General features: G+C 43.7%; 1 protein-coding gene and 1 long non-coding RNA gene across 14 annotated transcripts; one reads left to right on the top strand and one right to left on the bottom strand.

The window, feature by feature from the left end:
* Positions 1-98,971: 98,971 nt before the first annotated feature.
* On the top strand, positions 98,972-240,132 carry Adamts9 (ADAM metallopeptidase with thrombospondin type 1 motif 9). 11 transcript variants are annotated; one of them, XM_023561654.2, is made up of 40 exons: positions 98,972-99,104; positions 99,637-100,037; positions 104,670-104,832; positions 124,697-124,986; positions 127,791-127,874; positions 127,972-128,087; positions 129,116-129,156; positions 129,236-129,374; positions 133,431-133,577; positions 134,712-134,853; positions 136,594-136,698; positions 142,253-142,398; positions 145,686-145,867; positions 145,951-146,087; positions 147,492-147,609; positions 147,841-147,936; positions 154,608-154,774; positions 154,868-154,997; positions 155,611-155,737; positions 160,457-160,667; positions 161,130-161,294; positions 162,919-163,083; positions 168,515-168,634; positions 169,385-169,489; positions 169,614-169,781; positions 171,302-171,571; positions 174,864-175,025; positions 178,235-178,408; positions 200,701-200,868; positions 207,843-208,016; positions 215,898-216,068; positions 220,981-221,175; positions 222,189-222,321; positions 222,479-222,573; positions 222,673-222,767; positions 222,851-222,984; positions 224,575-224,666; positions 229,099-229,203; positions 236,652-236,746; positions 238,430-240,132. In XM_023561654.2, exons 1-39 carry the CDS (start codon positions 98,990-98,992, stop codon positions 236,739-236,741), a joined length of 5,838 nt encoding a protein of 1,945 aa, XP_023417422.2. In that variant the 5' UTR covers positions 98,972-98,989; the 3' UTR covers positions 236,742-236,746; positions 238,430-240,132. The 11 variants fall into 11 exon arrangements, with proteins under 11 accessions (XP_023417422.2, XP_003480195.2, XP_063113198.1 ...); XM_003480147.4 differs by having other exon boundaries at positions 129,269-129,374; positions 136,597-136,698; XM_063257128.1 differs by lacking the exons at positions 236,652-236,746; positions 238,430-240,132 and adding an exon at positions 231,244-233,241.
* LOC106025796 (uncharacterized) lies at positions 186,122-208,009 on the bottom strand. 3 transcript variants are annotated; one of them, XR_001199354.2, is made up of 2 exons: positions 207,826-208,009; positions 186,122-200,578 (listed from the first exon to the last, which is right to left on the bottom strand). It is a non-coding gene; the product is annotated as an uncharacterized LOC106025796 (long non-coding RNA). The 3 variants fall into 3 exon arrangements; XR_010050096.1 differs by having other exon boundaries at positions 207,648-207,844; XR_010050094.1 differs by having other exon boundaries at positions 203,694-207,844.
* Positions 240,133-243,793: the final 3,661 nt, after the last annotated feature.

Genomic DNA, 243,793 nt, shown 5'->3' on the forward strand with positions numbered 1-243,793 from the left:
CAAGTTATACAGAATTTCAGAAAAAATAAACAGTAGGAAATCATTAGTTAATAGACTACATATTGTTATCTTAGAAATAGTTGTTCAAGTTACAAAATTAAAGCATATAAAGTAGAATTTCAAACAATGAGACTGCAAACAGTTTTGTTCAATGATCCAACAAAACTCAGTAATATGGTTATCTATCTTATACACTTAAATATACATGCAATTATATCCTTTAGAGCACTTTCTTTTCCTCTGTTTTGTACAATGACAGTTACACATTTTGCGTTTTATTACTCCCACAGTTCTTATTACTTTTTTTTGAAGAGAGTAAAACCAAATGTGACATAACAGAACAGGGTCAGTCAAATCAAAACGATGGACATAATACATAATGTAGAAACAAAATACAAGGTGATCAACAATGGTTACCATAATGCCTCTTGCTATCTTAAAAAGAATTGCCTGTATCATCAGTTATAATAAAATTGAACAAAACAGTAAAGAATAAAACCAAAACATTGGAGACATTACAGGACTTTAAAAGAAGATAATAGTCAACCAGAATGGGCGTCATAATGAATCTTATTGTCTTCATAGTTGTTGCCTATACTTTTGAACTTGGTACTATCAAGCAAAGCAGAATAGAGGAAAATCAGTCAAAACAAGATGGTGAGGGTAATACAGGGTTTCAAATCAAGTTAATAGGAAATCAAAGTGGGTTACTATAATATATCCTGCTATTTTTTATTTATTTTTCCCTTAATTAAAAAGATAAAAATAAAAAAATAAATAATTTAAAAAAGGAGATTGAGATAAAAGAGGGCATAAGAACAAAACAACGCAGGTCAAAACTTAACCATTTAAACAAAATAGTGCTTCACCACAAGATATCCTGACATAAAAGTAGTTACCGTAGTTTCTTTCTTTGAAATCTTTGAGTATAACTTCGTATACGGTAGCAACAAACATATCAAGACAATGTAAAACCATTCAAGAGAATGACAGTATTACAGGGTATTTAGAACTATCAGAAAATGAACAATGGTTTCTGTATAATCTCCTCATCTATAAAAGTTTTTGTTTATATTATCACATATAATAAAATCCAATAAGATACAATCTATTAAGACCAATGGAGACAGAAGAATAAAAGCTTGATGGGACTTCAAAACATCTGAGTATCTTTACCTTTTGCTAAATTAGAGAAATTCTCCTGGATTATTTCTGTGAATAGCTTTTGTAGTCCATTTGTTTGTGTTCCTACTTCTTTTATGTTCTTAATTCTTAAGTTATAGATCCTCTGATCATCTTCTAGCCTTTGTATTGTTGCTGTTTGTTTTCTTGTTATTTTTAAGAAGTTTTTCATTTCATGTTCCCACATTACAAATCTGCCCTCCAGTTCAGATAATCTATCCTTAGTTTCTTTCAAGCTGTTATGCCAGCTTTCAATAGAGTTTTTAGTTTCCTGGTAATCTTGAACTTGCTTCACGTATTCTATGTTTTCTCTATTTTCTCCATTAAACAATCCTCTTTTTTTCTGTTCTTCCATTCCACCATCTGTTTTTTCTTGGGTGGTGCTTAGCATTTCTCTAACTATTCTACTTAAATCTTGCTTTATTTCATTAAATACTTCACTTTTGAACTCGTCTATGAGGCTCTGGAGATAGCACTTTATGTCTATTGGTGCCGTGTCTGATATTGCATGTTTTCTGTCCTCCTTTGCATTTACCTTTCTTGGATCAGTGTTCTCAGGATTGGGGACTGAGGACACTTTCTTGTTCCTCCCTCTTCCCATACTTTTTGTTCCTTCCATACAAGTGTATATGGGAAGCCCAGTTTTTTTCTTTGTTGGTTACAGTTTGTTTGAATCCTCCTTTAGGTGTTACCGCCCACTGCAGTACACTAGGGAGACACAGACCTGGGCAGCCTCTGCTGGGCCCGCCCCTTCAGGTTAACTTAATGAAGACTTCACTGCTAGGGTGCACTGCCAGGCACTGGGACCTGGTTTGGGCTAGCCTACTGGGTCTTAGTCAGCGGCATCACGCAGACTAAGTACTCCACACCAATCCTGCTTGAGAGGGGAATATGCAACTAAAGTCACTGCAGCGTCCTGTTCCAGCTAGTCTGCCTGGTCCCAGAATGTTCTGTGCTAGAGCCTCCTAGTCTATGGAAGGGTCCCCGTTCCTCTAACTCACCACAGGTCAATGCAGAGCTCCCCACCAGTCCCGCTCTCAACTCTGTTAGCCAATTCCCACTCTCAGAGCTTTTGCGTGTCTGTCTCCCTGCCGTGCTGATTTGGACGCAGCAGCGGCATCAGGAAATTCAAATCACAGCTTACGGTGGTGGAGGTTCCAGCTTCTGCGCTGAGATTTTATCTGATCCTGTTATAGCACCGGGGTTGCATTTCCAGTTGGTTTCTCTCAGCTTAGTTCATTCCTGGGTCAGCAGGATATATCTCCCCTGCTTAGGACTCCTCACACCACAACATTCCTGGATTCTATGCTGGGTATCTCAGAGAGCCTTCATAGCTGCTGTTATCTATTCGCCATGTTCTCCTGTAAGCCTATCAACTGCTTTTTTATGTAACTGTTATGATAAGCATGTGAATTTTCCCCTTTGCCTTATTGATACAGTGAATTATACAGTATTTATTGGTTTTTTCTATTTTTATTGTGGTAAAATATACATAGCATAATGCTTAGCATACTAATTGCTTTTAAGTATGCAGGTCAGTGGCATTAAATATATTCAAAACATTTTGCTTTTATCTCTAAGTTTCTTTTTACCTTATGCAACTGAAACACTATGTTGCTTAAATTGTTCTGTTCTGACCTGTGCTGTTATGTTATGATGTCCTCTTTTATCTCAATTGCCTTTTTAAAAATTTATTTTATTTTTTAATTAAGGGAAAAATAAAAAAAGCAGGATATATTATAGTAACCATTTTGATTTCCTATTAACTTGATTTGAAGCCCTGTATTGCTCTCACCATCTTGTTTTGACTGATTTTACTCTTCTGTTTTGCTTAATAGTATCAAGTTTGAGGGCATAGGCAACTACTTTGAAGACAATAAGATTCACTATGATGCCCATGCTAGTTTGACTATTATCTTCTTTTGAAGTCCTGTAATGTCTCCTGTGTTTCAGTTTTATTGGTTTTGTTCTGTATTGTTTTGTTCAATTTTATTATAACTGATGATATAGGCAATTCTTTTTAAGATAGCAAAGAGGCGTTATGGTAACCATTGTTGATCACTTTGTTTTTACATCATGTACTACATCCATCCTTTTGATTTGACTGACTCTGTTTTGTTTTGTCATATTTGGTTTTATTCTCTTCAAAAAAATTAATAAGAACTGTAGGAGTAATAAAACTCAAAATGTGTAATTGTTATTATAAAACAGAGAGAGGAAAAGAAAGTACTCTAAAAGATATAACTGCATGTATATTTAAGTGTGTAAAATAGATAACCATATTACTGTTTTAGTTGTATCATTGAACAGAACTGTTTGCAGTCTGCAATCAGTTTGAATGTCCACTTTGTATGCTTTAATTTTGTAACTTGAACAACAATTTCTAAGATAACAATATGTAATCTATTAACTAGTGATTTCTTACTGTTTATTTTTTGAAATTCTGCATTACTTTTACTCTTTTTCTGTTTTTTTCCTCTTTAAATAAAATTTTTTAAAAATCTGAAAAAAAAACCATTGTGTTTTATCTCTAATTTTCTTTTTACCTTATGTAACTGAAACTCTGTACCCATTAATAACTGCCCATTCTTATCTTCTCCTGCCCCTCACAACCACTCTTCTATGTTCTGAAATCAGTGCTCACAGTTTCTCACATAAAAGAGCTCAAACAGAATTTGTCTTTCTGTGACTGGCTTTTTTCACAAAGCATAATATTCTCAGGGCTTATCCCCTCTGTAGCATATGGAAGAATTTTTCTTTCCAAAGACTAAATATATTCCACTCTATGGACAGAGCATAGCTTGCTTATCCACTCATACATCAATGATGATTTGGTAGCATCCGTGTTTTACTCTTGTGAATAGTGGTCCTGTGAGCATGACTATATAAACATCTCAAGACCCAACAGCCTGTTTTCATTCCTTCTCCTGATATACCCAGAAGCAGAGCTGCTGGGTTGTATGGTAACTTGATTTATAATTTTTTAAAAATTGCCATACAGTTTTCTACGACTATATCATTTCACATCCCCACCAACTATACAGAAGGTTTCCAATCTCTCCACATTCTTGCCAACATTTCTATTTTTATAGTAGTCATTCTAATGAGTAAAAGGTAGTATCTCATTGTGATTTTGATTTATATTTCCTAGTGACCAGTAATGTTGAATGTCTTTTCATTTGCTTATTTGTCATTCATTTATCTTCTTTTAGAAATATTCCCTCACTTAACTTTGCTCATTTTTGAATAAGGACTTTGGTTGTTGTCATAGGAGTAGTCTATATATTTGGGATATTAATACCTGCCTTAGTTATTTTTTCTGTTGTTGAGACAAAATATCTGACACTCAAAATTAAGAGAGAAAACATTTATTTAGTTCACAGTTTGTAGAGGTTTCAGTCCATAAACAGCTGGCTCTAAGGCAGGGTGGCCTTGGTAGACAAAGATCACAGGGAGAAACAGTGTATGGCAAGAAGAAGGTATCAAAGCAAAAGCAAGAAAAGAACAACTGCAACTCTTTTTATCTCTTATAGTTATTCAGACTACTTAGGGCAGGTAGGATGTACACCCTTAGTTCTAGTGCCTTTTGTCTTAGCATCATACAATGAATCAATCTCAGGATCAGGTACTCTAGATCCAGCCACCTCTGAAAAAGTCTCATCTCTGACTGCATGAGGCTTCAAGAGGACATCTAGACACAAGCCATAACACTCAAGTCTTTGGTCCCCCAAAGACTTATGCACATCCCTTTTGCAAAAGGCATTTGGTCCATCTCTAAGAAATGTCGAAGTCTTAACAGTTTCAGCATTGCTGAAAAGTCCAAGTCAAAAGTCTCCTCTGAGATTCAAGGCAAACTCTTAGCTGCAAACTCCTGTACAAATGAAAATAAAAGGTAAGCACTTCCACAATTGAATGTCACAAGATAGAGTTCAGGGTTGGAGTGCTACTCACCTTAAATACCCTGAATAAGATTTGAGACCCAAAGAGCTGTGGTGATCCCTTTCTATTCCAAAAGTTATAAATGCAGATGGCAAGAAATAGAAACAAACCAATACCAAAATCTGGCAGGGAGAACATTAAATCTTAAAGTTCTACTTCCAGTGTCCCCAGCAATCTGTGGCAAGTTGTGAACTCTACAGGGTTCACTCCCCTATGGGACTGCCAGTGTTTGAAATTCTCATGATCTCTCTTGGAGTAATTCTGCTCTCTTCTTGCAATTTTTCTCTGTTGATCCATGTTTTTGGCTTCTCTAAATTTCTGGTGTCTCCTTGAGCTTTGCAATCACAGTTTCACACATTACCCTGTTGGAGAACATGGTGTGGTCTCCTGGTCTTCTTCTGAAATTTGGAACGAATCTTTCCTGATCCCACAACTGTTGCATTGGTCATGCATCTAAAACCAGCACCATGTCAATGATGCCAAGATAGCTGGAGCAATAGTCATGTTTTTGTTTTTGTTTTGTTGTTTTTGGGGGGTTGTTTGCTTATTTGCTTGGCTGTAGGGATTGAGTGCCTATTAAGCAAATCTCAAGGAACAACTTCGAGAGGTCACCACCATTCTGGAATATGGTGTTCTTGGGCTTTCTTCTCAAAGCAAAATCTTTCATCTTTGCAACTCTGAAGCTGCAAAGGCTGGAGTCTTGCTAGTTCTTGTGATGCCTTCAAGTCATTTTTTCTGTAGTCTTCTGAAATACTTGACTTTAAAAAAAACTAGAGTTTTTAACAAACATTTTTTTCTCTGTTCCATCTTCGCAGGCTTCAACTTTACTGTAGCTTCCTTTCTGGCCAAACTCAAATCATTTTAAATCATTCTACGGGTATCTTTGTTCTTGATTTTTGATGTAAATCTAGTTAAAAGCCCTCAAGAGTAGCCATGTCACTGCTTTAACATTAGACTGTTTTGAAATTAATTAGTCTGCCACCTTTAATCTTAGTCCTAGGCAATATTTCTGGACATGAGAAAAATGCAGACAAACTTTTGGTCAAGTCAAAACACACATAATCTGGAATCCAACAACCAGTGCAATCCTTCTACCCAGCAGAAATCTCCTGAGCCCAGTCTTTAGTGGCAGCATTTCCATTAGCATTCGGGTCTTCTAAGCTCTGATCAGAATCTCTCATCAAGTACAAGCTAAGATGTTCTAACTGTTTGGTTTTTTAAGCTGGCATCTCCAAACCTTTCCTAACTTTTCAGAAACCAGTTCCAAAGGCTCTTGAGCCACATGGCCAGGCAATAGCAGAGCAACAACCCTACTCCTGGTCAGTTCTCTCTTAGTTACTCTTTTCTTTATTGAGGCAAAATACCCTATATCCAAAGTTAAAGAAAAGGTTTATGTAGTTCACAGTTTGTAGAGGTGTCACTCTATAATCAGCTGGCTCTAGGCAGAGTGGCTTGACAGACAGACACCACAGAAGAGAAACAGTTCATGGTGGGGAGGAGGTAGCAAAACAAAAGCGAGAAAGGGATCACCACAGCTCTTTGGGTCTCATATCTTATTCAGGGTATTTAAGGTGAGTAGCACTCCAACCCTGAACTCTAGTGCCCTTGATCTTAGCATTGTACAGTGAATCAATCTCAGCATCACACACTAAATCCAGCCACCTCTGAGAAAACTCCACCTAAGACTGCATGAGGGTTTGGGAGGACATCTAGACACAAGCCATGACAGTATCTTATCAGATATATGATTTATAAATATCAAATCTAAAAAATGATTATCAGATCTAATGGCATGAAGCCCTTGTCCTTTGTTTTCTTCTAAGAGTTGTATTGCTTTTGTTTTACATTTAGGTCTTTAATTTATCCTCAGTTTACTTTCGTGTATAGTATTAGTTAAGAACCTAACTTCCTTCTTTGGGATGCGTATGTAATTTCCTCAGTGCTGTTCTTTGAAAAGACAGTTCTTTTCCCCATTAAACAGCCACAGTGCTTTCATCAAAAGCCCTTAGGACAATTAGGAGTTCTTTATTTGTTCCCTTTGGTTAGTATCCTGAATAGAATATTCTGAATCGTTGGCTTTATGCTAGTACTATGCTGTTTTGATTACCAACTTTGAAAAAATGTTCAAAATCAAGAAGTATGAGTCCTGTTGTTTTGTTCTTCTTTTGCAAGATTGTTTGGGCTACCCAGAGTCTACTGAGATTTCTGATGAACTTCATGATAGGTTTTTCTATCCCACCAAAAATAATGAGTCACTGGGATTTTGACAGTGATTACACCAAATCTGTTGATAATGTTGGAAAGCTTTATATGAAGTCTTCCAAGCCATGAACAGGGGGTGTGTTTCCATGCACCTTCTTCAATTTCTTTTGGTAATGTTTTATCATTTTCACTATTAAAATCTTCCACTTCTTTGGTTGAATTAGTTACTAAGTGTTTCCTTTTAAATAATAAGTGGAGTTATTTTTATGATTTCTTTTCAGATTGTGCATTGTTAATGTATAGAAATGCAACTGATCTTTGCATGGTGACTTTATGGCCTGCTGTTTTACTCAATCATTTTATCAGTTCTATCAGGCTTATTCTTGTAGAATCTTTAGGTTTAAAAGTTATATCATCTGTGAAGACACACAGTTTTATTTCTTTGTTTCTAACTTGACTGCCTTTTATTTCTAGCTGGAAATTCTAGGACCGTTGAGCAAGAAAGGTAAAATTGGACATTCCTGCCTTATTCCTGCTCTTAAAGAAAACATTTAAGTGCTCCACTATTGACTATGTTCTCTATGAGATTTTCATGTGTCGTGTTTATTATATGGGGGTAGTTTGTTCTAATTCTAGTATATTGAGTATTTTTTCTTTATTACAAGAAGGTGCTGAGTTTTATAAATGCCTTTTCTATCTCAGTAGAGGTGGTCTTGTATATCTCTCTTTCACTCCATTTAGTATTTTATATCCCTATTTTATATGTTTCAGTATTCCTGGATTCCAAGAATAAGCCTCATTTGATCAGAGTGCATAATCTTTTTAATATTCTGCTGAATTTAGTTTGCTATTATGCTGAGACTTTACACACCAGCTCTCATAAGGAGTATTGGTCTAAAGTCTCTTGTACTTTTCTGTGGCTTTGATGTCAAAATAATGGGGATTTCTTAGAAGAAGACTAGAAATAGTCCTTCCCCATCCAGCTTTTTGGAAATGTTTACAAAGTATTAGCATAATTCCTTCTATGTTTAGTACAATGCACTCACAAAGCCATCATGTCAAGGACTTTTCACTGTCTGGAGATTTTTGATCACTCTTTCAAGCTCTTTACTAGTTACAAGGTCTAATTTTCTATTTCTTTATAGTTTTTCATTATTTAGAAGGTTTTTAATTTCTGGGACCATTTCCATTTCATCTAGGGTATCCAATTGGGAGAATCAGTAGTAGTGCTTGTTTCATTTGTAGTGAAAGTAATTTTTCTCTTCTTTTTCTTATTCCTTACAGCTAAATGTTTGTCAGTTTTGTAATCTTTTTAAAAAGTTATGTTCAATTTCATTGTCTTTTGTTTTTTGTTTTTCCAGCTCTATTTTTATCTCTGTTCTCCTCTTTATTATTTTTTTCTTTCTGGTAGCCTTGGATTTTTTGTTCTTTTTCTAATTCCTTAATTTGTAAAGTTAGATTGTTGATTTGAAATCTTTCTTGCTACTAATGCTAGCACTTATAGTTAATTTTTTTTTGTTTTTCCTGACACCTGAGTATGTTGTATACTCATTTTCACCCATGTCTAGTATATTTAGTTTCCTTTGTGACTTTTCCCTTGATCAGTTAGTTGTATGACACTGTGTTATTTAGGTATGCTAATAGCATTCTGATTAGGATTGCATTAAATGTGAATAACAACTTTGAGAGCAAAGCCATTTTCACAAAGTTGGTTCTTCCTATCCATGAGCAGGGGATATCTTTCCATTTTCTGATATACTCTTCAATCTGTCTATGGCCATACCACCCTGAAGGTGCCCGATCTTGTCTGATATCCTCCTCAATCTCTTTTTTCTGAGCATTGTAATTTTCAATGTATATATATTTTACTTCTTTAGTTAAATTGACTCCTAAGTATTTAATTTTTCTAATATTATTACTAATAGTGTTGTTTCCCTAATTCTCTCAGTGAGTTTGTTTTGTGTACAGGGAGACTACTGATATTTTAATGTTGACTTTGTATCTAGCTATGCTACTGAACTTGGTTATTAAAATCTACAAGTCTTTAGGTAGGAGTTTTGGGGTCTTCTATGTCAAGTATCATGTCATCTGCAAATAATGATCATTTAATTTCTTCTTTTTCTATTCTTATTTGTTTCTTTTGCTTGTCTAATTGCTCTGGTGAAGAAATATTTCCAGAACCATATTGAACAAAGTAGTGATAGTGGACAGCCTTCTCTTATTCTTGATTTTGGAGTGAAAGTTTTCAGGTTTGAGTATTTAGTATGATATTGGCTGTTGGTTTGTCATAGATGGCTTTTACCAGATAAAGACCATCTATTCCAGTTTTCTGTAGGGTTTTCTTTATCATGAATGGATATTAGACTTTGCCAGATTTTTTCTGTATCTATTGAGATGATCATGTGATTTTTGTCTTTGGCTCTGTTGATATAGTGTATTAAATTTATTAATTTGTTTATGTTGAACCATCTTTACATCCCAAGGATGAATCCTGCTTGGTCATGGTGAATAATCTTAATGATTTGCTGTGTTCTTTTTGCCAGAATTTTTTGAATCTATGGTCAATAAGAAGAGTAGACTATAGTTCTCTTTCTTAGTTGATCCTTCTCTGATTTTGGTATAAGGGTAATATTTGCTTCCAGGAATGGCTTTGGAAGTATTGCTTCCCTTTCAATACCATTAAATGGTTTCATCAGTAGTGGTATTAGATCTTCTCTAAATCTCCTGTAGACTTCAGCAGTGAGTCCATCATACTCTGGGATTTTCACTGTTGCTAAGTTTTTAATTACCTTTTCAATTTCATTGACAGGTAGTAGGTTATTTAGAATTTTTATATCTTCTTGATTCAGCTTTGGAAATTTATATTTATCCAGGCATCTGTCCATTTCTTCTGTGTTTTCCATCTTATTAGATTATAGGTTCTCCAAATAAGTATTAATGACCTTCTGGATTTCCTCAGATTCCACTGTGATTTCACTCTTTTCATTCCTAATTGCATGAATCTGAATGTTTTATTTCCTCTTTCTGATAAGTTTGGATAGGAGTTTATCAATTCCTAAAATCTATTTGGAGCCAAAAGAAATATAAAACAGCAATGAAGGCAAGGCAGAGGTCATCACAATTCTTAGCTGGAAATTACAATACAAAGCTATTATGATTAAAACAGCATGGTACTAGAAAAAAACAACCAACAAACAAAACAGCAACAACAAAACCAAACCTGAAGATCAGTGGAACAGATTAGAAGATGCATAAACAACTCCAAACACACTCACCAACCTTATCTTTGGTAAAGGGGCCAAACATGTCTACCAGAAGAAAATCTCTTTAAAAACTAGTGTTGAAAAAACTGGCTTTCCACATGTCAAAGACTTAAACTAGACTTATATCTCTCACCATGCACTAAACTAAAATCAAAACAAATCAAATATCTAAATATTAAAACAGACATTAAACTTGTTGGAATAGAAAGTAAGTACAACTCTTGAAGATATAGGTGTAGGTAATAATTTCATGAACAAAAACCCAACTGCACAGGAAATACCACAAAGAATTAACAGCTAAGATCTCATCTTATTTAAAAAAAAAACTTTTGCACAACAAAAGAAATTACCAATAGAGTGAAAAGGCAATCCAGAGTGAAAAACTTTTAGCCAGTTGTCCCAGACAAAGGACTAATATCTAGAACATATAAAAAATTGAAAAATTGACTCCTCAAATTTAAAGACTCAGTTAAAAAATGGGACTCTAAAATGAATACAAACTTTTCAGGTGAAGAAGTATAAATGGCAAATAAATACATGAAAAACTGTTCAACATCATTGGTCATTCAAGAGATACAAATTAAAACAATGCTGAGATTCTATCTCACTCCAGAAAGAATGGCTACTATCAAGAAGTCAACCACTAACAAACTGTGGGGGGAAAGGAGCGCTCATTCACTGTTGGTAGGAGTGAAGATTGGTGCAATCAGTGTGGAGATTCCTCAAAACACTAATACTAGATATTACAACTGACCCAGCTATTATCCTTGATTATCTTCCTGAAAGAATTAAAAGCATCATACCACAGTCATATGTGCATACCCATGTTCATAGCAGCACAGTTTGTAATAATTAAATCTTGGAAATGAGCCAAATGCCCATCAACTGAAGAATGGATAAAAAACATGGATTTTTATAATCATAAAGAAAAGTAAATTTGTGATATTTCTAGGTAAATGAAGGTACCTTGAGACCATACTCATAAGTGAAATAAATCAGATGTAAATATGGCATAGTTTCTCTGGTGTGAATAGCCAAAAGTGTACAAAAGACAGAAATCGTATATTTCTGTATAATAGGTATTATGAAGTAAGAAAAAAAATTTCAGAATAAAGGAGCACTGGGTAGACAGTATAGAAAGGAAAGATGTAAAAAAAAAACCAATAAAATGAGACAAGGTCTTGTAAATAAGGAGGGGAAGAGTGGTTGAAGGGAAGGGAAGGAATTGGTAAAAAAAAAAAAAAGAAGGATAAAGATATATCACATATAGGTACAAATTCCCTATGATCCATGCAATCATTATGTATAACAAATTGCACCAATACAATAAAATAAATAGATAAATAAAAGCAGAGGAGGGAAAGTGTGGTATTTAAATTCCACACTTTTGTGAATTTTCCCCTCTACATTTTTTATTGATTTCCAAATTCATCCCACTATGGTTAGATAAAATACTTTTGTGTATAGCTACTTGTAAAAATCTATTGAGAATTTGTCATCTGATACATAGTCTCTGCTTAGAAAGAATGTGTATGAACCTATTGTTGGGTGGAGTTTCTATATGCACCTGTTAGGTCCAGTTGGTCATTGTGACTACTATTCTCTTGTTTATCTTCTAACTATGTTGTTTTATTTATCATACAAATGGGTGAAATTTCCAACCATTATTGCAGAACTGTATATTTCTTCCTGAAGTTCTGTTAAACTTTCCTTCATATCTTTAATGGTCTGTCATTAGGGTATAAATGTTTATTTTATATACACATATATAATGACATACCATCTAATTTTGTATATATTTTATAGTTATTGTCTTTCTGGTTGCCATGAGGGTTACATTTAATACCCTAAAGTCATTTAATTTAAATTTATCCTTTGAAGGATAATTTTAATTCATATCAACTTAACTTCAATATCACGTAAATATCTTCCTTTGCAACATGAGCCCTACCCCCTTTTACCACAGAATTACATCTCTATGCATTGTTTGCACAAAAACAAACTGATCGTTTGTTTAAGTGCATTATCTTTAAACAATGTAAAAAAATAAAATGTGGAGGTGAAAACCAAACTTACAGTAACACTAGCTTTGCATCTAATAATTTTAGTTTACAGTGTTAAGACAATAATATTAGTTTGGTATAATCATCCTCACACTTACCTGCATTGAGATCCTGATTTCTACACATCTGTAAGTTACTCTCTGTGTCCTTTCACTTAATCTTGAAAGACACCCTTATGCATTTTCTGCAGGATTGGTCTAGTGACATCAGACTCCCCCAGGTTTTTCTTACCTGTGACATCTTGGGGGCCAAGAATGTACAGTTCAATGGTAGAGTACCTGCCTAGCAAACACAAAGCTTAGACTTAATCGCCAGTGCTGAAAAAAAGCATATAAAAGCGGGAAACATCTTAATTCTTCTCTACACTTCTTGATAAGAAATGTGTCAATCGCACCACAGCTGTTGCCTGCTGTATGCGCTAAGACTGCGCGCTGACAGCTTTCAGTCTCTGAATTGATCTTTTTCAGAGACTCTGAGATTCATGGATATTTACTTTACGTCTTTCATCACAATTGAAAAAGCATCGATCATTTTTCCCTCACACGCCTTCTCTGCTCTGCTCTTTACCCCTGCGTTTGAAACCCCCTCATCCATAGTGATCTGCTTGACAGTGCCAACAGGTCTACTGGGTGCTGGTCACTTCTCTTCAGTCCCTTTTCTTTCTGTCCTTCAGACTTAGTAATTTCTAGTGTTTTATCTTCAACTATAGTGATACTTTTTCTGCCTGTTCAAATCTGCCTTTGAATTCCTGTAGTGGATTTTTCATTTCCATTTACTTTTCAGCTCCAGAATTTCCTTTTGTTGCTTTTTAGGTTTTCTGTTTATTATTCTTTCTAATTTTTTCATAGGTCACTTTCTTGCCTTCCTCTATATCTTCCTTTTCTTCTTTTGGTATCTATAAGAGAATTTTAAAGTCTTTGTCTAGTAAGTCAGTCATCAAGTCCCTTTTCAGGGGAAGTTTCTGTTGATTTGTTTGGTTTTGGTTTTGTGCTCCCTACCTTAAATGAACCATATTCTTCCTGTTTCTTTGTGTATTTGGGATTTTTTATTCTTCTTTCTCCTATTGTTGTTGTTGTTGTTGTTGTTTTTAAAAACTAGATATTTGGGCCTAAAAATATGGGAACTCAGGAAATCACATTCTTTTATGTCCCCAAGGATTGCTAATGTTGCTTACTGTCTATGATTAATTTTTATAAAATTATCCTATGCCTAGGCCCAGCCTGAGATATAAACTTAAAGGTCTTCTTGGGTCTTTTCTGACACTGCATTTTTTTCCTGGGCTTGCACAGTCCCTTCTAATGATTCCTGTATGCAGATGATTTTGAATGTCCTGTTCTTTGGTATCTGGCTAACAAAAAAGAAAGAGAAATTGAAGGGGACAAAGACACTGACTTTTAAAATTCTCTGGAAGCTATTTCAGCTGGAGAAGGAGAGGCTTCCAACAATGAGAAGCAAAACCACCTCTCCTCCTTCAGTTTGTGGGTGTTGAGTATTTTGTCCCAGCAACAAAGAAAGTGACTAAGACACATGGCAAGGGCCCCACCCTCACAACCTCATCCAAATGTACTATTTCTCAAAGATACCACCTTTAGTGTGTGGCATTGGGGTCAGGGCTTCAACATATAAATCTCAGGAGTGGGGAGACACACCCCAGCAAGCGAATCAGTTGTAGGATAAGCCTCTGTGGGTACTGTAGATTAGACTCACCAAAAACTATATTAATAAAATAGGACACACAGCAAGGTATTTATTTAAAATACATAAATATATTAGTTGCTTCACTGATGCATCATGCTCTAAGTGGCACTTTTAACATATTAAATAATTTTACTTTCACCTTAGTATTCTTATTTGGAGAGCTGCAAACTAAGATTCATAGAAGTCGTATAAGCAGCCAGGGGTCACACAGGAAGAGGCAGAGCCAACATCTGCACACAGATGCTCTGCCGTAGGTGCTGGCTCCATTTTGTTCTCATGCCCTTTATCACAAAGCAGAGTACACAGCGGCTAGTCTCCCTGGTGCTGTTATCCTGCAAGTTCCTGAGAATGAAAGAGGTCCAAGCTTTGCTGCAGGTCCAAGCAAATCCAGGGAAGTTCCCTGACCAGACCAGCAAGGGTCCCTTGCCAATCTCAAGGCCACAAGTCAGCATGCTGTGACTAGACAATGATTTCCCAAAAGCAAGGGGAAATGTTTGAAGCACCAAATACAAATTAAAACACTCCACTATCTCATGTGCATTTCAAGCCATCACTTCAAAGACACCTGCCAGATAGCATCACCCATTAAAAATACAACCCAGCAAGCAGAAAAGAGAGCTGTTCATTCCACTGATCACCGATACAGTGAGGTGGGCTCTAGCCTACAGGCTGGGGAAATACGATAGTCGGGATGCAGTGGTTCAGCCACTGTAGCTCTCTGCAGCCTCAGGTAAAGCCAGGTTAAGTCTTGGTCTTCTAACGATAAAGCAGTAACTGTCATAACTAGTTCTAAAGACCCTCTCCAGCTGTAGGCAGTTATGGTTTTCTTCATTGAGTCTTGAAGTTTGTGCAAAATTTCTGGGATAGCCATGGAGGGGAAAACAGAAGCATTTTACTGCTGTGTGCGGTCCAAGGGTCTCCTTTCTAATCTCTCTCTGCCCTTGCAGTGCCCGTTTTGCTTGCGGGACCATAAATTCTCTGGTTTTAAGGTCTGATTTTCATAGCCATGAAGGGAATGTCTACGTTCTGTGCAGTGCCTGCTTAACCGAGCCAGAACTTCAGAGGAAGAAAATGAAAAAGCCAAGTCACTGCCCAGTGAGCTGAATCTGCATAATGAAAACGGGAATAAAAAACGTAATGTGTAGTTTTGCTGGGTCCATATAACTTTAAGGTAGTAAAACTGTGGTAATTATTGTGCTCATTGGATCAGAGCTGGTGTTGCTGGGCATTTCTTAACCTTTTCCAACCTGGACCGTTGTTGATAATCTTAGTGCCACACACCACCCCCCGAGGTTTCTAGAATGAACCCCTTTGGGGCAGGGGCCAGCCTCTCCATCCCTTTTTCTACAAGAGTCAATATAAATTCCAGTATAGAGTCATCTATATGTTACTACGTGGTTTGACTTGTGAAACTTTGCTTCATTTCAAATCTACTATAAAAATTGATGTTAAAAAGTTTTTAACCATTAAATTAAAATGTAGACCAGGCTTGTATAACCTCCCCACCCTTCTGTCACTCCATCTATGGAAGACAGAGTCTGCTAATGACTCCCACCCGGGAAGAAATGTCCCCACTGTGAGAATCACAGGTAGAGCAGACCTAGCAATAATTACCATTCTTACAGACTTTCTTCCACGGATGCGTCATTTTTGCCTAATGTCTTCAAGGTAGTGTCATGTGTAGATTATTCATAATAAAACCATTAGGTCGTTGTGACGAAGTCCTAGGATAGCTTTTGGAAAGAGCATGGCCCTTACTTTATTTCCCAGTATGTAGGACATGCTCAGGGAGTGTGATATGGTGGTGATGTGGCTGCTGCGTACAGCTGTGTGAACTGCAGGGCTTACAAATCCTACTGCGATGTGAAAGGCAGCTCCTGAAGCCGTGACGTGGAAATGACGGGTAGGTGCATAGAGAGATGACAGAAACAATGTTTCCAATAAATGCTGTAAGTTACCCAAGCTTGGGGTGGCTGATTTTCCAAGCCTGATCCTCTGCTCCTGCTGTATAGTATCATCGGCAGAGCCAGGAAGTCCAAGCCTGCCAAGTATGCAGTATCAGGCCAGCAGGACCCAATCCAAATGTCTCCCAAGCCAGCTCTTGAAAAGGAACAGCGTTTGTGACCCAAAACGAAGAGGAGCGTAAAATCGAAGCACTCAGGAGGGGCATGTGAGGTCTCCTGCGAGCTTTCAGGCTCTCAAGGAAAGAGTTTATATAATTTTAAATATTGGCTGTTTAGATTGGAATTACATGGAGAGTAACATGCTGGTTTATCGCAAAGCCGATGCCCCAAGAAGCGAAGCCGTGTCTGTTTGTTTGGAGTACAAGCAAATGCCTACCCTGCAGCCTGGGGCTGAGTGTTTCGTAACAGGGGGATGCTTTGGTTCATGCTGGAGATGTGTGACCACAAAAACAATTTGAAAAATGGGAAAAGTAGAGGAAGGAGAGCCTGGAAACTGTTGGGTTCACTACAGGCTCCCTGTCCATGTGTTTTATGACACTGAACACTCCAAGAGGAATGTACCATTAAAGAATTTAAGGGAGCCTGTGATCAAGTCGTATGAGTGAGAATTCTAATCAGTCTTCCTACTTACAGAAGATCAAACACTTGCAGCTAGTGGGGAGTGTAATTTCCAGATTAGCTACCTGTGGATGATACTCCTTATTTCTCTTTCTTAAACACCAAACAATGTCACCAAATATTGGCAAAGCTACCCCGCCCCAACAGGAGACACCTAAGTACTGGGTTCCATTTCCAAAGACAATTATTGTTCATCAACCAAGTGCTAGGGGAAGGGGTGAAAGCAGGAACAAAGAAAAAAGTAAATTTTCCACTAACGGGCACACCAAGCAGTCAGAAATCTATCAGAAAAGGTAAAGTTTGCATGATCAGGGGTGCATACTCTAAAACTGGGGTTAACATAGTTCTCTCAGACCCATAGAAACAAAATAAAGAAAGTAAATACAAATCGCTAATTTATTGTTGTATGAAACTTGGAAAACGATGACACAAAGAAATTTTGAATTAAAGCAGAATCCTATTTGTTCAGGCAAAAAATATTTAAGACATTTCCAATGGAGATATTCATAAATTACTTTAAATTGTTTTTCATTTGCAAAATAGCAATATTTTATCTATATGGTAAAACCACTTGGCTTTAGTCATCGCCTCCATGATTAATTAGCTGATGAATTAGAAAATCATGTTTTAGTGCAATCTAATGTATTCAGTGAGCTCAATTTACTTGGCAGGAAGTGTGTCCAGATGCAGCCTTTAGAAATCCCCCCCAATCTTATTTTCTAATCATCCAATCTACTCATCTTTCAAAAGTAATCACCACTTTCAGATAAGATAGGAAAAAACACTGAATTTGGACCTGCAAAAATAAAAGGTTATTATCTTAGTTCAATGTCCCTGGCTAAAGAATGATGAGGTAGAAAAGATAGGATTGGAAATTTTAGATTAACTCCACCAACTTCCAGTTGGAACACGGAATTCAAACATAGCTCCCTTGTGCCCCTGGGACTTCCTCTGACTTGGCCTGGTCTGTGGACTCTGCTGCTCTCTGGGCACAGCTCACCTGCCCACTATCCAAGAGCTGCCTCCTTCATCTAAGAAGAAGAACAGGATTCAGTTCTTTCCCTGTGAACTAAATGTCAACGCTTGGTTATCAGGAAAGATCCCAGCAAACCTCAAGAAATCAGTTATCTGCTGGTCATTTTAACAAACACGGATGATCATTTATCAAGTGCCTACTGTGGGCCAGGTATGGCATTTAGATACTTTTAAATTCTCAAGACTACCCCAAGGATAGTGATGCAGTAACACAGTTAGGTCACCTTACAATAAAGATGACACCACCTGCAAGCCAGGTGGGCACCAGAGAGAACCGGAACCATCCCTGCAGTGCACATGGGAGCACAGTACAGTAGGAGAAAGTAGTAAGATTTTGATTCCCATGGTTTCACCCCAAGACTGCCCCTCCAAAAGCTTAAAAGAAAGTCTCAGAACTCTTGACGATCACTAAGTAAAATATCAACCTTAGTTATGTTCTTACCACCTTTTTTTGGAGGCCTATATGGTCATTGTTTGGGCTTTTTGCTACTGTTATTTATTTGTCTCTTTGTTTAGTGTTTTTCTAGTAATCTTTGTTTCGGTTTGTTTTTCCCTCTAATGCAGAAAGAATAGGTATAAATGTAGAGGTTTATACATGTCTAGAACTTTATAAATAATTGACGAGAATCGATTATACTATGTGTGATGAAATGAACAGCTAATTTGAAGAAAAACAGACATTATGGTATCCACTGCTGATTCCATACTATCATGCTGTGAAATCCAGTAACACTTCTATTCTTTGTTTGGAATGGTTTCAGTCTGTTTTGTTTGCTTAATTTCACCAAAGAAGGCGAGAGTGGTGGCTCATGCCTGTAATTCCAGCACTCGGGAGGCTGAGGCAGGAGGATCGTTGCGAGTTTGAGACCAGCCTGGACTACAAAGTGAGCTCAAGGCCAGCCTGAACTGCATAGCGAGACCCTGCCTCAAAAAGACAAAAAAAAAAAAAAAAAAAAAAATCAATGTACATGAAGGTAGGGACAGCTATTTTGCAGAGAATGAGAGACACTATGGCAGCCACTGTTGACTTCCCTGTTGTCTGGTTTTGAAGGTCTGTAATGCCTTCAGTATTCTGTTATGATCAGTTTTATACTATTTTGTTTTGTATGAATTCATTGTGTGTGAAGATATACCCAACTATTTAGAAGAAAACAAGAGACATCATGGTAGCCACTGTTGATCTCCTGTTGCCTTGCTTTGAAATCTCTGTCACTTGCATTGTTCTCTGCTGATCAGCTTTGTTCTGTTTTGTTATGTTTACTTTTATGCTTTTTAAACTTTATAAAACGTTTTATACTTTATAAAAAAAAGAAAGCATCAGCTTTGCCTAACCTCTTTGAGATGCTGCTTAACTTTATGTTAAGCACTTGTTTAGAAAGTGGCTGCCCTGTCACAGAGGAGAGAAACTCCATGAGTGTCTGCATTGCGTGTGCAGCCTACAAGGCAGTGTGTGGGAAATTATTTGAGGAAACGGGGGACATGGCCATCATGTAGTCAGAGAGTGAGTGGCTGGAGACCAAGGATTGGGGATGCACATCCACATCACGGAGGGCTTTAGTTCTTCATTCAGCCAACATTCACTGAGCGCTACTTTTGGTTTCTGAATCTGTTTGCTCATCTGAAAAGATAAAGATGCAAATGCCTTGCCTGTCTCCCCAGACTGCTGCAAGGATGCTGTTAGGTCCCACAGCATGTGTGAAATTGCCTGGATACTCTCAGGGACCCCTCGCCATTTGCACCACCTCTTACTTGAGGCGAGACTGCATTGGCCACTCAAGAACAGGTTTTGTCCAGAAAGCCCTTGTCTCTGCCTAAGACTTCAAGAGTTTTACCTATTTGATCTTCCAGCAGATTGTTTCTGCTTTAACAGTTCGACCTTTGATCCATTTGAGTTGAGTTTAGTGCATGGCTAGAGTGATAGGCATCTAGATGCAATCTTCTGCATGAGGATGACCGTTTTCCTTGCACCATTTATGAAAGAGGCTGTCTTTCCCCCAGTGTATGCTTTTGTCCCCTGTGACAAAGGTCAGGTGGCTGCGGTTGAGTTGTTTCTTCATCCTCTATTGTCTCCTGTTGATCCTCGGGTCTGTTTTGACACCACCACGTAGCTTTATAATGTAACTTCAAATCCGGGGCTCACTCAGGGTTGCTTTTGCTCATCTGAATCTCCTCTGGTCCTATATGAATGATAAGATTGTTTTTCCTAATTCTGTGACAAACCTTGTTGGTATTTTGATTGAGACTGCATTAAATCTGCACATCACTTTTGGAGTATGGACATTTTGACAGTGTTGGTTCTGCCTAGCGAGGGATAGTGTATGTCTGATTTGTGAAGAGTACTGTGGACTTTTTCATAGAGGTCTTTCACTTCAAAGAAATAATATCAAGAGTCAACAGATGCGATTATAGCAAACTAATGTCAAGCTTCTGCACAGCAAAGAAAACAACCAGCAGGGTGAAAAAAAAACTCATACTGAATTGGAAAAAAAAACTTTGCCAGCTTCATCTTGGACAGAGGACTAACATGTAGAATATATAAGAAACTGGGGATTTAGCTCAACGGCATAAGCGCCTGCCTTGCAAGCAGGCAGTCCTGAGTTCGATCCCCGGTACCGATAAAAAGGAAAAAGACCAAAATATATATATATGAAACTAAGAAGAAAATTAATCACCCCAAATAAAAGACCCAACCCAAAACAGACAACTGCAATGAGGAGACACTTCCCAGAAATATAAATGGTTAATAAATATATAAAAAATGCTTAACATCACTGGCCAATAGAGAAATGCAAGCTAAAACAATAGTGAGATTACATCTCACTCCAGAAAGCAATCATCAAGAAATCAAAAAATAAAAAATGCTGGTGAGGACTGGGGATTTAGCTCAGTGGCATAGGTGCCTACCTGGCAAGCATGAGGCCATGAGTTTGATCCCCAGTCCCCCCTGCGCCCACCCCATCACCCCCCTCAAATGTTGGTGAGGCTGAAGTGAAAGTGTGAGTCATATGAAGTCACCTCAATTCCTCAAACACAAGGAGCACATTTCAAACTTTCTAAGGACCCCTTGCAGCCTTTCTTTACAGGGTTTGAGGTGAGACCAGGGGTCAGTAAACTGTAAATATCTTAGGCTCTGCCGTCAGACAGGCTGTTAGAGCTGCTCACCTCTGCCTCTGCAGGGCAGGAGCAGCCATCGACGATATATAAATAAATGGGGAGGCCATATTCGCTAGCATGGGATTGATGGACAATAAAATTTAAAGTTAATTTTCAGATCATCAAATGTTTTTTGATTCCCCACACTCTGATTCCAGCCATTTAAAGTGAAAAAAGTAATTCTGAGATCACAGTACAAAATCAGGCAGTGTGCTAGAGATGACCCGGTGGCTCTGGTTTCCTGATCCTCGGCTGGATGATGGTGCCCACCCTTCCCTGCAAATGCAGCAAGGGGGTCGTACAGGATGCACCAGCTCTCAGGCCAAAAGGAAACCTGCTTGCTGATCTGACTGTATGAATCCACTCTCAATGATTCTACCTCTCTTGACACCTTCAAAAGGGCACTGTGGGTTTTAGGTGGTCTGTCGAGAGTAATGGATTGGTTTCTTGGACATTTTCTTTAAAAATTCATGTACAGTCATCCATCAGTATCCACAAAAGATCAGTTTCAGGCCACACACACACACACACACACACACACACCGGAATCATTGGATGCTCAGGTCTTATATAAAATAATATAGTGCTTGCATGTGACCCGCGGGCAGTACCCCTAGACTCCCAGCCCCACCCTGCAATATTACTCATAATACCTAAAGCAAAGTAAATGCTATGAAAGTGAGGGGTTAAGGAGAAGACAAAAAAAGTAAAAAAGTGTCTGGTGCAGATCAGAACCCTGAAGCATACAGGCTGACTGCGTGTAAGTTTGTCTTACTCTGCATATTGACACATCTCAACTGAAACCGAGGCAGAGTTCCACACTCAATTTTTGTTGCAGAAGGCATTATTAGGAGCCGGGACTATATAGCTCAGCGGCACAGTATCTGCCTAGCAAGCACAAGGTCCTGAGTTTGATTCTTGGTACCAAAATAGACAAATAAATAAATAAAGGCATTCCTGTCACTCTCATCGCTGCTATCTAGTCTGCATGTGACAAGCGAAGCTAGAAAGACAGCCCACCAGGCCGACTGGGGTGACTTCCGCATGCTTCCACGTCTGTGTGTCGGAGGAAGCAGTTCATTGTTGGTCCAACACAATCAGGGAAATGCAAGAGCCGCTCTGCTTCTCCATCCTGATGTCTCACTGTGTTCTGAAGTCAGTCCAAGGTAAGAGGTGGTGTGCTTTCCCACACTCTCCACTGTCTTACTTAGGAATAATAACTTTGGGGAGCAACATGGCCTCTTTCCTATTCAGAATTTGTCCACCAGAACAGGGTCTGGCTCTCAGATGCATTGTCATAACTATGTACGGAGCCAATATATCTCAGCCTCATGTGGAATCAGTTTTGCATTTTTCAGCAAGTTGTTTTTAAGTACCCTGAAGTAGCAAATGTTAATGTGTTCCTAGGGAAGGGGCTTTTGCCAAGCAGACCATTTCAACTGCAGGCACCCCTCTGCTTTGATTATGTTTCTAACCTTGGTGGAGACCATCTGATTTACTGTAAGAAAAAGGCAAGGCTCATCTTAAAAGGAAAACATTCAAGTCTGGATTTTTACCCATCCCTTTTTCCTCCCGGAAGCATTACGGTGTTGTAATAAAGCCGTGGAATGTCATGGATATTTAGTGCACCGTATCCAGAGAGGAATTTCTGGGCCAAAGTTTGATACGAACATTCATACTTTAGAGTCACATAAGACCTGTCTTCTGACAAGCTCAATGCACAGAGCAAATGTGACTTCATTAGCTTCCCGCACATCACAGACAGTCTGAAGGGAACAGAAGTCACTTTTCTCTTGCCTTTCAGGGGATGAGATGGGCCCAGAGAGGTTCTCACCAAAACTGTGGTGGGCAGGTTGGGGGAGGCAGCCTCAGACAGCTGGAGCTCCCCAAAATAGTGGCTGTTACAGTGCAATTTCACATACATAAATGGACTTAGAGTTTTTTTAAAAAAAAAGTGTTCACACTATGAAGTGGTGGGAAGTCATTCTCAGGTTGGAATCAGAATTTTTCGATTCGAAAGATGTTAGCAATCACACAAGGTTTGCTCATTCACTTCACACGGAGGAAAATGAGGTGTGGGGTGAATAAAAGATATTCCCAGATTGCGTTGCTCATAGGTGGCAGAGAAATCAAGTCTCCTGATACAGATAAACTCCCCGTTGTGTGTCCTAGGCAGACACTAGATAGATCACACTGCTCTTCTTCATCAGGCTCTGTCACAGGCTCATGGTGGTTCTCAGCAGGAACACAGCTCATTCCAGAACTGACAAAGCTCACCATCTACAGAAGCAAGATACCTGGTCTGACCATCAAAGCTACAGGCTCCTGACAGGCACAGGTTAGGAGGCAGGCATAGGACGCACAGGATGGAGTCGCAGCTTTACAATATCCCCATGAGGCTGGCACAGTGTAAACAGAGAAACTGGAGCTGAAGGAGTTTGCATAACTCATTCAAAGCCTCACAGCAGGCAGACTGAAGATTTGAATCCAGGTCTTAAAAAGAAATCAGATGGACACATACATTCATACATACCCATGAACTTCACTGAATGCTTTTCTGTATATTTTGAATACTGTACTTTTGAATACAGTTTTGATAACATTTTCCTCCCTTTTTTTCCTCTCGAATTTCTGAACTTTGCATAGGCAAGTTGCTTTTTCTATGCTGAATTGAACAATAACATCAGCTTCAAATCCCCTGAATTTGAAATTCAAAGCAGTTCTCTTTCTAATCTCACATCAGTTGTAACTTGCCGCAGGTTAGAAATGATCTTTTCCCAGAAGGTTTCCTTGGCAAAACGAGCTACCTTGGGTCTATGCTTTGTTGTGGGCTCCCTCCTGCCCCACACTCGCATCCGATCCATTCCCAAACCTCACATGGCTCTTTGTCTTCCCCTGTCTTTGAAAGGCTGTGAGCACACTCATCCCTGCTGAGTCTGACATTTTACCTGGAGCTGAGGCCAGGCCCAGACTTAGTAGTCCAGCATTACTGAGCAATTCATCAGCAAAATGATTCAGTGGATTCGTAGCAATTTTCAGTTATCTGTAGATGCAGCCAAGTTCAAGAGATTCAGCATAAATTCTAGAATCTTTTGCCTTTATCTTGCTGAATCAGAAGGAAAAATAAAGTCTGAGAAGTGTATGTTGTACTAAGTGATGTCTCTACAGCAGGTAATTGCTCCCCAATATGGGTACTTCAGGGAACAAGGGAGATCACAACAAAATGCCCCCTGGACTCAGGAACAGTCCATAGAGGTGACCCCTCCAGGCCCAGACTCTGGACAGCCAGAGTGGCTCCTGAATTCAAACGTGGCAATTCCTGTTAATGCCTTAGAGCATCAGCACATGCTTTCGACCTGCTGACAATAAAATAGACCCCGTTCATACACTACCACTCCCTCTCTGCATCTTCTGTAGAAGTCAAAGAAAATCAGTGATGCTCAGGGTAGAGTAAACTACAATTTGGCTTCCTGGTAAAGAGAAAAATAAACATCCTGGCGTTTGCGTATTGAAAGCTGCAAGTCTGGGCTCCCTGGAAGGAGCCAAACACTTGGCCTGTGTCTGAGTTGTTTGAGCAGCTTCAGATTCCCGGTTTGTCACTGGTTCTTTAGAAAATAAATGGATCGCAGGCCCCCAAGGGCAGTGGCTCTGGCTGTTTGCTTTGCTTGTATACAACATGAACTGCTGAGAAGAGTTCATCCTATTAGAAGACTCAGGCACATCACCAGTAAACAGTTTATCCTGCACCTTGTTAATGCCGAGGTTTTTCATGTAAACTGGGTTCTCCGAGCCCAAGACAGCAGTCAGCGACTGCAGCTGCACCTCCTGGTGTCTTGCCGAAGTTCTTTTGTTTGGTCTTGGCCACAATCATGTAGCAGTTGTGTGTTAGGAAGAAAAGGTAAATAGTTCTTGACTTCATAATTTCTATACAGCTGTGTTTGTAAGCACAGGTTTTTGATGGGGTAGGCGGATGCTGTTTGATATTCTTTGGTTTTGTCACCAAAGAAGTTCTGTGTCCACACAAACTGCAAGCAAAATCTGACCAATACGCACAGGCAAACCAAGTAAGAAAAACAGTCTTTAGTAAATGGCATCGGGATCCTATACAGACAGCACAGTAACGGGACAGGAAGGGAGGCGGAAGGAGAGGTAGAGGACTCCTCCTGTTTGCCTTCGATGATGTTTATGGATCTAGAAGAGGTAGGTATTGGGTAGTGTTCAACAGGCACAGATGAGAGAGGCCATGCCACTTTCAGCGTGATCTCTATCCAGCTGCATGTTTCCCTAACCCTGCTTGCAATTTTATTACTGTGTGCAGTAATACCTTTTGCATTCTGCCTTACTCTTTACACACTGTCACTGAACATACAATATGGTACAAGCTTAGTAAATACTTATGGAGTTGGAAGTCAGCCCACAATCAACTTCTCTTCTTTTCTTTGCCATTCTCATCCTATGAGTTATTCATGTTCACTTCCTGTCCACTCTTATCTGCCTTTTACTTGCTTCCAACCTTAGAACCTCAGGGGTTGCTGTGTGCAAGAGACTCAATTCTTGGAATAGAATTTCAACATCCAGGCATGGGGCTGACCTCTCCTGTGTGTCTTCTGATTGAATCATCTGAACATGGTGAAATTAAGTCATCCATTCAAAGGAAGACTCATAGTGGAAAACACGTATTCAGGGTTCACCCAGACCCTATGTAGGGGACTCAGGAGATATGCTCTGAACATCTCTCCTTATGTTGACTTCCAGCCTGTTCAACAATGAAGCTATTATATCGTGGCTCTATTTTGTGCCACGGCATGCAGAAGGTAGTGGCTACAGTGTCTCCTTGGAGACACCTCTGATCTCTGTATAGCATAGAAAAACAGCAGGATATAGAAGGTTGTCTTAACTTTTAGAATATAGCAAGCATAAAGAGAAAGGGGAAGAAAGGATAACAGCATATAAACCTCGGTCTACTAGAATTGGCTCACATATGCATAGATTTTCTCTGACTAGTTTTGCTCCTATTTGGATTATTTCCTTACATTGCCAGCCACTTGGCAAATGAAGCAGTGTTGGAAATGCAAGTTTAGGAAGTGAACTCTAAAAAAGTACTTAAAATCATCTGCAAAGGACTTTTGCTGTGTGTAGTTGTTCTCGGCTCTGTTTACTGACATCTAAGTCCATAGCTATGACCTATGCATCCTTTCTCTCTCTCTCAGATGCTTGCACATCAGTACTCTCCCCAGAGGTGTGAAAACAGGCTTAATGCACAACAAGCTTTGGCTTCAAAGGCCCATCAGAGTTTCAGCCATCTACAAGATGTGGTTGAAGAAATAGCTTTGCTTTCTCCATCCCCCTGAATGCCCATTTCTTAGACTATCAGAACAAGGTTCAAATGCATATTGGCTAACAGCATGGTTGTCACCGAACCCTTGTCAAGGATCATCAGAACCAGAGAGCTAGACAGAAGCCCTGGCTGACAGTCCGGAGGGAGTTCAGGAGGGAAGAGAAAGTGCTGCACACCTATTTGCAGGAGGCTGTGCTGTGAAGACCCTCTTGCAATCAGAAGCCACAGCTTTTGAGGTTTCTGTCTGGGGAAATTAGGAAGTTAAAAGTCTGCAAGAAGGGATTTTTTGGAATTTAAGTTGGAAAAAATTTTTTAGCAAATTTTAAATTTAGTAGCTTTATACGTGAAGGGACTAAAAGTATGTTTCTAACAAGAATGTTCTATTCTTTTACATAAAAAGGAAATAAAGCCTAAATATATTCAGGAATTTTCTAAACCCAACTTGAAGAAAATGATGCTAGTAAATTAGTAATTGGTAAATTATTTCATAAAAGTGTAACACATTCAGAAATAAACACAAATGCACCATTTCCCCCATCTGCATCTTCACTGATGTCTGTCTTTTCAAGCCTAATCCATCTGTATCCTTCTCCACAGTCTTTTCATGCATGACTACTAAAATAGCTTCTGGAAGTCTGACCCACATGGCAAGCAGAGTTGATCCTTGTGTTTCTCTGTGTCCCCAGTGGCCCTGCTGCATCAAAATGCATAGAAAGAGAAGTCACTGAGCACAGAGCAATGAGATTCCTTGTACTGGGCTCACATCTTCTGTTACCATTAAATTAAACTGTTTATCCAATTACTGCCACTCAAACTTCTGTCTGGAGGCTGAGGGGGCTGCAAGTGCCAAGAGGAGAGATCACCTCCTCAGCCTCCCACTTGCCTTGCTCTGCACTACGTGCTAGGAGCAGACAGCCCTGCATGGGGAAGCCCAGGTCTCTGCAGAAGGGTGGGCCCAGGAGGTCATGTGGGAAACTCAAGGCCACCGGTGCATGCTAGATGATGCTGGAGATTTATAGTGGCTTGCTTCTAAGAGGCTACATATTTTCAGAGGTGGAGAAGGAGAGAATGGAGAGGGAGCGACCAATTCTTCACTCTACTGCAGAATGAACTTCCAAACAAGCACATCTGATCAGCCCCACCTCTGCTTCAAATAGTCTAGCCACTTTGAACTCCAGAGCAGTGCTAAAACAGCCAGGACTCACATGGTTGTCCTGGCCTCCCCTGACTTCTCAGCTGGCTCAGTTAACTCCTCTGGGACACCTTTCCAGGTCCCACCACTGTTTCCACGTGCTCTGTGTCAGGAATTAGAAAGCACTGTGCCAATGTCCAGCCAGTAAATATGTCATGTTTCTCTTGCAGCTTCTCTGAAAGTCTCTGGGAGTGAGTGTGTCTGTCTACACTGACAGACAGAGACAGTGGCTGGAGCTGCCCGATTTGCTGTGCCAGTTCACTGTCAACCTGACTGGACAAGAAGACTCCCAGGAAGATGACTGTGTTGGGGGTGCTGCATGCGTTCATGGGCTGCTCCTCTGGTGGTCACAGCAGTATGTGCCGGCAGATGAGTCACTGGAATGTGTCCTCCAAGGGAGGGCATGGCTCTCTACAGTGCTCCTCCCCATGCTCCATGGCACCCTGGCCTTGGAGACAGCAGCTTTACGGTCACACCTTTCTGTTGTGATGTTCCTGCTTCAGATCAGCTGCCTATGGACTGAATCTTCTGAGAACATCAGCCAAACAAGATTCACTTATGTATGCCAGGCATTTTGCTCCTGCCATCAGAAAGCTAATAAACACATTTGTGGACCTGTAATCTGTATTTTCACAGTTTCTTCACCTTTAGTCTGGTGAGGGCTTAATCAGAGACCATGAACACCTTGGGGCAGAGACCAAGTGAGTCTGTCATGGTCCTGCTCCTACATCTCCAATGGCACTCAAGGTGCTCACTTTCAGCACAGATGAAAAAATGCAGAGTGCTCAGGTGACCCTTCTATCAGCCTTCTGTCTACCTTCCAGCACCCATAGTCAGTCTTTTCTCCATAGGATACACCTATGGAGAAAACACTAAACTTGTCTCTGGATTACTGTGTGGATATGGTTTAGCTAGCAAGGAGTTTGACTTGTATATTCTTTGAAGGGGAACTTCATAAATCTCCAGGGAAAAGTCACTGGCTTTTCTTGCTACTCCACATCGTAACTGAGTGACCTTCTAGTCCCAGAATGTGGTGGACCTCGTGCGCATCATTCCTGGTGCTTGTATGCTGGGGCCGTCAGTGATCCAACCCCTCCAGTGTCTTGCTGAGGCACATTCTGCAGCTGAATTGCTAGCAAGCCTGGGCAGTGCCTACCCAAGGCACACAGTGGTAACTAGCTGTGATGTTTGAACAGGCCTGGGTATCTCCACTGATTTTTTTGTGGAGTAAGGGAATTCTTCTTTGCCCACCAAGTGAATTCTCAAATGCTGTCATAATGGAGTTGGGTGGGTGGAGAAGTGGAGGGGGGAAATAGAGCTTGTTAAAAGGTCAGTAAATCGTCGTTTCTTCCCCTTCATGTTCTTCCCCAGAATGTTCTCACTTTCTGGGGTCTGGACAAAATGAGACAAAGGACTCTAATCCAAGGTGGATACATGACTCAGTCCTGCATATTTCATCTTCCCAGTCAGTGAAACTATCATAGAACAACATGCTCATGACCCAGGGAAAAGCAAACCTGGTGCCTTTGCAAGAAATACTGGGAAGACACAGGTGAACTGAGAGAGTAACAATTGGCAGGTGTTTCATTAACAGAGTGGGATACAAGGCTGACAGAGATCTAATGAGAGGATTTGGCTCTTGATCTAGCCCTGCCTGAGCAGCATCCCTCCGAAATGTCCAGCCCTGTGAGCCAATGAAGGGCTAGTTTTACTCCTTAGTGTCAGGCTTCCAACAACTGTGACTCAAAGAATCCTGACTAGAAGAGGACATGTTTACACACTCAGTATAGGTACTTGAGACAAATCTATAACTGGTAAAAGCTTGGGATTCCTCCTTCTGAGGGTAGAATTTTCTGCCTTCTGTTTAGCTAGTACTTGGTCTTTGTTGTGATAGGTAGACATGTGATGACCCCTTTCTGGAATCAAAGACCAACTGCAGAACATGTAGGTCCACGAACTTAAAGGCAGTTGGGAGGCCCAACTGTTGGGTAGCACCCATTTATCAATTGCACATATCTAATGATTGATGAACATTAAAACCAGAAGGGACCTCAGACCATCTGATCCAGCCTCCTCACAGACCCATGAAGTGCCATGACTTGGTGACAGAGGCCCTGGCACAACCTGTACAATTTTTCCACTGAAGAGAGATCGTAACACCACAATTCCCTTGAAGAAAACTGACAGTATGGTATGCTTGAAGAGGCATCACACTGAGGTGGAAAGGGAGCTGAATTTGCAGGCAGGAAGGTTACATGTGACCTCAGACAAGTGGTTTGGTCTCGTGAAGCCTTCCTCCATTTTGGAAGATGATGGATGGAACTAATCCTTTTCATCTCACAAGGATGTTGTGATGATCAGGCAATAACTTCTGTGCAAAGATGCTTTATAAACTGTGAAGTCTGATTCTTGCATGCAGTCCAAGCATACTCTGCTGTGTCGACATACAGCAGTTACATACTGCTCACTCAGTAACTGGCAGAACCCTATAGGAGAAACTACACAGCCTGCTTCATAAAACAACTTTCTTCTGTGAGATCAAAGTCACCTCAAATGTGTGCTAAGCCGAACTACTCAGCCAAATAACAAGCTTCACTCACATGTACTTCTGGTTGCATCCATGTATATCTTGACTGCAATCAAGATGGTAAAAACAGATAAATAGATAATAAGTAGATGTGAACAGAGGGTTGGAGGGGCATAAATTGAAATAGTCTTCCTGGAGGAGGAATTTAGACATATATTTTTCCTATCATCAATCCAGAATTTGTGTTTCTAGGCCCTTCTAGTAAGAATACTATAATTAGACGTATGCAGACATGACTTTGAAAATGTTAATTTATCTCAGCATTATTTATCTCATTTCAACATTTGGAACATTGTAGACATCTATCTGTGTGAACTGGTAATCAAATATGGTATTTCCAGCAGAAATTCCAGAAATGGCTAAGTTGGAGCTGTGTTGATTCAGAGATTGACTCCTAAACTGTCTGCCCAGGAAGACAGAAGTCAGGAAGGAGCAGTACTATGATCTTGTATACAACCGTCCATATTCATCAAAATACAATGCCCTTAAGTTAGGTACACTTTACTGTCTGACTTTACTTAGAATGGGTGACTTTTATTCTGCACATGTTATGGTCAATGAAATTTACCCAAACGAAATAAACTCACAGAAGTGCATTTATTGATATAAGGAATTTTTGTTTGTTAAAAAAATGGGACACAAAAATTACTGCATGTGAGCACAAGAAAACTATAAAAGGATGTACACTGAAACATTTTAACAATGTTCTGAAGAGTGGGCTGAGAAATTATTTTGGTTGTCTTTTTAAACTAAATTTTTACTGAAAAAATTAAAACATGTTCCTGATTTCAAAAATCACAGTACAAACAGGATACAATAGTAATAATAATAATAATAATTCCTCTTAAACAGGGTATGGTGGCACACACCTGTAATCCCAGGACTTGGGAGGTCAAGACAGGATTGTTTTGAGTTTGAGACCAGCCTGGGCTACAAAGTGAGCTTAAGGGCAGCCTGAACTGCATAGTGAGGCCCTGTCTCAAAAAGACAAACAAAGCAAAACAAAATAACTCTCGCTTCTTTAAGTAACCACTTTAACAATTTCTTGACTGTTCTTCAAAGTTTTTATATGCATACACAAACATGTATATAGATATATCAATTTTTATATAAACAGTCTTGAGTATAAAATGAAAGAAAGCTAAATATATTGATCAGCAAATTGCTTTTATTTCTAAATTGCTCTTAAATACCACTTTATTAGCACTTATAAATAAATCTGTGCCACCGTCAAATGAATGCAAAATGTTCCATTATAGAGATGTCCTATAATTCACTTAACAAATTCTCTTCCAATTAATATTGAGATGGTTCTAACCCATTGGCAGGTCAGGTCTCAAGCTCTGTCTTTCTTTAATGCGTCTTCTTTTGGGCACATGTGCACACATTTCTGAGCATACAGTTGGGAGCTCCTAAGGTAGGTGCCTGATTATCTTCATTCACGTTCCGGCAGCAAATATTTTCTATTCCACATCGCATGCTAAGTTACTTTAAAATGGTAGTAAAGGACTGAGGATTTAGCCCAGCAGCTTAAACGCCTGCCTGGCAAGGGGGAGGTCAGTTAAATCCCTGGTACCAAAAAAAAAAAAAAAAAAAAAAATGGTAGTAGAGAGCCCAGAGTTTGCTCAGAAGTCCCTGTTAAGCTCTGCTGTCTCTCCTGTGGCCCTGGAAGGAAGAGCCCCACGCTGGACTTTCTGCAATGTCATGCCCAAAGGACATATCATTATTTCATTGCCAAATCTGAGTGGAGTATGGCTGAGATCTGAAACAACGGCCTCAATATACAATCCACCTTATCGGGCCCGAAAATCTCAGGACTCTTTCCCAGCAACGCACACCCATTTAATAAAGCAGCCAGCAAAGACAAGCCCTTGGCTGGAGGAAATGCAAGAAAACGGCATCAAGAGCGGGTAGGAGAGGCAAAACGGTCAAAACCCCATAAAACTTTCAGAGCCTGTTAGAGAAGCATGGCAGGCTTGGCAGAGGCCAGAGAGAGGATGTAAATTTACCCAACAAAGAAGAAAAAGGCTGGGCTATAATTCCACAGAGTTTGTGGCTCAGGCAGACAGCTTACGATTTTTCTAAAATTTAACCACCAATGTATTCCAGTATGCCAGGGTCGAGGTGACACTCAAGTGACAGACAGTTGTCTTTGCAGCTGGGATCTTCAGAGAAATCTGCTACTTTATTTTCAGGGATAAACTGCAGAAAGGGGCATGCAAGCAATTGTCTGAACAGATTGAAATAAAAGCATGTTTGCTGTATTTCCTCAAAGGACAGTGAGCAAACATTGGCAACTGTTCTCAAACAGCAAGGGAAGAGTCTGCCTAGAAGACCTGGACAAAGGATAACCATTTTCAATTGACTTAAAAAATTGTTGTTTGGCTTTATGTTTCCACCTCTAAAATTATTTGGTTTGGAGTGTTAGCATTGATACCAGAAACGAATTTCTGAGAAAACTAAGTTATTGGAGGAAAACTCAGGTATTAGATTACTTCAGAAGTCAGAGAGCAGGAGAACACAAAGGCATTTGACAGGAACTGATGGAGTGAACAGCTTCAAGCGCGTGTGTTTTCTGAGACACACAAAGAGAACCACTAGCTACGCATAGCCCTTCCCATTTAAAGCAACTAAGATTAAATAAAGTGAAAAACAACATCTCATCACACGGGTACATTGCAGGGACCAAACTACCACATATCCCTACCCACTACTGCAAACGGTGCAGATTGAGGACATGGATTTCTTCACAGGAAGACTTACTGGCCAGCACTGAATTCGATCTTGAAAATTATTCCCAAGCCAATCACCTGGCCTGTCCAGTTTCCACACTTGCATCACATTTCTGAGTGCCACCACTAGTTATTTCATCTCATTTTTTTTTTCCCTTTGTGTACCACCCTGCGAACGAATGGGAACAGCTGTCATTAGCTGGACTAGAAGCTCTTGGCAGACACAGTTAATGCCCTATCTTCCATGCCTAACCTGGCACCAGGAACATAGCTTGTTCTCACTAAATGTTTATTGGCCCTGATATAGGAGGAAGGATGTGACCAAGCAGGCTGGAGAAATGAGCAGGCCTGTCCCTTACAAGATCCCGGGACAATGCCGCAACCCTGTATATAGAGCTTCTCTTGGGCTCCCACAAGATGTGGACGGTGTAAAAGAAGACCAGATGCCATGGGGAGCCACTGCCATGAGTTCCCATGACAGCCCGTGCCCTGTTCATCAGGAATTGTGCATACTTTCACTTTTATCTTCTTTTTCTCTTGTTTGGTCTAAGTTTGCACTGTGGAGCTGGTTTCCTCCACAGCCATTCACCCCTCACTTTTCACATAAACTTGTGGCATCAGTTTTGTCTTGTCTTGTCCAATTCTTTGCTCAAGAGGAGAATGACCTGGAACACTTTTGATTGGCAAGTCATTTGTTAAAGAACCTCCCGATAACATTACTGATACCATCGGGAAAGAATAAAAGACAACTCTAGCCTGTGACTCACCTTTCGACTCCTCCCATTGTCACATGGTGAAAGGAATTTTTGCAAATGTCATTAGGGTTTCTAATCAACTCATGTTGGGGGCCAGGGATTTAGCTCAGCTGCTCAAGTACTTGCCTGGTAAATGCAAGGTCGTGAGATTTGATCCCTAGTACAGAGAGAGAGAGAGAGAGAGAGAGAGAGAGAGAGAGAGAACTAGCGCCATGGAAATTCAAAGCGTGAAAAGGGAGTTTCATTGCTGGCTTTGGAGCAGGAGGATGTCGAGTAAAAGTGATCTGAGGAGTGTCTTCCCTAGACCAGGGTGGGGAAGGCACGAAGGGAAAGTCTCTAGCAGACAGGCAGTAGAATAAAGGAGACCTCCACCTCACAGCTGCAAAGAACAACTTCTTCCAACATTCAGAAGAGCCTCTGAAATGGGCTCTCCCTGGAACCTCCAGAGAAGAGCCCTGTCACAACCCCTGGTTTCTGCCTTGTGAGACCCCGTGAAAGAACCTCTCTGAGCCAACTCACACTTCTGACTCAAAGTACTGGGAGCCAGTGCTGTCATTTTCGGGCTCGAAGTTGTGACATTCCCTTATATAGCAACAGAGAACTGGAACTGAAGCATAGAGGAGGGAGTAGGGGAGAAAGAGGCCCGGGCAAACTCAGAACTGAGCCCGGGAAGAAGGAAAACACTAGACAGGGCAAGAGGGAGTGACAGAGTAGACTATTCATGGTGACAGCAGGGGTGGGACAGTGCAGAGGGGCAGACCTGAGGAGACCTGAGCCTTAGAGTCACTGAAGAGCAGGAAGAAAATTATACAGATTTCCTTGTCTCATCACATACCAAAGGACAGAATGAAGACAGCAGGAGAAGGCCTTCTGGCCGTGAAGATGGCCGTTGTCAAATCCAAGAGGGAAGTGCGGACCAGGTCTTTCTACTGAGACCTCAAAGAGAAGCAAACCACACATCCCAAAACTTGATTTGGGACTTCCAATCTACAGACTACGTCAGTAAGCTGAGATGTTTAAGCCACTTGGACTGTAGGGCTTCCCCCCCCAGCATCTCCTGGATATTAACACCAAAATCTAAGTTTGCTAGGGCTATCATGGCAAATCATCACAGATCGGGGGACTTAAACTCTCTCTGCCTCTGTCTCTGTCTTTGCCTCTCTCTGTTTTGATGCTAGAAGTCTGGAATCTTCTAGATGTGTAGGTAAGGTTGGTGTTTTCCAAGGGCTGCAAGGAGAGAATGTATTCAGGGTCTCCCTCTCGGAGTGGTGCTAAAGTTTAATTGTCAGTGTGGTCCACTGAGGGGGTTAGAGAAATACACCTCTGGGTATCTCTGGGTAGGTCATGAAGGTGTGACCTTGCTGTCTACATCTTGTCCCTAGTCCCTTTCCCTCTGACCCTTTTCTCCTGTCTGTTTCCCTGCGATCATAGGGAGACAAGTTTTCTCGGCCACGCCATTTTACCATGATGCTTCTGCTGTGGAACCAGCCAATCATGGACTGAATCCCTTAAAACCAACAACCAAATGAAAGTCTGTTTCTTTAAGTTGAGAGTGTCGATATTTATCACCAACAGTAAAACTAACAGCTTCTAGGTAGGTATCTTCTCCCATTTTCCTGAGGTCATTTTCCTGCTATGAATGCCTTTCTGTCCAGATTTCCTTTCTTCATAAGAACACCCATCAGTGGGAATGAGGGCCCACCATAGCCCTTGTTAAAGTTTTCTAGCACAATAATGAAGCAGAATGTAAGAAAAAAGTAAAAGTGGACTTTTATTTAAAGGATGTGGAGAGGAGCTCACAACCAGCAAGGGTTTGACTTTTTTCTCTGACCGGATATGGGGGTATGGGGTGTATATGACCTCTGACTGGTTGTGGTGCTTGGGGTGGGCATTAATGACACGTGGGGAGCTGATTGGAATTTTCCTCCTGCACACAATAAAAGGAAGAAGGAAATTGTAATGGGAAAGAAGGAGGAAGTGGCCATCAGGGTAAAAAGCATCCCCAGTTTGGCCTTCCACCATGTTGAACTACCGCCATAATGTCCTGTAATTTATTCCAGGGCAAAATCTTTCAGCCCTCTCATTTGAACTTGTTACCTCTGTAACAACCCCATTTCCAAATAAGGTAACACTCGGATTCCAGGGCTTATGTTTTCAACTGTAAATTGCAGGTAACATATTAATTTTAAGGGCCATATGTAACCACTGAAAATACTTGTGGTGAACAGAACTTGTGTCAGGATGGCAGGTCTGGAAAACCGCCCTCAATAGTTCTGATTCTGTGATCCTGGACAAGCCACACTCTCTCTTCATCTTCCACATGACCTCCTTGTAACACTCAACCACTTTGCTTGATCTTGTTCTATCACCTGGCACCTAGAGATATACAGAACTGCTGAGCAAAATGAGACAATTTCCTCCAACAGTCACTTATTGCCCACCTTCTGCAAGGCAGGCACTGCACTAGGTGCCAAGACACAGCAATGGTCCTGAAAGAGTTCTGGACCTCAAGGAGTTCCTGGTCTGTGGACCTAAGGTGTCAGATGTCTTAACTGACAAATGAAAGAAAATCATTTCATTAATTGTCTGAACTATATACCTATGGGCTTTGATCCCTTTAAACTCAGTTCATCAATTTGGGAGGATTCTAGACATTCTGAGAATAGAAAAGTGAGAGCTGAACTGTAAAAGTGAAAAGGAATCAAAATACACTGGTGACAGAGTGTGACCAGGAAGGCTGCACCCCAGCTTCTCCAGTACCCATAATGATCCCTAAAGAGTGTGAAGGAAACCCATGTCCAGGGACTAAAGGCAATGAAGAAAAATCTGACTCCCTCAGCGTGGTATTTTGGGGAATTTCTTTTGTGTTTTGTTTGTTTGTTACTTTATGTCTAAGAATAGTGAAACTACTTACACCAAAAATGACACTGAAACTTATCTTTCTTAATCTCCATTCATGAACATAAAAGCCATGAGCAACCTATATACATATAAACAGCAGCGGCATCTTTATGTTCAGAGTCAGAGTTTAAAGGCCAGTCTCAGGTAAATACAAAAATAAAAGCACAGTAACTGTTGGGAAAGATCAAGATAAGATTTAGAGCTGGAAAGCCTGAAATCGCTTGGCTATTTCTAATGACTGCTGAACAGAGAAGATAAGTGATCTGCGTCTTAGTTACAAATGTGAAGGTAAACTGGACCCATTAAAGGATAATTGGAGGAATAATGGGGGTGATGATAATGCTAACACAGCAATAACAGCCCTGCACTCTGACCTTCCCTGGGTTTTGGTCCCAGCCAATTTCCTCCAACTCCAGCCTGTTAGCTTTGAGCTTTCAACTGCTGATCGGCATTGCGTCTGCCTTCCTCAAAGAGGAAGGGCAGCCTCTGTCCTCTGGAGTAAACAACATGACAGCAAGTCTCTCGTGGATGCCCACCCATGGTTACTGTGAAGGCTTCGGGCCAGTCATCCCCAAACTGCAGACAGATTTAAGCGGCCTTTGCCATTTACTGGAAACCTACGTTGACTAGGAAGAATTATTGGGGCCAGTACTTCTAAAACAATAAATACAAAAGACATGGAGTCAACTCCCAACTCACAAAAAGCCACCTGGCAAGGGTGCAGAGCAAATCTAAACACAGAACCTTCTGAAGACAAACAGAAAAACTGCCATGTTCCTGTCATCCTGGCCGAACTATTTATAAACATTCTTCCAGCCAGCCTTCTGCTGGAGCTAATTTTCCTGGATTTCTACAGTGATCTGAAGTAAAACCTTTTATCAATACAGACAAAGCAAGGGTCATTTTTTTTTTTTCCACTGCCTTGGAACAAGCAGGGTCAGATGGTTGGAAATAACCATCCCATGGATTGAAAATATGTTGCAACCATGGGTTTTTATCTTCCTTCTCAGGTCCTGATTTTCTTTACTTTCCTGTGTAAGAGTCTATTTTTGGTTGCACTTTTAAGCAGCAAACTACGTACGGTCATATGCTACTTAACCCCAGTGAGATGCTGAAGAAAGCACAAAACTACCCTCCACTGCAGAATTTGCTAATACTTTCTGGATCTGTTTGGAACTGATCTCATCCTTGTCCTCCCTGCAGCACCCATCAAAATAACAGATGGTGTAACTTCTCTCTAGTGATGCTGCTATGGCTAGCAACGGGCTGTGGTAGGGAGTTCGTGTCTCTCTCTGATTAATAGGTTCTCCGGCTCTGCAGTTGTTTCACTGTTTTCTTTAGATTAGGAGACTGGTTTGGGGTCCAGGGCTGAGTCTGGGGGGAAGGATGGGGCTTCCCAGATTCTGGTGGGAGGGGCCACTGCGGTCTGCCTTCTTCCTGCCTGATAGTACAACAGGGCAGCTGACCACATGGGCCTGTGTCACACCGGCCTGGATTGTGTCTCCTGCTCAGCAAAGACAGAAAGCCACTTCAATTTTTCCCAGCCTCACTTTCCTCTCTGGGATGAACGAGTCATCCTAAGCCTCAACTCAGAGGCGTGGCGTGAGGTTTCAAGACCATGATCCCGAAGGAACCTTTAGCAAAGAGCCCACTGCTGGGAGATCACTGCCCACCTGGAGCTGCTCAGAGGGCTCTCAGGACCCACCCGGAACCAGTTCAAGTCCAAAGCTAGCTGTGTAGCCATGGTTCACTAACACTGAAAGGCCCTGAAAGGGAAGCACAGCCAACTGCTTAAAGAAGGAAAAGGCATTTTTAGGTCCCCCGGCAGGCACAATTAAGGTAGCCTCTAGGAACATAAGCAGTAAACTGATAACGGGATTGTTCTCCAGGATTGAATCAGTAATGGTGCTTACAAATTTGGGGTCTGATTTTCAAAAGGAAGTGTGATAACTTCTGGGGAATTCTGGCTCCCACCCCAAACTGTCAGACAGGTCAGCAATTCTGAGTCTAGTCTCAGCGGCTTCAGTGCTAGGAATGTGTCAGAAATGGAAACTCCTATGCCCTATTTCTGGCCTGATAAATCAGAAATTATGAGGATGAAGCCTGAAACTTGGTGTGTAAGCAGCCCCCTCCCCTGTGAATGTGATACACAGGGAAACTAGAGAAACAATTACCTTCTTCTCCTCTTTTGCCAAAATCCTGAACTTTGAAACCTTACCTCATCTTTCTAATCCTGCAGTTGGCAGGATGAGAATGAGACATGCCTAGAGGAAAATCTTTAGAGGAGGCCTGAGCAAGCTGTGATACAGTCTCTGTGCTGGAAGCATGGTTCCTGGGGAAGCAGATGAATTTGATCCCTCACCCCTCAACCAACCTCTCAACTCCCGCCTGTGGTGATTTCCCCTGAAGAGCCCAGTTATTCGACATTAGCGCTGGGAATTAGTGGAAGCTGGGCTTCTCAGACCTGCAAACACGGCAGCCATGAGCAGAAGATCCAGTCTGAGCCCCGTGGTGGCACCACACCTGTGCTGTCCTAAAGAGCGAACTGGGCTACGCAGACACTGAGGAGACAGCTGCGGTAGACACGCTTATCTTCTTCATGCTGGCCTGCTCATCTCTGGTTAGGCAGCAGCCCACCCTGCTCCAGGGATGGGCTCCAATGGAACTAGAGGTGGGCACTAGCCCCTCCCTTACCACAGCCACTGGCCAGGAGACCCAGTCCAGGTGCTCAGAAGAGATCTCTCCTAAGAGTAACACAGGAGCAGCCCAAGCAAGGGGATTTGGCTCTGGAGGTGGGAGCCATCTGCCCTCACCCAGGCAAGACAGGTAGCCCAGAAAAGGTTGACACCCGGGCTTATAAATATCAGTGTCCTTATAATCAGTATTACCAGGGCTGGGGATACAGCTCAGAACTACAGCACCTGCTTGGCAAGCTTGAGGTCCTGAGTTTGATTCTGGTACCTAGAGAAATAAAAACAAAACAAAAACTCTCTATAATCAGTGTTACCCCTTCTCCTCTCACCTACATAATTATTGTAGACAAGATGACTGCTAGAACTTCTGAACAGGACACCCAGAAAAGAAAGAATGAACTTTCAGTAGAGGTCAGACATAAAGAAATATAGTACTCAAGAATTGCCAACATAAAAAAATCAAGAACAAAAATGAGAAATTAACATTTATAGGTGAGACAGTATGACCCCTCACAGTTAATATCTTGAGAAGTCAATTCAGAATACTGCTCACCACACTTCTTGGGCTAGGCCTCAGAGGCTTTGGGGCTGAGATGAAAATAAAGCAGAAGAGAAAGAGGACCCTTTTGGGTGTGTGCAGAGATCTCCCAGCCAAGGAGCACACTTTGAGGAAAAGCCAGAGAGACTGGAACAGGCAGCACCAACAGGAACACTAAAATGACCGTGGAATTGCTCTGCTAGATTGAAGCGATGGGAGCTCCCAAGCAGGTCACCCACAGATCACACAGGCCTTGTAGGCCCTGGAAGAAGTGTTAGTCTTCATTCCAGGAGCAGCAGAAAGCTACAAATGGAGTTGCAGGACCCTGACAAGTCCATGGGGCTACAGGTCAAATGCCGTGTTCTCATCCCTTGGGTCACCAGAAAGAGGACTTTACCAGGCTGCAATGCAGAATCCAGAGGGCCCTGTGAAGGCCACTGTGGCATAGGCACCCCAACTAAAACAGTGCCCCTACTCATCCTTGGTACCAGACCCTGTGATAGAGCAAATCAGTCCCCATCGCAGGACAGAGACATCCCAGACAGATGGGAATCTGCCCCCAGGCCTCTGGTCCACAGAGCCAACAGGCTATATGACAGCTGATAAAAACCAAGTCAGTTTTTATTTCAGTGATGGTTTTCCCCAATTTTTAAAACAGGCCTTAATTTTTCTCTGCATGTTACATTTCTAAAACTAGGTTAGGACTTACAAACATTGTGTGCACTTAAGATTTCTCTTTGCTTTATCCTTCAAGTCAATGCTCAGTGAAGGATGAGTCTTGTAATCGGTGATGCCTTACCTTTATACTTAACATATTTCTCATGAGAGTATAACTATTTGTTTAGTTCTTCTCTCTTCCACTAAGCAGTATGCTCACTTCAGGAAGAAACTTTTATTTCATCTGAGTATGCTTTCTGCCCCTCCGGCAGATACTACCTACTAGAACATGCTGGAACACGAGGCTTAAAAAAATCTGCTAAATTAATAAATGGAGCAATGAGTCAACATATAAATATCATAAATATGCTTCAAGAATATCCTTTTAAATACCTTAAAACACCCCCACCCACCCACCGCTGAATAGGTAAAATTTCTAAACTCAACATTTTGAAAGTATTTACACTGGACAAAGCACTGTACTTTGGGTTGTGTAGGCAATGTCTTATTTAATTTGTAGATGAACCCCCCACTGATGGACTCTTTCTCTCCCCTTACTAGCATACACAATGGAATCTGAGATTACTGGCCCCAAAATAGCCACCTTGGAAGCAGGAATGCCATTTCTCAACTCTAGCTGGCTGACTCAACAGTCTGTCCTCCTAGGCACCAGGATGAGATATTTATATATACCCTTCTCAGACCTCATTTTGAAATTAAGGACCAGGCCCCTCTGGAGGTTCTGTCTCTGTACCCCTTCCTCTTGCTTCAGTGGTAACCAGGTAGAGGGTGGGAGCGTGGGGGCTGAGTCAGGACTGCTTTGTGGGCCCTGAGGCATGGGTTGCCTGAAGCTCCCTTGTTGCCTAAGGATCCAGCCCAGGGAAGGTATGATGGTAATAGAACGGTTTGTGTATTTCCATCTATGCAGGGCATTTTCTTTTATCCTGTTTCAAGTGGGTGAGGTTTATCTTCATATTTCAACTTTGAATGCAGAAATGCATTCTTGGTAAATCAGACACCTTTTTTCCTTTGGAAAGAAAAGTGGAAAAAATTACAAGATTCTCTAATGAGATGGGGTGCAGAATATTCATACTAGATAACATTTAGTGTGGAGATATCATTCCATATTTAAATTATATGTCAAATCACATTCCCTGAAATATGCTGTGCCAGGAACTGCTAGTTCTTCCCCAATACTAGTTTTTCCATTCTTCTATAGTTTAAGACAAACCTACTCTTAACTAACTGTGTATCCTGCCAACAGAAACAAAGATTTCACTTCGAAGAGTTAGGACTACATAGATTGAGCCTTGTGTCTAAACTCTGCTCAGTAACCTGGAAGTGGGAGTGGAAGTATGAGCTCTACAAACATTTAATCAAAGTCTGCAGCCATGTGCCTTTTGTGCCATTTTTCCCCTCTCTTTTTTCCTGATGGCTGAAATTCAATATGGTGGCAGCCATCAGGGACCATGGTGATCTTAGGAATAGAGGCTCCGTGTAGTGAAACACAATAAAACAAACCTAGAGTCCTTTTCTTGATGAAATAGAACCTTAGCAGCAGCTCCGCCGGCTACCCTCAGGTTTGATAAGAGAAATCAACCTCTAAATTGCATAAGTCATCGTTATCTGTTTAATCATTTAAGTCAAAACTAATCCCCACTGACTCAGACGCCAAGAGCACCACATAAGCCCCTGATGTAACAAGGCCGTAATAACAGCCAGTAGTCATAAGCACACACATTAAACTTACACCAGCCTTAGGGTGGCATCTAGTTATCTTGCTTTGAAGATGTAGGTATTTTATATAAATGCTACTTGGAATTATGATAAAATAGTGGCTATTTCTTGAAGGCTAAGAAGCTAGTGATCTGTAAAAAGATAAAACAAAAATGAACCTCAAAGATAATCAAAGGAGAATTCAGCTACTGGGTACAAAGCAAGGAAGATAGTTGCTTAAGAACTAGAGAAACAAACAAGCCAACAAACAAACACTGTTAAACAGAACAACAAGAGTCAAGCATGGGAGCAAGGCCAAGTCAGCCTTGTGTGCTCTGTCTAGAGCAGTGCATCTCTGGTACCTGAGAAGAAAACACAGTGAGGGACGTGTGCAGGGCTCCTCCCTGTCCATGCTCTTTGGGAATGTCCCTCCCACCAGCAGCCCATGGGAAGTGTCACTCATCAGGACAACTGGAGGGGGCCCAAGGTTTTTAAAACTTGCATCTGCTGACATGCAGTTGTTCCTATCAATGGGATACAGGTTCATAATTTGATGCATGTTTTCAATGAGTAATGATCAAATTGGGCTGTGTAGCCTGTCCATCTCCTTAAATATTTACCATTCCCCTGCCCTGCCTCATTATAAAATATGTAGTAAACAGTACACCACAGTCACTGTGTTGTGCGGCAGAGCAGGAGCAGTGACTCCTGCCTAAGTGCATTTTGGGATCTGCTATCCAGGCTCCCTATCTTTCTTCCCTCACCACTCTCTCCCTGCCAGTGTCTAGTAACCTCTTGCCTGTGCTCTTCTACTGTGAAATCAACTTCTTCAGCTGTGACACAGAACTGAGAAAGTGCAGAATCTGACATCTGTGCCTGGCTAGTTTAACATAGCATCCTCTAGTTCTATCCCTTTTGCCACGTGACGGGATTTCTTTGTTTTTGTGACTGAATCGTATTCCATTATGCATGTACACCACATTTTATCTGTTCATCCACTGGTGGTTGCTTCGGTAGGTTCCTATCTTGACTATCGTAAATAGCACCACAGTAAACACAAGAATGCAGGCTTCTCTTCCGCAGGCTGATTTCATATCCCTACCCAGCGGCGGGCGGCTGGATCACACTGTGGTAGCATTAGCAGTTATCTGAGAAGCCTCCACACTGTTTTCTATAAGTAGCTGTGCTAACTCACATGCTCACCAGCAGTTTAAGCTCAGAGATCCTCATGCTGCTGGTCTATCTATGGGCTGCACTTTACATAGAAAGGGTACACACATTGCCAAAGAGATCCCTGAAACCTAAGTCTGGTCACATTAGTCTCCTGCTTCAAACCCTCCAGTAGCTTCAAACCCTCCACTGCACTCGGAGTAAAGCTCAGACCCTTTACTGTGTCTCACGAGACCTTCTGAGCCGGCTCTGGCCTCATCCCTGGGCAAACTACCACCCTTTCCCTGATTCTTCCATACTGCAGCCACGAGAGACTTATTCTTGGTTCTCAATGTGCCATGAAACAAGCTCAGAGACTTGTTTCATGGTGCTCTTTAGTATCAGGAATTCCTACTTATTCCAAACATATAGCATACACTCCTAGAATTTAAGTCTCCAGTATGTACAGTGCTACTGTATTCTCGACACTTAGCACAGTATCTGCTATAGAGGTTCTCACACAAATGAATGCTGAAAGCTAAAGGCTGGATAATTTAAAAATGCAAAATTAATGGAAACAAGTGTGGTGGATAAGAAGAGCTTAAGACTGTGAAGTGACGTGCATACACACACAGGCACACATGCACACATTCCTGTGTCTAACAGGAATTGACTCTAATTTAAGTCAGTCGGTCCCTACAGCAAACAACTCTGGAGACATCCTCCCAACTGAAGAGCAGCCAGTTCTTCTCCAGTGAGACACACCAAGGGCCCCATCAGCAGCACAGTGGTGTTTAGTAGGTAGAGGGCTGACATCTAGATGCACTGGAAGTATCCTTGTGAGACTAATCGCTTCTGTGCAAAGGAGACTGAAGGGAAGATCACTACTACAGCTGTGAGAAGTCTGAACACAGCACCCTTGCTCATGGAGGCTTCCTGCGGAGGGCCCTTTTTCCTCGTCTTCACCATAAAATCCAAACGAACACCCAGTCTGGAAAGGTTAATACCTCCTGCCACAGAAAGCAATCATCCTGTGTTTTCTTTCAACTCACCCCTGAGTTCCTCCCCAAGGATAAAAATAAAACACTTTGAAGGTCTGAGAACATTGAAAACAAGCCATCACGTAGAAATAATGGCTGCTTGTGCTAGGCACATAAATAAAAATCCATATTAACCTTAAACACATTTATAAGGTCTTTGGAAAGACTGCCTCTTCTCTATAAATGTCCTAAAAGATTAATTAAGAGCAGGGTGACTCATCCATCTGGATTGATTAAACGTATATGTAAGGGTCAGGCTGGAAACAATGCTTAGGAGCATTAATGTACGATTTGCCCACAGTGATTAGTCTATTTATTTTACTTGCTGACAATATTTCTAGAGTTAAGTCATTGTAAATCTATGTCTGGAAGAGACAGGACCACCCAACTCTCCATTCAAGAAGCCGTCTTCTCTCACTTTCCAATATTAGCATTCTTCTCCCAAGTTTTCAGGTTCTCTTACAGTGTAGAACAAGATGGAGACATCACACCCATTTTCTCTGCATCCCTCTGGCCAGTGGCTCTGCCTGCTCTGAGCCTCCTTCTCCTCCTTCTCACTCTCCACTGGTAAGAGGGTACATTTCTGAAAATCTTTAGGGAAATGTAATACACTCTTCCCAAAATCATGTTATATGCTGGTTATGTGCTACGTGTAGGCCTAAAGAATAACAGCTAACCATGTACAACCTACTGCGTTACATGTTTCTCACCTTTTATTTTTAAATATTCACAACAAGGCTGTGAGGATCTGGGATTCACATCCCCATCTTACAGGGAAGGAAACCTGGCATGCTGAGAAGTTGAAAACCTGAGTCATTTTCATGCAGCTGAAAGGGAGGGGGCGGGCATCCACATCCTGGTCAGGGGGAGGGTCAGGCCTGCACTCAGGGTGGACACCATGTTGCCTCCCAAATGTCACCCTGGACCTGGGCTGGTTCTGCTCCTCTGGGGAGGCCTTCTGTGTGAGCAGTGGGGACTGAGTCCTATCACGATCACAAGCACAGGCCTGGTGCATGCACTGACTATTGGAACAGAAGGTATGTTCGGTAATTTTCTTCTGGCTGTTCTTTGGTTATGGTGGCCAGTTTTCAAATTTTATCTAAGCATGTTTATTAATATAACTCCTAGGAGGCTTTGTAAAAGCTGATCATACTTGCAGACTGACTACACAGTTCTAAAATGAGTCTACCAGCACAGCTCTGAAGAAAACAAGGAACGCTGAGTAGAAATTAAACCGAGACGGGCTCCAATCTTCCTCATCCAGGAGGGCAGATGGGGAGAGTGGAAAGCTTGAGTTTGTATCGCACACTACCATGGTTCCTGAGCCTCAGATGCAGTGTCTGTGAAAAGGAGACCATTAGCTTACTGGGTCTTCAAAATAGTAAATGCAATAATGAAGACAAGACAGAGACCATCACATAGTATAGGTTCAGTTATGAGAGATTGTTATTCTTATTGGTCCCTCCATTAAATTCTGTATCTAGTAATAATGATGATCACCATTATTATCTAGTAATAATCATGATGATCTGGTTAATGATGATCTGGTTGCCAGCCAGAACCTTTAACCCTTCTCCAGATCCCCACACTCTGACAGAAAGTGACCTGAGCAGAGAGAGTGACCACTGCTGGATCTGGCTGACAACCAGATCATCATTATTATTATTAGATAATAATGATGGCCATCTGCAGAAGGATAACCATATGTTGGGCACCATTAAGCACCTTGAAGTCCTTAACACATGTAATGTTCGCACTATTTCAACTTGGAAGTGCTGGTGCTGGTCCCATTTTAGAGACGAGTACACTGGGGAAATTAACTCCCTTCCCCCAGGTGCACTTCTGGTTATTCTTGGAACTTCCATTGCAAGTAGGTATATCCTGTAATGCAGTGGTGGCAAACCTGTGGCATATGTGCCACAGCCATCATAGAAAGCTCCAAAAGGTTTGCCATCACTGCTGTCATGCCACCCAGGGAAAGAACCTAGTGGAGCTCTGACATAAGTGCTGAAGAAGAGGGAGGGTACTACAACAGCCTCCAGGGACCTGCAATCCCTCCTTCCCGCACTGCCTCTCCGCTTCTAGCCTTGATTGATTGCAGCCCTGTGTGGCTAAGAAGAACATGAGGCTGGCTGATTCACCCAGGGCACATCTTCAAAAGCGAGGATTCCAGTCTGTGAGATATAAAGAAATCGAGGTTCGTAGGACCACAGTGAAAAGTGACACTGATGCTCCGGGAATGTGAAAGTGCTCTACTGAACGTGCTTTTCCGATTCAGCCCACCTGCACACTCCTGGACCTACACAGGAACCTGGTAGGCCTCTGCCCTGCGCCTCCTCACCTCTCACCACGCACCTCTCCAGCCTGCAGCTTTGCGCAGCTGAGCCCCACACACCCACCAGACTGCAGCCCAGACCTCACCTCTTCCAGAAAGCCTGCCTGCACCGGATGCCCACCTCTGAAGAATCAGGACTCTCATGGGCTTCTGTGGCACTTCTTGGAGCCCTATAAATTCTGTCTTCCTGTGTGTGCTTTTTGGGAGCCGGCAAGGCCGTGAGACCTGGCAAGTGCTCCCCTCTTCCCTGGAGTCCACGGCTGCGCCCACCAGGTCCACGGAGCCCAGTGAGCACACACGGCGGTGCCCTCCACGACCTCAGAATGTGCTGCCCCTCTCCCAAGGCACACAACTGTGTGATTAAAGTCTTAAAGATCAAGGTTTCCGGATCCGAAAGGGATATGGGCACCAACACAAGCAGTGGTCACTCTCTTGCTGGGGTCACTCTCTGTCAGAGTGTGGAGATCTGGAGAAGAGTTAATGGTTCTGGCTGGCAGGACATTCTCTATGCAAAGGACTCTACATCCCCGTCATTTACAACCATTCGGCTTGATCTGGTTTCTCGGGAGGCTTTAATGATAATGACATTTTCTTTTAGTTTCCTCTTCTTCAGATTTGAGAATAACATGTTCTCCTTTTTCCCGACAAAGATCTGTTAATATTTTTATTGCCTTCCCCCTTCTCCATATTACTCATATCTAAATGTTTATGTTAAATCTCATTAGGTAAGTTTGAGGTTTATATTCTAACCTTTGTTTTCTGCACGCTTAGAGACAAAAAATAAAAATGGAAGTCAAAAACTTAGTCTTGTTATATCCAAAAAGTAGGAAATAAAATAGGGGTTCAGATAATGATCATTGAGTCTCTGTCAGTGTATCTATTTTTTTTTAACTATATGAGGTTCCTATCTTGAAAAATCCTGAGGGACTGGGGATGTAGCTCAGTGACAGAGCACATGACCTGCATATGTGAAGCCCTGTGTTCATTTCTAGCAAAGCAAAAAACAAACACAAGATAATTTAAACATACTCTGCTTTCTGTGAAGTTCTAGAAGAAAGAGATGTGAAGTCTATGCTTTAGTTCAAGCATGTATATAAAGATGGAAATCATTTGCTTTTCAGACCAGCTTCATTTCAATGTTCTGCAGATATTGTTTCATGAGTAGATTCATGTCGTATCTATTTTCTATTTGAGGCCTCAAAATTACAATCAACCTATATGATACAATCCTTAGGTAATGGTAATGATACCTGCAACTCCCTTTATGGCTGCTATGAGAACCAAGGATTTCAGTCATTAATACATCTGGATGAGTAGATGCCACTTGTCCTGCATCAGACACTGAGGCTTAGAAAGATGCACACAGAACAAGGTGGCCAGCAGGTGCCAAGTGGGTATCTGAGGGGCACTGAGTCTTCAGCTATGTGCAGTCTGCTGAAGGCTCCTGAAGTGTGGATTTGGAGTTTTTGTTCTGATTTTTTTTAAATGACCTGATGTAGAAGATGCCAACAATAGCTTCCTGATAACTATTTGGTTGTAACTTGAGGAAGCAGAAACTTGGTGAGCATCTCTCTAAGGAAGATGAGCTCTTTGGGAGGTGGCCTGGGTGGCATGTGGGGCACTGAAGGTAAGTGTTTCCCAGGGTCCTTCCCTCCAGATGGAATGGCAGGGACCACTGGATAGCTTCCCAAGCCCCTTCTGCAGCCTCCTGCTGTCTAGACATTACCTATACCAGCCATGGGGTGAAATGCTGGCACTGTTCTGGCCAGTTGGGTGTCAGTGGAAAACCACTGGGTCAAGAGTCTGAAAAAGCAAATCTTTAGGACAGCGGGATGAGATCATGCCAATGACCTTTTGCTCCTCGCCCTTCTTCTTGACTGACATGCTGGAAATGGTGCCTGAAGGTGCTGTAACTCATGACCATGAGCAAACAAACCTGAGAATAACATTACGCCTACTAAAGAGGGAAGAGCAAGAGACAGATGGAATGAACTTGATCTGCATGGCATCAAGCAGGCCCTGAGGTTGTCTTACAATGGCCACTTCTACCTTTATGGTTGGTTCCATTAGCAAGAGCTTGAGCCATTCATCTCTGGGTAGTCGGGCTTCTTGTAACAGTTCTCCAGAGACACTCTCCCACCAGTGCACAGAGTGACCTCCACCCTGTGATGTGATGTGACAACTCGTGTACAGACTGAAGCATAAAGCCTGTCAGTAGAGAAATGGATAAACAATACAAAGAGTTATCCTACAGCACTTACAAAGGAGTGAGCTTGATTTATACACACCCATTAATTCATTGTCCCAACCATCATGTAAAGTAAAAAGAAAAACTGCCTAGCGGCAGGTGTTTAGCACAATACAACTTAAATACCTGTTTGAAACACACATAAACAACGCTTCTCTTTTTATGGTATGTGGGTATATAATGAAAGCATGCAAACAGTGTCACAAAGGAAGCACATCATCTCTAGGAAGGAAGGAGAGAAAGGAGACTACACAGTGATGCCGCAGACAGCTGAGCTGTAACAGTAGTCTGAATCCCATGTGGCAAAAGCAAAGTTCTGTTTGTTAAGTGGAGTGGCACCTGGGTAACTACATAATTCTCTGCATTTTTCTAAATTGTAAATATTTCACACTTTTTAAAAAAATAAAACAGATGATAAAGAAAGGGACTATTTCAAAAACTGGTTAACTCTTTACCCAAACACCCTGTGCCAAAAGCAAGGTGCCACTAGAGGAGTGACCCTTCCCACAGCTGTCAGCGCTCACTGAGGGAGCTGTGTCAGGCCCTGCAGAGAGGCTGGGGCATGAGACTGGTTTCATGGTGAAAACGAGGACTTGAAGAACTAGACTGCATTTTCCAGAACTCCAGTGCTGTACCCCTAACCTCCAGAGTGACTGAGTTTGGAGACCGGGGTCTCCAAGGAAGCAGTCGCCATTAAATGAGGCCAGGAGACATGGGCTCCAACTCATGCGGACTTCAGTCCTTACAGAAGAAGTGGAGACACAAGCAGTGCACACACAGAGGGAAAAGGCCATCGATAAGCCAGGGAGAAGGGACTTAGAGAAAACCAAAGCTAAGGACACTTTGATCTTAGACCCGAAGTTTTGAACTGTTGTATAAGCTGCTCTGCCTGTGGTATACCAGCAGGCTGACGTGGGGGTTTCCTGCAGCTGTGTTCTCAGTAGGAGATGCTCACTCAGGGGTGTATCACAAAGACCAGTCTCACAGGGGATGTTACTGCTCGCTCACTCACTCACTCACAGGGACCCTGGAAAACTTGAAGGGGAAGAGCATTTTGGTGGAACTCAACACAGGGAGCAGAAAAACAACTTACTGGCCAAGGGTCTAATTTTGTCTTTGCACCAAAAAAATATTTCTGCATCCCAAATGTTTTTAAAATATTACTCAGGATATTCATGTAGGTGAAAACATGCTTATAATTATCAAAAGCTACATAAAACTGAGTGTATCCATGTTTCTCTATGTTCATATGCTATATAATAACTGATACCGTTTTTTCAGAACTTTGCCATAAGGTACGCACTAGGAGACTGGAAAACACAGTACTGATGGTCAGTCCCCGACTGAGGTGTGAGCTCTCCACATGATATGTCCTTATCAGTGCATACCAGGAGCTGGGTGTACACCAGGGGTCAGCAGACCACAGTGAGCTGGCCAACTCCGGTGAACACCTGGTTTTGTAAATAAAGTTTTATTTGAACACAGTCATGGCTTCTTACGTACACATTATTAGAGCTGCGTCTGCTTTAGGGCAGCAGAATTCAGAAGGCCCACAGAGTCTAACATATCTTGCCATCTCGTCCTTTACAGAAATTTTTGCCAGTTCCTGGTGTAAACAGTGACTCTGTGCAGTTCTAACATTCAGTTCTTCCTGCGCCTGGTCTAGGGTAATCCTAGAGTACTGCCTTTTTATATAAGTAGTGCATATGTATTTTAATATTGCAAAGATGGCTACATAAAATTCATGTCCATATAACAGAGGAGAAAAGGTTTCTAAATATTGTCAAAGAGTTAAAAGCAACTATTCCGGGCTGATCAGAACACAGACTCAAAGAACAAAGAATGAATTACATAACCAAGAAAGAAAACTGGAAAGGGGCACCAGGCTGGCCTAAACATACAGAAGGATGAATGAAAGGTATGAGTAACTGGAGGAGAAATGACTGCTTCCTGCCTCAAGGAATTAGAAACAGAGCTCCAGGGTTGTTCTCTGGCCATATCCTGGAGGGATTCTTTCGTACTAGGAGGAACTGAGTATATGGAGAATTTGCTGAAACTCCTATATGTAATGCTAAGATTTATGGTATCAAAGATACAAAGTTTAGCACTTGGAGCAAAGATGTTTGTTCAGATTTTAAACCAAAGATCATAACCAGTTATCAAGATCAGCTTAGCGTCTGAACACATCCCTTAATCAGCTAGCGGCAACACAGACAGCGGGTGTGTGGTAGTTTAGTGTACAGGACTTGAGAGTGAAACAGACGCAGGACTTGGAGGGTGGACCCAGCACGATGGACATAAGAATCTCTCCCTGCCTTGAATGTACATGCGGCGCCGCTGCAACGAGCTCCACCAGGACAGGTCGGTTTTACTCTGACCTGTTCCACAGCGTGCAGCACACCGATGCCTTATGACCTCAAACCCAGGCTGCAAAAGGCCTTGTAGGTTGAGCTTTGACTGTCACAGCACAGCCCTGTGTGGGAAGTTTGCTATAACCCAAGGCCTGGGAGAAGATGGCCATAAGTCAAGCTGGCCCACCACTTGCTTTTGCAAATAAAGTTTTATTGGGACTCAAGCAGGTCCATTTGTGTACGTATTGTCTGTGACTGCCTTTACACTACCACAGCAGGTTAAATAGTTGCAGCAGAGATTAAATTCCCTGAAGAGCCAAAACACATCTGGTCCTTTCCAGAAAACCTTTGCTGACCCCTATCTGGCTGCCAGAGAATGAGACCACACAAAACAGACAGAAGCTGTTCCAGCTGAGGTCTCCCTAGAACAGCAGCCCCAGTTCAGCTAGGATCCAGCCACGTGAATGGCCCCAGGTGGGGACCGCAGTGAAACAGCCCAGGAAAACTCTGCCGAAATTGCAGGGCCAGAGACTTAAGAGCAGATGAGGTGATAATGGTTTCAATCTTTAGGTTTGGATTTGGGTGGTTTTAGAGCCAGAGGTCACTCCGAGTGCTGCAGCCCTGACCCTGACAGACAGTGCGTGCTCGCTCAGCTTGTGGCCTGGGTGCAGGCTGCTGGCGCACATGCACAGAAGGCCATCTGCCTCCCTGAAGGTCTTCTCCAAAGGTAGGACACACTGGAGATGAATACCTCTCTCCTCCCAGCCCTCGCCTGCCTACCCTTTACCAGGGAAGACAGAGTGGTATAAACATACACTCCAGATTTCTCACTCTTTAGAGGAGATGAGACTGGGGATAAGTTCCTTGCTGTTGTTTTGAGTTTTCCAGTCCAGGGACACTCTGGCCTCCCTCTGGGATGTGATCACATCCTTTACTCCCAACTTCCCCTTCCATGTCTATCTTTCCTGTGCCCCATGAGTATTTCCTGAATAGCCTGAATAAGCTATTTTCACTTGTTCTTGCCATGGCAGAACATAAACCAAGAAGCAGTATAACTTTGGACAAGTTTCTTTATCTTTCTGAGCCTCAGTTTTCTTATCTGTAAAATGGGAAGAAGAGGAGCACTTGTTTTGCAGCAGGTGGTTTTGAAGATCTAGCTGAACCTTAGCCTGGCTCCACTCTCTTAGTGCAAAGCCCTAATCACTATCTAGGCTGATCAAGGGATCCAGGATCTAACAAAGACTGCAGTGAGTTTGCAGGCACCATAAATGCAGCCAGGATGTCTGGGTTTACCCTCCCCCCCCCTCCCCCCTACATGTACACAGTCACGTCCCAGTCTGGAGGCCCAACCTCATGCCCCAGGGTCATCTGCAGGACCTCTGGCTTCTGGGTTCCTAGCAGGGTGGGGGCCAGAGCCTACCATGTGCCTGGCCCCAGGAACCTTTCCCAATCACCAGGAGGATCAGGAGCAAGGAAGTGTGACAAACAGTTAGAAGAACATCACATTGCCACCCCAGAGTGGATCGTGATGGCAACACAGCGACTTTTGTGTATGGCCTTAAATAAAGGAACTAAGGGAGGAGTCCAAGAGCACGGTTTCCCTCACCCGCTAGAACAGAGAAGTCCAAACGCCTCTGAACCCGTCCTCCAAAGCTGGAGAAAAACATAAGAGCTCACTTCCATCCTGGGAGTTCATCTTTTTCTCTGCCGCTCTCTGTCCCTGCTTGAAGGCTCTCTCTTTAAATCTCCTTCCTCGGGAATCCCCAAAACTCCCAGTGGTGCTCAGGAGAGGCCTGGACTGCAGGCAACTCCGAAGGCTTACTGGCTCCCGCAGGAATGAGGAGGTGGCCTCAGACCAGGGGTGATCCTGCAGTCTGGATCCCTGCCAGGCCAGTGATCCTAGCAAAGCTACAACTACACTTCCACTGCAGGATGTTGAACGGAAGTAGCTATTTTAGAACCTGAAAACCTCCCCAGCGCATCTAAGAGTCACCTTGGGGAAAGCCCCTTTCACCACTGCTGTGCCCTTGTCATGTAATAGGATGTCAGTGTCGCGGACGCTTCCTATCAGACAAACTGCAAGGGCTCCAGATAGACACTGAAAAGGGGACTATGGTTTATAGAGCGTGGCTCCGACTGAAAATGCTGTCATCTCTTCTGGAAGAAAATATTTTCAGTACAATGTTGACAAAGTTGGCGTAGCCAGGAGAGCTTGTGGCCACAGACTCTCCGATCACGCAGCATAAAATGTTCACAATTTACCTTGCACAATCACATTAAGAACCCAAAGCTTTGTAACTGCCAGGTGTTTGGGGGGTCCAGGTAGTAGAAGATGGACTTTTCTAGGGTCTGGGCACACAAGGGCTTTGGAGCAATTTGATTTTAAGTTGCCCAATTGTGGACCTCTTAGAACCTCTGTCCCCTTCGTCTCACTTAGCACTGTGAATTCCCTTCCTCGCCTCATGGCACTCACAGCAACGTAAGACACTGAGCAAAATCCCCAGATTCCCAGCATGGTGCACAGATGTGCTCAAGGTACGTGAGCTCTTACAATTAAGGATTCTTCCGACTCAGAAGAAAAAGTGTGTGGGGAGAGAAAGGGTACTGGAAATGATGAAGGCTAAATGCATACAGATATCCCCCCAAGTGAATGTAAGTATGTATTGTAAACATGTACCAATAAAATGCAAAGAAAATTAGAATATAATCTTAAAGAGCAAAATAATGTGGGGAAGCAAAACATAAGCTATTAGGTGAGCTCAGTCTCTGAGATACTGGCTTTGCTGCATCCTAAGAGAATGACTGTGAGTGCTGCTGACTCTTTCCTTGCTCAGTTTCCCCAACTGTGAAACAGTAGAAAGAACCAGCTCGAAAGGCTGCTGAGATTATGAAGTAAGACGGTTCACCTACCTGCTGTTCAAACTGGTTCCACAGCGATCAACAGAAGACAGCTACTTCTGCTAGTGTCTTAAGAATTATTTTCAAATTACTGCTGAAGACCAGACTTTGTTCAGGCCTGGGATCTTAAACTGTCAGTCACAAAGTTATTAAGATTAAGTTCTTAGTTTTAAGTTAGTAAGAAGGACACAGAAGCCATTCAGAAGGCCCTGTTGGTTATTACTGGTGAGGATCAGAAGAGGATCTTCCCAGACTACAGAGTCTTTGGACACCCCTACTTCTCCCAGAGCTTGAAAATGTCATATATCAGCCTAGAACATCTGTATGAACACACTGTCATGACTCCTTCATGAGTCTGGAGACTGTCCCCCACACCTCCCAACAGTACCATAGGTTGGTGACCAAGCCTTCAGGGTAAGGGGATCTGGGGAACGGAGCCAAAGCCAAGCAGCAGATGACTTATAAGTCAATTCCTTGATCCATCATTATTATGAAGTCTGATCAAAATACCATGAATGCTGTGGCCGAGTGCCCTCCAACAGAAAGGGGGACTCATCAAATCATGATGGTACTTCTCCAAGACACCCAGTTCCTGATCTGACACTGAGCAACTTGGGGCTCTTCCACAGAGTCAAAATGGCCATGAAAGGAAATGTTTTGAATCCTCTTGGGACATCAACACACCCCAGGCAGCACATGTAAAGCCACTCACAGAAAAGGACTTGGGAAATGCTTCAAAATGTGGGCAAGAATGAAGGAATAAGTGTTCATAAGTGAAAGGAGGTGTTTTGAGGGGGTTAATGGCCTTTTGTTAAAATGTAAACATCTGTCATATTGTTACCACATCTTGTAAGAAGTGCTGAATGCACAATGAAGAAACAACCATTGGAGCCTCCCTATTTGCACAGTGATTGTCACCTGTGTCTTTTCATCAGTCCTTTCAAACTACCCTGCAGAAGGAAAATGAACGCATATGCTGAGACACATGCAGAGGAAGGGTTGCCTGGATGAAAAGGGTCCATAAGCCCACTATGCAGAAGTTCTGTGAATGGTCATTCAACCCAGGGCTTTGCAAGTGTGATAAACATGCACCGATTCATGGGATAGTGCAGTTCCCCTTGATGTGGTCTATTCTTATTTTATTTATTGATTTATTTTTTATTTTAAAGAGAAAAAATAGAAAAATCAAGAAACTAACAAAAAACAAAGCAAGATGACAATACAACAACAAAAAACCCCAATAGATATACAGGTTTTCAAAACAAGATGATAGGAACTCAACTGTGATTGTCATATTGTTATCTTTTGAGGAACAATATGCAATATGACAACCATTGTTGCCCAGGTTATCAGATACAAGAATAAAACAAAACAGTAAGATGGAACAAAACATTGAATTTTAAAACCAAGACAGAAGGAAATCCCCCACAGTTGCCATAACCCACCATGCTATCCTCCAAATATGCCCAGACTACAGCCCTAGGTCTGCACAGTCAATCAAACAACACAAGCATTAAGTTATTTTTTTCTATTTCAGTTGCTACCATCTCAGCCTGACTTCCTCCAAATCAGCCCATGGCTTACTGGTGGGTGGAAGAGGGTTGCTCTTCCCGTCTCTGAGCTTGTGTACCAGTAGCTGCCCCTGGCTCATGGGAAGGTGTGGCTTGGCTTCCAGTGTGTTCTATTTGTAAAATATGATAACTTTAAGAGATCCTAATCATCCATGAAGTATACACCTGGAACACATTTTAGGAAGCTACCCAGAGGAGACACCCCATCTCAAGGAAGTCACCGGATTTTCTACACACTGGTGCCTCTGTGTATGACCAAAACATTCCAATGAACATTATCAATAATCAGAGGATGTGGAACATGAAAAATCTCCTGAGCTCATGGAATCATGATACATTCCAAAGTCTTATAACAACAGTATTTTGTAAATGTCCATTTTTAAAAAATACTGCTACCCGGGCATATTTATTCCATACTAGTTACTCTGGGTTCCATGTATTCACAAGTTCTCCCTCCCCTCCAGAAATAATCTTATACTAATGCTGAAGTGAGGGAAATAGTTGGGTTTATAATGATAGCATCTGAACTGAGTATGTACAGATGTTTTTCTTGTCATGACTCCATGAACAACAGTCTCACAACTATGACACAGGATTTACATTATATTACATGTAAGTAACCTAGAAATGATTTAAAGCATACAGAGGATGTGCATAGGTTATATGCAAATACTACTTTCTTTACAGGTGTAAATACAGACCTCGGTATTTGCAGAATTGGTATCCGCAGGAGTGTGTAACCGGTCATACAGGAATACCTAATAAGGAACTGTGTCTACCAGCACAGATAGTTTGGGTTTTGCATGATCAGCAGAAGGAAGATGAAAACTGAAGGAAGAAACAAGGGAGCTAGGATGGAGATCACAGGTTCGGGGCTTCCCTTTTGCAGAATGCTGACCAAGGGAGCATGAGCCAACCAGGTAAAGACACTGGGTTACGTGAGGCCAGCTGTGCTTGGGCCTTAGCTCGGGCTGTCTGTGCAGGGTGGGGAGGGTGGGTGGCAAAGCATTCTTCTGGCTGTGCCAAAGGAGAACTGAGTTTGTCATCAAAACACTAGAGAGTCAGTGAAGACGTTTCATACTAGAAGAGGCAGGATCAAGATTTGTTTTCAAAAGACTTCCCTGGCCAGTGGAGTGAGTCACATAGAAAGAAGCCTGGTTTAAAATCTGGGGTCTCAGCACTGCTGCCAGCTACAAAGAGCTTCTTACACTGGAGACTTATTCCAGTGAATGCAGATGCGGGATAACTACGCCTGGCACTTGTATAGGCTTTTTTACTCCTCAGACTCTCTTTCGGTTCATCAAGCAACAATCTGGGGAGGTGGGCCACATGGAATCATCCCTCATTCACAGCTGGAAAGCATCTCCAAGTAGCTGCAGAGTTGCAGAACAATTTCAAGCAAGAGCAACTATACGCTAGCTCTGCCCCATTTAAGACTGTAATTTGATCTATGTGGCTGGAAAATGATGTGTGATGAAAACACTGGACAAAACAACAATAACTCAATGCCCATAAGTGGAAATAAATGCTAAATAATAAAAACGCATTAGTTAAAAAAAAGTAACTAAAAACACAAAGACACCCCAGGAGTATAACCCAGGTGTACAGTACTTTCCTGGCCTGCGTGAGGCCCTGGGTCCTATCTCCAGTATCTCCAAAAGAAAATAAAAGACACATGGCATACTTGAAATCTTTAGAAGGCTGTTAGCTAGGGAGCTGCTTCCTGGTATTAAACAATTTTTGATGCAAAGTGTTATAATTTCATGCATCTAATGAGCATAACTTCACAAATACGTTCAAATATAGAATTTAAGCTTGTCTAATTGTGCACATTATGACTCTTACCAAACTGTGCCTGGATTTAGCGTAAAAACCATTTCAAAATGACTACAGAACACACATGCTCAGAATTACAAATGCAAGCCAGTGGTGTGACTCGGTCTGCAGCCTGAGCACAAGTGGAACTAAGAGGTAAGTCCCCACCCACGGCCAAGGGCACAAAGGGGATGGGGTCGTGGGGTCAGGTAGTGGTGGGGTCATCTGCGTAAGTCATATGTAGAAGCCAGGTCCTCACCCAAACAGAGACCAAACTTGCCAGGCCTGCACCTTTTTCTCTGGTGGAATGGGTGGTGTCTATCTGCATTGGTGAGGGTGGTCTTCATTCAGGCTCCCACCTCCTACTGGATCTCATGACACAAACACATGGACACAACTGGAAATCATCTTTTACCTGGTGTTTGGGAACCCCGCAGTCCAATCAAGTTGACAGAATTTTCGGAAGTCTCAGCTTGCCAGCTCTTTTTACACAGCCACCAAAACATGCATGTATTTTTACAAAGTCAGGGGAAAAGACAATGAAGTGTTTTTTGGGTACAGTAAATTGATTGCTTCACCTTTGGGTTTCAGTAGAGCAAACCAAACAGGACTGGGTCTGGCCTGTGACAGATGCTATGACTCCGCATAGCGAAGAAAATTTCTAGGTGGGAGGAAAATTGAGCTGTCGTGATGATCTTGAACACCTCCTAGAAGAAAAGGCCCAGTCACTTGTTTTCCGCAGTGACTACGCTGTAAAATCACCTATGGTCCCAGCACATCAGGCCACTTGCTGTTCTCAACCCCGTCTCAACCTTCTTGACTTCACTCGTTCCTTTCTCAAGTGAGGCCCAATATACTCTTCTACCTTGGGGCCTTTGCAGGTGCTGTCCCAGCTGCTATTTGCTTAGATATCACAGGTTTGCTTTTTGTTTCTTTCAAGTGTCTGCTTAAATGGCTCTACAAAAAGCCCTTCCTTGTTCTATTCTGTTCTGTTCCCTTGGTCACAACAGAATAACTGAAATTAGGCACTTTGCAAAGAAGTGATTTCATGGGTGTCCGAGAGCATGGTACTGCTCTAACTCATGGTGCAGTCAACTCGAGTGGGGCGCTCGATAGCATCCCACTCTGTAGGTAACCAGTCTGCTGTCCTAGGAGTTACATCCTCCTCCTCATGAGGCCTGACATCTCACATCTAAATGCTTCTTCCAGGAACCACCACCTCTTAACACATAATTACTCTGAAAACCAAATTTCAACATGAACCGCAGTGGGACAAGTGACACCCAAGCACAGGAGCGTCTAAGTGGCACCTGTCACCCTGAAGCCTCCACCCAGCCCTCCTGCTGACTTTCTTCACAAAACTCCCTCTGAGTTCTTTTTTTGCATACTCCCATCCCAAATGCTAGAATATAAAATCAGGAGTATCAAAAGTTCATTTGCTTTTCCCTTCCCAGATATTCAAAGAGTGCCAGGAAATAAACCGAAGCACAGTAAATACTTGTGGAAGGAAAGAAGGAAAAGGGTAAAAGAAAAAAAATCTTGATGTTCCACTGATATTTTCAAATTATCACCACAATTTTAACTTATTTCTTTTGAGTATTTCAGAGTAAGCAATTGTGGATTAAAAGGAAAAATGGTAATTTTTTCCTGTACAATTAAAAATTATTTTTGGCAAATAGAGATGGCACAAAATATATTAACTGTTTTCCAGTACAGTAGCACCTTAATACCTTTAATTAATTGATTCCAAGAGGTGTGACAGGTACCCAAATCGTTAAGTACCAAACAAATTGTGTTGGTTGAAAAAGTTACAAGGAGAGTGACACAGACAAACTCCAGCTGGTGTTGAGTACCAAATGCTGTAAATGATGGTATCAGGACAAAATTTTCAGGTCAAGATGCATCAAATACCAAGCCTGATGAGTTCCAAGGTGTTCTAACTGTATTCTCCTTGCTCAGCCAGCACCAATGTAAATCTCTAGAACTTCTCTATCTTGAAGCACTGAGATTTCAAACCCACTGAGCAACACCCATGCCCTACCCCTAGGGACTGCCTTTCCACTCTGTCTCTAAATCTGATTTAGATACCGCACAAAGGAAATCATATCCGTTTTTTGTGATAGTTTATTTCATTTACCTTGAGGTTTTTTTTTTTTTTTCTTTTTCACTTTTTATCGGTACCGGGGATCAAACTCATGACCGCCTGCTTGCAAGGCAGGTGCTTATGCCGCTGAGCTAAATCCCCAGCCCCAGTAGTTTATTTCATTTATATAATATCATCGAATTCAGCCCTGTTGTAGTGTACATCAAAACTTCTTTCTTTTATGATTAACACTATGCATTGTCTGTATTTAACGTAATTTTTATTCCACTCATCGGGTGATGAACATTGGGTTGCCAATTATTATTTCTCACATTTTCAATTCCTTTTGGATTACAGGGTCTTTCCAACCAGAGCCTTTTTTTGAGCATATTCAATCACCCAAGACATTTCACAGACCATCTCCAAAGTCAAAAACAGCTCAAGTTATTTAACTGTTTTGAGGTCTTGAGTATTTTGAAAATAAAGAAACTCCCAAATGGATCAGACATGTGCTGCTACCAGGGTGGAGACTCAGGTCTTTACCACCCATGTCTCCACCAGTTGGCCCAAAGTCCCCTTCAACACAGTGCAGTACAGGTGACAACAGTGAATTTCTATGAAAATGCTGTTCCGGAGGTGTCAGGCATTTCTTCCCATGGTACTGCCTCTCAATCACTTAAGGACATGTAGAGTTGCTTCAGTCCAAAATATTATGTTGCTTTCCTACATATTTACATTAAGCAGATTAATACGCTAATAGATGAAAGTACAATGCCATGTGCTTCTAGCTAAAGCAAGAACATGACAGAATTTATGCAAAAAAATCACAAAACCCATTAATTTATATGCATCATAAGTGGTATAGTGCAGTAATGGAGCAGAAATTTAAAGGATATAATTAGCATTGTCTTGTCTGCTCAGGGGATCTAGGAAATGTTAAACGAAATCTTATTTGGTGGTTCTGTCAAACATCTACATTTGAGACTATTTATGAGCCTGAGGTTTGATCAATGACTCTTGTGACATCACTGTGATAGGGCAATAGATTTATTCCTGATTGACACATGGAAACTGTTTAAGGTCAAATAGGAAGCAGCAAGTAGGTACTTATACTTGAGTCTTCTAATAGCAAACACTGGCTCTTCCCATTACATCAGTCTGCAAAATGACACTCTGAAATGTATGGGCTCATTTTTCCGTCTCTTTTTATTATCTGCTTTGCTATTTTGTGTTAGTTATTTTCTCTCATCACTGAGACAAACTACCTGTACCCAAATTTAAAGGAGGAAATGATTATTTAGCTCACAGTTTTTAAAAGTTTCAGTCTATAATCAAGCTGGCTTCAAGTCAGGGTGGCGCAAGCTAGAGGGACAACAGTTTATGGTGGAAGAAGAAAGCAAAAGCAACAAGAGGAAGGAATCAGTCTTTTTTCTGTCCCTTATATTCTATCCAGTCTAGCAGGGTTAGGGTGGTTCCAATCCAATCAGTGGACTGATCCAGCATTCATACATCCTTAATCCCAGCACGCTTAATCTCAGGATTGCACCACAAGTCAATCACACACTCTGGATTGTCACCTCCGAAAAAGCTCTATGACTGCATGAGACTTTAGGGGGACATTTAGACACAAGCTAACACTATTCATGTTCATTCCACACTGAAATTTCTTCCTTCAAGACTCACTTATTAGGATGAGTTGGGGTTTGTTTGTTTGGTTTGGTTTTTCAAGATCAAATCATGAATATTTTCACTAGCATCTAAGCAATAAAAACAGCTTTCCTCAGAAAGTGGCCCTATATAGCTCCTGGCTTCTCAGACTTTATTTTAGGGAATGTAAATTAATTCACTTGCTCCTAAGCAGTTCCTCTTGTCATTTCATAAGTGTTTTTGTCACCATGATGGAGCCCATCGAATGAGCAGCCTCATTCCAGTTTCCAGGATGGAACAGAGCAAATGGACCAGTGGATCTCCATTACCAGGAAGCTGAACAGCACACAGTAGAGTCAGGCCAGATCAATTCCCTCAGCCAACGGCCACTGTGACATTTCTAGACTGATGTGAGTACACACTGTGTATCTAATAATAGAAAGTACGATAGAGGGTTATGAAATAAGGTTTGGCCCTAATTCTATGTTAATCAACTCTTAATTAATGAGTCCCAGCTATGCTCCAGGTACTATGTCATGACCACAGCAATAATGGTGTCATGGACACAGCAATAATGGATGCAGATGTCTGTGAAGTTCATAAGCTAGAAACTGTAGTAAGTCTGTTGCTATAGTAATCATCTTTTTTTTATTTTGTACAAGGAACTGTAGGAGGTATAAGGGTGAAACCATTCCTGCCCTTAGAATCCCTGCACACAGAATTTATAAAGCAATAGACAGGCTTTAAACTTATATCCATGTGTGTGTGAAATAATTAAATTATTCTCTTCCAAGAATGACTAAATGCTTAATAATGTTAGCTACTGCTATTATTAGCAATCTTTACATTACCTCTAAAATGGAGCCATGGAGTGTCTACCTCCCCTCTTTTATATGGAAAAAAGGGATATATTCTTAGAAAACTCCTATAAGAGCTTGTCTTTTATGATTTTCCCTGTAGAAGTTAGAACTTATCTCCACAGCACTATAGTTCATCAGATGTGGCTTTCACTTCATTTATACCTTGGTCCTGAGCACTGTGCTCTTCAGGAGACCTGAGTCGAAGGATGTTTCATAATATAATTTTTTTATCAGTTGTATGCTAACAAAAATCCAGGGAGAATCTGGATCATGAGAAATTGGATCATTAAAATTTTCCCTCAAAAAAGCTTTAAACTTTCCTACAATGAAGTTCTTGTTAGAAAAAGATAACTCAACCTTTAGACAGTTTGGAAGAAGCTGGTAACACCCTGCTCAACGGTTAGCAGGTGCCCAGGAAGAAGAGAGCTCTGGCCTTGAGTCTAGCTCAGCCTGAGCTGAGTGGTCACCGAGATCATGTTTATTAACACTGCAACAGTGGGATAAGTGAACCTACCCCACAAAGCAGCTGGGAAGACACTGAATACCTTAGATAAAGCAGTTAGATCAATGCTTGGCCCAGAGCAAGGGCACAGTAAGGGTGATGACAATGGTAACAATGATGTTGGTACTAGTGCTGATGGTGCTGGTGGCAAAGGTGATCAGAAGACACCAGAGGAAAACCAGCCATCGTGGAACCCAGGCAGCTGCACAAGAAGGCAACTCACCTGCCCTTTTGGTAAGCACCTCCCTCAGGTGCGAGCCAGGAGGACAACCAGTCAGCGGCCCCTGAGATCTGGCCACGACCATGGTGGAACCCAGGAGGCTGCACAAAAAAGCAATTTGCCTGCCCACCCTCTTGGTAAGCACCTCCCTCGGGCGCAAGCCAGGAGGAGACCCAGCTGGTGGCTGCTGAAAACCAGCCATGGTGGAACCCAGGCAGCTGCAGAAGAAGGCAATCCACCCACTCTCTTGGTAAATGCCTCCTGGGCTTGAGCCAGGAGGAGACCCAGAGGACAGCTCCCCTAAGCCTACCGGTGTGTGGACTGGAAATCAGACATCCCTTCCCATCCCCTTCCCCGTTAGCAACTGGGGACAGGGGTCTGAGAATCTCTTGGGAGAATGGTGGTACGCAATACAGCAAATATGGAGGATTTTCTTCCATCTTCTGTTTGAAGGCAAATTTTTTTCACTGTTTTGTTTCACTACGATTAATTGTTTTACTCTATTCAATATTCTCTTTTGAATGGTTTTATAATATTCTGGTTTTTATTTGATTTCACTCTACCTAATTAATTGGACAACTATTGTAACGATAACGAGATATATACTATGGTACCTATTCCTGTTATCCCTGTATCCTGCTGTCAAGTTCTGTACCAATTTCACCGCATTGTCTCGGTTGGCTTTTTTCTGTTTTTCAGTTGTATTTTTACTACTTTCAAAAGAAGAAAAAAGACACAAGAGATGAATATATTCAGTGTAACAATAGTAATTCAGTGATTCCCACCCAACCACTACCTGCAATCATGTGATGCCATGGGGAGAGGGTATGAGCATAAAAAAATGGTAGATTCCTATCATTATTGGGCAAAACTCTTTAAATAGTGTTTCTACTGCCATAGGTAACTCAAAAGTATTGCCCTAGAGCACCCTTTAAATATAGCTTTGGCTTAAGATGGTTATTTCTTTCACAAAGCTAACTATCCCAGACAGGCATACAACCTGGATATAGCTCCACCTCCCTAATTCCACCTCACACCCAGCGAGGCTACCTGGTCTAACATAAAGAATGAATCAAATCCCAAAGCAGTCCCTTGGTTGTTTTCTTTGGCTCTACCATAGAACTAGCTGCAAGAACTGTTTTCTTGTTTGAGTTCTTTTTTATTCTTAGATTTTCTGTTGAAATATTTTTCTACCATTTATAATAGCTCCCTGGGTAAAGGCTTGGAGAGGTGGTAACATGCCTTCCTGGGGCATAAGAATAAACACGCCATTTTACTGCGATGATCTAATGGGCACAAAAATACAAATGTCAAAATAATATGGAGAAGTCCGGCCAATCTGAAAATCTAAAGGGAGAGCAGTAAACAGTAAATTATTTTGTAACTATATCTCTTTACACTGTGAAAAATATCCATTACTCTATACAGGAGAAATGAATATCTGCAAGACATGTATTTTCTTCAGGTATTTTAGGTTTTAATGCCCTTAGATGGTAGTACTTCTGGAAGACAAAAGTTTTCAAATAGCAGGCAGCTCAAAAATATGCTGAGAAGAATCAAACCAACACATGAACATTTGACACAACTGTCTAAGCTCGACATCTGTGTCTGTAAAGGATGCACTTAACCTGCAGCGATTCCAGCTTAATGAAATGTGTCACAAAATCTTCACTCCACAGAGGAGCTTTCAAAAACCTTAATAAATCTGAGTGGAGCCAAGGCTGAATTCTGAGACAAGTATCTTACCCTCAGACATTTTTATTTAGGAGTTAGAATACTATAGAGTAGCTTAAAATGAAGTCAGTCTCATATTTATTGGACACTTTATTCTTCTCATCTTAAGCATTCTTTGCCTTGCACATGATCACATTTTGCTAACTGACACAGTTAATGTTTCAGTGCAAAGAATGGAAAGCCTGGGGAATACAAATGGAGTGGTTGAAGGGAAAAACACGTTAGAGGTGCTGCTTACCTTTTAACTATTGTTTCCAATTGTCTCCACTGAACACCGATAAAATGAATTTCACAACAATAGTTTAATAGATTAAAATAATAATTAGCACTTACCAAACATTTCTGATTGCTTGGCACTGTGTGCTAAGCATTCTGTAGTCATATCTAGTTTAATTAGCACAACGTTTTGAATTTAGTAAGTGCTACAAATCTCTCTCTCTCTCTCTCCATATGTGTATGTGTATATTTGAAGACATAATTTATTTCATGTGACACCCTTAGTGCAAAGAATGGAGAAATCAATTCCCAGCCAAAGTGACTCTTGCAGTCCATTCACTCATGCTCTCCATCCTATGAATACACATCAGTTCTCTGCTCTGGACAAGGCACCACAGTACATGCTGCCCAAAAGTAAGACAGAAACAGACCTGTACTCACCTTCAAGGACTTTATAGTCCAGTATGAGACAAATGATAAAAGTATGCTTTTGTCAAAGTTCAGCTGCACGTTGTGGTGAGTGAGGGTATTACTGGGAAGGGAAGGGCTCTGTGCTGGGAAACAGGGACTCGCCCATCAGGGACAAGGCTGTGCTGAGTGGAGCACACTCCAGGCAGGTGCTGCTGAAGTGCTCGGTGCTGGGTATCTTTGGAAAGTGTTGAGCCAGGGTTGGAGCTCAGAAAGCAAATCGAGTCAGGCCTCCATGAAGAGAAACACAGTGGGAAGAATGTGTCCTAGGTGTGAAGGGAAGAGGAAAACTTTCGGCTGGGGCATAACTGAAGAAATTTCCCTTCCTTAAGACGGCTCCCTCTCCACCGCACTGTAGGACTGGCAACAAGTGTGGAAAGAAGCTGGGACTTGGTAACCAGCCCTTTTCTCTCAATTTCCTTTTTTCCCTCTCTTTTTTTCTCTCTTGTTTTCCTCTCTTGTTTGTTGTTGTTGTTCTCCCCACCCCCCATGACTGGCAAGAATTCCAGCCACAGAAAACTAATTCCATCCCCCAAACTTGGAGACCAAGTCTAGATAACTCCCAAAATACTTCTTCCTTCTTTCTTTCCTATCTCCTTCTCTAGTTTCCCAAACCTTGCAAAACCACCCTCTGTCCTCCAACGAAACTAATTTATGACTGGTTCTCTTCTAAAACTATAGACCTTGTTCGTATGATCTAACATACAAAATCAGTAGTTACCACAGTTTGTCAGTTTCTAAATTGTGCTGGATGCTATTGTTATTGCAAATTTTTCTATTTTGACTAGGAAGTCATATCTGTTGTTCTCGCTTCTGCAACAATGCCGGGAAATTCTGGGGTAATAACCTCACCACAGCCCACCACCAAACATTCCACTCTTAACTGGGATCTTGGGACAGATGCAAACCAAGAATTTCCTACAGACAGAAGACATTCCTGAAGAACAGAATTTTCAGAGAAAGGCCTTGATACTAGTGATATTGCTAGCTACTAAAAAACAGATAGGGATTATTACAGAAAATAAAATAAAAATTTTTTTGAAATAGAAAATGACAAGACAAAAATCAAAATGCAATCTCAGACCTGCAGCCCACCCAAAACAAGTCCAGAGGACAATGACATAGAAGAAATTGGGAGACACACACAGGAAATTTCTGAACTGATAGCAACCAAAGGAAAGAAACAAATTCATGAGTCTATAAAGGAAATCAGATCATAAATAATCTCTCAGGTAAAAATAGAAATGTCAACATTTATGAAGGAGTTGTTTAGAGATAGATAAAAAAATAGATGATGATAGGAAAAAGATGGAAACTGTGAATGACCAATATAGTACAGAAACAGACTGCATGAAATTGATTCAAACAGGAACCGAGGAAATTAAAAAGTTCCACTGAAATTGGGCAAACCATTTGAACAAAACTGAAGACCAACTTTCAGACCTTGAAAATAGGATCATAGCTAGCAATCATGGACGGAAAGTGCTCTCAAAAATAATAAAAGATCAGAAAACAACTAAACAGCTACAAAATGACACAAAAAAGGTAATACAAAAATAACTGGCATCAATGAAAAAGCAAGAGTCAACACAAATGACATTAAAAAAAAACTATTTTCAGAAGTAATAGCAGAAAATTTCCCAAGCTTGGGAAAAGAATCTGCCATGCAAATAAGTAAGGCATATAGAACTCCAGTTACACAAAACCAAAGCAAATCTGCACCCAAGCATATAATAATCATGATCCTAGAAATTTAGCAAAAAAACAGAATATTAAAAACTATTAGAGAAAAGACATTATTTATAAAGGAAAGCCCCTCAGAAAAACAGCAACCATCTTAACAAGAATCCTCAAGTCAAGAAGAGTTTGGAGTAAGGTATCTGAAGTCCTGAAAGAAAACAACTTTCAAAGCAGATTGATGCATCCTGCAAAACTATCTTTCAAAATTAATGGTGAAATAAAATACTACCATGACAAAGCATAACTGAAGAAATTCATGTCCACCAAACCAATGCTATGAAGGTACTAAAAGACATTCTAGACAGAGATAAAAATGACCACAATTCCAAGAACAACAAGAGAAAGAAACCATCTAACAGGGCAAGTAACTAAACAGAGAGGAAAAGTAAAAAACCAACAGCAGAAAAAATAATAAGACAAAGATAAGCCAATGTACATCAGTTAGAGCCAGCAATGTTAATGATCTCAATTCACCAATTAAAAGAAACAGACTGGTAGAATGGATCAAGAAACAAGGTCCAGCAATATGCTGTATACAGTAAACACATTTAACTCAAAAGAAACTCATGACTAAAAGTTAAAGGGTGAAAACAATACTTCATGCAACAGGAACCTAGAAAAGCAGGGATAGCTACTCTGTTTGCAGACGGTGTGAACTTCAAGCCAAGAATGATCAAAAGAGTTAAAGAAGGTTACTAAATACTTGTTAGGGGAAAAATTCAAGAGGAAAATATAACAATCATAAATATATATATATATATATATAGGCACCAAATATGGGAACACCAATCTATATAAAACAAATATTAATGGACATGAAAAATCAAATAAGCAAAAACATAATTTGTAATAGGGGGATCTTAATATCTGATTATTAAAAAAATCAAATAGATAAAAAAATCAGAAAAAAACCAGAAATAAAACAATCCTGTGAACAAATGGACTTAGTAAACATTTATAGTGTTTCACCCAACATCTAAATATACATTCTTCTCAGCTGCACACAGGACATTCTCTAAAATAGACATTACACTAACCCACACAACATACTTAAGTAAACGCAAAGGAATTGAAATTATCCCATATACATTATCTGATCATAGTACAATTAAATTGGAAATTAATGACAGACTACAAAAACTTCATAAACACATGAAAATTAAATAACACCCTCCTGAACAGTGAATGGGCCACAGATGAAATTAAAGAAAAAAATTAAACAATATCTACAATCAAACAAAAATGCAAATAAAACATACTGGAACCTGTGGGACCCAGCAAAAGCATTCCTAAGAGGAAAACTTTTAGTGGTAAATTCTCACACCAGGAAAATAGAAAACATGCAAGTAAACAAACTAACACTGCACCTCAAGCTTTGAGAGAAAGAAGAGCAAGTCAAACCTATTACCCATAAAAGGGAAGAAATTATAAAGATCAGAGCAGAAATTAACACAATTGAGACTAAGAAAACAATACAAAGAATTCATGAATTGAAGAGCTGGTTCTTAAAATAATAAATAATATTGATAAACCCCATCCAACATTATCAAAAAAAGGAAATAAAAACTCAAATTCATGCAAAAAGGAATTTAAAAGTCGAAATGACTGGGGCTGGAGATTTAGCTCAGCGGCATAAGCGCCTGCCTTGCAAGCAGGCAGTCATGAGTTCGATCCCCGGTACCGATAAAAAGGAAAAAGACCAAAAAAAAAAAAAAAAAAAAAAAGTTGAAATGACTACAGATTCTGTGCAAATTCAGAATATTACTAATGCTTACTTTGAAAATTTTGACTTGCATAGGATGGAAAACACTGAAGAAATGAACAGATTGCTAGAAACAAATGAATTACCAAAGATGATTCAAGAAGATATAAAAAGTCTGAATAACCCCATATCAGTTAATTAAATTGAAATAATTTAAAACTTGCCAAGAAAGAGAAGTCCAAGTCCTGATGGACTCATGGATGAATTGCACAAGAAATTTAAAGGCAATTCAATTTCAATGCCAATGCTCCTCAGACTCTTTAATGAAATTAAAAGGGAAGCAATTGTCCCTAAATCATTCCTGGAAGTAATTTTTACCCTAATACCAAAATCATAGAAAGACTCAGTCAAAAAGAATTGCAGGCCAATTTCCTTACTGTACACAGATGCAAAAATCTTCGGTAAAATACTAGCAAACAGGATGCAGCAAATCATCAAGAAGATAATACACCACAACCAAGTGGAATTCATCTCAGGATTGCAGTGATGGTTCATCATATACAAACAATAAATGTAACACACTATATCGACAGAGAAAAAGACAAAAATCAAGTGATCCTCTGAATACATACAGGAGAATCTTTTGAAAAAGTGCAACATTCATTCATAATATAAACCCCACAGAAAATCAGAATAGATGGTCTTTACCTCGATTTGATAAAGGCCGTCTGACAAATCTATAGCTAACATCATACTAAATGGACAATAACTGAAAGCTTTCACTCTAAAATCAGGAATAAAACAAGGCTGTTCACTATCACCACTCCTATTCAATATAGTTCTGGAAACATTAGCCAGAGCAGTTAGATAAGAGAAATAAAAGGAATAAGCACAGGAAAGGAAGAAGTTAAACAGTCACTATCTGTAAATGACATGATACTCTCTATTTTAGAGAATGTCCTGTGTGCAAAACCCCACCAAAAGACTTCTAGAATTAATAACCGAATTCAGTAGCATAGCTGGATACAAATTCAACACTTGAAACTCAGTATCATCCTTGTACAAAAAACAAACTCATTGAGAGAGATATTAGGGAAACCACAACCTTCACAATAGTATCCAAAACAAAGAAATACCTAGGAAGCACTCTAACAAAGGAAGTAAAAGATCTATACATTGAAAATTATAATACTGTGACAAGGGAGATTGAAGAGAATATCAGAAAATGGAAAGATATCTCTTGTTTATGGTTAAGAAGAACCGTTGTGAAAATGGCCATACTCTCCAAACTGTTATACAGATTCAAAGCAATCCCAATCAAAATACCATTTGCATGTGTTGCAGATCTAGAAAAAATATTCCTAAAATTCATTTGGAATCATGAAGGACTCAGAATAGCAAAAATTAACCCTGGACAACAAAGGCAAGGCAGGAGACATCATATTCTCTGACTTAAAATTATACTACAAAGCCACTGTGATAAAATCAGCATGGTAATGAAAAAAAAAAAAAAAAAAAAACAGACCTGAAGATCAATGGGACAGATTAGAAGATAAAGACACAACTACAAACAAACTCAGCCATCTTATCTTTGACAAAAGGGCAATTATGTTTAAAGAAAGATAAGAAAGATAGATAGAAGATAGCTCCTTTAATAATTGGTACTAGAAAAACTGGCTTTACACATGCTAAAGACTAAACCTAGAACCATTTCTATAACCATGTACTAATGGATCAATGGATCAATGGATCAAAGATCTAAATGTTAAAATACAGACACTAAATCTACTGGAAGAGAAAGGTAGAAATCTTGAAGTAAGCATAGAGCTCATAAACAAAAACCAGATTGCATGAGAAGGTATTCAGAGAATCAACAACTGGGATCTCATCTTATTAAGAAACTTTTGCACAACAAATGAAATCACCAACAGAGTGAAAAGAAAACCCACAGGTTGTGAAAAAATTTTGCCCAACTGTCCATCAGACAAAAGACTTCTATCTAGAATATATAAAGAATTAAAAAAATCAGGTCCCCCAAGTTCAAAGTTCCAACCCAAAAATAGGTATCTGAGATGAATACATACTTCTCAAATGAAAAAATACAAATGGCAAATAAATTTATGAAACAATATTCAACATCATTGGTCATTCAAGAAATGCAAATTAAACAACACTAACAATTAATTAATTCTCACCCCAGCAAGAATGGCTATCATCAAAAAACAACCAGTAATAAATGCTAGTGAGGTTATGAGGAAAAAGGAACCCTTCTCTATTGTTGGTGGGAAGGCAGACTAGTGCAACCACTGTGGAAACCAGTGTGAAGACTCCTCAAAAAACTAAAAATTAGAGGTGCCATTTGACCCAGCTATTCCCCATCTGGGTATTTTCCCAGGAGAATTTAAAAAAAAATCATACCACAGTGATTTATGTGTACTCATGTTTATAGCAGCACAATTTGTAATAGCTAAATATTGGAAACAATCCAAATGTTCACCAACCAAGCAGTGGATAAAAAAGATGTGGTATTTTATACAATGGAGTACTACTCAGCTATAAAGGATAAACTCATTTTTATAGATAAGTGAATGCAACTAGAGACCATGCTGGTAAGTGAAATAAAGCAGGCTCACACGTGTAAACATTGTATTGCCTCTGTAGTGTAAAAAAAACTGAAAGGATAAATAAGATCCAAAAGGCACAATAGATATGGTGAGACAGAAAGAAACTGCTCAAAAGGAAAGAACAACTGGGATGGGGTAAAGGAGAAAAGAAGAAAAGGAAAAATATATATCTATGCACATAAGATAATTAAGATAATTACACTACTAATTTCATTTAGTTCATTGAAAATAATGGTTCATATTTAAAATTATTTGTTCAATTTTGCATGCCTATATCTTAAAATGTGAGTAACTGCTTTGAAGATAACAATACATAATGTATTAACCATTGTTAATTTCCTAGTACTTTATTATGAAATTCTCTATCATCATTTTTATTGTGTTCTTTTCTTCTGTTTAAAATTAAAAAAGAAAAAAGACCACTCCCTGGCTGAGCTCCTGGGGCAAGTTCTGTGGGAGCAGGGCTCCCATCTTTCCTGACACACCAAAGAATAGGTTTGTAGGAGCTGAAGAAGGAAATGACCCTAACGTGGACTGGATCAGAGGTTCTTAACTAAAAGGGACCGCGAGCACCATAGGGCACCGGGCAGTATCTGGAACTGGGTTGGGAGGCAGGGAGGTCTAGCTGCCATCTGGAGAGGAGCAAAGAGGCCACTAAGGGTCCCACAGAACTAGACAGGACCCCCAACAGAATGAACCAATGGGGCAAGAACTCAGGGTAGGGAATCAGATTTTGACAGTGACCAAAAAGTAAGCTTAATATTTTTCACTACAGAAGAACGTTTAGTGATAGAAGAATAAGGAGTAATGCACCATACATAGGTGTGAAATATGCTGTTAGATTTCTGGCATGAACAAAGGTGGGGACCATTACTAAGGAGAGAAAGGCTCTGGGATAATCCAGCTTTGCAACAGAGAAAAAAATGACTCATCTCTGAAATCAGAAAGGCCTGTCAGATAGCCAAATGGAAATATCAAAATAAGTTGATTTACTGAGTCTAAAGTTTATTCATAATTATAAAAGCAATTAAATTTGCTGAGCAACTATTATGCACCAGGCATCACCCTAGCAGTTTTCTGTACATTGTTTTATTAGTCCTATTTATAGCAAACATTAGCATTCCCTCTTTGAATTGTCTTGATATATACTTAATTTCCAAACTTTAGGGGATATCATTCATTCCAGTCTTTGAAAAACCTCCTTTCACACACAGGCAAACACTGCTGAAAGTTAACAGTAAGTAAATAGTACACCTTTCTGAGGGAAACAATTTGTCTGTGAGATAGTACATTCTAATCACCAAGATATCAGAAATATTCAAAATCGTATTAACCAAGGTTCAAAAAGCTTTCAGTGTTTTTACTGTAGAATATATCCTGAAGTTACTTCTCTTCTTTAATGTCTCTAGTTTGAATAAAACAGCAGCATGTTTCGCCAAAGAAAATGCTCTTTAAGGAATACATGCACAACATCTAGAAGCAACTGAATACTCCAGGGCAGCCTTTGGCCCTTTACTATTCTCTCAAAGCTACCTGGACTTCCATTTCCTTGGCCAAATGATACAATGTCTTCAAAACACTTCTGCAACTTTAGCAGATGAGACTTGCTCCAGCCGGTGGTCTGCCGGACGGCAGGAGCCGGCTCTAGGTTACATGATATGTAAGTCAGTCTCCCGTCCTCATGATGGATGTGAGGGAGCAGTTTTGCTTATTTAGTCTGAGAAAAAGAATCTTAAATAGCAGGGGTATGAAAGCTCATATTGTTATAGCGAGTCCTGTGGTTGCAAAGGTTCAGCTAGACCTCAGTAAAATAGAACTCCAGTTAGGAATTTGTTAACAGGGCCAATTCCTGATGGGGTATATTTGTCACTTGACCTGGGCCTAGAGTTTCAGGTCAACTCACAGTGATGCAGAAAATAAAGCACTTTGTTTGGTGGTGAGTCCATGGATCCAAATGATTTGTGATGCCCACAGTCTCCAGTGGGTGTATTGGACTTCTCTCCAGTCACAGATCTCCGCATTCCACCAACAGTCTGCTGGAATTCTGTGGAGTGCAAAACAGGGCTAACAAGTCCCTGTCATTGCTGAGGATCCTAAGTCATCTCCAGGGACAATAAAGATGGTCTCAGATTGCACAGGGCAGTGCACTTTCTGTTAAGCTGGGTTCTAGCCTCCCTGTACTTTCAGGGAAAAAACCTTCCAGAGTTTCTAAATTCTGCAGCAGGCTGGACTGTATTGAAAATCCCTTTCCGTGAGTCAACAGCCTTTCCTGCACCTCCATACACAACTTCCTGGGCTGTTCTAAAAGTGGCACTGGGATTTTCCCCCGGGAAGGAGGAGGGTCAGGAAGCAGGGCAGAGATAAAACAGCACAGCTCCCCCAGGGCTGGCCAGTCTCAGCAGGAGTCAGACACGTGCACCCAGCAACGTGGCAGCTACGTGGTCTCCCAGTGACCCTGCCTCCCACAAGGGCAGCCTGATCAGAGAAACACCTTTCTGCATCTGCATTTGACGGAGCATAAGGGCCACACACAATGCCCGCTGGATGTTGTTCTGTACCAAATTTCAATTTTTTCTTACACAGACTTCAAAGTAGCAACACCCCTAAGCTTGCACTAAGCTCTTTCCTTTCCAGTCACCTTTCTGGAAGAAAAAAATCTCTTTTTTAGCAAAGGGAAGGGGAGGCAACTCTGCACCTGCAATTCTATAAAAATGTATAACTGATAACTCCTTATAAACAAATATTCAGGCTTACCACTGAGAAATATAAAATATGAATTCACTAAAACCATTATGCTCAGCTCATTTTAAAACCTCTATTGCCTCTCCTCTTACTTCTTAGCCCAAATTTTGAAATTCTGTGGCTCCTGGTTTTGGGTGTCTGTAGTTATAATTGCATCTCATTAGCTCCTCTCGGGTCACTGTATCCTGGGTTGCCATATCCTGTTGCACAGTTGGAAGCTAGTCTGTTCCAAGTGGGGGAAGAGAGCCATGACTGAGCTTCTACTGGTGACCCCAATCCATGCCAGTTGTTTATCCCAGTGAACCGGTGGAGCATAATGATCTTGTGGTCATTGTCACACTAGCAGTATATAATAGTTTTCAATTATAAAAGTAATGTTTGTCACATGCAATATAGTTGATTACAGAAATGCAGGCAAAAATAAAAATAAATTTCAGGGTGGTATAGCAATCACTGTTTTGTATTTTCTTACATTAATTTTTCTATGTTTAAGCTTTTCATAAAATCTAGTTGTCATAACACTACATGTACAGTTCTAATACACACACCTTACATGCAGCTATGTATAACTGTGCTAATATATATACAGCGATTTATGAGTAGTTATAGGGTATTGCTACATTTCCTTTTAAACAGCTACATCAACAATTGTGTTACACTGACTTAACCAATGTGAGCTTAAGCCTAGACATTTTAAGCAACTTACACAGGCAATGAGGGGAAGTGTTCAAATTTGTTTTCAGTACTGAGGATTGAACACTGGGCCTTGGCACTGAGCTACATCCCCAGAATTTTGTTTGTTGATTTTTTGAGACTGTCTTGAGAAGTCACTAAGTTGCCCAGGCTGGGCTTGAAGTACACTGTCTTTTTATGTTTAAAAAAACAAAAAGATGATGATGATGATAGACTGTGAAAAGAAACCAAAATCATTTAAACATGCATTATTACTACTTTTTTATTAGTTAATTATCCGAGAGTTCATGCATGATTGTAAATTTTGTTAAGCATATTAAAATACATTCAGGTTAATGAAGGTGCCTGACATCTTTTCATTTCCATTATCCCCTCAAAAATAACTACACAAGTCAGAGGTCATGAGCTCCATATGTAGTTTTGGGCCACGGCTAAACATGTATACCCTTTAAATCACAGCTAAAGATGTGCAGGGTAGGGGCTGGGGATTTAGCTCAGCGGCATAAGCACCTGCCTTGCAAGCAGGCAGTCGTGAGTTCGATTCCGGTACCAATAAAAAGCAAAAAGACAAAAAAAAAAAAAAAAAAAAAGATGTGCAGGGTAGATGTGCAGAAAGCCGGCCCTGCTGCTCCCACAGAGGCAGAGCGGTGGCACCACTGCCACGCCTAGATGGAAGTGCTCATGGAGGGTGCGGTGAATCCGTGATAGAACGCCACAGCCTGGGTGGCACAGCACACAGAGCTCAGCCCTTACAAGCCTGGACCTGGAGAGCCCACATCATGGTGTGAGGATTCCATTTCTCCAGCTGCACTTTCCTCTGCATGCATATGGTTCCCCTGTCACCACCCTGCGTGGCCTCTCTTCTGTGGGTGCAGTTCCTCTTCCCTTGAGGATCACCCACAAAACCACCTCATCTTATCTTAACCACCTCTGTAGAGGCCCCACCTCTGCAGAGGTCACATTGCAAGGGAGTGGTGCTTAGGGTTTCAACAACTACATGTTTGGGGAAAATTCAGCTTTTAGAAGATGAGCAATTGGAAGATCTCTTCATTGCTTTTTTCCTGCTAGAATGTCTAATTAACAGTGCTCCTTTTATGGGAAAGGAAAAGAGGGGAACCCCCATATGTGGCTTTTCTCTAACACTCACCCTAGCCCACACTTTAAAAAAAATTTTTTTTTTGAAGTTATTTTCTTCATTTGAAGTATCAGATCACAACTGCATTGGGCAGGTTTTCAAATCTTAGGCAACATCTCAGAAGAGCAAGAGGCACAACTTTTGCACTAAATTCCTTTAAGAAACAGCCCCAGACCTTGCAATTTAAAAAGAAAGAAATGGAAAAAAAAAAATGCTACCCAAAAAGTGTGTCCGCAGATATGCCCTTGGGCCCACGCTCTGCCAGCTGCTCGGTACCTGATGGCAGACAGCCACATCCCTCTACTGTCCCCTGTCTCTCCCATGCGGGGACACTATTTTTTGTGTCCTGGACTTTATTTTGGTGTTTCCTACTAAATCTAAACAACTAAAATGCTTCCCTGAAATGGATCCTAAATAAGAAACAAACTGAAATAAAACAACTAACTTGGTAAAGATGTCATTGAAGACCAAGCACCTGGATTTCAGCCTTTGGAGGAAGTCAGTTTAAAGTGGAGCCAGTCCAGGCTCTTCGAAGAAATGGCCATTAACCCTTTATTCTTTTCTTTTTTGCAGGAGATACGGTAAGAAGTTTTGTGACCCTTTCCGTTTCTTCTAGTGAAATCTAACCGTGTTTTCCTAGAGGTTGCCTCACCTGTTCGGTTTGTCATGCCAGCGAGGTGAAAAGTTGCTTTGGAACCCATCATCGAGCTCCCTCAACTCTGTTAGCATGGGACAACGAACAGTCACACAAAGTTTTCCTGTGATCTCCCTGGTCCCAGGTGCAGCACTCACTTTGCCCAGGACATGCCACTGTGAACGTAGCACTAGGGACTACTGTATTCTGCTCGAGATGACTGACTCTGAATTCATTTCCTGGCTCTGGTGAAATGGGAAGATTCCTTGGTACCACGACAAGAAATCCTTCCTGGTGGTGATGCTAGCCTGGGTTGTTCCTTACCTGTGTCCTTAGCTGAGGTGGGCTGTGCAGACCCGGCCACACATATGTGTCACAGCAGGTTTCCCCATGGGCTGCCTGGCTTCTGTGTACCGATCAGTCCAGATGGCCTGGAAGGGGACAGGTTCTTTCCATCCTCCTGTTTGACCCAGAAACGGAGCACCTCTGAGCAGCCTGTATGTGCTCCTTTCAAGAGTCCTCCTCCTCCAAGGCCAGGGCTACATTATACCTCCAGCACAAGGGCAACCCGTGAGAGTGTCCACTTCGGCTTCGGGTAAACTGAGTATCAACTCCTGGGCTGCCGCCTGCCCATGCAGGTCACCAATACCAAGCTCTTTCAGCATAGTGGCAATCTGAATTGTTTGTAGACACTGCACATGAAGTGAAGTGTCTATGTTCTCTTCTCATTGTAGCTCTAAATGAATAACAGTACCACAGCAAAAAACAAAACAAAACAACAACAAACAGAATTTGATAGTGATACCTTACAGATGAATCTGTGGTTCCATAGTTCTTCAGTCATGAAGGATGGTGTTTTATTATTTTTCTTTATTAAATTTATTGGTACAATTTAGATGCACTTAATGACCTTACTTCTCATAGGGAATTTGTACCCGTACCTGATCTATTTTGATTCCTTTTCCCCCCCAATCCTCTCCCCTCCTTTCAACCATGCTTCCCCTTGCTATTTACAAAGATTCATTTCCATTTTATCTTTTTTCCCTTTCCTTCCTTCCCCCTTTTTCCCTCCTGATTCCTCTTTCCTTTTGAACAATTCCTTCCTATTTCATGGTATCTAGCGCACATTTTGGTCCTTATTTACTCTTTCAATTTCTCACTCTTGGGAGACAGTGCAATATCTACCCGTGTGTCCAAGTTATTGCACTTAGGAGTATGGTTTCAAACTGCATCCATTAATTTAGAAATGTCTCAAGTTTATCTTTCTTTAAGGCTAAGTAGTTCTCTATTATATTAAAAAAATTCATGCTTTTTAATCCACTCTTCAGTGGATGGGCATTTGGGTTGTTTCCAAGATGTAACTATTATAAACTACTGCTATAAATGTGGGTGCACATATATTGCAGTAGTATGATGCATTTCATTCTCATAGGAGGATATCCAGAAAGGAAAGAACTGGGTCAAATGGAACCTCCAATCCTAGCTTTTTGAGAAATCTCCATGCTGATTTTCATACAGTGTAGACTGATTGTACTAGTCTACACTCCCACCAATAGTGAAGAAGGGTTCCTTTTTCCCGACAGTCCCTCCAGCATTTGTTATTGGTTGATTTCTTGATGATAGTCGCTATTTCTGGGGTGAGAAGGAATCTCAGCATTGCTTTAATTTGCATCTCCTAAATGACCAGTGATGCTGAATGTATTTATTTGCTATCTATATTTTTTCCTCTGAGAAGAAGTCCATTTTTGGAACAGATCTTTAAATTTGGGGGATCTGATTTTTTCAATTCTTTCTATGTTCTAAATACAAGTCCTTTGTCTGTGGGCCAACTGGCTAAAACTTTTCCCCACTCTGTGGGTTGTCTTTGTACTCTTGGTAATTTCTTTTGCTATGCAAAAGCTTTTAAATAAGATGAGATCCCAGCCATTGATTCTTTGTAGTACTTCCTATGTGACTGGAGTTTTGTTCATGAATTAGTTATATACTCCTATGTCTTCAAAAGTTCTGCCTATTCTCTCTTCCAGCAGACTTAGTGTTTCTGTTTTAATATTTACATCTTTGATCCATTTCAATTTTAGTTTAGTGCTAAACTAAATGATGATAGACATGAGTCTAGTTTTAAGTCTTTGGAAAGCTAGTTTTTCCATGACCATTTAAGAAAAAGATTATCTTTCTTCCAATGAATGTGCCTTGTCCTTTTATCAAAGACAAAGTGGTTGAGTGTGTTGATAGCTGTTTCTGCATCTTCTAATCTGTCCCATTGATCTTTGGGTCTGTTTTTCTTGCCAGTAACACGCTATTTTAACATAGTTGCTTTGTAGTATAATTTCAAGTGAGGGTGTGTGATACTCCTGCCTTGCCTTTGTTGCTAAGAATTGTTTTTGCTATTCTAGACCAATGATGGTGTTTTAAATGATGCCTGTGTTCCTTACATCATGCTAAGTATTCTAGTTTTCATTTTTCTTCCATGAAATAAGAACACACAACACTGTCTGAGCAAGCTGCCTGAGTTCCCAACGCAGTGACCAGCCATTCCAGTTTACCTGGGATCGACAGTTTACTAGGATATGGGATTAAAGGTGCTACTGCTGAGGAGTTGTGGGAAAACAGTAGTGTACTGGCCATTCCACAAACACTGAACCAACTGCTTTTATCTCATTTTAACTATTTCAATCACATCAAATCTTCCCCAAAGCCCTATTACTTAACATACTTTCATTGCTCCATCTTACAGATGAGATACTGGAGGCCCAGACATGTTACGTAATGAAAACTCAGGGCTGTCTTTTCAGAGGCCCAAGGAATAGTCAGCTTAGTGCTCCGACATCAGGTAGCATTAACATGGGAACCGAGTGACACACCCCACAGACCTGGCCTGGTGATTCAGACAGCGATACGAATTCCAGAAGAAGCCTTTCTCATTTACCCCTGCAGTGAAGTGAAGTGAGATCAAGAAAACTAAGTTACGTCACCTGTGACTGACCTCCATTGAGAATTTTGTGGCCCATTACTTCTGGGTTCTGGTCACCATTTTTTTCCCTACCGTTCTGAGAGAAGATTCATAGAAAATAAGACAGGAAAGGAAAGAGAAATCAATCTTCATCAGCAAGTTATTTCCTCCAAAGGGACTTTTAAATCATTATTATAACAAAACACATCTCTCTTTCCAAAGTCTGTGCTGAGGTTGAGAGAACAGCTTTAACTAAAGAATAAATGAGTGCTTTAAAGTGGTGAGGTTATAAATCACCCATCGGGCCCAAGGATTCATGGTTGACTGCATTCTCCATATTTATCTCCAAGGATTCCTGCAGCTCCAGATCAGTATGGGATTTCTCACAATGTGTGTGACTTGGTTTAACCAAAGCCTGAAGTTACAGGCAATGAGAAATGTAACAACCAAGGAAACAAGTGATACAATAAGTGGATTAAAATTTTCCCCATAATAGTGCAAACAAGCTTATTCACTTGAATTGAAAAGAAATACCGCTAAGTATGGAGGTATAGCTCTGTAATCCCAGCACCCTTGAGGCTGAGCTAGGAGGACTGTCATGAGTTCAAGACTATCCTAGGCTACATATTGAGTTCAAGATCAATCTGAACTACATGGTGAGAATTTCCCTCAAAAAAAGCAAAACAGCAACAAGAAAACTTTATCAATGAAGAATGCAATTACAAAAGATCCAAAAAGAAAATGAATTAAAAATGGATTTTAAATTATATTTGAAGATACATGTTTATTTGATGAGCTATATTTGCAATTTCTTTAGCTCTGCTTTACCTATTATGAACGGGCACAAACAGCTTATCCTGTTAAGGCTTTGTGTAACACATTCCAGCTTTATTTTTCTGAACTGCCAAACTTAACTCCCCCTACTCTCTTATCTCCATACCTTTATTTGGGGCTTGCTTCCTTCTGTAGTCCGCTCCCTACTTTTCTGTATCTCTACCATGAAACTAGAATGGGCATCTGTTGTTCTTGGCTACCCAGCACCCTGCTTTTGAGCTCTGTAGCACCCTTTTCCTTGTGGGGACCTCTCCTTCCAGGAGACCAGTGCACTGCTCCTGCTGTTCACCATGGAAGTCAAAGAAACCTGGTTCACATCTGGCAACTCAAAGCCCTGAGTGTGTTTACTTTGCTGGGTTGATCAGGAACGCGGTGCTCTTTCTGTGGAGCGGTGCGCTGATCAAAGGCAATTAGGGAGAGCTAGTGTCCATCGAAAGCAAGGCCAACTCTGGCCAAAGAAGCCAAGAAGCGGGGAGCACACCCTCTGCCAGCACTGTCAGTTGCTAAGGGAGGACCCTGTCTTTCCAGGAAACTAAGTCAGCATTCCCCCATTTCTGCACAGAGTACTTTGAGTTGGTTTTTTTGGTAACTAAAAATTAAAAAACAGAGATCTATATTATACAAAACTCTAACCATAATTATAGGTTTGTTTCAAAGGTCACCACATTCCTAAAGCTTTTCTGGCTTTGACAGAGGGGTAACCTTTTCCCCTTCAAAATCTTCTAGCACTCAGAATCTTTCTCATCTATATTTCATTCTCTGCCTTGGGTTAAAATGATCTATCAATGTCACAAAACTGTAAGCACTTTTAAGTCAGGACTTTCTTCTATTTTGTGTCACCACAGTCTTGCATACAGCGAAGGCTACTACCCTCTGTGAATATTATGAGATCAAATTCACTTTGCATTAGAACAATTAAAGCCAGGCATAATGGGGAACCTCTGTAATCCTAGCACTCAGGAGGCCGAGGCAGGAGGATCACTGAGTTCGATGTTACCCTGAACTTCATAGTGAAACCCTGTCTAAAAAAGAAAAACAAACTGACAAAAACAGTTTTAAAATAAAACTCTTAAAATTATCCAAGAATACCTTTCACACCTATTTGGTTCAGAATTCAGAAAAAAAATTAAGAAAGGTAACAAAGACATCACTGTGGAAATAAAAGGAAAAATTATGTTTATTTCTATATCTTCCACAGCACAGTGACTGTGATTTATAATGTGTATAAAATCTTATCACGCAGCTGGCAAGGTACAGATTTGAAAATTAGGTGCCTACTGAAAGGGTTTTGGCCCAGACAGTACACTGTAGCCAGGAAAGCCTCAACCGGAAGCAGGAAGCCCCTATCTCCCCTGCCCCTAGGAAGTTACCTGTGACGCCATCTTCCCGCTCCTGGAAATTTACATATGGCGCCAAACCTAGGACCAATGGGCTACCTGTGTATCCCTAATGCCCACCTTAGGTTCCACCCCAAACCGAGGCTATTTACATACCCCCATGCCACGTGTCCTTCAGAGAGATCGCTGGTCGCCAGCGGTGGGGGGTGCTGGTCATCTCTCTCCGTGTTCTCAGAATAAAGGCTGCTTTTTATTTTATACTTCTCATCTTTTGGAAATACTTTTTATCTTTTGGAAATAATCCTAGCACCTACAGTTTAGGAAAAGAAGAACTATTTGGTCCATTGTAGAGAGGCTACACTGACTCCATTTTTTCCCAGACACATCGGTTAACAATGTTATGGGAAAAAGTGCAGGCCTTGAAATATCCCCCCAACCCCAAGGTAAAAGCATGAGGTCCTATATGGACAAGAAACAAACAAGTTGTATAATCTAAGCATGTGCAATTTGAGTTTCTTTGTTCTTTATCTCAATAAAAGCTGCTTGCTCATGCTGGCCGGGCAGCAGCCATTTTGTTGACCTTTAGTGTATGCGACCTTTTTTTTCCCCTTTGCTTGCAGAATCCCAACACTCTATGTCTCCAGAGTCAGGCACAGAGCACCCAAACCCTTTGAAATTCTCTGAGTTACAGGAGCTTTGTTTGCTGTTATAAGGCTCAGTCTACACACTCACGTGCTTGCAAAACCCCCTGGTATCTATTCTTCATGCTGGGGTTGGATTGGATTTATTGATGTATGTAATCAAAAGAATCTTTAATAATTTGCCAACACCTGGGAATAATCATAAATACCATAGAATAGTATGCAACCATCAAACTGCATGATAATAATTGTATGTAACACAAAAATATGTCCAATTTAGAATTTTAGGAGGAATTAGTAGAACAGCAAATAGCACTTTTGTGTAGCAATGTTTGTAAGTAAAAGGGGTAAATATATGAAAGGACAATTCCAAAAACAGTGCAAAAGGAACATACAGACTCGGGAAAATTTTTGTAAATAGCCTATCTGATCAGGGTCTCATATTCAGAACAGAGAAAAACTGCTGTAGCTCAACAACACAAAAGCAACTCAATTAAGAAACGAGGAAAGGGCTTGACTTTCTCTTCCTCCAGAAAAGATCGGACAACGGCAGCAAGAGCAGGGAGAGATGCTCTAAACCACGGGCTCAGTGAGGTACCACTTTGCACCCTCCGGACAAGAGCGACCATTTGGGAAGCTTTGCATATTTCTAATGGAACCATCAAATGTTCTGGCCTTTGCAGAGAACAGTTCGATGACTCCTTAAAACATCCCTTAAAGGTACATCATCCAGCAATTCCACGCTTACGCAGGTACAAAGCAGTCAGTCAGGGATTTAAGACAGGTGTGTACACAAGAAAGTTCACCACACAATATTCGCAGTCGCTCAACTGTGGAGGCAACTTGCACAGCTAGCTCAGCTAATGGATGATCAGTCAACCACAAGCAGGAATAAAGTACTCCTGAAAGAGACTACCACATCACAATCCATGGAGGAAGCAGACACAAAGGACCACAGGCTGCGTAGTGCTATTTCTGTGAGATGCTGGAATAATTAAATCTGTAGATATGAAGCAGACTGGTGATTACCAGAGGACCAGACAGGTGAGGAGCAGGGAGCAGAGAATGGTGCTTCAGTGGATGCACTACTTTGTGGGTGAGGGAAGAGTTTTAGAAAGGGGTACTGGTGATAGCAACACATTAAGAACATATCAAATGCTGCTAAATTATTTAAAATGTTCACTACTATGCAAAGCTCACCTTGGTAAAAGAAAAAAGTAACAAACAAAAGAATGTGATGAGAGTACGATTTACCTTGTGAATACATCATTTTGTCCATGGATGTCTGTGTGTCCATGCATGAGTTTGTGTATGTTACATTACCAGGTTGCACTGTTCAAAGATTTTAAAAAAATACTTATGTTAATATTCTTTTGTCAAAAAAAGAAGAAGAGAAAAAAGAAAATATTTGAAAATGTAGGGAGTCTCATGGTTTTTAAACAGTAAGAAATGTCACATATTTTCCCCAGATATATCTCTGAAGTTCCTGGTTTTCCTTCAGTTATCTCTGTGGTCTGTTGAGAAATTTCAAAAGGTTATGGGCCTGGAAGAGAAGGGGAGGTAAACAGCCAACAGCAACAATACCTCCAAGCCCTGATCAGCTGCTCCACCACGAGCGCATTCCCACCAGGAAGAGGAACTGCCCCAGGGCCTAGGGGCAGCCTTGGAGCCCTGCGGCAGGGGACACATCTTCCTCCTCACAAATGCAAACTGAAAATACCTTTTGGAATGAAAGCTCATTTTCCAGAGATGAGATCATCTACAACCCAAAGGATCAACATTTCAAAGCCTCATTTGCATGCCTTTATTTAATTTTTCACAAGGTGACCACATCCCTGAAAGCATCACCCAGTGGAACAGGCAATGAAACACAAGCGACCCCAGAAATCCAATGGCATTACCCGCCTCCAAAAGGAGCCATTATCCATCGGCACTTATCAGTGTGCTGTCACGTGACATCACATAAATGCGGGTGACTTTTCTGGGTCTGGGTTTCTTTGCTGAATTTCTTGTCTTTACCTACAGAATCTCCTGGCCTCATTTACCTGCAGTGTCATTTACCTGGAATAACAGGCAGACACCCGGAACACAAAAGTTTCGGCTGCCTCTTCAGGGCCTCAATTCGGCCTTGCCCCTTCACCGAATAACCCTGTGGGCTGGGCTCCAAGGATAGCAAACCGCACCTTGGAAATGCTACCTTAAACGTGCTTGCTACACAGAACAATTCATAGAGGAACAGTGGCCAGACAGCGTCTGCCTTCTCTGCCTTCCCTCCTGTCCTTCCTTCCTCCCTTTCATTCATTCATTATAATTTTTGCTCTTTTCTCAGCTTAGATGAGAAATCACTGCAAGCAGTCAGTGAGGTTTTTGAATTAAGCCAGAAATCAGAAGAGATAACAATTTCAGGATACCACGGAAAGTAAAATACTCTAGTTTGTGCATATATTAACGGTAGAGTTGATAGAGATCATATTTGTAAATGACTTGTAAATCACCATAACAGAGAGGTAACTAAATATGTGCACTTATCCACAAGCTTAAGAAATTAAGAGCATGGGAGAGGCTGTGGTGATAAAGTGAGAATGTAAACTAGTACAAGCATTATGGAACTCAGCATGGAGATTCTTTGAAGAACTGAAATTAGATACAGCTCATACAATCCAGCTATCTGCCTTCTAGGCATATTTTCCTAAAGACATCATACTATAGCCATGCATACATATCAATGTTTATAGCAGCATAGTCCATAATTGCTAAATCCTGTATGCCCATCAACAGATGACTGGATGAAGAAAATGTATGTATATAATAATAGAATATTACCCAGCTATAAAAAAGGACAAATTTGAGACATTTGTAGAAAATGGATGCACCTAGGAAATATAATGCTGAGTGAAATAAACAGGACACACAGGCTTAAATACCGTGGAGTATCACTCACTCAAGTGAGGCAAAGTACAAAGAGCAATAAAGGATGGATAGAAAGGGACAAGGAGATGGATTTTTTGTAAATGGGGAGGGGTCAAAGAGACCAAGGGCAAAGGGTAGGGGGGAAAGTCTTAGCTACTTTTCTCACTGTTGAGATAAAATATCTGACACTCAAAGTTAAAGGGGGAAAAGTTTATTTAGCTCACAGTTTGTAGAGGTTTCAGTCCAAAATTAGCAACCTCCAAGGCAGGGTGGCACATGGCAGAGGGTAAACTGTTCATGGTGGAGGAAGACAGCAAAAGCAGCAACAGAGAGACAAGATTCCTCTGTCCCTCGTAGTGTATGCAGACCACTGGCCACAGGCAGGTGTAAGGCTCATACCCTTAATCCCGCATCGGATCATGAATCACTCACCAATTCTAGACTTAACAGCCTCTGAAAAGACTGTTCCCCTATTGCATGAGGCTTTGGGGGCTCATCCAGACACAAGTCATAGCAGGAAATAAGTAGAATTGTCTGCCATGTACAGAAAGCTAATAATCAATGTAAACATTATATGCCATAAGCATAAGCCAAGATGAAGTATATCAAAAAGAATGAAAATGAAGAAAGGGGAGGAAGTGGGGAGAGGGGTGAGATGGAGAAAAGGATTTTTAAAAAGAAGCAAATTGTATTCTGTGCACGTGTCCACTCCTCAGGATGACTGCAAACCTTCACCCATTTGAACTGCTGTCCACCCCTCCACCATATAAGCACTCTGTTTCACATAGTTTATTCCTTCTCAGCTGAGGGCACGGACCATGCCAGTGTCCAGGATCACAGCGGTGCTGTGGGAACACTGTAAACAGGGGTTCTTGTGCATGTGAACAGTGACTCCACAGAAAAGGGAATGGGTAGATAATGTATCTTAGTCTGCTTTGTGCTACTGTGGCAAAATATCCAAGACTGGCTAATATGTAAAGAATAGAAACATATTCTTAGAGTTCTGAAGACTGCGAAGTCCCAGATGAGGGGCTGTGTATCTTAAAAGCCTTCTTGCTTGGTTATTGCATGCAGAAAAAAGGAGCAAGACAAACATGGAATGCACAGCCTCAAGACCTTCTATAATCTCAGTTAATTCACTCATGATGGCAGAACTCTCATGGCCTAATCACTTCTCAAAGATGCCAACTCTTAACACTGTGGTACTGAGGACTGAGCTTCTAACATGCTTTTCAGGGGAACAGTCACACCATAGCATAATGTCCAGACTGGCTTTGCAGGCTATGATGGCCCTTCCCACTGAGGAAGCACTTGGGGCGGGCAGGTTTTGTTTGCACCCTGTTACTAGAACCCAGCCTAGAGCCTGTCAGCTAATAGCTGCCTCCAGGATAGGGTAGGTCCTTCTTTCCCCTCTCCCCTTACTTGTCACATGGTTGGGTCCCCTGCCTGCCATTTGGAAAGCAGATGTCCCAAGGCTATTGTTCTGGGTTTCTTGAGTTTCTCCCAATTCCTCTAAATCAGAAATTCTAATCCCTCGCTATGCATCAGGACCAGTTGGAGGCTTTGGGGAATGGGCAGTGCCGAGGACCACTCCCCACAGGTAAGGCCATTTTTCATCAAGACTTCTGACACCCTCACATGGGGTTAGAGAAGAGAATTGCAGCCCTGAACTGCGGTTCTCTAAGGTGGGTTCCTGTCAGCCATACCTGTGTCTTCTGCCCCTCACGTGTCAGCACAGGGTCACTCTTCTTCACCTCCAGCCTGGTCTCCTCCCAGATACCAGCTGTCCCCCTGGCTTTCCTCTGTGGTGTCTCCCCAGCATCCCCAGCCCCCAACACATTCCCACCTCACCAAGAGAATTTTAATCAGCTCCCTATAATTTAAATCTCCCTAGTGATTTTTGCCATTAGAAATGATACTGCTATGAAAAGCCTTGTAGATGTCATTTTCCATAGGTGCAGCCACAGCTGGTGTCTAAAATGTCAAAAGGTCTAAAAGGTCAAAGGCTGGAGGATGACTTCATAGTTCTCACAGACACTATCAAATTACCTTCTCAGGAGCTGGAGTAATTTGCATACTCCACAGTACCACTCAACAACAACATGCAAGATTTTCCTAAAGCTTCCCAACCTCAAGATCCTGCATTTCTGATAGCTGGTACTATTGTACTGGTACGGTTCTAATTTGAATTTTTCTTTTTATGGAGAAGAAAATGAAATTTCTTTTCCTACATTGGTGCCAGTTGTACTTTCTTTCTTGTGAGATGTCAGTTGATAGTATTTGTGGATTTTTTTTTACACACTAAGGATCTCTGTTGTGTTATGAACTGACAGTATTTTTGCCAGTGTGTTATTTGAGTTCTGATTGGATTATGATGTGCAACTGTCTGAATGTATCCTCCAAAATCAAGTGTTGCAAATGTAATCCTCAGTGCTGGGAGGAGGGGACTAATTCAAGGTGACTAGGCCACAAAGGAGAGTTCCTTTCTCGCTCCTTCTCATGCCTGGCTACCACGTGCTGCTTTCTGCAGGGTTAGTTCCTCGCTAGATAGTCCTTCACTTCACAGCCGTCCACAACTAAGAGTTCTGTGCTTCTGCTCATTATAAATCACCAAGCTGCAGTGTTCTGTAACAGCAACATAAAACCAACTAAGACATAATGTTTCTTGTCAGGCATAATTTGTTTTTGTTTGTTTTATAATGAGGTTAAGTATTTTAAGGGGTTTTTTCCTTTTATGGTTTGTGGACTTTGAATCATAATCAGAAGGTTTTTTTTTTATGCCAGATACAAAATAATTATTTCTGCCTGTTTTCCTCTGGACCAGTTTTGGTCAATACTTGGTTCATTTAAAGTACATTAAGTACATATTCAAAGTATGAAGTACAAAGCCTGCTGTTCAATCATGTGTACGTGTGTGTGTGTGTGTGTGTGTGTGTGTGTGTGTATGCACGTACGTATACCAGATGACTCAACTCATTTCTCATAGCCTGCACTGAGTGACCTGAGCTCCCAATCTGTCTGAAAAAAACATCATTTATCAGAAATAAAATGCTCAGAGTTAGATCTGCTTTGGATATTCTAATCTTTCCCACTGGATTTTTTGTTCATTTACAAACCAATGTCACACTATAATGATTTATATTCTATTTTAATATTTGGCATTAATATTATATCCTTCACATTTCTTCTTTCGAATAAAACTTTGGATCAGTTTGTCTCAAATAAAGCAAATACAATGGAAACTATTAGTCGCTATAGGTACTGAGTTTCCAATCACTTTATAAATGCTTCTAGGGACAGAGCACTTTTCAACGTTCAGCCCTTTCTTCACATCACCTCTGAGGTCTCCTGTCCTTCATGCTGCTCTGATGTTCCTTCTTGCTGTGCTCCCAGTGGCTTCCTTGCTGTTTTCTGGGGGTCTTTCTCCCTTTCATATCTTCTGAGTGATATCTGTGTACGTGGAGAAGCAGTTTCTACATTATCACTCTGAAACTCCTTCTCGAGGTCCCTCCTGTCCACACCACACCACCCTTCACCATGCCTGTGATTCTGCCTCATGTGTGTCCTGTGATGTGCCCGTGCTTGTCGCCTGTGACCACCTTAGCTGGGGACACTCTGGCTTCTCACCTGGACGATGCAGCAGCACCTCTGGTATCATGCTACATACAGCTGCTAAAATGCTTTTTGTCTGTTTGGTGTTGCTGTACACAGTACCTGAGGTGACCAGTGCACAGGCTTTTGTGGCTCACTGTGGCAGAAGCCCCTGGCACAGATCCAGCCTGGGTTCTGCGTCCTGTTGCAGGAAGGTAGATGGTGCATGGTGGAGGTCACATGACTCTCAGGGAGCCAGCCGGGGAGCAGAACTTACTGTCCTGCTCACTGCCTCTCCTCTCCCAGGAACCACAGTGATTCCCTCAAAGGGAAGAGCTGTCACCCACAGGAAACAAATGCCAGCTCCTTGCAGCGAAGGCCCTGTGTCTCCCCACTGTGGGCCCCCAGTCCCAGTGCCCACCCTCTCCTGATCATTCTTACAGCTTCAGCTGCCAGGGCTTCTCTGCGTTCAGAAAAACTCTGCTTTGTTTCCCCAGCTCCACTTCAGTTTTTCTGCAATGCTCAGAACAATGTTTCCTTCTAGACTTTTTCACGGATATTCATTTTTGCTCTTTAGAAACTTTAATTTTATTGGTACATTTTAGACATGATCACATGCATCACAAGGAGTTGGTACCTGTACATGTTTTACCTTGCTGCTTTTTCCCTCCTCCCTCCAACCGCTCTTCCCTTCCTTATTTACAAAGGTTTGCTTCCTTTTTCCCTGCTGTTTTTCCCTGTCCCTTCTTCCCTCACCCTCTGCTTTCTGGCTCCCTTTCTCAGCTGTTTGATTTTCCACTTCCCTGCTGGACTCCACACTTGTCTACCATTTGCAAAATGCTTAACACATAGTAGGTGTTACACGAATGTATTTATTAAATGGATCAGCAAATGTCTTCTCTATTTAGACATTCATGGCTTGGGAATAACATTTTTTCCCCTGCTACTCAACTATTCTCTATAGGTGCTTTAAAGCCCTAGTTACCATCAAGTGCTTTGTTTCTATCCAAGACATAAGCCTCCTTCAAAAGCCTGACAGCTATCAAAAATATGTTGCAGGCATTTGTTCCAGTGCGTGCAAAATATATAGGCTTGTTTTCAAATAATGAAACGCATATTGACTATTACAGTGAATTCCCAAAATTTGCTTAAGTTCCTAGAGTATCTTCCAATTGTGAAAAGCTATGATATTGTTTCAGATATTGTTAGAAAAATGTCTATAAATGCCTGTTTTTATAGCTTAAATCCTAAGTGTCCTATATCTCCTGCAATTATATAATTTAACTTAATAAAATGCTATTGGTATAAAGCATTTTGGCGGCATCTTATGGATTTCAGGGCTGAAAAAACAAAATCAAGAACACCTGAGACAGCCACATGCCTTATGGCAACCTGTTACAATGTAGGCTGCTGGTGTTTCTGCTGCAGATAGGTTGGAGGCAACCAATAAGCAGTAAGGAAAACTGAATAAAGGCTTTAGATTGGCTACTTGCAAACTTCCCACCTGAATTAAAAAACAAATGTGGAGGATACTTGGTTTCCAGGAAATTATGGGGGTTTCCATGACCAATTATTAGTTAGCTTTTAAGGAAAAATTATCAAAAAACAGAGGCCATGAGTTCTGAACTGAAACTTCATAGGGGTTTTCTGTACAGAAAAACCTAAGATTGCCTATTATTTATGAGAATAATTTCCCCAAGGGTAGTGATATTAACATATATTTTCCATATATAGTTTCTTTATTTAAAAAGAAAAAATACTGTGGGCTACTATGTGGTCTATTTTGGAAAATGCCCCATGTGCTGCTGAGAAGGGTGTGTATTTTGATACTTCAGGAGGGAACACTCCGTAGACATCTACCAAGTCCATTTGTTCACTGGTTTAATTCTGATATTTCTTTGTGGATTTTTATGTCTGATTGATCTATTTGGGAGAGTGGGGTATTATGGCCCCCCACTACAATTGTGCTAGTGTTTATTTGGTTATTCATGTCTGTTGGGATTTGTGTTATGTCATTGGGTACACTTGTATTTGGTGCATATATCTTTATGATTGGTATCTCTTCTTCTTAGAGTTTTACACATCACTCTTTTTAACAGCTGCCTAACATTTCACTAATGTCCATCTCTTGACAGTTCCCTTCCCATTCCCTTAGGTCAGTGTGGTGGGGAACAGAGGGCCTTGATTCTGTCAGTTTTCATTGAAGACTTCTGCCACGTCTGGAAACAGGCCGAAAGCCCCTGACCAGGAAGGCAATCATTTCCCAAACTTAGCCTACAGTTTGTGGGCAAAAGAAGGATAAAGTGTATATAAATTCCTCAAGTTCCTAGAGGTCCAGATTTCTGTTCAGAATTAGTGTGCTGATCAACCAACAAGTGTAGGAGAATTTGTGCTGGCCACTGTAACTAGAATTTAGGTACAGCCACCAGAGAAAAAAGATTGCACCACCAAACTTGTATTTTGTAACTGTGCCTCTTGCACATGGCACCATAGTAGTGAGTTTTATCCCAGTTATATTGTCATGCATGTCAGACTTGTTTTGAGTGGGGGAAAAAAACCTGGTTATTTTGCCAACATCTGATAGAGACTTGACAAGGCACCAATTGCTAGGCTAACATTTCAAGGAGCAATTTATTTTGTGTTTTGGGCAGTTGACACAATGGCTGTGCATGTTGAATATACCACTTACCACCAGCATTGATCTGAAGTCACATAACTTTACTTCTGGGTCAGGGCATTACACATGATGAATCTACATTTTTGCACAATTCAAATTTATGCACATTAGTTTGGAAAATGAAATAATTCTTCCCTGCTATCAGTATCTTCCTATGGTTCTTGACAGTCACAGTAGTTGAGATGATTTGAAAAGTTTTTTGAAGACCTGATCAGGAGAGGACCTCTGAATTAGGTTCTCACAGGGATCTCCAATCCTGTACCACTTTTACAACCAACCATAAAGCCAGCCTTTCACCCACTGTTGTTTGCATAGCAGAATTCAGTACAGCCCAAAAAACATAGAAACTATGGGCTGAAATGGGGTAGTGGGAGTTTGTAACAAAGTTTGTGACAATGAAACTACTGCAGACCAGGGCTTCCAAAGGCCAGCCTTATAATTAGGCAACTGTGCAAAGGTTCTAGACAGATACTCTCCAACTTTATCTGCCAAGATACCGACATTCTTCTAGTCCTAGATTTCCACTCCTGGAAATCACATTCTTAAGTTTCACCATTTATCTTGTATAAAGTTTGATATACCATACATATGCATGAGAATCACTATTATATAGTAGTTGGAAACAAAGCCCCTGCAATCAAGTAGCCCAGCTTTGAATCCTGCTTAGCTGCTACTAGCTGTGCCATTTTGGGCAAGACACGTGTCCTTTCTTGCTTTCATTTTCTCCTCTGCAAAGTGGTGCATGATCTGTTTCATTAGGTTGTCAAGAGGGTCAAATATGGTATCATCTATTATTCCTGGAAGTAATACACCTTATAAGAAATACTATTGCTGGGTGTGGTGATGTATGTCTGTAATCCCAGCCCTTGGGATGCAGAGGCAGGCTGAGGCAGGCTGAGGCAGGCTGAGGCAGGGGGATTGCTGTGAATTTGAGGCCAGCCTGGGCTACAAAGTGAGTTCAAGGCAAGCCTGAACTGCATAAGGAGACCCTGTCTCAAAAACACAAGAAGGAAAAGAAGAAGAAGCAGAAGCAGAAGCAGAAACAGAAGCAGAAGAAAAGAAGAAGAAGAAGAAGGAGGAGGAGGAGGAGGAGGAGGAGGAGGAGGAGGAAGAGGAAGAGGAGGAAGAAGAGGAGGAGGAGGAGGAGAAGCAGGAGAAGAAGGAGAAGGAGAAGAACAACAACAAAATTAGAACAAGAAAAAAACTATTAAATAACATTTGACAGAAGTGGGTAATTTCAGGATTATTTTCAACAGGACTCAGTGGCCCGTTTTCTCAGAGCCATGTGTAATTCCATTTACTCAAGATACTGAGACAGCAAGATCGTGAATTTGGGACCAGCCTGGGAAATACAGGAACATCTCATCTCAAATAATTAATTAAAAAAACAGTTACATGTGTATGTATAAAATTGGCTTTCCATGGCACTGAGGCAGAGCTCTAAGATAATTCCGATTCTAATATCATATATTGTAATGAGAAAGGAGTTTCCTGGGCTGAGACTCTGTGATCACAGGTATCGTACTACATCTCTCTGTCTAGTCTGTGAGAGCCATCCCTGTCACTAAGGCGAACAAAGTACCTGATCCCTAATAGGCTCTCAACAGATGCTTGTTAGGTGGAAAAATACAGAAATTAGTAAATGAAAAGACACAATCCTCTCTAAAACATAAAAATAGTAAAATGTATTTATCATATAGAAACAGTTGTGGGTTTTTGTTTTTTGAAGTTCAGAGACAAATTATATTTTGTCTATTTTTCTGCTAGGTAAATAAGAGGACTTTCTGCTAGGTAAATAGAGGACTTTCTCAAGTCCTCTACTTGAGAAAGTTCATACTAATTGGACTTACATGAAATGCTTATTTAAGTAGACTGCATGCAAGAGTAAATATGAATGCCCTAAAATCTTAATTTTTAAGAAATGACGGGGTTAACAGTAAGGACAGGTATGAAAAACATCGTCAGAGATGCACAGACACACAGCTGTAGGAAGTAAGAGGAAGACTCCTACCTGGGTGGCTGGAAGGCCACCCAACAGAGGAACGAATACCAGATCCTTAGACCCCTCTGAAGCCCCACGTGTTAGGCACCGAGCCAACACTGTCATGGAGCAAGCCATTTTCTCAGCCTCCTACAAGGCCTATAAGAACTGTCATTACTGTTAGGACATGCAGAGGATATGAAAACTGCTCATGGAAGACACCCAAATCTTTTTCACTATGCTAAGAAGGGAAGGAGTACTCCAGGGAGTGAGGTGCATACCTATAACTGCAGCATTCTGGGAGTGTGAGCCTAGCCTGGGTAACTTAGCAGGACTGTCAAAATAAAAATAATAAAAACAGGGCTGGAGATATAGCATCTGCAAGCCCTGGGTTCGAATCCCAGCACTATAAAACACAAAAACTGCAACACAATGATCACAGGGGCCTGGTTGCTCAAACAGCTATTGGGGAAAGGCCTAGCTGAAAATTTCTGATTCCAGACCAAAAAAAAAAAAAAAAATGGTAATTTGTTTTGTTGTTGTGGTTTTTTTTTTGGGGGGGGGGAGCAGGGCAGTACCAGGGAATCGAACTTATGACCTAGCATTTGCGGGGCAGGTGCTGTGCTGCTGGCCCTAACACATGATAATTTTGACTAAAGCAGGACTTAACTTCCTAAGAGTAGTAATGCCCTGAGATACAGAAGTCACCTCAGTTGTTCCAGGTGTAGGTGTGCACACATCCATGTGTATGAATAAATTTTATAAGTTAAAGGAACACTGCCTTTGAAAAGCACAGTCAAATTGGCAGCAGTAATTACCATTGAAGAAATGTTTGGATGGGCCGGGGATTTAGTTCAGCAGAGTAAGGCCTGCCTGACAAGTGCAAGGTCATGGGTTCGATCCCTGGTACTCAATAGAAAAAGAAAAAAAAGAAATGTTTGGATTAGAAGGAGAAAAAAATGAGGAAAACGGGAAAGGAAGGAAGGGACAAGAAATAAGGAATAGAAAAAACCTGAAACAAAGCTTTTAGAGAGACTGAAGGGACGGGGATGAGAAAAAAAAGAAGCAAGGTATACCATGCCCAAGTACAGATTCCCTACGAAGAACATTTTATATGTATGTATACACTAAAATCTACCAATAAAAATAAACGCAAAAATTTTACAGGTACTTACTATGGCAATATATAGGTAAGAGAGGGAGATTTGTCCTTTCCCCTTACATAGCTTAAATTCTAACAAAGTTCACAAATTCTCCCCACCATGAACTAATCTAAGACAGGAAAATTCTGGGCTCAGGGAGCACATAGCCCTCTGGTGCATCTCAAACTACTTGGCCAGTACCAGATCCCGCGGGAACATAGCCTCAACAACTGTCCACGCCACGGCACACTTTGGGAAACAGTAGAGCTGAATCTGTATGTACTACAAAGCCCTCTGATTTGACTGTGGTTTAAAAGTGGTTTAGATTGGAGCTGCAAATCCAATGCTTGCCTTTTCATTGTGATGCTGAACCCCAGGTCTGATGGTCCCATCCCACAGGAGGCTGCAGGAGGCAGCAAAGTATCTGAGGCCTTGAAGTCACTTTGGTGGGGCTCCTACTGGGCTCTGCAGGCTGGGCAGGAACACTGAGAAGTGGGCTTCAAGAATGGTGAGGAGCAGCTGGTAAGTTAGCAGGGCCTGTGGAAGATGATGCTAACGACTTGCCTGGAGGCTGGTCCTGAGTTGTACCAAAGCTACAGGGAAAGCTGGGACAATGACTCGCTCAGTAGGTGTAAGAGCAGCCATTTAGAACTTGAGAGTTAGCCCTGCAGGAAACTGAACTGTTCTACAGACCCTATTTCTCAAGCTGAGTGCATGGGCTGATGATCAGGAGCCATGAAGGAAAGACTGGTGCCTCAGGAGGCTGCTCTGAACAGGGGAGACCAGGAGCTGTTGGGGAGAAACAGCCTGGGCCCAGATGCAGCTTTCCTATGCTGGCTGAGTCTCTTCCCTTTGTGAGACCTATGAAGACACAGAACCTCAGGAGCAGAGCTAATTAACAAGCAGGAGGGACCCAGTGAGGAGAAGCTAAGGTCATGATCCCTAGTGATACCATGAATGACTTCCTTGGCACTATACCTTGCTTGAAGCCAGAAGCCAGACTTTAAAGCACACACTAAGGGAATCTCCCCTCATGGCAAAAGGAGACTGGGTTTCTCTCCACTCCCATGCTGCAAGTAAACTGGATCAGAGCGGGTGCCCAAGGTCACAGTGCTCATCCAACACCAAGGTCCCGTGTCTCTCGGAGTCACTCAGTACCAGGTCTTATCTTTTCCCGAAAACAACTGTTGCTCACCACTCAGAAAACTATTCGGTTGATTCTCACCCCTGGTTCTCCTTATCACTTGGGCGTGGGGTTTCCCTTTCTGTGGAAATTGGCTGTGCTTCAGCTCTCCTTCCTGCTCTGCATCCCCATCCCATGCAGTCATCCCATCATTCCCATTGGCTTTCATTAATGACTAATGTCAGTCAACACTTTACTCCTCGGGGACCCAGTCTGCAAGAGGAGTCAGCCAAAGAAGACTTCCACTTAGCCTGCCATAGCCTTCATTTCCAGTAAAGTCCCGGAGAACAAGGCATGCCAAAAACTCTGCCTTCATTAACTCCAAGTGACCACAAAGAGCTCTCCATCTTCAAGGTCAGATGTTGGTGAGCCACTGACCACTCTTTCCTCTTGCACTCAGGTAGTATGACGGCCAGCTTGTAGACCCAGGCTCCCCAGCTGATTGTTCATATACATAACCAAGAAGCCAGTTTAGCACTGTCCAACCGAAGGTCAAGGGCCTTCCTCCACATGCGTTGATAAATTCAACAGGTATTTCATGAGCACCAAGTAGGTACTGAGGAAATATTAGTGAAAATCTGAGATGACTATTAGTAAAAAGCACTAGGGAAAAAGTCAAAGAAAAATTTTACAGCAAAAGGAAAAATTTACATAGGTGAGAACATTGGGGAAATTCTCTGGATGACTTTTGCCACACTCTCACAGACCAAGCCCCTACAGCCTGGAGACATTTCTGATTGTGTATTCATCTTATATAAGAATCATGCAGCTAGACCTGTCTATTTACAGCTGTAAATGTGGAGGGAAGCTAGTGCTGGGAGAAAAGGATGTACATGTCCACTGTCATGTGGTATCTGGTCCCAGGTCTCCACCGGCTCAGATGATACCTTAGATCGTTCCCACTACACTCATGGAAACAACTATGTTGTATCAGAAGCAATTTTTTAAACAATCCTAAACAAACAGCAGCAATGTTTCGGAAAGAAAATAGAGTACACACAGGGAAAATTTGTCTTCACATCTAAAACACTTCTATATTGTTAGCTTCTGTTTAGGAGAGGGTTTTGAAACGAAGGAGAGGAAAATATTGGAAAGTGCTATATTTCCGAATGATTTTGCAAGTACTGTAACTTAATTTTCTGCTGGAATGGGCTCATAAATTGACTTATGGGTTGTTTTCTGTTCCATGTTAAGCTCCCGGCACTCGCAGGCATTTTATCTGTGATTGTGAGGATGTCACATAATCATGAAAAGAAAGATGCTGTACTAGAAGAAACACACTTTAATAAATTCTTTTCAATCAGGCTTTAAATGCTTAGAGTTCTACCTGGGCAATTCAGCCAGACCCTGTCTTAAAAGTTTTCAAAAGTGGAGAAAAGCGGAGATGCCTCTCAATAGTAGGGTGCCCTTTAGCTTACTGCTTACTACTGAAAAAAATAAAATAAAATAAAACCCTGCAAGGGATCTTTAGCGATTTCTGCACATGCTCCCCCAAGGTGCTATCCTGGCACTGTCTGGAATTCTGGTCACTCAGCGACAGCAAGGGTGGCAGCACTGACCAACTTAGGCTAACACCTTCTTTAAAAGTTGTCAGTCTCATCAAGTTATCTTGCCCTCTGCCATAATGTTTGCACAATAACTGGCATTGCTAGGATATGCTTTTTGGTGCGTGGGGTGGGCAATCTTCCGTATTTTCAGTCCTAAGCGGAGACCACCAAGCAACACAGATCTGGTTCTAGGACACGGGGGCAAACATGTGCTGGTCACATCTTTCAACGAAATCAGTTTCTGGAGCTTAGCACGCCTCTCTTCCCCAGGGCGCAGGAAACGCGCGTCTGACCGCGGCGGTGCAGCAGGAGGTGTCTGCGGAGGGGTGGGGTGGGTGGGGGCAGCTGCGAGGATCCCCGCGGCTGCCGCCAGCGGAAATGACTTCGAAAGCCCTCTGGGGCTGGGGCTCCCCGGGGCTCCCACCGCCCAGAGCCCACCTCTCGGGTCTCCTCCCCTCCACGCCCTGCTCCCCTGAGGGTGGGGATGGGGGTCCGGGGCGCCACGGTTCTTGCCCGATGTTGCTGCTGCCCAAGCTAGTTCTTAAACCTTTTTTGAGCCGGGGACCCAAAGAAACCTATGGACCTTTTCGAGATGGGGCAGAAGTTTGGAGGAAAATACCGTTTGAAAATGTTGCCCAACTCTCAGGGAACCACGAAGCTGAAACCCAGTTAAGATCCCCGCGTCTAAAACGCCTGGATCGGGTGAGTAAATGAGGCGTGGAGTTCAGGTCCTAAATCCGGTCCAGGACGAACAGGCGCGGGGCGGGCAGGGCAGGGCAGGGCAGGAAGGTGCTCCCAGTCCTCGGCCCCGAAGCAGAGGGCTGTCGGGGAGAGGGAGGGCCCGGAGGAAACAGGAGACGGAGAGGGCACGGTGGGCGGGGGGCAGAGACCGCGGGAGGGGACGGGGACCGGCAGAGCCCGGGTACAACGCGAGAGGGGAGAAAGAGGAGAACGAGGGGAACCCTGCTGTCCCTTCCTAGGCAGCGTCACCGAGCCCTTTCCCGGGGGGAAGCGCGGGCTCGAGACCGGCTGCGCCCGGGGCCTGCGCCTCCCGCGTCCTCCGGGGCTGGGCCAGCGGGTCCAGCGGGTCTGCCGAGGCCGCGGGCTGGAAGGAGGCGGGCCACGCCGCGCTTTCTCCTCCCCGCTCCTCCTCCTGGGGGCGGGCCCCCGGGATTTGAGCGGCGGAGGACCCGCGCCCCCGCCCCCGCGCCCCAATTCAAGAAGCCGCTCCGCTACCCCGGCGGCACAGGGCGCCCGGCGCGCCTCGGAGCGCACGTCCCGCGCCTTCTCCGCCCGCTCGCTGGGCATTATGCGGCCGGGCGGCCGAGCCCCATTCCTGCTCCTCCAGCTCCTCCCGCGGCCCGAGCGGCGCAGCTCTCGGCAGGCGGCAGCGTTGCTCAGCCGAGCGCAGACGGGACCCTCGCCGCGAGACCTCAGCGACTCCTAAAGTCAAAAGTTGGCGGCCGGGGCCGGCCCCGCGCGCTCTCCGCGGCAGCTGCCTAGGCCACCGCGCAGCCAGGGCGGGCAGAGGGAAGGGAGCGGGTGTGGGGAGGGGGGAGCACCATGCAGTTTGTATCCTGGGCCGCAATGCTAATGCTCCTGGTGCGGGACTTGGCCGAGATGCGGAGCCCAGACGCCGCGTCCGCCGTGCGCAAGGACAGGCTGCACCCGAGGCAAGGTAACGAGGCTTGGCCCTGGGACCCCAGCCCCTCCCGAGCTGCTCCCTGGCGGGGGCGCCCTGAAACCCAAGCTCTTTCCTTTTCCTAGAAAGAACTGCCTCTCTTTTTGGAGCCGCTCTCCTCTGGGCCATTTCCAGCCAAGCCTAGGGAGACGCGGGAAACAAAAGTAGCTACCCTCGCCTTTACTTTGGCCTAATCCACCCCTGGCCCCAGATTAAAGTTACTTATGGTAGCTGGGGCCTCCAGATAGGGCATGCTTTTATTCAGGATATTTGTCAGGATCTGAAATTATTTTATGTATCCTGATTCGCTCCCTGTCTGCCTTCCAGTAGTCCCCTCAGCGCCTATCACAGTTTCTGATTTGCTGTTTCAGAGTAGGTGCTCAGCAAATATTTGACCACTGATTACAGGTTAAAGGACTGACTCCAGCGGGCTGGAAAATAAGTCAGGACAAAGCTCCCATCTTCGTTTTAAGTTAAAACTTGCGGGAATGGGAGTCACAGGCTCATATATCTTTGCATCTATCTGCAGTGAAGTTATTGGAGACTTTAAGCGAATACGAAATCGCGTCTCCCCAGCGAGTGAACGCGTCTGGAGAACCTTTTCCCACGAACGTGCACTTCAAAAGAAGGCGACGGAGCATTGACTCTGCCTCTGACCCCCGGCCTGCCTTCGCCTCCTCCTCTTCCTCCTCTACCTCCTCCCAGGAGCATTACCGCCTCTCCGCCTTCGGCCAAAACTTTCTATTTAATCTCACCGCCCATGCCGGATTTATCGCGCCACTGTTCACTGTCACTGTGCTCGGGGTGCCCGAGGTGAACCAGACTAAGTTTTATTCCGAAGAGGAAACTGAACTCAAGCACTGTTTCTACAAAGGCCACGTCAATACCAGGACGGAGCACACGGCCGTCATCAGCCTCTGCTCGGGAATGGTAAGCGTGCCCTCTGCGGCCCCGTCCTCGGGGCAAGACACTGTCGCTCTCTAGCCTGGAGATCTCCAGCCCCGGGGCTCTGCGCCGGCCTTAAGTGTTACTGAGAAACTCGCGTAGGTCCTGGATGGGAGGGAGTAACCCCTGCAGGTGCGCTTACACTCGTGAGGGTCGCACGGTCCGCCCCCAGGGGTGCTGGAGGGTTCGGAGCATTCGGCCGGCCAGAATCGCGCAGCTGTGCGTGGCCCAGCGCTGGCCTGGAAGTGAGCTTCCAGAGGGAGAAGGTTGCAGCAACTGCGCTTTCTGGCAGCAATCTTGGCGCCCCGGAGCCGAGCGAGCGAGTGTAGGTCGTATCCGCCCTCTCCGCACTCCCAAGCTGGGGCTGTGCGCTGACAGTCCCGGCCTGGGACACCGAGAGTTGCCCTGCCTGCTTGGAGGACGCCAGCGCGTAATCCGCTGTCTTCGCGGTCTCTGGGGCCTTTTATTTCGCTGCACCGGAGCTCCGGCAGCCGAGTGGATTGACAGAGAGGCCGTCCTGTCCGGGTGACGGAAGGGTGGGCCCAGGGCTCTGAGGCGGGGACGGGGCGGAGCCGGCCTCCTACCCGGCGACCCCGGGGAGGGGGATCGCAGAGTCGGGGTGCGGCGCAGTCCGACTCTGCACCCTGGTGGCGGGGTGGCCCGAGACGCCGGGACACTGGCAGGAAGCTGCAGAGGCTGCCTGGACGTAACCTCGGGTCTTCTGGAGAGGTCCCGGGACTCGGAAGAACAAGTCTACAAAGCACGCTTCCCTCGGGACGGTGGGCGGGGCGTCCAGATACGCATTTAGCAAGAGATACCCAAGAGGGTCCCTGTAGCGTTTCCCGCACCCCATTTGCCCGCCGCTGAGTCTAACAGGGCACCCCCGCGCCTCCCGCGACATCTGCGGACTCAGAGGAAGGCTCTGGTCCCCCGAGGGTGGTCCCTGACTTTCCCGGGCTACACGCGCTGCTGGCACGCGCGTGTGACGCAGAAACTTTCGCAGGCAGGCTGTCCAGCTCTGGGCGCTGTGCGCGCAACTGTCTGATTCACTCTGTGCCCAAAACGGGTTCATTCTTATCCTGAAACCCCACTCTACCCCCTCCCTTTTCTCAGTGGGCGTTTGGGTACTCACCCGGGACCTTGACCTGTCCCCCTGGTGCGCTGCGGATCTTGGGTCTTAGGCTCCAGGTTCCGAGGTTGCACCCTTCTTCACCTCATCAGCAGACCGGGTAGAGGAAGGCAAGCTGAAGACTGGGCAGGGGGCGGCCTGGCCTGCTAGGGTGGAACAAGCAGATAGGCGCCTGCAGCCCCCAGCAGACGCCCCAGTCTCGGAGCCCACAGCCTTGCAGAGATTGTTGGGGGTAGGCGGAGACGTCTGTTTGGCGAGGAGGAGGGGATGCCGCGTTGAGTCATCCTGGTCCCCAGACCAGGGTCCAGGACGCTGGAACCCTTTAGGCTGTAAACAGTTAAGGCCTAGGTGGGCAGGAGGAAGGTGTGGGCCTCCGGAGAATCAGTGTGCCCCTGCAATTCAGCATCGTCACTGCCAATTCCAGGACCGCTTGACAGGGCTGCCTGTGCACGTCAAGTCTGTAAACAATCTTTACTCCTCCTCTCTCCCCGCCTCCACTCTGCTGAGTCCTAGTGGCTCCAGCACTTGATTAATTACTTTGCTGCTCAGGACCATGATTTCCACTGGTAGTTTTAGGTGCTAACGCACACCTGGTCTCTTTGGAGACCGAGACTGGGCTTCGGAAGAGACAGCGTGAGTTATGATACCGCGTTTATATATTGCGTTTAATTTGCAAGCTGCCTTTTTTGGAAAAAAGGGCCTAAAGATGTCTTTAAATTAAGTGAGCTTTTTGTATGTTCAGCCTTAAAGGAGCTTCAAAACCTCTACCTCTTTGTCTTCCTTCTGGGCTATTTCTTTCCTCCGCAAACTTATCATTTCTGAAGTCATCACAGATTTCTGACACTTTGCCCGGTAATTCCTCTGGGAAAATCTTTTCTTTCTTATTGTAACCCACTCCCCGCCCCACACCCGTCAGTTTTGCTGAATGCCCTCTCAGATGAGCTGTGCTTCTTTTCTGAACACCCCTGCTCTGGCCCTCTTATCTTCCCTCTCCTTAGGGGTCTTCTCAGTCTCTGCTGGGCCCCTGCCCTGGAGTCTAACTGCCACACTGTTCCTAAGATGATTTTTTTTTTTTTTTTTTTTTTGTATTGGGGATCGAACTCATTACCATGCTCTTGCAAAGCAGGCACTTATGCCGCTGAGCTAAATCCCCAGCCTGTTCCCATGATTTTTGTAGCTCTCCCTTGCCCAGTGAGCACTCACCATTTATACTACACAGCTTACCTGGCTCAGAGCCACATGCCAGTCTCCTCTCAGATATCTGCTCACCGAGTTCCTACATTTCAGGCCGTCTGCTTTATGCTCCTTTCTCTGAATTCTGTCCCCCAGCTTCACAGGCTCCAAACAGCTTTTTTAAAAAAGCGTAGTTTCGCGTCCTCTTCCCCAGGACTTGCTGTCCCCCATCCTGTCCTGGACTCCACCTGTGTCTCAGGATGCTGCTTGTGTCCACCTTCGTGTACAAGTTCTTGGCTACATTCCTTTCAGTTTTTCCTAACCAGTCCGGAGAACACCTATCAATTTCTCTCCCACGCTGGATTCTTGAATACTGTACATCATTAGTCCATATATTGGAATCATTGGTCACTTTAACCAAGAAAAATACTTGTGCCCAGAGACCGTTTGATTTTGATACCACATTGGTGCCATTTTTGGAACACTTCTGCTTGTACTGTGGCAAGCACTTATTTAGATAGTATTTTAGCCAAATCCTCACTACAACTCAGTTCTTGAAACAATCCATTTCACTGACAGTGATACTGAGGCTTTGAGAACTCACAGCAGCTGAATGGTAGAGTTGGAGTTCTACCTTTCTGCCCTCCATTCTGATCCACTGGCCAGAGATTGTGCCTGTCTTCCCAAAGAGAACTTCAGGGTCCTTGCTCTTTCTTTAAAGCACTAGACTATAGTTAGAGTCCTGGACTCTGCACTGGCTCCTCTATCACTGAAGGGGAATGTCAGTCGAGAGGCTTTTTTCTTGTGCCTGGTTTTGTTCATTTACCGGTTGTAGGTGGCAGGTCTTCACTGAAGCAGTGCAGACACTTTCTCAGTATTGGGGTCTCCTGTCTGCTTCACATGTCTCCTGTGTGTTCCCTGCTCTGTGCGTGGAGAACACCAGAGCTGCGAATGACAGCAGACAGAGGTGCCTGACAGGCTGGGTGGCGACAGATGTGTTAGTTTTTTTTTTCCCCCTACTAAGCAATCACTCAGTTTCTTGCTTGGATCACATGAGAGCTAGTGTTTCATTTTGTTTTGCTTTTAAACCAGTGCTTCCGCTGTCACATGGAGAACTACTTTTAAATCCAGATTCTGAACCTCACCTCTACAAATTCTGAATCTATAAATCTAATTATAAAAAACTCCCCAGACACTTTTGATGCTGCTTGGGTTTAGGAACCAGTGTCTCATGTTTGTGGTTCTTATGCTTTATCAAGAGAAAGAATACCTGGGAGTTCATTAAAATCATAACCCCCAAGCCCTACCCAGGAGCTCAGGTGTGGGGAGTACGCAGTTACTTGACTTTTCCAGCAGCTTTGGTGCTGCTGATGTTAGGACGGTGATTTTTCTGTGTGCTTAGGAAAGGGTAGAAGGCAGAAGCCTTCCAGTGTGTGAAACGGGAGAGTGGAGGAGGAGATGAGAACTCAGTTTCTTCCTTTAGCACTACTGACTGGCACGGTATAGGATAGGATGGTTCTTGGTGTATTCATTATACTTGGTTTGGGCAGTTCAAGGCTGAGTCATGTTGGATCATTGTAAGACAGTGAATGGGGAGGGGAGGAGAAAAAGTGATCATTTTCAAGTGTTTAGTCGGATGGATAAAGCAAGCTGAAGCCTGGGGTTAGAGACCAATACCAGCAACAAGACACTGCTACATGATCTAAGTCCCTGCAAGGTGTCAGAACCCTTTGCTGAGCACATTATTTGGGTTATCACTTTTAATCTGCATGACTAACTTTTACAGAAAGCATCTTTATCTCCAACTGACAAGCAAAAAACCTGAGTCTCATAGCAGATGGGAGGGTAGGTGTGGTGTTGAGATCAGAAGCAAGGTTGCTTCAACCCTGGTGCCCATCACATCATCCTCCCCAGGTGTACAAGGGCTGCAGGTGGTAGCACCAGAGCACACTGTGGCAAAGCTGGGCTTCCTGAACTTGAATCCGTGAGAAGCTTCAGTCAGCCAACTTCTTCCCCTTGAGCTCGGATGTGTCTCTAGCTTTCCAGGCAGCCTTAATACTTAGACTTGCTTTTCCAGCATCCTGTAGGAATAATATGACTGAAATTTGAATGCCTTGAAGAGCAGGCACAATAAGCTAGAGTGAAATAAACCACTTCTCTGCATATGTCACAGCATTTTATATTTAAGCAGCCCTCGTGGGAAGAGGGATTGACTAAGATGGCCCTGTCTCTAATTAGACTTATGCCTTTGTTTTTTTTCCCACTCATTGGCTGGCTTATGTTAAAATCACTTCCTTGTCTCTTTTTATTTGCAGCTGGGCACATTCCGGTCCCATGATGGAGATTATTTTATTGAACCACTGTTGTCCATGGATGAACAAGAGAATGAAGAGGAGCAAAACAAACCCCATATTATTTATAGACGCAGCGTCCCCCAGAAGGAGCCCTCCACAGGAAAGCATGCCTGTGACACCTCAGGTATGTACTTTTTGGTTAAGCAGAGATCCTGGCTGTCAGTTGAGTTGTCTGCCATCCTGTGGGAGGTAGCACTTTTGCAGTCTGTCAAGCATTATTACCCTGCTATCCTCTCCTCAGTCCTCCTGTGAGGTAGATGGGTGCTCCGTGCAGATACGGAAACTACAGGGGTGATTAGTGGCTTGTTGAAGGCTGCACAGCTAAGAATTTACAGGGTCAGAATTTGGATGCCAAGCAGTGACTCCGGTGCCCTTGGGTCAGGGCTCTCTTTTCTGCCGAGATTGCTTGTTAAAAGACTTAAAAGACTAAGCTTTGGTAATTTCTTGAGGCCATGATAACAGTATCCATGATCAGGAATTGCTTACAGTTTATTTGTGTCTGCTGTTCATTTGTTCTTGTAGATTTTTTACCATGTAGAATTACAAATAATCTTGTAAACAAGAACATACATGTTTGTTAGAATTTCATCTACCGACTCCAATTTTGTTCATGTTCTGTGCTTTCGAGAGATACAGCAGTGGACCTGTGGGGGCTCTGTTAGTTGAAGTTCAGGCAAATTCTTGGGTGCCCACTGCTGGGTTTCCTTCCATTCCAGCCAGATTGCTGCAGATTTGGCAGCAGCTGTCAGGCCGCTCTAGGGATGAGTCAGTGGATGCCTGGGAGAACTCATCCTTGCCTGTGTTTCTCAACCCGTCACTGTCTTCCATGTCTGGTTGATTGCTACCTAATGATAGTTACTATGAGAAATTGCCCCTCATTTGGACCCCTGTTTTAGTATGTTTGTTAAAGTGTTCTCAAAAAAAGCCAAAAATGCGTGGGCTTTCTGTCTCTTGAATCATGTTTTTCTCACTGTTCTTTATTATAGTTTCTTGGGGTCTTTATGATACCTCCAAGTCAGATCCAGATTCACGGCCAACAGTGATGTTCTCGGAAGCTTCTCAAAAGACCACTGGCTTTATTGTCTGTATCCAGTTCTGTTGTGACAGCATCTGGTGCTTTTCTCTTGGAAGTGCTATCTAAAGAGAATCCATTAGTAAATGCTAGCATTAGCTGCTCTGTGAGGGAAGTAGCCAGGTCTAAGGGCATCATGAGTCTTTGGGCTCCCTGTGATCTTACCGCCAAGGCTAGAAGGAAAGGAACCAAAGTCATGTCAGTTAGACTCAAGCAACTGGAGAGCTGGGCTGGATGCTATACTCAGACACAGTGGTTCTAGGAGCTCTCATGATATGCACCTTGCTGGGCACCATTCGATCTCATGAGCAAGTCTTTGTCATGTGTTTTGGCCATCCTGTTACAACCATCAAACTTTACTTCCCAATCTCTACTAGCAAGAAGGTATTTTAAATGTAAATCTATGTGTAACATGAGCTAGAAAGGAACTACGTAGTTTTTCCCTTCCTATATATATTGATAAAATCATTGAAGAGTAATGTTTGATGGCATTCTTCTGCCCCAAAGTTACTACAACACAACGTTTTAAAAACTGTGGTACATTGTTTTCTCATTCCTGTTGACATTGTGCAAAGTGTGTTCCCTCCTCGATTTCACTCAATCTTTACCACCCACTTACAGGCTCAGTCAGTCCCATTCTTACCTCCTTGACAGCGGTAAAGAAGTTGAGACTGAGGCCCAGGGGGTCAGAGAACTGTCTGAACTCCAAGGCCCCATCCAAGGGAACCCGGGCTTGTCTTATTCCTTGACTCACATAGGCTGTGCCAGAGCCTGTGAGGTGGGGTACGTCTCAGCACTGGCTTTCGAGAAAATATGCAGGAATCAGTTTAAGTTAGCAGATACTCAGTTCTGGGCTGGAAGACAAGTCATTGTCACATCCTATTAAATGCATAAGGAAGAACATTTTTAAAATTTAAAGATTGAGGACAGTGGAACATGCCTTCTTTTTTCACAGGCACTTGAGAAAAATGCCTCGCGTTCATTTTGCTTCTGGTATTTGCTGGATGGTGGGCCATGTGGCATGCACCTCCCCTCCTTCACCTGTGTGGTGAATCCAGGGCTCAGCATTTGGGTTGGCTCTTGCAGACTCTCCTTGAACTCTGTTCCCCTTGGCTCTCCCTTCCAGCTGTTTCTGCACCCCTTTGGATCCAGGTGCAGGAGGATCAGAACTTTGGAGTATACCATGATTCACCAGCACCATTGTAAGGATGGGCCAACAAGGCACAAAACCCGCCAAACCTAGGCAACTGGTGCAGGGCAGTGAATATAGATTGGGAGCAGGAGTAGCTCCTCCTGCGGGGGAAAGAAATTGTCTCGCTGAACAATGCATTCAGCACCAGTGCTTTCTCTCCCAAGCAAGAGCTGTGGTTGGTAAACTCCAGTACAGCTCTGCAGAACCTGGGAGCCTCACACAAAGCAGGTTCTTCAAAAAACAACAACTAATCCACCTAGCAGAGAAATGAGATGGAGCCAGAATGAAGATCTCCCTAAGTGCTCTGAGTGACTGAGGTGTTGAGCTAGCTCTGAGTATCTGCGGAAGTTGGGTGAAGGCAGTGGTCACCCCCCAGCTTCTGAGTTCTGTGTACTTGACTTCCAATGTCAGTGCTTTCTACACTTTTTCTCTCGCAGAGTGGTGGACTGCTCAAGCTGGAGGAAACCATAGCAGTCAGCTCTCCCAGACACTAGTTCTGCATAGGAAACAACGTTGCAGGATGTCAAGTTAGATACTGTTTCCAGTGTGATGCTGTCTATCTTTACTGCCACCCACCCCTGCAAAACTTTCCCACGCTGTGCTTGGAAGCCAGCCCCACAAAGTCCCTGCTGACCTCCCTGCCTGTGTCTGTGACTGCTGCTGTGGGAAGCAGGCAGAGCAGGGCAGGGCAGGGCAGGGTAGGGCAGGGCAGGGCACCCTGGCTGTTGAATGCTGCAGTGTACAAATGGAAGCCTTGCTTATTTCCGAGTCTTGGTGTATCATTTTTAGAAACAGCTTGTGAGATAGCTCAAAGCCATCTGTCAAGTTTAATGTAATAGAAAGTTTGTGGGTTTAGAAAGGGTCCTACAACCTTGTGTATTCATTCATGTGTGTGTGTGTTTTTTATGTAGCCACCTAGTGAACAACTCCTTTGCCAGGAGGATAAACAAGGAACTGCCCGTATTCTAACTATTTGGGTGATGGATGCCAAACACATTTTAGGAGACAAACTAAACATAATGTGGACCTTCTGCTTGACCTAATTGAATATGAAATAATGCAGGCTTTGAGGGCAGAATTTAGCAGATGGTAGGCAATTACTGAATGATAATTTTTTAAATAAATTAATGAAAATGGAAAACAAAACTCTGCAGTGAGGGAATGAAAACTGAAAACACCAAGCCCAGAGGTGATCAAGTAGAGCTTTCAGGGAACCGATACTGGGAAGGTTTATGGTGCTTGCTCTAGCTGTCCTGCAAGTCAGCAGCAGGCTGGGTGCTTTCTGCCCCAGTTTTCCTGTGTCCAAGACAGCTTGTTAACACTGGAGAGTTTGAAATTGGCCACTTTACCGCCCTTGCTGGATTGGCTCTGCTTTACCATCCTCAGCTATGTGTATGTACATGTGGGATCCTTTGAGTGTTTATTTGCCTTTCATTCTGTTTGTCAGTTCTCCGGCAGTGGGCTCGTCTTCCTACAGCACACCTTGGTGACTGCCAAGTTCCTTGCTACTGGCCCTTTAGGCACACACACTGAGCTTGCGGTCTGCAGCTCCACGCTCCAGAGGTTCCCCGGGCAGCCTGGTGGGAGACCAGGGGAGAGCACGTTGCTCTGGCGAGTGGTTCTGCTGCTACTGTGCACTGCCAGTTTCTAGTTGAAACCCTTAGTTGTGCCTCCATTTGACCCTGACTTCCACAGAAGGAGTTGTGGTTCTTATCAAGGAGCAAGACAGCCTTTCTGGCAGGGTTGTGTGTGAGAGAGACAGAGGAGGACATTGAAGGCCAGTGGACAACACCGTGTTTTCCTGTTACAGAAACTTCTCCTTCATCCACCCCTCTCAGCAAAGCTGGTTGTTTTTTGTTCCCTGGGGCATTTAAGGATTATACATCCCCTGACCTCTCAGTCCCATTTCTAAGGAAACAGATGGACAGTTGTATGAAGGTGTTTCTGAGCTACTCAGTAGTAGGTTGTTATAGCAAAAGCAAGAAGGAGCCCACCGGCCCCCAGGAGGAGCCAGTAACTATGGTGCAGACCGTGATGGGCCCCCCTCTCCGGCTGTGAGATGCCAGCTCTGGTTCACCACAGCACACACGAGAGCACATGCATGAGCCAGTAATAAACTCCTGTGTGTGCGAGAGACAAGGCCATCTTTTAAAATGGTAAGGTGTGTAAAGAAAGAAAAATGGAAGCGGAAGCATACAAATAATAACTGATTATTTCAGGTTGCCAGGAACATAGACAGTCTTTTAAAGTCTTGTGTTCTTGTGTATTTATGCTCTTTTGCTGTGATTCTGTAACAGTTTCATAATTACAAAATACAGTTTGCACATGAGGATAGGGGCTTCTAGGTATTTTGTAGCCCATGACACTTGTCACTGGAGACCAACCGCTGATGCAGTGCTGTCTCTGACTGAAGATTCGAGGCTTTTCTTTTCAATAGCTTCTCAATCAGACAGCTAACTGTGGCTACAGCTTGGGAGGCCCAGAACCGGTTGGAGCTGGGTCTTTGTCTCAGTTCAGCTAAATGACCTCCCACCTAATAGACCTGAGTTGGCCACAGTTTGGGGAACACACCCTGGCTTCCTGCTGGGCTCTAAGCCTGCCAGCAGGAAAGCCAAGGACACACAAGGGGAGATTTGGAGCCCTTGTGTGTCTGGGCTGTTAGGTGCCTGTCCATGTTGCACACACTGTGTTTTGTAGTACAGGCCTTCAGCTCTGTGGGATATGGATTAGTACCCTGTCTTACCGTTGAGAAACATTACAACTCAGAGAGAATGAGCAATCTGTCTAAAGTCACAGAGCTGATAAAATGGGTCTGAGCTTTGAACCCAAGGCCAGTGCCATTGTACTCGATGTTACGCCAGATAGCAAGAAAACAAGGTAAAGGATGTCATTTAGGGGGCCACCCTCACATTTCCAGAGCAAGTCCTTGGACTTGTGTTTAATTTCCGGTCTTCACAGGACCTGCTGATGGCTCACACTTGTTGAACATGTGTGTTTTAATCCAGCTGTCACCCCCATTGGCAAATGGGAAAGCAGACTCAGTCCATCAAGCAACTTCCCACGGCCCCACTCTCAGGACCCCTCCTCTGTCCTGGTACAGGTGGAGGGATTTGCTGGCCCATCACCGGTGCATTTGGCTGCCTTTGTAAGAAGTACTCTCTGTGCGTAGCTGCCCGCCTGGCCTGATCTGGCTTCAAGAAGGATTCCTGTGCTGGAATTCCCACTAGGGCTAGTAACTCCCAGAGGCTGGTGTCTCCAGCAGGCCTCTGTGGGGCTTCTCCTGTTAGCCATTAACCTCTTGGATCCCATTAATAATTGAACTCAGGTTAGTGAGTTAGGTCAGTGGCCCTGGGAGTTGGCCTAAATGGAGTGGGAGACAGAACACAAGGGGCCCGAAGAGGATTTTAAAACAAATCTGTGAGAGCTTATGGGTGCAGACAGTGTCAGAGCCTGGCCTGACCACATGGTACAGCCAAGACTGCTCTGGGCATAGGGAGCTCATCGGCGACATGGGGCCGGAGCCCACCTGCCTCCACACACTGCTCTTTCTGTGGCTGAAGACCTGGGTCTCTCAGTCCCTCGGCCCTGGAAGGTGGGAGTAAGCAGATGCAGGAGCTGTGGGCGAGGCCCTGAGGGAGCAGCCCCAGTCAGTGGTGCAGTCCACCAGTGGGAGGAAGGTGCCCTGTTAGACATAAGGGGGCACAGACTTGGCCTCAGTATGAGGGGCGCTGGTGAGCCCTGCAACCAGGCTAAGGTCTGAAGCTTTAGGATACTCACTCCTCTTTGGACTTTATCATTTTGTTTGATTTTTTTTTTTCATCTATCCCATTTTGCTTGTTACCAGTTTAATTTTGTATTCCTTAAAGACTGTACGTGTGATAGACAGTCAATACAAGCAGTGACCTAGAATTCATTGTTAATTATTAGAAAATTACTCCACGATTTCCTCAGCTTAATCTGCTTCATGATATTTATATAAAATACTGCTCTTCTTTTTTTCTTTTTAACACTAGTATTAGTATTAGTAGTGCATTTTCCAGTGAAATCAGGGAGAGGTTTCTACATACAAAGAAAGTTTCTACATAGAACTCATTCGTTCATTTGTTCTCCTTCATTCACTGTATTTTAAAATTGTTCATCTTTTTTTAACAAACATTTTACTATGATCATCTTCAATCATATGTAACAGTAAAATGACCCACTGTCCATATGTTTGTCACTTTCAGCAATGCCTGTGAGTTTTCCACACTCACTTTTTATTTTTCTTTGCACTGGAGTATTTTACAGCAACCCCAAGATATATTTATCTCTAACTATTCCACTATATGAAAGTAAGGATATTTTTCTATGTAAACAAAAATTTTTTCTCAGGGTGAGCAGAATTAAAAGTAATGTCACAAAGTAATACAGTATAAGTAATCACTTATACTGTATCTACATTAGAATTATCCTGATTCTCCCCCCCCACCCCGTTCCCTTTTGACAGTCTTTTCAGTTAGGTTGTGATTTAAACAAGGCCTGCATGTTGCGTTTCCCTGTTGTCACCTACGTGGCTGTTTGTTCACTTTGCTGTCCTCTTTCTGCTGTTAAATTACTGTTTTCATTCCACATTGCTTTTAATTCGCCTTGCTTTTCCTTTCAACTTCCTTTGGTCTTTGCTTTGTCTTTTGTCATCTTAAGATTAGGCTGCAGTGGCAGAGACTCCAATGGTGACCCAAACCCAGGGAGGCCCTGGCCACTGAGCCGCTTACCGAAGTCATTTTGTTGAGCACAGAGGCCCTGTGGTTGAGTGATTTTTGATGTTTGTGTGCAGAACCCTGACAGCCTTGTTGGCTTTTTCCTAGACAAAGCAGTACCTTCAGCTTATAATACTGACATAGAGCACCTTTTCCAATGCTCGAATTGAACCCCAGAAGACCCAGGTAGCCACTGGAAGTGGAAAGTGCCAAGCTGGGGTGCCAGCTGCACACTTGGCCCCAGGGCTCGGCGTCTTTCCTGTCTTCTTCAGGACAACTATGGGGAGTTGCTGTCTCTTTCCCTCAGAAACCCATCCTCTGCAGAGGAACACAAACAGTGGGTGGTGCGGGTACTTGCTGACTTGTTCAGCTCCCCACGAAGCACCTGACACAGGTTGGGGTGCTACTTGTTCTCCTTTAGAAACACCCTAAGAATCAGAGAAGCTGAAGGGGGCGCAGGGTGCTTAGGGGTTAATTCCAGGATCCTTCAGGACCATTGGTCTGTTTTCAAAGTAAGATACTGTAGAATTCCTTGGTCTATCTCCTATGATAGCATAAGTCCACTCATTTAATAGTATGCTATTGTATCATGCAGTCAAGATTTAAAATTTTTAATTTCGTGTCTACCAGTTTACTTCCTTATTATAATAAAAATTGTCATGGTGATGCTTATAGTCATTTCTGGGTGACTTGCTCGTTTTGTATCTGAACCAGCTGTCTATTTATGTAACTGCCAATAATTGATATATAGAAAATCACTAAAGGAGCCTGCATACCTGCAAGGTATGATGTGAGATGCATCCTGCGTGAGCCTGGTTAGGCTTTGAGAATGAATGAAGCAAAACTAGGGGTAAATGTTGATGTAATGTTTCCATTTCTGCTGATTCTTAATTATCACTATGTATTTTCTGTTAGTTTTTCCTAGTCTTTTACTGCAATGCCTCATATACAGAAGGTTTCACACAATACCATACATGCAATAGGAAAGTACAGTGAGACATAGTGTACAGTAGAGTCAATTTAAGACAGCTGCACAGAAATGGAGTAGGAAAGGCTTTATTTAGCATTTGTGCTTCAAAGCCATCATCTAAGACAAGGGAATAGGCCTGTTGTTGTTTTTTATGTCTCATTGGTACCCAGAAACATGAATTTCAGTATCCAGTGTTCTGACAGCTCCCAGGTGAAATCAGTTACAGGGAATGTCCTGCATGCTTAAGAATACAAATATGGCGGCTGGGGATTTAGCTCAGCGGCATAAACGCCTGCCTTGCAAGCAGGCAGTCGTGAGTTCGATCCCTGGTACCGATAAAAACGAAAAAGACAAAAAAAAAAAATAAATAAATAAGAATACAAATACGGCTGGAAACGTGACACGCTCCTGTAATCTCAGCACTCAGGAAGGCTAAGGCAGGAGAACTGCAAGTTGAAAGCTGATCTAGGCAGCTTAGCAACTTAGTGAGATCCTGCCTCAAAATTAAGTAGCTTGTGGGGCACCATGCCAATTTTGTCATAAAGGCACATTATTGTGGGTGTGTAATACCCATGCTATTCTTTACAATATTTCTATCGGTCAATTATTAGCTTTAATTTTATGAGTTTTAATATATTATATGAATACTTATCAAGAAAAGAATTGAATTTTTAATATATAATGAGTGTTAGTAAAATAGCATCAGAATTTTCAACACTGCCTTTTTTTGGTGTACAGAGTCTAAAAAATAACAACAGAAATAAATTCTTTTATGGACAACAATGAAAATACTAATAGAACTCTGTTGCAAAAATAAGCTTTGCTTTAAGTGTCACACTCACAGCAGCCCTCACCCATGACAACTGCATGCTCTATGCACACGTCTCACAATGACAACACACATGCTTAGCTTTCCTTTCCTATGTGGCAGGCCATTCTTGTCTTCTCATCTTCTGTTTTGTCAGGAGCTGCCTCCTGTACTGTATAAAGTGCACTTAGGAGGAAAATAAGAAGTCAATAAAATAAAATATCAAGTACATAATGAGTGTTTAGCATAGACATCAGCGTTTTCCCATCAGCTGTTTACCTGCTTACAAAGCCTAAAAGGTAGCATCAGAAATAATAACCTATGTGAACATCAATGTAAATACAGACAAAAGTCTATCACAGGAATAACTGTTGGTTTCAACTGTCACACCAAGTCTGTCTTCACACACGAAAGGTGCATGTTCCATACACAAATTTCACTTACACTGAGAGCGCATATGTTTTGTTTTCTTGTACTTTCTCATAGGGTACGTTTGATATCTTTTTTGTTTTCCTGCTGGCATAGTAAGTTTTTGTGATGCGGCATTTGCCTGTTCACCTGTCAACTACCAGTGTGCTCCACAATTTTTTTTTTTTTTTTGCATAGTTCCTTGGGCAGAAACATTGTGTTTTTTCTCTGCTGTAAGTGATCTCCTATGAGTTCCAGTGTAGTCTTCTAAGAAAATTTCTCTATGACATTTTGCACTTGTTATTTTCTTTGTAAACTATTAAACTATCAAACTATTTATGCCACACAAGGTTAGGCTCAAGTAAAACACCACCATTAACCAAAGTTTTGTGGTTCGAGTGCCATTGTAGTTGCTGGTAACTCAAGGACAGTATTTACTCTGTCTGTGGTTTTGTTGTAGAAAGTTACCATCTCAGGCTTCCGTTTTGTCCAGATTTCCCTATCAGTATTTTCATCATAGTGCAGTGTTGACATCAGCAGTACAAGTTTGTTTTTCTTTGCTATATGCAAGGCCAATGTTACATGTTTGTGAAATCTGAGGATTGTAATTCTCTGCATTGAAATTGCAATATTTCATTTGGAATTTCTGCTGTGTTGCTGGGTGTATTTCCTATGCTGGTCAATTTCTGCTCTGTTAGCAAATGCAGTATCAGCTGCAAACTGGTAAACCAGTTGTTAGATGCCATGTTTCAGTTAGTTTGGGAGATGGGAGCATCCTTTGGCTTATTACTGTGTGAATAAAGACCTGGTGAGTGAGCCCCAAAGTAAATTTCCAAATTGAAAGCGTAAGTCTTCATATACTTCATATAAGGGCATATACCATATTTTGAATGTTTTGGGGGGATATGCTGCCTAAAGCTATAGCAACCATGAAGCACTGCGTGACATTTATCAATAGTCAGGTATTCAGATGTTATGTAAATTGCTTAACAGACACCCTGAGCCATGAACAGACAGCAGCCAATCTGTTCTTTTTCTTTCTTGGTGGTGGATGGTTTTATCATCAAATCTCAGGAAATTCTGAAGATAACTAAATGTCCTCATTGTCATCCTTTGTCTATAAACCTTGAGCCCACACCGATCACTCTTCTGTAAGTTTTTTTTTTACATTCCTGCGCTAACCTTGAGAAAGCCCTTATAAGTGCATCAGATCTATGAATGCTTTCCGTTTAGCTGGTGAAGTGTCATAATGAATATGTTTTTGCATATGACTGTAGGTGCACACAGACATTTTACTTGTATTTCAGTATTTATGTATTTCATAACATGTAGCATTTTGTTTGTCACAAACTCAATGGCAATGCTGGCATTCCAGCAAATAGGTTTCATCTCTGCCACAATCCTCACTATATTTTTGGACCTAGTTCTAATATTGGGCCATCCCATTTGGTTGTAGGACCATTTTGTACGATTTTGACTAATCAAATGTGTATACACATTGCAGTTTTCTTTGTCATCTGAATCAAAGAGATCTGCATTCTCTGTATTTGTATATGTGCTTGTATAAGTTGGTCAATTTTTGCTCCATTTCACTGTCACAGGAACTTTGCCTCACATGGCCAAGGCCAAAGTCATTATCATCTTCAGCATCCATGCATGAAAGATATGATGCTTGACTTTTGACCTCATATCAAACTTGGAAATTTGGTTTTTCATGCGCCATTGTACTGAATTGGTTTGCTTCTACCAGAAAAATGAAACCCACATTCTACTATGGTAAAGTACATGTTTACATAACAGAAGAGTGGTATGGGTGTATTTTACCCTCCATGATGCTCAGGTAAATATACACAAAACCTGTTAGAGCATAAATGGGAGTAAAAATCCCAGTTTGACACTTTTGTACACATGCACACACCTTACAGTTCTTGCTACCAAGTGGATTAAACACAAGATTGCTTTCTGTATTCCCCAGGCACAGCTGCTGAGATGCACAGCTTTTTACTGTGATGCTAGAGTACAAATTTACAGTAGAATAGGAAAGTAGGGGACTTTTTTTTTTTAACCCAGTGTTATGTTCTATGGGTAAATAAGGGACCTGGGATGTAGCTCAGTGCAAAGGCCTACTCACTTCCTAGCACAAGAAAGAACACAAGTGTGTACATGTATATACACTCTGTTGGGCTTTGCCCCTTTTAAAACTTAGGACATAAATTTTCATCATTGTTGACTTTTACCTTTTCAGTTATTAAGAACTCATATGTGTTTAGTAGGGAAAGAAACTGTAACAAGAACTTACGTTCTAGCCTCATTCAAGGGCTAGCCTGGTGGAAGGATCAAAGCCCAGAACTGCCTAATTATGGAGCTCCAGTGAATGGCAGTTTAGGTCTCTGATCCCAATCCTGTGATCTCTCCAGGAGGTGACACAGGAAAGGCTGCCTGTGGATAGTGCCTGGGAAGGACATGTTCAAAAGTTTGACTCTAGTGAGGTTTGGGGTGCACCCCTGGGTTTCAGTGTAAGGACAATTGAGAACAAACTTATGACAGTGTTCTAGGTCCTTTCTCCAGCCTGTAGAAAAAGATAGTAGCCCATTAGTTCATTTAAGAGATGAAGGTGTCATAGCAAGAGCTGATCAGATAGCCACAGAACACTTATATGTAAATAAATCAATCAAGCTTTTGTTAGCTGGGCCAGGGTACTGGGGAGGCCACCTGTCATTGAAGGATGGCACGCACTGGTGGCTGCTCACTATCAGTGGTCACTGAGACATGGACACCAGGATGACAAGGGCCTTGTTGCAGCTCCTGGTGTACAAGTGCTGCACACTGGGGGACTCCTGTATCAAAGGAATATGGGAAATAGCTCTCAGATAAGCTCACAGCTTTCACTTCACAGATGAGGAAATCGAGGCACAGAGGGCTTGAATGACTTGGCCAGGGCCACACAGATGGGACGCAGTGCAGTGGGGATTTGAATCCTGGTCCTTTTACCTCCTAAGCCCAGATATGAGCAGCATCTTGTATCCCAGACTTGCTGTATGTGCCCTGCATGGCTGGACAACTCTGTCCTCATAGTTCCCAGGAAGCCCTGATAGGTGCCAATGGCCCTGGCGAAGTGGTTAACTTTGGAGGTATTGGGTGTGATAGAATGTATTGTTGCCTTTGGCTTTGTAAAACAGTGGCTGCTAGAAACTCTCAACTTCATGACTTGTATTTTATGTCCTCAGGAAAGTACTAGTGGACAAGGTCCCAGCTGTGGCACAAGGAGCCTGAGAGGCATGGGTGTCCGTGGACAGCACTGGAGAGGGCACCCTGCAGGGCAGAAAGGCCCATGCACACATACTGTGGAGGGGTGGAGTGGGTCTAAAACAACACTTTCCTAAGAGTATTTTGCAACATATTAATGACAAAGCAAAGAATCCCTTAGTAAAATACAGGCCCAGGTAACTTGGGCATTTTATTCTACTTCAAATGGACATTGTTTTAATACGTTCGCAAGTTATTTCTCCTGTCTGTCTGCTCATTAGTGAATCAAGATGATAATCCCTACTTCCTGGGGTTTCTGTGACAATAGTCAAGCTAATCGTTATGAAGGACAGCTCTCAGCAGATGTCTGCATGGTCCATCCACCTCACGGGTGCCGTCCCTTTTTGGCAGTCTCTTCCAAGTGTGCATTTACACAGTCTCCTTCATGTTCTTGGGTCTCTAAGAGTGTGCCAGTCCCCACCTCTGCCTCCTGAAAGGGCAGAGATTTGCCTTTTATGGGTAAGCAGATGTAAACTGGTTCTTTTCTTGAAGGACCTCTCAGAGGTTTTAAAACACTCCTGTGCATGGTGAACTTTCTAGATGTGAATGTTGTGTGTTTTGCAAACCTAATTTATTTGTTCTTGGAAATATCTTTTAGGATGAATCTTCCATAAACTGCTCTTAGAAACATTGTTCATAGAGGTCCCGGCCAGCCAGCTGCCCCCACACCTACAGTGTCCCCCATTGTCTTCCAGAGAGGGGCTATTCTGTTGGAAGCATTGTCCATGCAATGTAGACACAGGCACAGATTGCTTTTTCCTTTTTAAGAAGCACCTCATGGTATGTCAAGAGAAATGGGCTTGGAAATAAGATCCAAACGTCATCTGGGGAATTCACTCTTGTTTGTAAAGCTAGCAAATCAGGGACCCTAAAAGATATTAAACTCTGATGAGTTTTCATTCATACATATTAGAGGTGTAAACACATGGAGCAATCTCCCAGCCTCCTCAGCCCCTTCTCGACCCAGTTCCTAGAAACATAGTGCTCCTTAGTGCTGAGACTTTCATGGATCTTCTCCCCTTCCCTCCCCACCTTCCCTCCCTTCCTCTCCCTCCTCCCCTTCTCATTGGGCTTCTTTATTCCTCTGGCCTACTGAGTCGCTGTCTGAGGTCTTCATCAGCTACCTCTGAGCACACAGGAGCCACTGCCAGCTCCTGCTTTGTGCCCCTGCACCACCCCATTGGAGGTGCCTGGGAAATGGAACTGGGCTTTGCTGACTGTCTCCACTGCAGTTAGACCTGACTGTTTCTCTCACTGTCCATGTGTATAACTTGTTGTCTGGTTTGGAAGTTGGTTGTTTAGTTCTCAAGATCCTTCCTTCCCTCCCAGGTTTCCTCCCCTCCTTTCCGCCTCTATCTTTATAAGATTTTTTTCTAAAATAGAATTGTTTTGTTTGAAAAACTATAATGCAGAGTACTACTTTGAAAAGAGATATGCTTTGCATACTGCTGGTGAAACAATAGCCCCTGATCGTTACTCCTACCTCATTAAATGTTTAATGGATCCTTCCTGTGTGTCACTCCTTGCCCTACGTGGATTTTATGCACTGTCTTTTATCCTTCAAGATTCCCCTTTGCTGCGGTAATTGCTACCATTATTCTCATTTTATAGATGAGAAAACTGAGGCTTCCAGGCAGAAAATCACCTAAGAAAGTGCAGTAAGAGTCCTGTTAGGGCCGGGAGGGGAGCCCAGGGGGTGTGACCCTGAAATCCACTTGGGAAGTCACAGAGGTCCCTGTTTGGCTTCCTCTCCCAGTTGAGCTTGGGTGGAGCAGAAGAGTGTGGGTTTGCTCCCGAGTTCCCGCCTGCTGCTGTGCTCAGCCCAGTTAGACCGGGAGGTCACAGGTGGCTGGTTTGGTGCCGTAAGGAAGTTCAGTTAAATTTTGATCAACCTTATGAAAATAGAAAGCAATAATTAACTTCCCACCGTTGATGTTAACTTGCGAACTTCAGCTCAGCTCCAGTCGGTGGGAAACACTTCAGTGAGTAACCAGTGAATACCAAGGCCTGGCAGTTACTTGGTAAGATAATACTAGTTTCTTAGTAATGTACAGAGCATTCCACACTGCACTACACTGAGAAGTGAAAAGCATATTTGAAGCATTTCACCATTTAATCGGTAAATAACTGTAAAAGTATTTGGCAATGGTTTTTCGTCTTAAAAGATTTCTCCCAAATTTTTATAATATTTTATTCTTAAGGATATAATCCAAGTTATTCTTGTTATGTTTGTTTTTTCTGTCATATGTAGGCCAGTGAGCAGGGCATGATGGCATATTTCTTTAATCCCAGTACTCTGGAAGCTGAGGCACGAGGATGGCTGCTACATGTGAATTCAAGGCCAAACCTGAATTATGTAGCAAGACCCTGTCTCAAGAAACAAACAAACAAACAAACAAAACATACCTAGGCTCCTACCTTACACAAAATAGCTGTTTAAGAAAAACTTTTGAATTAATTCAAAGGAATTCTGTGTCCTTTCTCGAGTTTCAGAATAACCTTTAAACGGAATAGACACATATAAGAGAAAACAGGGAAGAGAAAGGGCCCAGCAGAGGTCCTCTGCAGAGGACTGCAGGTGGAAGCCCAGCGCTCAGCCCTCCTGGTTTTGTAGCTGCTGCTCTTCACGGGAGGGCACTGGCAGGGCTGGAAGCAGAGTCAGGTGCAGTCCGTGCCCACTTGAGAGTATAAACACGCATACCTTTGAAGTGTTCTTGTAAGCCAGAAAGTTAACACCTCTAGTCACACTACCTTAAATGGTTCCTTTTAGTTCTAACTCCCACTATGATTTTATGACTAGTAAAAACAAAACAGAACCAAAAGATAGTAACAGTATTTACTCCTTCCTGCCTGTGCCCTGGGCACTGTGCTAGCACTCTGTACGCTTTATCACCATGATCGCCGTAAGTGACTCTGAGAAGTGCACATGGCTCCCATTCACTTTGAAAGCAGGAGAGGAGGCCGAGTGAATACAGTGACTGTCCAGGTCGGAGAGGATTGAGTTGGCTCTCATTCCCTCCAGCACGTGAGTTCCTGCAACACCAGCAGCGGGCGTGGAAGCATCGTCACTTCCATCAGGACTGCTTGTGAAAGTCGCCTTGAACTGTGGTCCTTTGAACGCTATGGTAGAGCTGCAGTGCCTCTGATGTGGTGACAAAAAGCACACAACTGCTGAGTAGAGCTTTTCTTTGACTTGCCTACATTTGCTTGCATGTATATATGAGGTTCAGATTGTTGAGATTTCCTGCATCTGTAAACATACATATGATTCTGGAGGAATCAACATGCTATCTTAGGATGTGAACCAGACAACATTTCTCACAAGCTATTTAGGAAAGCAAATGTGAGAAGTTTTTGAAGACTCCTCAAAGAAGAAACCTGTGAAGTAATGTCTTGTTTCTGACTGTCTTGTTTAAATCTAGGAGGCAAAGCCACAAGGCAGAACAATTTGGTACTTGCTTGGGATGGTAAACATATAGTTCCTGTATGAACTGCCATTCTACCCCTGTGCATATACCTGAAAGAACTGAAAATACAGGCAAACCTAATCTTGTGCATGAAGCTTAATAACAGCATTGTTCAGTTGGGTTGCCGGAGACCCATCAGTTGATGAGCAGAGAAACATAACACGTTGTTCGCATTCGGTAGGCTGTTGGTCCATAGAAACTAATATAATACTGACTGAGTGCTGTAAGTTGAATGAACCTGCAAAACTTGATGATAGGTCAGTGGTGACGAACCTATGTCACACATGCTGCAGCCAGCTGTTTGTTATCATTAAAAGTTCTGGAAGGTTTACCATCACTGTGCTAGATGAAAGAAGCTAGGCATGAAAAGCCATGGATTGTAGGAGTCATTTTATATATAACACTCCAGGGTAGGCAAAGCCATCAGTGGAACGTGTAGGTTAGTGGGTGCCAAGGGCTGGGAAAGGGGAAGAATGAAGAATGACTGTGGAGAGGAATCAGAATTCCTCTGGGGGCAATGAAAGTATTCTAACATTAGTAATGGCGATGGTTGTTTATCTCTGTGAATATGCTAAAACTGGCTGCATTGAGTACTTTCAAAGGGTGTGGACATCTTATCTTAATGAAATTATTATTGAAATGTAATGATAAATATAATGCTACCCATGAGAAAAGAAACACAAGAATGTGCAGACCATTTGTACTATGCTTTCCATAAAGGTAAAATTTCATTATTGAGGCCATTGTTACAAAACTTAGCAGCAAAGTGACACTAAGTTCCTGAAACACTAGTCTTCATTGCATTATGCTAAAAGGTTACTAACCAGAGATGCATCCTCACAGTGCGTGCTCCCCTGGCAACAGTGTGTGCTCTTTTGGTGTGGTGTCTGCAACCGTAGCTCTTTTCAGGGGCAAGAAGTTTTACAAGAGACAGTGTCTGTTTTGTACCATTTCCGGTGCTAAATTCAGAATTGCTTGTTAAAATGGGCAATGTGCTAGGAATTTGGAGGACTAATTAGGTCAATAAATACATTTCTAACTCATTAAGACGAAAGAGTGGATGGATAAAAGACTGAGAAGTCTTGTGTATTAGGCATCTTTGATTGTGAAGAGGTTTGTGTTTTGCACCTTCACGCACATAATGTATTTCGCGGATATAGAGTTTGAGTAAATGACACGTCTTCCAGAAATCCTGGAACTGACACGTGTTATCCTATTAGCAGTCACACCTTTTTTGATTAATGTACTTTCTCCAGCTTCATCTGGACAAGCACACCTTGTTTCGTTTCGGGTCAGCGGCGCTGCCTCCTCCAGGGTTTTCCCGTGCCTGGATCCTGTTGATGATTCTGAGAAACCACTCTTTTCTTCACTCTGGGCTATCCTGCCCCATTCCCCCATAGTTACCCAACCTTGCACAACTTCGTGGCTGGCTTTTTCACTTCTCTGATGTCTTATTATGGGTACAGGGGCCCATCTATCAGGAATGAGTCGTAAACCTGCATACACTCCATGACACAGAGCCAAAACCACCATGGTAAAAACTGGCAGGGATGGAGTGGATGACCGAGTAGCCGTAGTTGGGAGCTTGAGTACTGCGCTGTAATGGACAGCGCAGCTAGCCAGAAGGTCAACAAGGAATGAGAAAAATGTCTCTGTAAACCAGCTCCATCCAGCAGACAGTTGTTGAACATTCTGTCCACTGACAGCGTAATGTACGTTCTCTGCAGGATAGGCCACTTGTTAGATTAAGTGGGGGAAGTCAGTAAATTTAGAAGACTAGAAGTAAGTGAAGACTAGCTCCTTTGCCGTAAATCTATGTCAACTCCCAGCTATTGAGCAACCTTGTCTAATGGCAGGGGTACAGCAGGATGTTAATCAAATGGGAGAGTTGGCTGAGATCATCATATTAAGAAAGAGGAGAGATGCAAGCTCCATAGGCTGACCTTCCACGTTAAGGTATGGGGTACGGGGACAGCTAACTGATCCTAAATGAAGCAGAAGAAAGGAAAGAAGAGCCAGAGCAGAAGTCAATAGAAAATAAAAATCAAGACTTGAATGCTTTTTAAATTTTTAAAGCTTTACCAATTATAATACATTGGATTAAAATGTTGGCAGAAGACATTATTAATTCAGGAATATTTTTCACAAAATAGGTGACATTTTCTTAATATATTAAACAACAGTAAATTTTCAGTGTATTCCACATTTCTGTTATAAAAAACAAAACTTTGAGGAAATACCCACCTCGAGCCACCTTCTTCCCAGTACAGGACTCCCTTGGAAATTTTCAACCAAGCCGTAAATCTATGTCAACTCCCAGCTATTGAGCAACCTTGTCTAATGGCAGGGGTACAGCAGGATGTTAATCAAGTCTAATCCGTGTGCCTCTACTTCCCAGTTGCCCAATTCTTCAAACCCATTTTCCTTATCTGTAAAGTAGAAGTAATTTCTCCAATATGGAACATGTAAAATTAATATGCATAAAAGAACATGCTTTGTTGGTTTATAAGAGATAAACTGATTAATATCCCATATTTGTTCAATGATTTAAAAATTAAACAACAGTCTAATTGTCAGTATTGCATTAATATACGTATATGAATGTGCTTCACAGAGAGTGGAAGAAAAAGTATTTAATATTGAACTCTATCACCAAGCTTCATGCTAAGCATACTTTCTATAGTTAGATTATAAGTGTCTGTCAGTGTGGGCAGATTTCATTATCTTAAAATTACTAAATGTTCAAGATGAACAAAGTGGACATCCTGGCCTAATTGATTGTTTTAGCAACTAGTTGTCATGGCCAAACATTTGGGCCCTTCGATGAGAAGCTATGCACAATCTTTTATTTCTGTTAGTATTTTTTGCTGGTGTGTTCTATGCCTTTGTTCTTGGTCACTCAATCAGACTTCTCTTGTGCATTTCTGTTACTCAGTTTGGACTCCCAAGTTAGTGGCATTAAAGCACATTAATGAGCTGACGAGCAAAGTGACTGATTAGGTCTTGTTCTTGCTCAGTGTTTTTTTTTTTTGCGGGGGGTAGGAGGTGGGCAAGTTGCATGGTGGTTCTTCTTAAAATTTTCAGTGTGACTGTAGATACTGGTCATCTAGGAATCTTGTTTAAGCACGCAGTGAGGCCTGAGATGCAGTGCACAATTCTTACTTGCAGAAAGCTTCCAGGCTCTCCCAGGGCAGCTGGTCCTGGACAGTGTGTGAGTGGCAAGATAGTGGAGGAGCCAGGAGACCTCAGTCAGAGCTGGAAATGAGGTGAGCTGACCTGGCATATATTCCGGTCCTGTCTGCTTGTGCTCTCTGACTTCACTTCCTCAAGTGAGCACTGAAATATATCAACTAAAAATCAGAGGCATCAGAATTCAGGGACGTGATTCTATTCTTTTATTTTAAGGGTTTTTTTTTTTGTGTGTGTGTGTTTTTCCTTTTTATCGGTACCAGGGATCGAACTCACAACTGCCTGCTTTCAAGGCAGGCGCTTATGCCGCTGAGCTAAACCCCCAGCCCCTATTTTAAGTATTATAATGGTCTAATAAGGTAATAGAATGCCTCATAATGTGTTCTGTACAATTCCTTTATATCACTGCCTGCCAGACCCTCCAATCTCTTTCTAGGGCATGTCATTGGGCACTGACAATGATAGATGTGCATCATCTCCGTTTCTGTTATCTGTGGTTTTGTAGTTGTGTCCTTAGCCCTGCTGGTATCTATAGCAAAAAACACTGAGTGAGACCTGCCCGCGTCCCAGCAAGCCATTTGTCATGCAGTGGAAGGAACTGTGTGCAATCCTGTTCTAATACCTTAAGTATGCATCGATTGAAGCTTCTCAGGGAAGCTAGTCTGGAATCCTGGGTCACCAAAATGAGTTGTGCAGATTGAGTTGCACCTGTAGAGTCCACAGCCTTGTTTGATATGAAATATGATGCTAGAGGCATTATTTGGGGATATATCAAATTAAATTCCTAACAGGAAATGGCTGTGACTTGATACATAATGCATGCCATCTGATTCATTACAGAACACAGAAGCAATCGCAGGAAAGACAAGAGGAAAACCGGCCGGAGGAAATGGGGAGGTGCAAATAGCCTGGCAGATGATCTGGCAGCACTGGACAGCGGGCTGGCAGCCGAGGTGGTCTCTGCTTCCAGGAACAAGACCGACAGCCCCAGGGACAAGAGAACCCACAGAAGGACCAAACGCTTTTTATCCTACCCACGATTTGTAGAAGTCATGGTAGTGGCGGACAAGAAAATGGTTTTATACCACGGAGCGAACCTTCAGCACTATGTTTTAACCTTAATGGCCATTGTAAGTATATTCCCAAGCAAATCCTTTGTCCTCTTGGTGTCCTGGGGAAGGGTTTCCCACAGTGCTTTGGAGACGTTCAGGGCTGCCCTTTCAATGGTTCCAGTCAACAAAAGAAGGGGACTTCCGATTATTCACTTGCTGTCTTTTCATAACACTGATTATCGATAGTGGTTATAGAAACTGACTGGTTGTTCTGTGTTTTATATGAAATTTAAATGTGTTTCTCACTTACAAGGCATAATTTCGAATCCTGCTAGACTGGATTGTGATCTCATTTAGTAGAAAACAGAACTGAGTCTCAAAGGAGTTAGGTCACTTGCCAGTAGTCACGGGAAGCTGGCAGGGTGCTTCAACTCTGTGTGTGACCTTCAGCTTGTCCACTCCCCAGATCCCTGCTCTTTGGTTTATGAACTTCCACAGCCAGGTGTGGCTTTTCAATAATATGGTACTGTATTATACTGTTGTCAACTACAGTCCCCCAGGGAGCTGTAAAAAAATGCAGTTGTCACCTGTAGCATCTTGCACAGTTTTCTCAGTAAGCAGCCCTGGAGTGAAGCACCTTTTCGTACTTCTAAACTGAATTGAAAACATGATAAATTTGCATAATTAAAAAGTCCAAAAGAAGCCAAAATTACTGATTAAAAGCAAGTATTGTCTATGCAGATTCCCCAGTGACTTCCCAGAAGCAACTGTTATTAAAACATTGTTGCTTCTAATTAGCACTACTCAACAGAAATACAACGCAAATGGCATTGTTAATTTTAAATTTTTTAGCAGGTACATTTTTTGAAAAAAGTAACAAGAAAAAGGTAAGGTTTTAGTTTTAACACTATGCTCTGAATTATATCTAAATACTGTAGTTGTAATATTTCTTAATGAGATGGCTGGATGTGGTGACGCACACCAGAATCCTTCAGGCTGAGACAGGAGGATAGAAACCTCAAGGCCAACCTAGACTACATATACATAACAAGATCAAAAGCAACTTCTTAAAGACTTTACTTATGTTTTCAAAAGTCAGTGCATGCTTTATGTTCATGGCACATCTCAGTGTAGACTAGCCACATGGAAAGTCCTTAGCAGTAGCATATGGGCTGAGTGGTCCCAGTAAGGGCAATGCTGTAGGCATTTCTTAGGCATATACGTTTGCATATGCAGTTGGCCCTTCTTACCCATGGGTGTCCCATGTGTGGACTCCACTACCCATGGGTTAGCAGTATTTGGAAAGAATCTTTACCTGTACTGAACTTTCATCTCTGCCAACCAGGTACAGATATTTTTTCTTGGAGCATAACAACTATCCGTGTTGTTTCAGGTATTATTAATAACCTGGCGATGATTAGAGCTCTTGGGAGGATAAGAGTGGACCCCACGCAGATATGGAGCTTGCTCACCCTCAGAGCTCGGTATCCTCTGGAGTTCCAGAGCCAGTCTCTTTGAACACGGAGAAACAGCTGTCTTTTTCCAGACAAAAAGAGAGTGCACTCATAGCCTGTTTATACTTTTCTGTTTAAAAACAAGCATCGGAGGGCTATGGGTGTAGCTCAGTTGCAGAATGCTTGCTTGGTATGCACAAGACCATGAGTTCAATCCCCAGTATCACAAAGAAACAACAAAGACAAAAGTAAAAGTAATAGAAAGTGTCCCTCAGCAGCCCCTGGAGCTCTGCTCCCTCTCTTAGCCTTCGCACACTGTTACTCCTTATAGACGACCTAATTCTCCTGAACAATATTTCCCTTCTGTCAGTTCCCCCAGATAAGGGTGAAAAGCCTGTGTTCAGGAATATTGCTTTGGGGTTTCTCCATGCCCCCCCTGGCCTGGGGTGCCCTTGCTCCTGTATTTCCCCTCACCGCTGTGGGCCTTTCCTCCGGGCACCCCGTGCCGACTCGCTCCCCTTCACACCCCTGTGTCCCTGCTGGGTTCCATGTGCCCAGCCCTCGTGACCAGAAGGAGGGAAGGGAAAACCCTTCTGGCTTGCACAGCCCCAGCTCTGTGTGCACCCCATAATTTCTCTTATAAGAATTTGGATTATGAACAGGAGCTTTGGGGTGCATGACCTCAGCTCAGAGTTCCTGCTCCGCTGCTAACCACTGTTTTGTGGAGCCTTGGAAAAGTTACTTAACTGTGCTGAACCTTAGAGTCCTCATTTGTTGCATAGAGGTGTAATAAACCTGGTTTAAAGTCTCACCATTGAGAGTAAATGCTAATGCATATGCAGTTTTCAGAGAGGAGCTAGTCCACAGTAATGTGAATGTCAGCTCTTCTAACTGATTTTAGCAACACAAAACAAACCCAAAACAGGTTTCGAAGGGCTTGGGGGTACAAACAGGTGATAAGTCCAGAGCACTGGAAGATTCACAAACTATGTGAGCTTCTGTAAATCGGCAACCCAGGACTTCAGGTGGGAGGACAGAGGTTGACGGTAATTCACATCCATTGTTTTGGTACAGAGAACTGCTAAGATGCATGACAGTGTGATTTTAGGGGAAAATGCCCAGCAATTTAAAGTTGCTTGAGTTCATTATGTTCTAAAATTGCCATCTATAGTTCTACAGAAAGACTTTAATAAATGTTTGTTGAATGAATGAAAAAACACATGTGTGATGTGAAATGTAAAAAGGAAATGGAGGCGGGGATATAGCTGAGCGGAGCGGCACAGCACCTGTCTGGCAAGTGCAAGGTCCTGAGTTCAATTCCTAGTATCAAAAAAAAACCCCCAAAATAATGGAGCTTAACTTAAGAAATGATTGCTTATTACTTACAGAGATTTCACAATTAACTTGAAAAATTTATTTCGGTTGCAGGTAGCCTCTATCTATAAAGACCCAAGTATTGGAAATTTAATTAATATTGTTATTGTGAACTTAGTTGTGATTCATGATGAACAGGTAATAAAGTTTTGTTTTTCCTTCTACCTGTATACAAAATGGCAACTCTGACTGGTGTGGGTAGCAGAGACCAACCATAATTCTCCTCTGTATTTAGGAAGGACCTCTCATATCTTATAATGCCCAGACAACATTAAAAAACTTCTGCCAGTGGCAGCATTCGAAGAATTACCCAGGTGGGATCCGGCATGATACTGCTGTGCTTATTACAAGGTAAGTAGATTTCCAGTTCTCAGCCTCTCCGCCTGGGGCTAAGGTGGTAGGGTGTGGTCACATAGCTCAGCCCTAGTGGGAGTTTCTCAGTTTACAACCTACCTGTGGACCAGAAAATCTGCTACTGGGGTTGCCTTGAGCTAAGCGTTGCAGGGTATTGACAGCATCCCTGGCCCAGCTCACTGCCATCATTTGCAGGCCCTTCTCTGGAGCATGACTCCTTTATTATCTCCAGATGTCCCCTAGGAGAGGAGGAAGAAGGGTCAGTCCTGGCCGGACCTGCTGAGGCCAGATAAGAAGAAATGCCCTAGGCCAGGTCGAAAAAAAATAGTTCTCCATCCCACCGCTGAGACGGGGCAGCTACTGTTGCTACAGGGTCATTGTTGCCTCCTGGCACCTGATTCCCATGTTTCTGGCTTAAGTGTGCAAGAAGCTAGAAATAGGAGTTGTTTTTTTTTTTTTAAATGTGAAATCTCATAATTTTTTAAAGATAGCTCATACCTTGAAATTGTTTATAACCTTGTAACAGAACAAGAAAGAAGGCTAGTGGTCTTTGCGCCTCCTGTGGTGAGATGCCTCTGATCATAGTCTAAAACACTTCTCTTGTGCTCTTGGTTTTTCAGAGGTCCTTGCATTTGTGTTCTACTGCTGAGCCACACCCCCACCCTCTCCTTGCTCTTAAATAAACTGAAGGACAAGGCATGTAGCGCTGTCTCAAGAATGTTTTAAGAGTCTTTGTAAAATTCCAGTTGCTCACCGTAGGGCCTTGGGGGAAGTCCTGGTCAGAGAGCATTCTGGTTTCTCTGTGGCTCTGCTGGCTGCACAAACAGACTTCTTACTGCAGCCTCTAACCCTTAAATCAATGCTCCCCAGACATTTCTGTGTTGAAGCCGTTGCGTTGTCAGTTTGCTGTGACCACACGCACGTGCACATGAGTGTGCTGTGGTGTCTGAAAACCTCTGAGGTATTTGTGTGCATTGCTCCTTGCTTTTTGGTGCGTGAAGGCATTGACACTGCTTTGTTTTCAGACAGGACATCTGCAGAGCTCATGACAAGTGCGACACCTTAGGTGAGTCCTCTGCACAAGTCCTCTATGACTGAATGGTGTACAGCGTGTTTCCAGCACAAGCCATAATCGCTTTTTAAAGTCAATCCTTGCTGTTCTTACCCCCATCTCATAGGTCTGGCTGAGCTGGGGACCATCTGTGACCCCTACAGAAGCTGTTCTATCAGTGAGGATAACGGCTTGAGTACAGCTTTTACAATTGCCCATGAGCTGGGCCATGTGTAAGTTTCTGCTGCATAATTTCATTCCGTTCTGAGCAACCCGACTTTCGTTCCTTCGCATCAGTGAGCATCTGCTTGACTTTGGAGGATATTAGATACTTCCCGAGTCACGGCAGCATTTGTAGGAGTGGAAGCTTTGGACCTACTTGGAAGAAATGACTGACTTCAGAAAGCAGAGTCAATGCAGCACGCCCTCTTCAGCCACGGTTCATGTGTATCTCTGGTGAAACTGCTCATGTTTGATATGCAAAGCTTTTTTTTTTTTAACATGCAAGCCTTAATAGGATTCTTTTTTTCTGTTGGAAGCAGGAGGCATAGGGCCTTTCTACTCCGTCCACTGAAGGTGAGGGTACATTAATGTAGAGAACTTTCCTGACTCAACATCTCTATCCAGGAGGGTCCCCCAATGCTGCCCTGGCCCATGAGATTTTTACAAATCGAGATCCATCCTGACAGCAGCTATAATTCAGACACTTAGCATCTGGGAAAGTTACAGCCTCTTTGAGAAAAGAGAATGCGCAAAGATAGAGAACAGGAGACATTTCCTAGTTCTGGTCACTAAGTGGCCGAGAGGAAATGAGCTTTCCCTTGGTGTCTTTAGAGACACAGCACAGTAAGGATATGAGGCATATCGGTGTAAATTTGCTAGAAATTATTCTTATTGTTAAACTGCATTGTTTTCTTTTAAACAAAAAAAAAATCACTCATACTTTATAGTTTTGGAATAGATGTTGTTAGTGCTATAGAGCCAGATGTCAGTGGTGTATCAGAACTTTATTTAGAGGTAGCATTTATTAGACAAGCATTTTTACTCAAATATTTTTAGAAGATGCCTTATATGCAGTGTGCTATGCTAGGCACAGAGTAAAGATACACACACACACCCAGAGGCATCTCCGAGTCAGTTCTGTAAAAATGGACATATTTTTAAACTAGTATCTTGTGTTCGTTACTTTTCTTGTTACTGCTATTAAATATGTAACCCCTGGTGGTGTGGGGAGACCAGTTCATGGCACTCATGAGGCAGCAAAAGCAACAAGGGAGGAGATAAGCCTCCTTCTGTTCCTTATATTGTACTCAAGCTACCCACCCTAGGGTGGGTGTGGCAATCACACCCTTAATCACATACTTTATATTGATCCCCCTCTGAAAAGCCCAGCTTCCATGACTGCATGAGGCTTTGGGGAGACATCTAGACACAAACCATAACATTCCTTTGACCATATTTTAAGAGTACATCCCTTCTTATCTCCAATGAAGCATTCTCAGAAGCCAACATGTGGAGTACAAAAGAGGCCTGGTTTCCCGTTTAGCAGTTGTGCCCAGCCAGACCTGCTTCCTCAGTGTCTTCTCTGTCCCCTGGCTCCCAAGGCATCTTCATGAGAAGCAAGGGCTGCCAGGAGAGTTCTAGTCCCGATGTCCCACCTGAGTAGTCCTGTGACCTTATCAAGGGTCACACTGCCCTGGGGCTCAGTTCTTCATTGTAATGGTACAGTCAGCCTGGATGTCTATGGGGCCTGGTTCTGGGAACCACATGGACACCAAAATCCTAAGATGTTCAAGCCCTTTGTTTAAAGATGCGTAATATCTACATAGCACCTGTGTGTAGTCTCCTGGCCGGTTTAAATCATCTCTTGTTACCTGTAATACCTCACCCAGTGTAAAAGCTGCCCAGAGAGTTCTCACTCTATAGGGTTTAGAAAATGATGACAAGGAGATAAAACAGTCAGCAGACTGAGCATTTTCCACCTGCAGATGCCACGGGCTGGCGGTATTATCCACTGAGCAATAAAATGACCTGAGCAGATGAAATAAAGCATCCATAGCACTGCGTGTATTTCCCAGTGCATCAGGATTACTACTGTTCAATAAGGGTTCAGCCTGGCTGGGGATATACCTCGGTGGTAGAGGCCTTGCCTTGTATGTGTGAGGTCCAGATTTACTCCTCAGAGCGACAACAACAATAGTATGCCTTCCTTAAATAAATGTTCAGTAAATACTTATTATTTAGTTCCTGTAATAAAGATACTTGGCATGTGAGTGAAAATACAGTTTCTTCCTATAACAAATAAACTGATTTTACCAAGCCATGGTGGGGTAGGGAACACAGGCCAGCTCTATTGTGCATAGAAGAGTAAGCTAGAGTCCGAATACAGTGCTGGTTTGGAGTTTATTAGTATAAATATTGCAGTGATTGTGCAGTTGGCAACTGGAAACCCAAACAGTCATTCTTTTAACAAGATAGACTCTTGTGCATTTAAAACTATGAAGTACTTTGCTGGGCATGGTAGTGCATGCCTGTAATTCCAGCACTCGAGAGGCTGAGGCAGGAGGAAAGGCTGAGGCAGAAGGATCATTATAAGTTCCAGACCAACCTTGGCAACAAAGTGAGCTCAAAGCTAGCCTGAACCACATAGTGAGACCCTGCCTCAAAAAGGGAGAAAAACAAACAAAAAAACCTATTAAGTACTAGGTAGAACCGAGGAAGATAAGAGATTTTCCCTATTCAATTGAGGGGCCTACATTCCTTTAGAGAAAGAGAAAACTAAATAAATTCTGGAGTGGACCCAATGACTTTTCCCTTTTCTTCCCCCTCCCAGTCCTGGATTTGAACCCAGGGCCTTTGCACTGAGTTAGTTACCTCCCCAGCCCTTTGGATTTATTCATTCAACTTTGCCTCAGAACAGAGTCTCGCTAAATCACTGTCTTGCCCAGGCTGGGCTGGAATTTGCATCCTGCTGCCTCAGCCTCGCAGAGTGCTGGGGTCTTGGTGTGCGCTGTCACGCCCAGCTGCCACAGCTGCTGCTTTGCTGTGAGGCGGGCTGCACACTGCTGCCTGGCTCACTTAGTGCCGCGTTCAGGATGAGCTAGTGGAGGGAATTCCCTCCTCCAAGCTGAACTGGCCACATGCTGCAGCTGTCTGACTGGCAGCGGTCTCCCTGGGAGCCTTGTAACCAGATGGACAGGGAACGCCTCGTGGCCATGGGTCAGTGCTTCTGGATGAGAAAGGCTAGCTGTGACTTCCTTCCCACTTCCTCTGGCTCAGCCAAGAATGGAGAGCATGTGCTGAGGCTGCTGCCCAGCCTGGGCCGGAGGGGATGCTGGCAGCTCCTCGCAGCCCACTGGGGCAGAGCCCAGAGGAGCTGAGGAACCCCGTGTGCCTAAGTCTCCAGGAAGCAAGTCCCAGGCAGTGAGTGTGGACACAAATGTGGAACTGTTTGCCATCCCCAGCCAGGTTAAACCAGCTGGGTTAATGCACTGTGGGTTCTATGGTTCTGTCTGTCTGGTTTTTTTTTTTTTTTTCTCTCTCTCACTCTCCCTTCAATTCCCTTCCCCTCCTTATTTACAAAAGCTTTGTTCCACTTTATCCTTCTTTTCTCATCTTCCCCCCCCCCCTTTTCCCTTCCTGCTTTTCCTCCTCCTCCCCCTAGTTTCTCTCCCCATTTGAATATTTTCTTCCTATTTCACAACTGGATGACTTATTATCAGTGTCACACCTTGCCAAATTCTTGACTATAAAACACCCTTAACAGTTTGTTAGGAATTCTAACTACTGTACTGTAGCAACAACTACAGCACATTCAGAGTTTCTGTACTTCCAACAAGTGTGCTTACACCAAAAAGTGGCTGGGTATGTGTCTTTTTATTCATTAAAGACACTTTTTTTTTGGAGACGGAGTCTCACTATGCGGTTTAGGCTGGCCTTGAACTCACTTTGTAAGTCAGGCTGGTCTTGACCTCGCAACGATCCTCCCACCTCAGCCTCCCGAGTGCTGGGATTACAGTCATGAGCCACCATGCCTGGCTGCTTCTTCTTCTTTTTTTTTTTCATGCATTAAAGACACTTTATATTAAGTTGAATGACAGTGCTGTTGTTATTATACTTTCTATCTTGAATTGTCTTCAATTGTATTCTACTCACCTGCCTGAGGTTTTTGTCCACAACCCAATAGCCGATTGATTTTTCTTTTCTCTTAGATGTGTGCTTGAAGCAGTCATTTCAACACCAAACCTGGGCGTTTGTTGACATTCTCATCATTGTCTCCTTGGCTCTAGGTTCAACATGCCTCACGATGACAGCAGTAAATGTAAAGAGGAAGACGTGAAGAGCATCCAGCATGTCATGGCCCCCACCTTGACCGTCAACACCAACCCCTGGGTGTGGTCAAAGTGTAGTCGAAAATATATCACTGAGTTTTTAGAGTAAGTCTTGAGCTTTATTTGAGCACAAACCTCTAGAATCTGGCCTACATGGAGTGAACTAGTTGTGGGAAAGAAAATGCAGAGTCCAGCATTCCTTCTGAGTTGTTATTTTTGTTGACATTCCTTGAAGGAGGGGAAAAGGCCCTCTCTTTCATCTGTGCAGTTCCAAACTTCGCCAGTGTTTAGAAAGTTACAGGCTGAGGGAAAGAAAAGGTTTGGATCTCAAAAAGAATGTGGAAATGTGGCTGGATTTGGGGAAAGCTTTGAAATTTGTTCAGCTTTGGAAGAGTCGATGTGATGCCATGATGAAGACCCACAAGTATTTGTGGACGTTTAACTTAGTAATTTTGGTTTGGAAAGGGCTAGGATCTGAGATGGTCCCTGGGAAGGTTACAGGGGTGGGCAGAAATTGGAGAGAGAAAGGGAGATGAATCAAGGATCTCATCTCTTTCTCTCTCCCCTCTCCTTTCTTTTCTTTTCGTATTTTGTTTCTAACTTCCTGCCAGGCTGCTCAAAGATCCAATTATGTTATGCAATGCCTGTGTGTCACAGATGTATTGTTCTTCTCTCCCAGATGTAGGAAGGCTGAGCAGTCCTCCCAAGTGGCGGGATTTATTAATCAGGACTTGTTGGGTGTGAATTTTCCAGGAGAGATGTTTGTAGAGAAGCTAGAGAGCTAGAGGGCTGCTGTTTTTCTTCTTAAGCAGGTGGTGCAAGGTGTTTTCTTTCTACGAGTCACTGATTCACTCACTCTCTCATCCCTTTGGCAGACATTTAGTAAACATCTGTTGCAATGGACCACGCCCCAAGCTGAAAAGAGACACTGTCCATGTCCCTAAGAAGCTGGCAGTCTATAGGGAAAGAGGAAAACCAAACAGATAGTTGTCCCAAATATGGTCAGTGCTGTCACAGATATAGATTTCCTGCTGCCTATGCCATATGCATAGGATGTGGTTTGATAAAATGTACACCAAAAACGTGACTTTAGCTTCAGACTTACCCTTGGTTGAAGAGAATAAGCAAAGTCCAGAAAGAAACCATCTTCACTGCTGTTAGATGGGTGGGGTGGCCTTTCCATCTATCGGGAGCCATGGACTCCCTCTTTTCATATCTGCTTGTTTCTGCTTCCCACAGCACTGGATACGGTGAATGTTTGCTTAACGAACCTGAATCCAGACCCTACCCTTTTCCTCCTCAACTGCCAGGCCGCCTTTACAACGTGAATACACAATGTGAATTGATTTTTGGACCAGGATCTGAGTTGTGTCCATACATGGTAAGGTTTGGGGTTTGTTTCTGCCTTGTCTGTTGATTCTGGGCTTCTTTTTATTCATAGTTTCTCACTGGATTCTGTCTCTCATACACCCAAGAAAAAGGTGGGAATAAAACAGACTCCTGGTGATTTCAGGATCCACAGTGCACAGAGTACTGCACTGTGGTGATTTGCCTACACTTCGTCATTCCACTCTGATGACCACCCTCAGGGACATGACCAGCATTTACCAGTGCGAAAGTGAGGCTTAGAAGGCACCTGGCAGAGCTCCACTCCTCTCTCTCCTGTCTCCTTACTTGTCGTACGTGTCCAAGTGACCCAAATTATAGAGACTTTCATAGAACTGGTAAAGGGCCTCCAGGGTAAAGGGCATCCAGGGGGGCCTGCCTCAGCTTGTCATAGTCTTGTCCTGTGACCACCTGAGGATTGTCACTTCCGGTGGGCCTAGCTGGAGTGGACTGTGATTTTCCACCCCGGTAGCATGGATGTTTAGACACTCAATGTCATCAGGTTGGAGATGAACAGAACTGGGCACCCAGGAGTGGCACCATCAGAGACGAACTGGAGTCCAGTGAGTCCATAGGCATAATTTTTAGAAGCTAAAGTAACTTTATCCAGAGTAGCATCCATTTCTGTGTGACTCATGGTAGCACAAAGTCAGGGTCATTGAAATGGCTAATACAAGAAAGGTCAACCAAATACCAGTGTCTGCATTTAGTGTCAGAGCACACAGCAGGGGGAAAACCGTCTATACCTCCACGTGGGGCCTTTTTTTCCCTTACTTTTTCAATTAACTTAGTAACTTCTCAACTTTTCTATTCTGAGTATGGCTTACTGTAATAATTACAAAAAAGATAGATTATCTTTAAAAAATGTGCCTTACATTAGATTAAGGATATCAATTGGGGTAAATCTAAAAGCAAGACTGTTTGGGAGAGGAAGGAAGTGAGCTGTATGGGCAGATTGATGTCTCCTGTTTGCAGGGAGCTGAAACCCTCCACCTGACTGGTGGATTGCAGTGTGCTGGTGTAAAGCACTGAGCAGGGCATGGCCACCTCTAGGGAGAAGGGAATGGGAAGGGAAACTGAGGAGTGGGAGGTGGGGACTGAGAGAGGGCCCTTGGCTCACCTGTGAAGTTTCCATTACCACTTTAGTGGAGTAATGGGTACCTGAGAATCCATTATGTTGTCTTTTTGACTTTTTGATGCCTGAAATATTTCACAGTATTTTGTGTCTTTTTTTCTGTAACACCCCCTAAGACCCTAAAAATGATTCATAATATGATTGTGATATTATGTGGCCCTAAAAAAAACCACACACACACACACCCACACACACACACACACACACACACACACACTAGTTCTGAGGTCACACCAAAGGCAAATGCTGACCTCAGATCACACAGTGTGATATTCAGCACGGTCCCTGGTCTTCTTGAGCCTTGATGTCCCCATGTGTGACACAGGGAGGTATTGCCAAAGACCCTATGATGCCATGTGTGTCCCGGATGTACAGTGCTCCCTTTTTATACCACTGCACCCCACCAGCCCCAGAAACACATCTCCCAGGCTGTTCTTTATATTCCATGAAATGTTTTCTTATTTGTAATACCAAGAAATAAATCCTTTCCCCAGCTATCCTGTACATCATTGGCAAGACTTTAATTGAAAGTGATTTTTGCTTTGTTTTTTTACTGACTTAATCTTACTGTATCTTGCTTGTCATTCAACTGAATTGGAGCAGGTGCAGTGTAGACGGCTGTGGTGCAATACGAATCGAAAATCTCAAAGTTGCCAGACACTGCACACCCCCTGGGCTGACGGGACAGAGTGTGAACCTGGAAAGGCAAGTAGCACCCTTCTCTCCTGTTTGGGAGCAGAAATGTGCAAGATACGGCCATTGTTCAGGATGCAGGATAATTCGGTCTGACATAGCTGCACAGTATTTTTAGGAGGGTTTGGCTTCCTGTAGATAACTGTGAAACCTCCCTGAAGGCACAGTACTCATACTGCCTCCATGGTGAGACCTCTCAGTGTAAGCCTTTCTCTCATTTTAACTTTCCCAAATTCCCAGTGTGCTTCTGAACTGAGGGGTACACTTGTGGGCACTAGTAATAGTGTTCTTATTTTCTACTCTCTCTCGCTTTTGCAAGTGGCACTGGGACGCTATTATGAAGTTAATGGAGCACCTTAGAATCAAGGAAATACAGAAATACAATAAGCTTATTGTGTTTAATAATGTGTTGTCAGAGCTTTCCCAAGCTGTGTTGACTGCTGTAAGGACCTGTGATGTCGCCTGCTACACAGAGCCACACCAGGTTCTCGTGAGCTGCTTGGAATGGTTCCCACTGATTCGCCCCTAACTCATTGTGTCTGTGGTTTCTGTGGCCATGATGACAGCATCCCCTGCAGCTAAGAATATGATTTACTTAACCACCTGCCCCAGCCAGCACCTAAAACAATGACGTTGGGTTAGTAATTCTGGCACCATTATCACCCAGAACAATCGGAGCACACATTCTAGTTTTAAAGCCAGATTTTTAAAAAAGAATCCATAGGGATAATGACACTCTGCCATTTACTAGTGGTACAATCTATGGACTGTATATCTGAGATCTATTTTCAGAAAGTTTCCATTCTTCTATCTTCCCATTGTCTATTATACCTTATAATAATTTATTCACATCTCAACTCCTTTTCCTTTGCTTTACCTTGTAGAGGTCTCCTTGGAAGAGGTCCTAAGAGGTGACAGAGTTTTATGCTTCTTGATTCTGTAGGGAACTGAAAAACAAACAAAGTGATTGGCCTAAGGTCACTCGAATTGTCTGGGTAGTGCTGTCTGCAGCTTCCTGGGCAGGACCTCATTCAGTGTTGCAAGGGACAGCAGAGCTGACTAAAATCTGTGGCCTTAGCTCGGGTCACAGCTTGTTGAGTTTCTACTGGTCATACAGGAGGATTCAAGGTTTCTTCTCTTGCCTCTGAAGGTGGTTATAAAGCTCAGGAAGTAAGAGGGGGTGGGAGTTACTAGGTTAAATCATAATGAAGATGATTTTGTATTTTGCTTAAACGAGTGACAAAGTCAGCTCATTGTAATTTCTTCAAGGCTGTGATAGCCACAGTTGACAGTACTGCTTTCCCAGGAACAACCCATCAAAACTACATAGGCGTGATAGCTTTTAGAATTTGCATTATCTTAAAAGAAATATATATCTTTGCCCAAAGACGTGAAGCTGCACCTTTTGCAGGACATTGGTTAGTGTGTTGAGGGCCATGGGATCACAGGTGTGTGTAGGCATTTGTTTCCCTGGTTTCCATGGCAATCATTACACATCGACATTATGAACTCACTCTTATAGATCAAGATAGGGCCTCAGAATCCTTCTAGACATAGTGACAAGGCAGCTGCTAACAGTGGATGGGAGATGACAATCGGCTTGACATCTACTTGACAGTTGGGTTAGTTGGCTTGGATTGAATCTGATCTAAGCAGAACCACTAGTATTTTGTTGTGGTTCCTGGTCAACCTGACACACCCACAGACTGGGTCTATTTCTGATGTATGTTATTGCTGGAAAAACCACAGCAAAGATTCTCGAGAAGGTGGTGAAGTGACTTATGTTTAATGACACTGTTCTGAGCAGGCTGCCATTCTCTTCAGTGGTGGGCTTCTTGGCAACTTGCAGAACAGGAAGCATGCAGCGGTGGGCTGTGACTTTTTCTGATCTATTTGTGCATCTGAACATGTGGAGGGACCATGGGGTAATCTCAGCTTTTGAGGGAGAGGATGGAAAGAAATTGCAGAAGCTCCCATCTCAAGTATTTGTGTACAGTCAGAGCAGGAGGTCCCAAGCTTTCCAAGGGACAGGCCCTGGACAATTCTGAAAGCAGCTCTGAAAAGAAAGTGATAGATGTGCTTTCAGTTGTATTTTAGGAAAGTGGTCAGATAGGGCTAACAGCTTTCATAAAAGATGTGGATATATTAAAGATGTAGACATACATAAACACTTTGACAGTATTTATGCATTTTACCACCCCCACAGAGAATAGATATGTTGGCATAGAATTTCTTTGTGATTTTTTTGTTGTATGTTGATTTCAAAGAATTGGCAGTCTCTGGCTTTTTCTATGTGCAAGAGTCTGATTGCCTTTGCCGTTTGGTTTGTCTCTCTCTCTGCCCCCGCTCCCTCATTGATAGTTTGACTTGGGTTGTTGACACAGTGTTATTTTGACAAGTAACTCAATAATGTCTCTTTATTTTTTCCCTTTTCTGGTTAAATCATTAATATTTTTGTTTTAACCCAGTTTGTGAGACTGAGTTTCAACTTTATTGTTTCAAGCCTTCTTGGAACAAAATTGAGCCTTAAGTCCCCTTTCCAAATTTTTTAAAAGATGCACTTAGATAAAATGTCAGTTATATGGTTTTGGACACTTAAGAAAGACTGACTTTATTCTGATCCCGGTTCCACCAGCCATTTAATGCGTTGTTATGATGTAGTGGCTGTTCCAGAGGTAATGATGATTCGTCAGATGTGCCTGGTGGAATATATTTCTCAGGGTGTGTGTTTTCTAGACAGCCCCCTTAGCAGCCTGTACACTGCATTTTCTGGGGTGTTATTCTCTTGGCATCCTTGTTACTGGTTATGCCACAAGGAAAAGTTTAATTTGCAGACCAGTTTTTAATTATAAGTTTTATGTAACAAGGGACCATGGGGATGTTGCACCATTGTACTGATAACCTGGGTCCTGCTTTGCTGTGATGCTTAATGGTGATGCTTAATGGGGAAAACGTTCATACAGAGTTTGCTCTTGTGTGGAGGTAAAGTGTGTAGTCTAGAGAGGTTAGGAAATGCAATTGTGAGGTGCCAACAGTGCACGTACTTTTGTTAACAATTTCAGCCTTTTGGAAATGACCCTCTCTGTCCACCATGGGGAGGCAGCATGTACTGGAGCTGAGTGTGTGCTTGCTGGGCCATTCCTCTGCGCTTTGCTCTCATTTCTGCCTGTTGCTGATATCTGACCGTGATCCTTCTACGCCTCCATTTTCTCTTCCGCAGAAATGGGGGTGATAACAGCACACACTTCATAGTGTGTGGTGAGGAGTAAGGTAATAATGCAGGTTGAGGAATCCTTATGGGACGTGCTTGAGACTAGAAGTGTTACAGATTTCAGATGCTTTTGGATTTCAGCAAATTTGCATGTACAGATATATAATGGGATATCTCGGGGGATAGGACCTAATCTAAACACAGAATTAGGAAGATGGATTTCCAACAATATTTTTTAGTGTGCCTTTGTTTTGACTGCTACCCACTACTTGATGTCAGGTGTGGGACTTGATTTGGAGACTGATATTGGCACTGAAAAAATTTGGATTTTAGAGTATTTCTGGTTTTGCATTTTTGGGCTGGGGTGACAAATAGGAAGTGCAGTACCCCTGTCTGTGATCTCCTGCCCTTGCTGCTTTGTGTGTCATCTGTGTGCTGAGTTACACACCAGTGCCTCCTGTCACACTACACAGAGCTGTGACAGGTGGCTTCCATGTTCTATGTAGAAACAGCTTTCTCTGACTTGCCCAAAGCCAGAGTTAGTTTTTGCAAGAGCCACCACTACACTACAGCCAGAACTGTTTACCTGATGATGACCTTTGTCCCTCTGGACCTGCTTTTCCTATGTGACAGCCACTAGTTATTGGTGGCTATGGGGCACTTGATCAAGTTTAAGTGTGAACAACACCCTAGGTTCTAAGGATAAAAATAGTATATAAATTCACTACCACAGTCCCATCCTGTCCTCTGGATGTGTCCTGAGACGTTTTGCAGATGCCTGAAATCCTGGATAGTACCGACATCTATATATGTTATGTCTCTTCCTACGTGTGTGTACACACCCAGACTAAAGCTTAATTTATACGCTTGGCACAGAAAGAGATAAACAAAGATAATTAGAACCCTCCCGTCTTCCGTAGCCAACGTTATTTCGGACTTATTTCAGGAACTTCCTATGTGGTATCTTCTGGCCGATTAATCACCTCTTAGCAGCTGTTCAGAAAGCAGAATTTCAATTAAGGGGGACGCTGTTGTGGTTTACAGATGGAGAACTGGTGGAAAAGATATTTTAGACATACTAGAGGAAATAGAATACATTCAAATCGGTTTCAGGTTTTTTTTACTTTTTGAAATGAGGCTCCTAAAAATTTTTAAAAGTATCACTTGTGTGGCTTGCATTTCATTTCTACTAGAAAAGTAAGCTCCAGGTGCCTCTGTTTATTTGTATGCACATCTATTCCAAGAGATGGTGACAGCTCCTGTAAAGACAAATATAAAGTGACTTTCAGGGAGGGATGTGGCTCTGCTGCCACCAGACACTCCTTGCTTACCAGCTACCTGGGATCTGGGTGCAGAACCTTCCAGGCTTCATCCACACTGTGGGTGCAGCCCAGGGCAAAAGGGCTGGTCACCAGCTCCCAGCTCTGCAGAGGGTAATTACCAGGGAGGAGGCCCCAAGGCTGGAGGAAGCTGAATTACACTTTTCAAACGACTTGTCCCCAACCTGCCTGAGAGGCGGTCACTCTTCCCAGCAAGCCTGGTGCTGCCCCTCATTGTCCCCTCTCTCCACGCGCCCCACCCCTGGCCTCTGCCCAGCTTCTGCCTCTCACTGTGTCCTCCCTGTGGATGAATCGCAGCCGCCCTGCTCCACTTCAGAGATCTGAGGGAGCCGCGGGTGTCCTCCTCCTGCCACCATTCCTCCTTTGTCCGCTGCTCAGTGACCTTCGCTCTGTGTCATGGCTTCACACCCCAACAATGGCAGGGGGCTGGAGTGGGCTTGCCCATGCCCTGTCCTGCTGAGTGGTTTGATTTTGTTTTATTATCATTACTGGTTTTTGTACATCGTGTCCTTTTCCCTGCCACGCAGGCTGGAGTTTCCAAAATCATTAGTAACAAAAAAATAACGCAGTTTAGATGCTCCTAAATGCTTTCTTGGAGTGAGTTTATTAAAAATCATGTAACTTTTATTCCTGATTGAGTTAAAATTAGCTTTCCTAACCCACAGGGACCAGTGAAGCACTCCAGTATACAGCCTCGTAGCATCTCCTGGCCTCGTTAACAGAGATGCATGTCTAGGGGCTGCGCCCTACCCTGGTCTATAGACCTCTGGTCGACTCCTGGCCCTCAGCTCCCCCAGCTGCGTGGCCTTTTCTAGCCAGCTGTAAAGGCAGGCGCAGCCTAAAATCAGTAATGGTGAGATTAAAGCCCATCGTGTCCGTGATTTGTGACATTGGTGAGTTCACAGTGTTTCAAACCATCATAGGCAAAACTCTGTGGCTGGGTCGTGGCAGGGCAGCTTGTAGACAGGGTTCATAGCTCCGTCCTCTAGCTCACTGTTCCCCTTGTTTAACACAGCACTGCAGGTTTGGATTTTGTGTCCCCAAAGACATGGAGGTCCCTGTGGTCGATGGATCCTGGGGAAGTTGGAGTCCCTACGGAAGCTGCTCGAGGACCTGCGGTGGGGGCATCAAAACAGCTGTCCGCGAGTGCAACCGGCCAGAGTGAGTCCTGCTGACAAGGGTGGCACAGAGGAGAGATGGGTGGGGCTCCCTCGACTCCTGCACAGCACCCCAACTTCTGCCTCCAGCACTGTTTTTCTTTCCAGACCCTTTGCTCTTAGGTTTGTCAACCACTGGATGCTTTTGCCATTTGTTGACATGCTCCACAAGCATAGGATGTAAGAATGGTTTGACATCTTTATTCCTACCCACCCCATAAGAAATTATCCCTGGTAAATGATTTGATGTGTGTCGTTTCAGACCGGTAAAACAGTGTGGATATAATACGTATTATATGATACTAAGTATTATTTAATGTAAAATAAGACTCATACTGCCTTCTAAACTCAACTGTATATCCCAGTTCTTTGGAGATTAAAGCCAGGCCTCTTGATCTAACTGCAAATGTGGTAATTTCTTTATTCACTGAAAAACTGCTATCTCTATTGAGCAAAATTATTAGTGTATCACAAGTGTTATTATATTTCAAGTAGGAGACACCTTATAATTGTTTTTAAATTTTGATTCCGGGATATTCCATTCAAAAGAAGTGTTTAGTACTTTTTTTTGTGTGAGGATTTTCTCCCTTTTTAGAGTTTTAGATCAGTCCTAGAAGCAGTGTGGAGAGAGATAAATCACTCCATAATCGGACAGGCCAGACAAAGAAACTGGCCCAGTGTGAAGCCGTGGGCAAAAAGGGTCTTTGAGCTTCAAAGTGAAGCAAAGATCCTTCCATTCAAAAGTAAAGAAGCAGATCTTGTTAAAGACCTAAGATCCTCTCCTTGCAGTTTATATGGGAGGGGTGAAGACAGTGCCACCCGCTGAGTGTGGGCACTGACATCACGTCCTTCAGACGCCTGCAGTCTTTTGCCCTTTAGGATGTCCTTGTTAACAGAGGAAGGAGATGGGCTCTGAACACAGGTCACACTGGTTCTGCAAGGCCATCTGGAAAGGGAAAGGGCCGCAGAGCTAAGGTACTGAGGCCTATGCCCACAAGCAGATATTTGATAAGGCAAGTGGAAGTAAGTGGTTGTTCTCATTCTTCTCAAAGAGATGAGGCAGCAGGACCCATTCCTGAGAACCCACCTGCATGAGGTTTGACTGGTCCTTAGCGTTTATGCTCTGTTTTTATGATTCAAGACATGTTTCTAGTGAAGTTGTTGGGTTATTTCAGTTTTTTCATGCTATTAGTGTAAGTGTATTTAGTTAGCATGCAGACATCTGAGGCAATGCTTGTAGAATGTTATCCCTAAAGCAAACAAAACAACAACAAAAAAAGCCAACCCAAAAAGCATCCTTGTGTGTGTGATTATGCTTGATCATGCTATGGAAGCCATATGCATTCTAATTTTGACCTTATAGTTTTTTGGACTGGTATGTAGTGCTACAGATTGGCCCCAATATTTTGTCTTTAATCTCTGTTTTGACCCATGCCCTACACGGAAGAGGATTGTTCATGCTGGTTTGCAGGGACGGTCCCAGTTTCTGTCTGTTCCCCAGGGGGGTTACCGTTAGCTCTTATTGTCAAATAGATAATTAATTACCTGTGCACCTGATGCATAAAAATATGAATAAAGTTAAAATTGGGACCACCAAAAAAATTAAAGAAAACCCACAAGCTAGAGTAATAAAATAAGACCAAGCCCTAAACTCTGCTCTCTCATTAACAAAAAAAAAAAAAAAACATTTAACTTCTCTGAATCTGCTTCCTGGCTCTCAGTATAATATATTTCATCTACTTTACTTGCCCTTGAGCAAGAAATCAGAGTTCTGGTAAGTCTGTGCAGAATCCAGATGCAAAGCACAGACTCCCCTTGTTTACTGGGGAGCCAAACACAGACCCTGCAGGGTTGTATGCCGTGTGTGTTCTTCATCATGTATAGGACACACATGAGCAGCCCTGCGTGTCCAGTCTAGTCTGGTTTTTGTGTGACAGGTGATGCTCTGAGAGCTGGGAGCTTACATAGAGCCACCTGCTTGGAACTGTGAGGCCCATGCTTTTCTCTTGCTCTGCACACATTTATCCTCAGGAACACTCATATCTCATGAGGGCTGAGGTAAAGTCTGCCTGGTGGCCCTTCCTAATATGGGCACCCTGCAGAGGAGTATCCACTCTGCCCTGTCCTGCCCAGTTTGGTGAAATCAGGTCAGATTGGGTGGTACTGACAGAGAATATAGTGACCAGTGTTTTCTAGCATCTGTTGTGTACACTCATTTAAAAGAAGGGAGAATTGAAGCTCAAGGAGGTTAAGAACTGAGTCTATGTCCATGTAGTGAGGATGGAGCAAGAGAGGTCTCACCTTACCCTCTTATAGCCTCTCATTGCATGGATTATGGTCATGGATACCTTACCCAGTCCCTAAAGCCTCAATTTTGACAAAACAAAACCCACTTCTTATAGCCAGGCTTACTTTGCAAGATTCATTGTAAAGAAAAAAGATGAGGTTTTTCTTTTGGTTCCAGGAGCACCCTTAGGGTAGCAGTGAGTCTCAGCTGCCCCTGCCTGGCTGGCTGTGCCCCAGTGTCCTCTGATTCTGGGATCTCCCCATGCACGTAATGGATCTGACCACTGCTGCCTGCTGGCAGGTGTGCTGTGTAATTACTCTCTGGCTTCCCTCTGGAGAATTCATAGACTGAGTCTCATGCCAAACTGAGATCCACACTCTGGTGTCTTACAGTGTACTCCGTACGCTTTGCCAAGAAAGCAGTGAGACAGCGTTCCCTCCCGTGGTTTTCCTATGCTCTTAGCAAATGTATGGACACATGTCTTCTATCCCCTTTTATTTGTAAAACAAAACAGTAGTGATTGGGACAGAGCATGGGGAGGGACAGAGTGAATGGAGGTGGAAGGACACATGTCTCACTGGTCTCCCATGAGCATCCCCAAACACAGAGCTGCTTAATACAGGCCAGTAGCCAGGGTGCCAACCAGCTACTAAATGCTACCATTTCCCTTCCGTGGTTTTAAAATTGAGTAAGGGACATAAAACTGATCAATGTGGGATGAGCACTATACATGCATCACTTGCCCAAAGTACAAGTCAGTACAGTTTACCTTCAAAGATTCTTACAGGGTCAGGCATCCCACTGTGAAGAGGTAGACGCTGAGGTTGCCGAGGTGTGGGAATGCGCCCTAATGTACAGAACGCAAAGCCGTATGGAGCCCTTAATGGGAGACAGAAGCAGATTGAGAAGCAGGAGCCCTTGGAAAGCCAAAAGTCATGAGGTAGAGAGTGCTAGGTGGAGAAATACATTAGAATACAGTGTGTATGTTCTGTATATTTTCTCAGGCCAAAAAACGGTGGCAAGTACTGTGTTGGGCGCAGAATGAAATTTAAATCCTGCAACACGGAGCCGTGTTTTAAGCAGAAGCGGGACTTCAGAGAGGAGCAGTGTGCTCACTTCGATGGGAAACACTTTAACATCAATGGTGTGCTCCCCACCGTGCGCTGGGTCCCCAAGTACAGCGGAAGTAAGTGCACTGGGTGGAAGCAGTGGCAGCAGGCAGGCAGTGGCAGGCACAAGGTCACCTAATGTCATGTTTCTACTCTCTAGTTTTGATGAAGGACCGGTGCAAATTGTTCTGCAGAGTGGCTGGGAGCACAGCCTATTACCAACTCGGAGACAGGGTGATAGATGGAACTCCTTGTGGCCAGGACACAAATGATATCTGTGTCCAAGGCCTTTGCCGGGTAAGTTCCAGAGAGTCTCCTCTTCCTTTGTTGTCCCTCTGCTATCCTGGGGCTTGCAACTTTCTTGATAAACTTTCTGTTGCCATTGTCTATGGGCTCTTTCCTGGAGATGGTTCTTGAAATATGTTTGCTGGACCATTATTAACATCAGCGTCACCTGCACTGATGCATCTTGTGCTAGAGTTGGAAAACCACTGCCCTAGACAATTCTTGACATTTTGAGCCTCTGGGAGAATCTGTGCAGAACCTCCTCTTGAAGATTAGTTGTTCCACTGCGTGCGCACATTCCCTTACCTGAGTGCCACAGCTAATCTCAAATGCTTCCTGACTGCAAGTTCCTAGATTGAACAGCTGTGCTCTGTCCAGAAAGATGTCTTCACTCAAATTTCAACAACTTTGACTTGAGACATGCCTGGTAATTGTTCTTGGAAGGTAGACTGAGAAGTCTGACAAACAGCAAAGCATGGGAGCAGGGACTTCTCAAGGGCTTAATACCCTGTCCACTATTCTCACTGTCAGCATTCATTTGTTAACCCAGCTGGACTAAGTGGACATGTCTTCCTGGCATATGGTCCAAAGGCAAATTGGAGCTCCCGGTCAGAGGAGCCCTTGACTGCAGGAGCTCTGCATGCAATGTCCTTGTCAGTCCAGTACATAGGAACAATCTGGGTTTCTCCTCCAACATTGTTAGTTCATGCAAAGGAACAAAATGAACAAACATGTGGGCACTCTTCTCTTGGCCTTCTGGTCATTGCTCGAGTCCTCCTGGGCCTTCCTATATTGCACTAGTACTATACATGATGAAATTCCAGAAGCAGGAGATGAAGAGAAGGCTTCACCTGCAGTCACACTGTTCCCTGAGCACATAGTCAGTATGAAACATGAGGATTACACATGTAATAGTGTTTTCCTGCTTCTTTGAAAAACTGGAAGATATCAATACTGGGTCTCTACTTCTAAATGCCAGCAGAAACTGTTGTGGTCAGTGGCTTGTCTCCCTTAAGACAAGACATGAGTTCTTTAATTAGATGCCATCCTCACCACTCTCTCTACTCCTTTTTTTTTTAAACTATTATTCCATAGCAACTTTTCTCATTTACTCTGATTATTTAAAGATGAGAGCTTCTCAGGCTTCAGCCTGCAGTCTGCTTCAGTGGGTCTGGGTGGGTCCTGAGATGTTATGTTCCTAACCAGCCTTGGGGTGCCCATGGCTGCTGCTCTAAAAACCACATTTTAAGTAGCAAAGACGTAGATAATTTGCATTCTCTGTCAACCCTTGCAAGGTTAAAGGAATATTGCTTTATTTGTCATTTTGAGGGCATAGCATTGAAAGAAGTACACTACTTACTATTTTACTTTCTCTTTAATACTGATCATTTATTTCAAATGTTTTCTTTTAAAAAGCAAGCTGGATGTGATCACATTTTAAACTCCAAAGCCCGGCGAGATAAGTGTGGTGTTTGTGGTGGTGATAATTCTTCATGCAAAACTGTAGCAGGAACATTTAATACTGTACATTATGGTAAGAATTGGCCTATATGTAACACAAGTATGAAAAATTTAAAATCTGTTAGCTGCATGTAATATGTGAAAGTGTTAACATCCAGTGTAATATCACCCTTGGTATGTGCATTCTATTATCCGTCTAGCTAAGGTACCTAACAGTGAGAATCGTGTGTCTTTATGGCTTACTTTCTATAAAAGAGAGTGAACCATGACATGGAGAGCTGACCTTCTGCTATATCCCCTCTAGGTTACAACACTGTGGTCCGAATTCCAGCTGGTGCTACCAATATTGATGTGCGACAGCACAGTTTCTCAGGGAAATCAGAGGATGACAACTATTTAGGTGAGTCAAGGTGTCCCTGCCACCTGCAGGCAGCCTGACTTACCAGAGCTGTCTGTGCAGTGCCCTTCTTTTTCTCTGGCATGTGCCAAGCTTTCAGCTATCATGACTCTCATGGATGCTGATGTTGGAAATCATTATTTTATTTCACTCTTATAAAAACACCCTCAGAATATTGATTCAAGGGTTATGTCATTGCAGTATTCAGTATGAAGGGCTTCACTCTGGATTTTACAAAATAGAAAGGCTCCAAGTCAAATTTTCAAAGTACTTACAGATTAGCATAAAATCATTGCTCTCAATGGATCTTTTAAAAAATCAGTCTGGTGGTAACCGACTTGCGAATGTTTTCTTGGAGGCATTACTTGGCTTAATTCTTAAGTTATTAGTTCTCACCAGGAGCAGGCCGCTGGCAGGCCTGCTGAGTATTTTATTATGCCTGGTCATTATGAAAGCGTCTATGGTGACGCCTGTGTTTCTCAAATCATTGGTAGAGTAGCCTGCTCCGTTATTTTAAAAATTCTGCATCCTTCTCCCTGGATTAATTCATATCTAGTGCCCAAATTGAACTACATAATTAATTCATATCTATTCCTTATGTTTAAACCACAATACACCAAACACCCTGTGTTGATTTTTGCCTCATCTTATTTGCCTGGTCCAGTCCCACTTCAGTTCATTATTTTCTGACCTGCCATAAGTGATTATGAAATTCATCCAACTGCCCATTACAAAAAGGACATGAGGACTACTGGAAGGATGAGAAGCATCCGAGCTTGTCATCTTGAACACATCTTCTCACTGTGAATTCTAAGAAGGGCTAGTATTCGGATTGGGAAGAAATCAGGGAGTCTTCATGAGCAGTCAGTCTCTGAAGAAATTAAAGAACTCTGTCTCTTGAAGTGTCCAGGTGGAAGCTCTGTTTACCCATCTGAATATACCCTCAGTGGAGGCTTAATCCGAGCATTTGGACACACTGAGCTGGTTAATGAGTATTTGTCGAGTCAGATTAGAGCCTCCATTTGTAGTTTGAAATGTCCACATGAAGTCGTGCATTGACAGAGTGATCCTTGTAGCCAAGTGTGCTAATTAACTATAATATTTATGCATGGCTCCATTGTGACATTTTGTGCTGTGTGATACCATTCATTTGCTTATTTATGCAGTGGCATTATTTTTTGCATAGCGAACAAAACAGACAAAAAAAATAATAAAAATCTCCGTCTTCTCGGTGCCACCACCACCTGCTTTTAGGACTGGAGCTGGCACTCAGAGCCTTGCCACTAAGCTCCCCCAGCCCGTTTTTCTTTTGACAGGGTCTCACTAAGTCACTAAGTTGCTCAGACTATGCTCAAACTTATGATCTTGCTGCCTCAACCTCCCAGAGTGCTGGAATTACAGGCGTGAACCATCACACCCTACTTAACCCTTTTTCATGGGAGGAGAGAAACAATAATTTAATGGGCAAACTCTTCTGTTAGAAGCTGAAAAATGATATTGGAAGTCAGAACAACGTGAAGGAGGTTGGGATACTAAGGGTGTTCGGAGTGAGAGGAAGCATGGGCTCTTTGGGAAGATCATGATGGGTGGAGGCATTAGCCATTGCCAAGTCTGTGAAGCAGCAGCGTGTCTGGATTGCTGGTAAAGCTAAGAAAGGCTGTTGCTGTTGGAGCACATAGGACATTCCCAGGTATCTTGCAGCTAACTGGATGGATTATGCAACCATTGGAAGCACCTGGGCTGGTATGCCTAGAGGCTGGGGCACTTCTGCAACTGTTGAGCCAAGGAAGGACTCAGTGCAATCGCATTATGTTTTCAAAGAATATTGTGGTGTTATGCTGACCACGGGCGATGGGAAGAGTGTTGGAGAGGGCAGCAGTGCTGCTCAGGAAGTTATTGCAGGCACCCAAGGGAGAGCTAAGCTGATGCACTGGTATCCCTGGGAATGTGGAGACGGTTATATGTGGCAGACTCCAGATGTCTTAAAACTGGAGCCATCGTGATTTTATGACAGATATAGTGCATAAAGAGAGGAGTCCAAGGTGTTTGGGAGTGAAAGAGTCAAAGACTCCAAGGTTTTGACCCGATTAATGGAAAGGATGGCTATGTCATGCCCTATGTGGCATTTATTCATCTGTGTGACTGCTGTTGTTTGAAAGTCAGGGCTATATCTTTGCATCTTCAGCTCCTGACCCAAGCCCTGCAGGTAATTGGGCACTGCAGAAGCAGTTGCTGGATTTTAAACAGATGTCACTCATGCTGTCTTTACTGAGAACCTACTGTGTGCTCCACAGAGAGTGGAGTTACCTTGGAGATACTGACCCTTTTTTCAAAGGCGGTACAGTCTTACTTGTAATTAGTTACTGTATGACTGTCTTGGCTTTCTACAACTCTAAATATCCAAAGGTGGTAACTTCATAGGAAAATTAATAGGACTGGAGTAAAACTCAGCGTTAGAGCTTGTGCTTGGCAAGCACAGGGCCCTGGTTTCGGTGTCAGTGCCACATTCAGAAGAACTGAAGAAGAAAATTAATGCAATTCTTGGGTACCATTTTCTCATCATTTGGAGTGACTCCCGTATTTCATTCCACCACTGTGTGAAATGGGTCACACATTTTATCCGTGTATGTGGCTGTAAATTTGAGCGTGTGTTTGCACGGCCTTACTACTTCTTGATGAAGTCAAGCAGCAGTGCACTCAGTCTTGATAAATTAATTTCCTGAGAGCTGGAAGCCACATCAAGTTGTGCTTTTCTTCTTCGCAAAGGAAGAAGGATTCATTTCTATTCTTCTCCTTGAGAAAGCAATCTCCCTCTAAGTAGTCGCCTTAATTCATTTCAATTTAATCAAGCCTTGTCAGGTACCTGGATTCAGGGTGGGCCTCCTGATAACCTTTTATTCTTTGCTGGAGGTTTCTTAGTCTCCTTGTAAGGAATGAAAACAAAATTAAAGGAGATTTGTCATCTGGGACAGGAGGTCTGAACCATTCATGGCTCCTCACTGGAGTGCCATGGGAAAGTTACCTGTTTGCCGAAGATGGCCTCTCTACAAGGGAATGTTCCCAAGTGTAGATAGCAAGTCACAGTCCATGGAGAGGGAAGACTGAGTGTGAAAGTGGTTATGCAAGAGACTGGGAAGAATTGGGTGTCTTCAAGTGTGGGGTGTGTAAATGTTTACTCTGAGTTGAGGGAGGTGTGGCAAAGGCCCGAGGAGCCCTTACACAGTTCTGGCACCCAGGTGCTGGGACTAAGTCATCTTTCTCCATCCCCAGTAGTTGCATAAAGGTCCACAAGCCATACTCTTCTGGAGTGTTTTGCTGAAGGAGCAGGAGAGAGGCCCTGCGGAACCCAGGTCTGATGGGTGCAATGGGAGGGAAAGCAACCCAGGAAATTAGCTCCCCTAATCGCATTAGTGGGAGACTGAGCAAGAGGCTCTCATTTTCAGGAAACTATTTGTTTCACAAGGTACTGGAGCAGAAAGTCTGCTGTCAGAGGTCCTGCTGTCACAGGATCCCCTCCTTCCAGTGGGCTCCAGCCCCCTTATCCCATAGCCGCCATCTTCCTGGCTCTTCCGGAGGAAAAGTAGCCATTTCTGCCATGCCTGTTTATCCCCAGGGTCCTTAACCCTTGATTCATTGTGGCAGTGGGAAGATAGGAATGATTCAAGGGCAAAAGAGCAGGAATTTCCTTGCATCTGATGACTTTGTAGATGCCTCGGGCTACACTAGTTCTCAGAGCAAATTCTGGGAGGAGTCTCACATCCATGTGGACTCCTTTCCCCCTGGCTCCTCACCTTTAGCTGGGAGAACAAGCATCAACAGAGGAAGGGGCAGGTGGCCCTAGAGAGCATAAGCAGGAGCAGAAGCCTGGAGCAGACCCCAGAATTAACCCAGAAAAGACCTTTGCTCTGTGAATCTGAACAAAACTGGATTATCACTTAACCCACAGCCCTGCCATCATGTGACATTTTGCTTCCCCCTTTGTCAGCTGGGTAGCTAGCATGCAGTTTAACCTGAAAGAATTGGGTGGTTTTGTGGACAATGTGTCAAGCTTTTGCTATGTAGTGACCAGTCTTAGGGAGTAGCCCAGGCTGTCCTATGCCACAGAGACAACCTCACCCCCCTCAGTGACCCACGGAAGCTCCCACTGCTGCATGGCTGGTGGGTCTCATGCCATGGTACCTGCAGGCATGAGAGAGTTGTCTGAGATTCATGTGGCCTGGGGAAAGTCAGGGACACTGAGAACCCCTCCATCCCCTTGTCACAGATGCCAGCTTCAATCAGTCACTTGCCTTTTACATCACTGACTGAGCATCTAAGGGCTGGGGTCTTTCTTGGGTTTACAAACCAAAGTGAACTTTTAAATGATTCCTTTACTAAAAGCTTCTTGAAGCCCAGCAAACAAAGTCTTTAAATTTTTAAAACTCTGTAACCTAAACATATTCGGCTTGCATTTGTATACAGAGGAAGAATGCATGAACTCTTTCTTTCATCTAGCAAGCATTTGCTGAATCCCTCGGAAAATGTTAGTGGTTACGAGCTCGAGAGACAGATTTGCACGATTAGAAGGCACCTGGCCTGGGGAGGTTAATTTAAATCTCTAAGTCATGCTTTTGCAACCCGAGCTTAGGCATCTTTACTGGACCTAACCTCAAAGAAGTGTGATAGGAAACTGTGGTCTAGGCAGGATGCGTACACAGAGAGGGAGCCCAGTGAGAGAGGAAGGACTTTCTTAAAGTGAAACTAGAAGTGTATAATAAACACTCCAGGGAGAGGATGTGATTGGGATTTTATCTTGAGAAAATAATCAAAGAGTACAAAAATAGGTTTAGTTTGCCTTGTATTCAGCAAAATTGTGTTTCACTTTTGAACGCGCCAAAGTTTTTAGAATGGATAATAAAACATCATTAAATACTTTTGCATACTTATTCCAGCAAGTATTATAGAGTAGGACAGTAATAACTTCTTCACCCAAAGTCTGAATTTAACAGTCAGATCTGAAAGGAGTGATTTGGATAAGTTCCTGTGGCTTTATTTCCCTCGTGTTCTTGATCCTTTTGATACATAAACTGAATAAAAAGGAAAAGCAACTCTTGTCTCACCTTCCATGCCAGAGTTCTTTCCCTTTCTTCGATTTTTTTTCACTTTTGGTGAGGTGGATTTAAAAACTGAAAACTATGTATTTACGATATACAGCTTAACATATTGATGTACCTGTACATAGCAATTAATCACTATAACCAGGAAATGGACTTGCCTTTCTTCCTGTCTGTCATCACACTGTAAGATACACGGAGCCCAGAGTTTTCTCATTTATCTCCCATACCTGAGTCTTTGTACCCTTAGACCCACTCCTCTCCTTCAGCTCCTGGCGGCCTTCGTTTTACTTCTGGTTCTGTAACTTTTATTATTTTAAATTCTATTATAATTTACCTACTTTTGCAGGTCCTCATTTGGCCAATAGTTTCCTACTTACTTCAGGCAGTTTTCCAACATTTCTTTTTCATCTGCATTGATGCTTCCATCTTTTGCAAAATTTATAGGAGATTCTTCAGTCTTAAAAGCTAGAAACGTTGGTTTCACAACCTGTGCTCCTTGAGAAACAAATGTAGTTACGAAGGTAGCAGCGTCAGCAGCGTCACTCTCGACACGGACACTCTGGTTTATGTGCAGAGCGCCTGGGCGAGAGCCGAGGTGGCCAAGGGAGGCATTATAGGTTAAGCAGAATGATCTGTGTGACTTAAGTATTAAGCTTCTACTGGGTAACAAGTTATCTCAAGGCATAGTGACTGAGAGTGACAAATATGTAATGGTCAGTGTCTTGTGTCAGGAACTTGGGAGTGGCCTCCCTGGGCGTCTGGGCAGGAGGCCTGGTGAAAGGTCACATGACTGGAGTTGTGGCTGTGGTATCACCTGACGGCTGGTTCAGGACCCGGTTCCCGATAACTCCCACAGAAGCTTTGGGTGAAAAGCCACACTTTCTCAGCCCTGGCTGCCAGGGCCTCTCCATGAGGATCTTCCCAGCCCAGCAGCTGGCCCCAGCTTTCCACAGCCAGAGACTCCCTGATGGTCTAGCGGAGCTGCAGTGCCTTAACTCTGGCTGTGGAGTCACCTCTGTCATATCCTCAGCATCCTTCTGGTCAGCCTGTTCAGCGTGGGAGGGGAGGCCAGTGGGGGACAGTACAGGAGAAGGATTGTGGAGCCATTGTGCAGACCCATAGTGGCCTTGGGGCAGGTGACAGCATCAGAGTGACCATGTAGTTTCACATTTCAGCACTGGTCAAGGAAGACTTAACCAAGACTCAGTAGCTCAACTAGCTGTAACATATGTGAACACTATTCCAGAACCACTTATGTAAGCATTCAGTTGATTGATACACACTTTCAAATTAAAATGCTTTTGCCTGCATCAGTAATCCCATAGCTGTGGGCTGGAAAGAGCCCCGAGCTAAGAGGCTAATAACTCTGTATTACAGTCCCCCGTGTTTTCTCTGATGAGCTGGAGACAGAGAGGGAGAGTGACTTTCTGAACTAACACAGCTGGCACAGGGCAAACCAAGAAAGATCCCAGGCCTGCTGGACTCAGAATCCCTGACCTTTCCACCTCTGCCTTCCTTCATGTTTCATGCAGCTGGTCACTGGCAGCAGGTCAGCGAGCTCTCTTTTTTCATCTGCAGCCTTGTCAAGCAGTAAAGGTGAATTCTTGCTAAACGGGGACTTCGTTGTCACAATGTCCAAAAGGGAAATCCGTGTCGGGAACACATTGATTGAGTACAGCGGCTCTGACAATGTCGTGGAGAGGATTAACGCCACTGACCGCATCGACCAGGAACTTTTGCTTCAGGTAGAAACGTGGCCGTGAGCCCTCACCCCTTTCCCTCCCCTGGAGATGCCAGTCCCGAAGATATCCATCTCTCTGTCTTTCCCTGTACCCCAGGTTCTCTCCGTGGGAAAGTTATACAATCCTGATGTGCGCTACTCTTTCAATGTTCCCATCGATGACAAACCACAGCAGTTTTACTGGAACAGTTACGGGCCCTGGCAAGCCTGCAGCAAACCCTGCCAAGGTATCTGCTCGGAGCTTCAGTTTGGGGGATGCGGGAAAAGTTTTGAAACTTTCTTTTTCTGTCTTTCCTTTTTCAGGACAGCCACATAGATGTAATCTGTACAGGTTTTCATCTGCATGATCCCCTGATGTCCTTTCTTTGACCCTGTCTGGTCATTTGAGGCTGGCAAGTCAATGGGTTCAGGTTGTGCTAAGTTTCCTCCTCCTAAGAGGTTTGCACTCATGTGTGAAGCCAAGCAGAATCATCCGTGCCACTTTTAATTTTCCAGAGATGTGGTTTTAGTCATCCCATTCTAGGTTATTTTATTTCCTGTAGTTAAATTACAGTCAGCAAACTATAGCTATGTGTCAAAGTCCAGCTTGCCCCTCATCTACGAATAGTGTTACTAAAACACACTAGCATGCCACCTACTTGTGTGTGTTTGTGTATTGCTCCTGGGCAGCTGCTTTTGCCCTGTGCTGGCATTGTTGAGAGGTGTGATGCACATACTATAGCTACTGAAACTGAAAGTGTACACTATCTAGACTTTTTTAGGGTGTGTTTGCCAGTGCTTGGTTCTAAGTAATTTGTGGAATAGGTTATTTTCTCTGAATAATTTTCCCCCTTTGTTTAGGGGAACGGAAACGAAAGCCTGTTTGCACCAGGGAATCTGACCAGCTTCCTGTTTCTGATCAAAGATGTGATCGTCTGCCACAGCCAGGACCCATCACAGAGCCCTGCGGCATGAACTGTGACTTGAGGTGCAGCTTCAGCTTTCCATTCTGAGGCGGGAGGGCCGTGGGGGGAGACCTGCAGGTGCGGGTCTGAAGGAGGGAGCTCATCTTGGGTTACTTTTTTCGGTGTCTGTGACATGGGCTTTGGCCAGTTCTCCATCGCCCTGGAACTTGTTAGCCACAACATGCATCTGTTAGTTTCTTGTTTTCCTAAAAATCAAAAATAGCTCATTAGAGTATGGCTCTCACCAGAAAACATTATCATTTGATCTTCACAACTCAGGGCAGACACCAGCCTTATGATTCAGTTGTATGGTACGCAGTACTTTGGTTTGAAAGTCAACAGAAAAGAGGAAAACCTCATACCTGTATTGCTCACTGTGTTCTGTATCTGCCCAGCACGCACAACAGCCAATAGAAGGACTAACAGGCATTTGACAGCTGTGGTGCATAAAGTACCATTGTGGAAGGAATAGAAGAAAATTTGGGTACAAATCTCTAGATAAGCAATCCTGTGTTTAACAGAAATATGAAGATTGGGGTGGGACGTACCAAGTGGGTGCTTTCCCATTGCCTGCAGGGTTGACCATGGCATGATTATTTATTTATTTTTTTAGTAATTTTTGTGATATTTAATTAAAAACACACAACGAACAGTGAATGATCCCTAACAGCACTGGAATAGGAATGCTTGGGGTCATCTGAATTTGCCCAGGTGGCCTTTTTGTCTCATAGAGTGGCCTTCTCTGTTCCTGATGGGGAGCCACAGTGTAGCAGGGGATCACTGTGAGACCTGCGTGAGGGAAATGCATCAGGGTGAAGTGCTGCTTTGTTTAGCTTCTACAGAGGACAGGCTGTCAGCACAGAGTAGTGAGGGACCGGGAGAGTCTCTGTACAGTGCGAAGGTCATATGTTGAGATGGAAAACCCCCTCCAGGAGCAGTCTGCCCATAGTGCTGGAGCACAGATCCTCAGGCTCTGAGCTCTGTGAGAACAGGCGAGTGCTAGCTAGGTTCTGGACTTGAAGCCACATCTGTGTGGGCATCCAGGGGGCAGGTCTCCTCTGAGACTCCGAACCAGAGCCTTCCCGCTGCCCACCACCCTTCCTCTCTACTCAGTCACTAACCTGCCTGCTCATTGGCTTGCCGACAGGTGATTGTCAAGTTGGCATTTTCATTGTTGGATTGATAAAAAGTTACTGTTTAAACAAAAACAGAATACTGAATGGTACACATTCATACTGACACTGGGCAGTATTCCTGTTCCAGGTAGTGTATGTGTAAATCCATTCGCTTCAGCCAAGGGAGTTAAATTAGAACTAAAGGTTCTTTCAGGAGAAATAATTAACTACTAAAATAAATTACTCAAGTTCAATGAAATAAAACCGAATTGGTGAATAGGTTCCTTGAGATATAGCCTTCATAAATTGAGGAAGGTGCATTTTAGATATATGCATGTAGGATCACATCTCCCACCACTGTAGAAGTAGTGATTGAGCCAAACATTGTCTAAGATTTTAACAGTTACATATTATCTCTTTACCATTCTCATATTAATAGGATAGCTTCTATGCTATTCTATTGTCTTATATATACATCCTTTTAATATAATTCGTGTCCTATTAATTTCTCAAATGGCACCATGATAGAAGTATTACCATCATTTTTACAAACTGAAAAACAGAAACAGGTCTGGCAGAAGTTAAGCAAATGGCTAAGGTCACACTAGGATGTCCTGCAGAGATTTAAGAGCAGACTACGTTACCCCACAGCCTGTGCACTGCTACCTGCAGCCAAGCTATTTGCACCCGTAGCTCAGTCACCGTGTTGCTGATTGATGCTCCTGATCCCATTCTGTGTCGCTTTTTCTCTTTCATGGGAAGGCCTGGCTCCACCAGTCTTAACCTTGCCTGTTTCCTACCTCCAGCACCACCTCCTTATCTGGTGTTTCTGTGCGGGCTGAATCCGAATCGGCTGGCCCAGTCTCAGATGGCAACTGCCAGTGCTGTGGGCCCATTGCCTACAGTGTTTGGCCTGTGCCTAGGCTGGCAGGGAGGCAAGTCTGTGCCGAGCCTTTCGAGGAACACAAGGTGACCATTTAAAACAGACAGACGAACCTTTAATAACCCATTCACTGGGACTTGCAGACCCTAATACATTCTCTGTGAGCACAATTCAGTCCAAACCATGCTTATGTTTGGCTGGTGCTATTTATCTGACCCTCCCAAGCTTCTGCTGCCCTGGAAGCCTGTTTTAAGAGGGTTTATCCTTGCTGGGTCTTGTGCAGTCACGAGATATTTCCAACTCATTTGGAGAACAAAACACCAAGGACAGTAATAAGTCACAGCTGCTTTGCTTGAGCATTTTGTCTTTTGTGTCTAATGCTCTGTGTGCCTTGCCCTGCCTGCTGGCCCTATAACCTGTGAGCGATGCGGTTCCCCTTGCCTCAGTGAGGAGACCTGGGGCTCTGGGGCTGCACAGCTCACCGGGGCCCTTATTTAGAATGTGTGAGAACTCACAGCTATGTTCACAGCACTTTCTGAGTCCATTACTTATCTTCCGGTTTTCATTAAATACCATCTCAAAACCTGGCTGAAGCCAGGGATTAAAGTCTCTTCACTTAAGATAGCATCTGTGTCAAATGTGCTACTCAAAACTCACCTTTTCAGAGAAAGCACATTTTAAAACTTGTTGTTTTGTTTTGCTTTAACTCTATGGAGGCCAAATGAGGACAGCTCAGAGACAGCCCCTCTGCAGAGGAACAGACAAGAGGGAGAAGAGACTGTGACAATGCCTTTTCTTGGAAGAGTCAGGCAACTGCTATAGGAATTAAAAAGTGAAAGGAGAAAAACTTTAGGATTAGCCTCTAAATGCCTCACAACTAGACAAATAGATACTCATACCTAAAATTAAACAGAAGGTCATGGTATTTTGTCAACACTCAAACCCACATATTACTGGCTTTTGTAGATAGTTTAAAATGTGAAGTTGTTCACTGAAAAGTACACAGACACAAACCAAGCTTCAAGAAGCTGACCTGTCTTTGTACTGTTATTTTGACCGTTAATACGATCCTTTAAATATTATTCAATAGTTCACACACAAACCAATAAGACAAGGGAGGAGATTGTTACTTAATGGTCCAAATATATAGTAATTTTTCCCAAAACATGTTTGTGGCTCAGTGATTCTGCCAGATTTCATTGGCAAACCAGCGCGAGAAGCCCACTAAACATCTGCCTCTCGTGAAGATTCGAGCTGCTGGCCAGGACTTTGAAGATCCTGTGATGATGAAACCTGTTGGATGCCGTAGTTCTCGAAGTCATTTAATCCCACTGCACTGTGCCTATTCCCAACCAAACATAACCACACGTGTCTCCCCAATTTCCACTTCCTAATAAATACATTGAAACATGCATGATTTTATTTGCCATGAAATGAACCCAGTGAACTGAAAACACTGAAGATCATTGTCCTGAAAGTGAAACATACAACAGGCAATAACGTTTGGAGGATTTTTTTCTAGGGCAATGCCATGACCTTCCCTGACTTTTTTAGGTTCTCTGCTTAGATTCCAGGGGTTCTGTGAACATTAGGGAAATAATGACTTCTGCAGGCCCTGCTCCCTGCCAGGGTGTTGTCTGTCTTCATGTGAGCAGGATGCCTGCCTCTCTTGGCCCGGATGGAAAATAACCTTTCCACAGGGCCGAAGTGATGAAGACAAACAAGGTAGGCAAGAATCAAAGTGCAGATGAAAGTTCCAGATGCCTCTCTTGAATTGGTTCATATTTTTGCCTCATTTCCTGCAGGAAGTGAGAGTTTGCCTTGATTAAACTGTGACAGGATGAGATAAAGCATTGGTTTACAAGTCCTTATGTATGTGTTCCTGGTTAGAACAAAATCCCGCCAATACTGTGTCATTTCTAACGAAAAATCTCCTTACCTCACTTCACTGGCAGTGGTCAGCTATGACCTACTTTTGGGTGCTACTGAGAAACACCGTGACAACTGTGTGGTCTTTCTCCCTCGTTTTACCCCCAGGTCCTCCTCCACACAGGTGTGCATGGAAGACCACTTAAAACATTGGAAATCAGAAAAGCATACAATTTATGAGCAGTAGTGAATTAACAAGCGAGTGAAATGAAATGAAGATAAGAAACTATCTTTTATGGATTAGTAAATCTAACTGACAATATATTTCAAATTCAATTTAAGCATTTTATTTACTTTCTTTTTAAATTTAAGCATTGCTGTCCATGTTTCTGGGGCATTAAAAGAGAGTTGGCTAGGAGATATTAAGCATTGCCTGTCTGCTGAGAAAGTTTCCTTATAGTTACGTGGGTTATAAGGTAATAAAAGTGACATGGGTTTGTAGGGTAAAATCTAATTTTAGAAGTCCATATACATTACAGAAATCTCGGGAAATTTACAGACTTTATACCAAGATAATATTATACCAGGGTTTAGCACACCTGCAGTCCAAGTCATTCCTTCTGTCATTAATTCACAAAACATTCATTGAGCATCTTCTAGACCAGGCCCACTTAACGGGGCACTAGGGCTAAGTTTCCAAACCCTTCTATATTTGAAGCCATGTCCCTGTGACTTCCATATACACTGTGGCTTCAAGCTTCATGGCATTTGAGTTAAGGAAGAAAAAGAAAAAAACACCCAAGTGTCCCACCGGGTGGACAAGGCATAAATGTGTTTAACAGAAATGTTGATTTCTCCCCATCCTTTGCTCCCAGGTGGCATGTGGCCGGCAGGAGCGAATGCAGTGCCCAGTGCGGGCTGGGCTACCGCACGTTAGACATCTATTGTGCCAAGTACAGCAGGCTGGATGGGAAGATTGAGAAGGTTGACGATAGTTTTTGCAGCAGTCACCCCAAACCAAACAACCAGGAGAAATGCTCAGGAGAGTGTAACACAGGCGGCTGGCGCTATTCGGCTTGGACAGAAGTAAGCTGGTTCTCAGTCTTCACAAATGCTAAGTCTGATTAGCATGATCCTTGCAGGATCATGTTAAGACACCCCTATTAGGCTCTGTAGAAAAGAGATCATTAATTGATTTATAATGGTTGAGCCCATTCAACCTCTGCAAGAAAGAACCCCACGATCAGTTTATAGTGTCTGACACAAACTTGATGTGTAGAAAATTAAAAATGATTAAACAGATCAACTTTTTGCTTTTCTGTACTCTGCAAGCCATTCCAACTTTACTTTCCTGTGCCAGTGAGCTAATACTGACATCAGTATAAACTTGATAAATAAATTAATTGCATGAAAAGATCTCAAAGTCAAAACTAGAGTTTATCAGAAATGGGGACTGGTTCCTAAGGTTTGGAGAGACAGCATAGCCAGGATCTTGAATACACTTTATAAGAAACAATGATGGTTTTGTTTAATTTTTTGTTCTTACAGTGTTCTAAAAGCTGTGATGGTGGAAGCCAAAGAAGACGGGCTATTTGTGTAAACAACCAAAATGATGTCCTGGATGACAGCAAATGTACCTACCAGGAAAAAGTCACCACTCAGAGGTGCAACGACTTCCCCTGTCCACGATGGAAATCAGGAGATTGGTCAGAGGTGAGAGAGGCGGATGGCTGTGCCCGAGGTCAGCGCAGACACTCTCCCTGGTCTCCCCAACTCTGAAGGGTAAAGCTGCTGATCCTTTCTGCCTCCTCCAATCGAGGAAACAGCAACCCCAGCTGCTCCCCCACTATGAATGTGATACTTGACATGACTGTACCCACTAGTGACTCCAGAGTCACTATGGGTCCTGCTGCACTGCCTGTCACACTGGCGCCTCATCCTGCTGCCTCTCTGAGCCCCAGCTAAGTTGCTGATTGGAAACCAGGCTTTATGGACCAGAAAGCAATGCTATCTTGAAATCTGTGTGAGGGTTTCTATGTCCTCTTTTGAAAATAAGAGTGTTAGACCCCAGTGAGTGACCCTTGTTACCTAGGACTCCAGTCGCTATAGGAAAACTTGGACAATAGTGAAAAAAGACCAGGATGAACATTCCAGATTATGCCTTTCCCATCCCGGATTTTCTAAAGTGCAAGGCATTGCCTGTATTACTTACACTCCAGGGTAGCAAGAGGAAGGAAATACAGAGCCTGTGCCTCAGTCTTGGAGAATAGAGTGACACTCACTGTTATCACACCCAGTGTTAACACAGCCCTGTGAGGTTCTTGCACAGATGAGACCTGTTCCACCTCCCTTCCAGGGATTATTAAGTGGCCAGGTTGGGAGAGAGAAGGTGGGTAAGCCTCAGCTCCCAGCCTACCCCTATGTGTCTCTCCCATGTAAATGGGATGTAACCCTTTGCTTCCATCATCAAGTACCATGTGTATCTGAGAAGATACTATTAATGCTGTTGGAATTGGGGAGCAGTAGCAGTTCATGTGGCTATCAGTCTGATTCTTAGACAGTTTATCAAACCCTGGTGCTTGAGTTCTAGGTTAATCTCATGATTGGGCTTTAAAAAATAAAAGAGGATAAGTAGGTTTAAGTTTTACTTGGATAGCTGACATTAGTTGAAGTATTATTTCAAGTCAAGTAACAAACGATGAAATGTGGGGTTCAGGATTCAAGATTTCTTAGATACAAAGACTGGAGAGAAAAATCAAAGTATTGATAACACTCTCCCTTGAGTAGTGAGATTTTGTCTTTTGTGTTCTTTCTGTGTTTTGCAAATTTTCTAAAATGATCATGAACAATAATTATGATTACTTTCAGCAATTTCTTGAATGGAATTTGTGTTAAGCATTTTTCTTGTTTTTTATTTTTCCAGTTAGTTTCCAAAGCCCTTTGCAGTAGACATTATAATTATTCCCATTTTATGAGAAATGAAGACATAGAGAGACATGTACCTTGGTGTCTAGGGTACCAAATCCATGTTGGTGTGAATCAGAGTTCACACCATGAATGCTAGAAAACCATGATTTGTTTTTCAGTGCATTAGAGCATGGTGCTCTGTTGACTTTACGTTTTATTTGTAATTGTCTCAGAATCCAGGAATGCAGAGAGAAAAGGCAAAAATGGAGGAGGGGAGGGGAGAAAAGGGGGACTGGTGTGTTCACCCGTTGCCCTGGGCTGGAGGCACTCTTTGGGAAAGGGCACACCTGCTCCTGCTAATCAATGAATAACCATGCCAAACACGAGCATTGATCAGACACCGCCCCGGTGGTTCTGTTTTTTGTTACAGTGCTTGGTCACCTGTGGCAAAGGGCATAAGCACCGCCAGGTCTGGTGTCAGTTCGGTGAAGATCAAGTGAGCGATAGGATCTGTGACCCTGAGGCCAAGCCAGCTTCCATGCAGACGTGTCAGCAGCCGGAGTGTGCGTCCTGGCAAGCAGGTCCCTGGGGACAGGTATTCGGAACTTCGGAACGATAAGATTCTTAACTACATTCTTTCCTTCTTATCTGGAGAGGGCTTGCATAGGGCCTCCCCAGGCAGATGGGATTCCCAGCGGTGCCCTGTGGCACGCAGGTGCCAGTGAGGGCAAGTGGACATGGGAAATCCCTTGGCCCTCAGCGTGGCCCTCCTGGAGCTGGTTACTGTGGTCACGCTTGTGAGTTGTCGTCACCCACAGCTTCAGCTGCACAGGAGCTGTCTCACAAACGTCACTCCACTGGCAGTCTTCCCAAGTGCCCCTAGGGCCCCATTTCAGCTCGATCACAAGCCAGACCATGTCGTTGGCAGAAGGATCAGGGCTGGAATCTGGGAAGGATCGTTGTAATCACAACTGTGGCCTGACATCACAGCTGCAGAGCTCACCTCTCAGAAACAAGTCTGACTCTTGAGACGTGACAAATGCCAGCAAAGCATGAGGGCCCGTCAGGCTGGTCAGAGAGGACCTGTTTCAGTCTTGGGGCTGGTAGGTCACACGCTCTTAAATTGAGCTGTCCTTAGAGGAGAAAGGCAGAGGCTCCCCTGGGCCTGCGTTTCCTGTGGTGACTGAGTCCTGCCTAATATAGAAGCCAGCGCATTCCAGGTACTATTTAAGTAGTACTCTGAGTTCCCAGCAGAAGTGGAGCAGCTGGTTGCTGTCTCTTATGTAATCTCTTGGAGAGTGACTCCCTCTGCTCTAACCAGCCCGAGCTGCTTCTGTCCTGTGGCCTGTGTCTTTGTTCCAAACTTGCATGCAGCTTTTTTACCACCCTCTACAGTTTCCTCATCCCCATCAGCGAGCTTCTGAATCGCTCCCACTTCTTAGATCCCCAGACTGGTGGCAAATCAAACCTGCAACAGCAGAGAGAACCCAAGCACACACCTAAAGCCTGATTGCTTTTGGTCTGCAGTTTCGTAAGTCTCAAGGAATAGGAGGAAGAGAGCACATTTTACATTCAACAGGCCTATTTTTTTATCCACAGACACACTAGGCCATTGCTAGCATATCTTATATCTAAGATATGTCCTTCTTGTGACCTGTCATGTGATTTGGAAACAGTTTATTTTTTAAATTACTCTATTAAAAGTGATAAATATTCATAAGAAATTTTACAAACGTAATTTAGCAAGAAGAAAACCAAATGCATGCTAACTGTACCTAGCTGTGCCTGTTCATGCTGATGGGGTTATGAATTTCTTTTAATATTTTTAAAATGAATATTAGGATTATTTTCCACTTTTTAAAAAAAAAAATTGAAACTAGCATAAAATTAACTATTTTAAAGTAAACGCATCAGAGGCATTTAGTGTATTTATAATGTACTTGCCAAACATTCACATTACCCTGGAAAGAGGCCTTGTGTACATCGAACAGTTTTCCTTCATTTTCCTCTTCCCCTAGCACCTGGCAGCCACCAGTTTTCCTTTTCTCTGTGGATTTACCTATGTCAGATGCATCATAGAAACGGGTTTGAAATGGCATCTCGCTATGGTTTTTACTTGTATTTTTCTAATAGTAAAAGACAATAAACATCTCTTAATGTGCTTGTTGGCCATTTGTGTATCCTCTTGGGAAACATATCTATTTAAAATTTTTTCCTGGGGCTGAGGATTTAGCTCAGTGGTACTGAGCCTACTTGGCAAGTATGAGGTCCTGAGTTCAATTCTCTATAGTACCCCCTCCACCCCCAATAGTATTTTGCCCATTTAAAAAAATTCATTGTGGCAAAAGACACTCTCTGAACTATATATTCTCTTATCAATTTACCCTATTAGCTTAAATAATGCTCCTTTTGTCAGTTTTTATCTAATTGTTTGAGGTATTTTAATTTTGAGTTATAGGAGTTCTTCATATGTTCTGAATTTGTTTTTTTATCCTTTTTTTGGGGGGTGGTATTAGGTATGTTTCGGAGATATTTTTGCTTCCTTTATTGCTCTAGTAAATTAGTAGTTTTCTCACTGCCAAAACAAGGTACCTAAAGCTAGTTAATACATAAATAATGAAAAGCGATCTGTTTAGCTCCAAGTTTCCAAGGCCATAGGCTGTAAATAGCAAGACCAGCTCTGGTTGCACTGTTGCTAGCTCTGTCGTCTCAGCATGGCAGATGCTATCATGGTGGGATCACGTGTGAGAAAAATCCCAGGGCGAGACTGGAAGCCAGAGAACCTGGAAGAGCCGTCTGGTTCTCTTACTGGTGGTGCTGGATATTGAACTCATGACCTTTGCACTGATCTATATTCCCAACCCTCTTATTTTTTTTTTTTTTTTAATTTGGGAAAGGGTCTTGCTAAGTTGCCTGGGCTGGGCTTGAATTTGGGATCCTTCTGCTTACAGCCTCCGGGGTGCTGGGATTGCATGCCTGTGCTACCACACCTGTCTGCATATCATTCAGATGGATGATTCACACATGTTCTCCCTCATCCCATGGGCTATTTTTCACTCTGTTCGTGGTGTTCATTCATGTATAGTTTTTCACTTTATTTTTTATTTTTTAAATTTTATTTTAGAGAGAATAACACCAAACTAAATAAAACAAGACACAGGATTTCAAAACAAGATAATAGGAAATCAATGGCTACCATAATGTCTCTTACTGTCTTCAAAATAGCTGCCCATACCATCAGATATAGGAAAATCAAACAAAACATAACAGAATATAATCAATTAAAACAAACAGCATGATACAGGACTTCAAAACAAGATCATAGTCAATCCAAACTGGCTACCACAACATATCTTATTTTAGCTGCTTATGCCATTAGATACAATAAAATCAAACAAGACAGAATAAAACCCAACCAAACAAAACAATGAGAATAATACAGGATTTCAAAACAAGATAACAGGGAATTAACAATGGCTACCACCTCCAGAAGGAGATTCCCCCAAAGATGCTACAAGCATTAAATTGTATTTTACCTCATCACAGCCTGTGTTTCTCCTGATCAGCCGATCGCTTGGAGGGTGGGGTGAGGGAGGAATCTTGGCTCTTCTTGTCTTCCCGCCCACCTATCTGAAGGCACTAGCATTTGGCTCTCCCCCAGTCAGCCCATGCATGGTATCGACTCACCTAGTTTAACTTTTATGAGGACCAGTTTATCTATTCTTTGGTCGCTTTTGTTTGTGACATCGTAAGCAGAGCTTGACAAAATTCAGGTTGTTCATAAACACAGACATTTCATGAGCATAACTTGTTATTCACTTGTGATATTGAAGAATTCATTGCTAATCTAATGGTATGACGTTTTTCCTTGTTGTTTAAGAGTTTCAAGGTTTGTACTATGGTATGTAATTGCTTATCCTTCCTGAGTGAATATTTGCCGATAGTGTGAAGCTTAAGTCTGAATTCTTGCTTTCACGTGTAGACATCTGGTATTCTAGCACCATTTATTCAAGAGACTATTCCTTCTTCATCGAGTCGAGTGGTGTTGGCATCCTTGTCAGAAATTACTTGGTCCTAGATGTATGGTTTTTTCTGGACTCTGAGTTCTGTCCATTCGTCTGTGTGTCCCTTCTGCCAGAAACACGCCTTGATCACTGTTAAAGATTTTGAAATTGGAAAAGATGAGTCTTGTAACTTTGTTCTTTTTTAGTATTGTCTCTTTGGGGCCTTTTGTCCTTTTGTATGAATTTAAAGATCAGCTTTTCCACTTCTTTTAAGAGGTCATTAGGATTTCAGTTGGGGTTGCATTGAGTCTGTGGCTCTATTTGAAGAATATCACCAGTGTGGCAGTGTCAGATCTTACCACTCGAGAACATGGAGTGTCTTTACATTTATTTAGGTCTCTAATATTTTTCAGCAATGTTTTATAACTTTTAATGCAGTAGTCTCTTCCCTTCTTGATTAAATTTTTCTAGATATTTTATTCTTTTGGATATTATGGAAAATGCACTTGTTTTCTTTATTTCATTTTGGGATTGCTCATTGTTAGTGTATAAAAACAACTGACTTTTCTTTAACTTGTGCCCTGCAGCTTTCTGAAGTTATTAACTGCAGTAGTTTTTATGTATGTTCTTTGAGGTTCCTATAAACATAGTATGGTGGGACCTGTGAAGAGGAGAGTTGTACTTCTCCCTGTCCCATTTGCCTGATTTTCTTTTCCTTGCCAGCTTTCTCTGGTTAGAATCTCCAGTATGATATTAGACGGCAGAGACGACAGCACACATCCCTGCCATATTGCTGATCCTGGAGAAAGATTTCAGTTTGGCACAGCTGCATATGACAGTAGATACGGGCTTTTCTGAAATGCCTCTAAACATTTTAAAGACATCCTACTACTCATGTTTTTCTGAGTGGTTTTAATGAAGTGCCCTTTATCAGATGAGATGGCCAAATGTCTTTTTTTCCCTTTCCTCTATTTATGTGGTTTATTTCTGTTCTTATTAAACCACGCATACTCACTTGGCCGAGATGAATAATCCTTTGAATATTTTACTGGATGTGGTCTATTGAGGATTTTGCACCTATCTTTAGATGAAATATTGGTTTGTAGTTTTCTTTTTTCCTTTGGCTTTGGTACCAAAGTGATGGCTAACCTCATGGAATGAGTTAGGAAATACTCCCTCCTTATAAATCTTGAAGCATTTAGAAAAAAATCAGTGGGACTATTGCTTTAAATATTTGCTAGAATTCACCATAAAGTCATCCTAGACTATACTTTGTTGGGAGGTTTTTGATTACTGATCTAATCCTCTTTCCCTTTTTCCTTTCTAGCTTTGTGTTTTCATTTATTCTGTTCCATTTGGTTAGGCTTGGAGCTGAGGATTCAAACCCACAGCCTCATGCACGCACATCTCATGCTTACCCCTGACCTATACTCCCAGCCTTTTGTGTCTTCTTTTGTCAGTTCTTGTAATTTGTGTGTTTCTAGACTATTTGAGTTTGTTTTCATGTTCGTCTAGACTATCTATTTGTGGTCATAAAATTGTTCAAGGACCTCTGTGATCAGCCTTTTGATTACTGTAGTGTTTGTAGTAATGTTCCCTCTTTTACTTCTGGTTTTAGAAATTGGAATCTTTTCTTCTTTGTTCTTAGTTAAACTTAGTAAACTTAGTTTAACTTAGTTAAATTTGTCAGTTTTATCCTCAGAATGAGGTCATAGCGCTCTGCTTAAAACTTACGTTAGCCTAGTACTTTGTTAAATAGAGTGACAAATATAAAAATGACAGAGGTGCACCTCTCCTTCCCTAGAGCTCAGTCAAGGAATTGAACCCAAGCAAATATAATTCCCCATGTCCTCATAATGATTGGTCAGTATAATTTTCACAGAGCAGGGTTAATTGCCTTTTACGTAACTTTGTTGGTGCCAACCTTCTGACTCATGCTGGAAATATTTATCCTTTGCCAAATGTTACGGTGAGAGGATGGGGAGGAGAAGATGAATTTCTTGTCTCATTTCCTTCCCCCAGTGCAGTGTCACTTGTGGACAGGGCCACCAGCTGAGAGCAGTGAAGTGCATCATGGGGACTTACATGGCGGTGGTGGATGACAATGACTGCAATGCAGCCACGAGACCGACTGACACCCAGGTGAGTCTCTTGTGCAGCTCAGGTACCTGCTGTGGGTACCTAGGAGCATACTTCCTTGAGCTTGGTTGTAAGAAAGGCATTAGTGAGTTGGCACCAAGCCTGGCACTGTGGCACAATCCCTGTTGCAGGCATTTGGTGGAAATGAATTAAATCAAGGTACAATTGCTCATCATTGTGGTTGGAGATCATTGTGATCAGATGCGTAAATGTGAGAACATTATCCACACCCCAATGACTTAATTCAGCGTAGGGCTTTTCTCTGAGTGACTGAGGGACCCTTGTGAATTCCAGGCAGTGGCCTATTGAATACACTTTTTATTTCCAGATTTGACCTTCAGGACTGTAGATGTTATCTTAGGTAACTGGAAACAAGTTCATGATTAGCATATTTTGATTAGAGAACAAACTGAAATGTAAGAACAGAATCTAGCCTTGATAATTTTAAAACACTAACAATAATTTTTTAATTTACCCTGTTCTTTTCATACATGACCTCTTCATAATACTTTCCTCTCTTTTCACATTAACAGATGAATAAATAGGGCTTTAAAAATCATTAAGTAGACTCCAGGTCTGTATTAAAGATGATACCACATTTTATAATTAAGGAAACCAAGGCTGAGAGGTGTCATGTGACTTGTAGAGATGCACAGATCTAGGCTCTCTAGCGTCGTACTTCTGTCTGCTTATGCTCTGTGGCCCTTTGAATGGGAGCTGACTTGAGTATCCATCTTCCCTGTTCACCTCTAGGACTGTGAGTTGTCACCTTGTCATTCTCCCCCAGTGGCCCCACAACCCAGGAGAAACTCACACAGCATGCCAAGGACCCAGTGGAGATTTGGGTCCTGGACTTCTGTAAGGCACTGGCTGGGAGAAGTGGGAGGGTGGAGGGGAAGCCGCCATCTTCCTGCACAGCTGAGGGGAGCAGGCTGCTGCTGCTTCACACTGCAAGTCTGTGTTATTTCACTCCAACACCCAGTGCTCGGCCACCTGTGGGAAAGGCATCCGGATGAGATACGTCAGCTGCCGGGATGAGGATGGCTCAGTTGCCGATGAGAGCGCCTGTGCTAGCCTGCCCAGACCCGTGGCAAAGGAGGAGTGCTCAGTGACACCTTGTGGGCAGTGGAAGGCTTCGGACTGGAGCGCTGTAAGCAAGCCAGTTCTGTGGAACTGGGAAAGTGTTCGGGGGACACTATGAGGAGTGAAGAGTTGGGGTCATACACGTCAGTGAGTGGTATTTCTGAGTCACACTCAGTTTGTGATTTCAATTATTCTGTATCACATATGTGCAACTGGTCAAGTGTGCAAGGGATTAAAGATGCAGGGATGTGTATTTTTTAGTGTGCATTTTTAAAATGTGTAAATCAAATTACAGTCTGCTTGGGTGTCCATCCTTCTGGGCTGGTTGGAAATGCTGGTGTACATTGAGTTGACAGTGTGCTAGGTTTGTAGAACACCTAAGCAGTGGGGAAGATACAGGATGCAGGAACACACTCTTACTTTGACACTGGGTGCCTCCTGCATCCTGTGATCCCCTGAAGTCAAGTAGATCTTGGTTCCCCGTTAAGAGCAAGAAGTGGGAATCCTCCCTCTGAGCTGTGAATGTAGCCTATTATTCATACCAAGCACCATCTGTGGGTTTGTGTAAAAATGAATAAGCTTTTTGCCTTTTGGTGACTTCTGAGGGTTATATGCAATTATATATATTAAATGTTTATAGAAAGTAGGTCCTCTGCAAACAGAAGATGGTCTCATTTGTACCTTAAACCTCCACACATTCGTCTGTCTGTCTGTCAGCCCATCCAGCCGTCAGTTCACATTTCTGTTAGTTCTACCTGTCTGTTCACCAGATCATTATGGAAGCTACTAGAGAAAGCACAGGGTACATCTGATAATAAAGCCCCTGGCTTTGTGGTGTTCTTTGCAATGGAGGATCCAGTTAATGAACCAATAAAGAAATTTGTGCTAGAACAACAGGTGCTAATAAGCTCTGGACAAAAGTGAAGCAGAGGAATGACATAGGAAAAGCGATGGTGTGCATTTTGATAGGGTGGTTTAAAAAGTCCTGACGTTGAGTGGGACCTCGGCATTGCAAAAAGGTGGGCTGCATGGCAGCAAAATCCCCAGGGATCTGAAGCCCCCATTATGAGAGTGGCTTGCTGTGTTCAAGTAGCATCCTTAAGGCCAGTGTAGCAGAAGGGATAGTGGAGAATGACAGGAGAGCAGTCGGCTGTCAGTGACCATCAGAAAGGGCCCAGCAGCTCAGCATAAGGGCTTGGGATGTTATTCTCAGTGGACTGGGAAGTCACTGGGGGCACACACAATTCCACTCTTGTTTTAAAAGGTCAAATTTTGTGGTATGCAGACAGGAGACTTGGGCAGGAAGTGTCAGGTTGTAAGAATCAACCCAGCTTAAAGCCAACTCTGTAATCCTGGCAAGGGAAGGTGATGATTGGCATGAGAGAGGTGATGGGGGGTATATTTTGGACAAGAAGTTGACAGGCTTCCTTGATGAAATGGGTATGGGAGGAGGTGGTCCAGGATGGCTCCAAGAATTTTGACTAGTGCCACTGGGAAGTGGTGGGCCATTTGTGGAAATGAATATTCAGGAACTTAAAACCAACTTGCAGATGATGAGCCCTTTTTCTTTTTAAACATTGAACACAGTGCTCCGTGACGTGTGGGCAAGGTAGGGCAACTCGGCAAGTGGTATGTGTCAACTACAGTGACCACGTCGTTGATCAGAGTGAATGTGACCTGGATTACATCCCAGAGACTGAACAGGACTGCTCCATGTCACCCTGCCCACGGTGGACTCCTGACAGAGACTTGGCTATGTACCCTTTGCCAAACGAGGACTTCCGGCCCAGGGGCTCCAGTCCCAGCCGTACCCATGTGCTTGGCGGAAATCAGTGGAGAACAGGCCCCTGGGGAGCGGTGAGTGTCTTCTGGGGTCCCTTCATCTGCTCACATCTGCTTTCCCTTGGGGTGTGGATTCTGGGAAAAGGGCTGGAATCGGCCCCATAGCATTGCTTCTTTGGCTGTCATTTTCAGTCATTTGGGGTGAATGTTATGGGTTAATAACAGTCCTTGGCGAGATGTCTATGTGGTACTTACTGTTTGCATGTATCTGAGGACTGCCAGACTGGGCAGAGGTATGTCCCTGTGGGTGACATAATTCAGCACCTCCTGCAAGACATTGTGAAAGCCAAGGTGACTGACCTGGGGGCATGGGAAGGCACTGCCTGGAGGGAAGAGGCTGGAGGCTTCTCTGTCAGGGAGGCTTGCCTTCCTTCTCGCCCCAGATGAGTACAGTCTCACGGTTGTGCGGCTGCTGTGCACTGTGAGGTACTAAGTCATCATCCTTGGTTAGGTGACCTGCTCTTGTAGGTACAGTTTATGTCTTGGACAGAGTATCATGATTGGTTATCAAGGACCTGAAGGAAAGGCCTCCATTAGAGCCCAAGACTTAACACTTTGAAATCACGGGGCTGAGACAGTCCCTTCGCATCTGTGAACCTTGGTTTACTCAGGTTAAAGAGGATGAGTTAGTTCCCACTTTCTTTGGGTGTAAGAATTAAATAAGAGGATGCCAATAAAATACTTTGCCCTCTGCCTACCATGGCGTGAGACACAAACGCAGACAGATGTGTTCATTTTGTCTTCATCATGGCCATTATTACTGTGTTTCAAATGAGAAATACCTGACCTCAAAAGAAAAAGGTGCACTTGTATGTTTTAAATTCTTTCATCGAATAATTATGCAGAGACAATTTTCTGTTGTGGGATGCTGACACGGTTAGTGGAATTCAGGGGGACAGGGTAACAAGGACGCCTACATGGCCATGCTGTCAGAAGAGGTACTCGGTCCACCCAGGGCTCTTCCTTTTCATTGCTATCCAATTCCTTCTGCCACTGCTAATTGTGTTTAATTATTTATGAACTAAAAAGAATTAGAAAGAGGCTGCCTGTCTCCCACCCTGGTGCCGTTTCAAGGAATTAGCTGTCCTGGTCTGTGAATGCTAACTATCTGCTGTGAGTCTTGCTCCTGCCCGGGTGGGACGTGCGTACTGCAGCCTCCTATGGCCTCTCCCCATTGCAGCTCCTCACAAGCTCCCTACTTCAAGGCTTCTCTTGCTTGGGTTAGAAAAAAATTAGGGTTCTGAGAAATTAAAAATTGGTCAGGGAAAATAATTACGAGTGCCTTGTGGTTTTTCTTGGTGAAAGAATTTAAAGCACACGCAATTGTAGTCTAATGATAGTACTAGAAAGTTTTTGCTTTGTTTGGATTTTTTTCTAAACCTCTTAGAGCTATTCTGGTTTAAGACTACATTTGAGAAAGATGTATTCCTTTAAGGTTGAATGATTCTGCCTTTAGGCAGAATACCCAATTAGGGAGGATTAGATAAGCTTTTTGCCACCTAAGAAATACCTTTGTTTTCTTCATTGTGCCTCATTTTGGTATGGAGGATTTTTGTCCCTAAGTTAAATTTGACTCTAACTGGACAATGTGTTCTGTTTTGTTTTGTTTATCCTGTCCTGTGCTGACTGCCCGACCTCCCAGGAGGGTGAGGTTTGCATGTGCATCTTTCCATTGCATGTGACAAGGCAGGGAGGGGGACAAGTCTTAGCTAGGTTAAGATTAAGTAAACAGAGGTAGAAATGTTTTAAATCTAAACATATCTGTTATGGCTTGTATCTAGATGTCCCCCTAAAGCCTCATGTAGTCTTATGTGGGGCTTTTCAGAGGTGACTGGATCTAGAGTGTGTGATGCTGAATCAGTCCACTGATTGGTTTGGCATAGTACTGGGACTGACAGTGGGAAGACTCAGCCCTAGATGTGAGTCCTCCCTGCCTTGGGAGTGTGTAGCCTGGATAGGGTGTAAGGGGCAGAAAGAGGGCCCCTGCCTTTGCTTGTTGCTTTGCTGCCTCCTGCTTGCCTTGAACTGTTTCTCCTGTGATGTCCCTCTGCCATGCAACCCTGCCTTGGAACCAGCCAGCAAGGAACTGAAACCTCGGTAACTGTGAACCAAAATAAACCTTTCCGCTTTAGCTTCAGGTGTTGGGTGTTTTTCTCAGCAATAAGAAAATAACCAAGACAATATGTGAGTATTTTCTCAGAACTAATGAATTAATTATTCTTCTCTAGTTTAATATAAATGGCAAGTGTAAATACCGATAAGATACACTTCAGAGTCACTTGTAATTTGATCAGCACAGGCGGGGAAATTAAACTATGGTTCATGCAGTTAGCAACAAAATACATTTCCATTTTGATAGGGCAGAAGCTGACCAGCAAGCAGCAATATCTGGGCACGTTTTAAGATAACATGGGTTTGAGCTAGAGTTGAAAGCACAAATCAGCCTACAATACTATCTGGAACTAAAAACAAAACATGCAAATATACTCGAAGCTTGATGATCCTTGGGAATGACATTGCTTTGGGGACCAGATGGTTACTTTATGAGCAAACTGATTTTATAGCAAACACACTGGGCTAAGAAGATAGGCAATTAGGAAAAGCGAAAGCACGTAGGTATGGATACCTTAGAAAGCTTGAAGGGGATCACCTGGAAGATGAAGAGTCATGAATGGCACAGGGACAGCCATCAGAGAGTTAGGCTGGAAGGCAGCTGGGCAGGGGTCTGGTGAGGTGGAATTTAGTTACATTTCCTGGGAAGGCAAAGAATAAATAATGCAAATTCTATTCGGCTACCCTTAGCCACTGGAGCATAAGCCCTCACCAGGGCAGGACAAGAATGTTGGATTCAGGCATCCAGCTCCCGAGTGGCAAGCCAGTGCTTTCCAGAGCTGTTGACTGAATGTATCTGAGGCTCAATTCTAGCACCTGTTGCCCCCCTGGGCCTGTAATCTCACCTCTGTGCCAACAGGGAAAGCAGATGTTGGTTTTAAATAAGCCCTTGCAATTTTGATGAGATTTTCCATATAAACAATGGTGTCCAGTCCATCCACACCACTGTCCTCCCATTGCAGAGAGGAGAAGGAGACAGACACTGTGGAGATCTGGACACAGATCTGAGTGCCAGGTCTTGATGTCACCCACTGAGGCCTATGAGCCCTGAGAGAAGGGCCCTACACCCCACAGACTGCCCAACAGAGGCCAGTGTCAGCCCTGGCTCCCTCTTTCCCCCGGATGGGGACTAGCCTACCTGCATGTGACTGTGACTTGCTGGAGCTGAGGGTGACTCGTTTTATGATGTTCTCAGTGTTCCAGTACATGTGCTGGCGGGTCCCAGCGGCGGGTCGTGGTGTGTCAGGACGAAAACGGGTACCCAGCGAGGGACTGCGTGGAGAGGATCAAACCCGATGAGCAGAGAGCGTGCGAGTCTGGCCCATGTCCTCAGTGGGTGTTTGGCAGCTGGGGAGAGGTAAGGAGTGTCTGTCTGTCTGTCTGTCCTCTGGGAAAAATAGTCTACTGACTCAGGTGTGTTGTTGTGTGTATCTTACTCATATCTTATTTAAGGAGGAGCAACTAGATCTAGTAGAAGCTTCTACATTTGTGATTCACTAGGAGACTCACATTAATTCTGAACTATTTTAAAAATTCACCTAGTACCAACAAAAACAGTTTGAATTCACAGGAAAGGAAAATTAGGAATGAATGTCGAAAACTACTGCTCTAAGTTTATAAAGTAACCTCTGATGATTAAAAATGAATGTTTTTACAGTGACAGGAAATACATGTAGCATCAGTGCATAAAAGCCTTGGTATCTTCTGCATGGTTTGGGGTGTCTGTACGAGCCCCTCTTCCTATGGCACAATGTCTCCTGATACTCTCCAAATTCTAACTCAAGCCAGAAGGAATGCATGTCATTATTCTCTATCACAGATGGCATGTTCCAACCATAGAAGTGAGTCATTAGCTATGTATTCTCAAATAATGAAACTCTTAAGCCATTAGCTTTTCCAAGTTGCCATCTATGGCTAATACCATATTTCTCCAAAGGTAAGACTGGGTCTTACATTATGCTTGCTCTAAAAGATACGAAAGGGCTTATTTTCAGGGACTGTCTTATTTTTTCATGGACAGTAATCTACATTTATCCATTTATTCACATACAAAAACCTGCACTTAATAAGTCATGTCATCTTCTTCTGGAACGTCTTAATCACTCTCCAAATCCCAAATTTCAGTCTGAATGTCATGCAACTCCACTTCCTGTGGAACCATTGTCCCCAATCTCTGATCTCCAGCAGCGGAGCTCTCTTTAAATGCGTACCTCTTGTCTCTGTAGCCCGTTCTTAGTGTGTTGACAACACAACTGTCAGCGATTTTATCACATGAGTTCTTCAACCAAGGCAGGACCTCTTACAGGCTGTGCTTCCCAAAGTTATCATTGCATCAGATGTTAAAAGAATATTTATAGGACAGGAGCAGCAACAAAAATGATTACAAAAATGTTACAAAAGCAACAAAAAATTATAGGCACGAAAGTTCAGAAAATGTTTCTTTATTTCACATCAATGCATTGTGTGTCTGTTACAATCCACAGCATGTTGAATTATGGAAATTCATATTAGACACAAATATATCTGTCCATTATCAAGTGTTTACATTATTTATATGTTGTGGCTGTGCTCTCATTGGGCATTTGGCAGCAAGTCTTGAGTTCATCTTTTTACATAAGTGTTTGCCTCTCATTCAGAACCACCCACTTGGGCATTTACAAATACTTACTGCAATTTGTGTTATCATTTAAGTACTAATTTAGTAAGATATAATTTATATTTAATTATATATTTTTATATTTATAAATATTTATACTTAATTTTATTTATATCTAATAATATATAATTTTTTAATAATTCAGTCCTACAGTGTATATTGCAACAAATATACTAACTGCCTCCATCTGGCTGACAGTCTTAACTAAGATTTATTTTGGGGGGTAGGACTTATATTATGAGCATCCTGAAAAATCATGCTAAGGTTTGCTTTCCAGTTCAGTCTTATTTTCAGGAAAAATGCCATAAAAAGCAGTGGTCTGTTCTGCAGCACACAAAGCTGGGTCCAGTTCCCAGCTTCTGGCTGTTGTCAGCTTTGTGACCCTGCTCAGTCACATAACTTTGCCAGATTTTTATATCCTTATGTCTAAATGAGAATAATAATCGCAGCACCACACTGCCTGTGACTGTCAGATGAGACTGTGCCTGTCAGATGCCCTGCACCTGCCTTCTGATCCATTGCTATTGTAAAGCTGCAGTAACTTACACTGTCAGGGCTAGGAGTAATTATGATCATTGGTAATGCTATTATTATTCTATGCAATATTGAGCTCCTATTTTACTTAATAATAGGACTCATATGCTTCAGTTTTATGTTTCGGCAAGAATAGAGCTCTCTGTTGTTGAATCGACAAAGATAGCACATGCTAAAAGCTTGTTGAGCTGTCCTATCTTGACTGTAACATTTACCAGATAAAAAATATGACAGTTAAACACCGGGGAGACCCCAGCACTGGGCCGAAGAAAGGCAGATGAGACTGCATGGCCAGAGTCCACACTCCTGGCTATGGAAACAGTGTCCTTGACCGTGGTTCCACACCCTAGCCCAGCAGTCCCAGCAGTGTCTCCAAGTGTTGGTTTCCTGTCAGCGACAGTTCCATCATGCCAGAGAGCTCTGCTGAGGGGGCGGAAGTGCGAAGACTCACGCCTGGTTCGGTTTCTCAGAGTGCTCTCCCTGGTGGTTCTGGGGGACCCATGATTAAGCTTCTGTGGCTGGCTCCATGCCAGGGGATTACGCGGCGCTGCTGGGGTGCTGGCTTTCGGCAAGGACTGATCTTTCCAGATTTCGTGAAAGATCTGGCCTTGACACAGCAGGGAAATGGAGTGTCACTGTTCCTGGATGCGAGCGCAGCCGTGCTGTCCAAGAAATACAGCTTGTTCCTGCCTCAGAAGTGTGAATCTTGCCAGAAGTCAGCGTTTTGTCGAACATTCCCACTTCACTGATTATTCACCCTAGAAGCAAGCTGTAGCTATCCTAAAGCTCAGAGCTGCTGTAAAAATAGTTGAGCATCATGAAGGTCAATAGATACTGAAGTCAGAGAGTTGCCAAAGATTGGTGGTGAATCCTCAGAAATTTCCAGAAAATGTGCCTGGCGATGTAGGTCATATTAGGGTCCTTGCCTATAGTATGGTTTCCCTTCCCAGCACCATTAATTTTTTTAAAAAGTTGCCTGAAAAGAAAATTGACCAATTAATTACCTCCTTTATTTGACATGGGGTGGTTTTTGTTTGCTTGGTATGGTTTTGTGTTAATTTTTTGTTGTTACTGTTTTAAAGAATTTACCGTAGTTACAGGTTCATGCATGGAATGACCTTGATCGAGTTAGTCACCTCCTCCTAACCTCATTTGCTCCTCACATAAAATAGGGCAAGCAATGATCCCGTCCTCTAGATGAGATGATGTGTGTGGAGCCCAGGGTGCAGGTGTAGGGGGTGCCCTGTGAACCACACCCCCCCTTCAGGTAGGAAGGCTTGGTCTTTTGAGTGTCCCGCTGGCAGGCTGTGTGGTTCCACAGACTTCCCCACCCTGGCCGGCAATGAAAGTAATGGCAATCTCCTCTCCTTCCACAGTGCTCGAGGCCTTGCGGGGGCGGTGTGAGGTCCCGGCAGGTGGTCTGCCAGCGGGCCGGCGGGCAGCGTGTGCCGGACCTGAGCTGTGATGTGCTGGAGAGGCCCCCGGACCGCGAGCCGTGTGGCGCGCACGCGTGCCCGGACGCAGCCTGGAGCGCCGGCGCCTGGAGCTCGGTACGACACTGAGTGTGCCTCCTCTTGTGTCCCCTCCCCTGTCCGGTCCCTCCGCTGTCCCGTCCCCCCCACCCTGTCCATTCCCTCCGCTGCCTGGTGCCTCCGCCCGGAGCCTAACCTTGCGCAGGAGGGGCTCTGCAAACTGCCGCGCGTGGTCTTACCACTTTCTCGTGAGGGTCGCCTGGTAGGAGTGTGACGTGGCCCAAAGTGACACTGCAGAATCTGTGTGCCTCACACAGGACCCGGTGCCGAGAAGTAGCTTCCTTCCTACCAGACTGACTTGTGTAGCTAGCCAGCCTTCGAAGCAGACAGCTCGATGGCGGGGTCTCTCCTGTGCAAAGCTGGGGTGGTTGGGGCTTTCCAGGGGAGAGTCCTGCTTTTTGAGGCCGAAGCAAGTTCTTCCTCCTTGACGATGGTTTTCCTCTGTGTAACTTGAGTGGGACTCAATACAATAACCACAAAGGCTGCGCCCAGAGGGGCTGAAATCATTTTGAAAATACAAATGAGCAGCCGTGAAATCAGTGACGTGATGCCTGTCAAGGTGTCTGAAATGTTCTTCCGCCCACACAGAAGCTGGCTTGAGACCCTTTTTGCTCTGGCCCTAGACTTCCTTTGCTAACTGCTTGGCCAGCAGCTAACGTGGTGAGAGCTTGCCACTGTAAATACTCTGCAGAGTTTTGGGGCTGCTCTTGGCAAAAACAGAAGGCGCAACTATGTCCAGACAATAGCGTGGATAAGTTGTCCCATAGGCCAGGGCAATCTTAGCTCTATTCTGTGGAACTAGTGCAAGTGTTCCTACAAATCCACTGTGGCTGAACTCAGTGTTCTATGCAGTCACATCCAGAAGCCTGTGTACTCAGTGTGATTCTGAAGAAAAATCACACTATGTCCACACCGGCTGAAGAGCAGATCCCCTGAGATATGGCTGCTGATGCTTGTTTCAGTGTCTGAGGTGGCATCCGCAGGCTCAGAGACCTGACTGGTCATCACTGCACTTTGTAGTACACAGAGATCTGTAAACATTTAGAGCATTGTTTCCACTGTCACTATGGGGCTAGACTGTAAGAATTTTATTCATGAGCTTAAGAAATGTCACTCTGTGCCAATGCAGTTCCCTCAGATGTTTTGTCTAGAAGAGTGGCACCTTTCCAAATGAACCCTTGGAAGAGACCAAAGAGAACGTTAGGCTTAGTAGGACATTCCCAAGTTCCTTTAGTCCCCTGGATTTTTCAGAGTTTTCCTTGAGCCCCTTAAGTTACACTCTGTTCATTAAATTAAGTGTAACAGCAACATCAGAGTTACGTTCAGCATTATGGAATCCTTAACTGAGAAAAATGACATATAATTTTTAATGATAAACATATGATATATAATTTTAATTATATATACACATATATGTGTGTATATCTATATTCTCAGTTTACCTGAGTTTTTTATTTGTTTTCATTCAGAAACACCACCCTACCCTGTATTTTAAGAGCCTAAATTTTAAAATATGAATTGCTACTTCTAATGGAAGACATGAAGTTTATGTTTATAGCTGTTCTTGGCCCCACATACAATATTCTGAAACACAGGAAAGGAGGGAAGAGAGAGACAGTAACATTCCAATACTCTGGTACCCACAGAAGCAAGGGCATGGGCTTTAAAAACTATTTTTTGACTGACAATGTGATTTTGATGTTTCCTTTGTGAAATGATCATTATTTGACTATATACGTATTTAAATGCCTCTGCAAGGCCTTTAAATTATGATGTAAAAAATTATATCAAACACTTTTTATTTAAATAGATCCATCGGAAATACATTATTTTTGCCAAAACCTATGTGTGATAAAGCAGCCTTTCAGAGCCTCACTGTAGGATTTTGATTTTCAGTTTATTTCTGTTGATGCTGTGGTACAGTATTTTTGTAATTCTAAATTAAGCATACCTCAGTGAATTGTTTTAACAGCCATAAAGTAACTTCTGTGGTGCTTTAGCTTTGTAACTGACAGTGAAATTAACCACAATGAAAAGTACATTTGAGGTGCTAGCATGTTGCTTTCAAGAGAAAGCAGCTTAAATTGACTAGAAGTCAGGGTGGCGGTCATTCCACCTGCCAGCCTGCCAGCCGCTTTCTGTTCCCAAGGACTTGCACACAGAGATGCTGCTTATCAAGAGGCTACTGCCCTGCAAACCAGCTTTCTTCAAGGTCAAAGGCAGCCTTCTCCAAGGTCACAGTGGAGATAGTCTACTTCACTTTGTTACCAAAGAACAGTTTTTAGGAAAGAAATGCAAGACTACTGTTGATCTGGCTTCCAAAGTCTAAACAAAGCTTCTGTGAACTTAAAAGTTCAAATATTCAGTTTAAAGACACCACTGATTCTGGCTCAAATCATTGCAGATCTAAAAATTATAGCCGTGAAAGACAGCATCCGAAAATCCAACCTTTTCCCTCCTTTTAAAAATGTGTCCTTGGACTCTTTCTTGGTTTTGTTTTGTTTTTGGAACAAGGATCTTCAGCACACCCACCAGCCCCACCAGTAGGTGACCTCCTGCCAATCTGGGGAGTGTGTCCTGTATCAAATTCTCACATCCCATGACTAGAAAGGCAAATGGAAGGAGTGCACTGTGCTGAAAGCAGAAAGCAGGCAAAACTTGAGCGCATTCCAGGGTAATCAGCCCCGTCGAGGTGATTACAGGAACCAGGTCTGCCAACGGTGCCGTGCCAGCACAGCGCTGTGGCATTTCTTTGCACATTACCCTGTGCGTCTGCTTGCCCATCAGCCTGGAGCCTGCAGCTTTTCTTAGTGGAAATTGTTCTTTGTGCTTTTCACGGCAAACCTAAAAGTGTTCTCTGAGCCTTGCATTAGGTGCTTTAGGATAACACTTGTCTACCTGAATAATGAAACTCTGAGCTTTCTGTCTGGCCAACTTACAGATCTGTATCTACCTCATTATCATATTAAGTTTGCGTCTTCCATAGGTAGGAAGAGAAAATGTTGGATATTGGTGTCTCATAACCTCACTACATTTGTCTTTAGAAAAGTAAATATTATAAGGATCATTACTACATTTTCTGAACAGTTTAAAGCAGCCACCACTGATATTTTCAGAATATTTTGAGCAGTACAGATGTCTGTGTTTATATAATAAAGCATATTTATTTTTTCATGTTATTTAATTTTGTATACAATGTTTAAAAGTCAGTGTTTATCAGTGGACTGTAAAGGCAACTAGGCTATGTGAGTTAGAAATGAATGTATATGTTTCTTTTTGGTTTTAAAAAGATGCATTTTAATTTTGTAAATCTGCTCCAAACTGTACTACCCATTCCCCAAAGCTGAGTAGCTAAGTATCAAGTTTGTCTGGGTGGGTAGTTAAAGCATGTATTTTAAAGGGATACTTTAAAAAATATTTCTGAATTGGAAATGATGCTTAGTCATATAAACAAAAATATATGAGTCTTAACATTTTGTTGGGTATTTTTTTCTTTCTTAATACTGTTATCCTGATTTGTTGAGTTTCACTTTAAAATATGAATACGTTCTATTAAATTTGTAAATAATGACAAAATAGCCAGCAGACAAAAGAGTTATTAGAAGAAATGATTTTGAACACCTAAAAAAAGCTAGAAAAAGTAAACCTAATGTGCATAAATTTTATTACACCTTAATCTTTTGTTCAGATAACTGCAAAGGATTTACCTTTATCAACTTATTGTTTACCTGAAATACATTTCAGAAAACACTGCATATTTAGGACCAATAAAGTATCATACCAATAAACTTGGGAGTTTGAAGACAGTCTCCCTTTGTAGAAAATGAAAATCATGAAAATGATCTCGAAGACCTATTGATGCTTTGTTCCCTGAAGTTTCCATTCTGCCTTGTAATTTATTTTGTGGTATTTGTGAATGAAAGGATCAAAATAAGGACATCCCTTTAGTTGTGCAATTTGTTTTTTCTTAAAAAGATACCAAAAAAAGATAGCGTCCCACAGCAGCTGATGGTACCAGTAGCTAACTTTTACTGCGTTAACATGTACCATACTGAGCGAATGCATACCACGGAGTGCTGGAAGGGACCCATGAGAATGGCTGTGACGCTTGCTCCATTGATAAGGACTCATGCCAGTGGGCCAACTGAATTAATCCTGTTGTGGTAGGCAGAAACAGCCTAGGTCAGGATGAATCTCCAGGCTCTTTTTTATATTCAATAAAAGATATTCCTAAAATCAACATTATTTAGTGTCTCTAGTATTGACCTAGTTTTGACATTCTATATTTGACTCTAACAGAAAATTCAGACTTATTACTGCTTTAGATAAATTCTCATGACTAACAGTTAAGAAAATTTTCAACAACTGTTTAAGTTTATGGGATGAGAGAATACCCCTCTCATGTTAAAGGTACAGTTTTGGCCAGAGTAGATACAATTTTGGAAAAACCTCTAGATTTCACTGTGAAAAATAATCACATTTAAGTGCATGTGTGTCTCTTAAAAATGAAGTAAAAGCCACATTATTTGGTTTTATCCATATATAATGTAAAAACAACTTCAAAATATCACAACAGGATGACATGAAATTATAGAGCTCAGTACAGATCAGTACTCTGAATAGGGCTCGGGGGTTAGCTCAGTAGCATAAGCACCTGCATGGCAAATGCAAGGTTGTGAGTTCAATCCCTGGTACCCAAAAAAAAAAAAGTACTGAACTGTTAATCTCCAGTGTATCCAGAGAAATCAAAATATTTGCCTACATTTCTCTAGAATCGGAGGCAAAGCTTAGCAGTTTTTGCAGTTTTTACAGTGATTTTATGTGTAGGAGGGACTCTGTCTTTGCCTCCTTTGGGTAGCTGTCTCATGGTGGCTTGACAAATTTCTGTTTTTGTGGATTTAAAAACCCCAAAGATGACAAATGCTAGGGCCAGAGAGGTTTTAGACTCTGAGGAGGACTGTGACCTCTCCCTGACTGGTAGTGTAGAGTCACCTTTCTGGGACTGGAAGGAATGAAAACTTTGGAATGTAGAGTGGGAGGCAGAGGTTGTGTCCAAGCATAATTGGCTGGGAGGGAATCCCGGAGATTAGCAAAGGCAGCTTGGGGAGATTTATTTATGGGGGATGGGGTGGAGAAGTACAAATCGCTGCACCGTTCCTTTAAAAATAAAAGGCATCCCAGCATTCAGCAAACACTTTCAAAGTACCTACTGCGAGCCCCTCTTCTAGGTGCTAAGAATCCAGCAACGAACAAGCCAGAGCCAATCATTTTAATGGACAAAAGAAAAATTTAATATTAAGTGAAGAAAACTAAGGAACTGGTCCTTCTTTCTCCTGACAGCCCCACTACCAGCCTAAAAGTAGAAAATTGCCATTAGAGTGTTTGGCTTCATGGTAACTGATAATGTTTGTTCAATAAATATTAATTAGCAACCCTGTCTGTATTGTAAGTGTACAGCTGTCTCATTTGTTGTGGGGCCGGGGTGATAAAGGCTTCCTAGTTGGTGGCCTAGAAACTTTAAAAACCTACCAGTATCTGTGTTTCTGTTCAGCTTGACATTAGAGCCCCAGTGATGAGCCCATTGAGAGCCAGGATCAGGGGAAACCTGATTTTTTGCCTTCTTCTTGCTGGGGTCCTCAGGCTCTGCAAACGTGTGGGAAACTGTGCTCAGAGGGTCCATTTCCCATTTGTTATTTAATGTATATCAATAAAAACATCTGGAATGTGTGGGTTGCCACACCATCTTCTTTGCTTCTTGTTGTTTTCTCACATGTGGAATCCTTGTTATGGCTGGGTTTAAATGCCAGGACCCCCTTTTGCAGAAACTTCTGACATAGAAAATTGGCAGCTGTGATGAGTATGTCCACTGAACAGTATGGAAGATAACCCATGCAGGTCAAACCCGGAAAGCCATCATTCTTACCAAGACCCGCATCCCTATACAAAAGAGGTCGGAACAGTCCCCAGATTTCTACCATGGCAGAAATGTTCCGTGCCTTTGCTTTCCAGTATGGAAGCCAACACCACTACTTCCCAAATGGAAGCCAATATATTTGCTAATTCTAAACACTTAAAATGTGGCTAAGTGACCATGAAACTGCATTTTAAATTTTAAGTAGTAGTCATCTTAAATTTTAAGTAGCTGCCTGAAACAAGTGGCTCCATATTGGACAGGACAACCATAGGCAACAGTATTATCTTTAACAGTGAATCATAAACTACTCAAATGAGGAGAAAAACACTGTGTCAGCACTTAAGAGGTCCCTGTGTAGAACTCTCTCCCAACCAACAATTGGCATTCTCTACCCCTTCTTGTGTTTTGTGCCTTTGTTTTGCAAAACTACAGTGGGTGTTCCCTAACAGCTGGGCATTAGCAAAAACAGGACAGTTTTCCAGAACCAGCTGGCTTGAGAGTAGTCACTCCAGGACTTCAGTGTAAAAACAGCTGTTAAAACAAACTCTCCTTTTGTGTGTCTCAGGGTTCATCATGGCAGCAAGTTCACTTAAGGAGAAGGCATATTTATGTGTGAAGTGGGTTGAAAGGCAAGGCTTGATTGATGGTTTTTGGGAGAAGGCAAAAGTGGAAAACACCAGATGACCACCTTGCAGACCCTGGAATGCCAAGGGATCATTCTCTCTTTGAAGGAAAAGTTTTAGGGAGGCAACTTTTCATATTCAACAAAGCCAGTAGGTTGACAAACAAATTAGCTTCACAGGGCTCTGTTTAAAAGACATTTCATAAGGATCAGAGTTGAGGCAGTCTCCTCCATTACTGTAATTGTCATTTAACTTGGCAAACCTTGTCCTCTGCAGTGTTAATAAAACTTATGAATTCATTAAAACATACCTTGTACTACAGCAGTCTAGAAATTTAAATGTATGCAACAGCTTTGGCTGTAAAGACTGATGGTGTCATCAGTTATTTTTCCTGGTGACCAGATAGAGACTTTTTTCCCTACAAAGCAACATTCTGCTTTAAACTATAAGCTGGCAAGTGCTTTGTTTCCCAGAGGCACTTGCAAGACTGTTAAGGCTATTCTCAGACTAACCACTAAAATGAGAAGTAATTGTGGTAATTACTTCTCCCTAAGTCATTTTCTTCTGAAGTGTCTCAGAAAGTGAATGAATAGATATCTTTAGTCTAGACTCACAAAAAACTGATTTTGCATTGTGTATTTCCTTCCATAGTTGTAGGGAGGACTTTGATTTTTTAATAATGGCTTATGTTGTGGAGCATTTACTCTGATTAAGCATTGCCCTAAGCAATTCACCTGTATTGCCTGGGTTACTCCTCTCCTACTTGTTGAATTCAGCACCATAAGACAAGTGAACTGACTGACACCAAGCCACATAGCTAGGAAGTAACTGATAGGTTTGAAGACTGAATTTTCAGACTTTCAAAAAATTCACCCAGTATTTGTTAAGCACACTTTGGGTGATTTTTCTTTTCATTTCTAAAGAGAAATGAAAGCCAAGTGTGGCAGTGCACACCAGTAAGCCACCACTCAGGAGGTTAAGAGGTGGGAGGAGTTTGAGGCCAGCCTGGACTGCACAGAGAGACCTTGTCTTTGAAAAAAAAAAAAAACATTAAAAAAACACCTTGAGACAGTAAATCAAAGTCTGTGTCCAGTAGATAATTAGGCTGCTAAATCAGATGTTACTATTTAGGAGACTTTACAGATGTTGACAGTGATGAGGTTGTTTGCAAAGAGTAAGTGCACTACAAGTGAGTTATGAAAAATGACATTAAAATTTATTGAAAATGACCCCACACTAACTCCTCTCTGGTTGAGATGAAACATACTAAATGTCTTGCAGTGTCTTCAAACCATTTCCTGAGCTAAAACTAGTAACAGGAATCAGACTCTGCCTTTGCACTGTGTCACTGGGTAGCTTGTCATCTCCACAGGTGGAACAGTCGGTGGCTTTTGGTTCTGTGTTTCATTCTCTCTTCTCTTTGCCCCTCATTTTTCCATCCATCACTGTGTTCCTTGATCCATGTGGCAGGTAGACAGTTTGGGGAACCTGCTAAAATGAAGAGGAGAGAATCTAACAGGACAAACCAGAATAGCTTTGTTTCCTGTTGCTTAGCAAAGACTGGACAAGAAATGTAGACAGAAACACCGTGTATCAAGTGAAAAACTGGTTTCTCAAGTGACTGTTTGATCCTTCAACCTTTATTTCCTCTTGGATGAAGAGGCTGACAAACATGGTGCCTTCTGCACGGGGGCTGCAGACAGTGTTGGAATGAGTGAATGGACCCAGCTCCTCACAGGTTGAACTCTCACTAGACTGATCTAGAAATGCAAAAATGAAGAGACACGGAATTGTTCTGTGGTGTTGTGTCAATAGTGATGTCCTGATTTAGAGAATTAGATGATATTTATGTAGAATGGTCCCCTCAATGTGGGAAAATAGAGATTTAGTGATGATGGGGCATTCTGTCTTTGATTTGTTCTCAAACTCTTCAGGGAAAAGACAAAATAATGGTATATAGAGGAGGAGGAACACTTGTAAAAAGTTGGTAGTTTGGGATTCTAGATAGGAGAATAAAAGATATTTTTGAAAGTCTGAAAATGTTCAAAATATATTGTTTTGCATTTCTTTCAAAAGTACAAATATGTCTGGAGTATGTGTTTTCTTTCACAAGAGACTAAAGAGTAGATCTGGATTTATCTCAAGACTTTAAAAAGGATGACACATTTTAAGGAGCTGTTTCTAATCCAGATTTGTACCCTAATAAAATGATAATAAAAGCAGTAGGTATTACAGTCATAGCTCAGCAGATGTGGTCTTTCCTACTGTTAACCATTTTGGGTCCTTCCTGGTATTCTCCTCTCTTCCCTGTATCCCCCCTCACTCCGCAACTGAAATAAAACCCTTTTTGGGAATAGTGAGGAGTTTTTACTTCCCTTTTCTCAGAGAAACCCTGACTTTTGTTGCAAGTCTTGAAATTAAGTTCCACTAGATAGCAGACCATATCCAATTGCTCATTTTAATCCACTGCTACCAAGAGTCCAGATTCCTTTGAAAATGAAAGATTTTTTCCCAAACTGTGTGCTGTTTGTGTTTGTTTTTCTTGAGCCCAAAGCAAAACAAAACAGGCTCACCTAGCCACCTCACCTATTCCTGCCTGATTGTTGGCAGAAATCATGAATGAAGTCATTTCCATCTCCTTGGTCATCTTTGAATCAGACATGACATGTCCAGGAACCCCATGGGGTCAGGGACATGACATCAGGGAGGAAATGCTATTCATTGTATTTGGGATCCCTGTTGTTACGCGTGGGAATTGATTTCACGTTGCACATATCACGTTCTCGGTACACCAGGCTTTCCACCTTTGGCTTGCTGAGGGGATGTGAGAATCTCTCCAACTTCTATCCATAAAGAAGCTTTGTGTGCCCCTCCTGTGCACATTTGATTAAAATCAAGTCACTTCTGAGAACTTGATAAGCTTTCCTTGCCCAAGCTACGTTGGAAGAGCTTAGTGGTTCTTAAATACAGGGTGTTTTGTTTTGTTTACCAGCAACACCAGCACTCCCTACTCCGGCCTTTGGTAATGTTTGGAGACAGTTTGGATTATTACAAATAGGAATGGAGGTCTTATTAGGGTCCAGGGAGCAGATGCTAGGGATGCTGCTACCATGCAAAGTGCTAGGACAGTTTCTGACAACAAAAATAGTTCCATGTGAAATTTCAGAACAATGCAATAGTTGAGAAATTTGCTGAAGAGAAGAACACATCCTGTTCAGAAGTCAAAGTTGCAGGGAATCGCAGAGGTAGCAGAAGCTCTTCTCTCTAGAGCATTGACTTTCCCAGTAGATAAGAAGCTGTCTAGGCCTGTAGGTCCAGCACTGTCTGGTGTCCAGGCTGGCTCTCCAGGCCATGAATTTGCACACTATGATGCAGCACTATCCTCTTGAGGATGTTGGGGAGAGCCGGAAGTGTGGTCATTGTGAACAGACATGCCCAGTAGGATCCACAGACCTTCATGACAGCTTTGGTTACGCAAACAATTTGTAAAGGGTGACGTGAATGTAGGTGGGCATTTCTAAGAAAGCAAAGGTTGCTCTTCACCATACACATGACATTAGGGTTGTTCCTGTAGCTCTGACAATGCATGTGATACAGGGCCTTTTTTAGTTTTAACTTTAATCATCGGTGGTAGAATATGCGGGTATGTAACAGTCCAGCAATAAATAGCAATTGGTCAAGCTTGAGCACCAGAATACTTAGGTTTCTCCTTGGGACACTCTTTTATCTGGGAAGTGAGAGACTGAATTTCTAATTGGAGACACGGATAGTGATCCCCAGAGCATTCGGTGGACTTCAAGTATGAACCAGGGTTTCCCAGCTTCAGTACTGTGGGCATTTCAACTTTTGGGTCCAGCCTTCCTCATCACAGCTGACTGAAGCAGGCATTGTGGTATAATTATCAGTATCCTCGGTCTGTGCACAGTAGATGTCAGCACTGTACCCTCTCAGCTGTGCCAACTAGAATGTCCCAGTCATTGCCTGATGTCTGCTGGTGTATGGGGAATCCATCTCTCTCCCTCAGTTCTATGCATTTCTCACAGCAGAATTTTTATCTTTTTATATTCTTACAAAAATTAGGTGTAATCTGTAGCATGTGTGAAATATACTTGATACCAGATTGCTGTATTTGAGGGCAAAGAAGTCTTTATAGTTATAAAATAGTTCTCTCCCTCCTCTCAAGGAAGAGAAACTTGTAGACATCACCAAATTTTTATGCGAGTTACCTGTCAATCACTTTTCCTTTTCTTTCTTTCTTTTCTTTTCTTTTCTTTCTTTCTTTCTTTCTTTCTTTCTTTCTTTCTTTCTTTCTTTCTTTCTTTCTTCCTCCCTCCCTTCCTTCCTTCCTTCCTTTCTTTTCTTTCTCTTTCTTTTTCTTTTTTATACCAAGAATTGAATTTACTACCGCATACTTACCAGGCAGGAACTTATGCTACTGAGCTAAATCCCCTGGCCCCCAGTTTTTAGTTTCATTTTCTGACACATCAGAGAAGACAGTACTCGGGTGGTCAGCTTTTCCACATGGGTGGTGTTGACTTGGCTTTTCTGTGAGTGAACTTCTGAAGAAGAAATTCCCAAGTTCTACCTCTCAGTGTCACATTTCCTCTTGGCATATCTTTCCTGCCTTATCAGGTGGAAAATGCTGTGTGTTTATGACTTTCCAACCCCATGCCACACACTCAACATGCAGACATAAGCCCAACATCAGAGGAGTAAAGAGCATGACACAGCTCAGGATTCTAGAAGGCAGATCAATCTTAAATCTTCTTGAAAAAGGTCACAAACAATGGCAATAATACCAGAGTGACTCCAGAACTTAGAGAGTGGTCAGGAAGTCTATTTTTGAAGAAAGCCACACAAACTAAACCCCAACACTGCAGGGGCATCAGAAGTTCCGTGGTGAGACCTGTGTGCTAATGAAATAACCAGTTTCTCTATCACATCTAAACTTTACTTGACAAAGACCACAAAAATATAGTAGTTCTCACTGGTGTCCAATATTAAAGAGATAATCTGTTTTCCATAAGGTGACTAATGCCATCTTCCAGAACTAATTAGAATGTTAAATTACTAATGGACTCTATCAAAAGTCCTTCAGAATTATAATTAGGATTTTGACTTTTGATTAAATATAATCTTTTTTAAAAATTTTATTTAAGGAGAAAAAAACAAAAAGGTACAAGTTATACAGAATTTCACAAAAACAGTAGGAAATCACTAGTTAATAGATTACATATTATCATCTTAGAAATAGTTGTTCAAGTTACAAAATTAAAGCATATAAAATGGACCTTCAAACAGTAAGACTGCAAACAGTTCTGTTCAATGATCCACAAAAACTCAGTAATATGGTTATCTTATCTTATACACTTAAATATATGTGCAGTTACATCCTTTAGAGCACTTTCTTTTCCTCTCTTTTTTACAATGACAATTACACATTTTGCATTTTATTACTCCCACAGTTCTTATTACCTTTTTTTGAAGAGAATAAAACCAAATGTGACATAACAAAACAGAGTCAGTCAAATCAAAAGGATGGATGTAGTACATGATGTAAAAACAGAATCCAAGGTGATCAACAATGGTTGCCATAATGCCTCTTGCTATCTTAAAAAGATTGCCTATATCATCAGTTATAATAAAATTGAAGAAAACGGTACAGAACAAAACCAATAAAACCAAAACATTAGAGACATTACAGGACTTTAAAAGAAGACAATAGTCAAACCAGAATGGGCATCATAGTGAGTCTTATTGTCTTATCAGTTGTTGCCTATACTCAAACTTGGTACTATCAAGCAAAACAGAATAGAGTAAAATCAGTCAAAACAAGATGGTGAGAGCAATACAGGGTTTCAAATCAAGTTAATAGGAAATCAAAGTGGGTTACTATAATATATCGTGCTATTTTTTATTTTTTCCCTTAAATAAAAATAAATAAATAAATAAATAAATAAATAATAAAAAGATTGAGATAAAAGAGGACTTAACAACAAAACAGCACAGGTCAGAACATAACCATTTAAGCAAAATAGTGTTTCACCACAAGATATCCCGACATAAAAGTAGTTACCATAGTGTCTCTTTCCTTGAAATCTTTGAGTATAACTTCATATACTGTAGCATCAAACATATCAAGACAATGTAAAACCATTCAAGAGAATGACAGTGTTACAGGTTATTTAGAATCAACTAACAGAAAATAAACAATGGTTTCTGTATTATCTCCTTGTCTATAAAAATTTTTGTTTATATTATCACATATAATAAAATCCATTAAGATATAATATGTTAAGACCGATGGAGACAGTAGAACAAAAGCTTAATGGGACTTCAAAACAAGATGATATTAAATCAGCACTAGCTATTATGATGTCTTGTTTTCTCCAAAATAGCTGTTCATATCCTCCAATCTTCTCTGCCTCATTTCTGTTGAGCTCTTTTTCGTTATTAGTTGTCAGTTTGTCTTCATTTCGCTTTTTGCTCCATTCATTGTGGCCTCTCTGCCACTGTTTCTGGAATCTTGGTATGTTTCTCTTTTAGAATGTCCTGCAGTATTCTCTGTAGAGTTGAATTGGTGGTTGCAAATTCCCCTACTTTTTATCCTGGAAGAACCTTGTTTCTCCATTAATTTCTAGGGACAGTTGTGCAAGATATATCAATCTTGGCTGGAGGTCATTGCCTTTCAAAGCTTGAATTATTTTGCCCCATGCTCTTTGTTATTTGATGGTTTGTGCTGAGAAGTCTGCTGTAATTCTGATGGGTGTTCCCTTGTAAGTGATCTGTCTTTCTCTGACAGCTTTTAATATTCTGTTCTTATATTGGATTTCTGGAATTTTGATTATTATATGCCTGGGTGTAGTTCTGTTTGGGTTGTAGGTGGCTGGGGTCCTGTATGCCTCATACATCTGAGTATCTTTACCTTTTCCCATATTAGGGAAGTTCTCCTTGATTATTTCTGTGAATAGCCTTTATCGTTCATTTGTTTGTATCCCTGCTTCTTCCTTTACATTCTTAATTCTTAGTTATAGATCCTCTTATCATCTTCTAGCCTTTGTATTGTTACTGCTTGTTTCCTTGTTATTTTTAAGAAGTTTTTCCTTTCATGCTCTCACATTACAAATCTGTCCTCCATTCAGATAATCTATCCTTAGTTTCTTTCAAGCTGTTATGCCATCTTTCAATAGAGTTTTTAGTTTCCTGGTAATCTCTTTGAACCTGTTTCATGTATTCTCCATTTTCTCTATTTTCTCCATTAAACAATTCTCCCCTTTTTTTTCTGTTCTTCCATTCCACCATCTGTTTTTTCTTGGGAGGTGCTTAGCATTTCTTTAACTATTCTACTTATACCTTGCTTTACTTGGTTAAATACTTCACTTTTGAACTCATCTATGAGGTCCCGGAGATATTGCTTTATGTCTATTGGTGCCGTGCCTGATATTGCATGTTTTCTGTCTTCATTCTCCTTTGCATTTACCTTTCCTGGATCAGTGTTCTCAGGATTGGGGACCGAGAACCCTTTCTTGTGGCTCCCTCTTCCCATTCTTTTTGTTCCTTCCATACAAGCATAAATAGGAGGCCCAGTTTCTTCCTTTGTCAGTTACAGTTTGTTTGAATCACACCAGCTAGGTGTTCCCACCCACTGCAGTATACTAGGGAGACACAGACCTGGGCAGCGTATGCTGGGCCTGCCCCTCCAGGTCAGTCAACCTGCTGAAGGCCTCACTGCATTAGGGTGCACTGCCAGGCACAGGGACCTGGTTTGGGCTAGCCTAATGAGTCATAGTTCGCGGTGTCACCCAGGTCAAGCTCTCCCCACCAATCCTGCTTGAGAGGGGAATATGTGACTGAAGTCACTGCACTGTCCTGTTCCGGCTAGTCTGCCCAGTCCCACAATGTCCTCTGCTGTAGCCTCCTAGTCTATGGAAGGGTCCCCGTTCCTCTCACTCACCACAGGTCGATGCAAGGCTCTCCACCAGCTCTACTCTCAACTCGGTTCGCGGATTCCTGCTCTTAGAGCTTTCGAGTCTCTATCCCTGCTGTGCCGATTCAGATGCAGCAGCGGCAGCAGGAAATCCAAGCCGTGGTTTCCAGAGGCGCGGGTTCCAGCTTCAGCACTGAGACTTTAGCTGTTTCCGACATAGCAGCGGGATTGCATTTCTAATTATTCGTTCCTGGGTCAGCAGGGATATCTTCCCTTTCTTAGGACTACCCACACCACACCATTCCTGGAATCTAAGCTGGCTATTTCAGAGAACCTCCGTAGCTGCTGTTATCTATCTGCCATGTTCTCGTGGAAGTCAGTGATTAAATATAATCCTAACAGTGATTCTAAAATGCTAATTGAGCACATGCTGGTCTTCAAAGGGAAAAAAAAAACCCCACCTTATAGCCACTCTTGTAGCTCAGAGCAGTATAGGGTCATTTAAATTCGCAGAAAACTACTGAACATAATTGTCACTTTTAATTACAAGTCTTCATGTTGTGAGCCGCTGACACATTCACTGGTTTTTGTGTCTTCTTTTCATATTACTTTTGTGGTGGTGCTTTTGACTTTTCTGTACCAGGAGGTGTAGGAAAGGGCACAAGAAAAGACAGGAAGCTCTCGAATAATGCAGACTGAGAGTCGCTCTGTCTTCTGAACTTCCAGTGACTCTGGATGTAGGTTCAGGTACTCACGCACATCTCAGTCCTAGGATGACAGTTTTTACCCCAAGCGCAGCTGGTTAACCAAAAACAGTTGCAAATGTTCAATCCTTGGGCCCAGTGAGTAATTGGTCCCAGGACTCCTAACACATTTCATCTCCCAGATATGGGGACGCTTAAGTCCCTTGCAGATATCTGAAGTTATCTCCGGGTTCCTTAGAATACCTAACACAGTTTTCAGTCAGTGCTCGTAAATAACTGGGTCCCAGGTTGGTTGGATCCATGGATGTGGAACCCACCTGGGGATGCACAGGGCCAGCTGGATGTCTGTGTGACAGTGGTCTGTGAGATGGCTCTTCCATTTGGAGGTAATGGAAGAGAAGCCAGACTGACCATGAGCAGGGCTAGAGGTGGCAGTGGAATGCATTCTGTCCCACTGACCTTGAGTGACTGATTAACCTTGGAGGGAGGATAAGCTTTATGAGCAGACACCGAGCCAGCATGGGAGAGTACAGGAACAGACTACACTGGTTGCTTTCCTGCAAGAACATTCCTGATGGTGACTTGAGCTCCCAGATCTGTCCCTGACTGCCTTGGGTAGTAACAGGTCACATCAAGTGGGACTATCACTGCACTCTCATCTGCTTGCAGACCAATGCCTCTGGGTAACCTTGAGGACCCCAGCCCAGACCTCTGATCATCTCCACCTGTGAGTGCCAAAATCTTGGGCCACTGTTCTTGACCAGTCATAGCTTTCCATTGGCGACTTTCTCCGCCACTGCTTACCTCACCTCCAGGCCTCACAGCTGACTATGAGGGTACTAGGACGTAGGCCTCATCCGCTGTCCTCCCTGCCACCCAGACTGCTTTCATAAATGCCCCTGTGACAGGCACAGAGTGGGTCCTCATTGCACCACCTCGTCCACCTCGTCCCTGAAAAATGCTGATGTCACAATTTAGCTGAAGTCAGGTGACAGATAATCATAATTTCGAAAAGAAAGAGTTCCTATAAAAGTAATCAGTGTGCTTGGAAATACGGGGCTCAGGGCCTGGTAATGTAGCACAGCCCTGAATCAGATTCAGCAGGTACAGCATCTGCAGATTCTTTTGGCTTTTGTTCGTTCCTTCATGGGAAGAAAAACTGGCTAAGTTCTGTTCTTGCAAAGCAAAAGTAATGGATCACAGCCTGAGTGGCTGATTTCATGTGTGCTTTCTGCTGACCGTCTTCTCCCTTGGGCATTGTCTTGCTACACTGTGAGAGTGGAGGAGGGGCAGCACCCCTGGAGGGCCCTGTGCTCCACAATCCCCAGGAGACAGCAGGGGGTGGAGAGTGGAAGCTCCCTGTTCTGTTTCCCTACTTTGGGGGCCTGTGTTGCCCTTATTAGGCTGGGCCACCTACTTGGCATCGTACTGACTGCAGCCTTGAGCGTGCTCCAGGAGCTGACATGTGAATCTCAGTCCTTTTCTTAGTCTTTGTGGCGTTGCAAAGGCGGGGCTGTTGTGGAGCCATGGGGACAGGAGGATGGCCCAGTGCCCTGTCCGGCTTACTTCTCACATCCTCACATCCGCTTTCTCCTATGGTGTTTCCTGACAGTCTCATGCTTTCTCAGCTCCTTCTCATGGTAATAAGTACCAGGGTGGTCCTAGGCACAGACAGCCATCAGGCAGGCCTGTCAACACTGGCTTCACGCCCTAAAGTCACAGCCCTTGTTTTCTACTGAAGCTTTCTCTGCCTTCCTCCTCAGAGTTTGGTTTTGGTGGCCCTTTTTAGAGCTGTTCTTGTTTTGTGAGAAGCCCTACAAAAGTATCCCTACATGGGTTCCCATGGCCAATAAGAGACAGGCTTTTGGACAAAGGACTGTGTCCACTCCCCCCAGGACCCTGCAGAGCAGGGAAGGGAGTGACTGTGGACTCCCTAATGGCCCTCACTGGAGCAAGTCTGTCCCAGGACACTTGAGACCTGGCATCCCAAAAAACAAAGAGGAAACGGAAGTAGTCCTGGAGATGGAAGGTGTGAGCAGGAAATGATGGAGCAGAAAAGAGATGTGGCATGTGAATGTGATATCTTTCTTTCTCTTACTTTGGTAAGAAAAAGAGCATAAAATAAGTAATAGACTATAGGAGAGGAAAGCACAGCAGAAAAACAACTTTAACATTTAAATGTCTGCTCTGGATTTCTCTGTGCCCTTTAGAAAGGAAAGCACTTTACTTATTCACAAAGGTAAGATTTTGCCAGACTTGATCCCACCTTTACCATCGAGATCTCTGCTAGAAAGTTCCTCTTTGACTACAGTAAGTTAATACTTCTAAGTGCGCATCTTTTTGGAAATATTCCTGTAAAAAACACATTGAGTAGAAGCAGTAGTGGTGATGATGTTGAACTGAGTTATTATTTTCATGTTGTGTGAACATAAGAGCTTCTTAGCCCTGCTCCTACAGAGAACAGACAGAGCCCCAAGTCACTTGTGCCGCCCCCCCCCCCAACACTGGGGTAAAATGGCACATGGGAGCCTAGTTCGGTCTGACACCAAGCCTTCTGCTGCCGTTCAGCACAGTGAGAGCCAGCATCCTGCAGCCAGCTGCTGTTGTCCCTTGGTCTCAGGGTTGACTGTGCCTTGGAGCTGCTGTCAGCTCTTGTTCTCGTGGATGTGGGTCCTCAGAGCCAGAAGGGCACAGTCGCCACCTGCCTTTTTGCCTCCATGCCCATCATGCTAGCTCCAGGTGTGATGCTAGATTAAAACAGAAAGATTGAGGAGGTCTGTGAGGGCGTCTCTGAGGGTCCCACTGGCTCAACTGTCAGCAGTTAGCATGGAACGAATCGGCGAGCCCGGGTATACAACCTGCAGCCATCCACTCATGGCCATGGACGAGCCATTCACCTGGAGCCAGAAATGATGCTTGCCTAAAGGGCATCGGGCAGAGCCCAAAGGGTTAACATTCCTTCAGTGTGGTCAAGAGAAAAATCCTAGGTTGGGAAAGATGTACCAGTTGGTCAACACCCCTGCCCCTGCCATACCTACAGAAGCCCATCCATCCAGGTTGTGAGTCTCCTGTGTCTACACTTGAGTCAGAGGCTACCCTGCCAGATCACCTGCCCAATAAGCATTTGCTGCAGCTCTGGTCTTCCCAGCCTCCAACCTTCAGGGCTTCCTCTAAGATCAGCATCTTAGTCCCACCAGGAAGCTTCCTAGCCAAATTCTGTCCTTCCCCTTTGGTCTTCTGGGTTCCTTCTAGAGAACTTAGCAGCTCGGCAGAACTTCATTGGGATGTCTTGAATGTCAGGAATCTGAGACTCATTTTTGTTGAGTCTCCAAATTTCCTCATCCAGGTAAAGAGCTATCAAATCCTTGAAAGAGGATAAGGTCACACTGCCCACGTCTGGAGTGAGTTGAAATGAGAGAAGTTTTAAGGCCTCGTGGCAAGCTTCAGCACTGTGTCTGAACACAGCTCTATGTTCCAACATCTCTGCAGTGGGCCTTGCAGGGACAATAACTTTAAAGTCCAGGCATTTGGGAAGCTGACCTTGGGCTTCTAAGTCAGCAGAGATTTACATTGTTTGGGAGTTTTGCTCAAAGATGGGGGGCAAAAAATCAGTCTCTGAAGTAAATTGAGTTGCTGTCCAAGAGGAAAAAGTCAAGAGTCCTATGTGCAAACTAGAAAAGTGATTTCATCTGCAAATTTAAGGAATTAAATGTTCCCAAAAGCAAGACCTCTCAGATATATAGCCACTAAATGAGACACACTAAACATAACTATTGTATCTTTTTTTTTTCCTGATACTGGGGATCAAACTCATGACTTCATGCTTGCCAGGCATGTGCTTATGCTGCTCAACTAAATCCCCCTTAACTATCACATCTTAATGATGCATGATGATGTAAAAATCCTCTTTTGCCTGGCAAAAGACTGGAAATGAAAAGATGGAAATTTCCCCCAGAATGAAACAGCAGAAATCTGTATTTATTTGAGTATCAAAATGTCACCTTCTTCATAAAGAGATAATAGACCCATTAATAAACCTCTGAGGTTTGAACATTTCAACTAACAGCTGCTTTTCTTCATTGATAATTTAGAAAGCATAACAAGAAGACTGTTTGCTGTCAGATTCGTTACCTTGAGAATTCCCTGATCATTTTTAAATCTTAATAATTTCAAGAGAAGAATATGTGTGGTGAATCTTTAAGCCAGTTCCATTCAAGTCCTTGAATAAACAAAAGACACCTATCACTAGGTAGGATGCTGCCAACCCAGACATTAACAAGGCTTTTAAGGTATCCTGTGTAGAAAGTACTTAATCAGTCTCCGTTTCATTAGCAGTAGAAGTTGGGGATAGCAGTGACCACCGCGGGTGGATGACTGCAGGGAGGTTGTGTTGTTCTGTTGTGCTGTTACTGTTCCCAACAGGAACATCACCTTTGCTGCAGCAGGTGGACAGCGGTGTGCCTGTGGTTGTGCCATTTTGAAGCCACCTGTCTCTGTTCATAATTCCCAGGCCCACTGTTCAGCTTTGTTGATTTACTGGGATGGTTAAATGAGATAACTATGCAAAGCCTTGGAATACGGCCAGACCCTGCATGAGTTTAGCCCTTTCTAATTCTGCCTCTGTCAGATGGTGGGCTTCTTTTAAACCATACCCACACCCGATTACTAATTCAGTCTTTCCATCAACTCTCTTTTACCCCTTCCTATCAAGGGACAGCTTGTTTGAACTGTTTGTGTATTGAAATGACTATCTCTGGGGATTCCTTGTTTTAAGTTCAACCAGGTTCATTTGATTACTGTTAGACACCGTATTCCTTCACTCTGACCAAGCAAGTATCGCCACCTATACTACTATCTTCTTTATGTCCAATCCATTTTCTACAAACAAACATATTTTTCACTTCTAATGCTGTTTTCCCAGTATTTCCTGTCTCGTGTTATCCCATCTCTTCAGCTGCCCAAACCAGAAACCTGGAAGCCATCCTTGATTTTGCCCTTTCCCCCATAACCTACAGTTAGCCTATCAGATTTATCATCTCTACTTCAAAAGCATACGTCTTTACCAGCCTCTCTGCTTAAAAACTGCAGCCAGATCTGCACAACCTCTGCCTCTTGCCTGCACAAATACGGTCACTTGCTGGGAGAGTTTCCTTATTTCCACTCACACTGTACTCGTGTTTAGTTTCTGCTCAGTAGTCAAGCAGAGGCTTGAAACAGAAATCAGACCATGCCTTACCCTGAATTCAAACTCTTCAGTGATTTTCTAACTTCTGCAAAATGAAATCCAAAGTCTTCATCATGGCCTGCGGCCTCGGCTAGTCTGACCCCGAGGTCTGCCTCAGGGAGCCCTCTGTCCACCTCTGTGGCCCCTGTGCTTTACAGGACTCATCTCAGTGAGTAACCATATCAAGAACTACTTTGGTCACCACTCGATTAATGTTGATTTCCGTCACGGGTCTGTAAGCTCCGTGAGACAGGGACTATGTCAGTTTTATTATTATCACTTTATCACCAGTGTTTTGCATAATTCCTGGAACGTGGTAGGTATTAATAAGTGTTTGTTGATAAACAGATGACATTATCCCAATTTCAAATTGTGATAATGATTATATTAGTTTCTTGTTGAAGTAACATTTTTAATACTAAAATTGGTCACAAATAATAAGAATTATCTTTGTGCAAGTCACTAGGCCACTCAGTAATTTATAGGAATACTTGTAAGAACTTCATTCAGAAAACCTAGGAAAAGTATGCCCAAAGTCTTTGTGTACATCAAAACACTGTAAGTTAAATGATGAATAGTTTTGTTTTGGTGAAGATGCTCAAATTGGCTCTTTCAGTCCATAATATATACTGTTAAGCTTTCTGGAATAAGTACTGCAAACCATAGTATTTGTTAGACAAGGGCTCAAAGGAATGTTTCCTTTTTATAAAATAAAAAATTAAAGTCAAATGTGTTAATATTCATACTTTAGATTGCTCTACCATCTACTCTTAAACTTTTTATAATGCTTTACATTTACCAGCAAAATGTGTCTGGCACATTTCTGAATGGTATAACTTTGAGCATGCTTGGTAACCATGGTTGAATTAATATGAGGCTCCTTTTTTCACATGGAGCTTAAATAGCTCTGTTAGGCATAAAAGGGTACTTTGGTGATCTAGGCTAACAAAATCACAAAGTTAGTGGGGGAAATAAATACTGCACAGAGGGAAATGACACTTGAAATCTATTTGCATTGTATTTTCCCATTTTGTTCTTCATTCTTAAATTCATTTCCTTCTCAAAGCGAAGACCATTATATTGGGAAATAATGTGTCTGGAAGCCCAAGCCAGCAGCTTAGCATCCGAGTGGGAAATCCTTCTGTAATCACTAATGAGCAGTGGATGCTGAACGTGCACTCCTTGGGGCCGGCCTCTTGCCTGTTCTACAAAAAACTGTCATATCAAATTTTTGTCCACACTCCATGGGCACTTTGATTTCTAAACCTTTCTGAGAAACCTAATCTGAAATCAAAGTCAAATATCTTAGATGTGGTCAGACAAGGTCACATTTAAAACAGTCCAGCGAACCTGCAGATCAGAGTTGAAAGGTAATGCCTTCCCCCAAAATTGGCAGACTTACCTGCTAGCTTACCTTTCAGTTTCTAATGTGCCTTTTTCACCTCTTTCCTGATGGACTAGGAAAATAAGAACTTTCTCCTAGAAAACACCTGCAGAGTTTTCTTAAATTGTTTGGTTAAAAAAAAAGTTGAACACAGTTGCATTTTAGAAATGAAACTTTATCCCAAAAAGTGAATCACAAGGCATTTTGTTGAACATTTATCTTACTGTTTGCTAGTCAGGCTTCTTTCAGTCAAAATTCCATGGTAATTTCAGGCTCATGAGCTTTTTATTTGAGCTAAATTGTCAGAATTTACCCATACGCTTGAGTGACGCCATACGGGATTGCCCCTGGACATTTTTTCCTGTGCCACCTTCCTGCTCTGTCAAGCCTTGAGATATTATCCAAAATGGCACTAGAAAAGAAGGAATGTTGACTCTCGTTAGACATGATCTTAACATCTCACAACGCAGGTTTTTAATCAAACTCCGTGTGATTAAAAAACAACAACAACCTTGCCATTGCTTTATATTGCAGTGCTCTGTCTCTTGTGGTCGAGGGCATAAGCAGCGAAATGTTTACTGCATGGCAAAAGATGGAAGCCATTTAGAAAGTGATTACTGTAAGCACCTTGCTAAGCCACATGGGCACAGGAGGTGCCGAGGAGGACGGTGCCCCAGATGGAAGGCTGGCGCATGGAGTCAGGTGAGCGATGCTTCTCCCCTCCCCACCGCTTTTCCCCTCCAGCCACGTGGCCCATGCCAGTGTCTTCGCTTGTGTTTCTTCTGCATGGTTTTGGCTTCACCCAGGAGAGCTGCAGACGGGGAGGGAAGGATGTGCAGCTAGACAGTCAGGACAGCTGTGTGACCTTGAACGAGCGGCTTCAGCCCCTGGAGCTATGCATAATACCCACAGTGAGGTGGTTTCGAGGACAAATGCTCTGTGGTAATAGGCATGAGACAGCTGCAGCAGGGTAGCTCCTCAAAACTTGGCTGTGCCTGGCACTGTTGTTCACTACTGGAAAAGCCCCTCATTCCCATCACACTGAAGCTGACGGTGGCCCCCTGGTAGGCGCCGAGTGGGAACTTGGAGCTCCTCAAAGAAAAAGTAGCAGAAAGTATTTGTCTGCCCATTTGCTTGTTTACAACAGAGACAGGAGGGTGGAGAGGGAGAGCTGTCAAGAGCTAGGCGTCCTTGTGTGGTTTGTGTAACCTTCCCCAGCTTGCTTCATATGGCTCCTATGAGGATTTAACGCAATAATGAATGCCAAGTGCTTTGCTTAGGGCTTTTTGGTGGAAGAGGCTATTTTGTTTGGATGCGTGTGACATGTCTGTCTCATGGGGCGTGGAAGGACCTAAGACCTGGATTACAGTTAGATTTTTAGTTAAACATTTGCTAATTTAGACCTGAGGAGGTGTGAGTTTCCCTCTTGAACTTTAAGGAGGAACTTTGAAAGCTGCTGTTTATAAATAAGCATTTGGTATTTGAGTGCCATCTGAATCATTAGTGTGTGGCGGGACCTGGTAACTTCACACTGGAACATTTGCTCACCTTGGTCAAAGGTGCTAGCCTGAGAATAGCAAGGCTCATTTTTTTTTTTTTTTTTCTAAAATACTGAGTGTTTTAGTGCTGGTAGTTCAGGTCCTTCTCTGACTCAGTAAGGCTCTATGTATTTCTGTTCTCCTGGGCCATGGAACATCATGCCAATGATTCCTTGAGAATCAGTGGAAAACCAGATTCAAGGTGGGCGCCTCTAGAATCCATTCTTTCAGAACCTGGATCTTCATTTGTAAGGGCACCGGATATGGCCATGGTGACTCAGGGAGGGTTCCACAAAACGCCATTCCAATGCAGTTAACAAACATTCTTTACCCAGCCTGAGTCTTTCTGCTCTGTCCAGAGCTGACATTCCTGGCTTTGTCCTGTCCTCCTCCCAGGGTGTGAAAGGAGGTGCGTGGGCACAGGCTACTCCTCCCTCCTAAGACCCTCGTCACAGTGCAGTGAGGTTGGGGTTCATTTTCTGTAATGATCAAGGACTCTACCCCTCAAGGTGCATTCTCTCTCTGGGTTACTGTGGTTCACTTTCGAGGCAGTGTGTCTTCGTGCTCATGCTTTTTAATGGCTTCTGGGTAACTGCTGCTGTGGAAACTTGCAGCCCTTTTATTTTGGGAGCTGTTCAGTTCATGCAGAATTCTGCAGCTACCATTATTTACCTTGCCACCCTAATTAGCTCATCCTCTAGCAGACTTTAGTTCTGTTATTTTATGTTGTGTTCCTCGGTCTCTACTTACCTAGTTGCATTTCCTCCTGAATATTATCCTCAGAGAATGCATCAGTGCTTATTTTAAAAGGAAATTTATTTACTAAAGTAACAAAAGAACCTTCTGCACTTTATTAATAAACACAGAATGAGTTTTAACTCCAGCACCCTGTGATCTTCTGGGGAACCCTAAAATTACTTACAAAACTAGGATGATTAGGTTTAAACTCTGGGAGTTTTTGCAAACAGAAGGTAATAGGATTCTCAGAATGTCTCTCCAGAAAGAACCACACCTGTTCAAAATGATTCCCTAGGAAAGTCACCATCTCCACAAAAGATGTGAGTAATCAATTATGTAACAGTCTATGGCTAGCTTTAGAATGTCCTGATTTGGTCTGTAGAAATGAATTATAAATTACACAAATCGTGTTTTTCCTAAATAGGGAAAACAAGATTTGTGTAATTTAGAAGCATACCTGAAGATACTTTAGACCCAATAATTGGTAGACAAAAACAATCTGCACGATTAAAGATTGTCCACTTACTAATGAGCCAGTGACAACAGAAATAACTACAAGGCAGTGATATTAAGCAAGAGCAGTGATTGCTTATTGTAGAAATACTTCTGTATTTAGACTTTCTGGTTTCCTCTAATAGCTGTATTCTAGCCAGCCTATCTTCATGGGAAGAGGAGTAATTAATGCATTTTCTTACAACATCCAAATCCCTGGTGATATGTGGAATGTGAGATAGAAGGCTAATCTTAATAGCCTCTAAAATTTGGTTTTTGAGGTTTACGGTGCAATGTTAAATTTCAAATCTTTTGAAATCTTGGATGTTCTACAGAAAATTAGCTGGGGTTTTTTTGAACATCCTCACTAACTTTTTTGTTGTAAGATAGTAAAATCCAGCAAAACTAAACAGAACAAAGCCAATTAAAACAAAGCAGCAAAATTGATTCAGAACTTCAAAGCAGGATACCAGGGAAACAACAATAGCTATCATAGTATATCTTCTCATCCTCACACTAGTTGTCCATTCCATCAGGTATAGCAAAGTCAAACCAAAACCAAAACAGAATAAAACCAATCAAAACAGAATATTAAATGAAAGCTAATCAGAACAAAGCAAAGCAGTGAGAACAATATTGGATTTCAAAGGCAAGACAGAAGAAAACCCTATATTTGCTATTGCATATGGTCATCCTCTCAAGAGATACCCAAGCCTGCAAAATCAACAGACAGTAAAAGCATTTAGTTGCTTTATGTACCTTAGTTGCTATCAACTCAGCCTGTCCTCCTAACCAGCAGGTTGCTGGAGGGGAGGGTGGTTGATTCTCAGTCAGTGCACTGGTAGGCTCACTGACTTTTCTCTTCCTGGAAGCTGCATGGTTTGCACAGCTTACCAGAAAGGGTGGCTGATTGGCTTCTTGTTGGATCCTCCCAGGCCAGCATGGCCAATTCTCGGGAGGCTTCCTAAGTAGTTTTTTTTTTTATTCCCTCCAAAGTTCATGTTCAATTTGTTTGGGTAATTTTGATCAAGAGGTAAAGGATGCCCATGGAGTTTTCAGACAAAAAATCACCATCAGATTGTTGATTCAGCCTGATAAACTTGAAGGTTCTGTATTCTCATAATACAAAAGCTTTCCAAGGGTACAATTTTTTATGCTTACCCTGTTCCTATAAGAAAGGTTAGTCCTGGTTTGCTTTTATATTATTACTGAAGATGAGTAATAAAACAAATTAAATGATCAGATTAGGATAAGGATAACACTCCATTGTTCATCAGTCAGGCGTTCTCTCCATCAACTCATTCATCAGGCATGGAACACAGATCTTCCTCACAGTTTAATGCCTTTGTGACAAGCAGGGGCCTTACAAACAATGAAATTCATGATTTAATTAAACGAGGATGGTTCCCTTCTTCCTCACACAAAGGTAATGATATGTCTTGCAGTGGTGTCTTAGATTCAATGAAATAAGAATTAATTTTGTGAAGCTCTTCAGTGCTAATATGGAAATGGACTCTGGTGAGTTGGTCGTGACCTTTCATGGCAATGAAGCCTGCTTGGTTGTGGGTCCGATGCTGAAGTCTTCTTCTAACATTCAGTGCAGAAATGTGGCAAACATGTAGCTCGTGTCCTTGGAGAACTTAAGGAAACTGTAGTCACGTGGGCAGTGCTGAGAACTAGAGCTGCTATAGTGACTTTTGCTTGCCGTTTATTCAGTTTGTATTTGAGTCGTGAGCAGCAGTGGGGCACTGTTTGAATACAGCCTTCATACCACTCTCTTGCTGATGGAGTTCAGACAATTGTATCAGATTAGCACCACATTTTAAAACTGGGAGCCAAATTTTAATGCACAGTAACTGTGCTTCATTTCCTAAAAAAATTTTCATTTGATTGTTTCTCTTTGTTGTTGTATACAGTAAGGTGATTATCTGTGTTCTTCATTTTGTTTATTTATGGCCTGTCTACCTAAAAGGCATATTAGGAGATACCGAAAATATTTTAAGAGAAATGCTTAGTGTAGAGCTAAACTTTGACCTGGGAGTAACTGCATACCCCATGGGACACTGGGCAGTATCTGAGACAGATAGGCTGTCACAGCTTGGGGTGAGAGGAGATGTAAGTGACATCCAGTTGATACAAACTAGAGATACAGCTAAACATCTTAACCATTCAGGGAATGGTCCCCACAACAAAGAATTACTCAGGTGAGGAGCTCCTGCATCGAGTCTGGCTTAGCAAGTGTTTAGTAAATGTTTTCTATTATTATTTATAAAAATGAGTTTATATAACTGTTTTTCAAGTTAATTCCTGTTTTGAAATAGTGCCACCACCATAATCCCAGCAGTAACACCAAAAGAAAGTATGTAAAATTCTTTCCCAAGTTTCCAAGTGTGTATTATTTCCCACATATCACAAGTCCTATAGAGCCTCTCTTTGCTATGGAAATAAGCATCAAATTCTCGGTAGGTCGGCGAGTTCTGCACAGCCAGAGACGAAACCTAGTTCTCAGTAGTTCAGAACTGATGTCATCTCCCTTCAGCACAGCACAAATGCACTGTGCAAGGATGCTGGGGACCATATTAGTGGCGGCTAACGGCACACCCAAAAGGCACAACCAGCAGAAGGAAAAAAATTAAACACACATGAATAAACATAAGCACCAGCTCCAGGGTCAGTAAGAAGTCCTTCTGGTGCTGTTTCATTCCTGGGTTTCAGCACAGATCTCTCTAGATATGCCTAGCAAGGTTGCCTGGTGCTATATGCAAATCGCTGCCTTCCATGAGGAAGACGCCATGAACACAGAGCAGGAACAAAAATTCAGATGCATTTTGAGCCGAGTACTGTAGGTGGACTATTCAGAAAGGCAGGGTTTGCACCTTGTTGTGCATTTAACTTGTGTTACAACTCCTGAATATGGTAGCTCAAAGCTGGCTCTGACATAAATGCCAGAAATTAGAACAGCATATTACATAATTGAAGCTTCCTGTGTCTTAATTTGTCTTTTGAAAAATTATTGAATGCTATAAGCAGTGATTTGCTAAAATTGTAGATACTTATGACAACTCTTATACCTTACCTTCATTGAACTACAGGTAATTTACTCCATAATCAGAGGTTTCATTTACTTAATGACCTAAATAACAATATACACAGTAAAAACATTTAAATTTTAAATTTTTTCTTCAGGTTACTAAAATATTAGGAAATTTTGGATATATGTCAGCTCCATGCCAAATTCCAATGTGTTTGCAATACTGTTATTCTTTCTTTGTGTTTCTGTGTGGACAATGCTATTATAGAAATGTACTCCTGCATTTATGAGACCAAATAGCCAAAGTGGTGGTGGTAGCTCATCTGTTTGAGGGTAGTAGGTGTTAAGCATTACTGTCATTTGTGAGGTAACTACCATGTTACAGTTTGCTTTTTTTTCCCCAAGTGCAACCAGTGAGAAATATTGTCCATGACACTCTCAGGGCCACCAAATAGTCGTTCTCTAGAGCCAGAGCAGTCACTGGAGAACAGAGACCCTCCCCTTCCACCTAGGACATAATCTCTTTAGAAGTCTGGTTTCTTGTGGGTCACAGACTCATTCAATCCAATTAATATAATTAAAGCCAAACAATATGGCGATGTTGATCCAAAATATTTTCTTCTCTTCCACTAAGCTTTGATGTGAACTGTGAGCACCCCCCACCCCAGCTTAGATTCATCTGAAGCAATATAATTTTTTAAGCCACTTTCTAAAAAGTATCACCTGTATCCTCAAAACTGGAGGTAAAGAAAAGCTTCCAACCCAGCAAAATCCATTTGGGGGTGCTTTTTGATAGGGAATTTCCATGATCCCCAGGGGAGCCCAGTACTGCTGCGGATAGGACAAGAATGTCTTTCTCATTTGAAAGAGCTTCATTCTGTTCTTTAAGAAGATTTCCTTTTAGGAATACAGCTTTAAATGTATGCTAAACTTGCCTTCTTAACACTGGACAAATTAACAAAGTTCAGTTATCACAAAAATTGGGCAATATTTCTTTATAGTTAAGTGTTATAACATGTTCTTTTCTCTAATCAAAGGTTGCTTTTGGTCTCTTACTGTCAAAACCTTAATAAAGACAGTAATTCTAGGCCTGCCCATGAGATTATGAAACCCAGCAACAAGGAAACCAATAAAAAATTAATTTAGAGGTAAGTTAATTAAAGATTTCAATGGTGCTTTACAAGTTGGTCAACAAAATATTTCGGCATGACTAACAGTATTTTTCAAGAGCTGAACCCAGAAAGCCCCAAGGAAACAGTTTTTCTTATTGGTTTTTATTCTTTGTATTTTTATCTGAGGCTGTAAATAAATCTAAATACTTTAGTGGCTTAAAAAAACAAACAATCAAAGAATCCTCGTGTCTCCAAAAACAGGACCAAAAAATAAAAAATAAAAAACAAGGAACAGGCTAGAGAAATTAATTCTACTTCCACAGTCCTAATACCTCTAGTGGTTTAATCTTCTTGATTATACCTTTAGTTTGCCAAGGAATTTTCTTATGCAGTACTGTGTCTCCCCGTTTTCAAGAAGTTCACATTCTCCAGGATAGAAACGATTCAGAATTTTCCTTTCATATGGCAGCGTTATTTCCAGGTTGTGCTGAGCATTTCATTGCGGTCTCTCCCAACCCCTTCACCCTCCAGGACTCTCGTTAACTCTAGAGAGTCCTCCAGTCATCTTACCTCCCTCGCTCCGCAGCACCGATGAGCAGTGAGTCCCAGATTGCGGACCTTACCCTGGTTCATTCGTGGGAAGTTAGAAATCTCGAGAGCTGTGAGCGTTCAGGGATTAAGTAGGCGCGTGCTGCCCCTCGTCTGTGACCCCTGCACCTCCCACCTCCAGAGCCAAGCACCCACTTACAAACTCTGTCTCTGCAGTGCTCGGTGTCTTGCGGCCAAGGTGTACAGCAGCGGCAGGTGGCCTGTCAGATCGGAACACAGAAAGCAGCCAGAGAGAGCGAGTGCAACCCGGTTGTCAGGCCAGAGGCGCAGCGTGTCTGCCAAGCCCCACCGTGCCCTGTCCACACTTGGAGGGCAGAGCAATGGCAAGAGGTAAGTAGAACCGTGAAGTACACACCTGCGGGGCGTGTGGCTCCACCCCCTGGCCAGCATCACATCCGTCCCCCGGGGAGCACAGCGGCATTGCTACCTCCTTCTCAGGAGGTGTGCTGGGGCCCCCACGCACACTCCGATGGCGAGGGGTGCCTGGCATCGGACGCTTCCTCTGCCTGCTGTATTCCTGAGGGTGACATTTGACAGACCTTGGGCCAAATGCATGTGGATAACTTTCGCAGAAGAAAGGGAGCTGGGAAGGGTATTTGAGAGCCGTGCATCTGGATTTGGTCATGTTAGTATAGATACCAGAAGACAGAATGTAGGCAGGACCTCCTTTGTGTTTTTCCTCTTTCTGTATTTTGGCTGTCAGGTAAAAGCTAGCTACTAGTGTGAAACCCAGATTAATCAGTGAAGGAGTTCTCAGGATTTTAAAAAATGATGGCATCTCAAGAAACTGCTTATTTAATGCAGAAATAAACTAGACTCATCCTCCTACCCCCCCCCCAGCCCTCACTCCAAGTTAATGTTTGACTAGAAGAAATACCGAGCATCCCTGAAGCAGTCTCCCGTGGAACAGGAGTTGTTAGCCTGAGGTAGACTCAGTTTCCAGGACAGAATGTTCCACTGTGGAAAGCCATTCCCACTGACACTGGAATGAAATAAAGTGTGTGCTATCTGACGTGAAAAAAAAGATCTGAGTCACAAGGCGGCGTTCCCTGCACCAGAGTAGCTTTCAGGACATAGTGGAAGTGTGCAGTGTTGGCCTCACTGTCCTGGACTTGCCAGCATGCTGGGCATCATCTTAGTTCATTCTTTTAGCCCCTGGATGACATGAAAAGTATCATCATCATCATCATCCCATTTTTCAGATGAGAAAACTGAGGTTCTGGGAATCTGTGTCTTCTATCCAAGTGATACATACATAGCAAGTGAGAGAAATGAACCAATGCTAAGTGTGCTGTCTTAAACTGTCATGAGAGAGGCCACCTGCACTCTTCCCCCTGGCATCCGTCTCCTAGCCTGCCCCCATAGATTAATTCCACTGAATTAATAGTCATCGATTTCCTTAGGGCTCTCACCTTGCCCCCTGTCTGCTCAGTCTTTTTGCTTTGTTTTTCTTCTAGATTCTTTTCTTCCATGAGAAAACGTAGTTGCATTTCCAGTAAATGAGTTGCATACTCTTAGGTATCAGGATACTTAGAATAATGCAGGCCTGTTGAAATCCCAGCGTGGCCTCCCTCTCATTAGCCAAGTGACTTGGAGCTGGGCTTTTAATTTTCCTGAGCCTTGATTCACCATCTGTAGGATGGGCTCTCATGGCACCTCCACAGAGTTGTTGTGAGATCCTCAGGGAGAGTCACCTCTTGTCCGCTATGGTTCAGGTGTGGCGGCGTCGGATACAGAAGGCAAAGGGAGGAGAGTTTCCATCTCCTTCCCTCAGCGGGTCTCTCGGAACCTTCCTGCCTCCTGTTTTGGAGCCCTCCCCCCAACTTAAAACTGCCCCTTTCCTCCCGCGCCCTCTTTCTCTCATGACAGACTCGCTGCCTCCTCCTCACGGTGCTCCCAGGAGTGGGCAGGGACAGGGCATTTGGAAATGAATTGCAGCTGACTGCTGGCACTTGAGCCAGCTTTCCAACACACGAGAGCCAGTCACAGACTGCAAGCTCCATTTATAATTCCCTTTTAATCCCAAAGAATGAAAAGTCCTTGCCATACAGGCACTGATGAAATTCCTCTTCTCTGATCTCACCGAGCATGCCAAAAAGTTCAGGTCTTCTCATGTGCCATACGGATGGATTGTTTAAAATCCTTCCTTCGATTCTGCTCTGCAACACAATAAGAAGCCAAGATGGTAGCTGCGGGTCTGCCCAGGCCCTGTACTTAAGAAGTTTATCAGAGGTTAATCATCCTCAGGAGAAGAGAGCTCAGTAGCAACCGGAAAGCAGGTTCTCATAGTTACCCTCCTAAGAGTGATTTCTTCTCTCCTTGCCCCAAGATAGGGAGGCTGAGGAGGACTTGGGGATGGAGATGGCTGCATCCTTGTGGGAGGCCCTGGAGGGACACCAGACTGGAAGAGTGTGTCCAGGTGGGGAGGAGGGAGTCAGCTGGCCAGCTGTGGAGGGCTTAGAACCTCTACCACAGCAAGGCTCTTGGAGAGTATCACCTTATCTAACCCCTGAAGGTCATTAACTGGTGATAGCTTTGCCCAGCCAGATCACAGTCCTGTCTGCCTGGGGCAGCTTTGGTGTAATTATTGTCCTTACTTTTTTGATCAAAGGTGTCCTGTTAAATAGTACCTGGTGACCCCTGTAACCTCCAGACCCCCTGAGTCCCAGCCTTGCCTTGCTTTCATCTCTTCCCTCACCCTCTGGTTGGCTGCCCTTTTCCCTGAGTGCCACTGTGTGTAGCAAATCTCTCTGCTCCCCAGCTCAGTGACCTTGACTCCAGGCTGAGCTGCAGCTGCCCAGCCTACTCAGCAAGTCCCTCTCCTCCTCTGCAGGGCTTGGCAGCCACCTCAGAGTCAGGTGTGTCTTGTGTGTGTCCTTTTTCTCCCCTTCATGGAGTACTTCTGCCTTGAAAGGCACAAGTTCTGCACTTTCGTCAAGGCCTGATGGTCAGGGTCGTTTCATATGGCCATACAGGTTGCACACTGCACAACTCCCGGAGTGTCATTCACACAGACGGTGATTCTCCTGTGCACTGACTGTAAGAATTCACAGAACTGTGGGCCAGGCACCAGGTTATGTGTACTTGAAAAACCTCACTTAACCTTTTCCGTAACTCATGGATGCAGTAGTTCACTTTGAGATGCGTTGACATGAGGGTGCCAGAGCCTTAGCTGACGCATTTGGTAATAAGGCTGGAATTTGGAGCCCAGTGCCCCAACCGCTGGACCACGCACTCTGAATGCTGATGTCCATGCGCTCCCCCCATCAGCATGTCCTGTCTGTTTCTTCTCCTTGACCTCTCAGGACTCTCCGTGGAGAATTTCCGTTGAATGCTGTTCCATTTACTGGGCCACAAGCCCTGCCCAACATCTGCAGATGCCATTCGTGGCGCATTTGGGGCATGGATAGAATTTCAGCCTCATTGCCAAAGGGCTGGGTGACATGGGCGTGTCTCTGTGTCAGGCTGCAGGAACCCGCCTTCAGATGCCAGGCGGGCAGGGCCTGTGCTCTTACGGGGCAAGATAACTGCAGAGGAGAAGAGTGCTCTGGTCGGCTTTATGTCTCATTTTGTTTATGTCCTGGATGTGACAGATTGTAAACAAATGACCACTTGATGTGCGGTTTGGGAAGCTGACTTTGTTCCTATTTTCTGAAGTTTGGCTGTTGTAATGGCATTTGAAATCAGGGCCTTTACACTCAGCTTCATTCCTGACCCTTGTTTGTTTGCTTGCTTGCTTGCGTGCTTGCTTGAAGTCTTGAGACAGTCTCACTAAGTCACCAGATTGCCCAGGCCTCCTGCCTCAGTCTCCCCGAATGCAGGACATGCAGGCCTGCCCATTGCACCCAGGTTGGCTGTAAATCGCAGGACTCCAGTGATTGCATCTGCAGCGGGGGATTGCACAGCAGGTGCTGCCGGAGAGTCCTGGTGAGGATGAGTAGAATGGGACAAGGATTCAGCATGGCGCCCGGCTAGCCTGGGCCTCCCCCGTGGAGTGTTCTGTGGAGCCAGTACTTTGCCAACTCGGCCTTTGGTACCCCTGCCAACTTCAGGCTGTGACTGTGTCCACTTGGCTGTCAGGCTTGCCAATTTTAGAATTACGATGCTGTGCAGCAGTGCTGGGGAACAATATGAAAAGACTTTCAATTCTTTTGAGAACCCTCTTCACCTAAGATTTACTTATAAGGTTTTAATCTGATATATAAACTCACATAGAGCTGTAGGCACCCTTTCAGTCCAATTCCAATTGCGAATACGAAGAGTCATTCCCTTTCAGCGTTGAGGGCTAAATGTCCTGAGTTTTGTGAGTGTTTTTATTATTTCTTTTTCTCGCTTTAACAAAAGAGCTCGGTTCCTTCCCTCGCATCTGTGCACCTCAAGGCCACCTCTGTCCTCATCTCAGTCTCCCTTGCTCGTCCTTTGGGACCCCGGTGAGGGGTCACTTTTGCTCAGAAGCCTCTGCTGACCAGGCTTCCCCACTAGCAGCTCAGCTGCCCCCTGTAATCACTGCACCCTAGTGATGCGCACCCCGGGTCAGCCTTGCCTCTCCCGCTGTCCCTGTCATCAGCAATCAAGGCAAGGAGTTTGCTCCCTAGAGTTCACTCCAGCGCTGAGCACACACCTTCCAGCCTGGAAGATGCAAATGAATGGAGGGACACATGACTGACAGGACAGAGAGAAAGACAGACGGGGCTGCGGGGAGGACACAGAACTGTGCCTGCCCCTCTGCCTCTTTAGAATCTGACATCCTGGAGTGACTTCTGGATGTTCGCACTGTCTGGGCAGCAAGAACAGCTGTGGGGTTTTGCTGTCACAGGGCCATAGACACACTGTCCTCAGCTTGGCCTGTCCTTTGCATGCTGCTCACCCTGTGGCTGTCTGGCCAGGTGAGGTACTTGGGCCCTTGGGCCTCTCTCCTACATGTTTGTATTTGGAGGGATTTTATCAAAATCAGCTGGGGAATGAGTCCCAAGTCTCCGTAGCACAGAAAAGTGAGAATAAACAGCAGGTCCTTGGTTGGTTGACTGAAAAGCTTTTCATGAAGTTCACCACAGAGAGTGTTCAGAGTTCAGTGTGCACACAGGGCAAGATATTCACTCTTTAGGATTCATTTCCTCATTAGCTTATTAAAAAATGTATATTGATCACTTTTCCAAAGTGCCACACACTAGGTATTAGGAATGTATTTGAAACTCCAAACCTCAAATCATGTGCTCTCAATGACCCCAAGTGCTGGTGTTTCTCACCTCCAACCTCTCTTGCCATCCTCACTGTAACTCATTTATAGGCTCTATGGCTGCTGCCTGAACCTTTCAGCACCCTAGGGGTCCCCATCCTGTCTCTTCTTCCCCGATAACTTCTTACCATTTGACTGTCAAGGAACCCACAGCTGCTTACTGTGCAAGTCAGCCCTAGGTGTCGAACCCCAGGGGTCCTCAGTGAGCTGCGTGAAGAACCCTGGAGACTGTTAGCTGAGAGAGCTCCCCCCCCCCATGTCATGCCAAGGTGTGAAGTTGACTGATTCCCAGTCCCTAGCACAGAACAAGACCCATCCTAAATATTGGTTGAAACAAAAATGTCTCTGCCTCCTTTTTCTATTAGAAGTATAATATTTGGGAGCAGGAATGTCCAAATTCCACATACCTGACTTTCCAATGAACTCTGAGAGTAGACTGTGTTGGTAATTTAAGCACTGGGGGCAGGGTTGTTTATAAGCTAAAGCAACAGTTAAAAACAAAAGAATGATCTATCCTTGCCATTCCTTACAAGTAAAACTTTAACACAGCATATGGTACGCTGTGTTGTCCAGTTCCCTGATGGGTTCTGGGACTTGTCCATGGATAGACTGTCCAGCAGGGTAAGCTGAGTACAAATGACAAGCTCATCCTTGGAAAAAATCAATAACCTTAACAGGTAGAGCCTGTGAGTATCAAGTGATTTCCCCCGCCGCAAGGTTAGGAAATTGCACCAAAAGATACGTTTGAAAGTATAAAGCACTCTGATTACAATCTTTAAGGGAAGACAGTTTCTACCTATTACATTAAATGATTCTGTTTAGGCCGTCACCCTGTGGCCAGCCTACCATGGTGAATAAAGGAGTACGTACCTTCAGCGTTTATTTTAGATAGTCTTCACCCTCAAATTTGGAAAATCATGCCTCCTCACCCCTTTAAACTTCAGGGTAATTAAAAGTACCTGCACCATGAAGGACTGTGCCATGGTAACCAAGTCAGCCCAGCACCATGGTTATTTACATCTTGACTTACAGTACCTGTGGAAATTCACAGAGGCCATGTGTGACTTCTATATTTGGTGAGGTTTTCCCCTAAGAGCCATCGTGTCACTTGAGAAAAACTTTTTGAAATTAAAACAAGACTACTTTGAACTTCTTGACTTTTCCAGAACATTCTGGATTACATTCCGGGACTGGGGAAAGAGTCATAAATCACAAGGGACAGGGAAAAAGAGGTACTGCAAGCTCATAGGCTGGGTTTGTTTTCTGATTGCCCAACCCACACAGACTGCTTAGGATTTAAGACCTGGGAGAGAGCTCTGGCCATGTGATTTTCAGAGCTGCTGTTAACTACTCTCAAAGCATGGGGTAAGACACTTATTTACCTAGTTTACCTTTTAATTCTCCAAAGTTATATTTGAGCTAAGTTTTCCCAGGTCCTTCCCACTGTTGGAAAAATAATTTTTCTGGTAGTTAACCATTCTCCAAGGCTGAAGGAGAAAACACTTAGCAAGGAGAAATTCTTTCAAGAATCACAGCATTTCTGCTTGGAGTGGTTATTTATTGACCCAGAGGACAGGCAGGGGGTAAGTGACAGGGGCAGGGACCTGGAAGATCCAGTCCAGGTTTAACTGCTGGCTAACCTTCAGAGTGGACAGAGTTAACTGTTATAAGCAATTACTTTTCCTCTGGTAGTTAGAGCCAAGTATTTCTTCTGTGGATATCTACAGGTCACAGAGTAACCTTTTGTTTTGTTGCTAACATTCAGCAGCCCTCTAGCTCATTTTTTCATTGGAAAGACAGAGATGGTATCACCTCTCAGTAGTTGCCAGCTTACTCCAGGAAAACAAGACTGCTAAGGGCCCTGTGCTGGACTGAGTGGAGCTCTGCGGTCTGCCAGCCCGCTGACCTCTCAGCGCAGAGCAGGTCGGGCTTCTAAGGGGGCTTTGTATTGGGGAAAGGAAAAAGTACCAGCACTTTGAGGGCAGCAGAGAGGAGGGCAAAGGGGAAGGGAGCAGCTGTCCTCTGTCCCTCTTGCCCTCTGTCCTCTTGTGGTTTATGGGAATAAGGGTGTGTGGCAAGGGACAGTACGGAGGCTCCCAAAGCCCTGGTCTCTGCATGAGAAAAATGCAGATCATAGTGATTCCCAGATCTCCTTTGCTGTCCTTGGGGCTCGCATGTGAGCTGCTGTCTGAGACACAGAACATACTGCTCATGTGCATTCTGGCCCACCGGGACCCACCCAGGCTCTGGCCCGGGAAATGAACGTGGCAAGCAGCTGCTGGGTAATGGGAGACCAGAGGCCAGGCAGGAGACCCCTCTTCATTCCTGCAGGGGAGGGGCTGCTTATGAGAGGAGAACTTGCCTGTTATGCTTCTGGAGAGAAAACAGGATAAAAGGCTGGAGTCTGCAGAGAGACCTGTCTAGCTCTGTGTGTGAGATGGACATGTGATGATGTTTCTGGCACTAGCGGGATTTAGATGGTAAACACAGGTTTTTTTTTTTTTTTTTTTTTTTTTTTTTTTTTTTTTTGTGTGTGTGTGTGTGTGTGTGTAATACTGGGGACTCAACCATTGAGCTATATCCCCAGCCTTTTTCCAATTGAGATAAGATCTCATTAAGTTGCCCAAGCGGTACTCAAACTTGTAACCCTCCTGCTTCAGCCTCCAGGTATGTGCTACCATGCCCAGCTGAACCCCATGTTTTAATTTAATTTAATACTCTATCTGGGTGAATGTGGCATCTATAAGCTTGAAGGTCCTTCCCAATGTAAGACTCACTCCTCTGTGCTTTCTGCACTTCATCCAGCCAACCACGTCCAGAAGACTCTACTGTGTCCCATACTGGGTAAAGTAAGGCACTCTCTGCCAGGCCCTGCCCCAGTGCCACTGTCCCAGAGACCTTTGAACTGGAGAATGCATGCCGGTGGCACTGCGGCATGGGAAGTGCCCCTCTCCAGCTGCCCCTTCCTTCCACAGTGCTCCAAGACCTGTGGCGAGGGCTCCCGGTTCCGCCAGGTGGTGTGCATGAACGAGAAGCAGGCTGAGGTCCACAGCAGTCTCTGCAGTGCCAGCCAGCGGCCCCCAGACCGTGAGAGCTGCAGCTTGCAACCCTGCGAGTATGTCTGGATCACGGGAGAATGGTCGGAGGTAAGTCCCAGGGCGGGCCCAGGAGGCTGCGCTGCCTCCAGTGAGCTGGCTCAGGGCAGCAGTTGCCTGCCCTGCCCTGTCCTGGCCATATGATAACCTCAAGTCACCATGGAGCATTCATGGCTGCCTATAGGTGACTACAGAGGGTTAGTACCAGAAGGCACTGGATGTCAGGGAGACAGTAGGGAGAGGCAGGGTGGAACCTAGCAGTATGTGCTATACAGGAGAGGCTCATCCTGTCCTGCAGAAGGCAGGCAGAATTGCTGGCCCCAACCCGGTTCTTCAAGAGAATGCAAACTCTCCTCGCTTGAAAATGTGGCTCTGATTTTCTGTTTAAAACTCTGTAGGCAAAAACCACAGACTATTGATGAGATGTGGTTGCCCACTTAACTAAGAGTCTTTGTCTATCCAAAGAATCTCAAGCATCTCGTTTTTCTCATATCCTCCCTATAGATGCCTGGAGACCTTTTATTAATTGAAAAAGGTAATGATAGCATGATTGTCTTATTTTCCGTTCTCATGAAGTCTTCAACAACTAAAAGATATGTCATAGCAAAAACAATTTCCCTTTATCCCAAAGAAATGCAGAACATCTAAAGGGAAGTGGCTGGGCTCACAGAAAAGGTTCTGACGATTTTCAGGAAGATGCTGCTTACCACAGGGTCTTGCCGAAGCTGGACAGTGTAACAGCTACACCTTTAAGCAGGATGAGTATTTGTTCCAGCCGGTGTGTTTGCTGGTGTTCAATGTGTCTGTCCTGATGCTGGTCCTAAAGTCTGTGTCAGCCGTGGCTCTCCATCCTGCACTCTGTGCCAGTGATTTTGTTCCCCAGGGGTGTTTGGCAGCACTGGCACATGTAAGTTATCCCAGAAGGGATGAGAGGTGGACCAGTCACCTTGTGGGTGGAGCCAGGGAGGCTGCTAACCCTCCTGCAGTGCACAGAGCTGCCCCCGTAGACAAATTAACACCTGCCTGAATGTGTGTGGCTCCGAGACGAGGAGCCTGCCATCCCACAGGGCAGTCTGGAGAGTACCAAGGTCACTTAAAGGACAAAGAGAGCCAGACCACTAAAAAACAGGCCTGCCCACTGGGGTCACGTGGATGCCTTGACATGGGTTTCCTATCTAGATGGGAGCCAGTTGCCTGGCTCAGCTCCTCTTTGCTTCCCTCGGCCCCTCTTGTGCATCAGCCTGGCCCCTAATTCTGGTTCAGGGCTGCAGCACCCATGGCTCTAACTAGCAAGAGCTCTCCATCTGTACTCTTGCTGTCCTTCCTCAGGCCTCTGCCCTGTGGCTCTTTGGCCCTTAACTCCTGGGGACATTGTCTTCTTGGCTGTCGCTGGATTCTTATGTGGCTGGAGTTGCTACACTGCTCACCCAGCCAAGACTGGTGCCCTCTCTGCCATGTTCTTGTGTTATGCTCATTATGTGGAAGGAGTTGTGATCTTTTGTGACTTGGGTCACACTGCTTCCCCAGGTTTGATGTAAACTGAGTCCGTGACACAGAAGATAGAAGGAACCTGTCAGAAACGCTCCCATACTGCCACAGATTTACAGGCGCACTATAGCCTGAAAAATCTGCAAATTTACTCAGGTGTAGTAGTGCATGACTATAGTCTTCGTGCTGTGGGAGGCTGAGACAGCAGGGTGGCAGGTTCGAGCCCAGGCTGGGCAACTTAGTGGCTTAATGAGACTCCATCTCCAAAATAAATGAGGGCAGGGTACTAGGGATATTGCTTAGTGCAAACACCCTGGATTTAACCGTTAGTACTTTAAAAAAAATCTGCAAATTTTTTTTGGCACTCTAGAGGGCTGGAGGCAGTACTAGGCACTATCACAAGCAAGGATTACAGGGAAGGGAGCCCGAGAAGGGAGAGATGCAGGGGCACTGGCACCGAGTCCAAGCTGGAAATCTACAAGGTGCAGCTGCCAGGCACAGCACGCCTTCTTCCTGGGACCTGCACTACTGCAGAGACCTTTGTGTTGCCTGAGTTTGTGGAGGCCTGGGCCTGACCTAGAGAGGCTGTGCCACCCCCCAGCAATGTCTGCATGTGCCAAATGAGGCCCAGTGGGTACCAATAGTGCTCGGACCTCACATGCTGAGTGTTTTACTTTGCTCTGCTATTATTTTAAGATGAAAAGTAATAAGAGCTCACCAAGAATCATGCACATAAGACCTAGCATCTGTTATTGGAGCTTGCCTCCCAGGAGGAGCTGCTCACACACTTCAGTCTGGTAGGAAATGGCCAAAGGAGGTCACAGGTAGTGACTGTGTGTTCTCACTGTGGCCAGCTGGGAGGATCTGTTCTTTCCAGGAGGATCTGTGCTTTCCAGCTGCTTTTCAGAGATGGAGAGGCCTCTGAATCAAGCAGACCATATTTGGGGCTCAGGTTCATTAGCAGATGCCCCTCCGCATGATGTCCCCCACATAAATGGCCAGCAGACCACTTTTGCTCCAGTGGAGCAGAGTCAGGGTCTTGGCCTCTGGCTTCTGAAGCATACCACTCACTGAAGTCACTTCTGCCTGAGGTCAGTGCATACATGTGCTGGGCCAGGCCCTGCAGGGCACCCACGGCAGGGACAGATAGCACCTCAGCATCTGTCCACACAAGGGCCTTAGGCTCGCCTGCACTTCCTTGGCCCAGCATCAGCTGAGCCTTCGGGCATTTGAACAGCAGCAGCCAAAGAAGGAAGAAATGTCCACATAACGTTTCCAGGGCTGGAGCCAGCTGGAAAGGACAGCCTGGAGCTGCTCTGCATGCCTCAGGCTCAGCGCGTTCCCTCCCGTCTCTAGGGTTTCGTCAAGGCAGACCTTCTCCCTGGCAGTGCCTCGGGAGAGGAAAACCATGTGGCTTAAAACAATAAGGCAGGAGCCTGGGCTTCTAACCACCCTTGAGGTCTGAGCAAAGTTGTGGTCCCTTATTCTGGGGCATGCATGACACTTTGGGGGGTGCTGCTTCTGGGAATTTGCCTGGCCATCCCCAAAGAGCTTGGGGTCTAGAAGATGCTCAAATGCACCAGATTTTACTCAGGAATGACTTAATAACTTACTGTAACTATATGAATTATAACTCAGTTTTATTTTGAAATAGTAACGATATAAAATACTTTGATAGGGAGATGAGACATATGGTCAAACTTTATCAATAACTCAGTGTCGCATCACTTCTTCGCCATTTCTGTATAGGTTGCATATTTTGAAGTGAGGTATAGTCATGGTACAAGGGTTATATGATCATGTGGTTTAAATAGAGAGCAAGACAGGAAAGCACAAAAGTGACAGGCTGGTCAAGATGCTAAGCCAGCCCCCAAAACAGCCTGCAGACCAATATAGTGGAACACAACACACAGAGGAGAGCCCATACAAGCCCAGCCATCTACCTCTGGACAGAGGACCACAAGCCTCCACTGGAGAGAAGACAGCCTCTTTCAGTGGTGCAATGCCCTGATGCAAAAGACTGGAACTGAATCTTTGTACAAAAATTAATTCAAAGTGGATCAAAGACCTAAGTATAAGACCTGAAACTTTGGAACCGCTAGAAGGAAACACAGGGCAAACACTTGAAGCCAAAAGCATTGGCAAAGACTTCCTGACTAAGACTCCAGGAGCACAGGAAAAAACAGCAAGAATCAACAAACAGGACTGCATCCTATTAAAAAGTTTCTTCATGACAAAGGAAAGAACCATGCAGCATACAGAATGGGAGAAATCTTGACTCTGTAACTGTCAGGGAAATACAAATCAAACTACCCTGAGATTCCATCTCACCCCTGTCAGAATGGCTGACATCAGGAAAACAAAACAAAAAAAACAATAAACACTGGTGACAGCGTGGGGTGCAAGTGGGGAGGAACCCTTCCACTGTGGGTAGGAATGTGTATTAGTACAGCACTGAGGAAATCAGCGTGGAGGCTCCTCAAAAAACTAAAGTAAGGTACCATTGGCTCAGCTAGCCACTCCTTGATAGATTCCTCAATGAATTAACACATAGCGACACTCTCACACCCACCCACGTTGATGGCAGCACATAGCACAATAGCTAGGTTATGGGAGTGCCCAGGTACCTGGCAACAGGTAAATGGGCGAGGAAAATGTGGCACACATACACAATGGAGTACTATTCAGCCATAAGAAAGAATGTAATCCTGTCATTTGCAGAAAGAGGGATGGCAGTTAGCAAAATAAGCCAGCATCAAAAGGTCGGATTCGGCATAGTTTTTTCCCATGTGGAATTTGTATAACAGGAGAGATGATGGGAAAGTAGAAGGAAGAAGACTATTAGAGGGAAGAAGAGGATTCAAGGGAGGGTGAGGGAAGGAGAAAGGGGGTAAACAGACCGAAGTGTTTATGCAGATGTGCCAGTATGACAAAACAAACCCATTATTCTGTGTACCAAATGTTTGCTGATTTTTTTATACAAAAAAAGACACTAACAAAACATCAGAGAGCTAGAACATCACAATAAAAGGCAGACCTTCACACTGAATAAATTTTTGTTTGCTTTGCAAAAATAAAAGAACAACAACAACAAAATCAAATACCCCAGAAGCGAGGGGGGGCGGGGGAGGGCCCCCACCCCCACCCCAGGGTCCCCTTGGACTAAGTGTCTAGATCCACAGCAAAGTGCTGCCCCAGGCTGGGAGCGGGGACCCTCTTCCACCACACCTGCAGTGACCTCCTGCTCTGGGCCTCATAGGTTTGGAATAGCACTGTGCTGACCGCCAGGGCCCTTCCCGTCCTGCTGCCCTACACACCCACCCGGAGAAGGGCTCCGGGGCCTCTACCACGGGAGCTGCCCAGATGGCTACTGCCCAACTGGCTGTTGTGGGCGCCCGGGTACACGCAGGGCAGCAGTCCAGTCTGCCTGTCCCAGAGCTGCGTGAACCAACCCTTTTGGTCTCTCCCTTTCCAGTGCTCAGTGACCTGCGGAAAGGGCTACAAACAAAGACTGGTCTCCTGCAGTGAGATTTACACCGGGAAGGAGAACTACGAATACAGTTACCAGACCACAGTCCACTGTCCAGGCATACAGCCCCCCAGAGTCCAGCCTTGCTACCTGCCAGAATGTCCTGTCTCTGCCACTTGGAGAGTCGGCAACTGGGGCAGCGTAAGTCAATGCCTGTGCTGTGTGGTTATCAGCATTGACCCAGTGACAGGAAGAGAAGGGACAGGTGACCCAGTGCTTGAGCAGAGCACAGGCTCCAAAGCTACAGCCGGAGCTGGCCCTGGTGTGCACACATCTCCGGGTGAGGTCTGGGGAGAGCCGCACAACCTTTCTGCCCCAGGGTCTTCATCTAAAAATGTGCACTGTGGAACTCAGCGCTTTGGTCATAAGGGCAGATTGTACACTGCAGAGATTTTACCTCCAGTTTTAAAAGTATTGAAAATCTACTGCTTAATAAGAATTGTGCAGGATGAGTTTTTGCTGCTTCTGTGGTTAAAGAGCCCCATATGTTCTCATCTTCCTGTGTTGGAAGAACATCACTGAATTAGGGGTAAAACAAGACAGAATAATTCGAAGTGAATCTGCTCCAAAAGTTGCCACAGCCTCCTGGCTTTGGACTCTGAGGGTCTCAGTCTTGAACAGTGAACAGCAAGCAATGGTTGAAAGTGAATAGGGTGTTAATAGATTCCTTTCTGTCATGACCCTGAGCAAATTTCTTAAGGAGCTAGCCTTAGTCTCCTTATCTGCAAAATAAGAGACCGAGAGTTCTCAGAGGAGCATGGTACAGCTTGGAAAAAAAAAAAATTGTGTTATAAGGTATGATAGAAATATATAGTGAATGTTTAGATTTTTAAGAAATGTATAATAAGAGCTACGTTGCCACTAATCTCCCTCAGAATCCACCTCCGGGTTTCAGACACACTGAGGCCACTGTTCCTGCTGCTTTCTGAAGCAGTTCTGGGAGTCCTTGCTCAGGAGTGTCATTACTGCACTGTCATGGCTGCTTTGGTCTCCTGAATCAATTCAGAGCATTTACCTTTGGAGAAGCTTGTCTTAGAGACTGGCCCATGGCGAGTGCTCCCGATAGCAGCTCTGTGTTGTCAGCAGCGAGTGATCAGGACTGTCACCCTCTCTGTGAGCCCAGGACTGCCTGTTGATCTTGCCTTGCTTTGCAGTGTTCCGTGTCTTGCGGTGTCGGAGTGACACACAGATCCGTGCAGTGTTTAACCAATGAGGACCAACCCAGCCACTTATGTCCCCCTGATTTGAAGCCAGAAGAACAAAAAACCTGCCACAATACTTACAACTGTAAGTAACCCACCCAAAGAACTGCATTTCTTGGTTCGTTTATTTGCCTGCCATCTTTAAACATGTAGCAGAGTTTTTCAGAAGTCCTCCCCCTCACTAAAACCTGTAGAATGAACAGTATAAGCCATTCCTTGTCACTGTGGTTGGTGTCTTCCAGGCGAGCTGCCTCAGAACTGCAAGGAGGTCAGAGGCCTCAACGGGGCCAGTGAGGATGGTGAATATTTCCTGATCGTTAGAGGAAAGCTCCTAAAGGTGACTGTCACCTAGCAATTGTTATTTTGAAACCAAGTGATCATTGCTCCCATAATTGTCCAGGCACTGTTCCTCAGTGACTCCCAGTCTGTCTTTCAGATATTCTGTGCAGGGATGCAATCCAACCGCCCCAAGGAATATGTGACACTCATTCATGGTGACTCTGAGAATTTCTCTGAGGTTTATGGACACAGGTAGGCCCAGCTGGGAGCGTGCAGACATCTGGAGATTCCTAGGAAAACTTCGCCATCTTTATCAAACACTCTCCATCACTCAGGTTGCACAATCCAACAGAATGTCCGTACAACGGAAGCCGTCGTGACGACTGCCAGTGTCGGAAGGATTACACCGCGGCTGGGTTTTCCAGCTTCCAGAAGATCAGGATAGACCTGAGCAGCATGCAGATCATAAGTGAGTTCTTCTTTCTGTCTACTCAGTCTGCACATGAGCTCTGCACATCCCCAGGGACGAGGTGTGATGGTGCTAAGAGGAGCGGGTGAGGAGCTCAGGGTCCTGCAATGGTATTCACAGGCAGGGCCCTGACTTTGTGTCCACCTCGGTGTCCCCAGTACCTGTCAAGCACCTGCACAGGGCAGGTGCTGCCTCTGCTTAGGACAGGCGGATGAAGGAAGACATCTCTGTGGTGTGCGGTCTGCGCAGCACCCCCAGAAAACACTACAGTGACACTGGGACCTTAAGGCCCAGAAAGGGTAAACCAGCAAGGGTGTCAGCCCAGGACTGGGAACAAAGATAGAAGTGAAGGTTTCTAGGACAGAGAAAACAGCAGACAGGAAACTCCAAAGCTAAGCAATTCGCAGAGCAAGCCCCCCTCAGCCCCCTCAGCACCCTCAACACCACCCACTTTGGGGAAAAACTAATTTTATCTGACTGCTGATTACAGAAGAAAAATGGAGCCCAGAGCTCTCTCTCCCACAAGCCCACACGGGGCTGCTTCTGCACTCCACAAAACTCTGCCTTTCTGTTGGGGACATTAATCATGGGAGCAGTTACAGACACTAAAATATCAGCATGTTTCCCTGAGTAGAAGAGAAACAGAAATAATGCATAATTAATTTTTCCTCATTAACATCCTTTTCCTCTTGAGGAAGCTTAAACTTGATCTGTACCAAGATACTTTAATTGCCTTTGGCGAGGCTGATTAGGGTTAAAGGCAGAGGGGCTGCAGTTCTCTACTTAGGAAACACCAGCTCCACCCCAGCTCAGCCCCTCTGGTGGACAGGGAGGCACTTAGGATTGCAGCATGGCGGGGTTACCACCCAAGTGTAGGTCACTGCAGGAAGACCAAGGGCCCAGCCACCCCCAGAGAATGGACAGAGGGCCCCAGCCCAGACCTCAGATGGCTTTGCAGCACCTCAGGGCCACAGCTGTGTATCTACACTGCTCTCACCACCCCACAGTGGAGCTAAGGCCAGGAGCTTTGGGCCAGCATCATTCTTACTGGCTTTCGGGGTTTTTTTTTTCATGCTCACCCCAAACTTGAGAAACTGCCATTAATAATTTCAAGATGTGGCTTCTAAGTGCTCTGCATTTTGGCAGTAACAGTGCCTAGGCCACAGGAGGACAGATGGACCTCAGGGACTGCTAAGTAGCTTCCCTGGTTTCCACTCCCATTCTCCACCCACGAGGCTACGTAACAGGAGGTCCACTATCATCCCAATTACACCTCACTTACAGGAGGCAATTTATGTATTTATTTATGTAGGAACTGATTCCAGAGTCACGCTAACCTCCTTTTGGCTTGCAAATTGTGAGGAGACAGTACTGATAAAACCCAGAGAAAGGAGCTCTCAGAGTCACAGATATAATGAGGAAAATGTAAGCACACATCTGGATCCACTTGCTCACTAATACTTCAAATTGTTTCTTTCTCTCTCTCTCATTTCTTATTTCTCCTATTCTTTTTCCTGCGTCTCTTGTGAATATTCTGACCTTTCCTTGCCTCCTTCTCCCTTTCTCTTTAACCCTCTCCCCACCCCACAGCTACCGACCTACAGTTTGCAAGGACAAGTGAAGGACATCCCGTCCCTTTTGCCACCGCCGGGGACTGCTACAGTGCTGCCAAGTGCCCCCAGGTATGTCCTTAGCCCCAGCCCTTACCAAGATCTGTCCCTGGGAAAGCAGCCAGGACAGCCACCCTGCAGTGCAGTGTGGCCATGCACATGGGGCCTCTCCAGCAAATCTAGTGATTCCAACCCCAAGAGTGGCTCCTAGGGCGTTCACAGCTGCATGCCTTCTCCTGCGTTCCAGTAAACACATCAAATAAATGCTAAAGCCTTGGAAATAAATGTCACAAGGCAAAGGCTTGGCTTCACAAATTGTGACTCATAATGCAGGGAACAGTGACAGCAGCATGCAGGTGAGACTTAATGACTGACCCCCAACACCACTGACTGCTGCTTTGTAGCATCTGCTGACTTCCTTGGAGTACATATACTGTCCCTGGATTGATCTCAAGCTCTGAATACCATATCACAAATAGAGAGTTGGGAAGCGATGTACCTAGTGGGCCAGCACAAGTGGCCCATTCACCCCACCATCAAGCCACTGAAACTTCTCAATACTGCACGATATGGAATAGGATCAGGTGGCAGAAATACACTGCAAAGCATACATGCGGCGTGATCCCATCTGCGTGCTTGGAGGTTGTTTTTGTTCATTGTGCCGTGCTAGGGATTGAACCCAGGGCCTCTTGCATGCTAAACACACACTGTAGTACTGACCTACACCTCCTGTTCTTGTGTTTTAAAATAGTACGTGTATGTAAAGAAGTTGGAAGGACTTCTTAAAAAACACTAGCAGAGCGAGTTGGTAAATTTTTTAAAAGAATAAATATTGGACCCGGAGATCCTCAAATTTGCAAGACTTAGACCGTTTTCTCTGACTCCTTAGTCTCAGTGGCTCTAGACTAGTCTTCCAGATCAGTTGACACTTCTCCAGCATGTGGAGAAATGGTTTATCAACAATAAACCATAATATAATAATACATCCTAGACGTCTCTAGCACTGAGGCATGTGGCTCAGTGTGGAAGTCCTACTTTAGATCTATAAATCTGCAGTGTTCTGTATTCTGCCGGATGGCTCTCAGGCAGGTTTTGCACTTTCTGGCCTCTGTGGATATGGCTTCTGAAGCATGTGAGAAGTATCTTCCTGGATTAATTCTGCAGAGTAGGCGGAGATCTCTGCAAGAAACTTCCGAACTTGGAAGACAGGACAAACATGATGAATGTGTTGATTCTGGACAGAGCTGGGCCCCGGCTCTTCCTTTGGTTTTCTGGAGGTCTTCACACAGAGGTTGTGTACCTCTGGGCTAGGAATTTCCCACTTCGCCTGTGCCTTCCCTAGGCTGGGTTGGGACTGATGATGGGTTCGGAATCCCAGGCGCTGTCTCTGGGGGGCAGATGGATTCACTCTCAACCTCAGAGTCTGGTCAGAGACAAACACATCCGAGTGTTCAACTTTCAGTGAACTGTTTTCTCAGCCCCAAGCTTTAGAAAAGCATTGCTAAACATTTTAGGAGGTGAAAAGGAAGCTTTCAGGGACAAAAGAAAATAAACAAAGGGCACAATGGTAAAAAGGGCCTTCCCTCCTCACCCAGGAATTGAAAACTTTTGAAGTGCAGTTTTCTTCAGAGAGCCAGCCCATGCTTTCACACACCTGGCAGTGCGGGGCACTTTTCCATGGCTGCTAAGTTGGCCCTGTCCTGCCTTTTTTCAAGATCTTAGGAATTTCTTGTTTTTCTAAGCACATCCATTAGGAAGCTTAAGGCAGTGAAAGGTAATTTGCATTTATTTATTTTAATAATGCAGCAACAAATGAACTGGTTGATTTCTTAAATGCTGACAATAAAGTGATTCCTAAACGGGAAATCCCAAAGCCAGTGAGAAGCTAATTTGCCTCCTTTCCCACTACCCTGGCTGATTCTTTAAACCACACCAGGTCCATTAGGACTCAATTCCTTAGGCATTTACTGAGCACCATTTATAGGATGAAGGACATGAGTTTTAAGTTTGCAGGAGGCGTGGCCCCAGTATCTGCTTGGAAGTGGCTGAAGTGTCCTTTGACCTGAGGGCTGCTGTTTGACAGTTGTTCTCTCCTCACCCGGTGCTGTGGCTTGGGGATTTTGTTTCTGTAAGGAAGAGCTCCTGTGAGCACTCACTTTGGCAGGCAGCTGGGGGAAGGGGGTCCAATCACAGACAGTGCTGTTAGTATTGATGCTGGCATTAACAGCTCTCCTATACTGAGCACTTCCTGGGTTCTTGGGGGACAGTGATTCACCCCCACTGCACTCCCCGGGGCAGTGAGAAAAGGGCAAGCCTGGATAGAGTCTGGGTCTCCTGCCCAAATCCACACAGCCAGTGCTCAGCAGAGGCTGGATTTGCTCCCAAGCGCCATATCTGTAAGATGGAAGACAGGGGTTTCTGACTTTTCCCAGGCAAGATTTCTCAGTATTAACTCTTGTCCAAGCACAGAACAAATGGCTCTTCGACCCAAGCACACCTTTTGCAAACCTCCACAGGGCTTCCAAAACAGTGATGGCGAACTTAGAATTCTCAGTGATACAAACAGCCTAGTGGGGCTGCCACTAGTCTAGGGTTTGCATAATTCTGAATTAGTTTCTCTCTTTTAAATATGCTACAATTCTGATACCTTCTAGACTGTGAGGATAAGGATTTGGGGGCAGAGATGTCCCAGGATGCAGGTGAAAGGCACAGTAGGTCTTTGCTCTTCTGGTGACCCTCTTCTTTTAAAGAGCTGGAGCTAGGAGGGTGCTGGAGGTGTCCATCACTCCCGGGCCAGAACAGGAAGGACAGCCTGCCCTTGCAGCAGGGCTGGTCACTCCACCAAGAAGAGCAGACCCAAGGGACTGTAGGGGCTACTCCGGGGACGGCCAGCACAGATGCCAGGTCAGACCTGTAGATCGGTCCAGCTGACCTTCGAGCCTGGAGCCGACCTGTGTCCTGGTTCCTACCAAGCAGAGCAGGTGACACTGGCACCCTGATAGCAGGATGAGAAGGAGGAAAGAAAGATCCCTTTGTCACCGAGTGACCCGGAATTGTGAATGGTGGTGAGGCAGGGTGGAAGATACATAGAGAGGAAAGGAGAGAAGTCGAAATTTTAAAGCACTTAAAAACTAGGGTGGGACACAAGCCTCGATTACACGTTTTCAGTTTCTCTCTTTGCTCAAGACACCAGTCTGGGAAATACCTTTTCACCTGCAAATTGGGCCTTTCCACATCTGACCAGACTAGCTTTTTTCACCTGTAAAATCTGCTTATCCTCTGGGGAAGCAGCGGTGTCTAAGAAAGCAGCGGTGTCTAAGTAGGAATCCACATCCCACCTTGCCCACCCCGAGGACAGCTGGGTGCCCATATAAACGGCAGCTCCACGCCAAGTGCGTGCTGGAACTTCTGCCTAATCCTCTCTGTGTCGCTCACTGACTGGTCCTGAAAATTCCTCACCCCGCGGCGGTAGTCAGCGAGCTCGGGATCCTTATGGGGCCTTGCAAGGGAACAGAGGCAACTGTCCCTTTGTTTGGAGCCTTAGCGAGACAGCGTGGCACTCGGGACAGTGTAGCACCCGGGACAGTAATGCAGCAGCAGGCCCGGGTCTGAGGCCCACCATAAACCCAGGTGCAGCACCTGCAGAGGACGCACTCAAGGACGCACTCCCGTGTCTGTCCCCAGACAGCGCCTGCAGGGCTCCTCCTCTCCCCTAGTGCGGGCCGGGCCTTCGTCCCCCTCTAGCCCCTCCTGTACCGCTGTGACCCCGAGGCCAGACACTTCCCCCAAGGCGGACCCCCCCCCAGTCCCGCTCCCTGTTTGGAGGGAAGACCCTGCGGGGTCCTTGTTTACGAGGTCCTTATCTGCGAGGTGCGCGGGACACCGAGGGCTCCCCCTGGGGTGACCCGGGCAAAGCAAGCGGATCCAGCCTGCGGGGAGAAGGCCTCCTCGGGACGGTCGGGGGCTGCAGCAGCGCACGGGCGCAATGGGACCCGTGCTGCAGGGCGCGGGGGCCCGGAGGACGCCGGTGCCCCCCCCGGAGCCGGCGTGGACCGACTGCTCGGGACCCCCGACCCCGCTCAGCTCCGCGGGCCGCGCGCGCCCCCTGCCGGCCTCCCCGGGCAGCGCCGCCCGGCCGCCCGGCTCTGCTGGATTCCGCCGCGCCCGAAGCTTGGCAGCGAGGCCTTGTTAGAAAAATTACACGGTGGCATGTTGTCCCCAAGGAATCCGGTAATTGTGAGCAACATCAGGACTGCCGCGCTGGGGAGGCCGAAAGGGGGTGACGGGGCCGAGGGCTTTGATGTCAGGACTCTCGCCGCCTCCGAGAGGAGCCCGTGCCTCGCGGGCCTCAGTTTCCCCGCCCGCCATGAAGTCCCCCGTCGGGAGCGCCTGGGCGTCCCTGTCCCCGAGCGGTGAGGGAGGGCGTGGCCCCGACGGCGGGGGCCGGGCAGGGGCGCCCCCCACCCCCGGCCCGCTTCTCAGCCCCTCCACGCCTGTGTTGCAGGGCCGCTTCCGCGTCAACCTGGACGGCACCGGCCTGGCCCTGAGCGAGGCGGCGCGCTGGACCTCACAGGGCAACTATGCTGTCTCCGACATCAAGAAGTCGGCGGTAAGAGGGCCGCCCCGCCCCCGCCCGGCCCGTGCCTGCTTCCAGGCCCTCTCCTCCCTCCCTCCCTCTCTCACTCCCTCCTTCCCTCCCCTCCCCTCCCCTCCCCTCCCCTCCCCTCCCCTCCCCCCTTCCCTTCCCTTCCCTTCCCTTCCCGTTTCTCTCCTTCCTTCCTTGTTTCTCCTTCCTTCTTTCCCATTTCTCCCCTTCCTTCCTTCTCCCCTTCCCCTCCTCCTGTGATGACAGTGCCAAGAGCATGCATGTGCTTTCCTGCGTGCCTTTTCTGAGCCTTGCCAGCGCCCGGGCACCGGGGACCCCGACCTGGCGGGAGGACCGAGGCAGGAAGGGATTCTGGGCTTCTCAGGGCTGGCCTCTGAGCACAGGGAAGCACTGGTCCAGGGAGCAAGGGTGACTCATTTGTACGCAGTGGGGAGGTGCAGAGGTGCAGGCCGCGTGGTGATCGGTCTGGGTCTATGCGCTGTGCCCTGTAGCCCGGGCTGTGGAAAGGAAGGCTCTGCACCTCCGCCCTGGCCGGGACCTGGGTTCTACTCCTCCCACAGGGCCAAGGGACAGGGTCCAAGTCTCTCAGGAGGCTGTGCCAGGGTTCAGCCCACAGAAGACGACCGCAGGTCTTGGGGGTCAGGTGGTACCAGCCTGCCTCAGGGGTACCGCCACCGGGGGTAGGAGAGGAAAAGGAGCAAAGAACATGGCGGATAAAATACGGGGTGCCCAGTGGAGCTGCAACTTCAGTTGAGCAGTGAAGAGTTTATAATGTGGCTAAACGATCGACATCCTTGCAATTTTTAAAGTACAATACCTGTCGTCTGTCTGAATCCCAAATTTAACTGAGCATTCTGTATTTCTATGCGCAGAAGGTGGCAATGGTATCTAGTCAAAATTAGACTCAGAAGCAGCAGCTCGCCCGCCCCACCCCACCCCACCCCCAGGAATCGAGCAAATTGAGCAAAAATGCTCAATTTTTCCCTCCTTGGAAAATCTGTTTCCAGATTTCTTTTTCTAATTGCTAGGGTTAAACTTGTGAACAAAACAAAACAAAAAGAAAAACAAAAAAAAACCCCAAACTACCTTACTCTTCACCTCTTCAGTCAAGTACTGACCTCTTCTGATTAGCCATAATTGAACGCTCATCACGTAATTATTAGCTATCCCCTCCACCCCCATGCGCAAAAAGGAATAAATCTCAGAAACAGAGGTGCCCCAAAATAATGTTCTTCTCCTTCCGGATCCTATTCATTAGGGGTGATTTTCCCATAAAAAATGAAATTAGTCATTTAGCACGTACAAGAAGAGGTTTTGAAATGTGCATAAACATGTCTGAGATCCAGAATGACAAACAGTAACAGTCCCAAAACATGTGGGTAAGAAACCGCCCAGGCACACAGTGTCACCGGTGCTGCCGCTGTGTGGCCAGCATCCATCCTCACCACAGTTTCCGCCGGAAACTGAAAATAATTAAGGTCGGGAGCGCCACCTTCCGGGAACAAGCGGGCACTGCATGTCTGTTCTCAAGCCTTTGGGGATTTGCTGCCAGAGCTGCAGGGAGCTAGTTTGACAATTGCCTGTCAGCATTTTTTTTTTTTTTCTTCTCCTTTTTAATCTTGGCGTCTGTGACAGCTTAGAGAGTCTGAGCTCAAAATTAATCTCCAGGGTCTTTCTAGTGTAGCCTGTGAACCCCCCGGGGCTGGGAGTGAACGCTCCCAGCTCCCAGCAGGCTGGAGAAACGCTGCTCTGTGCCCTATGCACAGCCTGGCCCTGTAGCCCCAGGGCTGTGTTCCGAAACCAGGAGAAGTGTGTGGGGACAGTGCTTTCCTGAGCAGGGCTCGCATGCAGCACTTGCTTGCAGGAGAGGTCGGTGTGCTGCCCGGCCTGCCGGCCTCAAAGCCCAGGTCCCAAGCTGCGGTGTGTCACCCGCCCCAGCAGCTTGGCCTCTGCCTTCCTCTTTCCACTGGGACTGCTATTTGCATGTGGGGGCGCTGGGTGCCGGGGCCTTGCACGTGACAGAGTTCCCCCTGCCCCAGACAGACGTGCCCTGTCTTCCCGGAGAGGCAGGGAAGGGCTTCTGATGCCTTCGGGTGTCACCCTTGCTGCCACCGCTGCTGTGCTGTCTTCAGATCAGTGACCTCAAGGAAAGCAGCCACAAAGCCTGCATGTCAGAGCCACACCTCTCACTGTCCCCAGGGAACCTGTGTCCATGGTGCCTCTACAGCTTCCTGGCCATGGTCCTCACTGCCATCTTGTCTGAGGGACAGACAGACTCCCCACTAGGCTGCACTGCCCAAGGATTCTGTTTTGGGGATCCTACCTCAATATCCCCACTTTGAGCCCCAGATAATCACCCTTCACTACCCTGGCTTCACTGCTGAGAACCACAGAGACAGGGACACACTCACTTTTCCAAGCATGCTCAGCAAGAACACACTCTCCCCGAGCCTCCCTGGAAGAAAACTTCAGTTACTTGGGGTCAGACTCCCCGGGGCTACCTCCATTGGTCAGGAGGCCATCTGTGGCAGAAATAAGCCACAGCATCAAGTTCACTCCCTCGTCTGCAGTGGAAAGGGCCCCTTCTCCTACTTTAACTTAAAAAAACCCATTATGGCTATAATTCAGGCACCATCATCCCCTTAGTCCTCCAGAGATACTCAGGGCTCCCCAGCAGTTGCCTGAAGGCTCATAGTACCAAGCCCCATGTGTACTAGGTTTTCCCCCAGACTTTCACAGTGTGATGAAGTTTAATTTATAAATTAGGGATGAAAAGAGCCTAACAACAACTGAGAGTAAGGTGGGGCAGTTCTAACAAAGGACCATAATCCAACATGTGAGCCAGGTGAGGTGATACAGGCCTGTGATCCCAGCACTCTGGGAAGCTGAGACAGGAAGATCTCAAGTTTGAGTCCTGCCTGGGCAGTTTAGCAATTCATCAAGGCTCTGTCTCAAAATAAAGGCTGATAGGGGAAGCTCACTGCAGAGGCTTCAGTTCAACCCCAAGTACAACAAACAAACAAAAGCAAAAGTGCTGTGTGAATGTGATCTCTGTAAATCTCTGAGTATGGAACTTCTGTGATGACACAGACACTGCAAGGAGAGCCTGCACGTCGAGACCCAGCGAGGTGAACGGTGCGCATACAGGCAGGGCTCCTCTGTAGGGGCCCTTGAACATGGATGTTATGTGAGATGCCTGCGCTGCCTGTGCCAGTCCACTGGATGGCAGAGATGGTGCCAAGTGATGAGTTCACAGTGGTCCACACATCGTGAATCCACCAAGCAGGGATGAGTCATGCCCTGGGGGACAGAGGGCAGTGACCAGAGAACACTTGGAAGGGTACAAGATTTACCCTGTGGATTTCTGGGATTTCCATGTAGTACACCCAGACCACAGCTGACTCCAGGTAGCTGAAACTGTGGGAGGGGAAACCCCAGATAAGCACAGCCTAGGAAGCTGCTAACTGGGTGGTTTACGTGGCTTAACTCCATGTCTTCCTCTGGCTGTCTCATAGGCAGAAAGTTGGAACAGCAAGACGAGAAAAGCCAGAGTTCGGGGAGGGCTGCCTGGGGAGATGGGCAGAGGTGCACCTGGCACCTGGGTGGAGGCTGTCTCACCACCTGCAGGGGTGTGGCCCTGAGCCACAGCGAACCCCCCAACCCGCCGCGCCGTGGCTGCTGAGAGTAGAGGGGACCTCATCCGATCACGCAGGAGATGGGCTTGCATCTTTGGGCCCTTGTGAAGCACACATTTGTAAAAAATCGATATTTTAGGAAAAAAGTCTTAATCTCCTCATATATTCTAGCTGTTCATAGGAATGCACGTCTGTAATCCCAGCACTCTGGGAGGCCGAGGCAGGAAAATGGCAAGTTTCAGAGTAGCCTAGGCAGCACGGTGATGGAACAAGACCTTGTCCCCAAAATAAATAATGATAAAAGGGCTGGGAAACAGCTCAGTACACAGGCCTTGGGTTTAATAACCAGTACTAAAGAATAAAAAAAAACAAATAAAGTTACAAATTTTTTTGAAAAAAGAAACACAGATGGTGTAAGGTTTTTGCAGCCCTGCAAGGTTGAGGACAAGGGCTGAGGGGACTCGGCAGCTGTCCGTTCACAGTGGCCACACAGCAGGCCAAGGTGGGTGCCTGGCCGAGTGTCTCTGTGTGAAAGGTAGAGGGTGGAAACCGCCCAGAAGCAAGGTCTGAGGGAAACTGAATCCCAAGCCCTCTGCATGGACATTGTGTGCCCTTTAGAGCCCTGCAGGCCCAGCCAGGGTTCTACGGCCGTCCCAGGCCTGTGCTCACCAGACCACTCAGGCTGAGCCCAGCAGCCCCCAGGACACTGCCACCTCTCACACATGACGGGTGGACCCTAAGCCTGTTCTACAGGCCCTGAGGAATGGCTATAGATCACAGAGTTGCTTTGCAGTTAAAAATTAGTGGACACCGCGTGTCTGGACAGCAGGCGTCCACTGACCTGGCTTTCATTCATGTGCAGCCCGCAGTGTGAAGGCAGCCTGAGGTAGGGCCGCATGTACACACAGGACATGTGTGAGCATGCACAGGCACCTGGCCCATTCACCTGCTGACCAGCAGGCACTGTCTTCTACCCACCGTCCACTGAGAGCTGTCCAGCTGCCACTAAATACCATGTCATACCGCAGGCCAGGGAGGAAACGCCGTGGGGATGTGAGTTTCCATGGCACACGTGTATGCACTACCTCCTGCAAGCTCCTCTAGACACTGGTGACGAAAGCCAGCATCTGCTGTATTTTTTAACTTCATAATGTTTGGATTTGACCTTTCCTCATCTTCGAGAAGCAACCAGCTGGAGATCATGCAGGCCGCCTCGTGGGGATGAGGACCACGGCCCTTGCTGGGCTCCTGATCTCTATTACCTCATCTGCAGCCAAGTTAGGAGGGAGACGACTACTATTCCCATTCACGGATGGCCCCGGGAAACTGAAGCCTACTAAGCCAGTGTGAAGAGGGGACACCAGCCCCAGGCAGTCTGATGCGAGACAGGTCCTCTGTGGGTGAGGCGCATCTTGGAGAAACATCTGCAGGCCAGCGTGGGGAAAGCGTCTTTCACACAATATAGGAAAGGCACCTTGCATGCCTCCTCCTGAAGGCCGCCTGCCCCCACTTACAAGGAGAGAACTCCCAGGTGTGGGACCGGTCGGCCAGCATCACATCCAGCTGGTGCTGCTGCAAACTAATTCTAGAAGTGGGATGACAGTGGCATGGCAGGTCAGCAACAGAGCACAAGCCCAGCACCGCAAGGCCGTGGGTTGGTGGTGGGCTCCCAGGTCACCTCAGTCTGACCCACAGCAAAGGCATTTTGTTCTTTTGTTGTAACTTGGTATCCCTTATGCTTTGTTTGTTTGTTTGAGACAGTGGCTCACTGTGCAGTTCAGCCTGGCTTTGAACTCATTTCATAGCCCAGGATGGCCCCTAACTTGTGGGAATCCTCCTGCCTCAGCCTCTCAAGTGCTGGGATTATAGGAGTGTGCACCTGCTTCCTTTTCCTTTACAAAGAAAAAAAAAGAAGGTTGAGCATAAAGCTCAGTGGCGTGGCACCTGCCTAGCAAGCACAAGGTCCTGAATTCAATCCCCTGTTCAAAACACAAATAATTTCTTCCTTCCTTCCTTCCTTCCTTCCTTCCTTCCTTCCTTCCCTCCTTTCTTCCTTCCTTCCTTCCTTCTTTCCTTCCTTCTTTCCTTCCTTGCTTCCTTTCACTCAAAAAGAGATTTTCTGTTATTCTCAAGAGACTTCACAGTGTGGTCATTTGAACCAAATCTTCATCCCTTTCTGGGAATGCAGCCCCAAAATACCCCAAAATTGACAAGCACATATATTCTCCTTATAGTGTTCTTCTCGGGGGCAGGAAATGCCACAGATGGCCACGGGAGCTTCCAGGAGTGGTGAGAACTGAGGGGAACTGATTAGCAGGGCAGCGGTTCTCCACTGGAACAGAGGAGCTTCAGACTTTTCATTCACTCACTCAGTCACCCATTCATCCATTCACCACTGCGTGATGATGGGGCGCACACTGTGCCAGGTCCCGGCCCCTCACCTGTGGTAACAAGATCCTGGCCTTGCTGCAAGACAGATGTCAAAGGAAGAACTGCCTGCTCACCACGTGCTGTGGAGCAGGCGGCGAGGTGGGGGGGCTTCTCAGCAGAGGTGGCCTTTAAGCTTGCCAGGGAATGTGGTGCACACAGAGAAGAGGAGAGGAGAGTCAGCGCGTCTCACGTGCAAAGCCTGTGTTGTAAGGGGACCATCAGGAGAGCGAGCTAAGGAATGAGGAGGTGGAGAAGGAGTGCTACAGGAGGAGCTGGCCATGTGCAGATCTGTAGACCAGGGGTCAGCATACTTCTTTCTTTAGAATCAGAACATAAATATTTTAGGCTTAAGGGCCAACAAGCAAACCTGACAATATGTATGTATTTACATGCCAAGAGAAAAAATACCCAATTGTTTTGTTAAATTCATGGTAGAATAATAATTGAATATAATATTTACACTATAAATATAGCAGTGAGAAGAATGGACTATTGGGAGAAAATGTTTTGCTTAATTAGTGCTCTCCATTATAAAAGAAATTATTGTAAATATCTTTCTGCTATTGCAGATAAGCAATGCAATTTTATCTGTTTCTAAATGTCTTTTCCCGGGGATGCCTGTCCACAGCTATGTAACTATTTGTGCATACTCATGGCTTAGCAAGCATTTAGAGAACTCAGTGAGAGTTTTCTCTCGGTATTTGCCTTTGGCATGTCATTACATTGCACAATAACCACTTACAATTGAAAATGAAAGGGAAGCTCCCCACGCCTAGTTAAATGGATTTTGAAATATGAAAATTTCCTTCCCTCCACACCAAAGTCCAAGACACGCTGATAGAACCGCTGTTCTGTTCTGTAACTGAGTTACAGCCTCAGCCCCAGCCTGAGGGTGCAGCTTTCAGTGCCCACGTTTCTCTTCTTTGCCTGGTTTATTTAATGGTTTACTCTGGAAATAAGCAAGTGAGTCGAAGGTTACAATATGCCAGCAACATGCACTTCAGCTATTGCCACAGCAAAGCTGTCGCCGTGGTTTGTGCGCTGTTAGCCAAAGCGATGAGAGTAGCTGCAGCCACTCAGCTGTTACTCCAGCACAGAAGCAGCCGTGAACCTCAGGGAGGTGGTGGAACAGGGAGGGATGCACCACAATGAAGCTTTATCCATGGACTCGGGACCTTCAGACTCGCATCATACGCGTGTATCAAGGAACAGTACTTGGTTTGCTTTAGCTGGACCATCGAAACATAAACTCTGTTCTTGGCTTGGGGGTCATGCAGGCAGCTTTGTGGTTCAGCAGACCACCTACTGTGTGTGCAGAAACAGTTTCCCCAGAACATGGCAAGTTTTAGCCAAGCTGGTGGCCTAAGCTGCTGCGTCTCTCTGCAGGACGGCACCCGCGTGGTGGGGAAGTGCGGCGGTTACTGCGGGAAGTGCACGCCGTCCTCTGGCACTGGCCTGGAGGTGCGGGTCTTATAGCTAAGGTAAGTGTGTCTCCCCACCCATGTCCATGTGTTTGTCTGCCTTTTCTCATTTTTTCCCAGATCTTCATGATGAGTGCGGGGGTGAGTCACTTCATCCCAGACAGGCTTGTTGTCAAGGAGCCTAAAGCAACCTGCTACTCTACTGTCTTCCTGTCCTGCTTCTCTGCCCTCACATGATCAGTCAGGGCCGTCTGTCCTTTCCGTTGGGCATGAGGCCCCAGGCCTCCTGCTTCCAATTTTGCACTGCCTGTTTAGAGCAGAGCGCTTCCTCCTGGTTGGATTTGCAGGGGTCTGGCTTTAACAAGTCTCTATGGATCAGAGGCCTGTATCCTAATGCAGGGGACACACAGGACCATCTTTTGAGAAATACTACAGCCATGGCACAACAGCGATGACGTCTGCTGAGCTCACACCCTGCACACCGACTTACATGTGTTGTCCTATTGAACCCTCACTCAGAGCCACAAAGTGAGGCTATTTGTCTTTATTTTACCAAAGGCTGCTTCCTAAGGTCACAGCGAATTGCTTGGCTGACCCAGGAGTGTTCATACCCGTTCTTGGTTGCTGTCCAGTGCCACAGCTTGTGGTGTGGGCCAGGAACCTACAGCCTCAGCAGCACCTGGGGCATGTTAGGAATGCAGATTGCCAGGCCCCAAAAATTACAGTCTGTGTTTTAATAAAATGCCCAAGAGAATCTTGCATGGATGGAGTTTGGTGGTGTGAGCGAGTGCTCCCCCTGCTGGGCAGCAGGCTGAATTAGTCCTTTTTCAGCTTGTTCTGTAAAGAAACAAGCTTAGTCAAGGGCTGACAGACTCCTACGTCTTCCCTGGCCAACAGCAGCCCGTTGCCCTGTCCACCTCTTCACAATCCTGACCCAGGAGTACCTATGGGAAATTTATGGATTGGTATTTTAATGTTTAAATATCTGTATTCAGAATTCTACCTACATTAGGGTTGTTTGCATAGCGAGAGGCAAAAGAGATACACAAAATACCTGAGATGTCCAGGTGGCTTCCATGTAGCTGGACCCACAGGCTCAAAGAGAAGCCTCAGTTCTTTCTTTCTTGCTGAGCAGCAGTGACTGTCCCTTCGTTGCCTCCTGCTTGGGCAGGGATCCTCACCCTAGCATCCATTCTGCAAGGAACTCTGGCTGGCACTGACTGGACCACATGGGCAGTGCTGACGCAGTCAGTGTCTAGGGCCTGAGATCAGCCAGTCATCATCAGGTACTGGGCGGCTTCAATTGGGAGAGGGACAAAGATTTGCCATTGGAGAAGCAGAGATGTCATGGGCCAGGCATGGGATTCCACATGGGCCCCCTGGAGATGTGTGTTTCATTACCGATAAAAGCAATAGTATATATGTGTGTAAATTTTATGAGTGAGTGCATCTGTACAATGTGTACATATAGGAACATCTGTACAGAGTAAGACTAGGAGATATACCAGCTATACCTGAATATTTGGATATACTCTCTGGTGAGAGAATTTCCGGATAGTACTAAGTTTTTTGTTTCATTATTTTTTTACTTCCCTGAAAATTCCATATTTCTTACAGCAAAACAAAAAACCTACTCTTAAAATGTGAACAGAATAATGATGTTATTTTTAAATTGCATATATAAAACTGTGTGGCTTGCTGACTCCTGCAGAAGACTTACATTTTCTGGTCTGCTGATTTCAGGTCGTTCTGAAGAGGAAAGCTTATGGCATGGATGAAGGATCGTGATGCAATATACCTCCGCCTTACATTGGGTGCCTGTGCGTGTGTGAGGCCACGTGTGCTTGTGTGTGTGAGTGTGAGTGTGCATGTGTGTACATATGCACATATATATAAATATATATTTTTATACAGGTTGAGCATCCCTGATCTGCAAATTTGAAGCCTAAAATGCTACAAAACAATACAATACCACAAGTGGAAAATTCTGCATCATAGAACTTTGTTTCATGTGCAAAGTCTTTCAAAACATTGTATAAAATTACCTTTAGGCTGTACTATCAGGTATATATGAAACATGAATGAATTTTATGCTTAGAGTCGGGTCTCATCCCCGTGATATCTCATTGCATGTATGCAAATATTACAAAAAAAATAAGAAAATCCCAACTCTGAAATACCACTCATCCCAGGCGTTTCGGATAAGGGATACTCAATCTGTGAAATATCCTAATGATGTAAAATTTAATATTTATGTTTGAAATTATTTATTGTGTTGTAATATTTTTGTACGTAAAATGATTTTATTGTGACTGCCTTTGCGTTATTTTGTCCCCTGCAGTCCAACCACTGCATTTTACGTACTCTACATTATATGTAGTCCTATGACAAAAGTGATCCTTTATTATCACGGTACACCACTGTTTACTTTTTATCTGTCAATGTTTTACTGTTACCTTTTTAAAACAACCTAGCCATCATCAAGGTGCTACAAGAGCTGTGCAAGGGTATTGTTGGCATTCCTGGGAGAATATCATTAGCCAATAAATAAGCGATTTTACCAGCTATGAATTGTATTAAATGTCTATCCCATTTCATGTGATCTCTGGGAAAACAAATGCTGCCTTGGTGCTAATATTGTATGTATTTAAGTGATTTCCAGACTCAAATGTAAACGCTTTTAATACAGAGGAAGACAAGAAGGACAGTTTCCAATGGACATGACCCTTGGGTAGTGCCAGGACTGCGATTCACTCTTGCTTTTGGAAACATCGTCCTGGAAGAGCTGGACTTTGTTCTTGCGGTTTCTGTTGTCCATGTGCCTGCTCAGCCAGCATGGCCTGGTCCCTTGCACTCAAGGGGTCCTGCCCTTGCCTCCTTAGAGTGGCATGGGAACATGAGGTCCCCTCACGTTTATGTCACTAGCATGTTCAATAGCAAGGCAGAGGAGCCCAGCATGGCGGTGACTTGCGGCACCCTCAGGAACCCAGAGAAGTCCTGCATCAGGTTCCATGTCACTGGGATGGCCTTTGCCTTGAAGACATTGGCCAATGACAAAGCTTCTCTTCAGGCCACAAACCTGAGGCCCGCCAGTTTTCCTGTCCTCGCTGGTAGTGTGTGAGGGAATAAACTGTGGCGTTCCAGGTGCCTGAGTCCCTTCTGATCGTCTACGAGTCCACTTTTTGTTCTTTTTCTTCATGGGAGTGCTGAAGTCATGGTCTTCCTGCTGACTGGAGGGAAGCCTTTGCCAGCAGCCACAGAGACACTTGGTCTGAGCAACCGTGTCCACTTCCAAAGACCAAAGAGGAGAGGAAAAGCTGGCCACTCTCCAACTCCACGCACACTCCAGAGTGCTCCAGGAAAAGTATACTCAGTGTATGGATACGTGTTATTCTCCATTATTAATATATTGTGAAAACATGTTATGAATAAATACCATGACCACATCCGTTTTTTTCCAATGGTCTCAGCATGGTTCCTGGCCTCCTGACTCAAAGTGGAATAAGACTGTCTCGGGCTGAGCAGGAGGATTGTGAGTACGAGGCAAGACTGTCTCAAAATCCAAGGGGCTGAGGGTATAGCGCAGTGGTAAAACATTTACCTAGGGTGAATGAACCCCTGAGTTCATTCCCAGAATTGCAAAGGAGAAAGACAGGGAGTGGGGGAGAGAGAGGAGGGAGGCAGGAAGAGTGGAGGGAGGGAAGACAGATGGACTCTAGGTTTTAAAATTACTAGGTTGAGGAGAAATGCAGGTCCTTAATTGAATCCTTAATTTCCTCTATTACAGTTGCCATTCTAGAGTCGGGTAAGACAAGTAGGTTGTCCATAAACTTGCTGTTTTTCTCACCCAAATCAGGGACAGTTACCTCCCGTCTGCGTGATGGGAGCATCACTGTCCCTGTATCTGTGGCCCCATCCTGTAGACCCATGGTGTCCAGGGAGGCAGAGCTTTCTAGGCCAGTCCATGGCTCATGATGACTTGAGTTTGCCAGATGCCAGCTCTCTGCTCACTTGGCTTCCTCCCATCCCCATGGGCAGCCAGTGGGGTCAGTGACACATGGTCCTCTGTGGATGAGAAGACCATACCATTGCAGGGTACCCAGGCACAAGCACACACATAGCTGGGCAGTGGTGGTCTGGCTCAGGCTGAGTCACATGACCACTGCAGGCCAGTCACAGTGCTAAAAGGGTTGGGGCCAAGTGCCTACCACAGTGGGGTAACTGGCCACTTCAGCTGGAAAAGAGAGGGTTCCTAGAACAGAGAAAGGGTTTTGGTCTCAGAAAAAGCAGCACAACCCTAACCCTAACCTTAAATAAAGGGAATGTGTTTTCTCACTGGTCTGGAGGTGGAGACTCCGCTTTCTAGCACAGTCAGGGTTAGTTTCTCAGGGTGGTAGAATTCTTTCTGGCTTGGACACAGTCAACACTCACTGTGCTCAGGCAGAGAGAGGGTCAGTGGTGTCTCTTCCTCTTCTCTATCTCCTTTTCCTTGTCTTTTTTGCAGTGCTGGAGATTGCATGCAGGGTCTTTCACATGCTAGGCAAGCACTCCACTGAGCTAGGTCCCCAGCCTCCTGTTCCTCTGGGTACACCAACCCTATTAGACCAGGGCTCTGCTTTCTTGACATCATTTCACCTTTATTACTTAGTTTTTTCTGTTTGTTTCTGCAGTGCTGGGGATTGAGCCCAAGACCATCACACAGAGCTACATCGCCTGTTCTTTTTTGAGACAGGATCTTGCCAAAGCACCAAGTTGTTCAGGCTGGGCTTGAACTTGTGGTCCTCCCACCTCGGCCTCCCAGAGTGCTGAAATTACAGGCGTGCAACACTGCACCAGCCTCTCATTGCTTCTTTATTTCTAAGTAAAATCATACTAGGAGTTCGGGCTTCCGGATGTGAAGAAGGGTGCCCACAACAGCCAGCTGCAGAGGCTGTAAGAAAGAGACCCTCCCCCAAGTAAGTGCACGTATCTCTCATGCTACCCAGAGGGAGGCTCTGACACTCCACACTAGTATAGGACCTGTGCCATGTGTCCCCTTGGCTTAGCCAATCTCAATGGCGCTACCCTTACCTGAGTTGTTCTTACCACATCTGTGTCTGCCTATAGGAAGGAGCGGTTCTGTGACAGAGTCACAGAGGTGGAGGTGACCTCTTACTCTCACTGTGATGATGATTCCCAGCTGCTCACCTGTTCTGCTGCCCACCAGGCTGGGCAGCGCAGTGGCTGGAAGCTGTGTGCTCAGTTCCTAGCAAATGAAGGCCAGGAGTCCACCACCCAGGGAGGAAAAGGAAATTGCTTCTGGGGACATCGGTGGTTTCTGCCATAAGCTGCCAGCAAAGCCAACAGAAATGCCTGGCCCTTCAGAGATTGCATGTTGGTGGTGGTGGGGGAGAGGGAAGAAGCAAACCAGCATGTAAACTCCAAGTTCTTCTCTAGGAATCAAGCTGTGTGCCCCAGTGGCCATCCTCCCCCCTTCATTTTTTAAAATATCAAATAACAGTTGCCCTCCCAAATCTCAAGACCGTCTTTGCTGTGGGGTGGGCACGTGTTCTAGAAGGTTGTTTGGCCAGGGTCACCTTATTCACCATGAAGATTCCAGAAAGGACAAAAGAAGAGTCTTCACGGCCCATGCAACAGCAGCACCTACAGGTGGTGGGAGGAAGCACAAGGAAACTTCAAAAAGCAAGACTTTAGATGGGACTTTTTCTGTGTCATCTCAGAGTTTCAGGCCACTGAGAAGGTGCCACAGCGTGGTTCACGAAGGAGTCTGTATGCAGAAAATACAATTACCCCTCAATCTATTCCACTGATAAGTTTAAAAACCTAGTTCTTTCCTAAGACTCAGAATTCAGCTTAAAAATCTGATTATTTTACTGATTGATCTACCTTATTGGTAGTAATCATATTAAAAATACTTTTGGATAGTATTTACTCACTCTAACATAGTTCATTAAAAGGCTTGAAATATTTTGTACAATATTTATCCATTTAATGGGTTTTCTTTGGCCTTAAATCCTTCATGACAAAACAAATCTTGCTGAGAACCTGAGTGATTTTTATAAACACAGAAATGTAACATTTTTAAAAAGAAATATCAAATAAGTTAGTGGCCTTAAAGTTATTTTAAATATCTTAAAATGGAGAATTAACCTAGAATGATTTTTGGCTTCAAGTCAGAAATCTACTGGGAACACTGAGGCTGGAGAATCACAATTTCGAGGCCAGTCTGGGCATCTTGGTGAGCCCTGGACCAAAGGAAAAGTAGGAAAGCCTGTGAGTAGAGCCCTTCACTGACCTCCTCAGCCCTTGGGTGCTTATAGGAAACACTTGCATAGGACTTTAGGACAGGGAAGGGCAGGATCAGGGCATTGCTAGGTGATCCTTCCAGGCCATGGCGGGTGTGATGGCAAAAACACATCTCTCAGAATAACTTTGCTTTTAATTCTCCTAGGCTCTGATCTTTAGCTATGCATTCCTGGGGCCCTTTGCTTTTGTTCCAGAGGTGCCTTCATCTCCTGTACTCACTTTAGTCACTCCTCTGACCAGAGCAACCCCCCACATCCCACCCCACAAAAATCTAAATCAAGACTCAAAAGCACAGTTTTAGATTGACATTACAAACCACCACTCACATAGTTTAAATCTTTAAAATCATGACCAAAATTTTACATATTGTGGCACACACACACATCTTAATATGATTGTTCTGATTTCCTTAAGTATTTTCATATTTTAATTTTTACCCTTTAAAGTAAAAACTATGCTCAGCTTTCTATTGTAGAGCCAGGGTTCCCCAGCTTGGCACCGCCCCCCCCCCCCGCCTTGCCACAAAGGTTAACACAAAATAGCCTGTTCAAAGGTATTGGAGATTAGGACATAGACATCTTTGAAGGTCATCTTTGTATTATCCCTCTCCCAATACCGAAGAGCCAGACACTGGCCAGGCATTGACACAGCTGGCCACATCCCTGTGGGTCATCGGGGGTTTTATGTCAGTGATCCTTAATCTCAAGGGAAGGATGTTCCTATGGCTGTGGTCTTTGGTTCAAATCCCACACACTGCCTCATGGTCCTGCCCAAATTCCAAAGTCTGCAGCAACATAAGTG

The sequence above is a fragment of the Cavia porcellus genome, unplaced genomic scaffold (assembly GCF_034190915.1).
Source record: "Cavia porcellus strain 051 isolate PalLab524CR breed Dunkin Hartley unplaced genomic scaffold, mCavPor4.1 scaffold_10, whole genome shotgun sequence".
Lineage (NCBI taxonomy): Eukaryota > Metazoa > Chordata > Mammalia > Rodentia > Caviidae > Cavia > Cavia porcellus.

What these genes read in the sequence shown, in the direction of transcription:
- Adamts9 (XM_063257128.1), top strand. Translation starts at nt 98,990, where the DNA reads ATGCAGTTTGTATCCTGGGCCGCAATGCTAATGCTCCTGGTGCGGGAC. An exon ending in TGACAAGTGCGACACCTTAG is followed by an intron (nt 129,157 to 129,235) that starts GTGAGTCCTCTG and finishes CGCTTTTTAAAG; the next exon opens with TCAATCCTTGCTGTTCTTAC. An exon ending in GCCCATGAGCTGGGCCATGT is followed by an intron (nt 129,375 to 133,430) that starts GTAAGTTTCTGC and finishes CCTTGGCTCTAG; the next exon opens with GTTCAACATGCCTCACGATG.